At 41.5% G+C, this 288,358-nt stretch overlaps 1 protein-coding gene and 1 long non-coding RNA gene across 2 annotated transcripts; one reads left to right on the forward strand and one right to left on the reverse strand.

The window, feature by feature from the left end:
- Positions 1-335: 335 nt before the first annotated feature.
- Positions 336-196,630, reverse strand: LOC310698149. The gene is made up of 4 exons (XR_014521358.1): positions 196,529-196,630; positions 179,073-179,180; positions 4,872-4,952; positions 336-574 (listed from the first exon to the last, which is right to left on the reverse strand). It is a non-coding gene; the product is annotated as an uncharacterized lncRNA (long non-coding RNA).
- LOC310697899 (uncharacterized protein) lies at positions 56,141-123,718 on the forward strand (the record flags this gene model as incomplete). The annotated part of the gene is made up of 4 exons (XM_083484501.1): positions 56,141-57,095; positions 57,451-57,543; positions 120,318-120,406; positions 123,626-123,718. The coding sequence occupies exons 1-4, from the start codon at positions 57,053-57,055 to the stop codon at positions 123,716-123,718; spliced, it is 318 nt and encodes a 105-aa protein (XP_083340627.1). The 5' UTR covers positions 56,141-57,052.
- Positions 196,631-288,358: the final 91,728 nt, after the last annotated feature.

The raw sequence follows: 288,358 nt of genomic DNA on the forward strand, positions 1-288,358 counted from the left end.
AATAATTAAAGTATCGAGGGGTAAATGGCTGCAGGATAGAGAGCATGTGGAATTCCTCAACCTTTTAACCACAACACATGGCTTGCTTTTTTGTCTCCTGTAAAGTGTTTCATCAAATATATTCACCTCTTGCCTATATTTGGAAGGTTTATGCCATGGTCTATTTATGTGAGACATTATCTTAGCCTTCTGCTTTCACTGAATATTGAGCGCTGGTTCATATATATTAAGGAACAAATTGTATTTCCTTGACTAACTTTGTATTTCCAATTCCTTGGCTTGCTTTCTACAATTGATGCTGAAGTTTCTAAGAATACTAAATACCTGTAAAGATACCAAAGTTTTCTCAAGCTGCTGAACAAAGGAGGGGTAGTTGACATGGTACCCTCCAGAGGTTGCTGGACTGCAGCTCTGAACATCTTTGACAACTGGCCTTCCTGGATAAGGCTAATGGGAGTTGTTGTCCACAATAACTGGAAAATACCATGTTGATTACTCCAGACATGGAGCATGGACACTGGCTAGCCCAGGACTGAAGGGCTTGCAGGGATTTGAGGAGTCTCTGGAGGCAACACTGGAAAGAAAAATATGTAGTAAACTTTATACACAAAGACAAAAGGAGATCCTCCCCCCACTAATATACAATATACAGAAAGAGTCTATGAGGCCCATAAACAAAGTAAAAAATTACTATTGCTATTTCCAATAACATTCACTGTACAGTGGTACCTTGTTTTGCAACCACAATCCGTTCTGGAGGTCCGGTTGTAAACCAAAACAGGTTGTAACCCAAGACGCGCTTTTGCCAATGGGGCCTCCCCACCCCCAAAAAAGGGTCGTAATAATAAAAAAAGGTTGTAATCCAAAAAAAGGAACACACACTTTGACGTGGTTGTAATCCAAAACGGCTGCAAACCAAGTTACCACTGTGTATATGTATGTATATTTATCATAGAATCATAGAGTTGGAAGAGACCACAAGGGCCATCGAGTCCAACCCCCTGCCAAGCAGGAAACACCATCAGAGCACTCCTGACATATGGTTGTCAAGCCTCTGCTTAAAGACCTCCAAAGTAGGAGACTCCACCACACTCCTTGGCAGCAAATTCCACTGTCGAACAGCTCTTACTGTCAGGAAGTTCTTCCTAATGTTTAGGTGGAATCTTCTTTCTTGTAGTTTGGATCCATTGCTCCGTGTCCGCTTCTCTGGAGCAGCAGAAAACAACCTTTCTCCCTCCTCTATGTGACATCCTTTTATATATTTGAACATGGCTATCATATCACCCCTTAACCTCCTCTTCTCCAGGCTAAACATGCCCAGCTCCCTTAGCCGTTCCTCATAAGGCATCGTTTCCAGGCCTTTGACCATTTTGGTTGCCCTCCTCTGGACATGTTCCAGTTTGTCAGTGTCCTTCTTGAACTGTGGTGCCCAGAACTGGACACAGTACTCCAGGTGAGGTCTGACCAGAGCAGAATACAGTGGCACTATTACTTCCCTTGATCTAGATGCTATACTCCTATTGATGCAGCCCAGAATTGCATTGGCTTTTTTAGCTGCCGCATCACACTGTTGGCTCATGTCAAGTTTGTGGTCAACCAAGACTCCTAGATCCTTTTCACATGTACTGCTCTCAAGCCAGGTGTCACCCATCTTGTATTTGTTCCTCTCATTTTTTTTGCCCAAGTGCAATACTTTACATTTCTCCCTGTTAAAGTTCATCTTGTTTGTTTTGGCCCAGTTCTCTAATCTGTCAAGGTCGTGTGTGTGTGTGTGTGTGTGTGTGTGTGTGTGTGTGTGTGTGTATGTATGTATAAAAGCAATCCCACAATATTCTCATCTAAGATTCAGCTCCATAGGGGAATTCTGTATATTCAGTTCATTCAGTGGCCTTTTGACTACAATATGAGTCTCTCTCACATGTGTTTTTATGTAGCATTGTTGCAATTTATATCATACAGTACACACTTTTATGCATTCCTGTTACTATAGATTGTATTGCTATTTCCAGCAATAACGTCCACTGTTTATTATATTCTTCATGGTCCCCATTGACTTTCTGTGTGGTATTTTTGAATAGCTAACTTTATAAAAAGGAGCAAACACTCTGTATGAAGATAGAAAAACTTCAGCTCCCATTGCCCTCCTAACTAAAGTGCAAGTCCAGCAAAGAGTTACTCTTTCATCATGGTTACAGTTAAATCTTTGTAACACATGCAATAATGATTAGGAATGGTAAGCATATCTCATTAAAGGAAAAAGAAAAATCAAAGGCACACATCCTGACCATTGGACAAGCTTTATAAACATTTGGAGAAGCTTGGTAGTTATCTTCTAGGAAGCTAAGATCAGGCTCCTTTTTATCATTTTCATCATTCTACTGCCAAGATCACATTGCAATGCCTGCATGTCAAACGATGAAACACTGGGCAATATGATGCCTCAGTGTTACGACTGCCAAGGGGGAAATTTCATCAACCTGCAACAGTTAGCCATCCCTCTCCTGGCTTTCCCTTTATTGTTCATCCCTTGGAACTAATGGGAACAGCACATGGTGCCATCATCACTTCCACAGGAAGAAAAGAAAAGAAGCAAAGACAGTCATTAATAAAACAAACAAAAAACAAGACAAAACAAAACAACAACAACAACAATCATTAGAGAAAATAAAAACTGGAGACTTGAAGGCTTTCTTATCTCATTAGACAGCAGATCTGCAGAAAACTCAGAAAAATCTCGACTCCCCCTCTCTCCTGGAAGAACACGGTGGAGCAAACCATTTTTATGGATGTGAGCTGTATGGGGTACAATCTCCAAAGCGGATCATGAGCAGCATGGCTGCTGCTGCTGCTGCTGCTGCTAGAGACCTGAAGTCACATTGTGAATGTTATGCTGTTTTGCTTTCTTTCTTAATGTTAGTGGTTCAGATTTTTTTTCCACAATCATGGAATATGAGTGGGCAACAATGGGCTGTGAGTAGGATCTTTCTCTTCCCCATTTTACTTTATCTGCTGGAAATTACTGGCCTGAAGATGATAGCATGGTATTGGACCCTGGAGGCAGCTGATCGTAGATAGATAGCTGGATAGGCAGGTAAGTACAGTAGGCAGGCAGGTATTGTATTTTACGCTCTATAAGACGCACCAGACCACAAGACACACCTAAGGTAGTTTTTGGAGGAGGAAAACAAGAAAAAAAATATTCTGAATCTCAGAAGCCAGAACAGCAAGAGGTGAAAGCAGCAATCCCTCTTGCTGTTCTGGCTTCTGGGATAGCTGCACAGCCTGCATTCGCTCCATAAGATGCACACACATTTCCCCTTACTTTTTAGGAGGGGAAAAGTGAGTCTTGTAGAGCAAAAAATACGGTACTTCTTTGCATCAGCAACTGGCCTTTGAAATGCGAGTTAGAAGAAACAATACATACTCAAACAACTAAACAGGTAAAATTGCCAAACGAAATTAAAACACCAGTCACTGCAATCTGAGTAAAAATACAAGTGGAAGAACACTACTGAGAAACTAAAATTACCAAGCTCAATCAGAATTTTCAGATTAGCCACCTAATAAACTATAAGTAAGAATGGAGTAATTAACTCTTGAAGTTACTCACTCTGTACCAAGAGCAAAATGATGATACATGAGCAACAGTTCCAGCACTTCTGTTTCTCTCTATCTGGTATCTGAAGAAGTGTGCATGCACACGAAAGCTTATACCCAGAACAAACTTAGTTGGTCTCTAAGGCGCTACTGGACAATTTTTAAATTTATTTACTTATTTTGATGCATCAGGCCAACACGGCCTACCTGAATCACGCTCTCTCTATGTCGTGTACACATCTGGTTTTGCAATGGGATTCTCTTACAATGACCTTCCAGCCAGTGGCATAGTGTGTGTGTGTGGGGGGGGTACTAAAGGGGCCATTGCCCTGGGTGCATTTTTTGGAGGTGGAGCAACCAGGTGCCCCCACCATCAGAGCCTGGCTTCGGCGTGTGAGGGAGCTGTTGAGGCAGCTTCCTTGTATCCAACTGCAGCTCCACTTCCAGGTCATTTCTGACCTGGGGGCGGAGTGGAAAGTTGGCAACAGAGAGCTGCTGCCCCTCTCCTCTACTGGGCTACGGCAAGCTGCAGTGGGCTTTTTCCATGCCTTGCGCCCCTTGGGGGTGCTCCCTGCGAATGCACCCAGGGTGGCAGAAGCATACGCTCCACCACTGCATCCAGTACTGCTGAAGGAAGTCCATTCAGTCATGCACATATATGATCAGTAGTGGTGCATTTGGTAGAATGATGCCACCCTCTCAACACCTGTGTCACCACTGTTTGCCTGGACTGGGGTGGCAGCAGGGAGGGGCATGTAGCTGCACTTGCTGTACTATCTGATTGACAGTGGCTGTCCCTCTTGTGCAACCATGTTGCATTGGCTTCGCCATCACCATACTTTTTATTCAGGAAGCAAGAGCAATAAAATAAAATGCTGCCCTACTTCACCATGCACTGCTACTGTATACAATGCACCCAAAGAGGCTGTGAATCATAGGTGACAATGACACTCAAGTATAAGCTAAAGGAAAAAGCATAAGGCATTGTATAATCATTCTATTAATTTGTCTTGATGTCATTGTGGAAGTATCGTCTCAAGGATACGTTTAAGTGGGGAAAATCTTATAGCTGTGTTATAGAAATACTGTTTAGGAAGCTGATAACAATATACTTATGCCTGTATCTGCATCACCACCAACAACACAGCACATATTGAGATCAATGAATGCAGTGTGTGTGTGTGTGTGTGTGTGTGTGTGTCTCCTGTTATCTCTCCCCCTCAAGCTTTCAACCATTTCAAATTCTGACCTTATATTGGTAAATTTAAGGTTACCTCTTTTCATTGTGCTTTCGGGTATTAATTTCCAACCTGCTTCAACTTCAGATCCAGCTTCAGAGACAGAAACTCTTTTTCCTGAAGAACATAACAATGAAAATGACATGTTGAGAGAGACTCTATAGTACCAGATTGCTTTCAAAGCATCTTTCAACACTGTAAAGTGAGAATTTGCAAAGTAGTTTGATTCTACAACAAGTGGGTCAGTAGCAAACTCTGTTGAATTCATTGGGGCTTATCCCTGGTAAATGAAGTTAGGATTGCAGTCTAAGTCAGCCTCCTCCACCCTGATGCCCTCCAAATGTTTTGAATAACAAGGTCAATCAAACATCTGGAGGATACCAAGTTTGGGATGTATATCTAAATGTTAGGCAATGTACACATATATTTAGGTGGCACAAATGATAACAGCTTATTTTGTGTTTATTTAGAAAAAGAGGGAGTAGACAGTCCAACTTCCATGCTGTGACCCTCCAGATACCAGTGGTTTCCAACTCCCATCAGCCACAACCAGCATGGCTAATGGCCAGGGAAGATGGGAATTGAACAATATTTGGAGGGTCACATGTTCCCCTTCCTGGCAAGATAATCAGGGAAGGGGTCAGATGAATCTTCCAGATCAGAATTCCATACTCTGAGGACACTTCCAGACTTGCTACATTCAGATGGGATTCAGTCAAAACCAGAAAATTCAGGCTGTAGAATTATTGGTGATTGGGAGGTCCTCTGCAACAAAACTACTTGCTCAAAAGTTTATGTTTGTTGTGGTGGGGAAAGTGAAGGGAAAATGCATTGCAAAATGTGGGATTACCTATGTTATGAAGCAACATAATTTAACTTCCTTGCAAACAAATCAGAAGGAATGCTCATTATATAGCCAACATCATCTAATAGCCCTGCAAATAAATAAATATTTTCATGACAAATACTTACTAAATAGCCAACATCATTTAATCTCCCTATAAACAAATCAGGATGAATGCTCAATAAACAGGTCACCTGGAAGCATTCTGGGTGCTATAACTGAGGTACTCTGTCCTGCCTGCCAACAAACCATGCATTGGTGAGGCTCAGAACAGGGCCTGCATTGAAGATCTGAGTAGGTGGGTAGGAACACACGGTTGGAGGTGAGCCTCAATATGTTGACACCAACTACTTAAGGCTTCGAAGATAATGGATGGCAATTTGAATTGCAAACAGACTCAGAAACAGACTAGAGACTGGCATTAGTGTTCACCTTCAGACAATGTACACGTAATCTGAAATATTCCGGTAAGTGGGTCAAACAGCTTCCATCTGATGGCAAATCTGCTTCTTACTTTGTAACCATATATTCACAGTTTTTTAAAAATCAAAACCTTCCACATGGACTGGCTTACATAATGATTTGTAAAGTGTAAAAGGATGCACAAAGTGGTATCCATATTCAGACACTGAACAAGAACCCATTATTTGGGTCTGATGAACAGAGAGAGATAGACAAAGACAGAAAAAGCTGTCTAGAGCATAAATGGTGGAACACCAAACCCAAAGTTCCTACACATAGCATAGAGAATTATGTTTCAGCAACCCACTATGACATGTCTGCTAGGGATTTTTCAGATTGTCTGGAAACATCTGCTGTGTGCATAATTCTTTAATTATCTATCATCACCATCCTCTGTTACAATTATACTTGAGGATGCTGTGAGTAATAAAAAGGGGAGCTTTTAAAAGTGAGCTCTCACTTTAATTGCTTATGGAGAGATGTGAGTTGAACACGGCTCGACCACAGGCTATAGGAAGAGCTCGAGCACAAGAAAAACCCAGTAGGACCAAATCAAAGGTCTATCTAATTCAGCATTCTGCCCCCGCAGAGGCTAGACAGATGGGAAGTCCAGAAGTAGGAGGTCAGTACAATGTGCTCTTGCTATTGTTCCCCAGCAACTGGCAGTCAAAGACAAGCTATCTTTGACCCTGTAAATAACATACAATCATTGTTAGTAGTAGCCACTGGGCACTTCAAGTGCCCTCCATCACTTCCATATTAGCCTTTCCTTTTTGTCCCCCTTCCCAATAAATTTCACAATGCAAATGAGGTGGGATTTTAATCTGTGACTATAATCAATGAAAGCTTTCATTGCCCCACTCCCAAATGCTGAACAATTTTAATAATTGGCAATTCAACACAGGCACATTAAAATTAGGGGATCCTACACTTTACATTTTGGCATTCCTTAAGTGGCATTCCTTATCCATGAAGAATAAGGAGCCTGAAGTCAAGAGTGTGATCTTACAGTATTTCCATTGCAATGACTTTATCCCTTAGGCTACCAAGAATAAATTCACAAGTATGACAGATGGAAGGCAAGCTAGTCATACTGAATATATGTGTTTGATGATGTCAGCAATACAGATTATGGCTTCTATCCAGAATAAAAAAGTGTGATAAAGAGGTTCATTTACAAAGGGAATTCAAGCAAGACCTTCTCAAGTCCACAATCACCTTCTGTCTGAATTGCTTTTCAGTTATACCTAATGTAGTTCATACATTCTTTCTTATTAAGTCACAGAGAAAGAGGGAGATATTTCCCCCCCTCTTTTCTCGAAGGATGGTTAGTTGGAGGTGTAACTGTTGAGAAGGAGCTATTGGGACATTTAAACAAAGCTCAAGAATCCCTGGTCAGAGGTGTCATAAGTTAATGAAAATCACACAGTTGGACAAAATGACTTGGAAATGTGTCCTCGTGAATAGGTTGATAAAAGCCAGCCCTCAAGATGCTGTTGATGGAATACCTGTTCAAATCACAAAATGTTGTGTTAGAGGCTTCATATTTCTTCTGCTGCTGTCAGCACCACCATTAATGTATTAATGTTCCCATTTTGATAATAGTGTATAGAAATTGTAAAAGGAATTTTGCAGGGATGAACGAATCAGTCTATTACACATCTGTGCAATTTTCAGTTTTTAAAAAGCAAACCCATCCCTTCCCATTTCTATATTAATCTGATTTTTTTTAAAACAACAACAACCCACACAAGCATTCACGTTTATATTTAAATAGGCATCCACACAGGCACTCACATTTAAATAGGCATTTTCCCCACCTCACCATATGCATTTCTAAACAAAAATAATCTCAAAATAATAGATTATTAAAACATGTTGATACACTTTGTATCCAGGAACTGCATCAACATTTGGAGAAATGTGATGTTATGGACAGCTCCTTTCTGACCTACGCATTATGCTCAGAGTTGTAGTCAGATCAGCTTAATAATGATAATAATTACATTCCCACCCTTCACTATAAGGTCTCAGGATGACTTACAACAATGTAATAATAAAGTAATAGTCAGTTAAAACAATTTACAGTTCGTTAGTATTGGAATTCACAAACAGCAAATTGCTCAAGCGTCATTAGAATTTTGCTGCTTTAACCACAGTCCGATGTTTAGCTGAAACCCACTTTCCTGCACTTTTCACCTAATGGTTTTGGTTAAGTAATCACATTTCATTCCTTTAAACACCACTTTTAATTGCACTAATTTTCTGATAAGTAGCTGCAATGTAATGGTGCCCTTTCCCATTTAAAACTTATTTCTGTGTTGCTTTGGCAGAGACTAGAGGAGTATTTTTCTTTTTACCAGATTACCCATCATTTAATAATAAATAACACTGGACACTCATTAAATATAATAATAAATAACAACGGACACTCATTAAATATTTACTGCCTTTAAAGCAAGAAATCAAGCATTTTTGAAGAAGACACCAAAAGATATTGTATTCACTGGTATTCCTCAGAGTGATGGAAGACTCTGTCATCCATTGGATGGCTCTATTTACAGAACAAAAGGGAAACAGATTATGGCAATTGCCCCTCCAGCTAATACCCCCCCCTTCTGCCCCTCCTTCTCCAGAGAGTTGGGGGACCTGTCAGAACTGTGTGGGAGATGACATGAGGGAGGGAAGTTAGCAAGATTTGTCTCCCCCTTCCTTTTAACGGAGGCTTCCCCTAGATAAAAGAGGCTTCTCTCAACACAGGAGACACTACCTGAGCTGGGCCTGTCATGAACTGCACTGAAGAACATGACTCAGGGGCAGATTGATTGGGGCTGTGGAATAAATGTCTCCCATGTGCCTTGAGCCTACACTGGTGGAATAAGTGTTGACTCATCACACAGTTACAGACTCATTACTCAAGTTTTGAATGGCTAGCAGCAGCTGTCTGGCAGAGCTCTAAAGCAAAAAAAGGGGGGGGGGAAGGAAAGAAAAAAAGGACCTTCTTGGTGGCTGCTCCCATACTCTGGAATTCTCTCCCTAGAGAAGCTAGACTGGCTCCCTCCTTGCTGTCCTTTTGCTGGCAGGTGAAGACCCTCTTGTTCCAACTGCTTTTAATGAAAGAGCTGGTGCCACACTGTTTATATTGTACTCATTTTTATGTTCTAAACAGATTTTATATATGTACCGTATTTTTCGCTCTATAGGACGCACCCGACCTTAGGACGCACCTTGTTTTAGAGGGGGAGAGCAAGAAAAAAAAATTATCCCCCTCTCTGCGCAGCACCCCTTCAGTGAAGCGGCAGGAGAAACGGAGCCCCTTCCATTTCTCCTGCCGCTTCGCTGAAGGGGCGCTGCGCAGAGAGGGGGAGATTTTTTTTCTCTTGTTCTCCCCCTCTAAAACAAGATGCGTTCAGTGCATTCAGTGAAGGCAACCCAAAGCCTCCGGAGGGCGGTGAGAGTTCCCGCTGTGCTCTGGAGGCTTCGGTTTCCTTTCAACCTGCTCTTTGGGGCTGGCGGGGGGAAGCCCGGCTTCCCCCCACCGCCAGCCCCAAAGAGCAGGTCGGGGAGCAGTTTTTAATTGTTTTTAATTATTGATTTTCCTTTTCCTTTTCTTTTTATTGATTATTGTTTTTCTCTGTAAGCCATACTGAGTCCCATCAGGGAAAAAGTCAGAATATAAATAAATATTTAATAATAAAGTGAGGCCCCATCTACATTGTACATTTAAAGCACCATCATGCCACTTTAAACAGTCACAAGACAGTCTTTGAAACTGAAGTTTGCTAAGGGAAAGGGATTGGTTGTAAAATCAGTATGGGAACTGAGCACCCCTTTCTGAAGTTTGTCTTCCTGGTATCTACCACCCACTGTAAACATTTCATGTTTCGACTGAATGAGGAACAAAGCCCCTCTTCCAGCACCAACTCTCCTTACATTTTTAGTCTTGTACTGGATTATAAGATCGAGGGTGAAATACAAGACTGTAGGGGTGAGGAAATGATCTCCAATATAATTAGGAGCTGCTTCACTTCTGTGGTCTTCACGAGAATAAGTCACCATGATTCTGACAAGGTGAGAATTGGCTACCTTTCCTTCTTTTATTTGCTATCTGACATGCTGTCTCTTTCCCACCAACTGGGAATGGCCTGCAGTTATTGCTTAGTAGTGAAGTAACACCTGAAAGAGCACCTCAGCATGTCTTTCCATAGCTTCTAAGAGGGCAAACAAGCCTTTAAGTGCCCTTACCCAACTCAGCCGTGGTGCTGTTCTTTTTCTTTAACAAACATTATGCACTTGCACAGCAAGTTTACATTTCCTATTAAGATAGCTGAGAGGAATAAGCCAGCATTCAGTGAACCACACACAAACATTGTGTTGTCTATTGCATTTAGAAGAGCAATGCAGCTTCTCAGATATACAATCTTAGAGCAATAGTAGCTCTGAGGAAGGTACGGATTCACTCCCCAGTCCTTCTGGAATAAATCTGTCAACACTTGAATCTGAACTCAATCCCCTGAAACTCAAGGAGGTGCCTCTGCCATTGGGCTCTGATTAAAGGATCTCAGTGGATCAGTAAAGCCTTCCGGAGTTTTCTCCAAAGACGTTTCTGCAGCTCAAAACCCTGTTGCATAGAAGGAACCAATGACTGCACTGGACCTTTAACTATCCAGACATAGGACAGCACTTTGGTATTAACTTTCTAAGCCAGGCTATAAGATCCATGACTGTCAAAATGTTCCTCCTATCTCAGCTTCAGGGTTGCTAACTATGCTCCTGAGCCCTAGCTCCTGAACTCAGTACCTCTGTCCTAGCCTTGCCTAATTACCAAAAGAGGCTTTGGAACCCTGGGACTACTCATTTCCATATTGTTTCGGCCTCCCTGCAGTTGTGGAAATTCAAATTTATTTGATTGAATGCTGAATATATTGATATGGGAAAGACAGGAGTCTCTCTCATGCGCGCGCGTGCACACACACACACACACTTCAGAATGGTAATATAACTAGAAACTTGGGGTGCTATCCAGTGTTAGTCATATACAGATTAGGTTTATTGAAATCAATTTACTTAAGTAATTGAGTTCAATGGTTCTATTCTGAATACAGTCATACCTCGAGTTGAATGTGCTTCCGGTTGAGCGCATTCGAGTTGCACTCTGCGGCAACCAGGAAGTAACGGAGTGCGTTACTTCTGGGTTTCACCGCTCGCGCATGTGCAGGCGCTCAAAATGACATCATGCGCATGCTCGGAAGCGGTGAAACGCGACCCACGCATGCGCAGATGCGCCGTTGCGTCTTGCGTTCCGTTCGGGATGCGAACGGGGCTCCGGAACAGATCTCGTTCGCATCCTGAGGTACCACTGTACAACTTTGCTGGATATTACTTTTTTCAGTTGTCCACACCTGCCTTATCTGTAAATACTTCTGTATTTTTACATATAAAAACCATACCTAATTTATTTTTGTTAATAGGCTTCCAAATATTAGCCCTGAAAGTGTTGGAATGTTAAATTTTGAACAGATCTTGTGGCAGAACTCTGAAAGCAGTGGTTCAAGATGACACCAGGGGAAGTTGATGCTGCTCTTGGAGATTTTGATTAAAGAATCAGATTCAATTTTTAGAAACTTATATGTCTTGGTGTGTATAACTCACAGAAGTTGAAACAGCAAGAAGATAAACTGGAGAGCTCAATCGCTCTGTGATATCTTATCATAGCCAGCAGCATTATTAATGTCCCTCAAATTAAGTGATTTAGGAAACCTACAATTGCATTTCAGCTGGAAAATTTGACCAAAGAAATCAGACTTCTCAAGGACCCTTGAGTGCCTTTGAATATTATTGCTATCTATCAACTTTCTGACAGTTTGCATATTAGTGTCAAATTTTAGTTACCAACAGCATCACATTTTAAAAACTGAAAGACACTATGGTTTCTATTTCTTTTGATGGACAGGATCTTAGCAAGGATATTTCTACCCCAACACAAAAAATGTTTTCTACCTTTTTTAAGAAGAAGAAGAAGCAGCAGCAGCAGCTATATCCCAATTCCAGCCATGCTTCATTTTTTGTAGCAGTGTGGTCGAAGAGGGTAGACTGTCAGTCATGGATATTAGAAACCGAGTTTCATATCTCATAAGCACAGTGACCCATAACAGATATTGGCAAATGACTATCCATTAATTTGGACATTTACACCATACCCTTGAAATAACTTTCACAAAGTGGCTTGCAACAAAATAAAACTCACAAAATTAATGCAGTAATAAGACAATCAACCAGCAGATAAAATCAGTACATCAACCGTTAAGAATAAAAAGTCTTTGGGTCCAGAGGTCCCAGAACCCTGAGCAACAAGTCTAGAGAATCCCTTTTCATCACAATAGTGACTCAAGGTACTCACCAGGAACCCAGGAGGGCATTAAGTTTTAGTCAATTTACATGACATAATTAATTTAGGACTACACATGTTAGTGGGTCTATTCCAAACAGGACTTAGTAGCATACAACCCACTGAAATTAATAGACATGACACTATTTCAATGAATCTCCTCCAAGTAGAAATTAGATGGGTACAACTTTCCATTTGTAAATCTATGTTCCCACAATACCCTGCCACTGTGACCACCCTGCCTAATTATTCAGTGCCACTCAATATAAAATTCTTGTCCCATTGAATTAGTATGGTGTAATGAATTAGTATGGTTATGTCCATGAGCCGAACATTCCATAGATGACAAACTGCTGTAACTACTTTATCACTGTTGGATGGATGGATAGGTAAGTACCATGAAGAGGGCCAATGAAGGAATGGCTTGGATTCTTACAGCTCTTTGGCCCTGCCACATTTGCCAGCTTGTGTACAGATGAAATATGACTTCCACGTGGTTTCAGATGCCCCTCCAGCATTGACACAAGTCTGTCCCGACCTGATGCTCTTGATTAACTGACTACTGACAATAATGGAAGCCACCAAGGTTGAAAAGGAGGACTTGCCATAGGTTATTTGTTTTCTACAGTGTACTTCTAGGTGCCAGTAACTTGACACTGTCTACAAATAACTATTGGTGGTTTCAAAATGAAAGAGCAAGTGTCAGAATAACCTGTATCAGTACTGCAAGCAACACGCATATATTTAATACCAAATTGTGCAACTCTTAAAAGTGATCTACAAATGTCTCTGTCCAGTTGGAAAATATTGGCTCTTGGTCTTTAACCAGTTTATTGCTAGCTTGGAAAATTACTGGCAATGGACTCATCTGTCTCCTTCTGTCGGAGAAGGTCTATTTATAATTACGGACTCATGGCCTTTAGTGGATGAAATATTCATGTAAACTCAACTGCCAAACTGCACTTAACAGCACTGTAAACTGCAAGCATTACCATATTAAAAGTGATTCAGCAACGCGCCCCATGCCAACTTCATAAAACTATCACTTTCAATGTTGTTTAGGAACACTAATTCTAACAACTCTTCAACAGAAAGACCACCAAAATATGTTTATTCATCCTGATATATTTGGTGACACTAGAGTTTAAATGGGAAAGAAAAGGTTGACGCCAAGCATATCACTTCCAAGTCATGAAAAGCAATAAGGGGAAAGCTGTTCTATATGGGGAGGACATCCCTCTCTTCAATTGCCCCTCAATGTAATACTGTATCTTCTTTGTTTATTTTTGAAGAGTTCTCTACTTGGCAGACATATGATAAGAATCGCTTGCCATTTTCTATGCACAATAAATTTAGACAATGTGGATCATCCAGGAGATATATCTACAATGTGTTGTTTACACAAAGCATTCATAAATCTGTATTTAGTCCACATGTCAACTGTCAAGATCTGCTATCTCTCTGAAAACCAACTAGGTATAGAGAAAATGGGTGAAAAGAGTGACATATCTGATGCCAGCTGAGCCTGCAGTGGAGGCATGTAAATAAGGATGAATGGCGCACTGACCCAGCAACCTTAGTCTGCCCTCAACCAGCACCTACCTGCTTACTTATGTCCAGCTCAGGGGGTGGCTTTGGCTGTTAGGTTCCTCCTCCTTAGTCTTGATAGAGCACACACTGGTGGTTGGTGACCATTGGGTCTGGTAGGGCAGAAATAATTCGGGAGGTGGGTGGAAACAAAACCAGAAATAGTCTGCTCTTCTTGTCATTGGCTCTTGGCTCTGTCTCTCACTGGCTCTGGCTCCACCTACTCTTGGCCTCTCTGGCTTCTGCCCTACCAGACCCAATGGTCGCCAACCACCGGTGTGTGCTCTATCCTGGGTTCTTTGTGTCAAGCAATACTGCCTTGCAGATTCAGGCTGTCATCCTACATACCAAGGCTAGGGAAACTTTATTCAGCCTGCGGCTCACAATATCATGTTCAAAACATTGGAATGGTTTTTGAACCTCCAGAATTACTATTTTTTGCTACCGTATCCAACAGTGGGATTTGTTTCTGAAGGTCCTTGTGATTTTTATTTTTTGTCAAGGAGCTGCACAATTGAATTATTGTGCAGGCGTAGAGGCAGCTTGCACCATAGGGAAGGTTGATAGCTTTGTGTGTTATCCCAGGTCCCAGTTCCCAATCCCAGGTCCCAATCCCCAGCATATTGTAATAGGACTGGGAGAGATCCCTGTCTGAAACGCTGGATAAGCGCTGCTGGTTAGTGTAAATAATACTGGGCTAGATGCAGAGCCATAGCTAGGTGATCTTGTGCCCCTGGCAGAACCGTCCAGACTGTGCCACCTAGCCATGGACAAATTAGCTCTTCTTTGTGCCTCTCCTCCAACCCGCCCCCCAATTCAATTCACCCTCTATTTAAAATCATTTCTTATGAGGCCATAATCAATATTTATATTTATGGACATATTTTTAGCTGATTTTGCACCCCCCCAATCTCCTGTGCCTGGCGGGGGCCCACCTCGACACCCCCTAGCTACATCCCTGGTTAGATGGACCCAGTTTGTCTCTGAATACCTGTTGCTCTGGATGGCTACTGTGGTGCTCAGACCCTGCTTTTGGGTCTCCAACATTTCTAGCGCCTGTATAAAACTTTATTGCTTAGGCAAGCCTATTCAGGCACATAGGTGCTGATGTTTTAATCTCTTTTTAGTCTACTGTTAATTTTAATTGTCTTTTAAACATATTAGTTATTTGTTTAAACCTTTTTTTATTGACAATTTTAAATTAATTTTATGTTAATTACCGTATTTTTTGCACCATAACACTCACTTTTTTCCTCCTAGAAAGTAAGGGGAAATGTCTGTGCGTGTTATGGAGCGAATGCCTGTGGGTGGCGGGGGGGGGGGGATCTGCTGCAGTCGTGAGCAGAGGATCCATAGTTCCCCTTCCTTCCCTCCTCCGTGGTTACAAAGCATGGATCCACATGGATCCTCAGGATTTTTGCATTGGGCTACTCCAAACTCACTGTCAGATCACATGTCTGTGGCCACAGCATGAACCACAAAAATTATATATCCACTGTTTCGTTTAGAATATTTTTTTTCTTGTTTTCCTCCTCTAAAAACTATGTGCGTGTTATGGTTGGGTGCGTGTTATAGAGCGAAAAATATGGTAATTAAAAAACCACACAGAGAGACACAAAAAAGTTTCTGGGGAACACATGGGGAGGAGCTGGATGTGGGCACCCCGCAGGTATGTTTGGCCATTGTGAGAATAAGATGGTGGATTAGATGGGCCTTTGGCATCATCCAGCAGGGCTTTCTTTACATTGTTAACCTCAAAAGGATACACTAGGGATTGAACCTTGACCTTTGATATCCAATGTGTGCACTCTAGCACTGAGTTTTTGCAGCATGGACTGGATATGGGTGCAAGTATATTTTCCCTTGTGCAGCTAATAGCAGTTTGAGGAGAGATAATTCAAAATGGTGAGTAAGCATCAAGAAAAAAATAGATTGTCTTCTCACTATATAGTGGTGGATTTTGGGGCTTTCAAATTTCAGTGTTCCCCCGTGCAATGCCAAAATTCAGCAACCCTCACCTCTTGCCTTCCAGTCCACATCATTGCTGTGGTATACCCTGTGGCACCCTCTTGGCTTGGCGGGTGAACCTGTTGTGCTCCCCTAAATCTGCCTCTGTCCTCTACTTCAGATTACATCCAAATCAGGGATCCTCATGGCTGCCTTTGGAATAAGTAAATTACACGTACTGTTTAGCTGGGCCCGTAGTTCTTGCCCTGTTTTTGGTGCTACTGTTAAAACTTCTATGCTTTGTTTTGGGGTGCATTGCCCTTGTGCACTGTTGATGTCCATATGCGCAGGCATAATCAGAAACTTTTTCTCCAGGGTTGTTGCTTGAGTTTATTATTTCTGTGTGATGCAAGACCACTTCCAGCATCAAAGTTGTATGCCAAATAATTCCTTTGAGTGTCATCATGACTTTAATTTAATCACAGCAGTAATTGATTCAGATAGTAATCTTCATGTTCTTATCACTTAGCTGTTTTGGAGAAGCTCAGAAGGAACCCTTCCTGGCTTGTGACAATGAAACAAAAACACGCTCTGCTCTTAAATACCACATTCTGTTTCAGATGTTCCTGTGTTATTGGCATATTATGAGGCTCTGGAGTTGACTGCAGATGGCATTAAAAGTTGCCAAAAACCCATGACAATGAAAAAGAACCCTAGTTCAAAACTTTAAATGAACCTGCTCTGTTGTTCCATAAAGCTAGTTCGTGCAGCAGGGTCAAAAAGCGATAGCATTCCCACAGAAAAGTATTTTCATGTGATGGAGAACTGCTATCCATGATGAAAGATTTTGAGAACAAGCCTATCTTTTGATAATTGCAGTTCATGGAAATGGCAAAAATAGCAAAAAGAAAATAGAAACATATTTCAGATGCTGTTTATCTATAAATCTATAAATCTGTACTTACATACTTAGTTTGCATGCCAACTGTCACTGTGTGCTGAATCTCCAAAAATACAGGTGAAATGGTTGAATTGTGCATTGTGTAGAACAATGCACTTATATTGATCCATCTATTAAAAAAATAATGTATTGCCCACCTTGCCTAGCAAGGACTGAAGCACAGGTCCCACTGGCAAAACAATAATAGTTGTAATAATAGTACTGAAATTTGGGAGGCTTCATACCATCTGAAGGGGTGACCATGCCTGTAAATTGTATCTCTCTCTGTGTGTGATATAGAAAGACATTTCCTTTAAAAAAAATCCTGATCAAAATCTATAGGTGACTTGCACACAAATCGCCCAAAATATGTCTGTCTGCAATATGGCAGGCTTAATCCACTCTGATGTGGCTCCTATACCTGCAAATTTCACCCACTTCTGTCAATAAGAGAAAAAGCTATAGCCATTATTGAGTCCCTATACTAGTAAACAATGGAAACAGATCTTCATTTTTAATGAAGCTGATTCAGACTCAAAATACAAGTTTAACCAACAGACGTCAGAACTCAGAAACTGATTGAACATTCTATGGCCTTTTAAATGTGTAATGGTAAGGCTGCTTGTTTTGAGAATGAATTTTTACCTGATGACCTGATTGCACTTGGGGTAGGAATGGATAAACTTGTCAATTTCCGTTTCTATGAGTTTCTTGTTTTTCTAAGCTTATGATCAGTTAACCACATTCCCACGTCAGTTTGTGATTTATTTATTTTTAGAAAAAGACGTCTTCATATAAATTAATCAGCATTTTATTGCACATTTTATTACACAGTTTCCCCCAATATAATGCATGTTTTGTATTGTATTTTCATCAATATGTGTGTTTTTATGCACACTTCTTCCTAATATAGGCAGTTCTTGACTGGAGCACTGTATCACAATATTTTCCAAGAAGTGCAGATTTTGAAAGACAGCAGGCATCGTGGTTTGCTTGTGGTTTTGGGAAGTGTAAGAGTTAATTAAGTAGGTCACAATTTAGGCAGGGCCATAAAATGACTAAGCAGGGTAAGATAATCACCCAGAGGAACCTTTATAGTGATAGGGAAATTGCCAAGACTTACCCCTCAGTGCAATAGGAGCCATAGGTAGTGGTGATGAAAAAACATATTAGAAGCCTACCCAGAGCACACAGCCAAAGTTGTGGAGGTTGGGGAAAATGATTTGTTAGACCCTCTCTCAACACCTGAAAAGTGACACATACTACTTAGGTCACATCCTCAGGAGCACAATTGTACTTTTTGGTCATGTCAACAACATCCCATCAGCTTCCTTAAACAATTAAATATTCCATGTGGACACCTGTAAAGCAGCACAAGGGCATCATTCCCTTCCAGTGGCCACATGCCAGTGAAGCAGGAGCAAAAGTGAGTGGATCAACCAATGGTAAATTTCACTTTTGTACAGTAGGTTAGCTTCTACGACCCTCACACAATTCTCTTTAGTCTCCATCCAGGCAAGCAAGAAGCATCATCATAGTTCAAGGTTTAGCCAGGCAAAAACACTCCAGGAGTATGTGAAACAAGGTCAGTGAGTGGTGTGGTCTGTGAAGAGGGGGTATAGCTGGGGGGGGGGGTAGTAGCCTGAGGAGAGTCCCAACAGTCAGTTAAAGAAGAATGGGGAGATGCATTTGGCCCCCAGGCCTGAAATCCCCCATACCTCCATACCTAATCTTGGTCATGTTTAAAGGCTCCAGGTGATCCAGGCACCCAGTTGTGCAGGTATTGCCCCCCAAACTTTGGACAATGTCTTCCCTACACTGCACTGCCATACACCTGAAAAATGCATGTATCCCTTCTGGCTTGGGACAGAGCTAGGTTGACTCATTATACATATGTGAAGAGAAGATTGACCAATATATCCATCCCTAATGATGAGCATAGGGATGCGGGTGGCGCTGTGGGTTAAACCACGGAGCCTAGGACCTGCCAATCAGAAGGTCAGTGGTTCGAATCCCCATGACGGGGTGAGCTACGGTTGCTCGGTCCCTGCTCCGGCCAACCTAGCAGTTCGAAAGCACGTCAAAGTGCAAGTAAATAAATAGGTACCGCTCTGGCGGGAAGGTAAACGGCGTTTCTGTGTGCTGCTCTGGTTCACCAGAAGCGGCTTAGTCATGCTGGCCACATGACCCGGAAGCTGTACGCCAGCTCCCTTGGCCTATAAAGTGAGATGAGAGCTGCAACCCCAGAGTCGGCCACGACTGGACCTAATGGTCAGAGGTCCCTTTACCTTTACCTTTAGTGATGAGCATAAATGCATAGGTGAGTTATGTACTTATGGTGAGTGCATTGGCAATGCATAATTCTTAAAATGGCTCTCCGTGGATTGAAGGAGGGGTCATTCCTAGCCCTATCTGCAGATTCAGCCTGAGACTTTCTGCATGCAGGGAAAGTGCTCTACAACCCCCATGTTGAAAAGAGTGATATATGCCAGGCGACTAAGTAGTTTTTGCATGAACGTATCATTCTGGACTTCTGGCAGATTCAAACTTGCACCTGGGACAAAGCTGAAATCAGTCTCCACTCCTCCTCTTCAATGTGGGATCAGTCAAAATAGTAACATCCCTTTGTCTCAACAAGGTGACTGTGACAAAATCTGAGAACTCTTTCTCTACTTATACCTAGCTGTCTAAGCTGCCAATTAAGTGAAGGGTAAAATAAACGAAGGAGGGAAAAAAGAGTTGTACATATTTCTGAAGTGTTGGCGAAACGGCTTTCATTTGTTTGAGTTCACCAGAGGGTGCTAAGCATGATTCAATACCTCAGCTCAAATGCCCTGTAAAATGGCCTCGTCATCTCCCTCCATTACAGACTGTGAAATGGAGTCCTAGATTTTCCTAAGCTACTCTTAAAATTGTTCCAATCTTCTTTAGGACATATGTCAAATAGCATATTCAACCTCTGCCCAGAGCAGTGGGAGATTGAACTCATTACATACAGTATTGCTATATCCTCTGATCCTTTTAAGGTATTCATAGCCAAATAGATCAAAAACTGAATGCACATTCTCTCTCTCTTGGTCTGATTTGATCCTTGACAGCAAACAGTTATATTATGTGGACTGCCAACTAACCAGGATTTCTGCTCTGTAGTCTAACCAGCTGAAATAAATATTATAATATTGAGTTGTGGGTGATGCAATCAGAATGCTTAATCAGAATGAGAGCAGGGGGTTCCCTCTCCTTTAATGAGACAGGATTCGAAGGGAACCCCCCCCCCCACCTTAAGCAATATTATTGTTGTTTTAATCATGAAAAGCATGGCTATTAGGCTAGCAAAGAAAGAAGTTATATTACTTCTGCTTGGATAGCTCAGTTGGTTAGAGCATGATGCTGATAATGCCAAAGTTGCAGGTTTGATCCTTGTATGGGACAACTGCATATTCTTGCATTGCAGGGGATTGGACTAGATGATCCTCAGGGTCCCTTCCAACTCTGCAATTCTATTATTCTCCCAGGGCCTTTTAACTGGAGTTGCTGGGGACTGAACTTGGGACCTTCTGTTTGCTAAGCAGATGCTCTATCACTGAGCTATGGCCCCTTCCATAACCATGCCCCAAATTATTATTATTTCATTACATTTACACCCTACCATTCAAGGTGGGTTTATTCCATTTTATTCTCCAAACAACTCTATGTGTTAGATTGAGAATGTGTGACTGGACCCAAGTCACTTAATGAACACCATGACTGAGCATGTTCAAATCACCGTTGTTCTGGTTATGGTCTGACATTCCAACACAGCACACTGAGATAAATATTTTGTGCTCAGGGAACGCTATAGGCTTCTGGGAAACAGGATAGGGGGACACTGACAATTCTTGGGCTACAGATGTCCTATTCTCCACAAGACTGGACCAACAAATATGGGCAATGTTCATGCTAACCGACACTATCTGAATCCCCAAAACAATGAAAAACTGGCCTTTGGAATTGCAGCTGCAATTTAAATACTTTCTTGTTTACACCCATCAAGTTGTGTTTTGTAAGTTTTATGATGGCAGTAACACTCTTTCATGAAGTATTTCAAACCCTCTATTCATGGGGTTAGGTCCATCTCTCATTTTGTAATGTGACGGTTGGGACACATTGTAAATAAAATGATTCTGATTTGTGTGATTTACACAGTATAATCTGGATTTTGCAAATTTGTCTTTCCCAGTGTCGATATGAATCATATCACAAGGTGAGTGTGTGTACATTTACAGCATTGCTACATTAAACTCACTGATACTGCAAGAAGATTCAGATGAATGAATGTGTTTGTCCCTGAGACATTCTGCTGATCAACTACTTCAGTTTAAAGCTCTCTAGCTGTCGGATTTGCTTCCCTGGTTTTCTGAAAACAAAAAGACACTCTGGAAAGAAACTTAAAGGGAAATAAACATTTAGAGAGAAAGAAAACAGTGAGATTTGACTGAATTTAATTATATATATGGAAGTTGCCAGATTAATAGGAATGGTATGTTCTTCTTGTTGTAGGGGAAGGGGGCATAGCTAAGAGGTACAGCATCTACCTTGCGTGCAGATTGTCTCTGATCCAATCCCTGGCATCTCAATGAGTGGGTAGAAGAGAGCCCCTTCTCAAATCCTGGAGAGCTGCTACCAGTCGGTATAGATTATACTGAGCTAGGCAGATCAGTTGGTTTGACCTGGTCTAAGGTAGGGTTGAGGACGAGATGGTTGGACAGTGTTCTCAAAGCTACCAGCATTAGTTTGACCAAACTGCGGGAGGCAGTGGAAGACAGGAGTGCCTGGCGTGCTGTGGTCCATGGGGTCACGAAGAGTCGGACACGACTAAATGACTAAACAACAACAAAGGTAGAGTTGGCAAAAACGGCACTACCAATATGGGCTGCCAAACGTCCAGATTTTCCCAGACATATCTGAAATACTGCTGTCTGCAGCAGTATTCGGATATATCAGACAAATGTCCGGGAAAATCTAGACGTATGGCAGCCCATATCGGTAGTACCATTTTTGCCAATCCCCCCCCCCCCCCAAAGCTCAAAAATGGCAAAGTTTTCTTTTGCAAATTTGCTAGAAAAGCTCAACAGCTTTTGGCAAGAATAAAAGCTCAACAACTTTTCTGTCCAAATTTTCACTGTTTGAAATATGGCAACCCTATCTAAGGCAGCTTCCGAGGAAGCCCACAGATGACATCCAACGATGTCCTTTTGCAGCAGAATAGACTTCTACTTCCTCTCCTCCCTCTGACGCCCTCTGTTCAATGGCTTAGAGCCAGTGTGGTGTAGTGGTTAAGAGCGGTAGTCACGTAATCTGGGTAACCGGGTTCGCGTCTCCGCTCCTCCGCATGCAGCTGCTGGGTGACCTTGGGCCAGTCACACTTCTCTGAAGTCTCTCAGCCCCACTCACCTCACAGAGTGTTTGTTGTGGGGGGGGGGGAGGGAAAGGAGAATGTTAGCCGCTTTGAGACTCCTTAAAGGGAGTGAAAGGCGGGATATCAAATCCAAACTCTTCTTCTTCTTCTTAGTTAGGAAGTCATGAAGAACTGATGGTTTGGTTGATTAGGCCTCCCCTGGGATTTCATACTCCTTCCTCTCTCCTTTTTTCTCCTCCCCTTCTTCGTATGCTTCAGTTCCCTCCCTCTGCCCCTAGTTTGCAATAAGGATAAGTAGGGATGGAGGAGGAGTGTGTTTTAAATGGATTTATATATGGAATGTGAAAGTTCTGACCTAATCTAGTTTGACTGCATAGGACTACCTCTTCCATTATGTGCCTACTTAAGTCCAAACTGCTCATGCACCACTTTTTTTTAAAAAAAGTCCAATTTTGTGCAAAATTATAAACAAAAAAATGCATTTTGTACATATAATATGTATGAAAAGTCAGCCCCGCTTTATTTCTGCTGCATAATATTATAAATTTTAAAGCATAAGTATTTTTACAGAGTTGTATGCATTGCTCTCTGCATCTGTTTATGTGAGGGTTACTGTAGGAAATTTGTATATGTGCACAATATTATATGTATAATAATGGATACCATAGGCAAGAATTGTTCCTATTTTAAGCAGATCCAGTTTAAAAAAATTGAACGTGTTTTAAAGTTAAGAAGTGAAATGGAAACAAGGGAAAAAACAACCTGTGCTACAAGCTTAACATTGAGATTTTGAGCAAGGTCCTTCCCCAAATATATTTTATCTTACTTGGGCAGACTATGCTTACTGCAAATCATAGCTCTTCGCCAAACCTGAATTGGTAACCCAGCCCAAACTGCGTTTCGAGATTGCTTAAGACTGTGTATAGCTGTAAAATAATGACAATAGTATACTTGGGAAGAAGAATGATCATGCTTAGTAGTCTTTGATTTCTCTATCTTAAAATTTAAGGAGTCAGTTTGGTGTAGGGCTTAGGGTGTTGAACTATGACCTGAGAGACCAGGTTCAAATCCCCACTCAGCCATGAAGCTCAGTGGTTGACCTAAGGCCGGTCACTCCCTCTCAGTCTAACCTACCTCTCAGATTGCTCTGAGGATAAAATGGAGAGGAGGAAAACTACATATGCCTTCTTCAGCTTCTTGAAGGAAAGGTGGGATACAAATGCAATGAATCAAATCAAATGAACGTGAACATGAAAATTCCTATATACAGAAGACAATTCTGTGCATCTCAAAAATATAAATACCAACAAGGGAGACAAAGAATCAAGGGGATGTAAGGGGCCCTGCAAGAAATTCAGCATAGGAGCGTTCCTAACAGGTGGCTGCCCAATGGGGAACCTCTGTTGAGGGGTAGCCTTCCCTAAGTATTGTATTTCAAGGATACAAATATCTTAACTAAAACCCATCTCAACCTGTTAAGTTCACTTCTTCAGTACAAATGTTCAATTGGTGATCACATCAAAAATGTTATAATTACTTAAGAAATTAATTACTGTCGCTGCAGTGTTCAGGGACTTTGAGTATTCCCCAAACTAAGTAATGTGAATGCAAAAGGGAATCCAATCTAATTGCAAAGTCAAAACTGTTAAGATGTCAGGGCAACCATTCTATATACATCTGTTAATTTCCTATCTGCATTGCAAACATCAATTAATTAACACCAACCCTTGCAAGCATGCTCCAATTTTTGGCTTCAGTACTCAAACCATTTCCACTGAAGCAGGTCCACCAATTTAAGAGAGTTTCATCTTCAGCCAAACAGCGTTAAAGGTTCAGTGTAAAAGCAAGTTAATGCAAATATCTAACACTTAATGTTGCAACCCAAATCCCAAACCCACTGTTCTGGGTGGGGTGGAAGTCTCCTTCCACTAAGCCCAAACAACTCTGCCATTCCCCACGTGTAGAATCATCACCCATCCAGGGTGGAGTTCCTTGTTTCACCTGCTGAAAGTGCAGATGGGTGGAAGTACCACCAAGGAGATTCCAAATGGCAGTATCCTATGGAAAGCCCCCAAATGAGACATTCATTGGCAGGGAGGTGCTGAGCTAGCTCGGGTTCCACTGGATCCCAGGCCTGACCCATTGCCATAGCTTGATGGCACTGATCCTCATAGGGCCCTGATCACTCTGTCATCTCCAGTATGGAACAGGCTTTTGCCTCCCTCCCTCCCTCCCCTTTTACACCAGCTGGCATGAGTGGCATGGGTTCAGATGCAGTATTTGCTATGCTACACTTGCTGCTGCCTGACTAAGGTTATGTTTGCTGTGTTAGTCTGGTTTTCCCAAAAGGACCTATTGAGCCTATTATGCTTCATATTACCAACATTTTTTGCACCAAAATCTACCAGTAATTTTTTTTTTAATGATGGGTTCAAGGTTCATTTAAGTTAGTGGGGAAGAAGTGAAATTCCTATAATTATTAAATAATTTGTTTTTGCTTCCTCAATTTACTTCCTTGCAATTTCAGTGACTTGATTGCTCAAATTATCTTGTTATGTTGAAGTTTGCTAGCGAATAGTAGGAACTGAATTAAAATTTGGATGGTGAGGAAAAAAAGGTGTTGCTTTTGGGGGGCAGCCAAGTTAACTTTAAAGCATAAGCAAATATGTGAAGTAATTCGTCAACAAAACATGGGGGGGGATGTTTCCTGCTGGCTTTGAAGTTCATTCTTCACAGGGCAAAATTGTCCCAGAAACCCTAGTGAAGGATTTGCTTTATCAGCTCTGCAACTTTTACAGATCAATGATCATTTTATTAGTTATATAATGTAGACTGCTTTCTTGTAGAGAAGAATTCCCCATCATATATCCTTTGCTCTTAATTGATTCTTGCAGCACTGCAACCGAAAGCTAAATGGATAACTTTTACTACATCCCTTGTCTGCAGGAGAGAGGCTGGGTATTAGAGGAACATTATCTACTTGGTGTCTCAACGTTGCAGGAACCATGTGTCTGCAGCAGCAATAGTAGTTTATGTTCCAAAAATAAATAACTGGCACCAGCAATGGTGCATTCTGGGCCAGAATGACAGTTTTACCCCCCTGGTGGCAATGGCAAGATTCCAAGGGTTCCAGGCACTCACCCAGGGTCTGTGTTTCCTTTTGGAAATGTGGCACAGCCGAGACTGTGGTGTCTTTATGATATATGGTTTATGTGCACATATATACAACCTGAACATATGGCGGAGATGTTCACAGTACAATGGTACCTCGGGTTACATACGCTTCAGGTTACATACTCTTCAGGTTACAGACTCCGCTAACCCAGAAATAGTGCTTCAGGTTAAGAACTTTGCTTCAGGATGAGAACAGAAATTGTGCTCTGGTGGGGTGGCGGCAGCAGGAGGCCCTATTAGCTAAAGTGGTGCTTCAGGTTAAGAACAGTTTCAGGTTAAGAACAGACCTCTGGACGAATTAAGTACTTAACCTGAGGTACCACTGTATCAGCATTCCAATAGGGTCTTGCTTCCCCCATAGGCACAGCCTAGGATTCAAGCAGAGATCCAACATCACGCTCTGCCTCTTCCTCTCTAGTGCGCATCACAGCTCTCACCTTTGTTGTCCTAATAGCCTCTGTTGTCCTAATGGTCCTAAAGGAAACCTGGTTTAATTAGCTAATTAAAGCCTGGTTTAATTAGCTGTTAACACATGCTGATTTCAGAGGATTTAGAAGTGTCTAGTTCACAGCCTAGTACACAGGATCTTGCTGCCATTTCACACAGTGTCAGGGACTGGACTGAGGAGGAATGGTGGGGGTCGCTGCCCCATTCCTGAACCTTTCCCGAGAAGAGGGGGACAGTATAGATTTACAACAGTGATTTGCAGAAGATCATAGTTCTGAGGCTTCAGAGGGGAGAAATTGGGAAGAAGCAGCAGGTAGAAGACGCTCCCGGGGAGAGACAACTGACAGACTCAGTGTCTTTAGAAAGCATTCCTAACACCCCCTCTCCCAGGACTAGGCATGCATGAGAGTACAGTGGCGCCTCGCAAGACGAAATTAATCCATTCCGCGAGTCTTGCGGTTTTTTCGTCTTGCGAAGCACGGCTATTAGCGGCTTAGCGGCTATTAGCGGCTTAGTGGCTATTAGCGGCTTTAAGAAAAAGGAAACAAACTCGCAAGAACTCGCAAGACAATTCATCTTGCGAAGCAAGCCCATAGGGAAATTCGTCTTGTGGAACGACTCAAAAAACGGAAAACTCTTTCGTCTTGCACGTTTTTCGTCTTGCGAAGCATTCGTCTTGCGAGGTACCACTGTAATAGAACAGAAAGCTCAGAGGCAGAAAGCACAGATCATCCGATGCAGGGATGACATATAATAGGAGAGACGGAGGGGGAGGCACTTTACTCGGAACAACGCCATTATCTAAGAGAGATGGCATTTTGACGTTCTCTGTGAATATCGAATAAAAGGCTTGGTAAGAAATCTTCTTGTTTATCTGCTTCTTGGCTGACACTGTGGGAGGGATCAGATTCCCTGAAGCCCGACACACAGGAGGCTAGGCTAGCTTAGCTTTTTGACACCCCAAGCCTTAATTAAATTATAGCACCTACTGGATCAGGAATTTAAGGGAGTTTAGCACCCGCACACTCCTAACAGTAGTACTGTACTGATGTTAACATCAAAGTTTGTAGCAGAAAACAAAATCTGAATCAGAGTTCATCATTCAGTGGGAACCAGGGCATTGAGATATACTCACCCTATACCATAACAGGATGACCCTGGACTCTGGCTGAGTAGTATTTGTATGTAAAGGGGGCCCTGTTTCAATCTGTGGATTTTCCAGTCCGTTTATTATCTCCTTAATTTACAGTCTGCCTGTCAGGGTTGGTCCTCTCAAGGTGGCTCCCAACGTATGAAACAAATCTATAACATTACAAATCATCAAATAATAGACGCATCGTCTAAAACAGGACAATACATCTACAAATCAACACGGCAGGAGCTGAAAACCATACCAATAGACAAAAACTGATAGAAACATCTAAAATAGCACATCCACAGATCCACCAGCAGAAAAGCACCAGCATAAATGCCAATTAAAAACACTTTGGAATACTACTGAAAGTCATTAGCAGAAGGGCTGATGTAGTGGGTGGGGAGTTCCACAGGCACAGGGTGTCAGGGTGAGTGTCAGGAGCAGGCCAGCAATAACTCACAATGTGTCAGTGAAGGTAAATTTATTCAAAGAAACAAAACAGCTCAGGCCTGCTGAGCACAGCAGCTCCTCCCAGCATATTTTCCCCCAATGAGGGACTTGAAGGTCCTTCTCCCCTGGGTCCTTCCCAAGTAATCTGAGATGGCGGGGTGGGGGAAGGAAAGCTGATCACAGCAGGAGGGGGGAAACCCCCTGACTTCTTCAGCAGCCTTCCTAATCTCTGCCTCTTAGTCTTACTCTGCTTCTGCCTCTGCCTCAGACTGCTCTCTGCCTCAGACTCTTCATGCTCACTAAACTATGTTACCACTTCTGACACCTCCTCCTCCCGGTCTTCTCCCTCTGACCACTCATTGTCATCCCACCACCAATCCCCTGGCTCTCGGCCTTCTTCCCCTGCAATCAGCCAGTCCATGACAGATGCTCAGTAAGGTGTGGTATAGCGGTTAGGGTGTTGGAAGAGAACCTCACTCACCCATGAAATGGAGTGGGAGAACTTGGGATAATGGCTAGGGTTGTATTCAACAAACCTTTACTCAGAGTAGCCTCATTGACATTAATGGTCCTTTTTTAGTCATGGTCATTAATTTCAATAGGACTGCTCTGAGTAAACATCAGTTGTATACAACCCACTGCCTCTCTTAGCTTCATCTAGAGATAAAATGGGGAAGATGAGAATCCTGTATACCACCTTGAGTTCCTTAAGGGAGGAATAAGTAAATGATTGGTGGCACTATTGCCAAATTAATGAAATGTTTAAAGAGGACTTAAAGAAGAAGGGATTAGGTTATACTAAGTTGAAATTTGAAATGGAAATTTTAAATAATAATTTTAAAACATTGTCTAAAATGTATAAATTGCTGTTGGAATGGCATTTGAAAGACGAAGAGGTTAAGTCGGTTATAATACATTGGGCCAAAGATTTTGGTTATAATGTAGAGTTAAAAGATTTGGAGAAATTGTGGAAAGAAGGAATAAAATTTACTGTATGCAATACCTTGAAAGAAAATATGATGAAAATGATGTACAGATGGAATATTACACCAGTGAAATTAGCTAAAATGTATAAAATAAGTAACAAATGTTGGAAATGTAAGGGAAAAGATGGTACTTTTTATCATATGTGGTGGGAATGTAAAAAGGTGAAAGGTTTCTGGGAAATGATTTACAGTGAGATGAAAGAGATGTTGAAATATACATTTATAAAAAAGCCAGAAGCATTTTTACTTGGGATTGTAGGTATGGACATTAATAGGCAAGATAAAAAACTGTTTTTATATGCGACAATGGCAGCAAGAGTATTATTGGCACAGAAGTGGAAGCAGGAAGAATTGCCAATGAAAGACGAATGGCAGATGAAATTAATGGACTACACAGAATTGGATAAGATGACAGGAAGAATTTGAAACCAGCAGGACCAGAAATTCTTGAAGGATTGGAGTAAATTTGCGGGTTATTTTAAAAACAATTGTAATCAGCTGACTATGCTTGTAGGACTACAAGAAGTTTTGTAAGAAGAAATATATGAAATATTACAGGAAAAAAATTAGGAGAATGGACTTTAAAGTATGGATTATTAAAAGTAATTGTTAAGACTAGGAAATGCAAGACTAAGAGAGGAAGGTCGAAAATCACTAGACATGGTTGATGGAAGTCTTAGGCTTATAGCCAAAATGTAGTATAAGATGAGAGATGTTATGTTTTATTTGGAAAATATATATAAAAACCAATTAAAATATTATTATTTTTAAAAAGAGTTCCTTATAGGAAAGTTGGGATATAAATGTTTTAATAATGACAGCTGCTTCTACTATGGGGAAATGAAGAGTTAAAATATGACTTTCTGTTGGATTTTCCTCATAAATAAAGCAATATAATAAACTAAAGAACTGATAAGTCTGAAAAGAGGGACATCCAAAGAGAACCACCATTACAGTTGCTATTTTTTAAAATCCAGCTTAGGTAATTGAATCTATTTTTTTTAATGAATTCCCAGTGGCTCCTTTTATTGATTCCTCTGTATGAATAACTGAATAATAACATTTTTTTCTGGTGCTTAAATTGCTGTAGAATTTGTATCCTACGCAGACACACCTAAACAGCAATTCCAATAATTGCTTTTTTGCCAATGATCATACAATTTGCGTATTTATGCTGTGTTTTAATAAAGCAGAGAGAAAACAGTTGGCAATTAATGTATAGATGGCACAGGAGTTTTTTTTTTTTAAAGAACTACATTCTATTCATATTATGACAAAACCACATTCAAATATATAGTTATCTTTGTCAATGTCCCAAAATTCACAAAAAGCAAATGCATGAGGTGCATTAGTAATTTGAACTTTGCTGTAACTGTATAGCAATTTAAAGTATCATAACAGGGATCTATAGTGTTAAGCAAGGATAGCCAATGAGAGCACTTGAGATGATGTTGGACTACAGCATCCCCAGTCAAGGATGACAGGTGTCGTGGGACAGCAGCATCTGGAGGGCACTGCATTGGCTACCCCTGCCAAAAAGCACTCAGTATTTTGTGGTGGTGATGAAGGCTCTAGCCAGTGGTGACTGGTGTTTACTGGGGCTGCTGGGGTGGACCAGCAAGTGGAGACAAAGCCAACAACAAGTGGAACAAACGAGCTATTGTCTTGTCCCTATCCTCTTCCCTGATTAGTTCTACAAAGGCAACTCAGAGACTAAGGATGAGGAAGCTGACAGACAGTGGCAACCTCTGGACAGGTTGTAAGTAAGAAGGCAGACAGGTAGGGGCAGGCTGAGGTTGTTGGGGAGACAACTGTCAATGTCTCTTGCAATAACTGGATGAAGTGTTATGATAGTATAAATGAGTTCCTTCGCATTAAGAGAGGAACTGAAACCAGTGTTACCAGAACTACATATTACAGCCATTTTGGACTGCCTCATATACTAGAAATGTAAAACATTTTTGCCTGGGGAAATTACTTACTTAAGAAATACCATAGAGAAAATGAATGGATGAATTGGTCAATATATGGTCCATGCCGCTTTCCCATGTGTTCATTCATAAATTTGTTCTGTTCTGTTCTTTTCCAGCGTTAATGCGATTTTAAATAAATGCTTATTTTTTTTAAAAAAAATCTGCATCAAAAGTATTTACATACATATTTTGGAGTGTGTTCCCCCACCCTTTTAAGTATGTTTGGATATTTATTTATTTATTTATTTATTTATTTATTTATTTATTGCACTAAGAACTGTGTCACAAGATCTGGAGCAGCATAAAATCTGACAGGCAGCTATGTTTCAATGCTCACATTAGCCTAGCAGGCAGGGGATCAGGTCAGTTTATATCACGATTCGCAAATACTGAATTCCTCAAGCTTCCCTACTAAGAACTGCAGGCCAACAGCACTCTATGTATTGTTAGAAGTGACATTTTACTCTGACACGAGCCCATTGTTATAATTACGACCTATTGCTGAATGGCTCGTTTTGCCTAGGATATGTCAACATGAGAGCAAGGCATAAAAGGAAATAAGTGAGTACACATTTTTAATTTTTTTTTTTGCAAGGCTGGTCTGACATTAGGAGTGGGGGGTCTCGGAGCCAGACTTCTCATCTGTTTCCCTTTCTTTGCTGCTGTTACCTGCAGTGACTTCAGTGCTCATTGTCGTGTGCAGAGTCTCCATTTCTGCCTCTAGAATAACAATCTGTACATTGGGAGTTGCTTTATGCCAGGTCAAACCATTGGTCACTTTTGGCTCAGTATTGTCTACATTGGCTAGCACTGGCTCTGCCACTGCCAGCTCAATGGTCCATCTAGTTCAGTACTGTCTACACTGACTGACAGCATCTCTCTAGGTTTTCAGGCAGGGAGTGCCTCCCATCTCTAACTGGAGACGCCAGGGATTGAACCTGGGACCTTCTAAGCAAAAAGCAGATGCTCTGCCGCAGAATCATAGCCCATCTGGGAGCTGCAGTTTGTTAAAGGTGCTGAGAGTTGTTTCCCTGTCCCAGAGATAAAATTCCTAGAGTTCCCTGAGAAGATGGATTGATTATTAAACCACTCTGAGGTCTCCTCTTAGCATGCTTAATGAATGAGAGCTCCCACGATTCATTGAGGAACATCAAGACTATTTAAACTGGTAACATACTGCTTTAAACGTATGGTGTGAATGTGGCCCAGGTGGTGCTGGGCAGAGAGATATTTGGTAAGAGAGCCACTGCTGGTTGGTACAGTGGTACCTCGGGTTACAAACACTTCGGGTTACAAACTCTGCTAACCCGGAAATAGTACCATGGGTTGATAACTTTGCCCCAGGATGAGAACGGAAATTGCATGGCGTCAGTGGGAGGCCCCATTAGCAAAAGCGCACCTCAGGTTAAGAATGGTTTCGGGTTAAGAACAGACCTCAGGAATTAATTAGGTTCGTAACCTGAGGTACCACTGTATAAGCAATGCTGCATTTAGAATCAGTATAGGACCAATGATCTGACTCAGTGTCATCTGAGTCTTGTGTTCTTAAATGTGACATTGATGGATGCATTTGTTTATTCATGTGTCTATCCCATTCACATGTACTGCCTAGCCAAGAAAGAGGGCAATCTTCTTCCATGAAGAAAAAGGGAAGGGTGATTGGAACTGAACCCTCCGCTTCATCTAAACATGTATTTCATCCCAGATAGAGAAGGATAGAGCTGTGAATAAATCATTTCTCCTATTCCTGGATTGATAATGTTTCTATTTTTCCAAAAACAAGACAAAACAAAAAACCTGCCCGAAAACATACAATCATAGAATCTTTGAGTTGGAATGGACCCCAAGGGTCATCTAGTCCAACCCCCTGCAGTGCAGGAATCTCAGCTAAAGAATCCATGACAGATGGCCATCCAACCTCTGCTCAGAACCCTCCAAGGAGGGAGAGTCCACCACCTACTTGTGTGAATCCGTTCCACTGCTGAACAACTCTTATTCTTAGAAAGTTTTTCCTTATGTTTAGTCGGACTCTTTCTTGCAACTTGAAGTCATTGGTTCAAGTCCTACCCTCCAGAGCAGGAGAAAACAAGCATGCTTCCTCCTCCATGTGACAAAGATATTTGAAGATGGCCGTCATATCTCCTCTCAGTCTCTTCTTTTCCAGGCTAAACATACCCAGCTCCTCTAACCGCTCCTCATAAGGCTTGGTTTCCAGACCCATGATCATCTTGGTTGCTCTCCTCTGCACACATTCCAGCTTGTCAACATCCTTCTTAAATTGTGGTGCCCAGAATTGGACACAGTATTCCAAGTGTGGTCTGACTAAGGCAGAATAGAGTGGTACTATGAATTAATTAGGGACGTAGGTGGCGCTGTGGGTTAAACCTCAGAGCCTAGGGCTTGCCGATCAGAAGGTCGGCGGTTCGAATCCCCGTGACACGGTGAGCTCCCATTGCTCGGTCCCTGCTCCTGCCAACCTAGTAGTTCAAAAGCACATCAAAGTGCAAGTAGATAAATAGGTACCACTCTGGCGGGAAGGTAAATAGCATTTCTGTGCATTGCTCTGCTTCGCCAGAAGTGGCTTCGTCATGCTGGCCACATGACCCAGAAGCTGTATGCTGGCTCCCTTGGCCAGTAAAGCGAGATGAGCTCCGCAACCCCAGAGTCGGCCACAACTGGACCTAATGGTCAGGGATCCCTTTACCTTTATGAATTAACTAAAAAGTATTTAAATGTGTAGATCACTTTCATCCAAGTCCAGGTCACTTTTAGTAAAATGGAGGAGGGTTGTGAGGGCCTATTCTTTCTTCCTTTGTACTGTGTCTTTCAGGTTTTAAGTATAATATTGTCACACATCTCTCTCTCTTTCTTTGTGTATATATTATGTACAGATTGTTATTCTAGAGGCAGAAAAAGCTCAACAACCTTTGGGGTGTTTTGATACCTACCATCATCTGAAGATGTAGTGGTTGCTTGGGAGAGCTCGGTCAACAAAGCATGAGACTCTTAATTCCAGGGTTGTGGGTCTGAGCCCCACCTTAAGTAAAATATTCCTGCATTACAAGGGGTTGGACTGGGTGACTCTCGTGGCCCTTCCAGCTCTGTGATTCTGTGATCACAGGGTGGTTCCCAATATAAAAATACAAAACAAAAACACAAAATAAAATAATAATAAAACAAAAACAAAACAAAACAATAACACCCCTCCCACAGACATATCATGTTAGTGGTGTGGGTTCTGTGCTGGCTGCCTGTTAGCTATTGACCCAGTTTTAAGGTCCTGCTACTTACACAGAAAGCCCAAAATAACTCTTGACCAGGCTACCTGAAAAACTGTCTTCTGCTATCTGGTAAGGCCACTACAATCAGCTGATGGAACCTAATTAGTTTTGCCAAGGCCTGATCATTATCAGCTTGTGGTAACATAGAGAAGGGATCTTTCACTGATGGCAGCTAGTCTTGTTGAACACCCTCCCTACTGGAAAATGAGAGGCCCTATCTAAGTTGGCATTTGGCTGGCTCCTATAGACCTGTTTAGGCAAGAATTTCCCTGAACTTCTGGTTATACTGTCTTAACTCCCCCCTCCCCAACTGTTTAATTCTTATGTCTTTTAACTGTCTGTCTTTTAATTAAGGATGTTTTATATGATCTCAGTGCTATAAAAAGGGGTGTCAAAACTCACCATGATGAACTTCTCCCTTGCTCTCTTAGAATGGCAATGGCACCCACCTGAGAGGTGCTAGAACTGAGTTCTGGCTGGAAAAAAGCCCTGATTGATCTTATAAGTTGTAAACTGCTTAGGAGCCATTTTGGCAGGTAATCAATATCTGAGGAGGATGATATGTGCAGCCCACAGCTGGCATCAGTGATGGACCCTGAAGCAGCACTGTGGCATCAACAGAGGACGAGGGAAGCTGTGTGCTGCTGCTGCTGTGACAGATCCCAGGTGACTGCTTCCCACCTCTGCTTCAGCCATTTAACAGAGAACTTCAAGAGGAAAACCATTTTGGTGCCCATTTAGGAATAAATGAATAGTGTGAATCTCAAGGGAATGTTGGGGGACTGCCAAGTCTGAATGTTATTTTGATGCCTGATATGAAAACCACCAACTCAGCCTAGCTTTGCATGCTTGAGTTCTAACTGAGATAGTAACCAAGGTGTTCAATGCCTTCATCAAGGCAAGGGGAGAGGGAGAGAGAAGGATTTGAAATATGAGACTGGAGGAAGCAACAGATGCACATCTATTTGCTTACCTGCATTGTTATTAAGAAGATTGGATTTTATCAGAGAAGGGAAATTAATGAATGAATTAAATCAGCATAACTATTGACTTTTGATCTATCCTTGTATTTGACCTTTTGATCCTGCTTGTTTTATAGAAGAAGAAGAAAATGTTTTAAAATAAAAGGCTAAAGTACGGTAAATAGAACAGCCCCCCATTCTTCTTTTCCTGGGCAATGCTATTTATTTCTGTTCTACTCACTTGAGAGTATAGCTTCCTGACTAGTGAAACTGGTAGCTGTTTGAAAGCACGTCAAAGTGCAAGTAGATAAATAGGTACCACTCTGGCGGGAAGGTAAACGGCATTTCCATGTGCTGCTCTGGTTTGCCAGAAGCGGCTTAGTCATGCTGGCCACATGACCCGGAAGCTGTACACCGGCTCCCTCGGCCAATAAAGCGAGATGAGCGCCGTAATCCCAGAGTGGTCAGGGGTCCCTTTACCTTTATAAAATAAGTAACAAATGTTGGAAATGTAAGGGAAAAGAAGGTACTTTTTATCATCTGTGGTAGGAATGTAAAAAGGTGAAAGGTTTCTGGGAAATGATTTATAACGAGATGAAAAAGATGTTCAAATACATTGGTACCTTGGGATGCGAACTGGATCCGTTCCGGAGCCCCATTCACATCCCAAACAGAACGTAAGATGCGACAGCGTTTTGCTGCTTCCACGCATGTGCGTAACGTCATTTTGACCATCTGTGCATGCGCGAGAGGCGAAACCAGGAAGTAATGCACTCTGTTACTTCCAGGTCGCCATGGAGCGCAACCCGAAAATACTTATTTAATACTGTTAATGCTGCATACTCCCCAACTTCTAGGAAAATGTTGTCACTCAGGTAGGAGGTCTTGGCCTTTTACACTGGCCCTGTGGGCATACAAATGTGCTTGCCTCCATCATGTGTCATTTGGCCTTAGATCAACACAACATGATTAAATCAAGGAATGCAATTTTAAAGTTAAATGTTCACTAGCTCAGATGTTCATCAGAGTTTTATGTCTTTGGTCTATCATTCAGTCTGTATCTATGCAGTCCATGTTCCTGTTCTTAAGCAAGCTTAGTTTAAAAGGAAGAACATTTGAGTTCTTAGGCACAGTTAGTTAAGGAAATTTTACTTTCCCATCTCTCTGTATCTTGATTCCAGGTCCAGTCAGGTGAAGCGGCAGAAACCTTCCTTTCCATTCCAATACCCATGCCTAATCTCTCCTCAGCAGGGACTTTAATTTTAAATTTGGTATAAGAACTAGTTCAAGATTAGAGGAAACTGTATATTCAGTTAGGCTAAATGTGTAAAGTAAAATGGAATTTACAATGTGGTCTTACTTTTCCCTTAAGCACAATTATGAGACCAATGAACCAGCATTTTCATAGAAGGCTTCAAGTGTGTGCTTATTGATTTATTTCAAAGATGTATATGCCACATTTCAAAACAAATGTTTTTTTCAAGGCCTTTTATAGTCAGTATCATAAAAACCCTTTAAAACAGTATCTGTAAATATTCTCCACTAGCTGAGGACTGAAGTTCAGTGGTAGAGCATCTGCTTTGTGTACAGAAAATCCCAGGTTCAATCCCCAACAGCTCCAGCTAGGGCTAGGAGAGGCACCTGTCTGAAACGCTGGAGAGCTTCTGGCAAACAGTGTAGGCAGGACTGAACTAAATGGACCAATGGCCTGATCTGGTATAAGGCAGCTTCCAAGATTCCTATGCAACCATCTTTAAAGGAGTATATTTAATAAACATCTCATGCAGTATGCTTCCTTGCCAGGCTTGGATCTCTACTGCCTGCTTAATCTCTATTGGCATAGTGTTCCACAATACTAGCCCGATGAAACTTAAGGCTTTATTTCTTGGTGTTATCAAATGAGTCTCGCCAACTTGGGTAACACCAGTGGTGCTTCTGCAGACGATCTCAGTGATCGAGCTGGGATGTAAGGGCTGAGGCAATCTCTGAGCTACCCTGGACCTAAGTTGTACAAGGCTTTGTAATTAATACAAGGACCTTGAGCTTGACTCGGTGGAAGATGGGAAGCCATTACACCTGTTTTAATCATGGTGTCACATGTTGTCAGCCAGTCTGGCCACTGCATTCTGCTGCATCTTCCATAGAGATTTGCTCTTTTTCAGACCATCTCTGCCCATTGTTTTTGTTGTTTGGGGGAATACATTTCCTTTGCATCTATTTTGTTTTATTGCAATAGTTATTTGTGTTTCCAATTCTTGCTGTTATCTCATGAGATGTTATTCCACCCAGTTTTCTGTCCTATGTAGTTGAATTATTGCCCTTTCCTCTGTGCACCTTGCTCTTGGCTTGCACTTCAGTTTTCTCTATTTCTACCTTCTTTCCTCACATCTGGACATTCCTTTACATCGGTACTGCACAATGCAACTAATTGGTTTTGACAACTATACCTGTAAGGTGAACAGCCATTCTTACCATTTGACAGATGAGTAAAACTAAGGAACAAAGATTATGCATCTTAACAAGACCACTGAGGAATTTGCTGCTGGTAGCCAAACACAGTGATTCTTAACACATTAGAGTTCCTCACTGGTATCTCTCCCTTCATTACTGTGGCTTAGCAAAGGAAAGTAGGCCTAACAAAGAATGCCAAATGCACTGTGCTGCTCACAACAGCTTTCTCCAATTTTCCAATGCTCTTAGCTGTTTTGAGAAGGCTAATTAGGTCCCACCAACACCACACCAAATGAACAAAACTGCACCTTAAGAACACTCCAGGAATTCAACATGGAAACCAACAAGGAAAAAAATAGCTAACTGGAAACATTTGCTTATTATTTTCAGGCAAAAAAACTAGTAGAAAATGTAAATTGATCTTGTTGCTAATAGAGGTTAAAGCTCAGCGAACAATGGAGAAACCAAAGTATAGTCTTAATGAAGTTTAAAAACTGGTTGCATAAGGTCCAGTTTGATCTGTAAAGCATTTTTGCACTTTTGTATGAGGCTTATATTTCCCAGGAAAACCAGACTCTCTAAGGGGGGGTGGAGTTTCTTAGCTTTCCATTTTTAGAGAAACAAATTCATCTGAGATCAGCAGTGGAACAGGATTGGGATGTCATAAAGCAAGGGCTGGTGAACCTTTCTAGCCCAGCAGACCAAATTGTTATCTCCCTACTGCTAAGGGCCACCTTTGGCAGGTGAACAGAGCCACTCGTCTGTCAATCACTTTTATATTTTTATTTACTTATTAAAACACATTTATTCAAAAGTTACACTTCAGCTTTGTCCACAGTTTATCCTTTCTCAGAGTTACACAGATTTTAAAAGCTTTACCTTTTTTCCCTTGAACTTTTTATCCACTCATGTTCACCCTTCCAAAACCTCTCAACGTTCCCCATTGCATTTTGTACATGGCTATAAACCACTCTGGGACCATGTTGACATGATGAAGGGCGGTCTACAAATTTGGTGGAACCAAAGTACAAAAGAGCAGTTTTGTTGTCAAGTTTTAACATTTTACCCTCAAAGACCCTGAAGGACAGATTAAGGGCTCGTTGACACTTCCTCTTGTCCTGTGCCTCGAATATTATGTTCTGCGCAACATTATGTGCTGCACAATTAGACTCCCTCGTCTCATGTAAAAATGAGAGTTCGTCATCAGCTGGCCGGCATAGCTCAGTATCTTTTGTTGAGAGCTGAAATTGGAATGGAATGAAATCTAGCTTCACGTGTGTGAAGAGAAAGGAGGCTGTAAATTTGAAGGGAGTTCTTAGTCTCTGGAGACTGAACTGGAATTAATTATTCTAGCGCACTAATTTTTATTAAAGTTAAGATCTTTTTATGTACCTTCTTCAATTCTGGAGAAGTGAAGGGCCCCATATGATAAGCCCACAATTTTCTCAGGGGTGTAATGCTCAGTTGATCCTTATGCCCTCGTTTCCAATGGCCCATTAAAAGGCCATTCGAGAAGGGGGGGTGGAATCATTTTTGTCCAGAGTTTAATGGAATACATTTTCCTCTGTTGTGAACAAACTGCCCTCTGGCACAAGAACCTCAAAAATATTTGGCAACAGCCCTTCTGAAACCCATCTGTTTTTGAAATTAATTTCTTGGTAATGGATACATTATATTTACATATTTGGTTTTTATTTCTCAGTATCTAATTTAGGGAGGGAATAGTCTCTTAGGTAATTCATATAAAGCTCTCGACAGAGCCTTATATTTTTTTAAAACAGAGCAATCTAGAAAGCATGCTAGTCTATGTAGTTGAATTATTGCCCTTTCCTCTGTGCACCTTGCTCTTGGCTTGCACTTCAGTTTTCTCTATTTCTACCTTCTTTCCTCACATCTGGACATTCCTTTACATCGGTACTGCACAATGCAACTAATTGGTTTTGACAACTATACCTGTAAGGTGAACAGCCATTCTTACCATTTGACAGATGAGTAAAACTAAGGAACAAAGATTATGCATCTTAACAAGACCACTGAGGAATTTGCTGCTGGTAGCCAAACACAGTGATTCTTAACACATTAGAGTTCCTCACTGGTATCTCTCCCTTCATTACTGTGGCTTAGCAAAGGAAAGTAGGCCTAACAAAGAATGCCAAATGCACTGTGCTGCTCACAACAGCTTTCTCCAATTTTCCAATGCTCTTAGCTGTTTTGAGAAGGCTAATTAGGTCCCACCAACACCACACCAAATGAACAAAACTGCACCTTAAGAACACTCCAGGAATTCAACATGGAAACCAACAAGGAAAAAAATAGCTAACTGGAAACATTTGCTTATTATTTTCAGGCAAAAAAACTAGTAGAAAATGTAAATTGATCTTGTTGCTAATAGAGGTTAAAGCTCAGCGAACAATGGAGAAACCAAAGTATAGTCTTAATGAAGTTTAAAAACTGGTTGCATAAGGTCCAGTTTGATCTGTAAAGCATTTTTGCACTTTTGTATGAGGCTTATATTTCCCAGGAAAACCAGACTCTCTAAGGGGGGGTGGAGTTTCTTAGCTTTCCATTTTTAGAGAAACAAATTCATCTGAGATCAGCAGTGGAACAGGATTGGGATGTCATAAAGCAAGGGCTGGTGAACCTTTCTAGCCCAGCAGACCAAATTGTTATCTCCCTACTGCTAAGGGCCACCTTTGGCAGGTGAACAGAGCCACTCGTCTGTCAATCACTTTTATATTTTTATTTACTTATTAAAACACATTTATTCAAAAGTTACACTTCAGCTTTGTCCACAGTTTATCCTTTCTCAGAGTTACACAGATTTTAAAAGCTTTACCTTTTTTCCCTTGAACTTTTTATCCACTCATGTTCACCCTTCCAAAACCTCTCAACGTTCCCCATTGCATTTTGTACATGGCTATAAACCACTCTGGGACCATGTTGACATGATGAAGGGCGGTCTACAAATTTGGTGGAACCAAAGTACAAAAGAGCAGTTTTGTTGTCAAGTTTTAACATTTTACCCTCAAAGACCCTGAAGGACAGATTAAGGGCTCGTTGACACTTCCTCTTGTCCTGTGCCTCGAATATTATGTTCTGCGCAACATTATGTGCTGCACAATTAGACTCCCTCGTCTCATGTAAAAATGAGAGTTCGTCATCAGCTGGCCGGCATAGCTCAGTATCTTTTGTTGAGAGCTGAAATTGGAATGGAATGAAATCTAGCTTCACGTGTGTGAAGAGAAAGGAGGCTGTAAATTTGAAGGGAGTTCTTAGTCTCTGGAGACTGAACTGGAATTAATTATTCTAGCGCACTAATTTTTATTAAAGTTAAGATCTTTTTATGTACCTTCTTCAATTCTGGAGAAGTGAAGGGCCCCATATGATAAGCCCACAATTTTCTCAGGGGTGTAATGCTCAGTTGATCCTTATGCCCTCGTTTCCAATGGCCCATTAAAAGGCCATTCGAGAAGGGGGGGTGGAATCATTTTTGTCCAGAGTTTAATGGAATACATTTTCCTCTGTTGTGAACAAACTGCCCTCTGGCACAAGAACCTCAAAAATATTTGGCAACAGCCCTTCTGAAACCCATCTGTTTTTGAAATTAATTTCTTGGTAATGGATACATTATATTTACATATTTGGTTTTTATTTCTCAGTATCTAATTTAGGGAGGGAATAGTCTCTTAGGTAATTCATATAAAGCTCTCGACAGAGCCTTATATTTTTTTAAAACAGAGCAATCTAGAAAGCATGCTAGTCTGTGTTAGACCTTTAGCACTAGAAATCTTTCAACTGAAGGTCAGCATTCAACCAACCAACCAACCAACCAACCAACCAACCAACCTCTGTTATCAAACACTGCTGGGGATCCTGGAAAGCTGTCACTGTCATTAAATCCCTGCCCCCATTTCAACCTTTTTTCTTTCTTTCTTTCTTTTTTTGTAGTAGTTTGGGAGTTAAGTTCACACAGCACCAAACTATTTGTACTATTTCAATGGTGGGGAATCTTTAGGTCCAGGTACCAAATGCATGTTCAACTCTTGCGACTCCCCAAAGAGAACACCTCAGCTGTCCTGCTCAACACCCTACTTTTGGCCTTATATTGGCTGAAATGTATCATTGAACTGTGATAATTCCTATTCTGCACCTTCTTACACCTCTAATTCTGAGTAATGGAAAAGCCCTCACAAAGAGTTAAAAGATAAACTAACGGGGTGGATACAATACCACCAAATTCACTCTTTATGGAATGAACACAAAAAAGCTGGAATGAGTAAAAACAAATCCCAATTCCAGTTAGAAATAATAGAAGGGAAGTCTAAGCTCCTAACTAAAATGTATAACCAACTATTAGACTGGGATACTATGGATGAGGAAGTCAAAGAAGTTATGATCAAGTGGGCCATAGACATAGGACATCCCCTAGAATATGAAAAATGGAAAAAACTATGGACCAAGGACATGAAATTCTCAGCATGTGTCGGCCTCCGAGAGAACATGGAAAAGATGATGTACCGTTGGCACATCACCCCAACAAAATTAGCTAAAATGTATAAAACCGGAGATAAGACCTGTTGGAAGTGCAAAAAGAAAGAGGGAGATTTCTTCCATATGTGGTGGTCTTGCGATGTAGTAAAGAAGTTCTGGGGCTCCGTCTATGATGAACTAAAAAAGATGCTAAAGTATACCTTCCCAAAAAAACCCGAAGCATTCCTTTTAGGAATGGCGGGTAGTGAGATCAATAAGGACGACCAAACCCTATTCCAGTATGCAACAGTAGCCGCTAGGGTACTGTTAGCGCAGAAATGGAAAAACCCCAGCATTCCAACAATTACGGACTGGCGAACCAAACTAATTGAATACATTGACTTAGCAATAATGACGCAGAAGATTAGGCATCAGAAAAATACTAAATTTATTAATGACTGGAACAAATTTTTTTCATACATGGAGATGACATTAGGAAACACCAAAGTCACAGTAGGTATAATTTAAAAACTGCGAGGTAGAACACGATGATTAGTAAAAGACACTGCTGTAAATATCGTTGAGATAGAGGTCTCGTGGTGGTGGTGGGAAGTCAAAGAACGGAAATATTGTATATTGATTCTTGAATTATTTTATTATCTTTGTTTTTTTGTGCTTTGTTCTATTATTAAGAATGTATATGTGTTTTTTTAGATGTTGGATTATAATAAAAACTTTTTAAATCTAAAAAAAAAGAAAAAAAAGAAAAGCCCTCATCCAATCCACCCCCCAGTAGGAAAGGCTATGCTTGCGAAGGCAGCACGGTTGCACAAACAGAATACATTTCATTGCCTCTTCCAATATTAATGAAGGGAGCGTGCGCGTGTGTGTGTGTGTGCGCGCACACACACACACACACACTGCCTTTGAAGAAGCATAAATGTTTAGGATAGTGACAAACAGGTGTTGCCACAGTATCCAGTAGAACAGAAAAATACAAAACTGAACAGCAGTTAAGATGTCACCCAGTGCTCTAAGTGGACAAGTGCAAGGCAGCAGTTCTGGCAAAAGGAAGAAAATGAATTTTGTGCTCTTGAATGCAGTGATAGGTCTTGATATTTAATTTATTTTCTGGATGCTTTAGAGAAAGGTTCACACATCATTACGGACAGCTCAATGCCAACATCTCAGTTTTTATACCGATGGTCAAGCAAATGGAATATCCTGTCATGTAGGCTTCATAAGGGGAATGGCAATGAGTAGACTGCTCAGCTATTTGTTTGTTTCTTTGAGGTGGCTTATTGCAGTAGATGCCAAACATTGTCTCTACATACTATCAGTGGCTCTCCATGGTTTCATACAGGGGTCTTTCTCAGCCCTACCTGGAGATGACAAGAATGCAAAGCAGACACTGTAATGCTGAGCTATGGCCCCCATTGCATCCTCTGTTCATTTTCTGTCAGGGGCTGTCGCGTTCAAGGGAGCTTCCCATTGCTGATTTCCTCCCACAAATGAAGTTCTGGGAGTGGGAGGCTTGTGCATACCTGATGGTGTACTGTATGGTATTGTACTTTAGTGTGATTGTATTATCTCCCATGAGGAGATAAGAAGAGGGTCCTTCCTGGATCAGAACCTTAACCAAAGAAATATTACCACCTGAGCTAAAGGATAAGACAGCATTCTCAGTCCCACCACCCTTCCATGTGCAGCTGGCAGCTGGTTGGCAACTGAATATTCAATTCTGACAACAGCACAGCATCATCCAGTGCAGATGTGGGCAGCAGTCTAGTTTAGGGGGTGCATGACACACCTCTGAAACACATTATTCTAATCTCTGGCAAAGAGGAATGTGCTGGGAAATTAGGAAGGGGACTGCCACTGCTACTCCACCTGACCCCGGCATCATAGCCAGCCCTCAGAACATAAATCCATCTAGTCCAAAATCCCCATTTCTCCAGGTGACTAAGGCATGCTTCATACATATTTGAACTTTTAAATCTGTGATAGGGATTTATTATTATTATTATTATTATTATTATTATTATTATTATTACTCACCTTTGCAGTGAAAAGACCAGAGATAACAACATTACATGGTTTATAGGGTGGCCAGAAGCACAGGTTGCACACAATACTAGTCCTACTCAGAGTAGACTCATCAAAATTAACAGGCATGGCTAACTTAGGCCCATTAATTTCAATGGGTCTGAGTAAGACTTACTTGGACCCCCTTGCTTTTGAAATCCCACTGAGCTCAACTGAGTTCTCTTCAGAAAATGTGCATATGCTTGCAAACTTAATGTGCAATCCTATGCATGATTACTCAGAAGAAATACACATTGCATTCAGTGAAGTTTGCTCTCCAGAAAGTAAGGAATGCACACTTACCTGAGAATAATCAGCACTGAACATGGCGGGGCTTACTTCTGTGTAAACATGCATAGGCTTGCGCTGTCAAGCTGTCATCATCCATCTGTTAAGTTTGTTTTTAGCCCATATTCATAAGCTCTAGTTATAGCAGTGGTGTGTGTCTTTTGAGCACCTATGCAAATGAACCATATTTATCCCATCCCAGCTCTTCTCTATGCACTCACTCTAGCACATATAATAAGGATAATAAATACTTGAAGATGTCTATTTCTGCATTATTCATTCTGGCTCACTACAGTATCATCAAGGTATCAATGCTTGCACTTTTATCTCCCAATGTGACTGACAGTAATTTGATTTCTTTTGTTTCTGCTGTTCCCCCCCCCCCCCACAAATATGCTTTTCCTTGCTGTTGTCAAATCCTTTTCATATCTACCACTTCACTCTTTCCTTTCCCTTTCTTTCTGTTATGTTAGCTTTAGTCCTTGGCTACAGTTAGACCATTCGTTAAGAAAAACTCATGAAGGAGAGGTATACCTGAAGAGGCGGCTCCACCCCCATCATTCAGCCCGGACACTGAGGTCCAGCTCCGAGGGCCTTTTGGCGGTTCCCAGACTGCAAGAAGAGAGGTTGCAGGGAACCAGGCAGAGGGCCTTCTTGGTAGTGGCACCTGCCCTGTGGAACGCTCTCCCATCAGATGTCAAGGAAATAAACAACTATCTGACTTTTGGAAGACATCTGAAGGCAGGGCCTTGCAGAGCCAGGCTGAGGCCCAGGCCAGGTAGATACCCTGGGGATAAACGCCTCCGCATTCGCCCCAGTGCATCCCCTGCGATTGTGAATATGCTGACTGAGGCCCCCTTTGGAATCAGAGGCCCAAGCCAAGTGGCCCACATGGCCCCCCCTCTGTCTGGGCCTGTCTGAAGGCAGCCCTGTTTAGGGAAGTCTTTAATGTTTGGTGTTTTATTGTGTTTTTAGTATTCTGTTGAGAGCCACCCAGAGTGGCTGGGGAAACCCAGCCAGATGGGTGGGGTATAAATAAATTGTTGTTGTTATATCAGTGGTGCACAATCATGGAACCTCCATGAGCAGAATTAGTCTATCTCTGAATACCAGTTGCAGTGCAGAGGCAACAGTGGGCAAGGATTAGTGCCTTCACATCTTGCATATGTGATTCTTGGAAGCATCTGATTGTTGACAGCTGGAAAGAGAACATGTGACTTGACGGACCTTTTGATCTTATCCAGCACAGGCAACAACCAATTAATGTGCACCCAAAAGACACACAATTTCACACATGCAAACAGTGCCGAACCCAGAAGTGACCGAAAACATCACAAAACAAGTCATTAAAAGGTTAGAATGGTGGCAGAATGGGAGCATGGCACACTTATATGCACTCCACCAATGTGCGGGGGGGGGGGGGCAGGAACAGAACTCTCGCACGAAATGAACATTGACTGTAAGGATCTTCTTGTGCAGCATAAGGCCACTAACTGTTTTCCTTCAGGAGAGCTATTTGAAGAAAGGTCAAGCATCCCCTTCCCCACTCCAAATTCCCAAATTTGGAAGTTGCTTTTTCCTAGGAAATGGGTTTGTCTGGCTCTTGAGTCTCTTAAGCCAATATTTTGAGTCCAGCTATTTTTTGGAAATCCATGGGCAGAGGGGTGAAAGGGATGGCGGGGGACATTCAGAGCATTTTACAAGATTGGATGAATGGCTTTTCCTTAGTTTATTGGATAAGGTGGCCTTTTGGGGGGGGGGGAGTCTAGCTTTAGGCCCCATCTACACTATACATTTAAAGCAGTATCATATCACTTTAAACAGTCATGGCTTTCCCACAGAGAATCCTGGGAGCTTTAGTTTGTTAAGGGTTCTGGAAGTTCTTAGCTGGACCGTATTCATCTCACAGATCTACAATCTGCAGAGTGGTTTAACACTAGAAGATCATCTGAACCCTTATATATTTAGCTGATCACTATTCTTTGCAGGAGGGGGCCTCTAGCAGATCCCATCTCATCAGAACGTCCACTCCATATTATGTAGGAATTAGGCCTTTAGCATAGTGGTCCCTCCCCAGCACCAGAGTACAGTGCTGATAACACCAAGGTTGCAGGTTTGATCCCCATATAGGACAGCTGCATATTCCTGCATTGCAGGGGGTTGGACTAGATGATCCTCAGGGTCCCTTCCAACTGTACATCTCCACTATTCTACAAATGCTAGATAGGTACTGCCCTTACTGTGTTTTTCGAGCTTATTTCTGTTTTCAACAAGTCTTAGTGGAGTTCTTTTTCTTAGTCTATATTGGAATTGGAATTGTTTTTACATATCAAATTGTTGCAATTGTTTTTATATATGAAATTGTTGTTTTTATTGTGAAATTGCTTTGAGATATTTTATGCAAATTCCTATAAAAACAAACAAACACATCCCTGGATATATATATATATATATATATATATATATATATATATATATATTTCTCTTGATATATAATAATAATAATATAATAATAATAATTTATTATTTGTACCCCGCCCATCTGGCTGGGTTTCCCCAGCCACTCTGGGCGGCTTCCATAGAAACAAAAAATACAGTAAAATATCACAGATTAAAAGCTTCCCTGAACAGGGAATGTTGATAATGTTATAGCTTTAACATTTTATGTTGATTTTTAATAACCTCTATCCACCTTATGGATTTTTTTAAAAAAATGGAAGGATGTTTCAAATAGATAAATAAACGTTCCTGTGCACACACAGAGGTGCAAATGGGCAATATGTGGCACATAAATCATGAAGCCTTATTCCATTAATGTATTATAGATGAAAAGAATGCAATATGAACTTCTGAAGTACAGCTTTCTCTTGTATGAACCTGCTGATTCCTTAAGATCTTCATCTAAGGCAGAGTGAGAAACCTTTGCCCCTCCAGATATTTCTAGACTACAAGCAAGCATGGCCAGTGACCAAGGATGAGGGCACTTACAGTTCAGCAACATATGGCAGGCCAAAGGTTCTCCATCCAAGTTTTAAGTCTGGAAATCCTACTTTCAGGAAGCTAGGCAAGTGGCAATGGGAGTAGAAACTTTTCTGTGTAGGTGACCCACCCCACAGAAATGCCCCTCACCTACTTTCATTCACAATTACATCCTTACATCCTTATCAACGACTTGGATGATGGTCTCAAGGGCATCCTGATCAAATTTGCAGATGACACCAAACTGGGAGGGGTGGCTAACACCCCAGAGGACAGGATCATACTTCAAAACGACCTTGACAAATTAGAGAACTGGGCAAAAATAAACAAGATGAATTTTAACAGGGAGAAATGTAAAGTATTGCACTTGGGCAAAAAAAATGAGAGGCACAAATACAAGATGGGTGACACCTGGCTTGAGAGCAGTACATGTGAAAAGGATCTAGGAGTCTTGGTTGACCACAAACTTGACATGAGCCAACAGTGTGACGCGGCAACTAAAAAAGCCAATGCAATTCTGGGCTGCATCAATAGGAGTATAGCATCTAGATCAAGGGAAGTAATAGTGCCACTGTATTCTGCTCTGGTCAGACCTCACCTGGAATACTGTGTCCAGTTCTGGGCACCACAATTCAAGAAGGACACTGACAAACTGGAACGTGTCCAGAGGAGGGCAACCAAAATGGTCAAAGGCCTGGAAACGATGCCTTATGAGGAACGGCTAAGGGAGCTGGGCATGTTTAGCCTGGAGAAGAGGAGGTTAAGGGGTGATATGATAGCCATGTTCAAATATATAAAAGGATGTCACATAGAGGAGGGAGAAAGGTTGTTTTCTGCTGCTCCAGAGAAGCGGACACGGAGCAATGGATCCAAACTACAAGAAAGAAGATTCCAGCTAAACATTAGGAAGAACTTCCTGACAGTAAGAGCTGCTTGACAGTGGAATTTGCTGCCAAGGAGTGTGGTGGATTCTCCTACTTTGGAGGTCTTTAAGCAGAGGCTTGACAACCATATGTCAGGAGTGCTCTGATGGTGTTTCCTGCTTGGCAGGGGGTTGGACTCGATGGCCCTTGTGGTCTCTTCCAACTCTATGATTCTATGATTCTTACATCCTATTCAGCAGCAAGCCCCAGTGAGTTCCATGGGACTTATTCCCATTTCATGTATATGTGTGCACAGCTGCAATCTTTGATACTAAGTCAAAAGAATCTTGAGAATTCAGCAGGTATTTCTTCCTCTTCTTCTTTTTCCTATTATTATCTTGCTGCTGTTGATATTTCTCTTCCAGGATTATGGTACTTGGATAGATTTTAGTTTGGTTTCATTTGTATAATATCATGAATGGTTTTATTTTGGGTTCCTAAGCTGCCTTGAGTGGGACGCGGGTGGCGCTGTGGGTTAAACCACAGAGCCTAGGACTTGCTGATCAGAAGGTTGGCGGTTCGAATCCCTGTGACGGGGTGAGCTCCCATTGCGTGGTCCCAGCTCCTGCCAACCTAGCAGTTCGAAAGCACGTCAAAGTGCAAGTAGATAAATAGGTACTGCTCTGGCGGGAAGGTAAACAGCGTTTCCGTGAGCTGCTCTGGTTCGCCAGAAGCGGCTTTGTCATGCTGGCCACATGACCTGGAAGCTGTACACCGGCTCCCTCGGCCAATAAAGCGAGATGAGTGCCGCAACCCCTTTACCTTTAAGCTGCCTTGAAGGCTCAATAGAGGAGAGGACCTTACCCATCTGTGCAACTTCCACACACATTCACTCATAGGTTTGCTGAATCCCATTTCCACATGCTCTTTTTTAAAAAAAACAACAAAACCTTTCACATAAATTTGCATTTAAATAGGGGTTTTTAATTAAATAGTTATTTTTATCATTCATTTTCTCTCAAGATATTTTAAATTCATCATGCTACTTGGGAGTGGGAGTTGAAACCCTTTGTTAAGGGTGGGGCTGAAACTGCTTTGAGGTTTTCCTTACCATATGAAATAAACGAAATAAAATAAACCTGAAAGAGAACATTCAGGAAGTATGAAAGAATGGATCACCAAGCATTGCATCCCATGTCAGTCCTAGACTACATACACACTACAGTTTATTCTGCTTTCTTTTTATTTTGCACATTATATTTGAGTTTTCATACAGCGTAAAAGCCATTAGTGGAACGTAATGGATTACCGCGCAAGTTCAGTGCTCATTTGGTGGTATTTGATTCAAGGAAAAATCCATTTGCAAGCCTGGAATCTGCTTGCAAGCCTGGAAGTTTGTACAAGGCAGTGCACCAACTGAAGCCCTTCAGGTTTCTCCACAGATTGTGGAGCCTCATTCCCTGCTCTTCCATTGTCTCCTTTCTTCAACAGGTGATTCTGCAACCCATTAAAGATTCTGCAGCTGGTTTCCTTACAGAAAGTTGCTTGTGGAATCCCCCCCCCCATCATCCACTCCAAATAACTGCTTGCAGATTATCATCCCCATCGTCAGATCCATTGCTCAACTGGTGGGTCAATCCTGTGGTTGGTGGTGATGTTCCACAGGCAGATTTCCTAAAGGAATGTTGTTTGTGTGGCATGCCCACCCTGTCCCCAGGACTGTCTGAACAGTTAAGTAGTTGATGGGTCGTGGTAGTGGTGGTGATGCTCCACAAGTAGGTTTATTTTATTTTATTTTTATTTTTAGGAAAGCTATTTGCAGAGCCTCACTCAGAACCTGCAGGATCACAGCTGCTATGGGGAGTGGGAAATGTGGGGGGAGAGATTCTCCTGGATCTCTCTGCTTATCAGCTGTTCAGCAGACTGGATTCTGATATTTAATCTTCCTTTCACACTGCAGTACCTGCTGGTGTGAATGAAATTTTGTGCAACATGGAGGTATACAGGAACTTACAGCTGTAAGTTCTGATCCACACATTACTCTGGAGGTGCAGGTCAGCACAGCTTGGCAATCTTTGTATCAGAACCAGAACTGTGGGGTGTGTTGACCTCTTCAAATGAATACAATCCAATGTATCTAATGTGAACTTAAAGCAACAGAGCTATCTCTCAACAGGCAAAACGAATATTACAGAGTGATACAAACACTATCTTAAGTATTCGTATGGGTCTTGCAAAAAGCCAATGCAATTCTGGGCTGCATCAATAGGAGTATAGCATCTAGATCAAGGGAAGTAATAGTGCCACTGTATTCTGCTCTGGTCAGACCTCACCTGGAGTACTGTGTCCAGTTCTGGGCACCACAGTTCAAGAAGGACACTGACAAACTGAAACATGTCCAGAGGAGGGCAACCAAAATGGTCAAAGGCCTGGAAACGATGCCTTATGAGGAACGGCTAAGGGAGCTGGGCATGTTTAGCCTGGAGAAGAGGAGGTTAAGGGGTGATATGATAGCCATGTTCAAATATATAAAAGGATGTCACATAGAGGAGGCAGAAATGTTGTTTTCTGCTGCTCCAGAGAAGCAGACACGGAGCAATGGATCCAAACTACAAGAAAGAAGATTCCACCTAAACATTAGGAAGAACTTCCTGACAGTAAGAGCTGTTTGACAGTGGAATTTGCTGCCAAGGAGTGTGGTGGAGTCTCCTACTTTGGAGGTCTTTAAGCAGAGGCTTGACAACCATATGTCAGGAGTGCTCTGATGGTGTTCCCTGCTTGGCAGGGGGTTGGACTCGATGGCCCTTGTGGTCTATTCCAACTCTATGATTCTATATTTTCTGTATTTCTAAAAGCAAACATCCTCACAATATTTTTGGGGGGTGGGTGGGAGGGAGTGATCAGGTTTTTTTCCCCAAAAGCCCCCTTAAAAAAACCTATCCGTCCATACAAATTGGTAAAGTCTGTGTTGAAGAATTCGGTCTTTCTCTCATCTGATTCACCGCACAGGCTTGAGAGACCATAGATTTAGTAGCAGTATTTGAAGAATCTCAACATATGAACTCACCCAATGCCCAGAGGGATTTGTTTTTGAATGAACCAGATGCTCCCCTTCCTGTACTGTCAGAGACTATGAGCTTTGCAGGCCACTGCGCACAAAACTACACCAGATTCTGAATTGTTTTTAATTTTAGGAGGGCAGCTCTTATGGTTTTTTATAATCTTATGCTCCAGGAAATCTATTCTGCAAAGAAGTCCAGCAACAATTCACAAAAAATAGGTGTGTCTGTAAGTATGCCTATTCCTGTAGTGGAATGCCCTCCCATCAGATAAGGAAATAAACAACTATCTGACTTCTAGAAGACATCTGAAGGCAGCACTGTTTATGGAAGTTTTTAATGTTTGAAGTTTTATTGTGCTTTTAATAATCTGTTGGGAGCCACTCAGAGTGGCTGGGGAAACCCAGCCAGATGGGTGGGGTATAAATAAACTATTATTATTATTATTATTATTATTATTATTATTATTATTATTTAGGGACATGGGTGGCGCTGTGGGTTAAACCACAGAGCTTAGGACTTGCCAATCAGAAGGTCGGTGGTTTGAATCCCCGTGACAGGGTGAGCTCCCGTTTCTCGGTCCCTGCTCCTGCCAACCTAACAGTTCAAAAGCACATCAAAGTGCAAGTAGATAAATAGGTACCGCTCTGGTGGGAAGGTAAACGGCGTTTCTGTGCGCTGCTCTGGTTCGCCAGAAGCGGCTTTGTCATGCTGGCCACATGACCTGGAAGCTGTCTCGGCCAATAAAGCGAGATGAGCACCGCAACCCCAGAGTCGGTCACGACTGGACCTAATGGTCAGGGGTCCCTTTACCTTTTATTATTATTATTATTAGGCATAATGCACAACTACATCTTCGAATGTATTTGGTAATCCAGACAATACTGGACAACACATGTACTAAATTTTAGTTCTCTAAGTTATGGATGGGGAACCTCAGGCAAATGCAGCCCCCCAGATCCCTCTATCTGAACTCTCTCCAAGTCACTGGTCCTGCTTTGAACCCTGAGTGCCTTGCTGGAAAGTGCATTTAAACTCTAATAAGGGTTCTTGCTTGCCTGCATGGAGGATGGATACATAAATGTTGCTCCATCCACTGTTGTGTACAACCCACTGACATGTGACTATCATGGGCAATTTCCACTCCTGTTTTTGTCAAACATCTCAGACATCTTTAGTTCTCCACTTCCTGATTCTTGGCTGACCACACATGTGGAGGGAACTGAGACAGCCCACGTGAGTGCAGCACAAAGCCGGCAGCTTCAGCCACTTATTGCAGAGAATGGATTGACTACCCCAGATGCTGACATTGGCACTTATTTATGGTCTATTATCCTGAGATGACAAAAGAGCTGAGGACGCAGCTTCCAGTCACTGCCTTTTAACTCACATCAGTACTGGATTTATGTCCTTGATTGTGAAGCTAAATCAGATCTTGACATGAAGACTTCTCCCTCCAACCCCCAGGATATTAATGTCAAAAGGCTCTTATTGGGTCCATAACATAAGTGATGTTAATTTTCAAAGGCAAAGAGGTAAAGATGCAAAACTGTGAGGCTAGAACGGCAATCAGAAAAGGTAACTAGCGATGCTTGATGCTTTTGTGCCAAAGTTGGGGGATGGGAAGAAGACCACCTTATCATGAGCAACTCCACTCCAATCTCTAATCTCTAAAACATGTTGCTCCCTTTTCCTGATTTTTGTTGCTGCTCTTCTCCTGAGTTGCATAATAAACATTGTCATGACCTACAACCAGGGATGTAAAATGTTTTTTTGAATCAGCTTGCATTTAAAGGTGAACCCGCCTAATTCTCACTTTCTGAAACAATATGCGAACCAAAACAACTAACCTTCAAAATTCACACTCTTCCAAATTTTGCAATGCAGTTCTCCAGCCAAGTCATGTATACTAAAATGAATAAACTAGGGTGACAAGGGCATACAAATGCAAGTACAGTGGTACCTCTGGTTAAGAACTTAATTCGTTCCAGAGGTCTGTCTTTACCTGAAACTATTCTTAACCTGAGTACCACTTTAGCTAATGAGGCCTCCAGCTGCTGCTGTGCTGCCACCGCACAATTTCTGTTCTTATCCTGAAGCAAAGTTCTTAACCCGAGGTACTATCTCTGGGTTAGCGGAGTCTGTAACCTGAAGCGTATGTAACCTGAAGCATCTGTAACTCAAGGTACCACTGTATTAGGGAGAAGAACATACAAAAGAAAGGGGCATTGTGTCAGGAAAAGCAGGATTGCAAGAATTTTGTATATTAGGTAAAATGGGTACATTTGGAGAAAATTGTGCTAAAATGTGGATAACTGAACATAAGATTGGGATGCCTACCTCCAAGTTTTACAATGCTGTTCTCCAGCCAAGTCACGTGTACTAAATTGCATAAACTAGGGTGATAAGGGCATACAAATGCAAGTATTAGGGAAAAGAACATACAAAAAAGGCATTGTGTTAAGGAAAGCAGGATTGCAAAAATTTTGTGTATTAGGCAAAATGGGTACATTTGGAGAAAATTGTGCTAAAATGTGGAGAACTGAACATAAGATTGGGATGCCTACCTCTCTCTGGGATAGGGTTCTGGCTGCCGGGAACCTCATTGCTGCATGTAATTGGGTGAAATCGGATGACATGTTCCCTGGTAAGTCCCATATATGTGCAGGGAAGTGGCAGCAATATTGTGCCTTTCCTTCATGCCTACCCATCTGACCTACCACACTGAATTGACTGCAAAAGCTGGGCCTATAACCACAGGATTTCATATGTGTATGAACTACTGGAATCTTACATCCCTGAATGGACAGATGATGATGTTGCAGATTGGGGAGGCATGTTGGGCAGATAGAGGGCAAGTGTGCATCTCACTCCTACATGAGTGATTGGCAACACTTGTGACTTAATCAGCTGTCTATGTGGATATGGCAAGCTATGTGTCTGCATGTGGTTAAAGGCTCTCAGTGGTGATTGGTGCTCCTTCTGGGCAAATGCAGACTTCCTTTTGCATTGCACTTTCCAGGCACAGGTTTGTGCTCTAAAGCTCTGTGTTCAAGCAATGCTTTTTTCTTTGTCTCAGTGATTTCCTCAGCAAAACCTGTGTCTTACTGCTGGAACAGAGCAAATGGCAATCAGAGGTAAAATGTGGGTTTTCCCAGGGAAAGCACCAGTACAAAAAACAATAACCACTCAGACATGAAGCTTTAAATTTCAGCCCTGTGTCTGGAAACACAACAAAAAAGAGGTCTATGAGCCTAAGACAGGTACGGCAGAAATCAGGGAGGCAAGTGGTAGGTGGAGCTAGAGTCAGTGCTATTTTTCTAGAAAAAGATGCCGGAACTCACCATGAACACATCCCTTGTTCTCTGAGAATAGCAACGGCGCCCACCTAAGCCTTAGCTGGAGTCAATGATAGCCAGAGGTGGAGCCAGTGACAGAGTTAACTAATTCTGGTTTTGTTTCCATCCTACTTCCGGCTGAGTTCTATAAGGGCTAAACTGAGACTTTAAGGAGCAGGAAGCTGAGAGCCAGGAACACACACTGGACTAGTGGTAAGTAAGAACGCAGGCAGGTGGGGGCTGTCTTAAGGCAGGGAAGAAAGTAGGCTTTATTTCACCTGGGCCAAATACCCAGTTTGGCATATCTCCACACACGTGCATTTGCATGCACACACACAGGCTGGGAGCCTCAATGGTGCTTCTCCGGAGGCAGGGCCAGATTTAGGTTTGATGAGTCCCTAAGCTACTGAAGGTAATGGGGCCCTTTATATAGCAGGTGGGCCCATTACTTACATCACAGGAGCCTACTCAGCACAAAGCACTGTTGCTGTATGTAGGTTTTATTTTATTTGTTTTTTACCTTATATTTTGGAAATGTACATTCAGTTGTTGTTTTTCCTTTAATTTTTTTGGGGGGCCCCAAGAGAGTGGGGCCCTAAGCTATAGCTTGTTAAGCTTATATATAAATCCGGCACTGTCTGGAGGCTTCACCCAGGGCAAAAAACCAGCCACCACCCCCATCTCTGTAGCTACAGCACTGCTCAAGGAAAACTGAGATTGGTGGGGCAGTAACCCACCCGTCCTAATTGAACAGCCTCCACTGCACACTCAACCATTGCATAAAGAATATTCAAGGTGGTTAATAAAAAAAAAAAAATCCATAATGGAAAATAACTTGTCCTCACAATGTATTAAGCAAAAACATAATAAAAATCTGATAAGAGATGATTAAAAGGTTTTTTTAAGCAGGCTTTTAAAAACATAATTAAATTAAAATGCAGATTAAAACACAGGGCAGAAGAAAAGGAACAGTAGGCTAAATACCTATGTAAATTAAAAAGGAGGATGCCTGCTGGCAACATCCATGGACAGGGAGAGAAACCTCCTTCATGGAGAGTTCCAAAGCCTTCTTCAGCTTGCAGAGAATAAATAGGGAGATTTATGAAAGCTTTGGAGATGATGTTGATGATAGTGATGACTTTGCAACTCAGCAAACAGCAATGAACCATGTAGTTCATGGGCAGGGGAACTGTGGTCCTGGACTGCAGCCCCATTATCCCTGACAATAGACCATGCTTGCTAGGGCAGTTGGGAACTATAGTTCAGCATCATCTGGTGGACCCCAAGGACTCCATGCCTGATACAGTACACCAGACCCAGACAGCCCACCAATAAAAACCTCTTAATTTTACTACACAGGCTTCCATCTAAGGTATTTCCTTCTTTGCACAACAAAAACATAGCATAAGTTCCTCATCTTTTCCCATTAGCTTTTAATACATCTCGCTGCAATGGCGTCTGCGTTCCCCACCCTGTTGATTTCATTTGAATAGCAAGGCAAATGAAACACATTCCTATTTGGAGTGGCTCAGAATGATGCCTCCTTTTCTATAAATTCACGAAGAAAATGATTATCATTTGTTGCCTGATGGCTTGCAAATGAAACAAAAATAATAACGCTTAGCAAAATCCATTAGAATACTTTCAGCATGAGTCATACTGCCCTTGAAGGTGCAGCTTAAAAAAGCAGAGAAATAGATTTGACACCACTTGGACTTGAAGCTCGGACATGCTGCATTAAACTGTTCAAAATTAATTTAATCTGAGCATGGAGAATAATAGCCTCTCAGTTCAAGACTTCAGATAGCAGCAATTTGCACCTGAAAGTACTTCCAAAGGGAAAGAATAAATGAAGGACGACTCTCCAAAACCGAGTGAGCAAATGTATTCAACTCAATAAAAGCCACTTGATCACCCTGTAAAAAGATCAGCCGCCGAAGCATCTTTGGAGGGTTGGGTGGCTGTGTGACGGTGCATGAGCTGGGAAATTTTCTCCTTCAAAGTCTGAATCATTCCTGAGGTGCATATATAACAGATCATTCAGGGAGTTTCTTTGAATATACCCTTTCAAAACCAGCCTTTCCAACAGGTAGAGTGATACGGCTTCCTGTAACCACCTAATTTGGGATTTCATAAAATGGAAGCAAAGTCACTGCATTTTTACTGCCAGGCGAGGGAGAGGCACTTGTGCGCTTTTCTGGACCTGACCTGAGGAAAGCACTGAGACAAAGGAGGGTACTATCTGTTGGGGCCAGCTCTAACAACAGGCAGAGTGAGTCAGCCATCTTAGGCAACTGATAGGCGGTGTCAATAAAATTCAATTTGTTGTTGTAATTTTACTTCCTGGGGGAAGAATATTTTTGTTTCCTCACCACCACCATCCCATCTCAGATGTCAGAACAACTTGTGTCAGAAGCCTACTGTACTATGTTGATAGACTTAGACAGGTGGGTAGAGAGTGGGATGCCATTTGCTATTGCACCTCAGGGACCAAAATGACTTTGGCTACCACTGCACACTCAGAAGCAGGGATGATGTGGGGCCTGACTTAACTGTGAGTCTAGCCACAGGCAAAGCTCCTATGGGGTGTGGAGAGGGCACTCCCCCAGGACAATTAGTTACAGATGGGCTTGCTGCTAGGGAAGAGGCTGGATCAACTGGGGTTGTCGTTGGGCATGTGAGTTAACTTGGCTTCTGAACGAGAGTTGGAATGCTGATAAGCTGCATCTGTGGTGAAAGCATGAGTGTGACTGGTGAGTATTTCATGATTTAGAAATTGGTACTTGAGTTTTGATTTTCCTCTTCCTTTCTTATCCCCTTTCCCTTGTGTGCCATATTTTTTAGATTGTATGTCTTCAGGTGGGGACTGTCTTGTTTTGATCATTATATAAGCTGCTCTGGGAGCCTTTCTGGCTGAAGAGGGGGTTACAAATGCTCCGGATAAATAAATATTTGCCCAGGCTTTTGAGTGACCACTAAAAAGATATGTTGACACATTGCTTGTATTGCCATGCTGCATTTAATTTCAGTTTTAAAAATAATAATTATTTTTTCATTAATTTTCAGTAAAACACTGTTACAAATAATTTCATTTCTCATGTTTCTCAGAACCTGATGAGCTATACTCAAGGGTACTAAAGGAGCTAGCAGGTGTAATCTCAGAGCCTCTGTCTACCATCTTTCAGAATTCTTGGAGAACAGGTGAGGTCCCTGCAAACCGAAGGTGGGCAAATGTTGTCCCCAGCTTCAACAAGGGGAACAAAGCAGACCCAGGTCTGCTGGACCAGTCTGCTTGACCTCAATACTAGGAAGGGCCCTGCATCAGATAAACAGTCTGCAAGCACTTAGAAAAGGATGCTGCGATTACTCAGACTCAGCATGGGTTTCTCAAAAACTTTTTTCTTTTATAGAGTTACAAACTTGGTGGATTAGGGGATTGCTGTGGATGTAAAGTAACTTGATTTCTGTTAGGCTTTTGACAAAATCCCCCTTGTTATTCTTTCAGAGAAGCTGACAAAGTGTGGGATGGATGAGACAAGTGTTAGGTGGATTTGTTGCTGGGTTGACTCACTGAACCCAAAGAGTGCTCACTAATGGTTCCTCATCATCAGTGGGATGCCAAAGGGTTCTGTCCAGGGCCCATTGTTGTTCAATGTCTTAATAAACAAGCTGGATGAAGGAACTTTAGTGAATGATCACCCAATTTGCAGATGGCACCAAGCTGCAAGGGGTAGCTAATACACAGAAGACAGAATTGAGATTCAAAATGACCTTAACAGATTGGCGAACTGGGCCCAAACTAACAAAATGAATTTCAATAGGGATAAAGGTAAGGTTAGTCAGGAATAGCCAGCTGCACAACTACAGTGGTACCTCAGGTTACATATGCTTCAGGTTACAGATCTGCTAACCCAGAAATAGTGCTTCAGGTTAAGAACTTTGCTTCAGGATGAGAACAGAAATTGTGCAGCGGCGGCGCAGCAGCAGCAGGAGGCCCCATTAGCTAAAGTGGTGCTTCAGGTTAAGAACAGTTTCAGGTTAAGAATGGACCTCCAGAATGAATTAAGTACTTAACCCGAGGTACCACTGTATAAGATAGGAGACATCTAGTATGTAAATGGAATCTTAGTAGACTACAAGCTTAATATGAGTCAGCAGTGTGAAGAAGCAGCAAAAAAGGCTTATGCTATTCTAGGCAGCATCAATAGAAGTATAGCATCCCAATCAAGGAAAGTAATAGCATCATTCTACTCTGCCTTGGTCAGACAGCACATGGAGTACTGTGTCCAGTTCTGGGGACCACAATTTAAGAAGGATATTGACAAGCTAAGGTGTATGCAAAGGAGGTTTTACAACTATGATCAAGGGTGCATTGTGGGGGGTGGTTACTTGGTGCACAGTTTTATGGAACACACAGTATTTTTCTATAGAAAATAAAAAGAATGAGATTATGCAAATAAGCATTCACCAGCATTTTGATGAAATAGAATGATAAAAAGAGCTAACAGCAGTTCTTTCTCCCCTTTTTACCTATTCAATGTATATGCAGAATGTTGATATATAGTTTTGGTATATTAATTGTGAAGGCTTTTCTTCTGTTCAGAGATATTATGACTCTGTGCAAATGCACAGCAGAAGTTCCATCAAGTGGCAAAGGGCACATATCATATCCACATTAAAGTTTCATTTCTAGTCCCTCACTTGCCTTTTCCTTTTTGCAAATTTGCAAGAAGGAAATGCAAAAGGTCTTTTAAATTCTCAAACACCACATAATTTCTTCCGAATTGCCTGCCACTTGCTGTTTGTTCTATAATAATTCAAAGAAGACTGGTTATGCCAAGAACCTAAGAAAAAGTGACTTTGGAACATATTAGAAAGTTAAAGGAAATTGAAAGCCTTCATGATGTTAAACTGCACAACACAGCTGGGGCTGAAGCACACTGTCAATTACAAGTACTCGTAAAAGTACAGAAAGATTTAAAAGAAGAAGAAGAAGTATGATTGTGGTATTTCCTGCTAGGTCCAATCTAGAAGCTATATCACTAACTCTGCTGGTTTCTTTTTTGCTTATATCACAGCCATTTTCATAATGAAATACCAGGTTCACCAAAAGCATTGGGTGGGGGGAAGAGAGAATAATAGAATCATAGAATCATAGAGTTGGAAGAGACCACAAGGGCCATCGAGTCCAACCCCCTGCCAAGCAGGAAACACCACCAGAGCACTCCTGACATATGGTTGTCAAGCCTCTGCTTAAAGACCTCCAAAGCAGGAGACTACACCACACTCCTTGGCAGCAAATTCCACTGTCAAACAGCTCTTACTGTCAGGAAGTTCTTCCTAATGTTTAGGTGGAATCTTCTTTCTTGTAGTTTGGATCCATTGCTCCATGTCCGCTTCTCTGGAGCAGCAGAAAACAACCTTTCTCCCTCCTCTATGTGACATCCTTTTATATATTTGAACATGGCTATCATATCACCCCTTAACCTCCTCTTCTCCAGGCTAAACATGCCCAGCTCCCTTAGCCGTTTCTCATAAGGCATCGTTTCCAGGCCTTTGACCATTTTGGTTGCCCTCCTCTGGAAGCACCACACTTGTTGTGCCCCCCTCCCCACAACCTCCAAGTGCATAGATTCTGTATGTGCTCTTGGGGACCTTGAGAGGCAATCAGCTATGTTTTACTCAGAGTAGACCCTTAAAAATAATAATGTGACTAAGGCTGCATTCAGACATGTAGTTTAGTGTGTTACAGTGCTTTTCTTCTGGGGGTACTCAAGGGTTTGAGGGACCAGCACACAGAAGCAAGTGCTTCTGTCCCAATGTCTTATTGTTCCTTTTACACAGCAGCGTTTGTTGGTTTATGGAACTGTGGAACACCAGGTCACACCAAATTTTAAATGGCAGGAAAGAACCGTATGCTGGGATTCTGCCCCAAAATTAATCCACGTGAAATTACAATGCTAAACTCCCATGCTCTTCTCAGTTAAAACAGTTTCCCCGCCCCTGGCAGCAAGCTGGATAGACATGACAGGACAAGACAACACAATATGCAAACAGGACCATAAGGAAAGCAATGCCCTAGAGACTGTCACACCAGTCTCTACATCCTTGAACCAATGGGAGGGTGAATGACCCAGCATATTCTACATTCAATCTCTGAACATCCAGAGGTGGGAGATATGCTAAGTCAAGACATGGAAGAAGTCATTGTTCACATTACACCAACAATGTGGAGGTTGGGAGTGGGTGCAGTCAGTGAAGTCGAGCCCATTAGGGTGGGTAGGATGGTACGTCACAGTATAAGCCTGCCAATTTTCCAGCCCCCAACCATCTGCCCTCTTATGCTGGTTCAATGGACAGGTTCACCCCATTGATCACAGAACAGAATATGGGGCATGTTCTTCACAGATGTTTTCCCCCCACTGCACTGTTGCACGGAAAAACAGGACTTTATGTTTTCCCATAGACATGAATGGTAATAATTCTCTATGGTGTTCACTGCGGTGAGGACTTTATCTGCTTGATGTTCCTGGGTGGTTTGCAGTATAAAAACATAAAAAATACATATCATAGTAACAAACGAAAACAATACCCCACCCTAGTTTAAAAGGCCATGGATTGTTTAAGTAGCCAAAGGCCTAGGAGAAGAGGAATGTTTAGCCTAGTGCCTAAAGATATGTAATGAAGGTGCCAGGTGAGCCTTCCTGGGGACAGCATCTCACAAGCATGGAGCCACTGCAGAAAAGGCCCATTCTCATTTTTCTGTCCTCCAGATGACAAGGAAACATTCAGTTGCATAATAACAGGACCGAGCTCCTGACAGAACCTGAGACTATACATTTAGGCCTTTATAAGGTACTAAACTCACACACTGAAGTCCTGCATGCACTTCAGCTCACATTAAGGAGGATTTAAGCATCTGAGCCATATTCACAATGAACAGCCATAGGCTTTAAAATAAAAGCACTGTGTAGTTCTAAAATACTGCAGCATAACACTCCCTGTTCTATTCTGAAACGTGAAATTAGGAGCTACTTTTTTATAGGTTTGGAAACATTCTTCAGTCTTGGCTTTACCTTAAGTATTTATAGTTTAGAGAGGTAAAAATAGGTATGTTCCCACTGCTAGTCGTAACACCTTAATTTTGTTATACCATAAAATTTGATAGCCCTTGTACATTTAGAAACTAAATGCTGTAACACCAGTTGTCAGGGATTAAATGCTTTAAAGGGGTTTAGTCTAAACATCATAGCTCAGCCTTAAAAAGATAAGTGGGTGCAATTAACCCATTCAGTGACCTATGGCTCTAACATCTAAAAAAGGAATTCCCTCGTGGCTTCACGCAACCATCCCTCATTCTATTCAGGTTACAGTGGCTACATTAAAGCAAGCCGAGACCCAGAGTTCATCTAATGTATGGGTGCTCGAGTAGTTAATAATGCAGGTTGCTGTGGAGATTTATTTCTCCTTGTGGTAGCTGGTGGGGTGAGGTGTGTTTGGGGTGTGTGTGTGGAATTTGTACTCTCAGGGGTTTCTTCTGCAAAATCGCCACCACATTTATACTCACTGGGGAACAAGATCTTGTAACAAGTTATTCCATGGGCAGGGCTATTTCAAGAGGTCTGGTGTCCATGTTGTGAGTACCTTTCTTCCTGTAGCGACAACCACTGAACAGTTCAGTTTATGATTGTTTCTTAGGTACAGGATATTGACATGAATGCGCTCCAGCAGTTTCTTGTTGGATATAGTCTGAGGCATCACCCTGCCAGCCCCTCAAGTTCCTTCCCAGCACCTTCTGCCTTCTGTGTTTTGGTTCAATGGTAGACACATTGGCACTATACATTTAAAGCATTATCATGCCACTTCAAATTGCATCCCTCAAGCAACCCCCAAAGAATCCTGGGAAGTGTAGTTTGTTCGGACTGCTGAGAGTTGTTAAGGTACCCCTGTTTCTCTTTCAGAGCTACCATTCCCAGATTTCCCTGGGAAGAGATACACACTGTTAAATGACTCTGTAAACCATAGTTCCGTGAGAGGAATATCTTAACAAGGCCCTCTTTTTGTCTCATGCTTTCACTTCCCGCTTGGTTACAAGAAACTCTGATGTCTCACTGTCCACAGCTGCATCTCTCCCCAGCTGTTTCTTACCTGCCTTATCAGGCCTCCCTGCATGGAGGAGAAATAACATGGTTTCTCTAGCTGCAGGCTTGTCTGTATGTTTGGACATATGATTTATTAAATGATTTATGACAGCAGTAGCAGCAAAATACTGTATTTGTCTCTGGTGGTGATCAAGGAGGAGAGATTACTTACTTGGATCGTGGTTTAGGGCCAAGCTTCACTTTATGCAGCTTGCCCATACCTCTATATCTTAATATACATGGGTGTAATTCAACATCTTGCTAACCTGATCGTTCCACATGCCTATGCAATATATTGAGAGGCTGGTTAAGCCCACTCCCTGGTGGCCCATGCCCTCTCATGATTTGCTGATTAGGCTAGCAGGTGGGACCAATTACTGAGGCAACAAGCTCAGCCCAGACATTTCCTTTCCTTGGGAAACAGTCCCCGGGACTTCCCATGTCGGATTCCAGTGGGGGGGAGGGGAATGCCAGTCTGCATTGGTGCCCACAAGAGAGGGTGAGTGGACTTACCAGATGGAAAACAAAACAACCCCCCCTCTCCTGCTGTCTCTCCAGAATGAATTTGGGGGAGGTGGGAGCAGGAGACAGAGAAACCCCCATTATATTTATGGGAGTGCTTCCGCTAATGCACCACGTCAGTTAAACCTGGTCCATTATTTCTTTTCCTAAAATCAGCTGAGGGCACAGGTGCCATCTTGCACCGAATATTGTGGCTGCCGGCAACAAAGTGCTTCAACTTTGCACACTGACTTTGAGGAGGCCCAGCCCCAGCAAATATATTATTGTGGGTGTTGAATCACCCACGGCCCCCTGGAGTTGGCTCCAGTGGCTGAGGGAGGGGAGGTGAATTTAGGACTGTCACTTTCATGCCTCAAAAACAATAACCAGAACAAAGTAGATGCAGATTTGCATAAGCCTTGCATATGCTGATTTACATGTATAGATAAAATCTAGAAATATATACAATAATGCATATGGAGATGCAATATATCTCACTGCATTGGGGAGCACTGTGACCAAATATGTCTACTCAGTTTGCTGTCCAGAGGCTCACTGTTGATGGGCAACATCAAGGCCCGTATAGGCTCCATTCTCATTATCCATCATTTTATCTGGATTTACACTGGGCAGCCCATCAAACAGAGGATATCTTCAAATGATGAGCAGTCCTCCAACCACCCTTCAAATAGAGGATTGTCCTCTGTGAACTAGGGATGGGAGAAAAATCCCATTTGGCTGGCATTTTAATATGAACCCATGTAAATCTCATTGCCCGAAATAATACACAAACTGAAATGCAGCTAGCCTTTGAAATTCACATGATGCCAGATTTTGTGATGCAATTCACCAACTAAAAATGGGTATGTAAATTAGGGGGGAAGCTCATAAAAATCTATACATTGATGAAAACAATCTACATAAATGCATTTTATTAGGGAAAATTGTACAAAAAAATGAATATATTAGGATAACTGTCCACCAAGATGCTGAGTTCTCATGAAAGAAATATTAACAAACAGATGTAGGAATGTGGAAAACTGAACATAAGAATGAAAGAAACTGTAATTGACAGCTTTGTTCATCCTTACTGTAAACTATGACACATAGCCACCCTGACTCTACATTTTGGATCAGGGCTGCAGTGTGAAAGGAGGGGATTTATTCTTTCTGCAATGCAAATCCCTCCTTTTCCTGAATCTCCCTTGAGCCACAACAAGAAAATACAGAGCTATAGTAATGGGTACAGAAAAGCAGAGAACATATCAGTGAGGGTTGGGGTGTTTTGTTTTTGTTTTAGGGTGGAGGGAGCTTGTGTATCTTCGAAGGCTTCATTCACACGCTTAAAGCCAGTAGGCAGAACCAGTTCTTAGATGGGATGACTGGGCAATTGAGAAATACATGCCAGAGTGAGCTATGCAGTAATAAAGCAATGGAGGATCTGCCTGTAATTTCTGGGTCACACAATGCAACCTCACAGCCAGCTGGGAGAAGGAGACTGATCACGCTCATCTTCCATTACCCACTTCCTCTGTGAGTCTAGGGCATGAAAGCAATTGCCATTATACTCTGACTTCAAGGCCTAGAAGTTAAATATTGACTGTGTTGATGTATACAACTGTAAAGGACAGGAGTCCATTTTGAATCAACTATCCACTCATCCAGTATCAACATGGTCTCAGAAACCAACTTTGCAGCTTATCAGAGCCTTACAATGTAATGTGGAGTGTAGGGCAACCCAGAAAAAAAGATGACATCTGGATAAGACCAAAAGCTTCTCTAGTCCAGCATCCTCTTTTCACCAGACACCTATGGGAAGCCCAGGAATCAAGAAAAGAGCACAACAGCACACTCCCTACTGTGTTCTCCAGTGACTAGTATTGAGAGGTTTACCACCTCCAATACTAAAGGTAAAACACAGCAATCCTAGCTAGAAGGCATTGAGAGCCTTATCTTCCATTAATTTGTCTAAAACTCTAAAGTCATCTAAGGATTCATCCACACTTCCACTTGTCCCATGCCTAGAATGCATGAGTCCAAGCGGTTTTCCGCTTGACCAACACTTTCCAGGCATGGGTTTGAGTGGTTTTCGCTTTGGCCTGCTCCTTTCTATTTTATTTTTTTAAATAATTTTTATTAACAGGCCAATCACATCACATTACGTATCACATTGATTCCAAATTGTACAGCCAAATTTTAAATTTTGTTGGGGGTACCCATACATCAAGCTCGGCTCGAGTCCAAAACAACATCACTTATCTTACTGCATTAATTAGACAGTTCTGTCCAGTTTGATCCGGATAGAGCTTTATTACTTCCTTTCTCTTCTTGTTGTTATCAAAAATTCCTTTCTTTGCGACCTCTGATGATATTCACTAGCAGATGGAAAGCTGGCATTCTATGTGGGTTTTGTACTCTTCCAAAAATCATATCGATCCGGGACAGCCTCCGTACAACGCTTCCATAAACAAAATTAATCTCCGATCTGTCCTTTATTTTTCTCAGGCTTACCGAATAAATCAAATGAGTCTGGGGGTTCTGTCAGGTCAAACTTACACTCCAGCATTCCTTCTCATCAAACAATCCTGATTCTCCTACCCCAGTCCTTCTTCCTCTGGCAGACCTGTCCTGGCGAGACGCCATTTTTTAACTGCGTCATTAAAATTTTCCTCTTTTCTCACCGTTCTCCAGTCTCCTTTCCTATTATACTCCATCCCACATAGTTCTTAAAATCCTGCCTGTGATTCATAGAAACGCGCCGATCTTATTTCTATCTGGGGTGAAGGGTTATTAATGTCACATCATGCAGAAAAAAAGAGTTTTTTCCTCCACCCCCCCCCCCCTTCGTTCCAAACATACAGTCTCCTTATGGTAGTTCATCAGAAGATTTACTTATCCGTCCGTCACTCCTGGTCGCAGAGATCCATAGATCAGCAGCCTTATCGGTCGAGCTTTACTTGATGTATATGCTTTCAGCTTCCTTTCCAATCGTATGTTTCCAATTATAATTCCAAGCTGCAGCAACCAGCACGCGCTGATTGGAATCGGCGTCAGGAAGAGCTTACTTCACCGAGGGTCTGTGCCAAGTGTTCAGCACCCCCATCACTCGTTTCAGAGGGTGCATTGTGAACACCGCTGGCAGGACAGCACTCCCCCACATCCTGGGGGAGTATAGGAAGGCTGCCTACTTCCCATAGCAGCCCCTTAGTACCTCGTATGGGTCAGAGAGATGTTATTGTCGGCCATCTTCCAACGCGCCACCTGGTGGCCCCCTGGCCTGCTCCTTTCTAAGGGAAAACCCACTCTCCAATCTGGACAAAACCCAACTGACCTTTGCTAAAGATTGGGTTTCCCCAGGGGAAAGCAGTGGGGCAAACAGCCCTAGGTTTGTGGCCATCACTACATCTTGAGGAAGTAAATTCCATAGTTTAACTATGTAATATGGGAAGAAGTGCTTACTTTTGATTCTCCTGAATCTTCCATTACTGAGCTTCATTGGATGTCCCCAGGTTCTAACATTATGAGAGTAAAAGAACTCTCTAACCACTTTCTCCACACCAGGGATAAATGTCTGCACCTTTATCAAGTACCTGCTTACCTTTAAGAAAGCCCCAAATGTTGTAACCTTTCCTCATCTAGGAATCGTTCCAGCCCCTTGAAAATTTTGGTTTACCTTTTCTGAGCCCTTTCCAGCTCTACAATATCCGTTTGGAGATGCAGCAAGCAGACCTGAACACAACAGTCAAATGCAATTGCTCCAGAGATTTGAATAACTATGTTTAATTTAAATTGGGTTAACTGGGATGCATAACCAAATAAACAACGACTCCATATAACTACAAAATCTAACCGTTACTTGAATCTGCACAGTTTGGATCTGCACAGTTTGGCTTGCCATGACCCTGCGATCAGATTCACCTTCTTCAGGGAATTGCATCAGAAGAAGAATTGCACACAGGAATTGCCACACCCAGAAGAACATCCACAAGATGAGTCGATAATACCAGTGCCCCTCTGTCCTTGCCATTCTCCAACTCAGAAGCTCTACTACAACCTGGGTCTCATGCACTGTGTTGATTAGCTGATCAGTGGTGCCTCAACCCTTCTTTTGCTCAGACGTTTCTCTGCCTGCTCCACATATAGCATCAGGTGTAGGGCAGGTGGGCTTGCCGGAGCATAAATGGCCTCATGTGCAAAATAAGGAAGTTCCTCACTCTTGCCTTGGCCAAAAGTGGTCAGGGGCCACATACCGATGGCAATGGACGGGGTCAAAGCAAAAAATATATGAATGGGACACTCCTTCTCTCCCTGCCTCCCTTTCATTAATCACCCATTACAATATTTTATCTCTTTCTCACGCACAAATGTACATTCATACCAGGTATGAATGGTAGTTTTTTTGGTAGTTGCACCTGCCCTGTGGAATGCCTTCCCAACACATGTCATGCAGATAAACAGCTATGTGATTTTTTAAAGACACCTGAAGGGAAGTGTTTAGTGTGTGGTGTTGTATTGTGCTATTACTATTTTTTGTTGGGAACCACCCAAAGTGGCTGGGGCAACCCAGTCAGATGGGAGGCATATAAATCATCCATCATACACACTTATTCATTCATCCAAATGAACCACAGTCATCCTCTCTCTTCAATCATTTATCCCTCACTTATTCATTCTTTCTCGGCTGGTGGTGGGGGGGAGGAGTGCACCAAAGGAAGTGGAGGGCTGTGCACTTTTATGTCATTTTTACTTTATAGGCTCCTGGGATGATGAAAAGCAAGGTACACTTTTTAAATGACTACAACACACCTTTTTATGGAGTTGTGCAACATAGGGTGTATCTGGGCAAGTGTTCCAGCACTGATAGCCACTGTTATGAACAGTATGACCCCCACACAAACATGGTGTGATACTTGAAGTTATCTCTGACTGAGGGATAAATCACAATGTAAGGCAGGAGATATCCAAAAAACACCACAACAAAAACAACAACTTGCTTCTTGCTTGCATAAAATCTAGTTGCTATTTTTGCTAGGTATTAATTGTTTTATGATAGCTTTTCAAACTGCTAAAGAGCTGAAATGATGGGCATACTCTGTCTCAGACAAGAGGCTTAATTGTAAAATTGCACAGTGTTTATTGATTCTCCCTGACCATGCCATGTAATTATTTGTCTGGCAAAAGCTCTTGTCCTAGTAGGCATCTGAAGAACCAGCTCTCCTTGAATATTAATATGAGGTCATCATTGCAAAAATAAAAATAAAGAATCCCACAGCAATAAACCTGTTTATGCACTGCCTGCAGAGATAGGAATATAACCACAGCTTCCCACAGCTTCTTACTCAAAGCCTTTGATCACAAAGTGAGACCCTCTTGTGGGGGCCACATGTCCAGGAAGTATATTTAGTGTGATTCTATCCATTACTTTGGAATACACTCCCCTTGGAAATTCAGGTAGGACATCCTTTTCCCCCCAGCCAGACTTTTTCAGGGCAGCATTGTTAGATATGGTTCCTATAAGCTTTGCAAATGGATTTAATATTTTTGTTTTAGCTCTTTAATTATTTCAATCCTTTTGTTGATGTTGTTGTACACTGCTACAGTATTTTCAAATGGTGGGTATAGAGGTGGATTTAGGGCAGTGTAACTGGTCTCCCCCCCCCCCCAGGGCACAGAGGCCAACTGGGCAGGGCACCTTTCTGCTTCCTTCCCAAAGCCTAGTTAGCGCATGCTCTGCTTTGGGAAGGAAATAGAAGGGCTCTAGAACCCTGCCAGAGCTTCACATCTCTACGCCAAAGACCAGAGCGTCTCTTACAGGCATCAAATTTTGGCCTTGCACACGGCACCTGGTGGGAAGCTTATAAACAACAGAAGGAAGGAAAAGGCAAGAAATTTGAGAATGTGGTAGTGTTGCAATTCTCAAAACACTGGGGATGAGCTTATTAGTAGCCTCATTCTTAACACTTATTCTTAACACTAGAACCCGGAGTTTTCCAACGAAGCTCAAATTTGGAATATGAGCTCTGGAATTTATCACTGCAGGGTGTTCTGAGTGTCTTCAACTTGAATGACTTGAAGAGGATTAGACAAATATGTTAGTTTATGTATGGATGAAGAAATATCTACTCGGAAATAAATCACACTGAGGGTGATTGGTCAGTCTTACTCTGGGTAAGTGGATAGAGGATTGCAGCCCAAATCTGCTAGAATTCTAATTGGAAACCACTGCTGGCTTGCATGAAAAATAGAGCAAGGAATGCCTAATTAGTCCTAATTAGTGAGATATTTGCCTAAAAGTCTCTAATTGGAAGCTTTCTGCAACAAGTGGTACAGTTGTTTACTTCCATGAAATACTCAGCAATCAACTGACAGTATGAAGGATAGAGCAGGTTTTTGTTGTTGTTTGTGCACAGTTCCATCACAAACCTATGAAAATATTTTCAGAAGGAGAATTAGATCATGTTGTAATTTCAAAAACAGCAGGGACCTTCTTGAACTTTTCTTACAGTAATTGGGCATGCATAGCACAAATTGGGGACTGTACTTTAATTCCTCATTGGGCCCTTTCTAGTTGTTGATAAAATGACCCAATAAATTAGCAAAAAATGATTTAGCATTGATATGGAAGGCATGCTACAGCATCCTGTCTATATAAAATAAAAATAAACATAGCATGCAAATGTGTTTCAGAATATAATGCATAATGCAAGGACAGAGAATATCTAGAAAGTGGTAATATTAAGATAAATAACTTTAAATATCTGCTTTTTTGAAACAAAACAAAACCTGAGTGATATTGTGGCCTTGCATATCAATCAATTTCTCAAAAGCCTATCAAAGATGGTGTTCATGATCTATTTCTGATCCCTGATTTCCCATTCTATGATTTCAAGAGAAAATTCTATTTCACCAGAGAAGGCACACACCCCCCACTTCCTCAAGGACCTTTAACGTTAAAGAAGTGTTTGCTCTTCTCTTTTTCCCTCCTAGGGAAAAGCTTTGATGCCCACGACACTTATAAATATTTGCAAGAGGCTTCAAAGAACAAATTCAACCCATAAAGTACTGCATGGAAGCCCTGGGTTTTAATGACTTCTTGGTCAAGATTACAACCAGTCTGCAACCGAAGCTCTCTTTTGAACTGTGCTGACACAAGGTGAATGCAAACTACAAATAACCAATTTTAAGACCTCTGCAGAGATACATTCCTTTGACAATTGACAGAAAGGCTGCAAAATTAGCATTGTGGTAAAACCTTTATTTGTATAAGATGCCTCTTTGCCAAGGAGAGTGTCTGTACAAAAGGATTAACCTATTGACAATGACTTTCAAAATCCAAACTCATTGAATAACAAGTACTGAATATGTTTACCTTTCTAACACCCACAATTCACAATGAAGCAAGCTTTCTCTAAAAGGTCAACTTCCATGAAGAGCTGAATCTCAATAGAAAAACACATACACATCCAAAAATTCACCGCCAGGGAAAGCATTTTAATTCAAGAGACGCAACAGTGGGACTAAATGAATTGTAACTCTCCAGACAGATGGAACATTTTCAAAATTGCAAGAAAATAAAACCCCAGACTTTTTCCTCTTTTGCAACTGTTCTGGCAACACATTAGAAGGAAACAAAGACAAACACTTAATCACCGAGGTCCACATTCATGGTGACCTGGAGGGCTTGATTTACATTTGCATAATCTGCACTTTTTATTTCCCCATCATAAAATCCATTTGCATAATATGTGTATGAATGTAGTAGAGTGCAGGTCAGTGGATTGGTGGAGACCCAAGATTTTCAAGGTATGAAACTGGCCTCCCTAAGGAGTCCTAGGCAATTGCTAGGGGAAGCAAAAACAAACAAAAATCCTCCTCTCTGACACTTTCAAAGCTGATGCATACTCATGACATGCATATATATATATATACACACACACACACACACACACACACACAAACACACACATATGCACTCACTTTGAGGAATATATACCTAGGCAATGGTATGCATTTCATCAATCAGGTGTTTATTACAGTTGACCCTATCATTAAACTGTACTAAATATAAAGTACTGTAATTTTATATATATATATATATATATATATATATATATATATATATATATATACTATAATAAATATAAAGTAGTAGAGAAGCAGAGTTGCAGTAAAAGCAAGTATTAATTATTAAGACTGATAAGCTTAAGCACTAATAATCATGGCAGGTCTGGGAGATATTGCAACATTCAGATATATTCAGTAATAGATTTATTAGACCACCTCAAGGAAGATTCTCCAAATGCTCTCTAAGGAGGTATGAATCTCTTTTTTTAAAAAAGAAATTGACAAACAGAAGCGATGGTATAATTTCTTGTTCTGCTATATGCTATAAAGATTCTACTTTAGGTTTCAGGGTTGTACCCAACCCCAAGTACCCAATACCACCAAGGTCTTCTCCCTTTGGGACTACCTCTCCTTCCACTCCCCTGAAATCTGTTATGGGGGTTCTACAAATACTCCAAGGCAGATTGGTGGGGATGTTGGGGTGAACAGGGAGAGGAGAGGAAGTCCTTGGAATATTGGGGAAATTATACTGAATTCAACCCTCTGGGTTGTATTCAGCTAAGTCCTACTCAGAGTAGACTAATTGAAATTAATGAACTCAAGTTGGTCATGTTTATTACCTTCAATGGGACTATCCTGAGTAAGGCTAGCACTGAATACCATCCTCTGTTTCCAACTATTCTGATTTTCTTTTCTTTTTTGGGCCCCAACACCTGGTACAGTGGTGCCTCGCAAGACGAAATTAATTCATTCCACAAGTTTTTTCGTCTTGCCGTTTTTTCGTCTTGCGAAGCAAGCCCATAGGGAAAATCGTCTTGCGAAGCAACTCAAAAAACCAAAAACCCTTTCGTTTTGCGAGTTTTCCGTCTTGCGAGGCATTCGTCTTGCGAGGTACCACTGTATTCGGAGAGCTCTTCTTATGTATGTGGAACTTCAAATTGGTTATCATCACTAATACCAATTTAGGCTAGACCTGACCTCCAGGAAACAGCCTAAACTTGCCATGTCCCATCACCATCCAGGCACCACCAGCCCAGAGCTGCTTAAGATCTCAAAAGGAGCTAATGCCACCCTAATAGGAGACTATAAGTGATTTTGTAATGTCCTCATATGTGTGTACACTTATTTCTGAGGAAAGGAATAAGCATTGGTCAGGGTGTAGCCTGCGAGCACTATACTACACTAGTGCTGCTCTCTGTTGCCTAAATAAGCTCTTTCTCTACACTTAATGACGACAATAAGTGGCTGAACGTCTTCACACAGCACGTAATTAAACTATGGGATCTGCAATATGTAATGATGGCCACCAACTTGGATTGCTTTAAAAAGAGCTTAGTCAAATTCATGGAGGTTAAGGCTCTCAGTGGCTAGTAGCCATAGATGTGTTCTACCTCCACGGCTGGAGGCAGTATGCCTCATCGTTTGCTGGGAATCACACATGAGCAGAGTGCTATTGTACCCAATTCATGCTTTTGGTTTCTCACAGGCATCTGCTTGGTAACTGTGAGATCAGAAAGTTGGACTAAATGTGCCTTTGGTCTGATCCAGCAGGGCTAGTACATTCTTACGATAGCTACCAACTTGTATAGCTAGAAACTTTGTATACTCAACACTGGAAATGATTACAAAAGGGATTGAAAATCAAAATGACAAGTAACATTGTGCGATTATAAGAATCTATAGTTTTTCCAAAAATCACTTATGAAATTGCAGAACTGGAAAGCAATTTGCTGTGATTTGTACATAATGTGTCCTAAGATAATATTTTATTATTTGTGAGTCATTAAAGGTCCTATTAATTGGTTCTACCACATTGCTTGAACAGTTTGCTTAACTTTATCTTATAATTCTGCCCCCCCCCCCAAGTAATGAGATATCCCTCGAGCCAGCATCACTTCTAGGATTATATATTGCTACAGCCTGTTGACTATACAATAATATCATGATTGAGAAAACTGGGGAAGGTACAGGAAAGAGCAAGTTGAATGATGGAGTACTTTCTCAAGTGACATAAAAATTAGAGACCCAAGGTGTATATTTTTGATTTTAATAATATTTCAGTGTTTCACTTATAATTGCATTGAAACTTTTAGATAGAGTGCACAAAGGGAGAGGTTTGATTTCTGTATGAGGTCCTAGGTTTTTTGGTTGTGGCCTAGAGAGTAAAAGGTTGTAAAATGCAGGCTCACATGAACCTCAGGAAAAAAGGCGAAAGTGTTTGTGGCATTCTAGTTTAGGAGGTTTTTTTCGGTTTTTTTAAGCAGATAGTGGAATGAGCAGTCATACCAAGACTACTAAAGAGCATGGGAAAAAATGACATAATGCAACAAAAGCCACAGAATGGCATTGCTATGTGGTTTTATTCAAGTAGCCATTGCATTCTGTGCAGTGTAAGCAAGTTGCAGTCAATTTCTTTTTTAATTGCTTAGGATTCTTTTTAATGAAGCATGTGGTGTTGATTAAAAACCCATACATGCCCCAATTTCAAAGGATGTGTGCGAATATTTATATACACACTAAATTTGGCATCTTCAATCTGCCTTTAATCTGATGTTCAAAAATAGCTGGCACATTCTCACAGATTTTAATGAAAAATACACATTTAAAGCACATTTAAATACTCATTTAAAGCATACAATTCCTAGCACCCTTAACAAACTCCACTCCACAGGATGCTTGGCAGGAAAACATGTGCTTTGAATATATGGTGTGGATCTGCCCTTTCATCCAAAAGAGCTAAAGATTAGGGGAATTACTGTATTTTTCGCCCTATAGGACGCACCGGCCCATAGGATGCACCTAGTTTTTTGGGGGGAGGAATAAAGAAAAAAATATATATTCCCCCCCAGCTGCGGCTTCAGCGCGCCCTGCGCTCCGGGCAGCAGGCTGCTATCCGCAGCCTAGGGAGCCCTGCGAGAACTCCCGTGGGCTCCCCAGGCTTGCTGATAGCTTCCTGAAGCCTGGAGAGCGAGAGGGGTCAGTGCGCACCGCCCCCTCTCGCTCTCCAGGCTTCAGCGAAAGCCTGCATTCGCCCCATAGGACACACACACATTTCCCCTTCATTTTTGGAGGGGAAAAAGTGCTTCCTATAGGGCGAAAAATACGGTACACATTTATGGCAATCCATTTCTGGTCAGGGATGTACTAAGTAGCCTAATTTAGTTTCATTTTGATAGAAACTTAGTTTCATTTTGATAGATGCTCAATCATAGGTGCTCAGTCATAAAAGATAAAAATCTGTTTTATGCAGACTTTTATCTTTAAGAAAATATTCTAATGAAAAGTCCGAATTTAAATTGTAAATATTTTTGCATGTACGTTTTATAAAGTACAGTGGTACCTCGGGTTACGTACACTTCAGGTTACATACGCTTCAGGTTACAGACTCCGCTAACCCAGAAATATTACCTCGGGTTAAGAACTTTGCTTCAGGATGAGAACAGAAATTGTGCTCTGGCAGCACGGCAGCAGCAGGAGGCTCCATTAGCTAAAGTGGTGCTTCAGGTTAAGAACAGTTTCAGGTTAAGAACGGACCTCCGGAACAAATTAAGTACTTAACCCGAGGTACCACTGTACATATTTTCCTATAAAATATGCATTCTGATCACCTTAAAAAAACATACTTATGTGCACACTTCCTTTTTTGCACCAAAACTGTATTGTAAGATTGAGAGAAGTGCATAATCTACCTGTGTTCTGACCCGCAAAGCATGTTCATCCCTAATGGATGGCCATAGGCAGTCATTGGGCAATTGAGTTCCTGGGGAGATGTTGCCAATTTGGGGGTGGGGCACAAAGGTTTTAAATACAGGACACACAGCTTTGGGCATCCTCTTTTGCTGCGTGCACCGGATCACCTGCCCACCCTCACTGAACTGGGGGTTTTCGCTTTGACCTTGCTATGCCTGTCATGGGGTTGCCTGCTTTTGGGGCAGGGGCCTGGTAGGAATTTTGCCCATTTGGCTGATTGACTGGTGCCGTTTGGTTTTTGCCTACTGCGTAGCAAATCGTCACAACTTGTAAGGTTTGCGGTTAGACATTGGATAAAAAATTGGTTGGTGGAGGGGTAAGTGCCTACCCCTCCAATGCTGGTGCTGCAAGAGAATTCCATGCTTTTGTCCAAATCCCTGGCATCGGGCTTGGGCCACGCAAGCCCCTGGGAGCATGCGGGGAGAGGTGAGGGTCTGTTACCCAGCTTCATTTCTCCCCCATATTGTTTTCCCTGACTGGCTTCCGCTGGAATCTGGAAGTCAGTTCTGTCCCTGGGGCAAGGACAGATAGTCATAACCAATGCCTAAGCAACCACTCACATTTGTGTATTTAAATAAAGTTGTGGCCAAAATTACGCCAAAAACCTTAAACAAAAATTCTGTGTGAAGTGTGAGTTAATTTTGGGGCAGCTTGGGGATCTTGACACACAAACAAATCTAAAGCTGTTGAATCAGGTTAGTCCACTGTGAAAAGCAAACCTAGGTTTGAGGGTCTTGTCACTTCAGTCCAGGCATGTCCAAAGTCCATTTCAGGGGCCTAATCTGGCCTGCCGGTCGGTTTAATCCAGCCCCTTTGGCAGTTTATTTCCTGGGGTAAAATCCTAAAAAAAACCTCAAGAATTTCAACCTGTGGCCCTGTGGTTGGCCTTCACAGCCCTTCACTTCATCAAATCTGGCCCTCTTAAAAAAAGTTTGGACATCACTGCAGTTTAGTCCTTACGAAATTCTTACTTTACTTTACTGTTGCTGCATGGATAGGAGCACATAAATGGGGTCCCCCCTCCAATATGTGACACAGCATTCCCCCTCCAAAGATGGTCACCTGGCACCAGTTTTTGTAGAAAATGAGGTGTCAGTATTCCTTCATTGACAAAAGTGGCAGGGGGGCCAGCAGAAAATGGCTGCCATGAGCAGCAAAAACCCCCTGAGGTTCTGGTGAGTAGTGTCACAAAAATAGCCCTGATTATTATTAGATAGTTGAATGCTTTGCAGCAGTAACAAAATATAGCGACCTCTGCAAATTACATTTGAATGTCATTCGGAATGTACCTAAAAATACTCAAATACAAAAATACACAATTGGTTGATTGCTATTTAGATTTAGATTTCTCTGCATTCTGAATACTCTTGAGGGTATCAAAGCCAAACCCAGCCAAATGGAATAACAGTTCATCTAACTCAGTGAACTGTCGGCACTGTTTCCTAAGTAACCTACTCCCAATTCTAATGCCAAACGCCAGCTTTTAAGGTCTTAACAAAGCTCCCGAAAGGTGCTCAGGCTTGAATCTGCACCGTGTGTGTGTGTTACGGGGAGGAGGTGGGATGCAAGCAACCCACTAAATATAAATCTTTGTACCGCTTGCTGATTAAGCCCTAAAGTGTGGATGGTATCATTAAAGCAATTTTAAAATACACCAGCTGAGTACAAAAAAGAGGAAAAAACCAGTTTCAGTAGTGTGAGGGAAAGCTATTTTACGTAAAAAGGCTTTCACATGTCAGATAATGCAGATGCTCTCAGCATATTATCTCATCAGTAAGAGCTGGGTTCTCACAAGGAACCAATTTCTTTATTACCTAGAGACCTGCAAGGAACCAAATCTTGGTCAAGAGGAAAACCTTTTCTTGGTAGGGGCGGCTTTCAAATGGGCTTTCAAACAGCCCCACACTATTTCTTGAAACTCTGGTTTCCAGAGGTTTGAGGAGCAGCGTTGGGAGGCAGAAGTGGCTTCCAATAAATGGAAACTGCTTCCTGCTTCTGGAAACTGCTTCCCTCCCCCAGCTGATGGGTGGTGGAAGCAACTCCATCAAAGGGGCAACCGGGAGCTCACTTTTTGCCACCAATGCTGCCCTTGAAGCCTCTTCCTTACCTGCCCAATCCCTGGTGCCATCTTTAGGGGATGGGTGTGGCTTGCCCTTATGGTGCCATGTGCCAAATGGGGAGGTCTGGTGGGCCATGTTTGGTCTGTGGGTTGGAAGATCCGCAACTGTGCCACATACAAAGCTGAGCTAGGGTTACCAATGGTCTGACTTGCTATAAAGCAGTCGCCTGTGTCCCTGTGTCAGTAAGGCCACTTTGTCATAGCTCCATTGCAACAATAGTTTCCTAAGCAAATTATGCCTCATTGATTTGGGCTCATAACCCATAAAAGAAGCCATTCATGGGCCATTTCTGCTGCTACCAGATGACTTGATATGTGTGTGTGAGTGTGTGTGTACACACACACGCGCACACATTTTTAAGCAAACACACTTGGTGACATAACTAGTAATTAAAGCATTTCACAGCTTGGGAGGAATTTATTTCTTAACAGATGGCTGGATATTGTATTGAGACCCTCCCTCCCAAAAAGCAAACAGCCCTAAAGCAATAACTATATGTCTTTCAAAGCAATTAAAGTCAACGCATATTTATTATGGAAATTAAGCAGCTGGGTTATATTTTATTATTAAAACAGATTTGGATATTATTTATCTTAATAGTTCTTCTACTTTGTGTTGTATTCTTTCATCCTTTGTGAAGCGTCATTTTACTAAACATTGCATGACAGGGTGAAATCTAAAGTCACCTCAATGTCAACATGCGTCAGTGAGAATGATTGATGGATCTTAACTATCCAGTGCAGTAGCTAGAACTTGAGATATGCAAAACTTATTTTGTGATCCTCCCCCCCGCCAAACTCCTCACAAACGTTTTCCAGCATTTTAGTTCATATTTCCCCTAATATACTTTTTCACAATGTTTTCTATGTATATGTGTATTAACTGAAGTATGTGTTTTGATGCAAACTTTCCCAATACACACTTTTTATTTTAAGTTGGAGAACAGCACTGCAAAATTCAGAGAAATCCAAATCTTGAAGGATAGAAAGCTGCATTCCAGTTCACCTTGCTTTTGGAGGTGAAATGTAGGTTCATATTTAAAGGTGAAATCAAATATCTCCCTTACCTCTACTTCTGATCAATGACCAACCCCTTGTCTGTTAGTAATGACCACTCCCCACATCAAATGGGGGACACCTTTTGCATGGTCACACACAGCCCCTCGGATCCCAGTGCAGCTCCTGGTAGTTCGGGCTGGATACCTGGAGGCCTCCACCTATCTCAGCCAATCACCCAAACCCACCTGGGGAGGCGTTGCCAGGGGATCAGCCAGGTAGGGGGAGGGACCGCCCTGCCCACACAACAGAAGGTGAATCTTACCTGCGAAGCGTCAGTTGGCTCCAGAGCTTCTCCCACCCTGGCCTCCCTTAGTTAAGCCTTCTTTTGCAGGTTAACCTTTTCTCCACAGGTATGCGGGTGCTGCTACGTCATGCTACGTCATCAAAGGGCCAGAAAGGAATTTCCCTGCATTGGCAGGTTTTGCCTTTCCCGTAGCAAAACGTCACAACTTTGGCGGTTTCAGGCCTTGGGCGGAATCCTTTAGTCTATCTTCCCAAATGGGGGGGTGGGCGTGAAGCGGTGACCCCAGGTTCCCTGTTAAAGGTGTCTTGAGGCGTACGGCATTGGCCGTATGCCTAGAGGTTGTCATTGCTCTCCCCTGCGACGGCAGTGAAACGGGGGGGGGGGGCATCTCTGCTTGAACATATGTTCTATAGAGCCAGCCCAATCCCCACACCTTCTGGATAACCCTGATGTCTTCCAGATCCTGGGCTGGGGACTGAGAAGGATAAACGCCCAATGCCTGAGCCAAGGTCTCCCTACATCTGAAAGTTAATAAAGCTGTGGCCAATTTTAATCCCATAGCATGTTGTCTTGAGTCATTATTCCGCTCGGGGGTCGCCTGGGGTTGGGGGGACCCTGCCTGTCCACGCAAATGAGCCATCATTTTTATACTAAAGATAAAACAGTGCTCTAATATTTAATACCCCTTATACAGTGCTTTTTTCTGGGGGGATGCATACCCCTAAATATTTTGTGAATCTTTGCTCTTTTGTCCATTTACTGGATTTAATTTCCCCGATTTGAACTATAAAATGGTGATTTTCTTGAGTCAAAATGAGAGTACCCCTAAACATATTTGTTTTAGAAAAAAAATGTATCATAATATGTATCATAATAGGATAATCCTTCCACAAGAACATACGCAGCCCTATCCAGTACAATGGTTCACCCTCAGGCACCTTCTCTATACAGAGCAGTATGGGCAATATGAAAGCTAGAGCTCTCTCTCTAGCTGTCTTTGGCATATTCTTCTCTCTGTTGCTCTCCTGTGCCCTCAAGTCAACTGAAGACAGTGTGAGAAGGAGTGGTGGAAGTTTGTTCACACCAAGACAAAAGTGTGGTAGGTCCTTTTCCAAGAGATGTTGTTTGCAGATAACGCAGCCTTGACAGACACACACTGCGGGAGCTCATCAACTGTTTTGCCCAAACCTGCTTGGAGTTTGGCCTCACCATCAGCCTGGCAAAAACCAACATCCTGGGTCAGGACATCCCCAGCACTCCACATATCAGCATTGGTGACCACATGCTTGAGGTGGTAGACAATGGTTCTACCTGGGCACCACCTTTCTATCGACACTGAGGTAGATAAGTGTATTGGCAAGGCAGCTATGGCAATGGCTCACCTCTCCAAAAGGGTATGGAAGAACAACCAATACCAAGATGAAAGTCTACTTTGTGGAAGTGAGTTCTGGACAACTTATAACCATCAAGAGTGTGGCCTCAATGCCTTCTATATGCACTACATCAGAAAAATTTTGGGCATCGCATGCAGGGTGGAGTTTCAATGAAAGATATGCTCTCCCAAGCCCACATTCCCAACATGTTCATACTTCTATCTAAGCAACAGCTATACTGGCTTGGTCATGTACAGAGAATGGAAGGTGGCAGGATGTGCTCTATGGACAGCAGTCTTCAGGCACCAGGCCAATTGGAAGACCAACTCTGTGTTACAAAGATGTCTGCAAACATGACATGAAGGCTGGTAACATTAGCCCCACTGTGTGGGAATCCCTTGCAGATGATCACAATGCCTGGAGAGAGACAGACAGACAGGTCATGTATCCATAACAGTGACCAGAGGATGAATGACTGCTGGGAGAAGCATAGAGAGAAGAAATGCCAGGGTATACCTTCATCTGCCCCAACTGCAATAAAACATGTGGTAAGGTGGTAAGGGGACAGAAAAACCAAGATAATTTTTATACTGTATGGTATGATTTTATTAAATATACACATGAAACAATACATGAACAAGAAACGTCTACAACATATACTGCAGTATGGTGTAGATAAACAGGCAATTGTTTTCCAAGATGATTTATTGAAGAATTCATTGAACTGGTTTATTGTAATCAGTTCATTATTATGTACTGTAAAGTAATATGTTTTGTATTTAGCACCCTAGTGATCCATTTTTTTTGTCTTGTCAAGTTTTATGATTTATGTACAGTATGCACAAAGAAATGATAGCAATTGTTTTGTTACAGATTTTGTAACAGTAATCAATAAAAAAACTAAAAATACATATCAACATTTGCAGAGGAACTTTATTTTATTTATTTATTTAAAGTGGCAAATAAAGAAAAGACATGAAAAATCCTGTATAAATAAAATTAATATAGGAAGCAGAGTTGTGGAAAACCCTGAAGAAGAAGAAGAAGAAGAAGAAGAAGAGTTTGGATTTGATATCCCGCTTTATCACTACCCTAAGGAGTCTCAAAGCGGCTAGCATTCTCCTTTCCCTTCCTCCCCCACAACAAACACTCTGTGAGGTGAGTGGGGCTGAGAGACTTCAAAGAAGTGTGACTGGCCCAAGGTCACCCAGCAGCTGCATGTGGAGGAGCGGGGAATCGAACCTGGTTTCCCAGATTACGTGACTACCGCTCTTAACCACTACACCACACTGTTAATTTAGAATATGCAGGAAATGATAAATATAAATTTAAGGAACAACTGTAAATGTAGGAAATAGGTCGAGTTTTGAAATATTAAAATGACTATTGAAATGTATATAATTGAAAATCACAAATACCTTTTTTAAAAATAAACATTTGCAGAGGAACTGCTCCCCAATGAAGCAGTGCTTTTTGATGAGAATCACACCATGGTTATGTGTGTGTGTGTGTGTGTATATTTGAGTGAACTATTGAAGAAAACCCCATCCTTAATTACATCTTTATAGAAAAGAAGATCAAAAAGAAGGCTCAGGTTGCAAGCCACAAACAAGTCAAAACATGATGCCTGAGCTTAAATAAGCATACTCTCATTGGGACTAACCTACTTTAAAAACAAACGCAGAAGAGGAGTCTTGCACTCAACCTGCTACACCTGTGGTTTCCTATCCCTGTGTGCTTTTTAAAAAAAACTCCTTTCAGGAAGGTTAGTCTGCAGCATATAGATAGAGCATAGAAACAGTAGTCAAGCTTGTAAAAAGTCCTGTTTTCTCCAATGGTGTCTAAGAAACAACACAAAGATCACTCTCTTCCTATATACTCAGGAAACAACATACAATTCACATGATTACAGACCTGAACACTCTACTTTTTCAGAGATTTGACTGTCAACAGTGTGTTATGAGAAACCACAAATGATGTTTCTATATAATACTGTATATCTGTGGGTATGCGTGCATACTTTTTTTTTAAAAAAATGGATCTCCCCCTCACCAGAACCCTGTGAGGTACATTAGGCTGAGATACAATGATTGACCCAAGGTCACCCAGCGAGTTTCATGGTTAAGTGGGTCCCTAAGTCCAACACTCTGACCACTGCACCATACTAGCTAGCTCTCATCGCACCGGATACAGATAGTAAGCTGCATACAACTAAATTCTACCCAGAGGAGAGCCATTAAAATTAATGGACCTATGTTAGCTGTGTTTATTAATTTCAGTGAGTCTATTATAAGTAGAATTTACACTGGATAGGACTCATTGGTCTACTCATTGCGCTTTGAGGCCCCCAAGCCCTTCCCCTGAAAATAACTTCACACTGACATGTAATTTTAGTTTAAGTTATTGGGCAAAATTTATTGATTACAGCAAAGTGAGCGTTGTTGGCTTAGGCATTGGCAACAGACTATAACTGACTCCTGCCTCTCTGGCTGGAAGTCTGAAAGGGTAAACACCAAACGAGGGAGCAACATTGATGAAGACCAACCAAAGCTCACCCTGGGGTTCCTGTGGTCCTGGCATGGCCCTAGTCCCTCAAGCGGACTGGACCAGACCCCCCAGATTCCTTTACCAGAATACCCTTATTCATGGAGGGGCAGGTGATGGCCGCACCTCCCCTCCCACACACTTCAATAAGGCAATGCCTAACCGCCAAACCTTACAAAGTTGTGACAATTGCTAAGGGGGTAGGCAAAAACCAAGCTGATACAGCCAATCTGCGAAATGGAAAAATTCCTACCCAGCCCCTGCTCCAAAGCAGGTGACCCAATCCAAAGCAAGGCCAAAGCAGCACCGACTAAAATTAGGGAGGAAGGGCGGGTGATTGCTAGCGCAAATCAAGTGCCCCCAGTTACGCTGCGCAGCCACTTTTACACGCCGCAGAAATTGCGCCAACTGCCCTGATTGGCCCAAACAGCCTGGTGCGATCCTGGGGCGTAACGGTTAAGCCTTGGGCCATGCCCGGCAACAGCTCTCCCAGCGGGGGTGCCTTAGGGGCCCACGCGCAACCAGGACCCTCATTAAGGAGGATCCCATTTGTATGATCAACATACAATGCAACATACACACCAGAACATGATGCGTTCTCAGGAAATCATTTGCATAATGAGTCAACGATTTCCATTGGTTCCTATGGGAAAAACTATAATCTGTTCCCAACCATTGAATTTTGAACCCCAAAAGTCCCCAAAACCACACACGAAAAAGGAAAACCCAAGGAAACCAAGGAGCTTGGTAAGCAAGGCACAGAGTTCAAAGCTCTTTTTGTGGCAGGAAGACCTGCTAGGTGTGCGGGATGAGAAAAAATAGAGAGTGAGGAATGGCTCCATTTATTTACCCTCCCTCTCCCCCTCCCCAGTATAAGACAGTGATCATGTAAATAAAGTGAGCACAAATTGCGAGCTCACTGTACTTAAGACTTTCAGAAAGCTTTTGGTGAAGTACCTTGCCATAGATCCTGGAGTAAGTTTAGCAGTCATGGATTTTTTTTAAAAAAAGGTGTCCTCTTGCGAATCAGGAGCTCATTAAGAAACAGAAAGCAGAGAGAATGAATAAATGAACAGATCTCCCAATGGAAAGTTGGAAGAGCTGGAGACCTCCAAAAATTCCACCTTGGGACATTAGAAAAGGAATTGAAAATAAATTTGTTACTGTCTTAATGACATTATGCACAACTTAGTTCCAAGCTATCTAAAATACCACATTCCCTCATATGAACCTGCCATGGTTTTGAGATCTTCAGGGAAGGCTAATCTCTCGGTTCCACCACCCTCATAAGGCACATTTGGTGGGGGCACGGGATAGGGCCTTCTCAGTGGCGGCTCCCCAACTTTGGAACACCCTTCCTAGAGAAGCTAGACTGGCTCCCTCCTTGCTGTCCTTCCGATGGCAGGTGAAGACTTTCTTGTTCCAAAGGAATTTTGGTAACTGACATCTTTTAATGAAAGTGCTGATACCATGCTGTTTTTTTATTGTAATAATTGGTATGTTTTAAAGAGATTTTATAGATGTATATAGTTTTAACTCTATCAATGTTTAATTGTATTTTAAGGATTGGTTTTTCTGATTTTTAGTTCTTATTTTTATCTATAATGGGAAAAGGTGGAGTGTAAATAAGTATATAAATAATATTCAAATCTATGGTATGTTCACGCTTGAAATTCTGCATACAGTTCTGCTTAAGAAAAATGGATATAGTAGAGGTGGAAAAGATTCAGAAAACAGCAACCAAAATGCTCAAGGAGTTGGAGCAACTCCTCTGTGAAAAAAGATTACAGCATTTGATGCTTTTTAGTTTAGAGAAAAGGCGAGCAAGAAAAATAAAACTGTGAATGGTGTGAGAGAAAGTGAATAGAGAAAAGTGCTCCCCCCCCCCCGTGAAGCCCCTAACTCTAGGCATTGGGGCAGCCAATTAAGCTGAATGTTGGAAGATTCAGAACAGACAAAAAGGTCTTCAGATACCTAGAATCATAGAATCAAAGAGTTGGAAGAGACCACAAGGGCCATCGAGTCCAACCCCCTGCCAAGCAGGAAACACCATCAGAGCACTCCTGACATATGGTTGTCAAGCCTCTGCTGAAAGACCTCCAAAGTAGGAGACTCCACCACACTCCTTGGCAGCAAATTCCACTGTCAAACAGCTCTTATTGTCAGGAAGTTCTTCCTAATGTTTAGGTGGAATCTTCTTTCTTGTAGTTTGGATCCATTGCTCCGTGTCCGCTTCTCTGGAGCAGCAGAAAACAACCTTTCTCCCTCCTCTATGTGACATCCTTTTATATATTTGAACATGGCTATCATATCACCCCTTAACCTCCTCTTCTCCAGGCTAAACATGCCCAGCTCCCTTAGCCGTTCCTCATAAGGCATCGTTTCCAGGCCTTTGACCATTTTGGTTGCCCTCCTCTGGACACGTTCCAGTTTGTCAGTGTCCTTCTTGAACTGCGGTGCCCAGAACTGGACACAGTACTCCAGGTGAGGTCTGACCAGAGCAGAATACAGTGGCACTATTACTTCCCTTGATCTAGATGCTATACTCCTATTGATGCAGCCCAGAATTGCATTGGCTGCATAGTTATACTATGGAAGTTGTTGCCACAAGATGCAATGAAGACCACCACCTTGGATGGCTTTAAAAGAGGATTAGACAAATTCATGTAGGATAAGACTATCAATGGCTACTAGCCATAATTGCCATATTCTGTCTCCACTGCTGTACACATTATGCCGCAGAAAACCAGTTGCGGGAAATCACAAGTGGAGCGAGCTAGTGAGTACTGTTGCACTCAGATCTAGCTTGAAGGCTTCCCTTCAGCCACTGTGAGAACAGGATGCTGGACCAGATGGGCCATTGTCCCAGTTCAGCAGGCTCTTCGTCTGTTCTGTTCTGTTGTGTTGGGTTTCTTAGAGAAACAGAATGTTCCAAGTAAGCAATGTAAATAAATTGGCTTTTTGTTAAATTTCAGCAAAATTTCAAGAGGCTTCACTGTAGAAATGCCTCCATGTATCAAGAAAGGTTTAACAAAATATGGGAATTACTTACACCAGTGAAAATATTGCCCAGTCATAATGTTTATATTGTGGTTTTTAAATGTGTATTATCAATGAAGTTGATCCCTGGCAATTCTGAAGAGAAAATATGTAAGTGAAAACTGGCCTTTGCATTTTAAACAAATGCTTAGGTGTAACCAGTGGCCCTTTAATAAACCCACTGAAAGCAATGAATCTAGTTTAGTCATGTCCATTAATTGCAATGGTTCTACTCTGAGTAGGCCTAACATTGGCTACAACCCATTGCTAGTTTGTTCTTGAAAAAACATTAAAATGTTTATACTGTAATAACAACAAAAACGCTGCCTAACAGTATAGGGAAGTGGAACAGCTCCACATTTTGTAAAATGTTCAAATATTGTCAAGCATGAAGTTCCAGGAATACACTTCTTTGATTGCCCATTTTCATTGAATGCACATCAATAAAGTTATAAAACCTCATTCACTTCTCAGTTTGCAGCGGTTAAAATGAGTAAGAGGCAGTGAGAGGGAGAAGAGAAACTCATTACAAGTGGGAAACTGTACCTAGCTATGGCAAAAGGGATGGGTGGAGGGACAGGCGATAACATGAGCTGGTCAGGGCTCTCAATTGTCACAGGAGAAAACTACCTGCACTGAAACCTTTATGATAGTCTTGGCAGTGCTTGCCATTTCCTAGGTGGAGGAAAAAAGAAGCTAATATTTGAGTGTTGGACATAGGTGAACAAAGTCAAGCAATGTTATTTCCTCTCGTTTTATGCAGGAAAGAATTTGAGCTTTCATTTTAGGGTTGCCTTGTCTTCTGAGTGCCATGTGCCAGTGGTGAGCAAGGCCAGAAGCAAAAGTGGGTGCAGCAATCAGTAGAAACATTACCTTTGTACAGTAGACAAATTTCTACACATATTCAAACACTGCTTTCCATCCTCCATCTAGGACACATTCTAGCCAGGCAAGGATGAAGTGAACCAAGACTGGTGAAGGATGCATGCTAGCAATGCAGTACCGTTTTCTAAACTGCATTGGAATATGCATTCAAGATATGTACCTCTGGAAGTATAAAAGACAGGCTGTAAAAGAAAAAAAAGTGTAAATCATATGATTGTTTTTGGATTGCTTTACAAAAATCTTCCATCCATATATTAGCTTTATGGGGGGTGGGGGAAGACATTTCCCTTTCATTGCCTTAACTAAATCTTAGTTTTATGCAAATAAACATCTGCTCTTTAAAACAATGCTGGATAAATAATCCAGATTTCCTGTGAAACAGTGAAGCATCCAAGGGTATTGCTATGTAAGTTCGGTTTTTAAATTATTTTCTCTGAGCGGCATCAAAGGTCTAATGGTGATTAATTTTATTGCTGTTCTCCTGACAATAAACATATTTCTTCAAAGGGTGAGAACCGTAATTAGAGTAAATGCATACGAAGGGCATGCTATGAGCACCACTCGGAATCTAAATGCGGCAGATCTAGTGAGAAAGAAGGGAGACATAGCTGAGTGTCAGAGCACATACTTTGCGTGCAAGAGCTTCTAAGTTTAGTCTCTGGCTTCTTCATGTAGGTCTCTGAAATCCATGTAGGCCTTAGATCTTGGAGACCTTCTGGTCAGAAAGAACAGATGGATGTGCCTATTTCTGGTTCATCTCAGTTGTGAGTGTGTTCACATCCTGTTTGTGCATCGTTCTGGATCTTGCATAAAACAACAGCAAAGAAACACACAAAACAGTTGCCTCTCAAAATGTATTTTGCACAAAATACTCTTCTTTGCACAATTTTTATCCATGTACTTTCCCATGCAACTTCAAACATTCCAGCACATCTGTAGAAGTGCTAAAAATCAAGGGATAACTGTCCCAACCTGCATTAGTCTAGGAAGTGTGAACAAAGCTGGTTCACTTCAAAGTGTGGACCAGGGGTCACCAACCTTTCTGGGCCTTTTGGGCACATTTGCAAACCAGAGAAACTATTGTGGGTACCACATGTGCACAACTGTCCCCTCCCAAGCTGTATTCTGCACCAAGGAAACACTCCAACACCACACTTAGGCTTGCAAAGAAGAAGAAGAAGAAGCCATTTGCTTAAAAAGGACTTCTTTTGGTGGAGAGAGAGGCAAGAGAATGCAGCCATGTGGGCATGGGGAAATGCCTCTTAAGGGCACATGGGCTTCCATGGCTGCCACAATGGTGACACATGACCAGAATAGCCTTACTATTCTGTGTTAACAATACTGGAATTGATGGACCAGTGGCGACAGCTACTTAAATGCATAATACTTTTGAAAAAAGAATGCCTCAAGAAAGTGATTCTATATACAAAAACACAGCTTGGCTGCTCTTAGTTCAAGCAGAAGTTTGGGTAGGGGAAGTAAATAAGGGGAAATATGAAAGAGGATTATGAAATGATGCAGTCTGTGTTCTTCCTCAGTTGCTGAGGTCTTCTGTCGTGGACATGTTTGGAGGTCCCACATGCCCCTAAAGTCTGGCCAGCTTTTCCCCTGGGTGTGAACATTTAGAGTGACAGGCCCTATCCTGTGGAACTCCTTGCCCACAGAGATTCTGTAGGAGTCATCTCTACTGTTTTTTATAGGTTTTCTAAAAACTATTATTTAGACAGGGCTTTCAAACCAGATTTGTTTTGTCTACCATCTTGTGCTAATGTGGCTCCCCTCCCCCCAATTATAATAAAATTTTAATTGAAAGTTTTCAACACAGAATACAATAAAAGCCAAACTAATCTAAATAAAAACAAAGAAGAGAAAAAAGATAGGAAAAGAAGAAGATAAAAAGCCCTCTATAGAGGTTGTATCTTAACTCTTATTTCACACAAAGAAGAGTCAGGTTTTTGTTGGGAGCCACCCAGAGTGGCTGGGGAAACCCAGCTAGATGGGTGGGGTATAAATATTATTATTATTATTATTATTATTATTATTATTATTATTATTATTATTTGATTGTTTCTTAAATTTGTATACCATCCTTTATCCAAAGATCCCAGGGTGGTTCACAACAGAAAAATACAAAAGGTGATGGGTTTGATCTTGTTCTTGTAGTAGTGTGTTTTTAGTCTGTCTACTGCCTTGTGATATTTTATATAAAACTGTGGTTGAGTGGTATTTAAAATGGAAAGATTTAAAATAAAAAATGATAGAGGAAAAAATGATGTTTTAGGTACTCCACAGTGCCTTCATAGGAAGGATTTGGTTAGTTCAGATAGATTATTGGCAATGTAACACTGAACATGAACGCTGAAGCATGTGGCAAGGGCATGTCTTGTGATGGTGTCTTATTTCTGGTCAGAAAGTATTGTTTGCATTAACTTTGTATTTAAGGAATCTTAGATATTTGTGGATGTCACACACTCTGAAATTATATCATTGCGGTGTGGGAATTAACAGGTGTACAACAAAAGTGAATCCCGTGAGCCTCTGTGGTAGCTAAGAAACTTCTGTTGCAAAAGCTGGACAGATGAACACCCAACAGTGGTCTGCAGATGTCACTGCCCTTTCTGTTTTCGAACACATGGCTTATTATCACCAGTCTTGTTTACACTCCTGTTTGGACTGCTTTTATTAATCTATACATTTAAATAAGGATTCTTGGAGTGTTCGGGTTGTTAATGTAGGCAGGCAATGTTTTTGTTTTGTTTTTGTTTTGTTCTGTTGTTCTGATACATTAGCATTTTTTAAAAAACGAAATTTAAAATAAAATTAAAAGAGAGTTAAGGTTCTCTGGGCCTAAAAACTGCAAGTTCCTTCTAATCTTTACAAATATTTTTCATTACATTTATTAATGTACATTTATTAATACATTTCATTTACATTTATTAGCACAACATGTTCAATCACAGCATTTTATTTATTTATTTATTTAAAAAAAAGAAATGGGGCTCTGTTTTAAAGTTTTGTATGCTCAAGATTAGGCAAAGTTATACAACTCTTCTTGGGAAAAAATCGATGAGATATTTATTATCATTTATATTAATCTATTTGTGATATAATGAGGAGAACGGCTGACCTCATTGCCCAGCAATGCAGGATGTGTGTGAAGTGACAGACTAATTTGACTACTGGAAGTTTCACTGTAAGCTAATTACATGTGGTAATTTAGTCTGGAGGAAGACCAACTTGAAAGCGAATCCAATTTAACGGTGGGGAGATTGTTATAAGAAACATCTCATTGTGAACTCAGAAGGCCCTTAAAGTGCTAATTTTTCACTTCAATAACCAGATTGCTGCAACTAGGATTTGAAAATTGCTTAATATTCACAGTGTATTACTGGCACTAAGAGGAAACAGAAAGTAAGAGAGTGGGGACTTTTTAAATTCCAATTTTATGTGGGCTATTAAAATGGCTGAGAGGAATTAGTAATATGCATTTTAGAAATTTCGCATAGCTTGCATACCAAACTTAGTAGGATTAATGGTAATAGTAAATAAATTATATATAACATGTCATGATGGGCAGACTCCATCTATCATGTATAGATTTGAAAGAGTCCCATTAAACTGGATTAATTTGGAGAATGTCCACTGGACATTTGAAATCAATTCAATTTTATATACCTGTTATTTCAAATCAGAGAGGCTTCCAGGCTTTGGGGGATACCCATACTTAAAACCAAACCATTCCAGATTGACTCAGACATCAAGGAGGGGTGTGGAGTATCTCCAAAATTGTTCTGGGAAATGGATGCATGAAATCTTGCATCAGACTGACCTTCACTCACTAACAGAAGAGGTAAGTCCTTCCACATGTTGATTTGTCTGTTTCATCAAACAGCAAATACACCTGTGATAGCATCATCTTAGGATTTAGAGGTGTTTAGTTCAGGTGTGGGAAACCTGTGACCCTCCAGATGTTGCAGAACTTTGATCATCCCAAGCAAGCATAGCCAATGGTCAGAGACAATGGAAGTCGTAGTTCAGCAACAGCTGGAAGGACAAAGATTACCTACAAGTGATCTAGTTAGCCACCCTTTTAGCTCAGTGACAGGGCTCATGCAGTGCTGAGATTCCAAAGAGAACAGGGATCCTGCACTTTTAATAGTTAATAGAACAGGGAATTATAGCAGACATAGTTTGTCATGAAAACTAGATCTGTTGAAATTCCCTCTTCTGCACATCTATTACAGATGCAGTAGCCTGATCTTCTTTTGCATCTGACCCCCTTTGCATTGTACCCAGAAGATCTCAGTTACAATCCCTGGCATCTCTTGTTAAAATAATTAGGGAGCAGATGCAAAATATATTTGTCTGCTTGAGACCTTGTGGAGCTGCTGCCAGTCAGAGTAGGCAAAACTGGACTATGTTTTTAGAAGTTCTATTATGGACGTGTGCACTGCATTGGGTTCTTTTGGGAGGAAAGATAGGATAATAAAAAGATAAATTCAGGAGTCTCCCCACTTATGCAGGGGTTACATTCTGGGGTGTCATCCGTATAGTGGTACCTTGGGTTAAAGACGCTTCAGGTTACAGACGCTTCAGGTTACAGACTCCGCTAACCCAGAAATAGTGCTTCAGGTTAAGAACTTTGCTTCAGGATGAGAATAGAAATCGCGTGACAGCAGCGGGAGGTCCCATTAGCTAAAGTGGTGCTTCAGGTTAAGAACAGTTTCAGGTTAAGAATGGACCTCCAGAACAAATTAAGTTCTTAACCCGAGGTACAACTGTACATGAAATCACATATAGTGGGGAATGCTATCTAAAAAACCAATCTCCGCCAAAAATCCACCACAATCGCTCCCTCAAAACCTCCTTTCTCAAACCCCAACTCTCCACAGGCCTCAAAGGTTGGTGCAAAGGCTTATGGGATGGCAGTTGCAAGGGCTCCTGGAACTGCTAGCTGTTTCACCACTCTTTTCAGTCCACTTTTGTCCTTTTCATACCTTTTTACAGTTTTAATCAATTTATTTAATTATTTCCCAACACCACATGTGTACGCAGTCAATTGTGCATAAGTGGCGAGACGCCTGTATATTTTTACACTTGTAAATTTTAACACTCCTCTATTTGAAGGACTGTTCAGTCCAAGTATGGTATAAATATAACACTAAGAAGTGAGCAGTGGCGAAGCTTCATGCTCTGGCACCGGGGAGGTGGAGAGCAGGCGGGGGCAAGACTGGCGCGCATCCCGGGGAATGGTGCACCACCCGCAGAGGTGTGGCGCGCGTCCTGGGGGCGGGGCATGGCGCCCAGTGCGGGTGGGGGCAGAGCCGCGATGGCACCCTACTGGGATCGCGCTGCCGGGGGCGGTGCACTCCCCCCGCACTCCTCTTCCTCTGCCAGTGGAAGAGGGAGAACAGGCTAGGCTGGGGTCTTGAGGTTGCCCATCAACAGGCAGGAGACTGAGCAGGCTCACAGATCACCTGCTCATAATCTTTCCCACTCTGGTGAGGTGTATTTCTATTTAAATTGCAATACACATAAAGCATATGCACATTTAATGACAAAACATTACTGAAATACCTTCACAGTGAGTGCTGGCACCTTTTTTCCCCCTAGAAGAAAAACACTGGTTTTCTCTTTCCCTTTCCCTAGTGATGCTTCAATGGCCACCTACTCTATACTAGACTGAACCAATGGATTAAATTAAATTAATTAAATTAATTAATTATTAAATGAATAAAAGTTCAACCTGGTACAAGGCATCTTCTTATTTTTCTTTCATTTTTTAAAAACAAAGAAGCAAACAAGTCTCATTTGCCCTGAATTTCTTTAGAGCAGTGTGCTTTTTTTCCCTCAAAAAAATGTTTAGGGGTACTCTCATTTTGACTCTAGAAAATCACCATTTTATAGTTCAAGTCAGGGGAAATAAATACAGAAAATGGACAAAAGTACAAAGATTAACAAAATGTTTAGGGGTATGCGTACCCCTGCGTACCCCCCAGAAAAAAGCACTGCTTTAGACTGAGTGTCATTCTTTGAAAGCTTAGCCCCAACAGAAAAGTAGCTAGAAATTAAAGTTTTAGAGCAGCTACATCATGTCAGTGTGTTGAGGCTACTATGAATGTTGCTGCATTTAAGTATGTAAGTACCCTCCCGGAAACCAACGTCCTCACTGTGGAAGGACGTGTGGATCTAGAATTGGCCTCCACAGTCACTTACAGACTCATTGTTAAAACTGTGTTTATGGAAGACAATCTTACTCGGCTACGAGTGAGCGCCAAAGAAGAAAGAGACCCTCTCTCAGTGGGCTATTGCAAACACTCATTTTTCCCCCTCTTGAGCAAATTCTTACTTCTGTGTGTTCCGTCTTTAACTTTCGTTTATGATCTCCAAGACATATTAAATTAATTTTAATAGCACAATATTTTCATTTGTACTCCCAGGCAATGCAGATTAAACTAATTTATTTAAAAGATACAGTTTAGTGTTTTTTGTTATTAGATGCTAGCACAGGACATATACAAAGTCATTTGTTCACACATAACGTTTTATCTTGGTCGCTCCAACAAAAGGGCTTTGTTGCTCTTGGTGCAGAAGGCCTATAGAGCAATAGCCATGGCTGCACAAAGAATTCCATGGGGGGGGGGCACACACTCACAGTTTCTTAATTATGAGTGTATATGGCACCTACAGGGTTACACGGGCAGAAATTAAATGTCTCTGCTCTCAAGGAACCTGCAATCTGAAATAGTCAACTGGGGAAAACAATGGTGGTGGCTGCTGTATGGGGCAAATGGGGCACTGCTGCACCAAGCTCAGCCTGGTCTCAGAGAACCCCCATCTGTATGCTTCCTTCCTTTCATGAGACATTGCATGTGACATTGTTTGTCAGCCTCCTCATCCATCTGCCATTGGCTCTGCCTCCTCTTGGTCTCCCTGCCTTCTCACTGGGCACCAGTCTCGAGAGGGAGAAGCCAAGGGACTAAGTGGAGGAATGTGGGTAAATGCAGTCACAAGTGCTTAACAACTGCTCACAGTTTGAAATGAGGATTGAGAATTTTAGGCTATATGGGCCACATTCAGAAATTACATTAAACGTGTATGTATGGAGCAGGGCTGGTCCAAGACATTTTGCCACCTGAGGCAAACCACAAGATGGTGCCTCCCGACCATGGAAGAAGGTGTGAATGAAGTTTTCCATCATGAACAAGGGAGGAATAAAGATCTACATCAGGAACACGGGTGGGACTCTTGCCCAGCAGCACCTCCTATTCATGAAGAGGCTGCTGTAGGGAAAACCGTAGGCGGGATGCTGAGGAGGCAGCGGATCCAGCCTCCAAGGAGTGTGCTGCAGCTGTCGCTGCTACTACTGCTACAGCAATGGCAGCAGCAGTGGGTGATATATTCCTTGGTGGCTGGATCTTTTGCCCCTGTGGATCCTGCTGCCTGAGGCAGTCACCTCACCTTACCTCATTGGGTGGGCCAGCCCCAGGCTGCAGAATGAATGCACTCTCAAAGTTGCATGCCCCACAGACCTCATTCCAAATGCCCATGCATAGAGCAGAGTGTCTGCAAAGCCAAGGGGAAGCAACGCATCAGTAGAGGTTCGTACATTGGATCAAACTGGGTGCTTTTCCACCAACCTCATTCTGCCCACCTGCCTGGCTTCTTACAACCACTGTTAGGGGTGGCATATTTGTCCTTAGTCTCAGTGTTATGATTTGTAGAACTCAACATGGAGGAGGAAGGGGACACACTAGGATTACAGGCAGGCAAGCATTGATTTACGCATGTCCAATTGCTTTCAACTGCAACTGCACACATTGTGGCGACCTGGAAGTGGCCGGAAAACTCTAAGTGGTATACAAACGGTATATCATTCAAATGTTAAACCTAAAACATAACCAAAAACCAGTAAAACAGCTGTATAAAAAGCCAGTGTGCTATAGTGGCAGCCATTCTCAACCTTGGGTCCCCGGAGCTTGTTGGACTACAACTCTCATCATCCCTAGCTAGCAGGACCAGTGGTTAGCATGTCTGATGAAGACCTGACTAAATCCCCACTCAGCCTTGAATCTCACTGGGCAACATTGGGTCAGTCACTGCCTCTTAGCCTAACCTACCTCATAGGGTTGTTGCAAGGATAAGATGAGGACCGGGGCGGCGGGGGACGACGACGACGACAACAACAACAATATGCCACCTTGAGTTCATTGGAGAAAACGGTGGGATATAAATGCAATAAATAGAATAATAAATAAATAAATAACATGGGGAAAGCAAGTTAAACAGAAACTCAGAGGAGTCAAATACATAAAACAGGGCATGAACATATGGGTCAGGGAAAGTCTGGGCAAAATGTGCAAGATTTCTGAAGCAACTGCAAGGCATATGGGAGAGGGAAGGGAATTGACAGTGCAAAGGGGTAATGGCAGAACATGTTGATTCTTTGGTCCCTGTGAGATTCTGCAAGGTGTGGTACCATGAGTATTATAAACTACTTTGAGGTTTTTTCGACAATCAAGTTGCACATAAACTTTATTGAACAAACATTTATTTATTTACGTACAGTGGTACCTCGGGTTACATATGCTTCAGGTTACATATGCTTCAGGTTACAGACTCCGCTAACCCATAAATAGTACCTCGGGTTAAGAACTTTGCTTCGGGATGAGAACAGAAATTGTGCTCCAGCGGTGCAGCGGCAGCAGGAGGCCCCATTAGCTAAAGTGGTGCTTCAGGTTAAGAACAGTTTCAGGTTAAGAACAGTTACAGATAGGTAGCCGTGTTGGTCTGCCATAGTCAAAATAAAAAAATTCCTTCCAGTAGCACCTTAAAGACCAACTAAGTTAGTTCTTGGTATGAGCTTTCGTGTGCATGCACACGAAAGCTCATACCAAGAACTAACTTAGTTGGTCTTTAAGGTGCTACTGGAAGGATTTTTTTTATTTAGGTTAAGAACAGACCTCCAGAATGAGGTACCACTGTATTTATTTATTTAAATATTATTTCTCCAGATAATCTAGTCATCTTACAGGTCTATACAGGGGCAGGTAGTCTTCAGGTAACCTGGTCCTTAGTTGTACAGGGCTTTGTATGTTAACAACATGGCTCAGTAGCTGACTGGTAGCCAATGCTGTTGACTCTGGCTGCTTAGTCAAGGTTTCTGACAGAGGCCTTTCCCACCACTTATGCTAGTGTCACTCCACAAGTGGTGGTTGGCAGAAGCCAGCAGGACAGTGAAGAGAGATATCTTCACCCAACCCTACAGCAGCCTGCCCTCCCCACCGCACAGAGAGGGTTTGGATTATGCCTCAGAAATTAAAACATTTCCTGCTCCTCTCGTTGTTATAAACAGCACTCTCCATTGGCTCCCATGAGATCAACATAAATGATGATCTGGATAAAATGAATACAGCGATCAAAAGCTATTATCTAATGGGGAAAGGAGAAAGAAAAGCCAGCTAAGATACCAAGGAGGTAGCAGTGTTAGTTTGCTGCAACAAAAACAGAGTCCTCTTGTGACACCTTAAAATACTAGCAACTTTTAATACGGCATAAGCTTTCATGGGCTAGACTCCATTTCATACCATAATAAAATTTGTTAGCCTTTAAGGTGCCACAAGCCTCTTGATTGTTTCTGTTGCAACGGAAATACATAACCTTAATCTCTGAGCCTGGATTTTCTTTTCTGTGAAATTCACCCAGCAGCTCCTGTCACCATGCAGTTAAAGAAAGATACCCCTTGGTAGCCAATTCACATCACGTTGGGAAAGCCACTAGCAAGCCTCCAATTCATTGCTTTCTAGTCTCCAGATCTATGCAATTTACTTGTGAGCACTGAACTATAACCACCTATCATCCATCCTGATTGTGTTATTGTGAATTCAATCATTGTATCACTTATATTTATCTTAGGGAAATTGTCACCTTCAAAAGCCGAGTGACTGGCAAGATCTATTACATTACACAAAACATCACCTGAAACTCTAAGCAATGTAATATATGTTATAGACTGCAAGTGCCCTGGGAAAAACATCTATGGACTCCTCCCCAGTTTATTGGTAGGGCACATGCTTGGCGTGCAGAATGTTCAGCATCCAGTTCCTGGTATCTCCACGTATAGCATTCTCATCTTCAGAGCAGCTGCCAGCCAGGGTAGGCAATACTGCACTCAATGAAGCAATTCAATTTAATAAAGCCATTTCAGAAATCACGTCAGCAACTAAAATGTTGACAGTATATTGCAAGTTACTGTAATTTAGATGACCACAACCTGTTAGGTTTGGGGAAACTGTCTAATCCTGAGTTATCAGAAGAAGGAGAAACATTTTGGCTCATCCTAAGATGTAATGGCCTTAATTTTAAACTTTCCCCTATGATTTCAATCATCAGCAAGCAGAAATAATGAGTTGAGACACCCTATATGCGTAGAGCAGGGCCACAATTGAAATATGTGCAGGGTTGATATTATTTGCAAACTAACTGGTTTATGAGTTCCCAGAATTCTTTGGGGGAAGCCATGGCTGTTTAAAGTGGTATCCTAATGCTTTACATGTATGTTGTGAATGCAGCCTAGGACATGCTTCCTCTTGCCTCTGCCTGCAAATTTACTCACCAGACACTATACAGTAGGTTGGGGAGTGTATTAATGTTAATGATAGCCTCTCCTTTTTCAAGAATGAATCATATTTTGCATTCCATGCTTGTCTCAACTGTCTCCAAGTCACCGAAATTATGCTCTCGTTTTGAATATGATCTCATATTTATTATGAAGTATCTGGAAAGATTAAAACACAATAACTTGCAGGGAAACATAAAACTGTGCTGGCATTAACTCCTGCATATGATTACAGTGGTATACAAATTATTGTTTCCTTTGACAAAAGAATCAATGAAATGGATGTTTATGTAGTCTTATTTCTTCAGCATAACAATGTGATACTATCTATATTTTGCTTGGCTATTGTATTCGTTATTAAATTTTCAAACAGTAATACCCCCCCAAAAGTTAAAAATTCACAGGCGGTTGTAAATACAAAATAGCTGTAAGATGGAAACTCAAGGGATCACTAAATTATGCATTACTTACTGTGGGTTGTCCCTCCCCCCCTTTTGACCAGACTATTCAGTGCAGTCTGTTAAGTGCAGTGCCGCCTATAAATAAGTAAACTTGATGGTCCCGTTTTATTCTATTTTCACTAGGAAAATAAATCCACATGCTCAAATTTAAAAATAATTTCCACTGGCTCTGAGAAGGCATGAGGAACACTTCTGGCACTCCAGATGTCATTGGATGGCCAGCGATCATGGATGATGGGAACTGTAGTCCAACAACAAACAGGAAGGGCTATTACAATAATGACAATCGGAACGGGGAGAAAAATCACCCTTTGAGATTCTCACATCTCAAAATTTTGCAATGCAGTTCTCCAGCCAAGTACATGCACTGTACTTTGTTAAAGCATGCACAAAAATGCATGCATAAGTGAAAATTACATATGAAAATACATTATACAGTGGTACCTCGGGTTACAGGTGCTTCAGTTTACAGATGCTTCAGGATACAGACTCTGCTAATGCAGAAATAGTACCTCGGGTTAAGAACTTTGCTTCAGGGTGAGAACAGAAATTGTGCTCCGGCGGCGCAGCAGCAGCAGGAGGCCCCATTAGCTAAAGTGGTGCTTCAGGTTAAGAACAGTTTCAGGTTAAGAACGGACCTCCGGAATGAATTATGTTCTTAACCCGAGGTACCACTGTACTAGGGAAAATATGCTTTACAAAAACGTGAATATTAGAAGAACTTCACTTTTCATATTTTTTTACAAAATTGCAAACTTAAGTTGAAATTTATTATTGTTGTTGTTGTTATTTGAATTTATATACCGCCCTATACCCAGAGGTCTCAGTGTGGTTCACAGAAATGTGTTTGTGTGTATGCATCTAGTGCTCTAAGTGAGTAGGTGGTGGCAGGCCCTGAACTCACACCTGCCGTTTTGTAAAACATCTGAGGCAGACCTGTGTGTGTGTGTGTGTGTGTGTGAACTGATTTTATTCTTGTTTCATCACCAATGTGTCTTTTCTCACTACATTAGCTTGCTTTAATGGTTTTCTAAAAAACATTTTGTTACTTGTCTTTTTGTTTTTAAAGACAGAAAAGAGGGATGTAAAATATGCATTATTCGTTACCTCCTCTCCCCACTCCCAGAGCAGAATGTTGGGAAAGTATAGAAACCAGTATTAGTTGCATGTCAGTGGTGGTGAAATGGTAAGTGGCCAGCAGAGGGAGACAGGTAGGGCTATAGTCAAGGTCAGTGGGCCAGACACAGCTGTCCTTACAACAGATACACACATGTCAAACAGAGTGAAAAATTTAATGTGTGAACACTCAGTAATGTGAAGAACTGGACTTAGGGCTGGAAGGTTGAGAAACTGAGAAAAACTGCAGTGGATTCATGCGTTCAGAATGGAGAAACATGTGCACTTCATTTGTAGCTCCAGAGAAGAAAGTAAATGATCTAAGGATCATGATCTGAGGATATCCCAGGACCCCAATCTGTGTTCCGAAGCTTTCAAAACAACATAGGCAAATGTACATTGGCGTGAGATAGTTAAATTGGTTGAGCTTGAGGCTCTTAATCTCAGGGCTGTGGGTTCAAGCTTTGGGCTTTGGGCGAAAGATTCCTGCACTGCAGGGGGTTGGACTAGATGATCCTTGCGGTCCCTTCCAACTCTATGGTTCTATGATTGGATTATGATCAGTGTTATCCTCAGCTACAGGAATAAATGTTTCTGCAGTTCTGTATCAAGATGTACAATACAGTTGAGATTCCTGCATCGCCAAGAGGTGGGACTAGATGACTCTCAGGCTCCCTTCCAAATTCTACAATTCTATGATTCTACATGGAAGCTCTTTGTGGCAAAAATCCTTCAATACAGTGGTACCTCGGGTTACATACGCTTCAGGTTACAGACTCCGCTAACCCAGAAATAGTGCTTCAGGTTAAGAACTTTGCTTCAGGATGAGAACAGAAATCGTGCTCTGGCGGCGTGACATTAGCTAAAGTGGTGCTTTAGGTTAAGAACAGTTTCAGGTTAAGTACAGACCTCCGGAACGAATGAAGTACTTAATCCGAGGTACCACTGTATGTCTTATTATAGCATTGCTTGAAGGAGGGGATGTGTAAGAGGATAGGGGCAAGAGAGCATGAAGCTTGCTAAATAATCAAACCAAATACATAGCAGTCTGGAAGGCGGAATTAAGGTCAAAAGTCTAAGAGGAATGGAACCACTGGCTGAAATGAAGAGTTCATCAAGTGTACTGTACCATATTTAGGCCCCATGATAGGGGAGGAGGAAAGAACTTCGATACAGGGGTCATGTGAGGGACACTTCACAGAAATATTGCATTAAGGTTGGGAAGTGGAGAAATATGTTCCTTTTAATGCATCACCCACAGTAATGGGCATATATAACGGCAACCTGTACTCCCCCGCCCCCAGTTCTTTCAGAGTCTGCTTTTCAGAGTGTAATATAATGGAGACTAAAATACATTTCACAGCAATCTTTTTTTGGTCTCACGCATCAGGATAACTGTGGTACCTTTTTGCTTCCCAATTCTCCGCCCCCACCCAACAGACAGTAAGAAAATCAGTGCACAGAACACTTTGGCCTTTAACCAATGCTAGTCCTACTCAGATTAGACCCACTGAAGTTACTGTACATGGTCCACTTAGATCCATTAATTTCAGTGGGTCTACTATGAGTAGAGCTTTGTTATAAAGTGAAACTTATTAAGAATAAAGCCCAACAATGCTGTGCAGAATGTTGTTTAAAAGGGTTGCGTATGATATAGGTATCAGAAGTCTCAGACAGTGTGAACATCAATCAATTTTGACACAATTAAGTCCCCATTACATGAGGCTTGACTTGCCACTCTGAGAGGAAAACTTTTTAAAAAATCCACCCCCATATGGATGCAGACCTTGACCATTCAACCGAGAGTGTGTAAAACCTCTCCAATTATTTTTGCAGATATTTTCTCCTTGCCTTGAAATAGGCATTTGTTTGGGGATCTTACTTCCAAAACAGGATATGTAGTTTTCACAAAAATAAGGGTTCCCCCTCCCCCCCCAATGGTTACTTACTGTGGTCTTTTGGTGCTTTTTTAAGTCAGAATGCAATAAATGGCTTGCTATTTCAATTAGTGCTGGGCTATTGCTCCTTACCATTTGACCTTCCAATATCTGACAATTCTCCTCACGGTGCAATAAAATATTCCATAACCATTTGTGGGTGCATATATCCAGAGCATTATTTTCTATGAAAGCCTGACATACATAATAAAATAAACAAATCTGTAGCTCTGTTTAAGACACGTCCCTAAAACTAGACATATGTGACTTTCACCCCCCTTCTCCTCCCAAATATTTTTTTACATATCTGTCAATGGACTGTCCAAAGCATGTCAGCTCTGCAAAGGGAAATACCCACAAACAGAAATCTTATAATAACGATTTTACATTTGAAAAATAAATGTGAGAGTAGGCTATAACTACACTCTTTTTAATTTCTACACTTCTAGTTTATTGTAGTATCCCTGGAGGTTGGGGGGGGGGTGTTAGGGAATGTTGCCATATAATGTTGCTATCTTTCAGCTATTATGGAATAATGTGCTCATAAAATCACTTTTTCTTACAACATTTCTGAAATATACAGTATGCATCCTCAGTATTTTCCATTTGTGTGGAATATGTTTGTGTATAGTCCCACTTTCTGTGTGGAGGGGTTGGCGGGCACTGCCCTATGAATTTTAATCTGTCAGACTCGGCGTTGCACTGAGAAACTACTCAGGCAGATACTGGTATTGTTTCAACATATTACCCATGGCAGCGATCACTGGCTGAAAGTAAAATGTAATCGTGATAACTTTTCATGTGCTTGTTGCAGTATTGTGAATTGAATTCTACTGCTTGGAGAACTCCTGGACCCTAGGAGGAGAGTTTTTTGATCAAGCGGTTTATACACTTTCTAAACAAATAAGTAAGAACAGAAGTATTGCTGTTCTGAGACACATGAATCCCTTTCACAGCTCAGCTGAATTGCTCACATGATGTCTGCGGGTTGTACCTCCCAGACTCACTTGCCAAATTCTGATTCCAAAACAGACTCACCAGATCAACACCTCAGACTTGAGTGCTGCTTCACAATTCATAGCCCCAGATAATGTCTTACAAAGTGATGCAAGGGAAGGGATAGTTCCTCCCTCTTTATTTTGCCACACATTGTGAAAATGGGGCACACATGCCCGCTGGAAGTCATAGGATAGAATGAAGTCCTCTTGTTGGCAAAGACCACCATAAGGATACTGCCCTCAAGGGACAGCCATATATTTCCTCCCCATACAGTGTTCCTGTGAGATTGTTTCCAGATGCACATGTTTGAATTCCCAGAGCATCCCAACACCCTACATCTCACTGCATTTTCTCATATGGATTGTACTCAAGGAGAGAGTATACCATTAATTCACTGCACCTGGATACAACACAAACTGAAAGATGAAAGTGTATCTGAAGATGTGTGCATGCATACAAAAGCTTATACCCAGAACAAACTTAGTTGGTCTCTAAGATGCTACTGGACAATTTTTTAATTTATTTTGACTGTGTCAGACCAACACGGCTACCTACCCGAATCTTGAAAGATGAGATGTTATTTATTGTGTACCAATAGAAGCTTCCGCCTAAATCCCTCCAAACTCTTGTAAATTAATAAATATTTCTTGTAAATTAATAAATATTTCTAGTTTATCAAAGAAGTGTATTAGGGGTGTTCTGTTCATCTCAACACAATATAAAATTTCAATTTGCACAATTATTCAGTGTGTGTGTGTGTGTGTGTGTGTGTGTGAAAAGGCTAAGAAGGAGTAGCATCAGTGATGTTAAGTTAACTGTGTATCATCTCTCCCTCCTCTCCTCTCTCTCTCTCTCTCTCTCGCCTTAATAGCAGATTCTCTTGGGATTATAAACATATTAGGCTATTAAATTCTCAGCAGTTTACTATAAATAGCTCACATTACAGTGGATTCAAGACCCATAAATCCATTTCTACTGGGATCCATAATACACAGCACTAAATTGGTGTGTTTTTACTTCCACAGCGCAGTCTAATAGATTCACATGTGTACTGAGAAAGTAGAACAAAAATAGTGCTCTATTACCAAAATTGGAGAAAATGTTCAAATCACACAGGAATTCGAACCCTCACTTTTTCACTTTTCAAAATTGCAGAAGCTTAAAACGGGAGCTGTTGGATACAATTTCCAAAATGGTACACATTTTTTCCCCCAGCAACAGAACAACCTTGTAAACTTGGCTGCTGGGAAAGATAATTCCCCAGCTGTTGATGTTTTGAAGCATTGTCAGCCATTTCAGTTCACATTACATGGGAGACCAGGCATTTATAAACACATATGTATAAGGAAATGTAGTATTGTATACACACCAGGGCTAAATCAAACCCAGTGACCTCCTAGGCTGAACGCTGTCTACTTGCCATGTATTCTATAGTAGTCTGTCTTTTGCTTTGTTTTCACAGTCCCCAGGAGGAACCAAACATAGGCCGTTTATTGAACCACAAGTGCCCTAACATGGATTGAGCTTGCCTTCCTGGGTCACAGCTGTCACTTCCTGCAGATTTGTGAAGTAGAGGGGGGGGGCAAAGAGGCAGGTGAAAACATAGAATAGTAGAAATAAAAACCGAACAGCAACAGGAGACACAGAGCAAACTTTCTTCCTGAAAGACAGTAAGGAAGAAAAGAAAGTGCCCTTGTGCACATGGGAGAAACTGAAGGGAGTCCTTTATGCAAGTGGACAATTGCATACCTGCCAGGTGCCCTGGAAAAAAATGAGACATCAGATTTTTTGTGTGCAAGACTGTGGTAGCCATTTTAGGTGCTGTACTCTTGCCCCCAAAATGCACTGTTTTCATGGTGAGAGAGAGAAGCATGGGTCACATGACTCATCCGGGAGCACATCCCGGAAGACACGCATCCCAGTTTTGGTCTGAAAAAGTTGGATGGTATGCAATTCTGGCAGCCTTCTTCAAAGCTTTTAAAATGTGGATGGAGGGTGCCTCCCCTCCAGTTAAATGGATTTGGGGCAAGGGTACAGGCCTGTGGTGGGTGAGGCCAGAGGTAAAAATGGGCAGAGACAAACAAATGTAAGGCTAGTTTCTACACAAACATTCTCTATATTCACCACCTAGACCAGGGGTCTGCAACCTTTAAGACAAAAAGAGCCACTTGGACCAAAGAAAAAAACCTGGGAACTGCAAAACCATTGCGACATTTAAAACAGTGGGAAGTGTTGGGGCACACAATGCGCCTCCTCCCCTCGCTAGTATCCGCCCCGGAGCCACGGCAAAGGTGTAAAAGAGCCACATGCGGCTCCGGAGCCACGGGTTGCTGACCCTGACCTAGACAACCAAGATGCAATATCAGAATTCAAGGAACATCCCAGCTGGGCAAAAACATTCAGGAAATGAGGCAAAGCTAGTGACGGATGTCCTAAAAAAAAGAGGGACATTCTGGGATTGAATCAGAAACTGCGATGGCTGCTGTAAATCCAGGACTGTCCCTGGAAAATAGGGACACTTGGAAAGTCTGTTAATGTTTTATTATGTTTTTATATATGTTAGAAGCTGCCCAGAGTCTCGGGGCAACCCAGTCAGATGGGTGGGGTATAAATAATATAATTATTATAATTATTATTATTATTATTGAGTAGAACACCACTATTTTCGTTGGAGAAATGTTGGAGGGTATGTGATAATGCCTCTTGCTTGTCTGGCTAGAGGATGGAAATATGTGTGGGGTGTTGTGTATGAAGGATCCTCTGATTTTTGTGCAGCTGGAATGCAGCCTGCTGAACAGAGGCAAAAATCACATCTATCGCTTCACTGATTCACTAAAATGTGGTCCCCAGAAAGCTTCCCTATAAAGGAATGGAGCCCTCAAACTGAAAATCCATCCTTACCCAGGAGCTAAGGTATGTACATGTGACATCCTATTGAAGGATTCCGTTGATTCCTAGGGGCAGGCCTTTCTCTCAGTCCCACCACCCTCACAGGAATGTTTGGCAGGGATGTGGGAGAGAGCCTTCTTGGTGGCTTTGCGACTCCATTACTAGAGGTGCTAGCCTGTTTCTCTTCTTGTTGTCTTTATGCCAGCAGGGGAAGACCATTTTATTACAGCAGGCTTTTGGGAACTTACTGCTTTAAAGGAAAGGGCTTTTATTTAATCTATCTATCTATCTATCATCTATCTATCTATCTATCTATCTATCTATCTATCTATCATCTATCTATCTATCAATCTATCATCATCATCATCATCATTATTATCTATCTATCTATCTATCTATCTATCTATCTATCTATCTATCTATCATCTGTCTCTATTATCTCTCTCTATCTATATCTATCTATCTATTTCACTTATAGTTTAATTACTTTTTATCTATTATTTTTTACAGTGGTGCCCCGCAAGACGAATGCCTCGCAAGATGAATAACTCGCTAGACGAAAGGGTTTTGCGTTTTTTGAGCTGCTTCGCAAGACGAATTTCCCTATGGGCTTGCTTCGCAAGATGAAAAATGAAAACGTCTTGCAAGTTTGTTTCCTTTTTCTTAACACCGTTAATACAGTTGCGACTTGACTTCGAGGAGCAACTCATAGAACGCGGTGTGGTAGCCTTTTTTGAGGTTTTTGAAGACTTTGGTGATTTTTGAAGCTTTTCCAAAACTTCTTTTGCAGCCATTTGGTAAGTTAAACTTTTAAAACTTTTTTGGGGGTTTTTGGATTTTGGGTTGGGGTGTTTGGAATTCTGCATTTTTATGATTTTCTGTGACCATTGGGCCACTCTGCTGTTGTTGTTTTTTTAAAAAAATCTGGATTTGAATTTCTGTGTGGTGGGTGGCTGGGGGAACAGTTGAGGAGGGGGTTCTTCAGCAAGAAGCAAAGAGTGGAAGAGGAACCTTCTTCGAGTTGTCCCCCAGAGTCTTAGAAAATGTACTGTACACTTTGTTGATTTTTAAATGTTTTTCTGTCATGTTTAGAAACTTAATTTATTGTTCCTTCAGTTTTTGAAATGCTCTTTACAGTATGTGTGACTTTAAAGAGCACTTAATAAACGCTTGTTGTACCAAATTTGGCTTTGTTTGGCCTTTTTTTGACCGTAGGAACGCATTAATTGAATTTCAATGCATTCCTATGGGATTTCGTCCTTCGCAAGACGAAAAATTCACTAGACGAAAAAACTCGCGGAACGAATTAATTTCGTCTTGCGAGGCACCACTGTATATGTTTTAGCTATTTGTGTTCATCTGTGTTTGTTTTAATGTTTGTGAGGCACCTTGAGTCCTTGTTCTGGAAAAAAGGAGGGATATAAATAAATTAAATAGAATCAATAAATCAATAAAACACCTACTTACCTGGAAGGAAGCGTCATTGAAATCAATGGGACTTACTTCTGTGTAGACATGTACACTGTTATAATACATTTCATCCATTAAATATTTCTGAGGGTCAGTGATTATTTTCATTGTCAAGCCGTTTTTAAATTGCAAATGCCTCTGTCCAGATCCCATGCATGCAAGCAAATTCCACACACATAAATCAGATACATGGTCTCATAATGTCCGTCTATCCACACCACATTGATTTCAGTGATATGTGCATCTGGATGCTTATCTGAGCGCATTTTTCCATCCTGGTCCTGATGTGATTCAGGAGGCATACTCAAATGAATATAGCACTAAAATCGATGCAGCATCTGAACTCAAACATTCCTATCCATGCGATTTACATGATGGAAAAACTAGAAACACTGCTCATGTCTTTTTCTGGGTCAAGGTGGCATTGTTTTAATTGGGACATATTTGTCATTTAATATGTTAGTTCGTACATTTGTAAAAGTAACCCCTTAAGTAAGGGGTCAGCAAACTTTTCAGCAGGGGGCCAGTCCACTGTCCCTCAGACCTTGTGGGGGGGGGTTGGACTATATTTTGAAAAATAATAAGGATGCAAGAGCACCACAAGCCCTGGTGGCTGCTTACCTGTGTCTTGTGAGTGGCAGGGGCTGCCTGTGGTGGCAGAGGGATGATGAGCAGCGCACGAAAGGGCTCCAGATAGAGGCTGCTTAAAATGGTGGCCACTCGAGCGCTACTGCTGCTGGCACCAACAAAGCCCAGCCCCCTTCCTCCTCTAGGCAGGGCGGGAAGAAGCCAGGAGGAGTGAGGGAGGAGCTAACGCCGCTGCTGTGTGAGGGAGGAAAAGAGAAAGAACGCACGCGCTGGCGATCCATGTGGCGATCCCTGGACTGTCCGCGGGCAGGATCCAGAAGGTAATTGGGCCTGATCCGGCCTGTGGGCCTTAGTTTGCCTACCCATGCCTTAAGGTATGTATAAATAAACTGCTAAGTAAAGACTTGGACTATGTTTCTTTCAACAGCAGAACTGAGGGCTCATCCACCCATGCTTTCTAGGCACAGGTCCCTGCTTTAAAGTGCTGTCTGTGTCTGTGTGATTTTTTTTATTATTGCTCTCTGTAACCGCTCTTTAATGCTGCATCAGAACAAACAGTAGTTTGGGTTTTCTGCGGATTGCCATTTGCTCCAAATCAGAGCTAAAGAGTGGGCTTCCCCAGGGAAAGCACGGGGGGGGGGGGACAAAAAATGCTCTGATGTAGAGATTTAAAGCCTAGAAACACAGCACAAAAGGAAGTCTGGATAAGTCTAGAGTCTCAAGCCGACTAAAGTCGCTTCCTCCTTCCTTTGCTGAGCAGATATGATAAATTGAAGAAATTAATCAGATTTATTATGAGAAAAAAAGTAATGGTATAGAAAATGTTCTTTTGCATAGTCACAGCTATCAGGATATATAAAGCACCAGCCACCAGTAGATGTGCTGAAATAGATATGAAGTGGGTTTATGATATTTTCCTCCATTTTTTCACATTGTACATCCAGTTCTGCAGGGAAATGGGACTACACATAGCAATGCTGCTTAAATGGAAGTGTCACGGGTGCTGCTGTTATAGATGCTGGCCTCTCCAAGCCCTATCTTTTGTTAGGGATACTGCATTTAATGGCTCTGAATCTCGATGGGAGCTAGTGGTCAAGATGCACAGAGATCATCCCATGAATGCAAGAGCTCTTTTGGGAAGGTGACTCATCCTCCCTGGAGCCCCAGTGATGGGTCTTAAGGGCTTTGTGTAAAAGAAGCAGCAGTTTGGAGAGAGAGAGTATGAGACAGGAGCTGAAGGGGAGATAAGAAGTGAAGGTAGCTGCGAAAGCTGAATAGTGGGAGATTCATGATAGACAAAAGGAAGTACTTTTTCCACACACTACAGAGTTAAACTATTGAATTTACTCCCATAAAATGTAGCTGGTCACTATTCTGGTCAGCTTCAAAAGGGATTAAACAATTAAACTAGGAAAAGGTTATCAATGGCTATGAGTCATGATGGCTAGAATGTTGTTATGAATTTTTTGGGGGGTGGGGTGGGGCAGAGAGTTCCAAGCAACTCCAGACAAGAGATAATATTTGGGAAGGACAAAAATACTAAGTATACAGGGGGGGGGTGGTAATAGAGAACAATATTATTTCTAAAAATTGTCTTCATTAGTACTGCAGTTTCTACAAGGCTCTTAAAAGGAAAAAATGGAGACTATCAGTTTATCCCAAAGAAAATCAAGTAAAGCAGACATGACAGAAAAAAATTAGTTTCAGTGAGAACCAAAATCCCATTAGAAATGAAATCCTTAGTGGAAAAAGAAAGGAAGAAAAGTCTTCACACTGACATTTCTGCATTAAAAACTGGTCACATTATATTGCATCTCACTCTTACATTATGCGATGTAGATGTTTCTGCAGCAATATTTAAAAGACAGAAGGAAAGGGTTCTCTTGGTACTTCTACCAGTGTCAGAAATGTAGGGAATTGTGGCCTTGAAGAGGGCTTTCTTTGAATTGTGAAACTCTCCCCACAGAGCTGTGTCTAGCATCCTCATTATACAGTTTCTGTCATATGTTGAAGATGGACCTCTGCACCCTAGCCCTTAGCAAATGAAGTATTTTTGTGGAACCCATAAGTCTTCTCTTCTCTTCTCACCTCATCTTATCATCTTTACTGTGCTTTTTTTTTGCTTGGAATTGTTTGACTTGCTTATATAATTGTGTATAAACTACTTGTATGGTTATATTGCTGTAATCTGCTCTGGAACGTTACACTGAAGGGCTGGTGAGAAATCACACCTATAAACAAATAAATGTTATCAAATGCACCCTCTAAGTAATGCCCTCAGAAGTGAATGCCTTTATCCAATATTTTGAAATTCTGAGACTAAGTTCTCATGTAATGCCAAGCCATAGTTTGGTACACGCTCCCTCCTACCACTGAGTGCTAAATTCAACAAATTATTTCTTGTTTAACACAAACCATAATTTTCTGCTTGCCCTCCAAGCCAGACTGGAAAACCATGAATCAATAAATAAAACTGATACAGTACAGTTAAAACTATAGGATTTGCTGCAAGTGGTAGTGATGGCCATCAACTTGAATGGCTTTAAAACAAGACAATTCATGGAAGATATCTCTATCAGTGGCTACTAAGCCTGATGCTTATGTTCTTCCACCACTGTTGGAGACAGTATGCATCTCAGCACTAAGTGGGATGATTGTAGATCCACCAGAAAGAAGTGGGCTGCAATCCCACCACACTTTGACCACTAGAACAAACAGATACTACAGAGATAATTGGCTGTATCTAATTGAGTTATAGTTATTAAAATTAACGGCCCTAAATTAGTTGTGTCTCTTAACTTCAGTAAGTCTACTCTGAGTAGAAATTGCATTGGCAACAAGCCAACAGCTGCAGGAAAAGAACCAGTGAAAAGTTATGGTAAAAAAATGTCACGAAATCTTCCACAAGTCATCCACCACATTTCAAGTTTACACAGTCCTTTCATCAACAAATGTTCGATACAATCAAAGGCAGATGTGTGTCCTTGTCTTTTCTCAAGTTCCGGAAAGCTTTAAGGCTTATGGAAGATTTCATTATAGACATTTTTAGACTACATAAAAGAGGCTTCTTGTTTTCAGGCTATGGTACTACAAACATTTCTTGAAAAAGCATTGTGAACTGGTTACAAACAATGCTTTAAAAATAGGGACAAAGAATCTATGTATCTTTTTTATTGAAATCCTGACATTTTCAAACTTTGACTTCACCATCAAAGGAACAAAGCTTCAAATGAAACCAAGGCTGTCTTGCTCTTAGCAATAATATTTTTCAACAAATAGACTTTTACAGCATGGCTAAACTTTGAGGATTGCAGTTTGATACTATTCATCAGTCTTGGCCATAGAAATGAACCTTTCATCATAGTTACGAGAAAGTACTTCTTTAGGAGGATAAAGGGGTTCCCTATTTCCTATAGATTGCAGCCCCCTTGTTTCTTCTCAGTCCTTGTGCAAACATGCCTTAGGAAGCAGGTCTAAGTAGAGATTTATGCTACTGAGAAAACCAGTCAACTACCATAGACAGAATAGTTTACAAGAACTACAAGAACCAGAAAGAGGTTGTGAATGCTCAGCAGCTTGGAAACAAACATTATGCTGGGGGGGAGCAGGGGTGGGGAATGGAATATTGCCATTTTAATTCAATCCTAAATCAAGGCAGGCTAAATCTGTCCATATTAAGTCCTGCTTTGCTAAGTGGGGCCCATGACCTAACATTACAGCCTTAACACAGACCAGATCCAGGCACTCTTGGAGGAAACTGATTTTACAGTGGTGCCTCGCAAGACGAAATTAATTCGTTCCGCAAGTTTTTTCTTCTTGCGAGTTTTTCGTCTTGCGAAGCACAGTTTCCCATAGGAATGCATTGAAAATCAATCAATTCGTTCCTATGGAGACCGACCGGGGACAGAGGGGAAGCGCCGCGCGCCTTCCCCTCTGTCCCCTCTTTTGAAGCAAGGGGCGGCGGGGAGAAGATTGCTTCTCCCCGTTGCCACCCCTTGGTTCAAAAGGGGTCCGGGGACAGAGGGGAAGGCGCGCTGCGCTATCCCCGGAGCTTGTGGGGCAAGCTTCGTTTTGCGAAACAAGCCCATAGTCTTGCGAAGCGGCTAAGAAAATGAAAAACTCCTTCGTCTAGCGAGTTTTTCGTCTTCCGAGGCGTTCGTCTTGCGGAGTACCACTGTATATATCTTTTTCAATCAGGGTTTTGGCCTAGCTTTGGTTGACCTGTATGGTGACCTCTGTTGGGAAAGAGACATGGGAAAGGCATCCCTGTTAATTCTCCTTGAGCTCTCAGCAGCTTTCGATACCATCAAGCATGGTATCCTTCTGGAGCAGCAGTCTGAGTTAGGGGTAGATGGAACCAATTTGCAATAGTTCTGGTCCAACTTGGATGGTCATTGGAGCCTTTAACATGGGATTCCTCAGGGTTTGATCTTACCCCCCATGTAATATCTACATGAAACTGCTGAGTGGGGTTATCTGGAGTTTTGGAATATATTGTCAGCAATATGCTGATGACACACAAGTCTACTTCTCCTTTACATCTGGAGTTTACCTGTGGAGGTGCTGGACTGTTGTTGAAATGTAGGTGGTTTCCCACAGAGCAAGATACAGTGTTAACAGAAAGAACCTTTATTGACTAACAGAACTGGACAACAGGGGCAAAGCAACTGCTTATATTCATTTCTGAAGGGCTGGGCCACTCCAACTCTCAATGTTATTGGCTGTCTAAACTCCTAAGCTACGAATCATAACTCAGAGTTTAAGGACCATTGACACTGGCCCAAATCCTGAAATGTTCTCTGATTGGATATCATGCATCAAATCAGAACACAGGGGCTCAGAATCCTTAATCCAGACTCAAGCTCAGGCAAACACAGACCACTGAATACATAACACCCCTCTCTCTTAGGTATGGATGCTTGACTGAGGTCCTTCTTAATGTGCCGCCTCCAGGAGAGACATAAAGGGTGGCAACATGAAAACAGGCCTTTTCTGCAGTGGCTCCCTGATTGTGGAATGCTCTCCCCAGAGAGGCTTGCCTGGCACCTTTGTTGCTTATCTTTAGGTGGCAGGCAAAAACATTACTCTTCTCCAAGGTCTTTGGCTAATTTATAAAAAAAACCTATGGCCTTTTAAACTATGTGTATGTTTTTGTTGGTTACTATGTTATGCATTTTTGTGGTTTTATATTTTTTATGGAGCATATTATAACTGAACAATATAAAGCAGAAATAAAAAGTGAATAAAGGGGAACAATATTTTCAATCCATTGACTGAATAGGACCATAGATTTCTCTTTCCAGTTCACCAGTATCAGTCTTTTGGTCATAGTAAGGGCACAAAGAATCCAGTTATGTTGTCCAGCTGTCAAATTCCATATAGTAGGAATGTAATTCAAAAGAATATTTTCATCTGAAAATTTAAACTTTTTCCACACAGTCCTGTTTAAACAATCTAATACTTCCTCCCAATACTTAGTAAGCAAAGGACATTGTAAATCATGTGTTTCAAAGACGTCTTATCATTATAACATCTCCAACAACATGCTCTCTTGGACAGTCCTTTTCTATTTAAACGTAATGGAGTTCAGTAAATTATAAATATTATTTTATGTTGTACAAGTCGTAGTTAGACACCTTTGCTACAGAAACTAAAACACTTTCCCACTGTCTAGATAGGAACCTCAAATTCTTTGTTCCACTAATTTCTTAAAATTAGTTGATGGTAAATATCTATAACAAGTAACTGCAGACCTTTTTTTAGCTTCAAAGGATTTGACCAATTGTTCTAATATCTCTGGTGTCTCAGAACCTTTAAAAGCTGCTGTTGTTACCAAGAATTGCAGCTGCAAAGATTGCCGTGGGGCTACATCTGAAGTAATAGTACCTCTCTGTTCTGCCTTGGTCAGACCCTACCTGGAGTACTGTGTCCAGTTCTGGGCACCACATTTAAGAAGGATAAAGACAAGCTGGATCATGTTCTGGAGGGTAGGACCCAAACCAATGGATTCAAGTTACATTAAAGGAAATTCTGACTAAACATCAGGAAGAACTGATGTTCAACAGTGAAACAGACTCCCTTGGAAGGATGTAGACTCTTCTTCCTTGGATGTGTTTAAACAGAGGTAAGATGGCCATCGGTTAAGGATGTTTTAGTTGACATTCCTGCATTAGAGGAGGTTGGAGTAGATGACCTTCAGGGTCCCTTCCAACTCTACATTTCTATGATTCTAAACAAAACCCCAAATCCTCTGGTATTAAAACCTGATGATTACAACATCCCAACACTCTCAAAGAAGCTGACATGCTCCTTTTTCTCTTTTATTTGCCTTCCTTGTACCTTCCTTGTGAACCCACAGTTAATAATAAAACTGATATTCTTGAAAACACAAGATATCATCAAAGCTTCCGCACAATTCCTATCGCAGTACATCCAGGCTTTGTGCAAAATCAAAGAACTTTTGAATCTCACTCATCCACTGTGATTTGTCAGAAACGGCATAGGATTTTTAAAAAGACAAGGAGAAAATGTCAAGACTCACTTGAAGATTTCAACTGAGGGGTGCGTATCTTATTCAGCTCCTGCTTTTGGCCAAAGTAAATGATACTGACTAGATACGGAAATAGTTCTGCAGGGAGGGGGAGAAGAGAGAAAGCAGTGGGGGAATCCAGAAATGATTTTGCTCTCTCCTCCAGCCCCCAAATTTCCACACACCCTCTAACAATTCTCCATGAAAATAGGGATATCCTGTTCCATCATCATCACCATTTTATTATTTATGCCCCACCCATCTGACTGAGTTGGCCCAGTCCCTCTGGGCAGCTTCCAACACATTTAAAAGCATAATAAAACATCAAACATTAAAAGTTTTCCTATACATGCCTTCGGGTGTCTTCTAAAGGTCATAGAGTTACTTATCTCCTTGGCTCGGGGGTCACATAACTCCATACCCTCCAACATTTCATCTTAAAGAAAAGTCAGACATTCTGGGATCAAATCAGAAACTGGGACCGCTTCTGTAAATCTGGGACTGTTTCTGGAAAACAAGGAAATTTGAAGGGGCTGTTTCCTTCTTCATTTCACACACACACATCCCCAACCCGGCTTCACCATGTCATTTGACTTCCCTGTTTCACAGTATCATACTTAATATATTTCCAGTGTTAGAAAAATATATTATGAAAAATGCTTTGCAAAAAGTGTATATTGGGAAAAATTTCATACAAACATGTGTAATAAGGATACATAAAATGCTAATGGATTTTCATAAGGACTTAACATTTTAAAAAGCTACAAACTGATGCAGAAATGTGAAGAACCAAACTTAAGAGTAGAACAATGAGAAACTAAAAGAAATCCAAATCAAAATGTTTTCTCATCCCTAGCAGACAATTAAACTATGGGACTCATTTCCAAAAGATACTGTTCATGATGGCCACCAACCTGGAAGGCAAATTTGTGGAGGATAAGATTATCCATTACTCTAGATCATGATAGCCATGCACTACCTCTGGTATCAGAGGCAATACTCATCTGAATGCCACTTCTGAGGAATTACCAGTGAGATCTTATTTATTTATTTGAATGTTTATATATGCTGTCTCAGAAAAAATATTATCACAGCAGTTGACAACTATATGAAAACATAAAATCAAACAATAAAATCATAAAAAGAAATGAAAAACAAACGTCAATGGACCATTGTTGGGGGGATGTGTTCTTCTTAATTTCCCACATAGACCTGGCAGAATCGAAAAGTTTTCATCAGGCATTTAAAAGTTGGCACAGACAGTGCCCGCTGAATTGGCAGGGTGTTCCACAGAACTGGGCTGATGGCACTGAAGGCTCCATCTCTCATTGTGGTCCAATGAGCCTCACCAACTCAGGGAAAGACCAAAGATGCTCCTGCATATGATCTCAGTGAGTGGTTGACTTGGGATAGAAGGGTTCAGGTTATCCCCAAGTTGTTCAGGGCTTTGTCAATCAATACTTGAACCTGGTTTGGTAGCAGATAAGACAGGCAGAGCTTGCAGGTTTCCCATAGATATCTGGTTGGCCAATGTCAGAGCAGGGTGTCAGTCCTTTCCTGCAGGGCTCTTCTGTTGTCCTCAATTAATTGTTATAAAGGAAGCATTCTCATATGCCTCCATTAAAACCTGATTACACAGGCCCAGGAAGTGTTGATATTTCTGCCAAACGAAGAAAACATTTATCTTGAATAAGATAAATTTGACTAACCTACTCAACTAAATGAAAAATCCTTGGACTCGGTGTTAAGAAAGCCCACTGGAGTTAAGGAAATTGATTTTTTATTTTTTTTGTTCCAAAGGGCAAAAACTAAGCCTCTTTATTATTGAACTAGAACCAAAGTAGCAAAGTAGCAGTATTGGAACATTCCTATTTTAAGCAAAACTAAGCCCCACTGTGGACATTTAACCAACAAATGAAAAATATTTATTGGTTTCCATAAGTTAACTACAACTCCACAAATTGCCCAGCTGTGTAATTAAATATTTTGAGTCTGTGGAGGGATGCTGCAGTGATAAAGAAGGGGAGAAAATGCTTCCATCAGACATCACTAGACAACTACAAGCATCCTCAGGTGCAATGAGACTTCCATGGTTTCCTTCTACTGTTGCAATCTTTTTAAGGGTAAGGGGGAAATGTGGAAATATGTATCTCATAAAAATAGCTCTTTTGTTATTTCAAAGACAGATTGTTTGAAACATCCTGATGGCACATTCGTAGGGCTGATCCGTGAAGTGTTGGGATAATTAATACCTTTGCAGTTTCTGTGCATTGTTCCCCACCCCCCAAAGAATCTTTCTGTAACAAAAAAAAGTTGCAAGTTTTATGCCAATTATTATTTCCCTTCTAAGACTCAAACTTTCTGCTCTTTTGACAATAAATATATGTCTTCGGTTTCAGTCTAAAAATGAGTGTTTGAAAAGAACTTTGTCAATTTACCTAAATTGAATACCACTTTACAAAATGGGGTGAAAATAGACCTTAACTAAAAGCTATGCTCAATAGCTTGTCTTTATTTCATTTAACATGGCTGGCTCTCACTGTTATTCTTAGAGCACACAAACTGGGATGCCTTGTTCCTGCCTGTCAATAACTCCCTCTTTTTCCATTCTGAAAACTGTTAAATTGTAGGGATCTCAGTGTTTTGGTCGAAGATGATCAGGGGTTTCTAAGCTTTTCCTTTGAGTAGTCACAGAAACCAGAGTTTTGGTGAGCGGTGGGGGCAGGAACTGCTCAGAGAACCTCAGGGTGCCCATTTAACTAAATGGAGAAACTAAATGTTTCTATTGATTTCAGATTGTAGGAACATGAGAAGCTGTTCAGCACCAAGCCGGGTGATTGGCTGATCTAGATTAGGAGTGGGGAAATGTTTTAATACAAGAAGCACATTTCCTTCTGGGCAGCACTCTGGACAAAAGTGGGTGGAGCAACAAATATGAATTTTACCATTCTACACACACTCACACACCCTTCTGTATACTTCATCCAGGCAAGTAAGAGGCGCTATCAGAGATTCCAGCCAGGTAAAAGTGCCTATGGAGTGCAAGTGTCTAAGTGTCCCTATTTTCCAGGGACAGTCCTGGATTTACAGAAGCTGTCCTGGTTTCTGACTAGATACTGGAATGTCCCGCTTTTCCTTAGGACATCCCTATTTTCATTGGAGAAATGTTGGAAAGTATAGAGTTCTGTGACCTCCGAAACAAGGAGATAAGTATACACTCTTTAGAAGATATCGGAAGGCAGCTTTGTATAGGGAAGTTTTTAATGTTTAATGTTTTATTATGCTTTTATATATGTTGGAAGCCGCCTAGGGTGGCACCTCTCAGGTGGATACCATTGCTATTACAAGAGAACAAGGGAGGTGTTCATGGTGAGTTCTGGCATTCTTTTTCTAGGAAAACAGCATAAGTGTGGTTAGGGAGGGGCAATGGTGTGGGGAGAGTCTCAAGGGTAAGACAGAAAGGCTTGGGGTCTCACTTGGGCCCCATGCCTGAGGTTCCCCTCCCCTGATCTTGTTCAATTTTTCCCAATGCTAACTGGCAGCAGATCTTCAGCATTATACTCCTTCCTAACTTTCCTTGGATATGTTGGTAATTGAACCTGGGGCCTTTAAGACACAAACTAAGCTCTGCCACTGAGTTACAACCTCTTCCCCCATTGTGATTTGTTTTGAATGGCTGGTGAGGAGAAAAATGTGACCTCTGGGCCAAGAGGGTCTCCAGGGAAAGATCGCTGCCACAAGTTTTCAGAGCTGCAGGCTTTGTAGCTGAAGATCAGGGTATGGACATCAATGTCAGCAGCTACTATACTGAGCTGCAACAGTCAGCTATCGAAGAACTGTCTAAGGAAGAGGAAAAGAGGAATGGGGTACAAGAAGAATAAATTTGGGGGAGGCTATTCAAGGTGAACCGTGCTTGCTTTGATCAGGGTTGGCTCAAAATATTTTGCTAGCTGGTACAAGGGGCAAGATGCACCACCATAACTCTGTACAGAAGACAGCTGAACCATGTTTGAATTCTTTCTTCACAACTGGGAAACCTCAGGCCTGTGGTGGGGTAGGGAATATTGGATAGTAAATGGTTAAAAGGTTGGCGCACACACCCTGTCAGGGGTTAATGTGTGACTGACATCACACCAATGCATAGCTGGTCAGAAGTGGCTACATGTGGCACTACTAAGGGCAAAAGAAGCAGTATAACATTTGCTCTCAATGTGTGAATGACTTCACATTGTTTTACTCAGTGAGGGGTTTGTCACCTCACCCAAAATGCCCATTTCCCATCCAATCCAACTTGCTTTTGTGTTTCCTAAAACTGCTTCAGTGGTTTTTTTCCTAAAAACACAAACCAGTGACCACTGTGATGCATTTCATTAAATACACATCCACTTCCATCCGAATAAATTATTATAAGTTAGCATAAAAATAAACTGCTGAATGGGTTTTGTATCTCAAGGCAAAAAAGGAAAAAAGCCCAGGTCTGTTATCAATGCAGCTTAACTGACTCAAGTTAGAAAATACATTTTTAACAGTCTTATCCTTGTTCCCTCCAGGAATTGCTGTACAAGAAAAGATAAGGCTATATGCTTTTTAGGGGCTGCTAGCAATATTGGAAAGTGGTCATCTTTCTCATTAAAGGAGCCAAGCTTACCACTTTATAACCATAGTAGAGGTGTGTAGAGGCTTAAAGATTTGCCTTGCATCTCTCTGTGCGTATACACATACAAATATCTGATCCCTTTCTGGGTTGTTATACGCTCTCTCCACTTTAATCTGTGCTTTGGGTTCCAAACCACTCTTTATAATACAAAGCTCTGCCTTTCCCATTCACAGTAATAGGGGATCCATAACCTCCCGCTTTTTTTTTGACAAAAGTGGATGGAATTTACAGGCACAGGAGCCCCTTCAAAACAAAGAGTAAGTCTATAATGTTTTAAACCTCCGCCAGAATTATATAAATTTACAGAAGCGGTTATCCCTTCATTTGAGGAGATGGAGCCTGGCATATTTCATAACAATAGTTACAGTAATTCTCTTGTAAAGACAGACTTTAGTGGGGTCAATAGGTGGGGTCAATTATTCCTTTTGTGTGAGAACGTCTTGTGGGTATATTGTTAAGGGTAAACACAACTGCATTTCAAACACACATAACTCTAGCAAAAAATCCTATATCTCTTGAACTACCAAAAGTGTGTGAATAAATGTGAGTGGTGGGCATGCCTGTGGGTTCAGATACATTCACTGGAACAACTCCTTCCCTTGCTGTTGCTTAGATTATGTTAAGTTTTCCATGCATGGAATGGGCAGGAAAGATTCCAATGCAGCAGGGCTGACTAACCACACTTTGAAATAAGAGAAATAATACACACTGTCATCTAATGCTGGTGTGGGGCTCCTTTGGCCCTCCAGCTGTTGCTGAACTGCAAGTGCATCAGCCCTAGCAAACTTGACCAATGGTATTTTTCTAGAAAAAGAGGTGCCTGCACTTACCATGACCATCTCCATTGTTCTCTTACAATGGCAATGGTGCCAACCTGAGAGGTGCTGGAACTGAGTCCTGGCGAGTTCCAGCTGAAAAACAGTCCTTGCTACCAGCCCAAATGACTATGTTCCATATCCATTGTTAAAGGTAGTATGCCTCTAGATACAGGCACATCCAATCCCCAAGAGACTGCGATCTACTCCCAGTATAAACAAATCTAGCAGTAATCTATCCATTGTCACTGGAGGGAGGAGGAGCGTGGGTGGAAGGGGAGGACAGACCAGAGTTGTTGTTGAGCTTTTTTTGTGAAGGATAGAAAAGAGTTGCTGAGCTTTTTTTATGGGGAAATGCTGTACATCACTCACTGAAAAATCCACAACTAACAAACGCACACACTGAAATAGACAGTTACAGATAGGTAGCCGTGTTGGTCTGCCATAGTCAAAATAAAAAAATTCCTTCCAGTAGCACCTTAAAGACCACACTGAAACAGAAGTTGCCAGATCCTTCTATATAGTGAGAAGGTGGGGAGGGGTATTACTCAGAAGGGTGAAATAGACAATCATTGTATCCACAATCAACATCAACAAATGCCAAATGACCGCCCGCATGATGCGACGGAGGAACTGAGAAAGGGGGGAGGGGAGCAGAGACATTCAACCCTCTCCTTTTTAATCCCGCGATCAATAAGGATTCCGCGATTGATCACGATCACCCAGGGATCTACCTGTTGATCGCAGTCAACCAGTTGAACATGTCTGGACTAGATGATCCTCACAATCACTTCCAACTCTACAGTTCTATGATTCTATGATTCACATTTGAATGAGAAAGAAAATAGCAAGACTTAATTTATCCTTTCCATTCCAGATCACAAATCATTGTAGACTTGAATAGTTTTTTTGGGTTGCTTGTGTTTTTTAAGTTTCTTCACATGGTACTTACTGAATTATTCAATCAGGTCTTTATTTTGAACCCATTTCCGTTAAGATGCCCACTGAGCTTAATTCTGCCACGAGTTGCTTTTTATGTTATGCTTGGTTAGCATTAGCTATTCCACATTGCTTAAAATAGCAAAAAGGCAATGGTGAGAAAAGTCTGTACTGACATTCTGGAATGTTTGATTCCAATTTACATACGTTCCTCTTCTAAAGCACCACATTGTTTCATGTGTATGTTAGTGTTGCCATATTGGCTAGAAGGATAAGGTCTGGTGACATTCAGAGAACCCATGCTTTCAAGGAGATCAGCTTGCCCTTTCCTTTGCAAAGCTTATCCAAAACACACATTAACACATTTTAGTAAAATATGCATTTTTGCATGCATTGTAATCTAAAACACTCATGTTGGTGCACATTTCTGAGCTGAGCCTCAGAAATTTCAGAGCAATGTGAAAACCAAATAATAACTGCATTCCAACTCTCCTAGCAATTTTGAAAGTGTGAATCGGTTCGCCTAAGTTAAAAGGATGCAGAACCTTCAAATACTCCATCATATGAAGGTACTTTCCTCAAACCTCTGCTGTTGTTTAAAACCACAATTTTCTTCTCAGTTCCCTCTCTCATCCTTGCTTTACTGAAGCACCTGCCATTGTTTTAAGCCATCACTTTCTTTGGAGAGTTGGACTAGATGACCCTCAGGCCACATTCCAACTCTAGAATTCTATGATTCTCTCTTCTCACTCCTATGCCATGGCCATAGTGTTGTGCAACCTGCATTCTGTTTTACTCATTACTCTGCCCTGACTTCATGCAAATCCAGGATTGTGATGAAGCATTACAAATCCTCCAATTGGGGCTGCATGATGGCAGCCTTACACACTTATGTGCACATGCATGTGCAAACACACACACCTGCAACTCAGACTAACATTTCATGTGTCAGTAGAAATCAACTGGTCAACATTTGTGCTATAATAAATGTGGTTTTCTTAAAAATAATAATGTCACAAACCCTCCGTTGTTTATAGTACTCAGATGCCACATATGATTCTTTTAAAAAGATACTGCATATTGCATTTAAAGATATTTAGCTCATAAAAAAATCTTTATACATATTATTGTACTGTTATTATCTTTGTGGTGTAACCGCCCCATTATCAGTCACCAGCTGTGAAAGAAATAACTGTTTCTGTCTTGTATATTTCCATTTTGTTTGTTTCATACCAAAGAGAAACAACTGGTTAAAGGGAGAAGGACAGAGGTTGTATTGCAATGCGTGCAGCAGGCTCTGCATCTCAGCTGGAAACTGGATTTGACAGTGAGTACCTGTGATTGTCTATTTCCTGCGGAGGATATCGTGAGGCAATGGGCTAGCATTCAAAGCAGCAGTTTCTCTAACGTATTTCTCTGGCTTCATTTATCTGTTCAGTGAATAGGAAATCTGCTTAAGCCGCTCTGCCAAGATATGCTATTCCTTTGGCCTCAAATACATTTTTCACTTTGCCATATAGGGACGAAAAAAGTGCTATAAACAACACGAATGTCTTTTATCACAAGGAATGCTTAATTCGTGCAGCAAAGTTTCTCTTTGCGGCATTTTAAGGAAGACCTTGAATACATCAAGCTTTTGGTTCTGGCAAAGCAGTTTCTCTGAATTATGTGGATTGTGGCCTTGCTAAATAAATTTGGTATCCCGTGAACATGGAAATTATCATATGCAAACAGTGTCTTCATTTGCTAACAATGCATATGGCTTTCATGCACTCTCCATTCATTTCCCCCATAACTTTTTCTGCACAGTGAAAAATGATTGAAGCATACAGAATAGAATCTCATTCCTTGTGCACATCTTTTTCTAGAACTGCCTACCTGTCACAAGGCTGGAACCAACCACCAGTGATTATACCTCTGTCAATTCATACTTGGCTACACTGTGCTTAAGCAAAACATCTTTTTCAGAAGCTACATAGATCAAAGATTTAAATTTCTTTACCTCAGTTGCATTGCTTTGGTTGCCTTATACCATTTAAGGGTTATAGTCTTTATGGCACTTAAGAAAAGATTTACCCTCTGTACTTGTATATTCAAAAGCCTTCATGGATTAAGAGGAGGAGAAATGACCTCCCCCCTCCCCCCGTTCTAAGAACAATAAGTTAGGATTTGCTTGTGCTATGAGAGTTTTATGATATTGATTCATTTTATTTATTCTCCCTCTGCTGTTCTTTGTTGTCTTTTATGCTGCATTTGCCTTTTTATTGTTTTAATATTGCATTTTCAAAAATAAAAAAATAATGGACACCACCCAGAAATCATTGGCTATGAGGTTACATTGAAATACATAAACACACACACACACACACACACACACACACACAACTGTAAAAATAACAGAAAGTTGGGCTATTAGTGTAAATGTGTCTCTTTTATAAACTCAGAGCCAAAGGATGCTCCATAATACAAAGGGACAACCAATGCCAATGGTTGTCTGGTTTACGTAACCTATAAGATCAGGACATCTAGATGCATAAAACCTGAGCTGTTATTGTGGACCCATGTGTAGGAAGCATGCAGCATGGGCAGGGCCACTGAAGGGCAGAAATAAGGTGCAGGGAATTAGTGCTGGGTTGACATAGGCCCAACTGTTATTGATTGCAGATGTAAGTAGGCTTTGGTGAAGGCATTGGGTATGTATCAGGTATCAATCCTGCTGGTTGATGGATCAACCCTATATTGAGGGTCATGCATTAAATTGGAGTGTTCTGTCAGCGTTACCACCCAGAAGGCCACTATGGCCCATCGGTCCCTGTGTGGACCACCAGATGGGAAACACCACCGCAATGCCTTATCTGCCAAAATTTGTGACGATTGCTATGAGGTAGATGAAAACCTTCAGACTGGCCAAATTCCTCTCTGGACCCAAATTCAGAGACCAAGTATACCATAGCAAGGTCCATACACAAACTGGCCCATTCAACTTTGGGGTGGACACTCAGAACAGGGCAAGTGGATGGGAAGTCCAACAAAAGTCTGAGCTGGGAGGCCCAGGCACAGCTTGGATTTGTAGAAAACTCACAGGCCTGAGCGAAGTCAGGTCCACTGCCTCCCAGCTCCTCCTGGATTAGACAATTCAATTTGGTGCTTCCCACAAAAATCACATGACTATGGGGGAAGGCTCTGGTACCCCCCCCCCCCATGGCCGTGCTGAATACTGCATAGCTTTGAGACACACTCCCCTGGAGAACCAGGTAAGTGGCAATTTAGCCGCTCCCCCAAACAGAGGCAATGCACTCAACTAGCATTTGAGTGGTGAATCTGCTGCCAGAGTGCACTCACTGTCTTCTCTCTAGAATTGTAACCATTCTTTGCATATAAATTACAAGACTAATAAACAACAAACAAATTATGATTCCCCTCCACGCATTAGAATTTTAATTTTAAGTATTTTAAACTTTTTATTATTTTATTGTTCAGTTTTTATTTTATATTGTTGCAAACCGTTACATCTTTATGATCCAGTTGTATATTGTGTCCTCCCTAAAAGAGGGCATGTGCTGCAATGAGACCTGGAGACTGACCTCCTAGTTGTGCGTGGGTATATTGGACAGCCAAAACACCCGATTTGTAGGTCCCTTGTTGCTGGGTTTAATTTGGCCAATGGGGTGCAGTCTAAACGGATCAAGGGACCTATACATACCTATGCATGTGACCCAGAGCTTCCTCTTTCGGCTCGTGCATCGGAACACCCGCCCACCTCTCCCTACTTTGGGGGCATTTTGCGATTGACCTAGCTATGCCATCATGTGTCGTCTGTCGTTGGGACAGGGGCACAGCAGGAATTTTCCCCACTTGGCTGATTGGCTGTTGCCATTTGGGTTTTGCCTGCCACTTAGCAAATCATCACAACTTGTAAGGTTGCAGATAGGCACTGGTTCAAGTGATAGGGATGGGAGAACGGTCTCGCCATCCCTATGAGAAGGGTATTCTGTTAAAGGAATCCAGGGACTCAACTTGGTTTGGTCATCCTGCAAGAGGGGGCTGTGCCCATGCATGAGACCAGGGGAGCATCTGGGGAGTGATCAGAGTCTGTTCCTGAGCTTTTCACCTACCTCAGGTGTTCACCCTTGGCTGACCTATGCTGGTGCCCTGGGTCAGTGCTGCCTGCAAGGGTGCAGGGAGCTAGTCGAACCAGAGCTTATGCAACCACTCACTTTTCTGTAATCAATAAAGTTGTGGCCTAAATTCTGCCAAAAACCAAAACTAAAATGTGTGTTTATTTAGGGGGGAGTTCTCTGGGTCTGAACAAGCAAATAAATACTTTTAAATAAGTAAACAAATGTATATATTAACTAATGTCTTGTCATATTTTACAGTCTTGATGAAAAACTGAGACAACACATAGCGTTTGGTAATTGTTTTTAACATTTTCAACAAAGTTTGTTAAAAAGGGGGGTGGAGGGTAGATATGTGCCCCACTTTGTAAGTAACATTATTTTTACGTTTTCATGTATGTTTCTTCTTTTTCTGTTTGTTTTTATAGGGTTGCCATATTTTGAAGAGCAAAAAAGAGGAGACATTTGCCAACTTTTACTTTCAACTATGGATTGCTGTGACAACTCTACCCATGAAATAATAATAATAATAATAATAATAATAATAATAATAATAATAATAATAATAATTTATTAGTTCTACCCCGCCCATCTGGCTGGGCTTCCCCGGCCACTCTGGGCGGCTTCCAAAAGAATATTAAAATACTATAATACATCAAACATTAAAAGCTTCCCGAAACAGGGCTGCCTTCAGATGTCTTCTAAAAGCCTGGTAGTTGTTGTTCTCTTTGACATCTGGTGGGAGGGTGTTCCACAGGGAAGGCGCCACTACCGAGAAGGCCCTCTGCCTGGTTCCTTATAACTTGGCTTCTCGCAGTGAAGCGCCAGAAGGCCCTCGGTGCTGGACCTCAGTGTCTGGGTAGAACGATGGGGGTGGAGACGCTCCTTCAGATATACTATAAAAAGGGCTTGTCATATGGTAACCCAAATAGAATCTATATCATCTGTCTGTCTGTCTGTCTATTGAGGGTGGGGGTAATGCAGTGTAAAAAAAGTGTTATAATGCAGGATAGAACCACTAGTATTATAATCAGGACAAGTCACGCAATAATATTCATGATAATTCTGCCAGGGCTGGACTTTGGTCTTTCAAATTTCAGCAGCATCCTGTGCAAGGCCAAAATTTGGTGGCTCCCAGACTGTCACCTTCCATTTTGCTCAATTCACTAAGTTATAAGCTGCTACACCCCACAGCACCTCTAGGCTCGGTGCCCAGTGCGACAGAACCGGTTGCACTACCCTAAATCCATCTCTGATTGTGCATTCAGAAGTGGGAATATTCTGGTACTATTTCAATTTTAATGCTAGGGTTTCTGTCCCAGTTTTGAATGTTCTTTTTACATTGCATTGTGTTGTGGAATGGTGGCTTTTTGTCCTATGTTCTGCCATGTCTCACTAAATTTAATTCAGACTAATGGGTGTGGTATGGCACAACAACGAACATGGTTAGACAATTTCACTACTCCTTCACCCTTTCTGCCCCCCCCCTCCGAATGAAATAACACAGAAATGAGAGCTAAACATGCACTATGATTCTTTAGTTTTCCAGAAGTGGTGCTTTATCATGTGAAAGCTCGAACGGAATGTGGAAATGAACAGTTAGGAAAACAGCTGGGAAATGAAATAAACTGCCTGTGAATGCAGCCTGAGTGTACTTGATGTCAGTTCTGCAGATATTTTGTATTCTCTACTACCAGGGAGTTACAATCTGGAGACTCACTATCTCCCGAGGATTTACGCTATAACCATGATTTTTGGTGGTCCAGGCTAAAAGTTATAATAGTCTTTTTAAAAATAAAATAAAATAAAGACAGACTTCTTTTTTTCTTTTTAAAAAAACTTCTGGGCAAACAGTATTTTGTTAAGGAAGATAATAGATTTCTCAGAAGTATTTATTGATAACCTCCAACACATGATTCACAACCCTATTATAAATATACTTGCTTAGGTCAATGATGTGATGGAGGTCAACTTGTTCCTCATTTTCAAAAATCATAGGTTTGCTTCTTTGTACCTGACTTCACATGGCTGCCTACATACAAAGCAAGTGTTCAGTGCATTATGGTCTGGCATCATAGATTGTTTATGTATTTCAATTGAATAGTGGGGGAAATGAAAGCTCTGCCCCCCCCCAATTATCTTATTGTGTATTCTCTACAATTAGGAACTGTTAGAGAGAGTTACTGTGGTAGTCATAGCAAACACAAAATGTGTTTCATTACTCATGCCCTGCACAAATCACAAAAACTTATTTTATGGCATTCCAAGCTCTGGAAAGCAAAATGGGAAATAAAACCATTTAGCAGCTTGAACTGAATGAAGCTCCTTTCAATATTTCTTCAGAGGAATTCGACTTTCAACACTTCTTTCTTTTCTTTTGATAGAGTGCTATTCTGGTGCAACTACTGGAGAATGCAAGAGGGAGAAAAGTAGAAATTATTCAACCTCTTCAGACATTACATAGTGTTTCAGACAAAATGGGGAACACAAAATCATTACTTGGACCTTCAGCAGTGAATAAGGTTAACCAATAACACAATTTTCACGGGAGGCTTGCATGGGAGAACTTTTACTGTGGTGTGTACATTTGTTTTTCAGTGCTGCAGTCTAAATCCTATGGATGCTTCTCCTTGGGCTGACTCTTCCTTCCCAGCCAAAGTATACTCTTTCTTGATCCTCTCCTTGGCAGCCATGCTTCTAAGTTATGCTGCCAGCTACATGCTTAAGTTCATTTGCATGGATTAGCTCACTATAAACAGTTTGCTCTGCAGTTAGCAAAAATCAAGGTCCCACAGAAAATCAATGGCACTTGGAAATAACTTAACCTTGGCTGTGTTCTGCCCTTGATTTACAGATGGGGTATCTTAGTATGTGCTAATATGTACATTAGAGTATAAATGGCCATTTCTGTGGCTATTAGAAACAACAAGTGGACATATGGAACCAGCTGAGGTATGCCTTTCCAGCCCTCTGAACCAGGAAGTGGAAGCATCCAGCCATGTTAGCAGCAGAGCCACCAAAAGGAAGATACTGTACAAGGAGGTACTGATCCGCAAGGTAACTATTTTCCTCCAATGACCTCAATGTGTCATACATGGTTCTTGGTTTCTTTTTATCCTCACAAAAACCCTGTTAGGTAGATTAGGCCAAGAAACAGTGATTGGCCCTTATTTCCTATCATGTTTCTTCCTGTGCCCTCTGCTCTTCCAGCTTTAGCATTCTTCTGTTATCTTGCCCAATCTCTCCTTCTTCCCCTATGGATGTAATTTCCTCCTTGAACAGGTATGTGGTAGCACCCCTCCTCTTCTCTCTCTCTCTCTCTCTCTCTCTCTCTCTCTCTCTCTCTCTCCTTCCTTTCTTTGTCTCCATTAAAAAACTATTTTTACTACACAATCTTCAGCTTATCCCTCATAATTTTCAAAGGTCTTGCCAAAACAATCTTAGGAATTAGTGCTGCATTTGATAATTGTGCTATTATGCTAAAATGCAGAAAGCATCGTTTATGTATGTAAGTGCAGGGCGGAGAACTAAAATTTCTGATTAGACAGGTGGTCAAAACTTACTAATTAAATCAAATTGAGGAAAGGATGATAAAAATAAAACAGAATTTTTTTTACAGCTGGATATCATATATTGAACATATGAAAAACCAAAGCATTCTTCAGTAGATCTTGCATGTATATTTAGCAGTGGTGTGCACCAGATTCACTTTGTATCCTGCTTGGGGAAAGAAGAAGAAGAGGAGGAAGAGTTTGGACTTGATACCCCGCTTTATCACTACCCGAAGGAGTCTCAAAGCGGCTAACATTCTCCTTTCCCTTCCTCCCCCACAACAAACACTCTGGGAGGTGAGTGGGGCTGAGAGACTTCAAAGAAGTGTGACTAGCCCAAGGTCACCCAGCAGCTGCATGTGGAGGAGCAGAGATATAAACCCAGTTCACCAGATTATGAGTCTACCGCTCTTAACCAATACACCACACTAAAGCACTTTAGATGTTTCTGATTCAACATGAAGACAGAATCGGAATCCTGAGTGAGAAAAAAATGAAGTTTTGTGCCTTTCCATTCACTATTTTGAGGAATTTTTAAAAAAGAAAGCTGTAACTTTTTCATGTTAGCACATGTGAATGTGAATGAAATCTGAAGGCACAATAACTCCACCAGAGAAAAAACAAAGCCTTCCAAATTAAAGACAATGAGCACTCACACTTTACATTGTGGATGCCCTTTGTGGGATTGCATGTGGTACTACAGTTCCCAGGGAGCTTAATGGCAAACAGGGGCTGGCCTGCCTCTCAGTGTTAATATTTGGAGGTTCATGCCCAGCCTTGGTAGTTAAGTTTCATTGCTGGGAGGTGGGGCCAGGCCCATTAATATATAGGGGGTGCAGCCAACAGTAGCCAGGCAGTCGGCTCAGGAGATTTCCCCACCCTCCCCTCCCTTAGTTTAATGTTTTCTTGTTTGCAGGTCAACTTTTTCTTCCTGTTTAGCGGGCGCTGCTGTGGTCTTTGACTGGTTGCTGTTGAAGGACCGGGAAGAAATTTTCCTGCATTGGCAGGTTTTGTCTTCCCCAAAGCAATTTGTCACAGCTTAGGTGGTTTATGGCCTTGGGTGAAATCGTTTAGTCTTTTCTTCCTTATAATGGGGTGCTGGTGGTGGCTTTGAAGTGGTGTCTCACCCCCATGCAGCGATGATTCCAGGGTCCCCCTCTTAAAGGGGTTATATATATGGGTGTCACTGGTCATACACTGAAAGGTCGTCAGTGAACTACCCTGCATGTGGGGATATGGGCTTGGCTGCCTGCTACACATACATCTCGCAGTGCACCCCCATATCCCATTTACCCTGATGTTCCCCAGTTCCCCCAGCTGGGGGGCTGGGAGGGGTACACACCCAAGGCCTAAGCCAAGGTCTTCCTACATTCAGAAGTTTAATAAAGTTGTGGCCTTATTTAATTCCATAACACGCTGTCAGAGTCAGTATTCCTTTCCTACGATCCCTGGGGCCTTTGGCTGTCGCGGCCTGGTCACACAAATAGATCCAATTTGTGTGTGTCCATGTGTGCCCTGGACACCTTTAAAAAGAAATCCTCCAAATGTAGCCATCTATTTTTCATTATTATTTTTTGCAGAATTGTATGGCTTTTGTAGGCATGGCAGACCCTTTCGAGGGCATGAAACCTGTCGAATTTCAGAGTGCTAACTTTTGTGGTAGTCAGAAAAAATAAAATTACTTAATCTCCTTTATTCATTATGGGCAATTTGTATGAAAATGGCATACTTCAGATAAGTACCCGTACACAGTAAACCTGCCCAATTGCAGACAAATAGCTACAGGGGTTATTTGTGCTAGGGCCAGTTTTTTGTTTGTAAAAAAACATTACTGACATTGTTTTTATGTTAATTTTGCCTGAGAACTTTTCATTCCAAAAAAAGAAAACTCTGGGCACTTAAATCTGCATCACAGGAAACAGTGGATGGCAGTGAGGGGAAGCACCCCAACAGCAAAAAGGAGAAGACTACTTGGGATACTGCTTGCCCCAGGTGCTTTCTGTGCATTTTTTGTGCCTTGAAGAAAAAACAGTAACTTCCAAATACTTGACTTTTGCAGCAATGGGGTGAGGAGCGATTACTGCTGTGCCATTAGCAACACGCTAGAAGGACCGCATGCAGAATTACTTCTGTGTGAATTCTGTCATGAAATTCTGCAGCCAACAAATGCACCAAGGGGCCTAGGGTAGTTACATGGGCTCTAAATTCATCCTTGTGTGCACTTGGTGCCATTTTAGCAACATAAAGAAAACTGCATATCGGAAATAAAGGGACCCTTAACACTGAGGATTCAGAAATACATGTCTGTTTGACCGCCCTGTCTGTTTGACCCAAGTTTTTCTTTCCACCCAGCCAGCCATTAGCTTTATGCTATGAATAGAGTCAGTATGCCCCACCCTGTCACTTGGTTACCTTTGCAACAACCAACTGGCTGGATCCCAATGGAATTAATCATTCACCTCACAATGGAATCAATTGTTATTGTAGTTTAGCACACTCTTGTAGTTGGCTGGAGGCTTGCTCAAAGTATGGTAACCATCAGTTCCCCCGAGTCTCTCTAAAAATGACCTAATGACACGAGAGTCCATGCATCTGGTGGCAGCAAAACTCAAAGAATTGAGTGTTCTAATCCCAGCCTTCTTGTTTCTGAAGGAATTCGTTTTAGAGATGTTAAAGATGCTTCCAAAGGATTTGCGTAATGGATATTGCGTTTGGGTAACACAGGAGTGGACAGCATTTATTTTTCCTGTTGAGGGCCACGTTCCATTTGGGATAATATATTGAGGACTTCATATTTTCTCTCTTTTATACAAGGCAATACCAAAGTACTTCCTCCTTGAATGCACCCTTGAGAAAGTCACTATAATTTCCCAATACAAAATTATTAAAAGCAGCCACCACTCGCCAATTAAACCTTAATTATGAGTGAAAAGCAAGCATGCTAAAAATTATCCCTTTTATATTCCAGGACTACTCTAAAGTATGGATAATATTTAACCTTAGACAAGTGGATTTTCTCATTAATGTTCCTGTGTACTTATAAGAAATGTCGATTTTATTTATTTATTTAAACCTTTTTCTTTTTGCCCTGCTCTTCAGTGAAGAGGCTCCCAGGACATCTTACAAATCAATAAGAAAATGAGATAGTCACTGATCTCAGATATACAATCGAAATTACATAATGCAAAAGAGGGGGGGGGAAGGATGAAGAACAAGGGGGAGGGCAGGGAATAAACTCAAGCACCAGCTGTTACAATCACAAAGTTCTCAATAAAGATGAGCTGGTATGGAAACAATGCTGGAATAAAAGGAATCAAATTGAGTTGGCTCTCAACAGAGCTGATTTCAGTTTGCAAAAAGACAACATCGAGACATTAATTAATTTTCTAACCTATGTCTTCTGTACCACCTAGTCTAATTCACAGTATGCACTATAATTTGATGGAAACATCATTGACTTGAAATGGCAATCATGAATGCCTTTTTTAAAAAAGAAGACTTGCAGTAAAATAAAAGAAAGGGCAGTATAAACCAGGGATGAGGGACCTTTGACCTTTCCGATGGTTTGGATTGCAGCTAGGGCTGTCTGAGAATTCTGAAGAAAACAAAAATTGGAGCAGAAACTGGCAGTGTTTGTTTATTCATTCCATGTCTGAAACAGAAATCATTTCAGCGAATATGATCAGTATTCACTGTTGCTGTTGTTGCTTTCAGTACACAAATAACATGTAACTGATTATATTCTCCCTCATTTGCATTGTTTTTCCTTAGCGCTGAAATTAACGGGATTGCATAATGTAACAACAGCATGATTTTTAAATATAATTTAGCTACTTAATTATGTAAGTTACATAAGCTACACAATTTCCCAACAGCAGAAGTCGAACTGCAGTGGAATATAAACAGTGCTGCATGAGACGAAAACAAGGCAGAATGGAAAGTGATGCCTTCTTACATTTCTAGCTGCCAGTCTCATAATCTCTGACCTCCGGCAATTACAGCTGAGGCTGATATGAGTTGGATTCCAACAGCCACTCACTATATTTCTGCATATATATTTTTAAAGGGAAGCCCCCTGCAATTTTGTCAGCAATTCACACTGCAATTTTGTATGCAGTTTTGCCTCATATGCACATTTTTTTGCAAGCAATTTTACCTAACATAATATTCATTCATGTTTAGAAAAGTATTTCTGTACCTCCATGTTATAAAATATCAAGGCAGTGGTACAACAAAACCATTAAAACAATGAAAATAATCACCAAAACGGTAAATGAATTAAAGCAACTGCAAGGGCCTGCCAGTGAAAAAAGGTCTTCAAGAGATGCCTGAAAGTCAAAAGCAAGCATGTTTGACAAAACAAGGCTGGAAGAGACAGTTCCACAGTACAGAACCAGCAACACCTAAATGCTGTAGAGGCTAGTGGAGGCTAGTTGTTCTTCTGTAACATGGGATACAACTAAAAGCACTCATCTTGATGATCTCACTGATCAAACTGGGATATAAGGGCTTAGGTGGTTCTTAAAGTATACTGAATCCAAGTTTTTCAGAGGTTTCTATATCAACACAAGAACCTCGAGCCTGCCCCAGTAGCATATGGGCAGCCATTGAATAACTTTTTAGCAGATGTATCACATGTTGTTGGCTGCCATCATCATTCTAACTGCTGCATTCTGCACCAGCTGGAGCTTCCAGGCCAGGCCCAAGGGCAGCCCCACACAGAACACATTGCAATAATCCAGCACATGTGTATATGTAATTCACTCATATAAAGGCTTTTCCCAACACACTTTCTCCCCAGTGGGAAAAGGAGTAAACCTTTTCAAAGGGGATGAAAGCTATTCAGAAAGTAGAAGGCAGATTTTGGCACAGCAATGCCAAAAAAACACCAGCATTTTACTGGCACAAAATATGGCACCAATGCATTGAACCCTGAGGCAATCCTTTATGAGCTGTTTCCATGGAAGAGCAGGGATTGTGCTTATCTGCAAACATATGTGCAAATCCTCTGAACTATGTATTGACATTTATTCTGCAACTGGTAATACTAATTAATACTGACCTGTAATTTTTCAGAAAACAGAATTCTGGATTTTGTGGTGAGGGGTTAATTTTCAAGCTTCTCCTGAGAAGTTGGAGAGTTTCAGTCCCTTCCTTCCTGGAAAACTTTGGTAGACCACTTTTGGCTCAGCCCTAATAGCAATGCAGAGTTAATATCTACACTTGCTAGCAATAAAAAGAAGTGGGTGTCCAATTTTGTTTTATATTATCTCAGGAAAGAGCAAGATCTTGCTTTAAATATCTTTTCATTATAAACCCGCACTTTGGATCAATGAGATTTCTCTGAGATACCAGAAACGATCTTTGTCAGGAACAGTAATTCTTCCCGAACCTTGATATTAAATGTGATGCAAAGTAATGTATGCATTCATCTTGCTATCAACCATCTTGCCAGAATATGTGCTTATCAGGGTCGCATAGTACTGAATTAGGGCAAGAATGAGATGCATCTATGGAGAAAGTAACACAGAACTAAGTTCTGGATCCATGTGTCAGGAGTCCTGTTGAGACATTTGGGTGGGAGTAGTCAGATGGGGAGGAGAGGTGGGAGGAGATCAGAGACTTGGAGAATTCTGAAGGGTGCAGTGGGAGGAGAGGCGGTGATCTGGGGCCAACAGAATGGTTAGATCCTGGGGAGAAGCCAAACAGATTGAGAGGTTGTGATCTGGACCCAGGGATCCAGCAAAGCAACAGCAACCAGCCAGCAAGGGAGCTAATAGAATGACTCGGCTTCATTCATTGAAGCACTGCTATTTAGTTACCTGTCAGCCTGGATCTCTTAGGCCAATGAGTAATTCAAGACAATGGCATGCATATTTGTTGGCATACCAGCTCTGCATTACAAAGATGTCTTCAACAGCAGCATGAAGGCTGGCAACATTAACCCTGCTATATGGGAATCTCTTGCAGATAATTGCAGTGCCTGGAGACAGACAGTCAGGTTATGGATCCACAGCAGTGACCAGAGGAAGAATGACTGCTGGGAGGAGTGCAGGGAGAAGAAGCACCATGGTGCACCTGTAGCAGCAAAACTGGACGTCTTCATCTGCAACAACTGCAATAAAACATGTATCTCCCATATCTATTTCTACAGCAGCATGCGCTGTAACTCTCTAATGGTTTGACGTCATCCACACAGGTGCATTCTTCCATTGTCTCCTGAGACAGATGGGTGCCAAAAACAATACACAATTGTTTGTCTCTCCACACTTTCCGCTTTTCTTAGTGATGACCATAGCCATGCCAGAGACTCTCTATTATTAAAATATACCATCCACTTCCTTCCCACTTCTCTGTTTGTATGTGCCATGCACAGCTGTCCCTGCACAGCTGTATGGCCTGCTTGTTCGCCTTTTTTCCATTCCTGCTTCACCTCAACCACATGAACTATATTTCCTTTTCTGACACAACTAGCTAACCGTGCATCTCCCTCTTCCCCAAAACACCTTCATCAGCCTAAGTCTGCAGTCTCATGCTACTGAAAGAAGTTACACATTTCTCCTACAAGACATTTTTTTTGTCTGTCATGTGAATATGTTCTATTCATGTTTACTGAGAAGACAGCTGCAATTATTTCATTGATTAGCTAGCAAGTAGGTTGTAAGGGTGTAGAGGCAGAGTACAGCCACAGCTGTTCAGATGTTGCTGAACTCCAGCTCCCATAAGCCCTAGTTAATAGTCAGAGATGATGGACATTGTAGTCCAACAACATCTGGAGGGCAACAAGTTGCCCATCTCAGAATTCAAGCAACTCAATCCAGAATCTATTTTCTAGAGTATTCTGAGGAAGACATTTGCTAAACACACATTGGAATATCTATCATCTATCTATCTATCTATCTATCTATCTATCTATCATCTATCTATCATCTATCTATCTATCATCTATCCCACAGCTTACTCAAAGGAGAATCACTTTACACAAAGAAATTATAACTGGTAACTGTAAAATATTGTTATCCTTTCCTTGCTACTGTTTCTTCTTGTAAACTGCAATCTCTTTCTTGTAACTGTGGGTTATAAAATGTTTATGTTGCCATACCTTTGTATTTGTTCTTGCATTATACTATTGCATTCTACATCATTGGGTTGCCTATATAAATACAGTTAAAAACAATAACAACTGAACAATAAACTGGAAATTAAAATAAGGCTACAATCCTAAACCACCCAATTAATCAGCCAGATGGTCATTACAATATAAATCACATACGCAAATAAAACAATGGAAAATTAAGTTAAAACATATGAATTCAAAACTGGAAATGATCAAAACTTAAAATGGTAAAGTTCCCCAAATCATTTAGATTATTATTTTTTAATCCCATTGGTGGTCAACATGTGTTAAAAAAAAGTGGGACATGACTTTCTCATTATTAGAGAATGTAAAAGTACCCTATAGGCAACACATTTGATTACATCAGCCAGCCACCACCTAATTTTGAAATTACCTGATTTATTTTCTAGGAAATGCTGAAAATAATAGAATAATCTATTCCTTGGTGCAAGGTATAAAGGATGTAGTGCATGAAGTATTTGATCTGGCCTGATCCATATACACAATAATTCGTTGCCCTATTGAAAGTATTTACTGGTTAAATATTCTGTGGGCATAGTTTGAAATCTAAGTCAAGTAAATGCATATGTAGCAAGGGGGGAAAGTTAATTCTCATAGATAATTAAGCAGTCCTTTAAATTAAATTTTATTTTGTATTATAATCTTTATAAACGGCTTGGAGCCTAAAAAGTTAAGTGGTATATAAATTGTTTAAATAAATAACTATATATATATATATATATATATATATATATATATATATATATGCGGCAAACTGAGGATTTAGAATTTGTCATATATTGCAGATCTTGTGGTCAGAAATATCAATGAGATAACATTATAGCTATCTTTAGGAAAATTCATCAAAATCAAGAGGATTTACTTGACCAAAAATATGTTTAGAATGGATGTGTTAATAAATACTTACACTTCCAAATACGCTTTGCCATTCCCACCCCCATTGCATTTCTTTGCTATCTAGCCTGATGAATACTTCAGGAGAACTTGAAAGCTTACGCATCATTTTGTGACACTTTTGCTGACCTAATAAATATAAAGGTTGTCTCCAACTAAGACAGGGCTAGCCTATACATTAGGTGGAGTGAGGTCACCTCCACCTGCTGATTTCAGGCAAGATCTAGGCAATTTCGGCCAAGATCTCACCTGAAATCAGTGCTGGCATCTTCGGCGGCAGCTGAGCAGGTGGTGCAGGTGGCAGTGGCAGGAGCAGGTATGGTGGAACTGGTGTAACAGCAGGGTATTGCTGTTACCTGCTTCATCTCAAGCGGCAAAACACCCTGAACTAAGTCATACTCATAGTAGAACCACCAAAATGAATAGTTATATCTATTAATGTCAGTGGGTCTACTCTGAATAGGGCATTGGATACAGCCCATTGCCTTAATATGTATATCTGTACATCTATATAGTGTCACCACAGGCTAGGTACATGTTATACCCAGACTTAAGTCAGGCTGGTAAACCCAATTTCCAAATGGAACTGTGGCAAGCTGCAACCAAATGGTGTCATGAAAGTCCTTTTTGTTTTTGTTGTTTAAAAGCAACAACAAACCTCTATCAATTTGCAGTAAAAGTGTTACATCAAGGACAATACATAGCATGATTCAGACAGGGATGTATTGAAAAAAAGAAAGGGAGAGAGTTTTATTTGCATGATTTAGAAACATCTGACAGGCACTGTAATTATTTGAGGTACTTATGACAAAGTAGCCTAATTTGTCAGTATTGCAAACATCCCTGCAATTGCAGTAGTCAAAATAATTGTGATTAAGCCACTTCTCCAATAGTGTTTGGAAGAAGATATAACGAGAAAGACAAGCACTCCAGAGGCTGACATTTGGAGCTCTTGGAAATACTTGTTCAAAAGCCCTCTGGGATAATTTGTATATGGGAAACGTTTTCCCATTCGGATATTGAAAAGTTTTTTCATAAGATAGTGTCATAATCTTACAGCAAAACCACATAAAACCATTTCCTGAAAAACGACAAAGATGAAAACAAGATGATAGCATCCACCTGGGAAGCCATTTTGTGGATTATTGGACTAAAATGTATGTTGCTTGCCTTGTACAAACTAATGAACTGATTGTATACTTTATTATAAACTGCACATACTCTAATCCTGGAATGAATTTTGGAATGATTCCTTGAGGAGTAGAATGTAAGGTAAACTGAACCCATAGATAGAACAGTTCCCAACTTGTTGGCCTGTATACGTCTTAGACTACAATTCCCATAATCCTTGATCATTGACAATGCTGTCTGGAACTGATGGGAGCTGTAGGACCAGATTTGGGAAAGCTGCCATAGCACATAGGCAGTGATGGCTTTTAAATTAGGATTGGGCAAATTCATGGCAGACAGGGCTATAAATGACACCTAGCCATAATGGTTATGATCTTCCTCTATGGCTCAAGGTGGTATGATTCTGTATACGAGTTGCTTGAAACTGCAGGAGGGAGAGTGCTCTAGTGTTCAGAAATGGTTTCCTAATCTAGGAATAAACAGATATTCCTGGCTTGTTCTTTCTTCTATGACACCTATCCCCAACCTGGTGCTACATCAGCCTCAGCCAGCATGGCCAAGAGTCAAGGAAGATTGAAATTATAGTTTACAACATCTACAGGGCACTAGACTGATGGGTGCTGTTCTATTTGTGGTTTCCATCTGCCTTGCATTCTACTCTTCATGGATTTGTCTAACAAGGAGAATTCCTAAAATTCATTCCAGAATTAAAACAGGTACAGTACTTCCCTCTCTTTGTGTGCAACCATTGTGTGTGCGCACATGAATAAAACACATCTCAAAAAAGGAAATAGCAGTTCTGATGTCATTGTACCCAGTAGCCCCATTCATACTTTGGGGGCAATGTAAGCAGGCTTAAAATGAGGGGGGCAATGGCACAGGTCCCCCCTAAAGTTTCAGCATGTGCTAGCTCCACTGCAGGCCACTGTTCCCAGTTGCAAGGAAGTGTCTAAGAATAGTCAGTTGAATGTGCTAATGATCCCCTTTCAGGTCATTGTGCACAAAACATGGAAGGTGGAAATGGAGTTGGTACTTGAGTGTGGGGTTGCAAGGGCAGAGCTTATGCACATGTGTGTTCTCTCCCCCTGCCCCTTGAAGTCCTCACTCATACATTTATCTGAGCATCTGCTTGCTTTACCGGTGCTTGTCTGTTTTTTAAAGAAAAAATAATGGGGTTTGATCTGCTTTCGTTGTTGTTGTTGTTTCAGTCTTTGCTCAAGTGCTGGATAATTGGCCACCTGTCTGCCATAAAAGTGTCTCATATATTTTGCCCCCTCAGCACACAAAATTTTTGCTTCAATATTTCAGAAAGTGCTATCTCCTAAATTACACTATACCATTTTTGTGCATTTAAACCCTTTGTGGCTTTCCAATTTTTAGCTATCAATATTTTTGCTGACAATTTGCACAATTAATTATGTAAATTGCATAAGTTACATTAGCCACAGCAGACAGAAAGTCAAATAATGTAGTTTCTTGCAGAAGACAACATGTATCTGAATGGAAACAGTGCTTGCTGCATGTGACAAATACATGGGGGAACAGAAAATGATGGCTTCTTACATTCATAAATAAGGGTGTCTCCAAATGTGGTGTCTCCAGGTGCTGCTGAAGTACAACTGACTACTGACCATGGAAATTGGAACCCAACAACATCTAGAGGGCCTGACTTAGATTTTGCCATAGGCCAGAGATGGGGTAGCTATGGCATTTCAGATGTTGGTGGATTTCAACTCCCATCAGTCTGGGTCAGTATGGCCAATAGTCATGGATGATGGGAGTTGCAGTTCACCAACATCTAGAGCACTCTGTGCTGGCTGTCCCTGGACTAACCTTGTTTTGAACATGGAAGCATTGGGAAAGGGGACAGAACTCACTAGTGCTTTCTCTCTTTTTACTTTATTTAGTCTGCAGTAGAGCTTTTAAGGTACATTGCTGCCTCTCATTGTGAATGTTGGTGCTTTTGTTGTATCTGTATCTCGTAGGAATGGTCTGATCCATGCTCATTGTTCACCACCATGGGATCCATTTAGAGGAAAAGCAATATTTAAAAATAAATAAATAAGTTATGTCAAACGCATGATGTCGCTCTCAGTCTACCACTAAAAAAGTGAATAGAGGTGCCTCAGTTCACAACTACGGCCATTTTCATGTCCCTTACAATTGTGCTCAGAAGACCACAAAGAAATTTTTAAGCCAAAGGTTTCTTAATGCACCTGAAAGAAACAAACAAAATGCACTTAAAGTTAAAAGGTGTGCTTCTTATTTATTTATAACTTAGCTGGAAATATGAGATACAGGTGTTCATGGAAAAGATATTGGCTGGTGGTTCATTTTAGAAGGTCACGCCATCGTTTCAGCTCCATCAAAAGCATATATACAAATAGCTTGGTGGAAAGTGCATGCTACATTATCCAATTCCTAATGGAACTGCTGTGCTCACAAATCCTCAAATTCTAAGGAGAGCAGCAGAAGTCAGAAATGCATGTGCCATTTTAGGAACGGATATCTAGGCTCTTCAGCTCTAAATACCAGGCGGAGATACTATGAAGCTGTGTCAAAGGACTATCTTAAAAAAAGAGAGAGCGAGAGCTGTAATCACTCAGCTTTACACTAAGCTCAGACATCTTGGGTGCCTGCAATTTTTCAATAACTACATTGCCAGCACACTTTCAGAGCAGAATCATATTCAGAAAGAGATAATAACAGAACCCTGATAACAGATATAATGCTAGTTATTGAAATCCATCTGACATGATCCTTTCTGGCTCTGCCAAGAGCCTCTCACTAAACTTCCCATGTATATAGACATCATTAGCTATGTAATTTAATAGACATTGCTGAAATACATAAAGAAAAAAGGAAAGCAGTAGTTACCAAAACAACACTTTGATGTGTTTGTTTATTTTATTAAATATATTTGAACACCTACAGCAGAAATGGGGAACTTCTGGCCATGGGCAAATGTGGCCCTTCATGCTCCTGCATCTGGCCCTCAGGACTTTCCCTAGGACCACTTCCCTCAGTGGATTTGCTTTGCACCAGAAGTTTTTTTGCTTGACTGGGGTGTGTCATGAACTGGGATGTTTCCATTCAACGGAAACCACTTCTGCCTCCCAGGTCTACTCTTTGAAGCAATCCCACATGGCTCTTTTCCACCTCCGACATTGAAGGGGACCATGCAGAGGTGTTATGAAAGCTCTTTGCTTCCCTCCCCATTTCCTTTGTACCTCCAATATCAGGAAAGGGGGTAGGTAGCATTGGTAAGCAATACAAACCAGTGCACAGACCCAAGTTGTTATATATTATCCTTGTCATGGGTACTTGGCTATACCCTGGAGAATGTGAGGAAGGGGGATGAGGCCAAACTGAGTGTCCCCTTCTCATTTGCACTTCCCTTCCTGTGACCTTTCCACTGTCACCAGACCAGGTGGAAGTCTTTATTCAGCTACCATCCAGCTTCCTCCACCAAACAGCCGATGTTCCCTGGGTCACCCTGTGGTACCCTTTATGTAGTGTGGGCTCTTACGTGTGGGTGGATAAAATCACAGACAAGGAGACCACAACGGATTGTGAACCAAATTTAAGTTTAAATGTAATAAATAAATAAAATTTTAAAGAAATGGTTTTCACTTCTGAATTATTACACACACAACAAAACAATCCCAAAAGAGGAAAGGGTAATGAAAATAGACCGGGATAAACCCATCCGGCTAAAATTTTGCTAAGCCATATTCATTCAGGGAGATTTTTTGGGAACTTAAAGTAAATTAGAAGCCCTTTCTTTCTCCTCCATGCTCTTTAGCTCCCTCCAAGATCCTCAGTCCTTTGTCTCCACAAGTAGCCTTCTTCCTCTATATTCCATGGGTCACCATTTTTGTTATGTCCCAATCCAGAAGCAAACCAAACATCAGACAAGTACTCTTTTCTTTTGTTACTTTCATGCTGTTAAATTTTGTTTTGCAATGGTCTGATGACTAGATGCAAAGAAATCTGAACTCTCACCTCCAGCACAGAACTAACTAGAGCAACATTTTGTAAGTATGCTCTTTTCTTATAAGGTGCAGGCCACATTATTATTCCTAAGCAAAAAGGCACGTGAATTGGTGGGTTAATAAAGTCAATCTGCCGCCTCCCATGTGGCAAGGCATTCTTGCTGCTGGTGATTTAACAAGCACAGTTCAAAAGTGTAGCATATATTATTCATATTCAAATTCCTAGTTTGCAATCTGAATGTTCTTACACAAAAGTGAAGGGTGATTTAGGAGTCTGTTTGCTATAAAGGATATTCTGTGTTTTCGCTAACAACATTGTAACAAATAATAAGGGGGGGGCACGATAGCTTCAATTCCTTTAGAACAGGGTTCATTGTGTTACCTGTGAGATTAAATTGTCAGGACATAAATAGACTACTGTTGCTTTTGTCTTGGGTGTGTGTATTTTAAATTGAGAAAAGCAAAGACTTTAAGCTCTATTTGATGTGTTATTTCATCACTATGTATGGGTTCTTACGCAACATCCTGAACAGCTATGATAGCAGAGGCTATGAGAAGGTAGACAACCTGCACCATGAGTGGGAAGGAGGGCAACCTAATCATAACGACACACCTATTACTTGCTAATTTCACAGCTACCACCAAGTCAATATCTTTATTATCCTCTGGTTGCTTCCACTAAACAGCTCTTCAACCTTCTGAACTTTAACTGGCCCAACCTATTCTAATACTGGGTAAAGTGGTATAGCAAGGCAGCAGACAAGTTTAATAAATGAAAACAGGGACATTCTAGGCCTGGGAGAACCAGTGTTCTGCCCTCCAGCTATTATAACTACAACTCACATCATCCTTGATCACTCAGCATGCTGACTGGAGCACATAGGAGTTGTAGTTAAAGATATTTAGAGGGTGCCATATTGCCTAAACCTATTCCAGACTGAGTCCTATTATCACATCAAGAACTGTTTGGCCATGTACTTTTGCCCCATTTACACGTTGCTCTAGACTTGTCCCTGCCCAGGTGACATTATATTATGCTACTATTCAATAACCTGCCTTCACTGTACTCATTCTTGTTTAGACAAGCCTGCCTAGATGATTAGAAGCTGAGGTAATTTAATCTGTTTTAGTATTTTAATTTTTGTATGCTTTAAAGTATGGGACGCGGGTGGCACTGGGGTCTAAACCACAGAGCCTAGGGCTTGCCAATCAGAAGGTCGGTGGTTTGAATCCCAACAACGGGGTGAGCTCCCGTTGCTCAGTCCCTGCTCCTGCCAACCTAGCAGTTCGAAAGCACGTCAAAGTGCAAGTAGATAAATAGGTACTGCTCTGGCGGGAAGGTAAACAGCGTTTCTGTGAGCTACTCAGGTTCGCCAGAAGCGGCTTAGTCATGCTGGCCACGTGACCCAGAAGCTGTCTGCGGACAAACACCGGCTCCCTCGGCCTATAGAGCAAGATGAGCATGCAACCCCAGAGTCGTCCGCGACTGGACCAACAGTCAGGGGTCCCTTTACCTTTTATGCTTTAAAGTATAGTTGTGGTTTACTGTATTTTATTTTAAAGTTTTAACTTTTGTCAACCACTTTGAGGTTTTACAATCAACTGGTGTGTAAATTTTATGAATCATAGAATTGTAGAGTTGGAAGGGACCTTGAGGATCTTTTAGTCCAACTCCCTGCAATGCAGGAATGTGCAGATGGCCCGTATGGGGATCAAACCCAAGTCCTTGGCGATCCTTCATTTTTTCTACCAGTGATCATGGATGTGCAGATAAACTTCCACAAACTACATTGGATATTTGGTCCAGGCATAACTGACTGTTGCAGAATTTACAGATGAAATTTCATCACTTGGATGTGTTTTCTGGTATCTGTCATTTGAAGTCATAAATCTCATACAATTCCAGGTCTTGCATATTGGATAACATTCTTATTGGAGAAGCACATTTTTGTTCTTGTATGCATATTGCTATGGGAAAAGGAGGAGGGAAGGTTTCATTATTCTTGCTGTTTTCCATTCTAATACGCTTTGTTATATTTTCTCAATAAAAACATTTATTTTTTTTAAAGAATAGGTTGGATCCCAAGAACCACATCTACAAGAAAACTTATGCAAGGGGATTTTTCTGCATCTTATCCACTGCTACCACCTTAGGCACCTAAAAGTGATTGCTGATAATGTGAGGAGAAAAGTGGGGGGTGGGGTGTTTCTTTTAGAATTTTCCTTCCTGCATTGCTTTCACTATTACCTGGACCAACCTTTCTTAACCTTGGGTCCCAAATTGTGTTGGTCTACAACTGCCATCATCCCTGACCACTGATCCTGCTAACTAGGTTAGTCCAACAACATCTGGAGACCCAAGATTGAGAAAGGCGGATCTTGACAAATAAGACTTGGCGCAAGGAAAGGAGGGTGTTTTGGGGCATGTTTGGTAGGGAGGGATGCTTTGGTGGTTGGGTTTGGCTCATGTAGAACTGAGAATTCTCTTCTGACTTGGATCTGAGCAAGACAAGGGCTTGGGGGACTCTGATCTGAAGTAGGCTTTTAAGAGCCCCCAGACACTGGGCTCACCCAGACTTCCTTTTGTGCTGCACTTTGCAGGCACATGCCTGCATTTTAATGTTCCATATCTGGGCATTTTTTTGTTTCTCCCAGGCACTTTCCCCAGAAAAACCTATGTTTTACCATTGAATCAGGATTGATGTTAACCAGTGGAAAACCTGATTGCCGTTTGCTCCAGTCCAGCAGTAAAACATGGGTTTTCCCAGGGAAAGAACTGGATATGGAGCAAGTCCAGACCTGTACTTAGAAACATGACACAAAATAAAAGTCTTGATGAGCTCATACTTTCTGAACCAAGCTGGGGGTAAGGACCAAAGCACATTGGTCAAGAACTTGCTTTGAACCAAAAAAAAGGCACAATCCATGGTGTCCCTTGTTGTTAATCTGGGCCCTGCCAAATGGATCAAAATGGAAGACACTACCTTGATCATCAGAATAAGACAGATAGGGCTGGGAAAGACCCTTACCTGGAACCCTGGAGAGATGCTGCCCATTAGTGTGGACAGTTCTGAGCTAGGTAGACTTCAGTATAAGACAGCTTCCTGTGCCAGTATCCCTTGTTATGTTGTAACTGTTAAAGGAGCCTCAGTATGCATAGTCATTTTGTAAAATTATAGCAGCCGACAGGTATTCTAATTAAAAAGAGAGCACGAGAGATCCAAGATTGAAGTCAACCCACCTCCTGGGCTAAAAATTGAGGAAAATTTCCATAGCATATTTGCAGGCCACGTACTAATGAATGCTTACAATTTGTTGCCTTCCTCTGCTGTTTTTATAACATGTTGTGGATTTATACTGCAATCACATTAACAAAAGGAGCCCATCACCATATTTGCTTATTACACTCCATTACAGTACCTGTGCTCCCTTGTTAAGGTATTCATTAACCTTTTCTGAGCTCATAATAAGAAATCTGAACTAATGGAGGTGATAAACTGCATTCTGAAAATGAGAACAGTTGTCATGTATAGAAAGTTTAATACACTTACTAAATTGGCCTATTTTTTTAAAAAATGGAACAAGGTGCACCCCTTTTTAATCAGTGCTAGCTGTACAAAACAGAGATGTTTTCTGCTCATAAAGAACAATGAATATTTCTGAAGTTAAATGCCACAGAACATTTTAAATCTTTCTAATGAAAGGTTTCTCATTTATTATTTTTATGTCTCATTGTTCCCACACCATCACATTAATTCAAACTTGATTATTGCTGAGTTCTAAGTATGTATACTTAGAATTAACAACTACAGTGGACCCTCGGGTTGCGAACGTGATCTGTGCGGTATGCACGTTTGCAACCCACAGCGTTCACAACCCACATCTGCGCATCTGTACATGCGCGGGTTGCGATTTGGCACTTCTGTGCATGTGCGACTGCCAAAACCCAAAAGTAATCCATTCCGGTACGTCCGGGTTTCGGCGGTCCACAACCTGAAATAACGCAACCTGAAGCAGCTGTAACCCGAGGTATGGCTGTACTGCAATACATAATGCATATCCATCTAATAATATAGACATGGTCAAAGGAAAAGGGAAGATAGGAAGAAGATAGGGCTTGCAATCAGAGTATGAAATTTTGCCCACCATATGTGACATCAAGTGTGGGGCCATGTAGAAACATGGCTGCTTCCGTAGTAGAGAATTCACATACAAAGTTGGTCTCTGCAGCTGATGGGCAGTGAGTTCAAGCCTACTTGGTTTGGCTGTGTGAACAACCTTCCCATGAGGAAGTAATGTATGCAGCTGATCGTTGCAGAAACCAGCCTTGAATTATCTGCCTACCTGCTGATGGGCAGAGCATTTAAGCCCGATGATCAGCAGCTACAAAGAACTGTGCAGGGCTTCTTGCAAGCCTTGAGTGGTCTTGAAAGTGAAGTCACAATCTTCCGCACACTTCCATGGACCACCTTTAAGAGGTAGGTAGTTTGTCTGATGTCAGACAATTGACATGTGGGTGGTCTCATCCATCTGTCTAAGTTGACCTATGAAGAGAGACAAGTATCTGGCCCACTGGGATAAAAATAACACCCACCCTTAATGTAGGAGGTACCAGATTCAATCCCCAGTATCTCCAGGTAGGGCTTGGAAAGCCTTCTATCTAAAACCCTGGAGAGCAACCGCCGACCTTTATAGGCCAGGTAGGAGGGACCTTGGACAAATGCAACCATCCAGGCCTCTCTCCAATTATTACTTTCTCCATAGCCACCAGGATGCATCCTCCATGAACTCTGATAGTGCCTTTTGCTTACCTGTAATGGAGGGTATAGAAGGGTATGTAAAGGCATGTAGAAACTGGCCAACTGTAGTAAGGTAATATTTGCATTTGTTGCTCCACCCACTTTTGCTCAGTTCAGTAGGATTATAATTCAAACCTCTTTGTGATCCAGGATAGGATTTGCATAGGAATCTTGTTAAATGAAGGGCTTTCAAATTTTCCAGCTCTCCTGTTTGAACCTCCCACTCAGCTGTCAAATTTGGTCTGCTAGGGGAGGGGAAATAAAAAAAGCCTGCCCCCCCCACCAAAAAGCTTCCCCACCTCTACTCTAGACTCATCCCCATGACACATTTCCATGTGTATTTTCACCATTTAGTGTGCATTCCACTATTAATAAAACCTTGATGGATATGTGATGGTTTGATGCTCTTATATCAAATTCCTAAAAGAGGGCTACAAGATAGCAACTGGTTAACCATTGCTAATTATTCAACAGATTATCTCACATACATAATTACAGGTTTTTGGTCCACTGATTCTATGTAAAATATTGGCCAATAAAAGCCCCAGTTAATCTGACCTTGCTGTAAAAGGTATTATGAAGTGTCTAAAGCTATTAGCGAGGACCAGGATATGAAAGACAAGAACTACTTCTACGTTAAAATACTCCGATTATTTGATGACAGTGCATATGAAAGCAAGGTCAATTACTGGTTCCTGTTGGCAAATTCATTTTGAAACTCAGCTGTGGTTGAAAGATGCAGCTGGTACAATGGACGGACAGTTCCACTCTAAAGTGCTGGTGGGGATTATTATTATTATTTTTTCTGCTATCTTCTGTTTAAAAAGCTAGCTGGGAGAAGAAAACACAGCAACACAGCAAATAAGGTATTCAGGTTATTTATGAATTTGGGGAAGTGGCCATTAGTCCATCTAGCACAGTATTATCCACAGAATGCAACAGCTCTCCTAGGTTTCAGATTCCCTGGAGATGCCAGTGTTTGAACCTGGGACTTTGAAGATGCAGGGTTTGAACCTGCATGTGAAGCAGATGATCTACAACTGAGCTACAGACCTTCCCCAATATCTGTGTGCGCGCGCGCGCACACACACACACAGAGAGAGAGAGAGAGAGAGAGAGAGAGATGGGGAGAGGGAGAAGTCAATAATAACATCTCTATCTGCTTGTTGAGGTTGCGTGGTCTATTTTACTATCACAACCTATACAAAATCCAACATCAGCTCTTAAGAGTTTTGCCCTGGGTAGATTCAAGGCATTAGGTCTGCTCCATACCTTCTCGTCTATGCATGGAAGAGGACGAGGGCCACCCCAATATCCATGAGTTAAGTGAATTGCTGTTAGTTGCTCCATTAAAAAAATATGCAATTGTGGTACCTGGCTAAGTAGAGAGTCTATACATGCACACAGCTGTAGGCATGTAGACTCGTTTTTTCTCAAGTGTGTAGACTTTCCACCTACAACCTTGGATCCTAGATGCTACTGGACAACAACTCCTGTCATCACTGTCTATTGGCTAAGCTGACTGGAAGTAATGGGAGTTGTACTCTAACATCAGCAGGGAGGGAGACAATGTTGAAAAAACACTAGTGTGGACTATGTGTATGAAGGTGAACATGAACATAAGTCTATTCTGTACAATTTTATATCATTATTATGCAAAGTTGAACATGATCCATGGGGTTTCCATATGTATCCAACATTTGATGGACTTATTCCCCCCCCCCCAAAAAAATATTTTTCCAACCAGGGATATATTGAACTGAAGTATGAGGGAATCTTCCTGCTCTTTGGCCCAGTGCTCTCCCAAAGAGATGTAACATATCCTCCAGCATGGTTTGTGGACTGGCCATTGCCACAACTCAAAAATACAAGAACTGGATATGCTGGAAACCAGTGCTTTTTTTCTAGAAAAAGAAGTGCAGGAACCTTGTTGAGCTTTTTTTGGGAAGTGCCAAAAAATGGGGTGGGAGGGCAGAAATAGCATACTGGTCCTTGCACCTACCTGACCTGTTGTTTTACCTTGATTCTTGAATGCCTGAAGAGGGATATCATCTTCTAAAATAGTTCTACTCTACACAGGGAGACATATATTCTCAATGCAACTTCTAAAAGGCTTCAAATGCATGCAGCCACATTATTTCTTAACCTGCAACTTACAAAACTCACTTTATTTTTTGTATTCCTTTTCACAAAGAGCAGTGAATGCAGAAAGCATATACCATAGTTAGTTTTAACAACATGCACCAGCTTGTAATACAACAGCCAGGTTCTTGTTTAAGGCATTTCAGCCTATTCCACTATTGCTGGGGTACAGACCCCCCCACTCCAAAGACCACACTCTCTTTTGAACAACATTTCTAGGGCCACATGTCAGAGGTTGGCAGGGCCAAAGGTAAAAGTGGGCAAAGCAACAGCAGGCTAGCTTCTACACACACTCACACAGCCCTCTCTGTCCTCCACCCAGGCAAGTAAGAGGACACATTCAAGATAAGCAACAACACTCAGGAGGATGCAAATTGAAGCCAGTGAAGGACATGGCTTGGGGCAGTGTTATGTACTGAGTTGAATAGGATCCAAAATGCAGCAGTCTGATTGGTCCTAGAACAATAGGATTCAGAATGCAGCAGTCTGATTGGTCCTAGAACAATGCAGAAGTATGATTGGTCTGCAGGAGCCACCCAATGCAGCTCCAGATGGAAGTGAATCCACAACCTGATTGGCCTACAGGAGAATCCCGGAATTAGCCAATCACGTGCAGCCCATTGTGTAAATAATGTATATAAAACAGATACTTTGGGGAAACTTTCATTCCTCCTCATCACTATGAGCTGAATAAAGACTCTGAGTATATTTCAGGCAGGGTATGTGACCGAGGTGTAGACTGAGGAGTGGGTCTGGTCTAGGGAGAGTTCTGAAGGCAAGATAGAAAGGTATAGAGGGCCACATTCAGGCCTGCATATCCTCATTCCTGCCTTATTGTCTCCTACTCACACCCTCCCCCGCTACTCCTTTGCTCTTCAGTTTCCTGCCTACTTTCCCCTTCATTCCAGACTTGCATGCAAATTTCTCAAAACAAGCCCTGGCTTGCCACAGACTCTGTTTCCACAATTGACCTTCCTGGGTGTCTGTCCCAGCACTATATCTGGCTCTGATCCTAAACTCACTCTTTCGCTCTCGTTGGTCATTAGACAGCTTTTGTATGCATGCTGAAACTCCTCTCTGTAGGAAGGCATTATGAGCATTAGTATAGTCACAGAGAGTGGAGTTTAATACTGCTGTTCCATCCTCCATCATTCTTAGAGGGGATAATGGCCATGGACACTTTTTATGTCTGAAAAGGAGCTCCATTAAAACTTAAAAGCTTGCATTTCCTTGCCAATGGCTGGTCCAACAAAGATATTGCCTTCTGTAGGATACTGAGCCCTCTCCAAGCATCCTTCCCTGATTTCTGTCCAAACCATGGAAGGATATCAATTCCTCCCCCCTCCACCATATGTCTCACTGTGAGCAATAACCCACTGTGTCCAAATTGGCAGTATCATCAGAAAGACGAGACCTTCTTCTCTCTTTCCAGTGTTTCCTATCTGTGGCCAAAAGCTCTGCCTTACCGAAATTGTCAATTCCATCTGCCAGTAGCCTCTCCGACTTGCATTGCCATCTGTCAGCTATTGACCTATTATTCCTCCTGGTTCTGATACCATTCTGCCTTGTATCCATGGCATTTCAAAACATTCCCTGCTGCCTAATTCTCCTTCCAGAAATAAAGGCTGACTGATAATGCCATGTTATATTCAAAAACTAAATCACAACACTGTTGCCTCTTTTGTATATGCAAAGCTCCCCAATGTATTCCAAGAGTCTCATGCAGCCGGTTTAATGTAACATCCAAATTGCAGGCTTTCTTATGTATTCCATTTCAGAACTGCAAATACCCACAGAGAAGGAGAATACATGAATCACATTCACCCATGGCTCCTTTCCCTCCTTGGTTTTTGAAGTAGGTGAAGGTGCTCTTGGGACAATTAGAGTGGCTAAGCCAGGCATAGGCAAACTCGGCCCTCCAGATTTTTTGGGACTACAAATCCCATCATCCCTGACAACTGGGCCTGTTAGCTAGGGGTGATGGGAGTTGTAGTTTCCAAACATCTGAAGGGCCAAGTTTGCCTATGCCTGGGCTAAGCCATTCAGGAGAGATAGGTGATATTCAAAGTCAGATGTACTGATGCTGGTTTTGGTTGCATCAAACCAGGGATCACCAATACAACACCTGTAGGAACCAGTGTGACCACCAGTATGCTGCTCCTGAAAAGACCCACAATGCATCACAGATCGTTTGCTCTTTCCATTCACTTCCTATGTGCACTGGCCCATTCCCTCCTACACTGAGCACCCACTATTAAACATTGTATATTTCACTGGATGCCTGGATTTAACACCTATCCTCCCTTCCATGATGGAAGGTGAAAAATGCTTCTCTCTGTGAGCCTGGAGGTGGATGATATATTTTCCATGGGGGGGGGGTGTTTGGCTGACTGGAGGCATGCCCACACCATTTGTGTGGTTTTTTTTTTTTTTAGCTCTTTTAGATGTGGCAGCCATTTCGGGGTTTTTTGCCACGCCCGCCCAGGGCCATTTTTTGAGTGCCACGCACTGCACTTCCACCCCTACCCTCCAAAAAATCCAATATGTCTGCTGACCCAAGGAAGGTTGGCAGCCCCTGGATTAAGGTGGTGGTTCTATTATTGTGCAAAACATTGATTAATATTTAAATGTCCTTGCATGTGTTTCTTTAACATTGAACTTACAGGTTTTAACCCTTTTTTAAATGTATGCCACCCTAGTATTGTAACTGATGAAGGGCAGTTAACAAATTGACTGCTTAAATAAATAAGTCTGAACAAATATTTCATTGCAGCCGGGAACAGATAAATAACAGGTGAAATTAGTGGGGGAAATGTGGACTTTAGATTTGGGTTAGCAACCTGCAGCAAAGGGGCTGAATAATCCCTTCTGTTCCCAAGCTTCATCCTTCAGTGGCCCTGCTCTGCATCTACGTACAGGAGAAAATGTCAATGTGGTTTCTCTCAGCATCCCCCCTCCCATCTTTTTGTTTGTTTGTAATTGCTTAAATTATCATTTCATTTTATAATGTATATAAAACATAGAGAACTATTATAACAAGAGAAGAAAACTAAAAGATGAATAACAAAACTATAAAACAGGCACATAGAATGAGTAGTTGTACATGAGTTAAAATAACAAAGCCCAAGCAAAGAGTACTGACTTTATCAGATCATCAAGCTTAGTTGCAGATTTGTCAGGCTTGTGATGAAGGTTGTTTTGAAAATGATGGTTCTGCTATATAGGACATAAAGGAATGCCAACTATATAAAAATGTGTCTGGAGGTTCTAGTCCTTGTTGAAATCTCAAATTACACTTGATCTTCTCTACTATATTTAGAGTGAACTGTAGCAAGGAGTGCCTGGCGTGCTCTGGTCCATGGGGTCACAAAGAGTCGGACACGACTAAACTACTAAACAACAACAGTAGCAAGAGTTCAGATTTTGGACTGTTTTCCATTAAGCTGCAGTTACTATTTGTGCTGTCAATATCATATATAAAACCAATTCTTTTGACAATATATTTACATTATCATCATCAAAAATATTCAACAACATTAATTTTGGACAACAAACTATAGTTTCTTTAGTAATATTTATCATTTCTGTCAAAATTTAATTCCCAAAATCTTGCACCAACTGATATTCCCAACATAAATAATGATATAAACCAAGTTTATTGCAACCCCTTCAACAATTATATGATATAGAAGGTGTGTGTGGGTGTGGGTGTGTGTAATCTATGTAATAATTTTAAGGAGTTTTCCTTAAAGAAACTGGAAACTGATTTTAAGGGTCACAGTTCCCAACTTTTTTCCAATTTTTGATTTCCCACTAGCCTTAAATTCAGTTTCCCACATGACCACACTACTGTGATTTTTAAAAAAATGCTCCCAGGAAAATTCACCAACATTTCAGTGTAAATTACTTCCTAAAATGCACTTTCATATGCAATTTTGCATAATATGTGCATTTTTGCAAAACAATTTTCTAATACAATTCATTTTGGTATGTTATGTTCATGAAAGCATGCATTTATATACAGACTTTACCCTGGTATGTGCATTTTTGTATGCATTACTTGGCTGGAAAACTGAAATACAAAATTCAGAGAAGTGCAAAATTTGAAGGATGGTTGGCATTCACTTCACATAGCTTTTAGGGAAGCATAAATTAGGTAAGTTCACCTTCAAATCTGAACTGAATCACATTTATTTCTCATTCCTGTTTACATCCTCATTGTGTTTGTTTTTTTGCCTGCCTAGATTGTGCCCTTGGATTGTGCTGTTGCTTACCTGGAGAGGAAGTATCTGCCTGTCTCTCTCTGTGTGAAACATGGCTTTTGTGTGCCTAAAATGTAACCCAATGCATAATAGGCAAGAGTCGCATCCATTCCTCTGCCTACTTTTGCCTCTGGTCCCACCCACCACTGACATGCAACCACAAGAAGTTTGCCCACAAGACAATGCTGTTCCAAAATTATTTTGTCATCATTAATAGAAGCCACTGGGGACTGTTTTGAATGGAGGAATGATGAAAAAAACTTCTTTAAGACTTTCCATACCAGTGATTTTCTTGCTCAAAACCATCTCCCTCCACACAGTTATTCTCTCCACTCCCTTTGCAGGGCTCCATATTGCTACTTGCATTGGCATGTTGTATCTATATTGTAACCTCAAAGGAAGGGAAGCAGAAATAAAAGCCACTTTTGAGCAGAAATAACTGACGGCAGGAAAAGGGTGAAGCACTTCTTCCCCTCTTACTCCTCTGCTGAAGAGCCAGCCTCCTGAGGCTGCTTTTTATTTTAATTTTTTTAAATAATTTTTAAAAAAATAATTTTTAACTTTTTTTATTTAAAATTAAAATTTGCATGTTATATACTGTTTACTCAAGACCACAGAAAGCTGTTTCATCCTGAGTCATACTCATTATTGCCAACACTGGCAGCAGGTCTTCAAGGGTCTGAGGCCTACCTAGAGATTTAACCTGGGACCTTCTGCATACAAATCAGATGCTCTAACAGTGATCTAAAGTCCTTCCTCAATACTTTTAGGGATCAAGATTACTAACAAAAACATTTTGAAATATAGCTCGGAAGGGTAGGGGCCATGTATTTATGAAAACACATGCATTTCCTCTACCCCAAATGAATGTTTTCTTTTAAGGGTTTCGTTTTGTTTTAAAATCAAAAGTCAGTTGAAAAAATGCATTGTGTTCATGTGTTGTGAGCCTACCCTTTTGTTTTCTGAAGTAGATCTCATTTTGACGGCGGTGGAAGCCTTGACTGCTTTTCTGTCTGTGATCTGTGATCCTATTCAGTTAACAAAAATCACTGAAGTTCTCTGTTTGCCTCATCAGTTAAGAAGCAAACAAAGGACAAATGCATATGGGGGGATGTGCAAGGATATCAGTTTGTGCTCTGAACAATTAATTATGCAGACAGCATATTAAGAGGGGTCCTTTTCTTAATCGGAATGTGTTAAAGTAGAAGGAAAATATTAACCCTTTCTTCCAGCACCATTTTCCTTCCCTGAATTGCAAAGGTGCAAAACAGCAGCTCATGGGGGGGTGTCTGGGAAATGGCAATCACACACTGTGTTCCCAACCTGCATCAAAGACCTATGCCATTGCTTTGTCTGGAAAAGAAAGAGAGGAAATGTTTGCTTTTGTTTTAACATAGACCAGCAGACGTCACAGAAGTGATGGTAACAATACAAAGAAGGCCTAGCCATAGGAGCTTTGTGGAGATCACATGAAATATAAGCATAACTCATTTAGTAATAGCCAACTGAATATTAAAAAATTGTGTAGGTAGCACTGAATTTGGGAGTGAAAGGGCACTTGTGCTACTCACAAATCCAGAAAAGCAGATAGATATTTTTGAAGCTGTCTTGTAAATGGTCTTGATAAGAAGCTCACAGAGCACAACAGGGCAATATAACTTCCAAGTAAATAACTTGCCGCAATGAAGTCTAACCTGAGTGCAGTCTGTTATGCTTCCAGGGCCTCATCACCCATTCTAGGCTTCACTCTGTCCTTGAAGGCCTATTCACTGGAATTGAAGGCCTTAAAGGCATTTGAACTGTAGTCTAGCACTCCTGCTTTCCCCCAGACAATCCCCTCTAGGTGGGGTGGAAGATGCTTTGCCCAGATGACACAAAGGGATAGGTCCCTGGCATGGTGGTTGGGGTAGATCTCAATTTAGGGACACCTGGATCAAAATCCTCTGACCCAAAGGGCTCAAACTGTGCCTTGGGCCTGAACCTTACGCTGGGGCCTGGGTATGCAAACTCAGAGCCCAGGCTAAAGATTAGGGAAATGACAGCTCATACAAGTAGCTATCTTAGCACAGACTCCCAACCCATCTTTCCTTCAATATTAGCATTTATAGTATTAGAGCATCACACTGCCTTTACCCTACCTTGTTCTGATGTACTTTCTTCCGCACATAATCTAAGTAACCATCAGAGCATTTCCACCTTTTAAAAGCGCCTTTCCTTTGAGGCCTATTTCTGCGCTCTCGCTGAAACAATTACTCCTCCTGTTGCCGAGATGAGTGTTCAAACGACTTTATTGTTGCCATTGATGAAGCATCCTCCAGATTTCATTAAAAATTAAATAAAGACCCAAGGGGACACAGGGAAATGGATTTTCCATTTTTCTCCCTTTTGCTCTTGAGAGTGATTTGTGAAGTACAAGTGCGTTCATAAACTGAGCTACTACACCCCAGAGAAAACAAACTAGGAATTATTCAGTTGTTAGTGGTTCAGGTTATGAAGTAGCCTCCACCAAAGCTGCATTGGGTGTTGAAACCATTTTTATCTGTCTAAGAATATTTCAGTCCCTAAGAAAGTGGGTGGTCAGAAGTATTCCAGTCATCATTTCAAGAACAAACTTCTGCAGAGCAATTGAATTTATATATTCATTTCGAATTCCTACAGTGCAGTCATGTATGTCTGCTTAGAGAGCCAACTGAATTCAGTGGAACTTACACCCAGGTAAATGAGTTTAAATTTATACCCACTTATTTGGTACTGAGCCCAATTGATCTCAAAGGGAGTTATATCTGGATAGACATGTATAAACATTGCACAGAGCAGATATTGTGCTGATACACTTGCATTTATATCTCCTATATAGTTCTTTGTGCATAAAAGATGGTGGTTTTATTCTCTCTCTCTCTTGTTTTTATTTTTGTAAAAGTCATATTCCATTTTTCAGAAACCAAATATCTACCTTACCCAGTAAAGATTCAGATGCACAGAAGTGGTGTAAGAAAATCTGTTGCATCCCCTACACCAAGAAAAATATTTTCTTAAGACCCCAGGAAAACATTTTCCAGCCTGAGGGACACATTACTTCAACGGCAACCTTCTATGGGCCACATGTGGGTGCAGCCAGAGGCAAAGGTGCATGGAGCAACATGCATATGCACTAGGCTAATGCAAAAGCCATAGGTTGTTGTTGTGGTGGGGTTTTTTTTACGTATCTCCCATATTACACACACATCTCTCCATCTTCATCCATTATCAAGAATTCTAATTTAAGGACACATTCCAGTCAGGCAAAAACACCCAAGGACAGTGTGAAGCATGGCCTGGACTTGAGGGGTGTAGCCTGGTAAAAAGTCCCAAGGGCCAGATAGAGCAGCTTGAAGGGTTACATGTGGCCTCCAGGTCCCCCACTCCTGCCCTGCAATCCGCAAGACACTGATTTCCCTTCCTAGCTTGTTCTTAAATCCAAAACCTTTTAAAGTGTGGGCCAGAAGTGGGCTCTTACAGAAGGAAGTCCTCATGTGCAAAGTACAAGGAAGCTTCCTTCCAACATAATAAAATGTTAAAAGGGCTCAGCTGTTGGAGGCTCCATGTTTGCCATCAGCAGATGATGATACTAGCGAGGATGGCATGACTCTACATATTATGGCTCTGATTTAGAGAAAAGATAGTCATGCACTTGCCAGACAAATGGGAACAGAATCAAAGGAGGGCAATGGTGACAGTCAGGGATATGGGAAATAGGTCCTACAAGAAACATTTGAAGAAACTAGCCTGGGCAAGAGAAGGGTAGGGAAGGGCATGACAGCACTCTTCAACTACAACTACCTGGAGTGCATCACACAGGAGAAGGCAAAGACTTGTTATCTGCTTTGCTGCATGTCAGGAGTAGATCTGAAGAGTTTATGTTTGTTGGAGATTCCATTCCACCTTTTGTTGCAGATATGGGATTGTTGAATGTCACACGTCTGTTTACATTCCAGCACAGATTGCTGGGTCCCGTGAGTGGAACTTCCGCTCTGTGTATTGCTTTTGTTTTGAGTCTTTCTCTGAGAAGATGGCAAGAGAGAAGACATGTTTCTTTGTCCTGATTTATGTAAAATAAATCCATAGTTTTAGTATGTATCCACAGCCTCAGCCTCTTCTGTTGTACAGTTTACTGTGCTATGTATAGTGTGCTCAAGTCAGCAAGCTTGATTCGCTGATTTACGTCAGAGCCAGAGGTTGATGAATCTCCGCAGCATGAAGGCTGAGAGGGAGACGATCCAGCTGAGGCCTAGCCAGCTGGCCTTTTGACCCCCGGATGCTGACAATGTAACCAGAAGCTAGATTGCGGTTGAATATCAGGAGAAGCTTCTTAATGGTTAGAGCAGTTCAACAGTATAACCAGCTAGTTATTTTAAGGAGTCCTAGTTTCTTCTCACTGAGGGTTGTTGTTTTTTTAGCAGGGAGTGGAGATCAATCTTTTGGAGAGTCTCTTGTCTGGATTTCTTGCATCCAAGAAATAGATTGAGAAGATGGCCTACAAATCTCATTCCAGCTCTATGACTCCATTAAAAATTGCACAGCAAGTTAACAAACTTAGTTCTGTTAATTTTAACAAGACTAAATTTCACCTACATGGGGAAGGGCTTCTTAAGGGGCATAATTAATTTTTCGGGGGGTGGGTATAGACTAAATGAGAGATATACATTGTCTGGACATATAAAAGGATGATCAAAAATAACAAAATAAACACAGAGAGGACTGGATCTAGAGAAAAGCAGGTGGAACTTTGCTCACCACCACCACCACCTGATGTTCTCCCAAACACATGAGCACTGACAGACCTTCTGGAATAGTCTGGAATAGGGCAGGGATTGGCAATGTGGTGGCATTCAGATATTTTAGACTACAACGGTCCTCATCCCTGCTCATTGACCCATGCTGGATGGAACTGATGGGAGTTGGTGCCCACAACATCTGGAGGCCACCATATTTACTAAACCTGAGATAGGGCATGGGATGGGACAGGAGCATGATGGGAAATTTTTGTGGGGCTGCCTTGTGCTAGCACCAGTTTCTTTCTCCTCCTCACATAAGAAACCTTTGGATTCAAGCTAGAGACAAAAACTGCTGATAAAAGCTTACAGTTATTATAAGTAATAATGCCCATCTTGGGAAGGAAAGCAGAAGTTCAAGTCACAACCTGTTCTGTCTTCCTACTTCATTTGTCTTTCATTTTCGGTTTTAAGTTGTATTTCCCCTCCTGAAATCGGCATCCTAATTAGCATACAAGATTTAAAAACAAGAACAATCTTAAACTAGTTCGACCCACTCCCCATTGCTCATATTTTAAGGGATAAAGTAGTATTAGGGATTGGTGGTAAATTAGATTTTGTCTGTATTTTAATGAGAATATCTAATTTGCACTTCTCAAATGTGTACATGAACCAAAGCAAGGCTATCCATTGAAATTCACACTGTACCTCAAACAATATGTACAAAAAATGAATATATTAAGGGGAAATGTGCATGAAACCACATACAGTATATTAGTGAAAATAATATGAAAAATGCACTATATCTAGGTAAATTGCTTGCACAAATGTGTATATTAATTTTTTAAAAAGCATTTGAAAATGTGTTTGTTAAGAGAAATGAGCACTAAAATACTGGCAAATTCTCATGAGGATTTTTTTAAAATGGCAAATTGCTGTGGAAATGTTGAGGTCCGAATTTATGATTTAAAAATGACAAACTCAGAAAATCAATATCAACAGATTTGTACATCTATATTTTTGCAGAGATACAATCCTAGGTGTCTAAGATAGGAGGACACTGTGCATATTAATGTGCATTTATGGACATGTATGTGTATGGAAGGACACACATAGGCATGGGTGGGGGGAGCAAATTTGCCAGAATCTAAGATGCTCTAAACTTCCTGTGGTTTTTGGCTTGTTTTTTTATGCTAAGAATAAGGATACAAGGTCCTCCAGAAAACAGTTAACTGCTGTGAAGAATAGTTATAGCATAATGAACAGCAAGAAAAAGGCTAGGAAGCCTACCATTTAGATCATTCCATTGATCCAGGTATTGACCATTTTATGTGAGAGTTCTGCATTTTAATACCCCCTACTGCAATCCAAGTGAAATCACATTACCAGTTTCTTTCTCCATTTCCATTACAAGCTATCCATCAAAAGCTGCCATTTCTCACTCTCCCCCTACAGCATTATGGAGATCATTATGGACACATGGCATTCACAGTGTGTTTATGGACATATATTTTCCTTTAACATTAAGAAATATCAAAAAGATAAGGAAACGGTGAACCATCAGTGGCATATATCCCATTCCTAGTATGCTAACTTCTTTCCAGTTAATATTTTTAATGCACTGTTCCATGTACTACACTTAAGACGTATGCTTAAGATGCTTAAAATGGCTCTGGTGTTAAGAAAAGCTGCAATTAAAGCTAACAAATATCAGATGTGGTGCCAATTCTCACTTCCCCTACCCCCCCCCCATGTACCCCGGTACCCTTAACAGAAGAGTGAAGGGCAAATACCTGTACCAGCCTGCAGGGCTGGCTCCCCCAGAGTCAGGGAGGCAATGCTGGATAGATACTGTTAGTGACTTTTTATTATGTTACAGAGGCAAGCAATAACAAGAGATATTTTAATCAATCAATAAAATTAAAAAACAAACAAACAAACTTCTATGCCACTTTTTCCTTTATAAATCTCCAAGAGATTCTCAAAACACATAAAGCCATTAAAAACAGCAACTAAAGGTAAAGGTAAAGGAACCCCTGACCATTAGGTCCAGTCGTGTCTGACTCTGGGGTTGTGGAGCTCATCTTGCTTTACTGGCCAAGGGAGCCAGCGTACAGCTTCCAGGTCATGTGGCCAGCATGACTAAGCCACTTCTGGCGAACCAGAGCAGTGATGGAAATGCCGTTTACCTTCCCGCCAGAGCGGTACCTATTTATCTACTTGCACTTTGACCTGCTTTCGAACTGCTAGGTTGACAGGAGCAGGGACCGAGCAATGGGAGCTCACCCCGTCACGGGGATTCAAACCGCCGACCTTCTGATCGGCAAGTCCTAGGCTCTGTAGTTTAACCCACAGTGCCACCCATGAAAACAACAACTAGCAACCATTTAAAAATCCAAGTAGACACACAACAGCCAGAACCACCACACCACCAAAAAGAACTCAGCATCAACAGCCTGGAAACAGTGGGGAAGATGGGAAGGATTTTAGTGGTCTGCAAAAGCAGCCCATTGTCAGTGCTTGCTGATCATATCACAAAATGGGTGCCACAAGAGATGAGGCCCTCCTTCAAACTCAGAAAACTGGACTTTTACGTTGTGGTACTGTCAGGAGTGTCCACCATAGATTATAGCTGAAATAAGACCCATCAGTTGGATCAAACAAAGTGCCTATCTAGTCCAGCAATTTGTTTTTGTAGTGACCAACCAGATGCTCATCCTGGGAAACCCACTATCAGAACATGAGTGCAATAGTACTCATCACTTGTGATCTCCAGAAACTGGCACGCAGTTCAATGAACTGGTATTCAATGAACTTGGGTGTGCTACCACAATCACTGGTGATAGAACAAAAGGGGTGCCCCCTTTCCATGTGTACCCCACCCTATCCCCAAAACTGCTCTGGAGGACTTGGGGAACCCCCATATGCTTTACAGTGAAAGGCAGAAGAGAACATTCTGCTGCACAAGGATAAATCTTTGCACTACTTTCAATGCTACCTACTACCTCTGATGCTGTGCATAATATAGTCATTCACTATAAATAAGGATTGAGGGGGATGCAGTGAAATCCCAAGGCCATGATCAGTAACTGACACTACAGGGATGGTTAGCTGTGATTCCTGAATTGCAGGGGGTTGGACTAGAGAAGGGGTGGCCAATTCCCAAGAAACTTCTCACAGAGTTAAAAACTGGCAGTGATCTACTGCCTTTTTGGGGTTCAGGTCAAAGTTGTTGAGAAGGAAAGCCCCACTCTTTGGTGGTGCAGGGGAAAATGTTGATCTTTTTTTAGGGGAGCCAAAGTTGTTGAGCTTCTTTGGGGGGAGCCAGTGATCTACAGTGATCTACCACAGGCGTCCAGTGATCTACCAGTAGATCACCATCTACCTGTTGGACGTGCTTGGACTAGAGGATACTTTGGATGTCTTCCAACTCTACAATGATTATTATTCCCAGTAAGCAGAAGCCTCCCATGGCCTGTCATCACCACATAATCTAAAACGGCCCAGACAGGCAGCAATTCACAAATGTTTCTTTGCAATACACTGATTATTAGCATTGATTGATAGATGCATCTGTGGATGGGATTGTGGTCTTGTTGTGAACAGTTTGCAAGAAAGAAAAAAGGGCAGCTTCTGTCCTCCCTTCATGTTGTAGTTTAAAGTTATTGGGAAATGTTAGGTTTATTTGTCCCAAGGACTCACTGTTTCGTTCTTTTCTTTTCTTCCTTTTAGGATTGTGATGCACTTTAATAGTGCATTTGGGTCTTTGAATTATTTTGTTCATTAGCTTCTCTGAGGACCACATGATGTATGAACAAAGGCCGCCACAATTCTGACATTAGCATTTCTTGCTAAAACCCTAGTGCACTAACATCCCCTTGACAGGCATGTAAGCAACACCTACTCACTGGGGTAATGGGGAAAGTTTGTGATTATGTATACCAAAGTGATGGAAAGAACAACTGCTCTAATGGAGGGAGAAAGCTTGATTAACAGCAAGTGCCATGGAGAGAACTGATTGTTTTATGGGGCGAATGAATCACACAGAAGGAAGATAGCAATTCAATATGTCTCTGCCCATTGGCAAAAGATGTAGGGAAGGAGAGAAATAGAGGAAATAAAATGCAGCTCTTCTGCAGCTACTAACTCAGAGATCTCAAAATATTAAGGTCCCATTGTAAATTACTGAGACCGGACAAGGAAAATATTGAAAATCCTTGCTGGCTGAGCAGATTATGCAGGCAAAATTATTAGGTATGATTATTGTACACTGTAATTTGTGCAGCTCTTATACATTTTTATTTATTAGATTTTATACCGCCCTTCGTTTGAAGGTGACAGGGTGGTCCACCACATAAAATATGAAATGAGATCTCAAAAAAAGCAAGTAAATATCTTCCCATAAACACATTTAAAAGGCCATAAATTGTTTAATTAGCCAAAGTCCTGGGACAAGAGGAATGGTGAGCCTCCCTGAAGAGAACATTCTACAAGTGGGGAGCCACCACAGAAAAGGTCCATTCTCAGGTTTCCATCCACTCATGGAGGGGACATATGAAAAAGGGCCTCAGATGATGATGCTTCGTTTCATTTCTCTCAAAGAGGTTTACACAGGGAACAGAACCCCCAAGTAAAATGCTCGTCCCCTGTAGATAAATAAATCAATTTGGTAAAATCTTTAGGGCAGTGGCAAGGAACCCTTTTCAGATTGAGGGCCAATTTTCCTCCAGGGGCCACATATCTTTATCAAGGGGATAAATGTGAAAATGAGCAGAGTAATAGATGTGAATGTGTACCTTTGTACAGAAAACTACAGTGGTACTTCAGGTTAAGTACTTAATTCGTTCCGGAGGTCCGTACTTAACCTGAAACTGTTCTTAACCTGAATTACCACTTTAGCTAATGGGGCCTCCTGCTGGTGCCGCGCTGCCAGAACACGATTTCTGTTCTCATCCTGAAGCAAAGTTCTTAACCTGAAGCACTATTTCTGGGTTAGCGGAGTCTGTAACCTGAAGCATATGTAACCTGAAGCGTATGTAACCCGAGGTACCACTGTACTTTCCAACCATGCAATAGCTAAAAGCTTCCACACATGCGTAACTCTCCTTTCCCCTTCCAAGCAAGCAAGAAGCACTTTCACAGTTTAATGATACATTTGAGTCAGGCAAAAATTCTCAAGGATATTATTATTATTATTATTATTATTGTTATTAACATTTCTATACCACTTTATATTTGTAAGAAATAAATCTTGAAGTGTTATACAACCTCTTAAATCGTCAAAGAAAACAACTCATATTACTGAATAAAGCCAAGTATACATTCAAAGCAACATGATTAAGAGAAAACTAAAATATTATCTTTAAAATTTCAAAAAAATATTATTATTATTATTATTATTATTATTATTAGTACCCCGCCCATCTGGCTGGGTTTCCCCAGCCACTCTGGTTGAGTGGCTTACAGCATATATATATATAAAAGTAACACATCGATCAGACATTAAAAATTAATAAAGGAAGGTGAATATAAAATATACATTTAAAACAACATAATTAGCAGGAGAATAAAAACATAGAACATATCTGCAGTTGTTGTTGCTAATCCAGCCAGCTGTGGTTCGTGGCAGGCGGTTGCGGAAACTCCATGACCTAGGTCTGTAATAAGAGATAGCCAAAATGGTCTCTGGCCATTTCAATAGGTTCAGCTTCTGTAACTGTTGCCAACCAGGGCCCTGCTCTCCCAGGCCAGGTGGAAAGAAAAGACCTAACATGATGACTGCAGGGTCTGGGTCAGTTCATATGGCAAGAACTGGTCCTTGAGGTATTGCAGTCCTGAACCGTTAAAAATGTTATAGGTAAATATCAGCACTTTGAATCAGGCCCTGAAATGGTTGGCAGCCATTGCAGTCGGGCCAGGATCAGTGTAATATGATCCTCAAACCGTCTTGTCCCAGTGAGCAACCTGGCTATTGAATTCTGCACTAGCTGAAGTTTCTGAACTGTATTAAGAGGCAGCCCCATGTATAACCCCCGATCTACATACCTGCTCCTTCAAAGAGAGTGTAACCCCACTAAGAGCAGGCCACTTCCCATCCATCCAATCTAGGGAACCACCTCAGTCTTACCTGGATTGAGCTTCATTTTGTCAGCTCTCATCAAGTCCATTACTGAGGCAAGACATGGAACAATGAATCTGTTCCAAATTCATTTTAAATATACTAATGCTGACCCTAATCTTTCAGTTTAAAAAACGAAAGAGAACTTTTCAATGAGCCACACACAATTATAATTGCCTTGTCTAATATTTTTGAAAGTTACAATTCATTACCACTTATTTTTAAAAAAGTTAATTCCATTGTTTTTCAATACCAGTTAGCTAATTTGTTTTTGTAATTAGCACAAGTATCAATTCTATTGATTATTAGAATACTCTTTTGTTATCATAAAGTTAATGTTTCACTTGTGCAATCTGATACATGTTTATTCATAATTATATCCAATTACATTTCTCAGACGCGTGTGCATAAGGTTGCAGCATCAAATATTTTTAGATCAATGTAATTTCCAACCTTGGCTCATCTTTAATTATTAGCATCCAGTGCCCAAAAGCATCTGGCTCAAGTGCATATATAATAAACTATTCACACAACAATTATCCAAATATTACAAGGAGTCAGAATATACTACCAGTCACTGAGTCATCCTCTCTATTCCTGTCACAAAGCCTTTGCATTTAAGCTTAGATTGAGGTTTAATTCTGGATCAGGATGTAAATGAGCTTCCTGAAGCTGCTACATTTGCCTCAATTCTTTCAATTTATCACTTTTTTCTGGAAAATAGTAAAATAAATTTATTTTCTCTCTTTCCATCTCTTTCTCTGCCTTTTTCAGTTTCCTTTTCTTTCCCCCTTCCTTAGAACCCTTCTGCAGTTAAACATTCCATTGACATCATACATTAAAGGAGGGGTTGAAACAGTCTGTAACTGAAGTGTTTTAAACAGAGCAGAATTATAAAGTCACAGTGTCATGCACAATCCCATTGTGTTCAGCATAAATTGAGAGGGGACATTTCATGAAACTGTTTCTCCTTGAACTACTGAGTCAATTCCCCCCTCCTTTTTTTTACTTTAATCATGGTTTCTCGCTCACTCTAACTCAAGGTAAGCTTATGTTTTAGTTCCTCCAGTATTGAGTCTAACCTGATAGGCCATTCATCAGAGAATTTCGCTGAGGATCAACAGCATTCCTTATAAGAATGTAACCCATTTATGATTTCATGAACTGCACTCATGATTTCTCTTGTGTTTACTGTATTCTTCCAGGTATGCCTGCTGTTAATAATGTCAAGATAACATTGTAGACTGGGATCTGCCACATTAACACATAACCTCTAAAACATTTTGTCATTTTAAATGAATACACAGTTGTTAGGAAGCAAATGTACTCCAGCAAACAGGGCCATAGAACAGAGATAATTATGGAACAGCCTAGTCCTTTGAATGACTGAAATCTGCATCTCTAATTTTATGCCCATTATTTCCATATAATATGGAAATTATCTGTCTGTCTGTCTGTCTGTCTGTCTGTCTCTCTCTCTCTCGCACACACACACACACACATACACAGACACACACACACCATTTTAATATATAAAAAGGAGGAAAAGGAGAAACCAAAATAAAATCCAAGCATTAAAAAGTTTGCTTCTACTAGGCATTGACTCCTTTCAGAAATATTCAGTCACATAGGTTAGGTAGATAATGTTTGGCCTGTGATGCTCTAGGTAATTGTGACCTCAAATCTCTGCTTACCTCTGTGCTGATAAATATCATTTCTGGGATATCTGCACCATTGCTTCCATCAGGACTTCATTCAAAGCCTGTTAACTGGCTCACTGAGACTGACTGTAGTGAGTGTGTTGGACTTACTAAATCACACTGAGAGTGGACCCACTCTTAAATGGGTGAGATTTGGATTTAAAATCCTGCTCAGCTACAAAGCTTACTTGGGCTACTAACTAGTTACTTATCTGGGCTAGTATGTATCGACCCAACCAATCCATTTGCTCTCTGGGAGAGGGCTTCTGCAGATACCATTTCATCAGAAGGTCTGATCCATAAGATATAGGAACTGGGCTTTAAGTGTGATAGCACCTACACTTTGAAACTCTCTCCTGGTACATATCAGACAGCTGCCATTCTGTTGTGTTACTGGTGCCTACTGAAGACCTTCCTTTTTCAACAGGTCTTTTAAGCAAGGATTTTTATCCCAGTCTATTGGAGATAAAATTGTTTTTTTTTACATACATGCCTTTATAGGTGGAGGTGTGTTTAATTGTTTTTTAAGCATTGTCACAGCTGCTTTTATATAATAATTGGTGTAATTATTTTTATTTCTGGTTTTAAAAATTGTGAAATCACTTCAGGATATTAGATGGGAAGCAATTCATATGTGGAAACAAACATTGCAGTTTGACTTAGATCACAGGGTTGTTGTGCGGATAAAAGCATATACATATGCCACCCTCAGCTCTTGGTAGGAAGGTTGGGAAAATGAAATGAATAAATTGGTAGGAACCTTACCCAATGAGTGTCAGGGAAGTCTTTAGAATGAACACTGGGCCCAGGACACCTGAAAGATCATGTCTCCTGTGTGGGTGCTAAGGTCTCCAAGTGAGCACCTTCTTTCATCAGCACCAGAAACCTGGTTGGTGGAGAGAGAGCCTTTTCTGTGGCTGCTCCCATGTTGTCCAATTAAATCCCAGGAGAGGTTAGATTGTCTCCTTCTTTGTTATCTTACTGTTGGCAGGCTTAGACCTTCCTCTTCAGATAGGCCTTGGGAAACTATGGCAGAGACAATGCTGATCATGAAGCTGCTGTCAAGGCAAACTATAGTTTAACACCGGAGCTTCAAGGCTCTGTCTCAATGTATTTTAACTATTGGGTTTAACTAGCTTAGTTTTATCACTTTGCATTTTATAATGATGTTTTTTAAATCTTGTAAGCCGCCTTTAAGAGAGAGAAAGGCAGGATATAAATACATGAAATAAAAAAACAGAATGAAAACAACAACAACAATAATATAATTTATTATTTGTACCCTGCCCATCTGGCTGGGTTTCCCCAGCCACTTTGGGCGGCTTCCAACAAAGATTAAAAATACATTAAATGCCACACATTAAAAACTTCCCCAAACAGGGCTGCCTTCAGATGTCTTCTAAATGTCAGGTAGTTGTTTATCTCTTTGACATCTGATGGGAGGGCGTTCTACAGGGTGGGCACCACTACTGAGAAGGCCCTCTGTCTGGTTCCCTGTAAGTTGGCTTCTCACAGTGAGGAAATTGCCAGAAGGCCCTCAGTGCTGGACCGCAGTGTCCGGGCAGAATGATGGAGGTGGAGACGCTCCTTCAGGTATACTGGGCTGAGGCTGTTTAGGACTTAAAGGTCAGCACCAACACTTTGAATTGTGCTCGGAAACATACTGGGAGCCTTTCAGGACAGGTGTTATATGGTCTCGGTGGCCGCTCTAGCTGCCACATTCTGGATTAGTTGTAGTTTCCAGGTCACCTTCAAAGGTCGCCCTACGTAGAGCGCATTGCAGTAGTCCAAGTGGGAGATAACTAGAGCATGCACCACTCTAGCGAGACAGTCCACGGGCAGGTAGGGTCTCAGCCTGCATACCAGATGGAGCTGGTAAACAGCTGCCCTGGACACAGAATTGACCTGTGCCACCATGGACAGCTGTGAGTCTAAAATGACTCCCAGGCTGCGCACCTGGTCCTTCAGGGGCACAGTTACCCCATTCAGGACCAGGGAGTCATCCACACCAGCCCACACCCTGCCTCCCAAGAACAGTACTTCTGTCTTGTCAGGATTCAACCTCAATCCATTAGCCGCCATCCATCCTCCAACCGACTCCAGGCACTCACACAGGACCTTCACTGCCTTCACTGATTCCAATTTAAAAGAAAGGTACAGATGTCAGCATCGCCCTTGAGCCAGTGCCACCAACTGGACTCATCCACTTCAGCCCCGACTGGGCTAGGCGAGCTGGGTAGCACTTCCGGAGACCACCTTCTGCACAGGAACAGGTCAAAGTGCTGTGGACTCACAGCTTAGAGTTGTGAGCACCGGATTCACTCCCACAAGAAGACAGTCGTCGCACAGCAGAGTCTAGCAGAGTCTAGCAGATTATATAAACAACTCGGAGAGCAGCTCTGTAGAATATCTTCTTTATTCTATCTACAACTATACAAACTATATACAGAGCTTAATAAGCCTAAGCATAAATGAATGCTGCACTGCACTGAGTGTCTGCAGCTGCTCTTAGCAGCAACCTTATCTCTACACACGATCTCTAACACTCAGTCTCTCTCTCTCTCTCTCTCTCTCTCTCCCCGACACTGACTGACTGACTGACTCTTTGATGTGGTGCTGGAGCAGAATAAGTAGAGAGCAGAACACGCCTCCTCCTCTCTGGAGAATCAGCAGACTCCTCAGGAGATTCTTGGATATGGGAGGGGTGAAATCTCCTCAAGAGCTGGGTATCATCCGCATATTGATGGATACCCAGCCCAAACCCCCTGATGATCTCTCCCAGCAGCTTCATGTAGATGTTAAAAAGCATGGGGGAGAGGCTGGAACCTTGAGGCACCCCACAAGTGAGAGCCCAGGGATCTGAACACTCATCCCCCACCACCACTTTCTGGACACGGCCCAGGAGGAACACATTATCAACCCCCTTCTCTATATAGTACCTGAGATAAACCATCTTCCTCACTAAGTGCAGATTGCTTGAGATTTTCTAGGCTTTGTGCCAGCTCCTATAATCTATATATGTCGCGTGCACACAAATACACACAGAGAGAGAGAATTTCCTACACAGCTCTCCTGCTAGAATCAGAATACATGACCGTAGCTCCTAAAACATTAACCACAGTGTCACACTATACAAAATCAATCCAAGTGTTTTATTTGTTGCTTGACCTTTTTCTTTTATTCAATAACATAGTATTGATAAAGGTATCACATACTGAATGTGCATTTTTCTCCAAAATCTTCACATCTGGAGAGCCATTCTAATCCTCCAAGCATTAACAATAAGAGGATATTGACCCTGGATTTATTGAGATTTGTTGCTTCAGAAGAACCTAGTTACAGCAGGTCAATACTTGAGTATGATAGCTACCAAAATCTACAACAAGAACAAAATAAAAATGGAACTTACATATTCTTATTGCTCTTTGTTTCTATACTGAATACATTTTTATATTTAGTCTATTCATTTTTTAATGAATTCTATTTTTTATATATTGAAATTATTCTTCTTTGGCGATCACTTATAGCCGAGTAAGGTTGTCTTCCATAAACACGGTTTTAACAATGAGTCTGTAAGTGACTCTGGAGGCCAATTCTGGACCCACACATCCTTCCACAGGGGGGACATTGGTTCCCGGGGGGGGGGGGGAGTTGATCATGGTGTGGATTTGCAAAGCGTGCCTTCCTCTTAGCATGTTCCTCCCTTGTATTCTGAGTTCGAGTGTCTTCAAAGTCCATAACACCATTGCTAAAGGCTGTTTTCCAACTGAACATTGAAATTATTCACCCTATCTTGGGGAAAAGAAATAGCTGGGACCATTTCAATATTCCTCCATGTGGGAGGAAAAATTATTGACATTGAAGCTTGCCATTAGCAGAGGCAAAGAGATGAGAATTCAAGTGACTGTACCAGACTTAGTAAAGAGTGAACTATAGTGGTATTAGATTCCTCACCATACTCACTGGCTACTGGAGTATATGAGACTGAACTAGGCTTGCCAAACTTCCAGGTCTGACCTGAATTCTCTCAAGTTTGCATGGTCCCCTCCAGGTAACAGGTAGAAGGCTTGAACCTCCAGGTGGGTGAGAGTGCCAAACCTACCCCAGAGGAGCATGTGTTTGCATTCCTGACATTTTTGCAAAGTGAGTTTTGGAAGTAAGTGTGTCACTTTTCCTCTTTGAAAGCTTGGCAAGTGGACTATCGAAACTGCTGGGGCAACTTCTTTGCTTTTGTCCAGTTCTGAATCATTCCTGAACTTTTGAATTGTGATTCCTAAACCCCATGTTTGCTGCCAAGCCTGTGCTTTTATTTACCAGAATAAAGATTTCCTTATTACTTACATGTAAGAGCTTCTGTCTTTATGCATTGGGACTCAGCAGAATAGGTAGTTTCCCATGTTCTTAAATAAAATTGTGGCTATCTCATAGTTCTAGTGCCTCATCTCATTCTTCCAGAACATAGAAACAAATTAAAAATTTGTAGTAGGTGTGAAAATGAGTTAGGCTGCTCTGGAAAAAGCCCAGTGCCTGCTGCAGCCCACCCCATTTATGCAACAGATGATCAATCCTGCAGACTACAAAGCCTGCAAAGGGCCCATAATGGACTATCAAGGTCAGTTTTTGTTTGAACCTCCTTCTGTTGGGTATGTTCATCTGGATGTGATGTCCCCAACTTCCTGTGGGTTATTCTAAGCCAGAATAAAGGCTTTGTAGACCCCTGCCTACGCAGTGCCAACCTCTTCTCACATATAAAATAGAACAGAATTCATCCCCTTTCCTGTGATTGTTTAAAATAGCAATAGCACCTTTAGCTAGAGGAATAAAAAAAAGCCCACAAAGGAAAACAAATTGCAAATGGGAAATAAAAGGAGATCACATATACTGATTCCAGCATATTATTAATATATGACCTGCTCTGAACTCGTTTTGTGTTATTAAAAAATAATGAACTACACTGTTAAGTGGATGATATACAAGTCTCAGATGAAAAATTGTAAATCAGTATTTTCATTTCTTTTTCACCCCCCCCCCACCCACATTTTAAGGTGGGGGGCTATATAAGGCTGATTTCACATTCCAGTCTTGCTTTGCTACTTGACCTTTTATCCAGTTTCAAAAGCAAGCTCTCTTAATGTAGAAAGTGTTCTGTGTGCTAATATAGAGGGTGCTCTGTGTGGGACTGCCTCTGATAAGCAGTTGGGAGATTCAGCTAGTGCAATATTTCTGGAGCCTGCTTTGCTGATATAATTACCCAAGTCTTTGTTTCATGTGCATCATTTACATGGAGGAAGAGCCATAACTCAATGGTAGCATCCTTGCTTTGCATGAAGACTGTCCCAGGTTCAATCCCCAGGAGCTTCAGAACTGTGCTGGAAAGGATTCCCTGCCTGAAATCTCAGAAAGCCACTGCCAGTGAAATGATGATGATATTGAGCAAGATGGAACATAAGAAGAACCTGCTGGATTTGCCCAGTGACCCACCTAGTCCAGCATCCTGCTCTTACAGTGGCTAACCAGATGCCTGTGGAAAACTTGCAAGCAGGACCCGAGCACAACAGCACTCTCTCTTCTTGTGGTTTCCAGCTACATGGAAAACATGAAGTGCAGCTACTTGAAAACATGAAGTGCTCACCCCTTCTCAGTAGCATGGTGTTGACTCTTCAGCCATCCTCTGTCCTGTGCTGTGGTCTTAGGCTCCGGAAGCTGTTAGGAGAAACTATAGCCTCTCATGTCAGCAACAGGATTCAAATTTGCCCACCTGAGATTTTAGACCAATTGCAGGCAGGCTTGGGGGCGCAACCATGAGGGGTGGACCTGGGTCAGACTCCTGCAGTCTTCACTCTGGTCTACTCCCTGTGGATTTAAAGTCAGGCTAGCCCCAGCCTGAGACCGCAGTCAACTTCAAATCTCCCTCCCATAATGCATAATATATACCGTATTGGCCCAAATATAAGACGCGCCATCAAATAAGCCGCACCTTTAAAATTGAAGGGGGAGGGAGAAAAAAGGAAAACAACGGGGTTGCCTCCTGATGGGGGGGAGCCGCGCCGCTTTGCCAGTGACCTTCCCCCCTTCCCTAGGTGGCTCAGGGGAGGCAGGAGCGGCGGGTGGGCACCGCGCCGTGTAAGGTCACGAATATAAGCTGCACTTATATTCTGCATGGGAGGAATTTGGCGGAAAAAGTGCTGCTTATATTTGGGCCAATATGGTACTCTTCTGCTCTGCAACTGTGTTGTTCCCAGATCAACCTTGCTTTGGTTCTTATGGTCACCGTATTTGGGGCCAGAGATGGATTTTTCCCCGTTGGATGAATGGGGCCTGCCTGAGGATTTTGCCTACCTCATAGTAATTGTCACAACTTTGGGTGGATAGGGCACTGAGTAAGTTTCTAGGTGTTGGTAGTCACTGGCCAAGCCTAAATCAAGCTTGAACCCCGGCATCCCTCCAGCAGGTGGGCTGGAGGAGTTGTTGGCTACCCAATGCCAAGCCAAAACTCACTTACAACTATAATCAATAAAGTGTGGGCCTGGGCGCTTGTTTACTGATATGGCCAATGGGGCAGGGCTCACAGCGCTTGGGCACAGCATGGCTAATAGTCATCAATAGCCCTCTTCCCCCTGAATACATATATTTTTGGAGAAAAGTTGAGATCATTCCAAATGTTGTTCTCTTGTACTGGATGAATCTAAATTTATTATTAAAAAAAGAGATGTGAGCTCATACTGGCTCAAACAACTTGAGAACAAAAAAAAATACATATTTTAATGAAAAGTGACAAGGTTAATGATGCTTGCTCTCATTTCTTAGGGATGTCTAATTAAACATCATTACATTTTACAAGGCTAACTTACTGATGGTGTAATAAAGAAACAGAAATACTAAATTGCATATCAAGGCAGCTGGAAACATTCAGCATTAAGATCTTGAGGCAGAGTTTCTGTTTAGTGCCAAAGTAAAAAATGAAAACAGAACAAAAAAGAAATGGGAAAGAAAAGAAAAAAAGGTGGGGGAATCTTACCAGACTTATTAGCCAAGGGACAGCTAGATGGGGAAAAAATACAGAGCACTTAAAAGATCTAGTTTGATTGTAGTGCATGCTGTCTGCCTCCTTACCCTGCTGTGCTTCAGATAGAAATCTAAATAAATGTCCAGTAATTAAATTAAGAGCTTAAGCAGGCTGCTTGCTGTGCTCTGGGAGACTTCAAAGTGAATGTGGTACTCAGGACTTAGGCAGCGTTGTGTAACATTTTCTGCACAAACTGACCACACTTTGATACAACATTGTGGGAGAGGGAAAGAATATTTGATGCTATATTGGGGAGGGAGCAATCCCACCAGCCCTATATGACACCCAGTGGCAGGAAGTGCTCCTGCAAGCACAGGCTCAAATTGATCACCATAAAACAGCAAGCACTGAGAAATAAAAGAGGCAGGGGAAGGGAGTGAGAGAGGCAAGCAGAGAATTATCAATACAACAAATGCTTGGGTGTTGTTGTTTTTAAAAACAAGTTTCAAGCTGTTACTGAAATACATTAGATTTGAGGTGAGGCACAACTCCCTTGGAGGGGGTACTTTTAGAGGAAACTGGAGAAGAAATTGTCACCAGTTCAATTGTTTTTCTCATTTCCTCAAAGTAATATAGCTAGCTTTGCTCAGGGTAAGCATGTTGTCAGACCTTGAGCTACCACACAAACATGCTTGGACAGGTTCTGGAACCCAGGTGCATCCAACCCTCTCTTCCCTTCACAGAAGCCCACATGAAGGAAAGCATGATAACAACCTTACAATTTTATTATACAATAAGAAAGCATTGATCCACATTGCTTCACCTGCCCCCGATGCAATCGCTTCAGCATCCCTCAGGGTAGACTGGCCCTGCTGCGAGGTGGGGACTGACTATGAGCCCCACCTCCCAAACCACTTCGGAAAAAAACCATTGCATTCCCTATCAACTGAAGCTTCTGGGCCATCTTCAGAGACTTCACGTATGGAACATATCAAGCCTAGAAATTACAGAAGCATCAATCTGCATAGCAAGGTATGCTGAAGACTCACTTTTCCTTACTTTTGACGCTTAAGGTATTTTGTTTCATGGCACCCTCCTCTTTTTTTGAATTTATACTGCTGCCCACAAAAGATCAAAGAGATCCAAATAATTGTAGAGTTGGAAGGGACCGCAAGGGTCACCTAGTGCTACCCCCTGCAATGCAGGAATCATTTTGCCCAATGTGGGGCTCAAACCCATGACCTTGAGATTAAGAGTTTCATGCTCTACCAACTGAGCTAGAATCCTGGGAACTATAATTTGTTAAGGGTGCTGGGAATTGTACCTTTGTTCTGGCTGGAATGGATTTTATAATTGTATAATCTATTGTAAAGTAAAATTTGTTGTTGTTACTGCTACTATATGACCCATCTTAGGTGGGGGGAATTCTCTTGTCTGTCACAGATGAGAATTTTGGGTTATACACAACTAAGTTATTCTCAAAGTAGAGGCACTGAAATTGATGGACCTAAGTTAGTTTTCTCCATTGATTTAAATATGGTCTCTGAGTAGGACTAATACAGACAGTCCCCTGTATTATACAAGAAATCTGATCTGCTTCTCTAGGAGCAGAACTGGGTACATAAGCCACTTCTAGACTTTTTTCTAACAGCAGTTGTTAGAATGATGAACCTTACTTGATTTTGGCATAGCAACAAACCACTTGATACTTTTGAAAGACTAAAATACACAGTTCCCAATTCTGCACCCGAGGGTTGAGAGGCGAGAGAGGGGCAGTTCTATTGTATGAGCAGAACTCATTTCACTTGGATACAACCTTTGTTTGCAGTGATGGCCCTTAAAGATCAAACAAAAAAGCAACTAAAAGTATTTTAGCAGCAAAATTCTCCAAGCTAAGAGAAATTACTCTGCTGACAGTAAAGGTGTTCCAGAACAAACCTGCCTCAAATTAATCGCAATATCAGAGTATTGTACTAATCTTTTCAAAGTAGTTAATTTTTTCCAAAATATGATTGGATAGTCAATTTGCTGATCGGCTGCAGCACATTGCTCCCCACAGAGGCTTTGATGAAGTGAGAAAAGATTTAAACAAAGAGCTGCTTCTTATAATTAAATAGAAAGACTCCAATAACTTTGTTCTTTGGGATGAAGATGGGGATAATTTTCATTCAAACAGAACCCTGTAAGCAGGTCCCATGTTCAAAATTCTAATTAAAGCTTAAATTAATGTCACTTGATAGGATTTCAAAGCAGAACTCGCTTTTTGACATTTAAGAACCTTCAAAACTATATTTCATCTAATTGCATTTCAGGGTTTCGATTTTAATTGATCCATATCTATGGTTTTAAATGGCTAAATATATTTCTGTATCTTCGTCGTTTTGTTGAAATAATAACCTACCCACCTTCAAAAGATGTATGTTACTATAATCTTCTATCTTCGAGCCACCATTATTACTACAAGCCTCTGTAATTACTACTGTTTCAAGCCAGGAACACTATTGAAATTCTTAAACTGCTTAGGGGACCTTTAAGGAAAGTTTCCTATGATGTAGGCAAGGAGTGCATGATGAACTGATGCAGAAGTCACCACCACCTGCTCCAGAGGGACTGTCCTCCCTGCCACAGGGCTGCCACAAAGTGCCTTGTGGGAAGGAGAGGAGAAAGTTGATGGGCAGGCAAAGAAGATATGAGGAGTCTGCTCCTGTCACTGCTGGATTCTCTCTGCAGTTTACCTGGTGGGAAGGATTCTGGTGACTTGCTATGTGTTTGCGTGTGTGTGTGTGTTGCTGCTGTTACATATTGCTGCTGTTGTTGCTTAACAGCAGCAGCAGCAGCAACAACAACAACCCTGTATTCATATTACTTGTAAGCCACATTTGAAAGATCTGTATCATGAGAAAGTGAGAAATAAATAAATAAATTTTAGTTAAAGAATTTTGCTACTGGTTGTCTAGAGCAAATGGTGGGGTACCTCTGGCCTGCAGGTTTAAACCTCTTCAAGGATCCTAATTTGGCTTGTACAGATGGTTAAACAAACAACACATGCCTCCTTTCACATCTGCAATGGAACAATCAGGCTCCCAATTGTTCCCCAGAAAGCTGTACTTCTAATAGGCACCTTTCAAATTTGATGAAAACTGTATGACCAATCCCAGTAGTATCTGCAGTAATCATTGATGTGGGGCCAAATGTATACCCATTGGCATTAAGTTCCACGGAATGGACACTACCCCGAGAATCCCCTTTTCTAAAATCCTCATCAGTCTTTCTGTGCTAGGGCCTCATCATTAATGAGTTTCTGTGGTCAGAAAGATACATGGGGTGTGGTGTGGAGATAAATACTCTTTCAAGCTCTCTCTCTCTTTCTGTCTGTCTCTATACTGGATAAAGTTGAGGGAAGTTGTCATGAATGAGCCAGCCCCCATGGGAAGTTTGCAGCCAGCTCTCAGTGAAGGAAGCAGCCAAGGAGAGAGGGGGTTAACTGCAAGACAGGAGGTTTATAGCTGAGAGCCAACTCCCCCGCCCTTAGGAATGCCAACTGATAGCAGAGTTGAGGAGTGTCCTCGGGTTGCTTGCCAGCACTCCAGGGAAGGACAAAACACAGGGGCTAGAAATGAAAGCAGCTCAGAGAGTGGGTAGAATCACAGAAGTACATTCTCAGACAATGAGGAACAGACGGGAGCTGACCCCCTAAGTTCATGGTCTAGGCGTATGGGGGGGTCTTCAAGACAGAATACGTCACAAGAGGAAGTTTGGCTGTTTCTGGTCTCACCGGAAACACCCTCCTTAGAAGGGACATCTTTGATTTATGGACAGATGGCTGTGATCACCGCTCCGATGAACTCTATTTGTTTTTGCAATAAATCCTCTTTTTAATTAACAATGCTTGTTTGTTATCAAGACTCCCTGACAGAAGTGCTACATCAGCCCTTCCTTATGAGCAGTGCTCCCCGCCCCCTCTAAAACAATGTTTAGGGGTACTCTCATTTTCCAACTCATATTGAAATACTGCCCCTCAATGAGCCCAAACTTAGATTCACAAAATGATTAGGGGTATGCATACCCCTGCATCCCCCCCCCCAGGAAAAAGCACTGCTTATGAGTATCATGTGACAAGTTCTCCAGGTTAGGGTTGTATGCAGGGCACGAGAAGCATTTTAGGATCTAGTGCTGTGGATGTGGACTAGAGATAGTATTGCTCTTTTGTAGCTTCACCCCACTACTCTAGTCATGTCCCTCATCCCTGAAACTAGGAGGATATAACCTGGTCCCTCCAATGCTTTCTCAGAACCATCAGGTCCAGTCTCGGACTTGGGCCATGTACCTTGCTATCCCAACTACAGTGATCATTTGGGGGTAGCAAATGTGATGCTCTCCGGATGTTGCTGGACTACAGCTCCTATCATCTCTGACCCTTGGAGGCACTGGCAATGGGATTTGTAGTCCAACATCTGGCACAGTGGCCACCCATGAGTTAGACACACCTTAAAAATGAAGCACACCCAGAAGCTTTCCCACCTCACCTGGCATTCTGTTTTAGAACTGATTGAAGGCAAGAATCATATTTGCTTAATGCTTCCTTTCCTCCCCTCCCCACTCCGGAAAATAAAATAAAATACAGTGATGAAAACTAGTCACTACTGCAAACAACATAAGAATCAACAACTCCACAGAATATGACAGATAATTAGCAGTAGCAACACATTAGCTGCTCTTAATAAGAAATATGCCACTTCCGTGCTGGAAAACCTTACTTATGAATGATTCAAATCTATGAGAGTCACCAAGTGATTCATCTTTTCTTATCAACAAGATTAATTCTTTGCTTTATTTTTTTAAAAAAAACTTTCTATGCTCTGACTAACCTTCTTCAACAATACTTTTCCTTAACCTTCAACTGAGCTTCTTTAGATTTTCAACAGAAAGAGTTTATGTATGTTTTCTTTTAAGAATGACTTTCTCTTCAATCTAACATTTGCCTACTCCCTAATTTCACCTCATGAAACTGCAGGCTTAAAAAAAAAAATTGTTGGAAAGTTTAGCTTGTTTCTTCAGTCACAGAATTAATCTGTGCCCAAGTTAGGCTCAGGAATCTTCAGTTCTACTACTACCACCACCCTTTCAATTTTCCACATGCCAAATGCAACTTTACATGCAATTTCCTACATGTCCAGTGCAGTTCACTATGCAAGAACAGCAGCAAAAAACACCCCCAACCATATTAATGCATCATTACAAGAAACAGTCAAATACAAATTCATTTCAAAGTGCAATATACCCATCTCAATAGAGAATTCATTTTGATTATATCGACATTATAGCATTTAAACTCATTACAGAGGATGCAATATCAATCCTTAAATCACACACCAATATTATTTATCAATTGTTAAAACATATAAATATGAAAACACCTCTCAGTTCAGTCAGGTATTACTAAATAATATAACCAGCAGTCATTTGTTTATTTATAGCTCACATTTCTACTGGGATACTTCAAGATGGTTTACAATGGAAGCTATAAAAAAACACAGCAGGTGTGGTGTAGGTATGTGTGAAGATATGTTGCAAATATATAGTATAACATTAAGGCTTAACCTCAATAAAAAAACAGCAAGAAAAACCTAGATCAGACTACTAAACTAGCAGATATAAACTCACAGAAGCAGAAAGAGAGAGAGAGAGAGAGAGAGAGAGAGAGAGAGAGAGAGAAGAGAGAGGAGGGGGTGATATAATTATGGCAGGGGGCTGAGACATGGACCTGTGGTTGTCAGGAGAGGATGTCAGGAGCACGTCAGTAATAACTTACACAGCTTCAGTGAAGCTAACCCTTAATTCAAAGAAACAAGACAGCCTGGGAGGCCAGGCCAGGCCAGGAGAACACAGCAACACTTCCTGCCCTATGAGGCAGTTGGTCCCCACCTTCCCACAGCTGCCTAAGTCTCCCCTTCAGTTTCTGACATTTCCTCCTCCCAGTCTGCTCCCTCTTCTCACTCTGACCGCTCATCATCGTCCCATCACCAATCACCTGGCTCTCAGCCTTTTTCCCTTTAGGATTCCCCAGCTGGTGCCCCTACCACTCCTCTGAATCCAGCCAGTTGTTCTCCAGAGGTTGTTGCATGGCCAATGGTCAGAGATGATGGGAATTTCAGTCCAACAACATCTGGAGCGCCATAGGTTTCCTATCCCTGGCTTAGTATGATCCAAACGAGCATCTGTCTGAATGCTTAAGTTGAAATTTCTGCATTGCAGGGAGTTCCACAGGGGTCCCTTACAACTCTACAATTCTATGATCTCCAGTCAAAGATCTAATATGTAAACCAGTTTTTTCTGTTAGCAGCTGTTTGTTTGACCATATCACATGGCTGAAAGGAGTCCTCAGTTTTTTATTTAACAATTTGGTTCAATAAAGCAATGTTTATCCTTATTTCTGTGGGAAGAATAACACATAAATTAAGGGTATCTTGGGGTGCAGCTAAACCTATGGATTTTGCCTCCATTTGACAACTATTTGTTATTTATATGACAAGTCAATCACAGGGATGGCAGATCTTGATGAAATATGGCATTGTTTGGTATTCATAACATTTGTATCAGGGCCAGCCCACCCATGAGGCAAGGTGAGGCAACTGCCTCAGGTGGCAGGATCCACAGGGGCATCAGATCCTGATGTAGTTACTTACTTCCATCCTTGTTGTTGATGTAGATTTTCACTTGCCCCTTCTTCCCTGGCGATGAGGGGGCACCATTTTGGCATTTGCTTCAGGAGCCAAAATGTTTTGGGCTGGCCATTTTGTATTCTCTTTGTCTCAGGTTGGTTTTTGTTGTAAAATCTGATTTATTGTGTTGTCTCTCAGGAATGTACTTCATTTTATGTGGTAACAGCTGTGAGCTCAAGTTTGTTTGTTTTTTGGTACAGTTTTTCAATTTTTTCTCCTTTTGTTATTTTATTTAAAGTTATATTTCTTGCTAGACTGTTATTTCAACTTCATAATAAAGCTTTGTGTGTTTTTTAATTTTCCTGGTGATCTCCCCCCCAATACTTTATGAAAATTTATATTCCTGTACATACATACACCACAGCTAATAACAGTATACATCTGTAAATACTGTTCTTATTAAGGGATCCACAAGAACTAGTCTTTGGTTTCCTGAAGAATGTGTAAAGGAAACGATGTTCCACCATTCTGCCACAAATGTATCTGTTTTGCTCTTCCTGCCAGTCTTAATTTGTGAGTCAGTTTTTTCTATAAGGGCAATACACCATGCTCTCTTGTACCAGGCATTCAGGTTTACACCTTACAATATGTAACTATAGCCATATGTGCAGCCACTAAGAGGAGTCCAATTATTAGTTTTTCCACCAAGTCCCAATTCTCATTTAAATACAAATTCAGTAATGCAAACCCAGATAGTTGCATTCTGGTTTTTTTGTTTTGTTTTTAAATGATATTTATTAAGAATTTTAGAGTTACAGAAAAACCAAAAAAGAAAAAGAAAAACTAGAAAAAAGAACAAACCACAATCAAACAATACAACAACACAATCAAAAGACAAAAATAAGCCACAAACATTTAAAAACAAATCCAATATTCTCCAATCATTAACTGTCACCAGATAGTTGCATTCTGAACCGATTGAAGCCTTCGGGTGGTCTTCAATTATCCCTCTTTTAGTAAGACTTTAGGGGATTCTATACCTTGTCCCTTCAAGTCATGCTTTTATCATGGGTCTGGCCAGCATAATCACCCACAAAGGACTTCAGGTGTTTCGTCCTTTGCTTCCAGCAATGTGCAATGTTGTCCCACCACTGAGGAACCCCAGACCATGTAAGGAGGCAGCTGTTACGAAATAAAACTGTGGCTATAGTTCATAAGCTTTAGAAGCCGCAGCTGAATTATACAACCCACGATGGCAAATTGAAGAGCCAGCAAACAATGCATACTCCCCCCCCCCACTCCAAAGAGCTTCTTCAAAACTCTTTTCAAACCTTAATTTGTGTAGGAACATGCTCAAGAACTGAAAACATCTATGCCAAAGAACAAATGACTCACTTAGCACTACAGATTACCCTCACCCAGAATCAGCCTGGGCTTTTTTTTGTACCCTCTCTGACTTCCAGAGTATCTGATTCTACATATAAGTAAACGGAACCCAGAATGCTTGGATCACTGTGGCAAACTCCAGTTTGTAAAAATTAGGATGCACCACATGAATACATTTATCACCCAACAAATAAAGTCTGAATGTCACTGATCTTGAATTCTTTATTATTATTATTATTATTATTATTATTATTATTATTATTATTATATTTTCCGAAGCTACTCCCAGCTCTCTTTTGACAGATGTGTTATGCTGCATTTCATTACTTTCTGTCCTTACCTTGTTCTTCTTTTGTTTCAGATAAATGATGATGCTTTCAGGAAAGATTAAGCACTGCCAGGCAATAAAGCAATGGTCCAAACACAGCTTTAATTGGAACTTCAGATCCTGCAGGAAAAACCAGAAATTAAATCATTAATAATATGATTTTTACCAGCTGACACAATACTTCCACAGATCTGGAATTTTAAGCAAGCTTTTGTTGTTGTTGTTTCTTGATCTCAAATGCTGGTTACCACTATGTGCTCAACATTATCAAATCACACTGAAATCCTCACCAATAAGTCGTGTCCGTTGCTCTGGAAACTGATCACTGGCTCAGTTGGGTGGGACTACAGCTGCCTCCCCACCCTCTAACATCTGCTGCCTGAAGCAGCCATACCACCCTGCCCAACGATAGGACTGTCTCTGCCCTGCATACCAAAATGGTGTTTACTGCTGTCATCATGGTCAGAATAACTGCATGCACATCAGTGCCAAATGCTACCACTGTCAGCTACTATCTTTGTCCCTATCAATTACACATTGCTTCTCCCACCCAACCTCACTCAGCCCCAAGTTGTGATGACTGCAAAGCTGAAGCTCTAAATGCATGAAGGCTTTTTGTTTTGTAATAAAATGTGGGGCAACCAGTGGATTAGGCATCTTCTTTTGATTTTTGGGGTGTGTTGGGATGCATCTGCAGAAATATAGGCAGGCAATTTTGATTGGCACGTAGGAGCTATTCAGGGAGTGTTGGGGAAGGACCTTAACTCTGTGATAGTTCATATGCTTAGCATGCAGAAAAACCAAGGTTCAGTCCCTAGCATCTCCAAGCAGGGCTGGAGATTGGAATAGGGAAATATTCCTGCCTAAACCCCAGGAATGTTGCTGCCAATCAGTGCCAGCGCTACTGAACTGGGTGGATAAATGATATGACTTTCTTACATTGGCATACAGAACCTTTCCTCTGAACACAACACTACATTAAAACATACAAAAGTTAAAATACTAAAACAGATTAAAATCCCTTCAACTTTCTAAGCATATTTATTTCTTTATTGATAAACAATAATTTTATAAATAATAAATCAAGATACACCAGGATGAGTGAATTGAAAAATAGGAAGATCTTGGACTGTCAGCGATCAGCTGGGACTATACTGCCATAATTCCTTCAACCTGGATCAGCTGGGGCTATGCTGCTTTGGCCAGCAGAACTTAAACTGGTGGAGCTTATTGTATTTATTACAATTATATCCCATCTTTCCAAGGAGCTGAAGGTTGCGGCAGTAGTGGACCCTCAAGCTTGAACTGTTGTGGGGACCCCTTCACAACCAGCAGCAAGGTCTGGGTAACCACTGTTATCTTCCTCAGTAGGGTTGTTCCATGACAGACACCACAATTGTTTGGGTTTTCCGGTACCCTCTTAAGTAAGGGCCATGGCAGGTGAAGGGAGGGCCACAAGAATGACCCAGGAGAATGGTATTGGGTTGAAATAGGCCACAACTTTTTTGATTACAGGAAAGAGTAGGTTTGGCAAAGGCATTGGGCATGCATCCTGCATCAGGCAGCCTGCCTACTACCTGATAGGAACCTGGTGGGGTCGAACTTGTGCTAGGGAGTTGCCCCCAACATGGAATGGAGCCCACAACCCCACACAGACCACCATTGGGAGAGGTGTACGGGCCCACGAAAAGGTGGCCGACACCTGGCCACCCAATTAAATAGGCTGGGGTGGGCTGCACACAACCCCAAGCTCCAGCCACTGACTCACAAACTTTGGGATTGTTGAAATTTATACAACAACAACAACAAAATCAATTTGAGTTTTGTGAATCAAATTTGGTCTAGTAAACCCAAATTTTTAAAGCAATGTGGACGAAAGTCACTTTTGGGGCCACACCATGACTAGGGGCCCCAAAGCTAAAGCTTCATTAGTTTCATAGTAGATCTAGGTGGCACACATACTTCTCTCCCCCCCCCTACTTCTTGATTCCTGCACTGCAGGGGTTGGATGACCCTTGGGGTTCCTTCCAACTCTACAATTCTGCGGCTCTAACCCTGTGAGGAAGGTTAGGCTGAAAGTGAGTGACTGGCCCAATGTCTTTAAAAAAAAAATAATTTTTATTAACCGACCAATCAAATCACATAAATTCCAAATTACAAAGCCAAATTTTAAATTTTTGTTGGGGGTACCCATATTTCAAGTTCCGAAGGGGATCCAATCATCTTCTTGCTGCTGCTTTAATGTCCACAAATCTGTCCAAATAAGGTTCGCAATTCTATCCAATCCTTTCTTGTTGTTTTCCACATCTCTTCTTGTTTTTTTCATATATTTTTCCTTTCTCTGATAGTCTCCACAAGCGGGTTGAAACAAATTGCAATCCTGTGTGAGTTTTTCCGTTCATCCAAGAGTCATATTGAGACGGCTTCCGTATATCATCACTTCCATAAAGAAAAACACTCTTACCGTCGTTAATCTTCACAGGTCTGTCACTCCCTTTCTCAGTCCTCTGAGGAGGTTCGCCAGGAATCCAGTATAAAAACAAATCCATAGCTTCCTCCTCCCGGTCGTCAATCTTTCGACAGAACCTGCCAACATGGCGACTCTGTTTTTATTGCTGCGTCATTCCAAATTCTGCTCTTTTCTTGATCTTCATAAGGCAGACTTTTGGTTAGTAATTCATTTCTAAACAGTTTTTAATCATCCTGCTTAGGTCAGTTACGCGACGGTTCTTTTTTGGGGAGGGGTTATTGGTTAATCACATAGAAGAAAAGAAAAAAAGTTCCCCCACCCCCCACCCAGTCCCGCTGTCGATATACCGAACCTTTGATGTATCTTCTTCATGATATATTCCTGTTAAGTCCAACCAGTCGCTCTACTTTCACAGAGGTCTCTTCAATTAGCAGTCTTCACTCCCGTTCTTCACTTGAAATATGTGCATATGCTTCTTTCTAATTGTTTATTTCAAGCTGCTGCAGCCAGTGCGCGTTCAGAGACAGCGTCCAGGAGAGCCGGATCCCACACAAGGGTTTTGTGCCTAGTGCCCTAACCCCCTTCTTTCGAATCCGGGGGTGATTTATGGGCACAGCAGGCAAGGCAGTGTTCCCCATTCCCTTGGGGCAACAAGGGAGGCTGCATACTCCCATAACAGCCTCTTAATTACCTCGTGTGAGCCGGAGAGATGGTATTGTCGGCCATCTTCCAATGCGCCCCTAGCAGCCCCCCGTGACTAGCCCAATATCACCCAGTAAGCTTCATGGCTGAGTGGGAATTTGAACCCCGGTCTCTCAGGTCCTAGTCAAGCACTGCAACCACTACACCACACCTGCTCTCAAGCATAAGCCTCAAAAATGCTGAGGGTGGGATGGGGCAAGGAGAGACACTTATTCCAAACCTGTTTCAGCTCAACAAAGCCCGGTGAGAACAACACCAGCGAAAAGGATGGTCTAAGTGAAATGCTATTTTAAATGTTTGTTTCCACTCTGCCAGCTCAGCCAGCGATACCCACACTTCTGAACACAGCTTGGAACTTACGCTGACTTTCTGTACATATGATTGCTCTGTTAATATCAGACAGTAAATTTGCAATCAACCTGAGCTTCTTCCCTGGGCATAATGTGGCCTGTTTATTTATCCCATCCTATCTCCCTGCTGGGCTAAACCAAGAGCTCTCAGGACTGCCTTATAAAAATATAGGTTATCACCCCCACCACCCCTCCCTTCCCCTGACCCAAGGAAGAATTTAATCAGTCTCCTGAGGGGGAGATTTCATTGTCTGAGTCATTGCTGTTCTTGCTGTCAGCATGCTTAATTGAGTTCTTTCATAGCTGCTGCACGTGTCCACTGGCACTAATTATACAGTGATCAATTCCTCTCACTAACAGTATTTGATCCATAGCCACTCCTTGACAAACTGAAAGTGAGTATTGGACTACACTGTTGTGTCACTCACCTTGATTGAAATGTAAAGATTGTTTTGAAAGGAATAACAAGAACAATTGCATCACCTGTTGCACATTGATTGGAATGGGGGAAATGTTAAATGACCATTTTTCTGGGTGTTTCGGAGAATGCATTTACCACTCTTCATGGCACTGGACAACAATGAAGTAGGCTTGTGATGTGACTGTTGAAGGGAGGACAAACTAACCCTTTCAAGAAAAATCTACAGGTGACTACCCCCCCCAAAAAAAAAGAAGGAAAGGAAAGGAAAGGAAAGGAAAGGAAAGGAAAGGAAAGGAAAGGAAAGAGCTTCTGGTGATATATGGACTGTTACAGTGGAATCTACAGCTGTTAAACTGCATGTAAGGACTTTTCTTGATTGATTGATTGATTGATTGATTGATCAAGAGGCATTGGTCACCTCCCTGACCCAGCCAGCTGTTGCCTCCCGGCTGCAAGTGGTCGCTCTGGGCAATCCGAGCACCTTGTCTACATCCTCAAGCCTTACCAACTGAAACTCATCCAACACAACAGGACTATACTGTGCTCTGGACACCCCATGAGATCCATCTGCTATAATAGCAGAGTAAAGGTCTTGGTGGATGCAAGCGATTTTAGTTTTGAGAAAAGGCAAGTAAGGGGTGACATGATAGAACTTCATAAAATCATTCATGGCATGGAGAAAGTGACGAGAAAAAAGTTTTCCTTCCTCTCACCTAAGACTAGAATTTGTGGACATCTCAATGAAGCTGAATATTCGAAGATTCAGGACAGACAATAGAAAGTACTTCGTGCAGCACATAACTAAACTATGGAATTCACTCCCACAGGAGGCCACCAACTTGGATGGCGTTAAAAAAAGGTTTAGACAAATTCATGGAGGATAAGTCCATCAATGGCGACTAGCCACGATGTAGGCTACATTCCATAGACCTTGGAGGCAATGATCTGCCTCCATGGTTGAAGGCAATATGCTTTTAGCTATTAGTTGCTGGAAACTACAAGAGTGGGGAGTGTTCTTCAGCTCACGTCCTGATTACAGATTTACTGCAGGCATCTGGCTGGCCACTGTGGAATCAGGATGCCGGACTTCATGGGCCATTGTCCTGATCCAGCAGGGCTCTTCTTATATTCTTATTTAAGATTCTTTTGAGCTGCCAGGAGCTAAAAATGGCCATGCAACACATAATGTGAACCACTAAGCTATGGCCTACTTCAGGCCGGATCTACCCACTCATGCAGCAACTTGGGTCCTGCGGCTTTACTGCAAGAAGAATCAGCTAGAATAAGTGGCGTCTCAACAGACAACTACAGCTCTGTTGCTTTTGCCAGTGGCTGAAGATTGGCACTACACTGACCATCTAGGTCATCCACTTTTCACAGCAAGTATAAGTAATGCACCTGTTGGGCAACACTACACACAATCAGAAAGTGAGAAAGTGTTCCAGGACCAGCTCAGGTCTGAAAGATCTAGAGATAACAAATTCAACAATGGAAGGTCTTGAACAATCCTAACTTACAAAATTGATGCCTCTTTTTCAACCTACTTCCCCACTCTATTTTGATGCAGATCAGGAGTGAGGAAACTTTTTTCAGCCTGAGGACCACATTCCCTTCTGCGCAGCCTTTCAAAGGCCACATGGTGAGCAGGGCCAGAGGAAAATGCAGTAGGGGGGGAAACCAAATTTCCTCTTTGTGCAGTATACTAGTGTCTCTCACACTCCTCTTTATCTTCAATCCACCCAAACAAGAGGCATGATCAGAGTTCAAATACAAAAAGCCTCTCTGAAGGGTCAAGAGTAGGGATGTCAGAGAATTGTACCAGAAACAGAAATGGGGAGTGGAAATTTCTGCCATTTGCATTTTCATCCAAGGTGAGGAATGGAAATCACACACATCAATTTTTTTTATTTCTTTTTGCCCACATATGCTATGTGAATAATTATATTACTTTCTGTAAAGTTTTTGACATTTCCCTTCCATTGAAATGCAATTACATTAATTACATACATTTTGGCTATTGCAGGTAGTGAGATGAATGATATAGGTTTTTGTCAGATGACCAGCTGTATAGCTGAACAGAAACAGTATAGCTATTGATTGTGATCAACAGTGGATGGAACAGAAAATGCTGCCTCCTTACGTCCCTAGTCAAAGGGCACCACTAAACAATGCTTGATGGGGGTTACTGGGGGAGGATGGATTTACCCAAAATCAGCATTGGACCATTGCACCCTAACAGAAGGATTGTTTCCTAGCCCATCCTTCACCTGAAGACCACTGCTCCATGACAGAGTTTTCATTGCTCACAGCAGGCTATGGTAGGAAGGAGGAGACAGGAAACATTCCTTCTGTTAAACTTTCATAGGTTATCTTAGGATCAAGCCCTGGTGAATAAAATACATTTTTTGAACTAAATAAGCCACCTACTTTGTAAAAACAAGCACCATGCATTTAAATAATCTGCTTCACTTCTTGTGGTGGTGGTGGTGTATGCACAACTAAGACATCTGTCCCTTCATTGTTAATTAGCTGAAGATGCCTGAATCTTATAATAAATCAACATATAGACATTCCATCTGTCCTAGATACAATTTTGTTCAAAAATCTGTGTGAGAGAGACATCTACTACTTAAAAATGGTGTGCATCTCACAGTTTCTCCTTGCAGCACATGAACAGTCCTTCTCAGCTTGAAGCGAGACCATCACACTCATCAATATTATGATCCATATATTTTAGTGTATTTGCAATACAAACTCCTTTCATTAAAAAAAACAAATCCTGGCTGTGCTCACATTTGTTCTACCGCAGACTTTGACTTATAAGCTTTTAGTTTAATTCTAGAAAGCCAAATATTGGAATAATAAACTCCTTTTGATGATCATGAATAAATATAATCTACAGAAATAGAATTAATGCGCATCTATCAAGGAGAGAATATTACCTTTTTCAGGCATTATAATTCCTTGTACTAGTGTCATCATGTGGGGGAGAATGGGGATGATTCCAAAAGTTCCACCCTACTCCATTGCTGCCTACAAGTTGGGGGGTGACTGCCTTGAGAAGGGGCTGTTGTGGAGGTTTAAAGCCCAGGAAGATCAGAACTCATGGACTGTAAAACCTTGTAGGGAGCCTCCATCTTGCTCCCACAAAATGTTGTGATAGCCCCCAGATCAGACAGCATCTAGATAAGAAGTGAGGAGTGAATGGTCAGTGGTGAGATTACTAAGAAATATTTGATGGATTGATGCAATTGTCATGCTCTTGAGGAAAGGGGGCATATACCATTCTGTACAAGTGTAATGGACAACATGTGAACCTCCAGATGAGGAGCCTGTGAGTCCTTAGCTCCAGATGGGGTCAAAAAATTGTCCAATAATTGTAAACTAACTGCATTGACTAGTTTAAGAATGCGTAACAGTCCTTCAAATGTCTCTGGGCTGCAGTTCCCCCACTCCTGACCATTGGCCATCCTGGCTGAGGCTGGTTGGAGTCAGAGTTTGGGAACATCTGCGGGGAGGGCAGAGGTTTGCTGTCACTGTATTTATTATTTACGATATCAGCACAACTATATTATCTACGCTATAGTGTGATATCATTCTGATAATTTACTGAGAAGCAAATTCCAATGAATTCAATTTGACTTTCATCTAAGCAAGTGTATTAAAAACTGCAGCCTGTGGTTTGTCATACATTTTAAGTGTTAGATAGAGTTGGCAACTGCACCTAAGGCATTGGGCAAATGCTTTAGGTTGCTAACTCTAAATGGGGCTCAATGATTTCCAGTAGGAAGCTGAGATCAAACTTCTTTTGCAAACTAACCAATTTACCTAGATCAGGAATGGATAACCTGTGACCCTGAAGATGTTGTTGAATTACAATTGCCATTAGCCACAACTAGCATAGCCAATTGTCATGCAGGCGGTGTAGCCTTTGGGGAGATTGGGGAGGGAGGTTCAGGCACCAGAAGGAAAGGCTAGATAAAAGAAGGGTAAAAGAAGTGAGTAAATAAGGCAAAGAAAATTGTAAGCTTAATCATCTACGGCCTCGAACGATGCAGATGAGGAAGATACCCAGCTCTGTTCGGCAGCGTGAAGCAGGTGCTTGGTACACGTTGCACTGTCGCTTTTATACCCCCCCCCAATCACCCCACTCAAAATGAATGGCCAATAGGTCTGGGGTGATTGTGGTGCTACCCAGGCGTGAGGGTATTACTCCGCCCACGCCAGGGTGGGGGGAACTGGGTTGATAGCCTGCCCGCAACCCGGACCATCTTTTAAGATGATCCCACTTGTTGAATTATAATTCCCATTAGCCACAACTAGCATATCCAATTGTCAGGAATGATGAGTGTTATGGTCCAACAACAGCTTGAAGGGCCACAGGTCCCCCATTCATGGTCTACAACTCCCATAATCTCTGAGTGTTGACCTTGCTTTCTGGAGATGACAGCAATTTTAGTACAACAACATGTGGAGGGCCACATATTCCCCATCCCTCACTTTAGTGATAAGGAAAGGCAATATAACCTGTTAGGTAAGACTTGTGACATTGGTGGAGGGTATCGCCTTCCATTAATGCCCAGAGCTCCATAGATTCTGGGTATAGTGCTCCAAATAAGGAATGTTTCAGATTAAATGGGTCCAGGAGACAGAGACTTTAGAAAACTGTAAAAAGAAATTGTCAGAAGTCTTAAAACCCATTAATAAATAAATGCAGAAGAAAGAACATTTAAATAGATCTTGTTAATTGTGTTTATCTCAGTGTGATGCCATGTCAAAGAGCCTGCAGCTAATATAGTTTGTTAAAATCCCGATTTGCACAGCAGGAAGTGAACATTAGAAAGGAAACTCTTGTCATTACTGGCAGAAGCTGAAGAGGCTACTAACACTTGATTAAATCATTAATATATCTTTTAAAATTTGAAACACTGAATTAGAGATCTATTTGCATAGAACATCATTTTATAAAACTGCTTTCATCTTGCATTTGCTCCTCTGGTATAGCTCCATAAGCCACCATCTACGCAGAAGGAGCTCAATATGGCCCTTTTGAGGTTTATGACTTGTATTGTTGATTACTTCTTATTTAGTTGGGGAAACTCATGACTGCAGCTTAGAGCTCCAATATTTTTTTTAAAGCCAAAAAGCTCCCCCCCCCCGAAGCAGAGGTTTCTATTTTGCCTGTCAATTTTTAGTATTATTAGGCTGCAATCTTACCCACCCACCATGTTGATAGCCGAGTGCTAGTGGTAGTGGTGGTAGGGTACAGTACAGCCACCTCTCCACCGGACTGGTAAAGAGGAGTGGCACTGGTGGAGATGGCTCCCCTCTAGGCATGCTAACAGTGGTGGTCCTCCCACTGATGGTAGCCTGCAGAAAGTCCTAAAATAGGGAATTTGGGGTGCGTGCAAGTCACCATACTTGTGTCTCTCAGGGGTAACAGCCAGGAGCTGACAGAGCACCTTGCACCTGCAACAGTCCATAGACGGCCCCATGCCTCTTAGGACCCTTCTTAGGAATGCTCTGTTACTAAATCACGTGGCAGAAAATAAAGACATCTGTTTAAAAGGTTTTTCTCAGTTGCTTGCAGCTATTTCAAGAAAGAGGAGGAGAATGGGAATTAAGAAATTATGCAGAAACATTCAATGCATAGGAGGTGTGTTAGAAGGAAGCTGCCAGTTTAGCTGCTCACATATATAGGAACAACCAAGTTGTCACAGAGAACCTGGTTGTTGGTTGTTCCAGAGTTTAGAACATCAGCACTGGACATACATTTCTCAACATGCCAGAGTTTCTTTCTTTCTCTTTTCAAAATTAGCAATCCTGCTTGTAATTTCTGCAAAGCAGACTGGGTTGTACCCAGTTCTGAATCATCCACCATGGGTTTTAGTCCTGTCCAGTCATTCAGCCCCACTGAATCTACAGGACTCAATTTTGAGTAGACATGGTTAAGATCACACCAGCAAGTAGCACAGCTCTTTGGATTCCAGCCAAGTTACAGGGATGGCATTACTGTTTGTATGCAAAACTAGGCATCTAATATAATTTTATCTTTTTAGCTGGCAGTACAAAATGCTTGACATTGATCTAAGATTTTCTAGGCCTGAAATAATTCAGCAAAATTGTCTGCTTACTGGAAAAGCAGCTCAAAGCTGTTTCCAGGAAGCAATCTCTTTAGCCTCCTTAGCAATAACAAAGCTCAAGGCTCATCACTGAAAATGTATTAGTTTGTACATTAGCCCTCTTCACAAGAATATGCCACTCTTGGGGGCATGGAGAGCTGGTCCTCATGAATGTTTGCACATTACATCAGAAGACTTCCTTCCCTCAGGTTTATCTTTCTGTTTTCAGGAATTTTGGGATGCAGTATGCCATCAGTCTGAGTATTTTTCCAGCATTCAAATCCCAGCAGTTAAGGGTGTAACAACACAGCCCCTTCTGAACTTGTCACAATCAGTGATGTAAGTTACATAACTTGCATTTGTTTCATTGTAAAGGAAACATCAAAACAAATGTTTAAAAAGTATTTAATTTCATTGCAGACTTCAGAATATTAGTGATGTGAATGAATACCAGTTATATTCACTTGATTGATTTTCGTTCCTGACCACAGACAAACATGCAAACAACAGCAATTTTCACTTCCCTTTCCATTTTTGGCAGAATCGTCTGATATCCCTAACAGCATCATCTCCAATCTGGCAGGAATGCTCTCTAGTTCTCTTCATTTATTCAACTTCCCCACTAATTGTATTAGGGGAATTATTAGCTCATTTGCCCTGTCTAGTCCTATAGACCTCCACAGCTGGATTTGCCACCTTCCATGTGTTTGGAAGGGAACTTCTGCTGTAGTTATATAGACTCCCTATGCAACTCAGAACCATGATCTTCCAGAACACTGCCTTCAGAATTTCCATTTATAATTTAAGGCAGGCAATGCAGCTGGTGACAGGAATGTGGCAGAAGAGGTAGGAGCCATTTGGCATGGAGCTTGAGAGAGGGCTAATTTCTAGAGCAGGTTTAGCCAACACAATGTCCACTGGATGTTGCTGGGCTAAAGCCACCATGCTTGACATTTCAATATGCTGGTTGAGGCTGATAAGAGTTGTATTCCAACTATATATGGAAGAGATCACATTAGGTACCCTTCTCTAGAGGTTTGGAATGGAGACAGCAGATGTGATCCCACTCTCAGCCCATGTGTTCATGACATACATATTTCTAAGTTCTTATAAAGGGTTCTTGGACCTTCGGGGGGGGGGGTGTTTCTTCAAGGCAAGGACTTGGCCTTTTGAGCTGCAGTGCCCAAGATCTGGAAAAGTATCCCCTCCACTGCTTGAGTTAAGACAGGAAGCAAGAGACAATCTTATCTCAATTGACTTTGATTGTTTACCATTCTTAAGTTGTTCAATTCCCCTGCTGCTTTTTTTCAATTTTTAAAGGTTGTCATTGGTTTTATTGATTTATATATATATATATTGTATATGCTTTTTACTAAATAACAGGTTACTGTTATTATTAAAACTACTCTGACAGACAAGAAAAAACCACTCACAATTACAATATTAATTAGTCCAAAAACTAATATTTGGTGTTTTTACAGCCCTCTTTCCCCACAGTTGCATTACAACATGCCTTCCATTGCCTCAGAAAGTTTCCCAAATGGAAGATGTATATACTTCTCTATTTGTTGCTTGCTTAGGCATCATTAGGGGAAAATGCAAGTTTTTTTTTTTTTTTGTGTGTGTGTGTGTGTGTGTGTGTGTGTCCTGAGCATACCCAGCCCAAGGAGGACACAAGGCTGGTAGTTTAATTCTTTGTTGCCAAAACACACACACTAGCTCTTAAGGCACACAGTACACACATACACACTTCTGGCAACTAAATAGCTTGCCTCCACTCCACAGGCTTGTGCTTGGAGCTGGACTGTTGGAGCAACAGCATCACCCTGCCTCCACCCAAACTTAAGTACCCCCATCTGACAGCATACATGCAAGCAATCTACAACTTCTCCTACATGGAAGTTGCTCTGTGTCTGTTGCTTCAAGCTTCTCCTGGTGCTAGGTGACAGCAGAGGAGAGGATTCTGCTGGCCTCCACCCCAGACACCATCTCTTCCTCTGCTCCTGATGTGTTCTTTCCTTCTTCCATCCCTGGCTCCTGCCCCATGTCCTGCACCCCCTTCCCCATCTCCTTCTATTCAGACTCTTCCCCTCCCTCCAGATCTGGCTCCTGCCTCGTGGGAGGCACAAAACTCCATAAATTGCTGCCCCATTCCCTCAGGTCCCGTGGCTTCTGCCACCCACTCTTCCGCACCCTGCCAGTCCTTCGGATTATAACCTAGAACCAAGTATTCCAAAATTTCTTAAATATATTTTAGTAAGGAAAGCAAGCTTGGATAAGTAAGAAGAAGAAAAAGGGAGAGATTTCTACGCATATTAAACATGCCAGTCAAGAGAGAAAGTGCTAAAAGTAGAATTTAGATATTTTAACAAATGGCCTAATAAGGCTCTGCTTCAATAGTCTCTGAAATGCAATCTATCTCAGTTCAATAACTACAGATCATGACCAGTTAACAGTCTATATTACCAGACTTAGTTTTAAAAGGTCATGCATTAATTAGCAGGCGGCAGTTCAGTAGCTGCTCTTGATATATCCCACGAGCTTTAGATCGTTGCTTGCATTTGTGCCTGGATTAATTATGCACCTTTAAATACTGATTTTCAGTATCATCACCTGAATGACCAAGTGTCCCCAAGAGACACATTTCAACCGTTTCTTTTCTTCCCCCCCCTTTTTTAAAAAAAGGTTGATGTTCTTGCAATGGTGCCTTCCTTTAACCTCCCCCCCCCCCACAGGAACACTGTAAGCCCTGAGCATGTTACTCACTTGCGAGGCCTATGAGAGAACAGAATCCCACATTTATGCCCACATCCAATGTTCCGTCTCCTTGTTTTAGAAAAAGAACAACAGCCTTATATTGTTTCTCCACATCTGTAGGGGACTATGCTATCAGAACACCTGCTTTTTGGTGGGGGGTGGGGGCCTGATCCTATGGAACCCCTACAAGTGAGGAGGAGCTCATATGTTGATTTTTGTCTATTCAGACAACCATGCACAATGGGCAATCGTTAAAAAAAGGAGACCCTGTGATAGGCATGGGGCTAAAAGCATGGTCCCACTCTGCTCTGTTCATGCCCTTGTGTGTTTTTCAAGAAAATGTTAAGTATGTGGAGGACTGTGGTGGGGGCAAAGGTTGAATCCCCTGCATTAATTCCCCGCCCCCGCAACTCATATTTATCATAACAAGCATGTACTAATGACATAAACAGTGTCTGGCCCTCAGATTTGCTGGCCACACAGATGACTTTATTACCTCCAAAACTTGATTTTTTGTCATGACTGCTCACAAAGCAAATTAACCTTATGTTGGTTAACTCTTTTCTCCTGACATATTGGTTTTACCTTTGCATCCTGCTGACAAACTCAATAAAGAATTATGAACGTAACAAAATAGGCTGAAATAGTTTGTCATATCTTGTCGCAGTGACCATATCTTGTAGCAGTGACCAGATGTTTGTGGTCCTTGCTCCAGATTATTTTCCTTGGCTTCTATCATTTAAATTTTATATCATAATGTGATTATGCATGAACTTAAACAGTAAGACCACCTAATTGCATCACACATAAAACATGAACCCCTTTCCAGTCTTCCAGACCATTAGCAAACTGAAAATAGATATACAGTAGAATGTACTGTGACTTAGTCCAAGTTTTATATCTGAAGCTGTGCTAGCCCAGCCATATCCTACTGGCACATGTTGAATTTTAATAGACTTTATTATGGACCTTCAAATTAAAAGCTGTCAGTAGAGATAAAAGGTTGGGGATTTGGATATAAAAGTACTTTGATTAGACATAAAGGTCAGCCCGTGTGGCAAAAAGTCAATGCATCCAAATTAAGTGTAACCCTTTGTAAGGAAATATGCTAATCTCTCGTGTAAAGTACTTGCATGGTTAATAGTTAGACTATTTTCTGTGATGAAATTTTAACAAGAAGATAATCCACATGTAATTTGCCTGTCAAGAATGTCTCATTTCTTGGGCTTCAGTTTATCTAGCATGATCCAAACGTTCTATCAAATCCATTCTCAAACAAATTTGCCTCCTGTCCTGAACACAAATCTACTTTTTTAAAACAACAGCAACAATAACACTGGTTCCTAGGTATTTGTAAAGGTTAAGTATAAATTACCCTTTAATTAAATTGCTGATGAAATTGCTGAGAGTTACAATATCATTTAGTATTTCTGGGAGTGATATTAAGATTCTGCAGAACTGCTGAAGAAGAAGAAAACTTATTAAAGACTTAAAAGGGTGGCAGGATGAAAAGGGGTTTACATTTGTAGAATCTCCTGTAAAATTATGGAAAGTGACAGATTCTGTTTTTTGATCTCTGAGTCAGGGCTGCATGCTTAAACCATTGTGACACTTCAGCTGAATCTGGCATAGCCGAGAACTAATACGAAATTAATAGAGTATAATAAAGGTCTATTGGATTCCAGACTAACTTTGCAGCTTTGAAGTGAAAGAACAGAAGGCATAATTTCAATCTTTGTTTAGTGCCTTGGACAGCCAGCTCGCTGGCATTAAAGTATGGTCAGGATTAAAAATCTGATGGATAGTAGCACAGCCCCTTCTTGACAGCTTTTCTGTTCAAATACAAATTACTGTCAGAGCTCCAGAATGTTTGAAGGCACATTCAGAGATGAAATATCATGACTGAAACAAGCACCGTGTGAAGCTATTATGTTTTGAAAGGAGAAATAATTACATACTGTACATCTCCTAGGCACAGATCTGAATTAATAATGCATAATAATAAGTACAATGAAAAGTATACTAATGAAATGCTACTGAACGTAACAATTTTGAAAACCATGGGATTATCAGCCTGCCATGGAAAATGTCAGTGCATGTATTTTTTATTTTAGATTTTGTCATTTTCCCCACCTTCTAAATAGATATAAGCAAATAAATGCTGCATTGACCTTATGATATATTATGAGGTATTTAAGCTTCTGCAGCATTTCATCAGGTATTTGTGTGTGTGGTTGTTGTTGCTGTCTTTTTAATATGGGATATATTTCTGAAATTTCTATTCATATGTTTGTCCTGTAGACAGTGTACCCCCTCCTCCCATAAAAAGGTATGTGTCTGTTAATCTAAAAATTGCATTGCTTGCTACAAACACAGTGCATGGGTTGTAGAAATGACCTGAAGTTGGAATGTTTTGATTATTGGTACAAGGGGAAAAATATAGGCCACATTTTATAGATCTGGCTTCAAAATGCCTCTCACAAAAGGGGCTGAGAAGTGTAATGGAATTACAAAAATTGAAGAGCTAATATACAGAGCACTGTATTCCCCATTGTGGCTGGTCTTTAATGGAAGAGAGGGCCATTTCCTTTTTCCATTATATTATGTTTTCAATCTCCTTGTATAAAAATCCAGCTGGCAAGCTCACACATTGTTCCCTTCGACACTGCTTCAGTTTGATTAGGAAGAATTTTCCAACACTTCCCTCTTGTGCAAAAGCATCTATATATAGAATGGTTTCAGCTGAACTTCAGAACACAGATGTCTCATCCTTTTGGGACTTACACACTTTTAACATAAATAAATACAATAAAATGCCAAAATAGTAATCTGAGAGGCACTCCCATCAAACTGCTTAATCTATTACTCTTAGTATTCAGATTAAAACTATAACAAAAATTTAAACTCAAAATCATGAGGCTGAATACTTTGCTACAGTGCAAAGATCTTTGGAGAAGCTGCATGGCAAAATTATATTTTTGTCACAGATTTTCATTTTTGCCACATGTATTCAGGATTCCTACCATAGAGAATTTGGTAAGATTCTCCTTAGTGGTACATGGGGTTGTATCCAGTGTGAGTCCTACTGAGAGTAGACCCATTGAAAATAATGGACATGACCTACTTGGAGCCATTAATTTCAATTGATCTGTTCTGATGAGGATTTAATTGGATACAACCCGTTTTACCCATTTCAGTTAAGGCAACAATTCTAGGCTCACTTACTTGGGACTAAACTCAAATGAATTAATGGGTTTAAAGTTAATAACAATGTAACCTGAAACAAGTCTACTCAAAACTGATGGTTTGATAGTCAATGTAAAGCGGCCAAGAAAGTTATGGCTAAGACAATTAGGAATTCTCATAAGAATCCAGTTGAGGAATCTATGGAAAATCAAATGTAGGTTGGAATACAAGAATAGGTTCAAAAACAATAAACCTGAAAACCCAGTATCTGGAATTGGGGACTAGCAATAATGGAACAGAGGGAAGACAAGTTCTGGGAACAGGTGTCCTGGGATTTAAATGAAATGAGATCAGCACAGGTAGCCTCAACTCCTGTCTCTGATAGGCTTAAACATTTATCCAGTATATTTGGTGGTCAATCAAGGCAAACACATGTACCAACAGTGTGTAAGGATTTTTTGAACCTACCTGAAAGGAAATCAATCTCCCATAATGAGAGGCCCTTGTTGTTCAACTTTTAACTTTTAAAAAACAAGAAACCCTAATGGCCACTTGTTATGTTATGCCTTATTTATATGCCACATATGGGTCAAACACCCCCCCCCCAGCAGTGAACAGTTTCTTTTTTTATAAAAGAAACTAAATAAAACTACAATACATATGCAATCACTCAAAACAGTATAAAAACAAAAATGAAATCGCAAAGTACCCATTAATCACACTGGATATAGCCATTAGGAATTGTCATTAACCCTGTAACGTGGAAACTGAAAAACCATCAGTCAAGCCACCTTATATCTCAGCTAGGTACATACTCTCACCCAATATGTTCTCACCCTCTGGCACAGACTACTGCAGCCAGTCAGCAAGCCAGCAGACAACACTTAGTGTTGTGCTGTCTACAAAGGTTACATCACTCTCCATTGGGGTGGGGAGAAATTTGATCCAATTCACATTTGAAGGTGGACCTCAATTCAAACCAAAACACAGCAGTTCTTCAGCTAAGTAGTTTGTACAAAAATACATATACAAAGTTAAAATTTGCCTATAAATGCATATATTGGTGAAAATAAGATGCAGGAATGCATTATATGAGTGTTTCCCATACTTGCGTCCCCAGCTGTTTTGGGACTACACCTCCCATCATCCCTAGCTAGCAGGACCAGTGGTCAGGGATGATGGGATGATGGTCCAAAAACAGCTGCAGACACAAGTTTGGGAAACACTACATTATATTAAGAAAATAGCTTTCCAAAAATCAGTACGGCAAAATTGTATGCTATACAATATTAGGTGAAATTTGCATGAAAATGCAAAATAATTTCCATTGTGACTTTTAAAGCAAACAAACAAATAAAAAGGGGGATATGAGAATCCAAGACAAATTGACATATCAATCTGTCCCTACCTTCAATGGGTATGCACACTGGTTTGGACCAGAAGTGAGAGACTGTACCCACCTTCAAAGCAGCCCAGGGAAAGAGTCACATGCTGCATCATAAAGAGAGCATCTGAGCTGTGTAGAACTAGATGGATAAGCCTGGCACATGGCTAGTGCAGACATACCCCTCCCTCCCACTTTAGAAAGCTGCAGCTGCAGACCCCAATGAGCAATAGCAGCAAGCATTTGTCTTTCTTTTATATACTCCTGTTGTTCATCTCCCTCACACTTCCCTTCCCATATTTGTTATACTCGGAGGCTGATTTGCTAAATAAGCATAATTTCTTCCAGTGCTTCAGCTGTTTGCAAATTGCATCAGAAGCTTCCAGAAAACTGTTCCTCCTAGGCAGATGTTCATAATGTTTCGGTGTCATTTTCTGGCACTGCAGTATAATGTGTGCCGGGGAGAGGTGCTCCATGTCAAAGTCAATAAAACCTGATTTCTTAATAAAATATAAATATTAAAAAAGACAAAACCTGATTTCTTTTGGAAGCAGCTACCAGACCATCTTCACAGTCTCTATGCTACATAGAGATGCTTCATACACTACAAGTTTTCTGAACCCCCCCCCCAAAAAAAATTGCATAAGAGTTCTATATTACCCCTATCCACTCATCACACACATTTTCAGCGACCTGGCCAGCTAAATTCATGGGGCAAGGTGAGAGGCACAGGGTGGGGGGAGGAGCGGACACTCATTTAGGCTCTGAAAATTACATGCATGCATGTTGCCCTGCCTTACTTGTTTAAGGCAAGAGTAGCTAGTATGTACCCTTGCAGACTTCTCTGACTTCCACTTGGATCTTTCCTAGGGCCACCCCCCCCTCACAACCCAAGGCTGTGCCACTCATCAGTCCTGCTCCATAGCCTCTCATGTGCTTTTGCTCACTGGGATGTGCCCTTTAATAATACTTCTTGCTTCCCTGGATGCAGAAATATAGATTTGGGTGGTGGAGTCATCCCAGTCCTTGCTCTACTTATCAGCCACTTCTGCCCTTCCTGCTCTTCTCACTCTGCTCCCTCTTCCCCCCTCCATGTAACTCAGCAATAAGGAACCTTTTGTGCCCCATGGCATCAGTGGGGTAGAGAAAAGCATGACACTTATATAAAGGTCTTATATTTGCAGCAGATTTTCTGGCTGTAACGCCTTTCAAGGCAAAGGGTGAGCCCAGAGGTCTATTCTGGCATAGGAGTTTTAAAAAATATATCTTATATTCACAAGGTCACAAGGTGATGTGGGAAGCATACAAGGACCTCCTAATTCTCTGAATTGTTCTTTGTATTGCCTCTATATGCCCCCCTGAACTGAGGGGGCAGATAAAAATGGGGTTTATTTGAACCCTGTATGGATCTGTCTGTACTCAAGTGCTGTGCCTGTATCATACTGAATGAGTCATTTAAGGGTTTTCTCAAAGGTTCCCATGTCCAGCAGTAGGCTGAAATCCTGTGAACAGCCTGTGTTCTTTTAGATTAGGGAAAGGACATGCCAAGCCTAAATCTAATATGGTTTAGGAGAGAACTTCACAGTTTTGAATACGAAATGGCATAAAGAAAACAACAACACCCTGAACCAGTTATAATTGCTCAATCCTTAGGGAGATATTATCATTTCAGTTAATTACATCAAAATGTCAATGAATACAAAGGAAATTGAACTTTTCCTTTTAGATTTTCCAGGGTCTGAAGGGGATTCTTTAAGTAAAAAAAAAGAAAGAAAAGGAAAAAAAGAAAGAAAGCAATCACCTGTGTAAGGTAAAATGTGCAAGATAGAAGATTAATTATACAAACCACTTAGTGTCATGTGTGTCACATACATACATATATATATATATGTGTGTGTGTGTGTGTGTGTGTGTACACACACTACACGCACGCACGCACACACACACACACACACACACACACACGACACTAAGCGGTTTGCATGTGTGTGTGTGTGTGTGTGTGTGTATATATATATATATATATATATATATATATATATATATTTGCTTTCGTAGATTTTCACGGGTACAGGAATGCAGGTTTTGGTGTCTTCGGGTGTCTTCCCGTGTAAGAGTTGGGGTGTCTAGGCGACGTTTCGACGAGGTCTCACTCGTCATCTTCAGGCTGGTGCTTTCGGCTTCTTGTTACTGGAACAGAGCAGGATCTCAGTGTTTGAGTTCCTATAAATACTGTTGAGGGGGTGTGGTGTATAGCCTCCAACGTTCTGGGCAGAGAGGAAGTTCCCAGGTTAGTGTGCCTTTTCTTCTTTTGTTCCTTAATTACTTGAGGGATATCTTGAGTGATTTCTTGATTTTTCTATCTACCGGAAAAAAACACACACCAACCGCTACTTACATGCACAATCACACCACCACCCTGCACAAATAAACTCCGTAGCCAAGACTCTCATCTCCAGAACCAAACGCCTGGCTGACAAAGACCACTTGACAACTGAGTTACAGAATCTCTCAAATGTGTTAATCGCCAATGGATACCAGCAAAACAGGGTTACGAAGCTAATCCAAAAAGAAACACCCCCCAAAAACCAAGACACAGAAGAAAACAATGGCATGGCCCTCCTTCCTTATATCAAGGGCACTACAGATAAAATTAGCAAAATCCTCCATAAACACAATATCAAAACAGCCTTTTGCACCAACCAAAAAATAGCCAATATCCTCAGAAACCCCAAAGATAAAATCCAGTTGGAAAACCAAGGGGTCTATGAAATACCCTGCAAAGTCTGCCCAGCCACGTACATTGGACAAACAAACAGACGAATAAATGCACGTATCGCAGAACACAAGAATGCCGTCAAAAAAGAAGAAAAAACTTCCTCTCTTTTCCAACACATGAAAGAAACAGGACACGAAATTAATTTTGCAGATTCCAAATTGCTCTTTAACATGGAACATCATCACCACAAGAGAATAATCATGGAAGCCATCGAGATAGAGAAACACCCTCACAACATGAACAAGCGTGACGACACGTCCCGCCTGCCAGACATCTGGAAATTAGCCCTCCCCACAAAAACCGACACCAGAACCAGAGGCACACAGAACGCCATCACCAATCAACCACACCAGACCCAAACCCAGACCCTCTCCACAGATAAATTACAGACACCATCCAGTAACCAAACCATAGTGGCACCTCCGGATGCTGCACCCCCCTGCAATCCCTACACAGATCTGGCTGGCACAGGGCACAAAACCACAGCTCGCCCCTATACACGAAGCCAAGCCAGAGCACAACTAAGTGCAGTACAGCCATCTTCTCAGAAAAACTCTTCACAAGCTCAAGAGGTCAAGACACGAAAGCTTTAGCAACTAATCCACACCTAATACCCACCTAAGTGGTACTCAGAATATCACTCAAGAAATCACTCAAGATATCCCTCAAGTAATTAAGGAACAAAAGAAGAAAAGGCACACTAACCTGGGAACTTCCTCTCTGCCCAGAACGTTGGAGGCTATACACCACACCCCCTCAACAGTATTTATAGGAACTCAAACACTGAGATCCTGCTCTGTTCCAGTAACAAGAAGCCGAAAGCACCAGCCTGAAGATGACGAGTGAGACCTCGTCGAAACGTCGCCTAGACACCCCAACTCTTACACGGGAAGACACCCGAAGACACCAAAACCTGCATATATATATATATATATATATATATATATATATATATATATATGCAATTGCTTATGAACAATATTAAAATATTCTCTTTTCCTCTTTGTACAACAGTTTGGACTGAATTGAGATAATCTGCTGTGATCACGATATATTACCAGAGAATGTAATAAATATAATACAGTGAGCCCGCAACTTATGTGGGGGTTACTGTCTGGGGATCACACCTAAAGCTCAAATTGCATATAGCCAAAACACAGTGGGTACAATGGCAGGTAGGATTGCCAAAGCCCTTTTCCCTCCCTTTCTAATTTGTTTTTCTTTCTTTGCCACCTGCTTAAAGCCAAATGCACACAAGTTAAATGTGTGTAAGTTTCAGGCTTAATGTATTACCATTATTCTACTCTGTTTCCTTTCATTCTTATAAATGTGAACTCTCACAACGTTAGATTAAGATTCAATGCTACATTAATGGAGTAATCCTACTGTATACAGTACTCAGATATAAAATATGGGAGCATAGGAAACTGCCTTATACCCAATCAAAGCATTTATCAATGTGGCTCATTACTGTATACCCTGACTGGCAGTAGCTCTCTAGGGTTTCAGGTGAGGGACATTCTTAGCCCCAACCTAAAGATCCCAGGGAATGAAGTTGAGGCCTTCTCCATGCAAAGCAGATGGTCTACCACTGAGCAACATTCCTCTGCACTGTTTTAAAGGTTGCAAGATATGATTTAAGCCCTTCTACACCAAAGATACACAGAATATGCTTTGGATATAACAGTTATACACTGGTGAACACTCCATGGAGACAGCTGTTCCACTATTGAAAATACACAAGTGGAGTTGCTATAACATTGTATAGCTGTTCATACCAAGGGCAGGACAATGGAGGACCCCACTTATGTTGCATCCAGAGGTGGAAAACATGTGCCCCTAATCAGATGTTCCTGGATTAGAACTCCTTTAATCCCTGACCATTGGCCAAGCACAGAAATCGACGGGACACAGGTTTCCCATCTCAAAATCACAGCCACATCCCCAACAATGATGGAACTCTGCATGGGCCCTAGAACTGAAGCAAATAACTTCCCTCCCATTGACCTCAGTGGGAAAGCAAAAAAGCTGCCCTCTATTATGCTGACCACCCCACTATAACAAAATGGGGGCTGTCGAAAGCCACAATCATATCATAGCACACAACTAGTGGTACATAAATGCCACACAGGGGCACTATTACACAGATCATTAGGGACACAACCTCTCTTTGGCCTTAGACCACACACTTCAGGCCACTCAGAGCTCAGAAAGGGGAAGCCTGGTAGGGGGGAAGAAAAGGTGCTTTGCACAAAAGAGAGCACATTGCTAACACTTCTCTGCCACAGAGGCATTCCAGACACAAAACAGCTAACAAGAACTCTCACTCTACTCCAACAGCAAAGGGAGCTGGAACTGAGTACCCCACCAGCAAGAGAAAGGGCCAAATGCTTTTAACTCTGTTTATTCCCAGGGATTCATGTGTGCAGGGAGGGAGGAAATCTATTTGCTGAACCCACCCTATCTCCACAAGTTCATCTGAAGCTGTGAACAGAGACTATAAATATAGTCCACACCAGTCTTCCTCATCCTGGTGCTTTCCGGATGTTTTAGACTATAACTCCCATAAACTGGCCACACTGGTTGGGGGTGATGAGAGTTGTAGTCCAACAGACAGAGGGTTCTGGGTTCTGGAAAGCTGATCTATGCACACTTTATCCAGCATTCTTCTTGATGTTTCTGTTCACTGATGTTGTCTCTGGGTGGATGGTCTTTAGATTGAATGAAAACAGTACATTCTCACACAAATCCTGTTATTCTGAGCAAATTAGTCTTGACACCAGACTCTCCCTCCCACCCCGACCTCTTGTAGCCAAACTGTGTTAAAAGTAACCTGGCTGGTTTTGATAACCACCTGCACCTAAAGCTGCACGTGTAATCCTTTTTAATCAGCCACATGCAATATTGGATATTTCATTCTGGCTCCCATTTGAGGATGGTCTAATACTTTAATTAGCTATTTACACATAGTTAAAAATTACAGGCATAATTAAGGATATTCAGATTAATTAAAAGCATTAGGCAGTATTAAATGCAAAAGAACAGATTTTAATTAAATCTTTAGAGTGTTTTCCCCCCATAATCTCTTGGTGTTCAGGAATAAATGAACACTGAACAATCATATCAGAATCAGATATGCCACCCGAGCAGGGCTTCAGTTAAACAAAGGCCTTCTGGCTTGTTTTTTAAAAGTCTTTACTGTTATTGATTTAAAATTTTTGCCTCCGTGTATGTGTGTGCATTTTTAAATCTTCACTGGTCTCGAAATGTGAAAGCAAACAGACTGCAGGCCAGGTTAAAAGATTTCTAGGTTGGGTTTCATCTCTGTTTACACTTTTCTGAAAACTGGTTCTTGAAAAATGAATTTGCTTCCCAAGATTCTCCTCGAAAAATTACCTTTAAAAATGATTATGTCTCTGGATACTCAAATATTTTATGTGATACCTCTGTTTGCAGCTTAATGGTGTTTGATTACAGTACTTGACATCTGATGGCTTTTAATCTGCAATAGTAGTTAATTGATAACCAATATGCAATGGTGTATCACAGCAATTTTCATAAAGATTGTTCCAATATACTTTTTGGGCTGGTCACAAGGGAAAAGTGAAAAGAAATCCTCCCGAGAATGGCTTTCATAAGTCTGTTTTTTGTTCCTATAACAATAATTGAGAAACTTTAAAAACTATGTAATGAAGCTATGCTTTACTACCTGTGCATCTTTAATAACTGATGTGTGGAAAAGCACATGAATCTGATCTTCAGAGAGTTTGTAAGTAAACCATTTTTAACTTACCAAACATATAGTTTTTTCCTATGCTGGGGGGAAAGGGAAACTCACTTTAAAGGGCATATCTTAAACGTGTTGCAGCCTATACTTCCATATTTTACTTTACTGCCTGTTCTGTGATTTTAAATCTCCACTGGGGTTGTCTCACCAAAGAGTACTTGCCCCAAACTAGCATCTTGGCATCCAAGAAAATTCTCCTTTCATATTTTATTGAACCAATGCTTAGCTCATTAATGTTACAAAGTGGCTGAGGGCTGTCAATGTTCTAGTTTTTAACTTAAAATGCTGTTCCCATACACCAACTTCAATTGGTCCCTCCCAAGGAAAGGGGTCTAGGGATCACAAGAGAACTTTAGTCCAAAGGAAAATGACATCTGGCCAACTATTTAAGCCAGTTCTGGCCCTAACAGCTCCTTCTTCTAATTCTTCCTTGCAGCACCCTCCCTTCCCATACAGGGTTAGGTTTCCTAGTTCCCTTGTTAGGAGCAGAGCAGGAATTTTGGGTGAAGTCTCTGACTGACCCTTGGTACTCTTGTTTTTCACTTACTAAGCACTGTCGGGCAATCCTGTTTATCTTTTGGTGTGTATTTATTAGCTTGGGTTGGAATTTAGTGAGGGCAGGTAAGGGAACTTAAGGATGTCATGGACAGGCACCCTGAGGCATTATTGGGTTATCTTCCATAGCCTTTACTTGAGGGTGCCCTTTAAGCCTGGAGTGCATGCCTTGATGAAGTGGCTCTGGGTGCACATGTTGGGATCAGCTATCCAAGGCTTACTTACCCAGAGGGAGCATTTTCTTCTAATCCAGGGCTGGGGAGAATGCAGCTCTTTAGCATGCCCAGGAATTTGAGAGATGTTTCCCTGTTAGATGTTAACTGAAACCCACCTGCCTATAATTTCATAATTTGATTAACTGGTTTTGCAGATTTTCTGTTAAAGTTAATATTTATAACCATCCCACCATTACTTTATCTTAAGTCTTCTTCATGAGGGTTGTGGCAAATAACCTTTGTACTATTTCCCAGTGCTTTGCAACTTTTTCTGGGGTCTCACTTCTTGGAATGATCTCTCAAGGGCATGAAGCTGTTGTTGTTGTTTAGTCATTTAGTTGTGTCCAACTCTTCGTGACCCCATGGACCAGAGCACGCCAGGCACTCCTGTCTTCCACTGCCTCCCGCAGTTTGGCCAAACTCATGCTGGTAGCTTCGAGAACACTATCCAACCATCTCGTCCTCTGTCGTCCCCTTCTCCTTGTGCCCTCCATCTTTCCCAGCATCAGGGTCTTTTCCAGGGAGTCTTCTCTTCTCATGAGGTGGCCAAAGTATTGGAGCCTCAGCTTCACGTTCTGTCCTTCCAGTGAGCACTCAGGGCTGATTTCCTTCAGAATGGATAGGTTTGATCTTCTTGCAGTCCATGGGACTCTCAAGAGTCTTCTCCAGCACCATAATTCAAAAGAACCAATTCTTTGGCGATCAGCCTTCTTTATGGTCTAGCTTTCACTTCCATACATCACTACTGGGAAAACCATAGCTTTTACTATACGGACCTTTGTTGGCAAGGTGATGTCTCTACTTTTTAAGATGCTGTCTAGGTTTGTCATTGCTTTTCTCCCAAGAAGCAATGCGCTTTGCAACTTTTTCCCAGTGCTTTGCAACTTTTTCTGGGGGTCTCACTTCTTGGAATGACCTCTCAAGGGCATGAAGCTACCTCTGCCATTATACTGGGTTTGGGTGTCAACACACAACAAAACAAATGCAAATTGAAATGATAAAAACACATTATTGTAGGCAAAATACTGGAGTTGGAATTAAGATTCAGAAACATTCAAAATGTGCCACCTTCCATAGTTTCATTTGCAGCCATTAGCATTACTGAAGCACTGGAACTTTCCAGTAGTTATCTGCACATGGGACTTGATTGGCATACTACATACCTTTGCACACATCACCTCTGGCAAGAAACTTGGGTTCTAATGGTATGCACATGTGGAGTTTATCCAGTATTGTAGATCTTTCTCTGGTAGTTCATTCTAGTCAAACTCTTCCCTAGGTGACTGAACTTACAACATTTTCCTCTTATTACAGTGCAATTCAAATCTCAGCTGGGCAGCAGTACAGCATGATGGAGAAACAGCCATTGCCTCATTAGCAGCACTGTCACCCATGAGCAACTATTGGGCTAGGGCAGTGAACTCTCATAAGCCAGTGGATCCTGGCTCAGCTTGGGTCCTCCTCCTTCTCTTCCAGTGTAGCATATTTGTGATCTTTCCCCAAATATCTGAGTCTAAGCCCACATCTGCAATGCACATTTAAAGCAATAGACAACTCTAAACAGCCTCCCAATGAATTCTGGGAACTGTAGCTTGTTAAGGGTGCAGAGACTTTTTTAGGCCATCTATATTCTTCTCACAGATCTACAGTCCCCAAGGTGGTTTAACCACCAATCCTTCTTCCTTGGGAAAACTCAAAGAGGTCTCCAAAACAAGGTCGTGGTAGCGCGGGGGGGGGGGCAAGTAAAAATATATATAATTCGCTTAAATATACATGCCTATTCAATGGAATTTTTCAAGCTACAGCTAAGAGGATGTCAGCAAGCTTATGTGGGACACTGGAAATATACATTAATTTAAAACGTTTCCACATACAAATGCTGCCTTTGCTACAAAGCAATTTCTAGAGGACCCTAACCCACTCCACACTTCCCCAAAGACCTTTCTCCACCTCAAAACAGCCTCAAGCATTCAGAAGTTTAATATTACAGCAGACAGAACACTGTGAGTAAGTAGACAGATTTCCCCCCAGCTTTTGTTTTCTTTTGTTCTCCCAGTTACCACGTGATGGGAATTGAGCAGCACTGATGTCTGAAGGGGTCTTAGTGAACAACAGGCTCCACAGACAGTATTCGTCTGAAAAGCTTCAGGCAGCTTAGCTGCCCTCAATTCCCAGCAAAGAACAACTGCAAAAGCCAGCGGCCACTGGGAAATAAATGGTTGTCTGAATTTACCCTGTAAGGACCAGCTGATATGCCCTCATTCATCATGAGATAATTGCAAGTGTCAAGTGATAGGTAGAATAAAAAGAGCTCTCTTGGACAGAGTTTTATCATCATGGGAGAACAGAAACTGTGAACAAAGTAAAGCTCATGCTGCTTACCATTTCCTCAATGGCTACCTCAAATAATCCTATGAAACACCCTTGAGTGAGATGGGTAGTGGGGATAGAGGAGATGTTTTGTTAAGCCTAAATACAGATCTCTGCAATCCATGTCCATGAGATGTAAATTGTATTTTTATCAGTTGCTGCTGCAACTTCCTGTAACTAATGGGGTTCCAATTGCACCAGAGGTTTTATTTATATGTTGTATCAAATTCCAATCCTACTCAGAGTAGACCCATTGACATTACTAACAGGTTCATTAATTTCTATGGATCTGCTCTGAATGGAAGGAAGTAAATGGGATGCAACCCAGTGATCCCCCCCCCCAATTATAAAATGAGAAGTTCAAATGCAAATCTTGGGCGTGAAATTTTCAACTAAGAATATTGCATGCCCCCCCCCCAATTCTACCCCACTGACCCTCACCCTACCTCTTTTGTCTTCCTTGGCTCTGGTATTACATTGCAAGTCCATTGGGGCAGAGAACAATTATGCATATACATAGATAATTTGTTCATTATTATGTCCTCCTCCTCTAGTACTTCCACTAGTTCTACGTATCTGTGTGTCAGATTTGGGTATCCCAGTCTGAAGAGGAATTAGAGCTGTTGCTTAGAAACCCTGGCTCAGGACTGGCCCAGCCATCCAAGTTGGCCATTGAAGCCTCTTGAACAAGAAAGACTATAAAAGGCTTGTCTGAGTCACTGCTTGCAGTCTGTTGAACTAAGTCCCTGCCCAACTCCTATCTTGCAGCTCAGTCCTCAGGCCGCATCTACACAATGCATTTAAAGCACTATTATACCATTTTGACACATGAAGAATCCCAGGAACTGTAGTTTGCTAAGGGCAATGGGAATTTCAGTTCTCTGAAGGACACACTCCCTAACAAACTAGGTTTCTCTGGGTTCTCCATGACTGTTAAAATGGTATAATGAGGCTTTGAATGTAAGGTGTGAATCACCTGTGACACTGTGAAATACAAAAATTAAACAATAACATTTAAACATTTACTGATTAAAACAGTAAATTTCTGCAAAACAAACTGGAACTTTCCACTCAGGAAGCCCCTGCCAAAGGAAGATACTATCTTCCAACCTGTTATCAGCTGGCCTGAGAAGGACACTCTTGCAATCTGTAACAGCATTTACTAATCTAGAGGCCTCAGGGTGTGTTGGACTATAACTTCAGCTAGCATGGCCATGTTGGCTGGGGTTGATAGATGCTGTAGTCGAAAAACCTCTGGAGAGCACCAGATAGGTAAAGCCTAATCTTATTATCCCAGCAATATGAGAGTTAATATTTCCTTCGCAACTTTCTTGGCAGGAATATACATAATTTATTTTCAGATCAATTCCTGTTTTATTGCTTAAGATGGCCTAATCAATTGCTAATGTATTTTTAAACATGTTCATCATTATCGATTACATGCTGATTAATGCTTCCAGCATAATGTTTTTCCTAATTATGAAAATGTGTACAAAAAAATAAACTACACACTATAGTCATAATATGGTTCAATAAGGTGTTGAAACAAGCAATCATTTCCAAATTCACAAATCTACCTTGGCACTTCAAATGCTTTGATTAACATTAACTGTCACCTAATTTGAAAAAGATAAAAGACATTTCAGTGCCTCTCATTAACTCTACCTTCAAACATTCAAATGCATATCCATTTTCCCCTCCAGGAATACTAGGGCTACCTACACATTACTAATTTCTTAATTCTGGTTAGTAATATTCACAAGACTACATACAGTGCAAATGTCCTGGAAAAAACGGGACATCCTGTTTTATCGTGAGTGGCCATTGAGGGTGCCATGATATCACACTGTTTTGTGCCGAGATCTCGTTCCTTAGTGAGGGAAAGCACTTTCCTTTGGAAAAAAGCACTTTTCAGGGTCATGTTTTCATGTGGTGCCCCAAAATGTGTGTTTTTGGGTGCGGTGCATGTACAGCTCACAGGCCCCCCCACATGTATTTTGGGCTCTGTGATCTCACACAGGCCATGTGACTTGCACTGGCAGCATGATCTGAGTCTTGGTTTGGGGACTCAAGATGTTTGAGGGTATGAGACTAGTTACAGTCAGTCAATGTGACAGTTTGCAGCAGTTACAACTAATATAATTAATCTACATGGGAGATTCAAGAATGCCGTATGGAGGTCATGAGGTTTCGCCATTTTTCTGGAAAACTTTTGAATTCTAAGGCAATTATTTCCAATGCTACCACATCACCCACAAGAGCATGTCATTTGTAGGTGTGAGGAACTTTTGACCCTCCAGATGCTGCTGAACTTCTGTCAGCCCCAGCCAGCATTGCCAAAGGCCAAAGAGGGTCAGAGTTCAGCAACACCTGGAGGCCGAAAGATCCCCCACACCTGCTCAAAACCTGTAGTAGGGAAATTACTACATATTTTTTCCATCTGTTTAATTCAAAGACAAATATAGCTCAGTCAGTAGAGCATGAGACTCTTCATCTCGGGGTCACTGATTCTAGCCCCACTTGGGGCAAAAGATTACTGCATTGCAGGGAGTTGATTACCCTGGGGATCCCTTCCAACCCTACAATTCTATGAATCTGCGATTGCAGTTTTTAGCACAGGAAAGGCCATGTTCCATCACGGACAGCCTTCCAGGGACAACATGCCAGTAGTGGATAGGATCAGGAGCAAAAGTGACTCCTCTTACCTTTATACAGCAAGCCACATTTTAGCCAAAAGTGTTTGGTTTCGACACCAACACAGAGAATTTGAAAGCTATATGGAGCAATGCCAATAAGGTGTGTGGTCTGGGGGTGTACAGCTAGGGGAGAGTCCTGAGGGTCTGATATAGGGGTCCAGAGAACAATATTAGCCTCGGGGATGAAGTTCCTCACCCGGGTTTAAAGAGTCAAAACAGAGGAGTCATTTCTATGTTAAAATTGGCCCTTGGACTTAATATATGGTAAATATCTGGAGGAACAAAGCAGGTTGGCTTTCAAGATCTGAATATTTCCTCACAGTTGAAGCTAAGATGTGCAGGAGTCGTCAGCTAAAATATAAATTAGCCCATTAAAATGATTCAGGCTGTAAAAACGTGAATGAGGCTTTTCAGCTGCATAGAAATATGTTTGAAAACCTAGGATTTCTATTTCTCAAAATGCAGGAGGATGTGAAAAAGTAAGGTCTGAAGCGGGGAGGAGGAGGAGGAGGAGGAGGAGGAGGAGGAGGAGGAAGACAGCTGCAATGTATTGTTGGAAAGGAAAAAGTGACTGATGATGAAAAATTGGAGGGACAGATGGCTCTGTACACTGTAAAAAAAGAGGGGGGAAAGAGTTGCATGGAAATCAACAACTTCCAATGTTGGGTCTTCAAGTCTTGTGGAATGGCAAAGTTAATTAGCTTTTTACTAATGTACATGTGAGCACACACATATAGGCCCAGACTCTAAGTCAGGGGTGGAGAACCTGTGATCCTTCACATGTTGGTGGACTGCAACTCCCATCATCCATTGTCCACGAGAGTTGTAGTGCAACAACATATTGGGGCGGGGCGCGACAGGATCCCCTCTTTAACTGTATCAAAAGATGCTCAGAGATTGGGGTGTGGGTAACAAGACTTCCCATGTGTATGGTACGCTTCAGGTTTTCAAAGCACTTCATACATAATATACTGTTGTAATCCTGGCAGCAGACATGGCAATTCCAGAGACAGCAGCAATTTTTAAAATGTAAACTTTTAAATGCACAATAAATTAGCAGCATAATTGAGGCAGATAAAATCACAAATAACAATGCGTTAATTTTCCTGGTTATAATGTTAGTGATTCTGTCCAAGTTTCTAGCATTCCTTTCCCACTGCACTACCTGTTGTGTTACAGAACTGTGCCTTTTGGCTGATATATTGCCATATCACTCTACATTTTATTCACACCAGTAGTCATGGTAGGACACAACAGTGGATGGCATTGGACATACAGTCGTACCTTAAAAGTCGAATGGAATCCGTTCCGGAAGTCCGTTCGACTTCCAAAAATGTTCAGAAACCAAAGCACGGCTTCCTGCAGCCAGTCGGAAGCTGCGGAAGCCCCATCGGATGTTCAGCTTCCAAAAATAGTTTGCAAACTGGAATAATCACTTCTGGGTTTGCAAAGTTCAGTAGCCAAAACATTCAGGAACTAAGCTGTTCCAAAACCAAGGTATGATTGCAGTTCCATCCTTTATAAAAAAGCATTCTTCTGTTCTCCCATGAGTCTGGCATCAAAACAATGGTAAAGAACTGTGCACCAGGATACTATCCCGAATTTTGTTACATAACATGATCCATGAAAGCAGCAGAAAAATTCCAGTGCAAGATTTCTACAATTTCCTGGGTTAACAGGGTTGCAAATGGAATTTTTTTTCTTTCTGGAAGCAATGGACATGAACATGAACAGTAAACTTCTGCTAGATTTCCAGAAGTGGCTTAATGCCGTATGAAAGATCACACAAAACCCAGAAATTATCAGGTTAGGAAATTTTCGGGAAATGCAATAAAGTGCTGACTGAATGCCAGCTTTCAGGTTTTATTTATTAACTGAATCTACAAAGGCAAGTTCAGCCTTCAAGTCCATCTGCTTCAACAGGCATAGTATTGAGCCGGAGCGTTTTCCAGTTAAACAAGCCAGTGAATACTTGAGCTGTTAAGGATACTTCAGGTGGATAAAAGCACAACATGATTATTATTATGACAGGTATAACAGAAAACAATAGCAACAAATGACCTTTCCATTTTCTATCAAGTGGGTGCTTCAAAGAAACAAACTACGCACAAAGATATGTAACAAAAGCAGGATTTGTTTCACATGAAATGCAGGCTTTGAAAGTTCTGACAATGATTGGAGGACCATAGAGGACCATTAAACCCTCCATTATTATTATTATTATTATTATTATTATTATTATTATTATTATTATTTTATTTGTACCCCGCCCATCTGGCTGGGTTTCCCCAGCCACTCTGGGCGGTTTCCAACAAAGATGAAAAATACACTAAAATACACTATTTATCCCTGTTTTTCCTCTCCCCCACCCTCAATTACTTATTTACCGTGTAGGGGTAAATAAGACACAAGGAAACATGTTTTTTAGGTTAATGGGCTAAAGAAGGCTATAACTTTATTGGTTACAGCATGGTGGTATTGGCTTAGGCATTGGACCAAACAACTTATATATGACTCCACCCCGCGCAGCAGGGGGGGGGTCATTTGAAGGTTAACAACCAGTGGGAGGAGCTTGTTGATGCAAATACAACTGGAAGCTTCCCCTGATGTCACTGGGGGCCGTGTCATGGCTCTAGCCACCAGCAAGGCATTGGATAGGATCCACGACCGCTGGATTCCTTTAATGGAATACCCAACAAGGGGAGGGGTAATTATTGGCTTCACCCTGCCCACCAACACACGGCACATATTCCAACGCCACAACTCCAGAAAGCAGAATGAGGCACAGGGCTGCCGCGGCCGCTTGAATGTGGCTGGACCACGCCCCCAAGCCAACCCTATTGGCTGACCTGATGGGCATGGTGCGGCAGCCGGGAAAATGACGCAGGGGACCGAATAGCCCCCCCCCTGCTGATGGAGGAATGGCTCCCGCTCACAACACCTCTCCTCTGGGAGGAGGAGAGGCTTTCCAGAGCAATTAGGCAAAAGCAGCGATAGTGGCTTTTGGATAGAAAAAATTGGCATTGGGTAGAAAAAAACCTGCATGCAGTGTCAGGATTACATCGGTCAGAGGGTGGTCTGGGAGAGTAAACTGAGTCCTTATGCCTGGTAATCTAAGAGCCCTTAACCCCATGCCTATCCCCTTCTCAGGTATCTTTCCAGACCTTTCAAGATGCAATTAGTGTAATGGCTCACAGCTGAGGTGTCAAAGAATAATTCCTGACTGGGGGAGAAGTCAAGCCCCTGAGTCCTGGTTGGTGGGTCCTGTCTCTGGTGTGCAAAAAAACCTTATTTACCTCATGTTTGCCTCATGTTTGACACACACCTGTCTTTCTGTAATCCATCTTGATTTGTCTACTTTTACAACAAACCAACTTTTTGCCAGGCTGGTGAGCCGGTTTCTGGTAAGGCTAGCTAAGTCAGTCCTCTTTTTTATTTTTATGTGTGTGTTTTTATACTCCAAATGCTCTTAAACTGTTGATTTATATTATTTGTGATCAAGTTGACACCCCTGACAAAGGTGACTGGTCATAGGAAGAAGAGACAGTAGAGTAGGAGGAGGAGGAGGTATTGGAAGCAGAAGAGGTAACAGGGTTTAGTGAGCTGAAAGAGTTTGTGGCAGAGAGCAGCCCAGTTGCTGTGCTCTCTAGCTTTGGCCTTCTGAGCTGTCTTGTTTCTTTAGATAAAGAATGAACTTCACAGAATTATTCTCCCCAATATTTTTATTTTCACCAATAGAATACATTTTTATGTTGTTATTTTCACCAATATGTGAATTTTTAATGCGCAGGTTACTTTAGTATATGGAAGTACATATTTTTTGGCTGGAGAACTGCACTGAAAAATTTGGAGAAGTGCACATCTTGAAGGGCTGCTGTGTTTCAGTAAGTGCAAATTTAGTAGGTGTGCCTTTACGTCCAAACTGAAGCAAATTTCTTCCCCCGTGTTGCCAGTGGAACAGGCATACCACTAAGTGACTAAGATTGGATACACCCCAATCTTTCTAACATGAACATCTTTGCTTTGAATTAGGTGGCAAAGCTTACATTTTTCCTGTGTATGATAGAAATCAAGAAGAAATGTTGCTACGTGGTTGGCAGTGGGATTCACTAAGAAAACATCAATTTTTCATGCTTTCCCCAATAGTTCTACTAAGTTTTATGAATGACTGGCAAATGTAAACATTAGCCAGGTTTTCCAAGCTATAGAACAAGACTATAGTAGCAGTTTTGCCTCTTTTTTTAAAAAAAGTACTTAACACCCCCCTCAATACATTATCTTGTAAGGTCTTATTAAAAAACAAAAAAGCCACCATTTAACTATCTATGTGGCATGATAATCACCATACAGAATGATTGAAATTTGACAGGTTTCAGAAATGTCAATATTGATCAACAAGGGTGGTTGGGAAGCGGCAGGCTTCACAGTAGCAACCTATCAGTTTAATCCCCTTTACTCCATTGGCACTCACCATCTGATAAGATTTGACACTGCCAAGTCAGCTGCAAAGCACTGTTATGTCTTCCTGGAGGCCAATCACTTTATAATGAGTTTAGTGGAAAGTACCTATGCAATACATCATAGCTGACAGCTGCTCAAGGGAGAATCTAAGTCTTCAAAATTAGCAACCGAAGGATGTTCCATCTCATCCTTTTGATGAGAGAAAACAGATTTCCTTCTATAATGCAAGTCATTTAAAATACACATAACTCAGAGCCAGGCGAAGAAAAAACATTGTTGCCACAAGCTTGTGTGTCAGTTTTGGACCTCCTTCCCTGTGAGACAGACAATATACAGGCACTAGGGGATTCAAAATACGGGAGAATTATGCTGCATGATGATGGATCATTGCTTGCAATGCCTCTGGCACACAAGTTTAAAGAATGCATTCAGTAGCAAAGACTGTTATATGGTGACTACCAAGAGAGATGAAAATTGAAACTGAGTTCATTGGCATGTGGAGTAGCTTTTAAAACCAGTCTTGTTTCTGTGCCGAAATCCTGAACTCAGACCAGCTTCTCATGGTCTTCTTTAAGGTGTGGAGGCCCCTTAAAGAAGGATCCTCACTGAAAGGTGTGGAGAGTAGGGATGGATGAATCTCATTTTTCCAGTCATCAGTTCTTCACATTTCTCCAGCAGTTTAAGACTGTCTTTGGGTTTTTTAAACTCCTCATAAAAATTAATCAGCAGACCAGTTTCTTTATTAAGGCAATCAATGCATCACAAAGTTTGAAATTGTGCAGATTTTGAAGTATACCTGTGTTTTGATTTGCATATACTCTTGGAAAGTTTGAATTAGGTAGGTTTGCATTAAAATCCTAACTGAACTTCTAGAAAACAATTGCTGTGTCTACAGGCTGAAAGTTGTTGTACTCAGGTAGCACACACAGAGAAAGAGAGAGAACACAAATAGGAGCAGATTCCCAACATCACTTTATTTCATGGAATCACCAGTCTCAGAGCAGCTCTGGAATGACTGGAAGTCACCATTTTAATTTCCCATAGTGCTTCCAAGGTAGTGATGCTCCAAGGCATTGTCAGGAATTAAAATGGCAGCCCCTAGTGAAAGCTACGATAATTGCACAGTGGAATAGAGGAAGTTGCTTTATGCTGAATCAGACGATTGGCCCATCTGCTTTCGTATTGCCTCCAATGACTGATAAATTTCTCTAGGATTTCAGATGGGGAGTCTCCTCTCCCTCCCTAGAGTTGCCTGGGATTGAAGACATTTTGTGTTCAAAGTAAGTGCTCTACCACCTTCTAAAGCATGGTGGACAACTTACGAGGACTCAGTAACAATGGTTACAGGAAAGAAGAAATGGAAATTACAAGGGGTATCTCCAGACCAGCAATATTTTGTGGCATTCACATGGAAACAGGAATTTCAGGTTTCCTCACTGAGGCTGCATTCACATGGCAGTTTATTCCATTTCCCCAACGTTTCCCTGTTAATTTTCACAATATATTTGAGCTTTCAGACAATGTAAAGGCCACTTTGAAGAAAACCTATCAAATACAGTGCATGTTTAGAATTCATCTCCATGTTACCTGAGACCAGAAAAAACTCTTTGCAGCCCACTTAACCCTGAAAACCACAAGAGTAAAGTGAGGAAATTTGGGGCGGTATACTGGCATGTGGAAATTATGGGGAATAGAAGAAAGCATGTACGAATGTGTGGAAGGCATGGGAGTGTTGAATGAAAATTAGGGTGATTTGCCAGTATATTGGTCAAAAATCCACAATTCCTTTCAAAAGAGACCTCCAGACACCTTAAAAATATGATTTGACATTCTCTTATGACATATTCAGAGAATCCATAATTTTCAAGACAACCCTCACCACAAGCCTGGAAAATCTGGAACTATAGTTGATAACCTCACAGTTTTTACTTAGACCAGTGTTCCCTAAGCTTGGGTCTCCTGCTGTTTTTGGACTACAGTTCCCATCATCCCTGACCACGTGTCCTGCTAGCTTGTCCCAAGTTTGCGAAACACTATTTTAACCCATATGTTGTTTTTTCATCTTTTAATTTTCATCTGTTGTTTGAATTGTTCTCTCTCTTTTATAAACATTATAGAGTGAAATAAAAGACATTTTCCAAAAGAAAAGAAAAGCCACAGTTCCATAACATAGCAGGTAAAGGTAAAGGGACCCCTGACCATTAGGTCCAGTAACGAACGACTCTGGGGTTGCGGTGCTCATCTCGCTTTACTGGCCGAGGGAGCCAATGTACAGCTTCTGGGTCATGTGGCCAGCATGACTAAGCTGCTTCTGGCAAACCAGAGCAGCGCATGGAAATACCATTTACCTTCCCACCGGAGTGGTACCTATTTATCTACTTGCACTTTGACGTGCTTTCGAACTGCTAGGTTGGCAGGAGCAGGGACCGAGCAATGGGAGCTCACCCCGTCGCAGGGATTCAAATTGTCAACCTTCTGATCGGAAAGCCCTAGGCTCTGTGGTTTAACCCACAGTGCCACCAACGTCCCGAACATAGGTACTGTATGAAAGGAACATTAGAAAATTGGACAGAAGCACTAGAAATATAACCAGGAAAATGAACACAATATTCCCCACACCTGAATGCACCATTTTAGTGGATTAAAGTACTCTGTTGCCATGGTGCTTTGTGAACTTTTTACAGTTTGGGTTGTGACAAGAAAATGCATTGCAAAGTGGGATGGACAACTGCTTAATGGATGATTTATAACCACCAGGGCTGGACACAGACCCACTCCAATCCAACTTAAAGCTCTGATTTGTAAATATAGATTAGGCCTGACCTGGTCCACATCTGAATATGGATTTTACAAATCTCCAAAAGTCCCATTGACTGAGATAGTGAAAGGAAAGTAGCCACAATTTTCTTGGTTTTTGACACAGAGACATGGAATTTGGGGGTAACCCCTGCCAAATTCCAGATGAGTAGCATCAATGATTTAATTCTAGATACCTTTACATTTTTGGTTTTTAATCTTAAAAAAGTAAATGATATAAAAAAAGGCTGTGAGTGCTAAGTCACATCAACTCTCCTGCTTCTGTTTGCCTAATAATGAAAATAATGAAAATAATGAATTCAGAAGGCTATTTTATTTAATAAAATAAAACTATGTAACCCCATTAGGCTACAAAACTCCAACTGGGTCCCTCTTGTGTTTTGTGGTTAGCAATTGTAAATAATAATAATGAAAACAACAATAATAATTCTGAGCAATGGTAGAGGATGCTGGATACAGCTCCATATTTTTAAAAAAACATTAATCAGAAGTTCTGTTTAACCTCTTTGCTAACATCTGTCAGGTATGTCTAGTGCTATGCAAGGAAAAAAGCATCAGACAAATCAGTTATTCTGGTTGGGTACTTAAATTTTCTGCTGCATTTAGATACAGGATTCTATTTGTCCCACTAGATAAAACAAAAACATCCAAGTCTCACAGGGTTAAATATAATGAAAACACCCTTTTCCATAAAATCAGTAATATGAAACTACCCTGCACTTTGCCTTACTGCTAAAGAGCCCATCATCATCCAACTGAACAATCAGTTCAGTTTAGATTAAATGAGTCACAGCAGGACTACTGGAAAGCTAACATATGATTTAACAGCAATTCCGGTGCTATTTGGACAGCTAGACAGCTGCATCATGTTTGAATGTGAAATTCTGGGATTTTTAGGAATTATCATAAAGGTTGGCGGTGGCCTCATAGTCCAGCTACATCTGTGTCAATCTTGATAAATCCCTTTAGCTTTTTGTTGTTGTTGTTAAAGTGATGTGTGTTCACAGCTCTTGTAGCCCTCTCTTCAGCCCCCCCCAACACCCCTCACTAAGCTACGTACAGTGTACTTAAAAAATACAGTCTCTGCCTGCAATCTCATCTACAATTTAAAAATTCAAGGCTCACAACTTCCATCATCTCTAGACAGCTGATTGGACTACAGGTTAGGGAAGCCTAGGTTACAATTTGTATTTCTTTCAAGCAACCCAAGGGGATTCAATGTACTTTTCTGAAGGACATTTATCCTTATCTATCCCACCAACTGGAGCTGCCTAGGTTTATATCTCATCTTTCCACCATTTCAAAGTGGCTAACACTGGAGGAAGGGATGCAGCTCAGCGGCAGACCATCAGCTTTGCAGGCCAAGGGTCCTACCTTTGATTCCATGGCATCTCTGGGTTGGACTGAGAGATACTCCAAAACACTGGAGAGCTACTGCCTGTCTGTAAAGGCAACGTAGATCTTGAGGAAGAAGTGGTCTGATTCTGTACAAGGCAGCTTTTGGTGTTCCTATGAAACATCACAGGACCATGGGGTCCCAAGTTGAGATAGGGACTGCTTTTGAGGCCACCTACCTCAGCCACCAGGAGTTATGGCCCCCTGGGGAGAGGTGGCTGGGAAAGGGGTAGGAGGTATCACTATATCCCAATTCCCACAGACAGGTGTTGTTGCCCTCTTGGCTGCAGGCATCACCTAATATGTTTAGCATTTCCCCTATCACAGTTTGTGTGTGTGGGGGGGGGTTGGTTTAAACATGAAACTGGCCCATAGCTCCATCCAGCCTAGACATCTGCCTCTTTATTCAGCTCTCAGATGGCAACTGGTATTCACTCTTGCCACTACTTTCAGTTTACCAGTACAGTGGTACCTCGGGTTAAGTACTTAATTCGTTCCGGAGGTCTGTTCTTAACCTGAAACTGTTCTCTAGTCCAAGAGGTAGATGGTGATCTACTGGTAGATCACTGGACGTCTGTGGTAGATCACTGTAGATCCCTGTCTGCCCCCCAAAAAGCTCAACAACTTTGACCTGAACTTAACCCCCAAAAAGGGAGTAGATCACTGCCAGTTTTTAACTCTGTGAGTACAGTGGAACCTCATGTTAAGTACTTAATTCATTCCGGAGGTCCGTTCTTAACCTGAAACTGTTCTTAACCTGAAGCACCACTTTAGCTAATGGGGCCTCCTGCTGCCGCTGCACTGCTGGAGCCTGATTTCTGTTCTTATCCTGAAGCAAAATTCTTAACCTGAAGCACTATTTCTGGGTTGGCGGAGTCTGTAACCTGAAGCATATGTAACCTGAAGCGTATGTAACCTGAAGCGTATGTAACCTGAAGCGTATGTAACCTGAGGTACCACTGTAGTATGTAATTGATTGCATTTCCCCCAATTTACATTGTGTTTCCTTTTCATTGACATGATGGGGTGGAAGAATATAATTCATGAAATTAATTATTAAGTTATGTGATTTCACCACCGTGTACATCAAGTTGAATAACGTAGTTCTTGGTGGAAAGTGAACCGAAGCTGAACGGAAACAGCAGTTCATGTGACAAAGGATGCTATGGAAACTGATGCCTTCTTATATTCCTACCTTTTTCCTTCTATCACCAAGTGCCCTGTGGCAAGGATCCTAATAAATTGTTATATTTTAACATCACTGTACAATTTTGTTAATTAATCTTAACATTGTATGTTGTAAGTCTCCTTGGAAGGATTTATAAGGCATGGTACGCTATGTAATTCACCCTCACAGGGATGGGGTGTGTGAAAGTGAGACAGTGGTGGCTACCAACCACAATGGCTTTAAACCTAGATTAGACAAATTAATGGAGGATGAGGCTATCAATGAATCCTAGGCACTATGGCTATGCTCCATCTGCACTGTCTGAATATCAATTGCAGGGAATTACAGGTTGGCAGAGTGCTCTTGCACTCAGGGCTGTTTCTGAGTGTCTCACCTACTTGGCCATTGTGAAAACAGGATGCTGGACTAGATGGGTCATTCACCTGAACCAGCAAGGTCAATTTATATTCTTAGGTAAATAAACATTATTTCCTCTCCTTCTCCTTCTCCCCCTTCTCCTTCCAATACGAAGCTGGGTTAATAATCACAGGGGGCTGGGGGGGGTCTGAGGAAATGAAGGCCTTTCTTCCAAACATTCTAGTTATGGCAGGTATGAATTTTACATCCTAGCAAATCTGTCTAAGGTTCTGCATACATTTGAGATGTCAAATGTACTGCAAGAAGGGGTCAGGGTCGGCAAATAGCTTGGGAGAAATGCCAAACATGTCCATAGTCAGTTCTCTCTGAAAGTTTAAGTCAAGCCCTTGAAATTGACTTAGTGTGGAGTGATACTCTCCCTTTTGATTTTTGTATCTGAGAGCACCGGCAAAATTATTCAGCCTTCTTAATATTTCCTTGAATAAAACAGTGTATAATGTTTGAAAAATCATCCATTACAAATTGCAGTGCAGAAAGTCAGTGCAGCAATGGTTACAATTTCTGCTACTGCCTTTCATTTTCTGACTAAGGAAATCACAATATTCTGACACCAAGGTGTGTTAGAAGGCAGGTTCAAAAACTCTTTGAGAATCTATTCAGGCTTCAGAAAAGTGAATTTGTTAAAGGTGTTACACATCATCCTTAAAAAGTGCAAGATTTGCTTTGTAAAAAAAGAATATTCTGTGTTCTGATTTTTATGCACAAACTATAATTTATTTTTTAATGTGAGCAAATGAAGAAACCACAATGCTGGAGAAGTTAAATAACTAGCAGTCAAAAAATATTATCAGCCCTATCTTTGTTTACAGGTGGAAAGAGATTATTTGAGCAATATCACATCTTTGTCAGAGATAACAGGCTGATTGATGAGGTAATATATGGAATGCGCTATCAAAGACTGGGAAAAACCTATTTGGCATTTTCTTATTTTCTTCTGTTGCTATGCTACTAAAACAAATAAGGTTAAATAAAGAGAGGGATAGGAAGACAAAACTGTGACAATTATAATCCAAAGATAATAAAACACACATACTGCTTCATGAATGAACACACACACACACACATATATATATGAGATAAAATCTTCCCTTTTTACAGGCCACACATGCAGCAGTTCCCAGTGGGAACATAATCACAAGGAAGAAACAAGATTGTGCAGCCTCAGCAAAAATGGGGAAGTTTATGTACCACAAATCAGTTAGTTACACAGTCTCATTTCTTTTTTACTGGCAAGCAACGAACAAGCAGGTCAATGCATTTGGGCACCTCAACATCTCCCTCAGGACCAGATGTGGAAGATACTTGCTACGGTTCAGTCAGTTTTCGCCACAGAACACTAAGTTGCTTGTGCCTCTAAATATTGCATACATTTCCATGTCAAGAGGTCAAGAGAAGACCTTTCCTTCAAGTGATGCTGACTCAGTACAGTACCAGAGCCCCTTAAAGCCTCCTCGGCTTCTTGAAGGTTGTAGAAGAAGAATAAAATTAAAATAGTAGAGAGAAAGCAAACATTTGAATGCATGCCTGTGCCACAGATATTTGGTCACACATAGGGATGGGAGTTAAATTTGAATTGGTTCATATTTAAAAGTGAACCTACCAGATCTACACTTTACGAAACAATGCGATAATCGATGCAGAGACATGCTCTGAAATTTGCACTTTTCCAAATTTTGCAATGCCAAGACAATTTAAATATATGATAAAATCAAAGTACAATAAGCCTAATCGGATAATATAAATAAATAAAAAATCACAATACTTTGTAAAGCATCCCATAATTTTAAACAGCAATTCAGCAACTGGGCGGGATAGCACTATTAAGCATTTAAATAGGCCAGAGTAAACAATTGAGTTTTTAGATGTTTGAAGGGATAGGGTTGATACCAAGCAGGGGACAATATTGTTGTGAATTTACTAGGTGGGGAGGAGTACCGTTCTTTTTAATGGCCCCCTTAAGTATGTACCCTAGTAGTTTGAAAGACAAAACCCAAGAAATCAGTCTTTTAATGTCCCCATGTGAATCAGTCCCCAAGGACAACCAGCCAGGTGTATCCACAGCAGTGTGTCATCTGCAAGGGATTCCCACACTAAAAGTCATTTCTTGCAACTATGGAACAAGTATAATGTGGCACCTGTTAAGAGTGTCAGTTTCGAAAATCGGAGGAGTCAAGTGGGAATATGTGAAGCTTTCTTTTTCCAGCCAGAGCTCACTGGAGCTCCGTTCCAGCACCTCTCAGGTGGGTGCCATTGCCATTCTAAGAGAACAAGGGAGAAAGTCGTGGTGAGCTCCAGCACTGTTCACAAGTATATATGGGAGGTATATTTGGATACTCAGGGCATTCTACTTAGGTTACTTTTACCTATTTATATCCCACTTTCCTTCCATGAAGCTCAAAGTTTTTATGGGGACCCCAGGAAACCCCATTAAAGTTTTAACCAGAACCATACCTACTTAGCTTCAGCAAGGTCGATACATTATGTGCCTTTTCAGATATTATTCTGAGCCAGCTAGTCATTATATTCAATTACTTCATACACAAGCATTTGTACTGGGCTTGTTAAAAAGATGCTTTTGTAAATGATGCCCCCCCTTTAATTTATCCATGGTACTACAGAGTTCTTTGCTATGTTGTCTCTTTCCCCCTTCACCTTTCGTCTTATTCCCCCCCCCCTTTTTATTATTTCTTTTCTTGAGAAACAAGTATGTTTGATTATAATGGTTTTGGCTACAAATTGTAATAATATAACATTAATAAATTTATTTTTAAAAATGCTTTTGAAAACAGTGTACTGAAAAACATAGAATTAAATCAACAGATTTTACCCCTAAGGTTCCTCCTCCCCTGCCGCAGAAATCAGATTTCAAACCTTCTCCTGACTATACCTACATGGGGGGGGGGGAATGTATAATATGGACATCATTGCTTGCTATAACACGAAAAATGTTTAAAGATATTAGATTTGCATCCTCATCAGAATTAAATGTTGCATCCTATTGAAATATTTATCACCAGAATCATCATGCAGAAGAGCAAGTGTGAGAGCAGGAGTCAGACATCATAAACCTGACCTTTGGGTCTTCTGTGGAATGGAAAATAATGCTGAAAGGCACTGAAGTATATTACAGTCATTCACATACTCTGTTGGACATCAACACTGCAATATGTTAAGACTCCAAGAAAAGCAAAAAGACAGAAAATGGAACAGCATGATCCTGTTTCCTAGAGAAGAATGTCTAAGCATAAACAACAACAAAAAGAAGAATCATGAGTGGGTATTGTCCTGTTGAGATTTTTCTCCCCTACACTGTTTCAAAGAGTTCAACAAAAGTGGAAGTCTCTTGTACAGGTCCCAAGTGCTTCTAGGTTTAAGTCATCCAATGAAGAACAAAGAGGCATTGCTGGATCACACCAACGGTCTGTCCACACCAGCGTCCTGCTTCTCAGAAGGACCCAATCAAATGCCTTTGGGAATATAAGAAGGGCATGAAGGAAATAGCCCTTCATTCATTCTCTCCCCCTCGGAACAACAATTCGTAACACACCGCCTCTATGACTAAAAGGCATTCATATATATATATGTCTGTGAAGGAGTTACAGACTGCTTAATCACAAAATTCTTTAATTCCCTCCTCCTCTGTGAATGTGTCTGATCCCTTCTTAAAACTTCAACTGAGACAAAAATAATTCTCAGAATACATTTTCTGAGATTTTCCACCCCCAGTCTCCTGGGGTGAAATACAAGTGAAGATAGGAAAAGCCCACCTGGATCAGAGTAATGGCCTACCTAATCCAGCAACCTGTTCTCACAGTCACCAAACGGATGCTTTTGGGATGCTCACAAGCAGGGTTGGAGTGCAACAGCACTCTTTTCACTTATGATTCCCAGCAACCTGTATTAAGAGGCATATTGCCCCCAATACATTGTTCCATGTAGCCATTGTTAGTATTACCCCCTTTTAGAAGTCATTCAGGTTGGTGGCGAGCACTACAATTGCGGTAGTAAAGCCCATAGTGTAACTTTTCACTGTGTGAAGAAGTATGGGACCTCCCTTTTAGAGACTTCTAACATTCATCTTCATTAGAGGGGTTCTAGCATTATGGTAAAGAAAAACCTTTCCTTATCCATTTTATTCACAGCATACATAACCCTGTACACCTTTGTCATGTTCTCCATTATGCACCTTTTTTCTAAACAAAAAAATCCCTAAATGGTGCAACCATTCCTCATAAGGAAGTTGCATCAGCCCTCTGATAATTTTGGTTGCCCTTTTCTGAACCTTTTCCAGGTCTGCAATGTTTTGAGATTCAGCAACCAGAATTGTACACAGTATTCCGAATGCGGCTGTAGCAGAGATAATGGCACTATGATACTGCCAGCTTTATTATATTCAATTTCTTTCTTTCTTTTTTGACAAAATAATAATCCTAAATAAATATGAATAATATTGTGCACCCTACCACTGAAACCATTCCATTATAACTATCCAACCTCCCAAAATTTCAACACCTTGTGTGATGGTTTGACCCCTTTCCGGTTTAACAGTACAAATTCTACAAACACCCTCCATATCTCATTAAAATCATTTCTCCTGCATATTCCCCATCTTACCTTAATGGCACATGTTAATTCATTATTAATAGCAGTTTCTTTCCTAAAGAACCCCTAGCATGGAATTCACTTTCCCCCCAAAGCTAGGAAAGCTAGACTAGGCTGTCCAAAGAAAAAGGTAATGTACCAGCGCTTTCCCCTCTCTGCCTTCATTATTTGGGTGGGAGGGAAGCAGCTGCTATTAATGCTCCCAGAATGGCCCTAGACCTGGGACATCATGGAGGCTGCAAAATGATGGCCAGGTTAACAGTACGCTGCTCCCACCATCCCTTTGCAGCTACAGAATAACAGGACACCTTTAGGAAAGCAGAAAGAGATTATTGCCACTAATGGCTCCTTGTTAGAGCTTCACCTTCCTGCCTCTCTTTGCCAAGTCAGACATGCAACTATGGGGTGGGCCTGTTCAATGCCGTGCTGCTGCTGGAACTGTGCAACTTTAGGACAGAGTCTTTTCAGTTTCCTTTCGGACAGGTAGGTATTCCTGCCACTCCACTTGGAAAGGAGCTCCCTTGAAATGCTCCCTTTATGTTCAGTTGTGCGTATGGGATGTGCTCAAGCCCTGTGGGTGATAACATATAGGAGTTCAAAAGGTCCCTGGTGCTGATAAAGGAGTTCATTTCCTACGTTTGTAAGAAGCAATGCTAAAGCCTGTTAAAATAATTTTCTTTTTGTAGGGTTTTTTTCTTCTTGAAAAAAAGAAAGAAAGACAAGAAAGACAAATCTTCTCCCTGCTCTGTGGGGTGGTTAACTTGTACCAGCTGTTGAGGATCACTGCAGGTGGTAAACCCCCTTAAAAGTCTGATTAGATGAGAATTGAAAATGGAGGGATTAGCATGGTACTTAACTCACTCCATGGTGCTCAAGCCTTAATAAGAAGGAAGAGGCTGAGCAGTATTCTTACATTCCAGATGCATGCCAGCAGCATTTCAATATTTCAAAAACAACAAGGAGTCCTGTGGTACCAAAAGAAGCTGGCAAGCCTACTGCAATATACAGAAGGCTTTGTGATCTAGAGCCCAGTTGGGAACATCTTCAGTTGGAGTACTTGTGTGTGCGTATGTGTGCAGAGTATCTCCGCCCGCCCCCCCACTGCATTATATGACAATTGCTAGAATTGTGTTTATGGCTGTTCTAATGTTATTACACTCTTTTATGGGATTTTTGTGCTTCCAAAAAAATGAGGAGTCAGACCAATTTGTCTATGCAGCTCGCTACTGTCTACACCAGAGGTCGATCACTGGTGTTATGATGATCCTGAAGGTCTTCCTTGATGCCCCTGGTCAGACCTCACCTGGAGTACTGTGTCCAGTTCTGGGCACCACAGTTCAAGAAGGACACTGACAAACTGGAACGTGTCCAGAGGAGGGCAACCAAAATGGTCAAAGGCCTGGAAACGATGCCTTATGAGGAACGGCTAAGGGAGCTGGGCATGTTTAGCCTGGAGAAGAGGAGGTTAAGGGGTGATATGATAGCCATGTTCAAATATATAAAAGGATGTCATATAGAGGAGGGAGAAAGGTTGTTTTCTGCTGCTCCAGAGAAGCGGACACGGAGCAATGGATCCAAACTACAAGAAAGAAGATTCCACCTAAACATTAGGAAGAACTTCCTGACAGTAAGAGCTCTTCGACAGTGGAATTTGCTTCCAAGGAGTGTGGTTGAGTCTGCTTCTTTGGAGGTCTTTAAGCAGAGGCTTGACAACCATATGTCAGGAGTGCTCTAATGGTGTTTCCTGCTTGGCAGGGGGTTGGACTCGATGGCCCTTGTGGTCTATTCCAACTCTATGATTCTATGATTCTAGGGCACTCAGACACTACTCTCTCTCTCTCTCTCTCTCTTTAAACCTCTAGCCCCTCTCTATAAAGTCATTTCTGAAGCAAAACATGCAAGTACTCATGTAAGTGATTGCTGAGAAATGAGCTGGCCTGCCTTCTCCTCCCTATCACTGTTTTTAGCCAGTTAGTGAAGTCAGAACACTAACTGATAATGAGTTGTTTGAATAGCCATCCATAGGGGTCTTAAACAGGTCTTAAACCTGGGGTCTTAAACAGCTGCTGTTCCCACCACCCTTTTTACATCTCCCCTTTATTATGAACCTTTATTATTCATTGGACATTCAATGAAGCTGAATGTCAAAAGGGTCCAGACAGATAATAGAAAGTATTCCTTCACAATGCGCACCATTAAACTATGGAATTTGCTTTCACAAGAGGCAGTGATGGTTACCAACTTGAATTAGTCAGATTCATGAAGGGTGAGGCTATCAGTGGCTCCTAACCCTGATGGCTATGTTCAGCCGCCACTGGTGGAGGCAATATGCTCCTGAACAGTTGCTGAAAACTGCAGGAGAGGGGAGTCTTCCTTGCAGGCTTCCTTTAGGCAACTGGTTGTCCACTGTGAGAACAGGATGCTGATGGAGATAGGCTACTGGCCTGATCCAGCCTGGCTCTTCTTATTTTCTTTTTGACTGAAGAGTGGGATAAGAATGCTTCAGATAAATGAAGTTTTCATTGGAAATTTGTCATTATTACATCAAACTAACTTGGCTACCCTAGTGGAATACTGATAAAAAATAATAATGTTGAATGAACTCTAGTTAAGCGGTTGACAGTGACTTTATTTCATTTTCTCCCTTTCCTCTTGGAACAAACCCCCCTGCTGATGAGCCTTCTGCTTAATCTCCATTTCTTGTGGCCACAAAGTGTGGAATGAAAATAGTGATAATAAGCTAAGGCTATTATTACTTGTCAACTATCACTGACAAAACAATAAATTAGGTAATTATGCTAATGTGATCATATTCACAGTACATAAACCAAGGGATTATTATGTAAATCAAGCCATGAATAAGGAATGGAATAAATAAATAAATAAATAAATAAATAAATAAATAAATAAATAAAGAGCAGACTCCCCACAGCATAGAGACAAGCAATATTTGGAGATGGGGGTCATTTTTTAAACATGAAAATGTTTAAGAACAAAGATGCATAAGAAATAAAATGCTGTCTATTCAATGGAGGCCATTACAATGCTTGCTTTGTTTCAGATACAGAATAGGCCTGTTCAGCAAACAGGACTAATGAAATAATAACACACACAGTAACACAACAACAAAGCATCCAAATTTTCAACACAAAATGTTCAGGTCAAACCACTGTGTCTTACATACATAGGAGGAGAGATACATAAGAGTGGAACGTGGGAGGGAGGCTAGCAAGTTAGGATCAACTCTAAGGGGTCCAGACACCTTCATGCCCCCCCAAATGGGGGCGGCCCTCCCAAATGGACCGAGCCAAGCGGCCCCAGCCTCCTTCTCTGCCACCGCCACATGAGAGCACAGGTAAGGCACATAATCACCCACCCACCCTCTCTCTTGGGAAGTCCTCACACCTCTTCCCTCCAGCAGCCTCAGCTTGGACCCAGCGCCCCATGAACTTCATGCCAGGGAGAGGACTTGGTCACTACCTACTGGCATGTAGGTGGAAAGAGGAGGGGTGGTATCTGGGCTAGGCCTGCTGTCATCAGGGAAGCCTCCCCAGCTCAGCCTTCCACACCTGGAGCCCAGCTGCCCAGGCCTCTGAAGCAAGAGAAAAGAGAGGAAGGCAATACAGCCTCTGCCAGGCAAGGGAGGGTTCACCCTGGGTTGCGCTCGCTTGGCTCCGGCCCCCCTTCCTCCATCCTTCCTGCAACCTTCCGGTGCGGGGTGGCAGGCCCCCCAATATTTTATTAAAGTTGGTGCCACTGATTCTGTGAATCTCTGCAGAGTGAGACTTGCAACCCAGTGACAGGCCTGAGAGGGCACCTCTGAGGCCAATCTTAGGGCCCAGACAAGTTCATTTGGGTGTATGCCCTTCAAATATACTTTAGCTAAATAATGACATTATATATGCATGGGGGCTTAAACATACTTTGCACACTCCCACACATGATACCTAGGTATTATATTAGTATAAGTCATACACCCGAGGATGGAATGACGCATTATTAAGTCTGAATCAATATCAATCTTTCATGAAAGGAAATTCTGAAAAGATTTAGAGCTTCTTTAATGTATCTCCTAATGAGGAGGAGGGGATTGTGATATGATGGAAGCTTCTCTCATTAAGCTGTCAATTTTGCACCTTTAAAAAAAATATGAAAAGGAATATATCTACTGATGATCTTGTGAATTTCAAAAGCTTCAAGTCAATCACACCAACATGCTGGCAGACAATTACAGCAGGTGCATTTGGCCTAGCCCATTTGAATGAAACTGGGTGTTAACACAAGAGGAACGAAAATAAGAACCCAACACATATCTTCATGGAATGGATGTAGGGGGAGATTGAGGCAACCACCAACCTCCTAGGAATGTAAAAAGGCAGTGATTTCTTTCCCAACCTATATTTCTCACAACCTGCATCCATTTTGTTCTGCTGCAGTACTTTGTTTCTGCCATATTCTACATTCGTTTTGCTGTCCACTGTTTTATGAAAGTTATGCTCTGAATGTAAAAGGAAAGCCAAAACAATGTGAAACCCTCATAATTAAAAATGTATCATTTGCAGAATTTAAAAAACAACAATATGAATGAATACCAATCATTATTGCTGGGCTGATTTCTATTCCTGTCTGTTGGGGAACATGGAAACGCCAGCCATTTCCACTTCATTTTCCATTTTCGTTGGAATTCTCTGACATCCTTAACTTCTGTGCACTTATCTGTGTGTGCAAGCATGCCCCACACAATCAAGAATCCTGAAAAAAGTAGTCCCATTTAGAGATGACATACATATTGTTGCAAAGGCTTTGTTCAGAACTTCTTAAGACCGTTTGGAAGTTCGGAGCTGGATAAAGCCAAATTCTAGCAACACAGGGACATGATATGCAAGCTGGAAGCTAGGGCTGAACAGGTTTTCCCATCTTCTATACAGTCTTCTGACAGTCTTCTATACACACAGAATGTGTACATACATAGAAATACAAGTGTACAAAAGCTAAGGTACCAGGCTGTGTGCCCTTACACACACAGCTGCTGAGGTTTATGTAGAACACTATTGTCAAATAGTTGTGTTTCTTTAGTATAGATTTGAAAGAAAAGTAGGGGTGCTTCAGATGCATTTAAAGCACCTGTGAGGGGGTTGAGCTTCTCCAAGTGCAGACATATTCTGAATGACAGAGGATCCCATCTCACATGGAAGAGCTCTACATGTGCACACATTAGTTTAGACTATACATTCAGGGACGCGGGTGGCGCTATGGGTTAAACCACAGAGCCTAGGCCTTGCCGATCAGAAGGTCAGCGGTTCGAATCCCGTTGCTCGGTCCAAGCTCCTGCCAACCTAGAAGTTCAAAAGCAGGTCAAAGTGCAAGTAGATAAATAGGTACTGCTCCGGCGGGAAGGTAAACAGCATTTCCGTGCGCTGCTCTGGTTCGCCAGAAGCGGCTTAGTCATGCTGGCCACATGACCCGGAAGCTGTACACCGGCTCCGTCGGCCAATAAAGCAAGATGAGCACCGCAACCCCAGAGTCGGTCATGACTGGACCTCATGGTCAGGGGTCCCTTTACCTTTTTAAGTTCAGGTTCTGTGATAATTTTGGGAAGGTAAACAGCGTTTCCGTGCGCTGCTCTGGTTCGCCAGAAGCGGCTTACTCATGCTGGCCACATGACCCGGAAGCCGTATGCCAGCTCCCTCGGCCAATAAAGTGAGATGAGCTTCACAACCCCAGAGTCGGCCACGACTGGACCTAATGGTCAGGGGTCTCTTTACCTTTACTTTTATACATGCAGGGGAGAGGGCAGAAAACTTTAGACATTGGGTTTAATGTTATCAAAACTGGGGAAAGCTACTTTCATCCGTGGAAATATCAGAGGGTATGCAGAACTAAAAAAGGGCTTTAAGTTTTGGAAGATTTTGAACTTCAGCAAGTCTCTAATGGGAGAGGCATCCCTCTGTGTGGGAAGCAAGGCAATCTCTGGAAATGTGATAGTGAAAGACAAATGGTTACGTTAAATGGATGTGAGCTGAACAAGAAGTCAAGGTTTCCATATTCTGTGGCAGCTGAAATGTCGAGGTAGCTGTTGTAGCTATGGGGGATATTATCATGTTGCTGGACCCCTGGGCCATAGTCCATGCTAGAACATCTCCTTTGCATGCAAAAATCCCAGGTTCAATCCCTGGCATCTTCAAGTAGTGCTGGGAATGTCCCCTGTCTGAAACCCTGAAAGGCAACTGCCAGTCCCTGTTGGTGGGAAATGTTGGGACAAGGGACACCAAATACCTTTCTTTCTGGCCTTTGAGACTCCTCACAAAACTGTAATAAAAGCTGCTTCCCTGATTGGAAAGATGTATATGCAGATTTATGACTTTTGAGTTTCTGGCCTGTAGCCTACTGTCTGCATCTATTGTCCCACAGGCACGTGCCCCCCAACATCAGAGGCATATTTAGGGCAGCACAATTTATTCCACTGCACTGGGCGCAAAGCCTAGGGGGCACTGCAGGGCATTGTGACTATGAAGTAATTGTATGGCGCAGAATGGAAGGTGAGAGGTGGGGGGCATCAAATGTTGGTCTTGCACAGGCACAGCTGAAATTAGAAAGACTAAAGTCCACCCCTGCAGAAGTTCACCCCATGTGGCCCCCTGGCTGAAAATGTTTCTCCACCCTGGTGTAGACACTACTGAGCTACATAGGCCAAAGGTCTGACTCCATATAAAGGGAGCTTGCTATCTTCCTAATAAAGGGAAGGATATTTTCTTGCAGTGTTAAGTTTGAATAAAACATAGTTGAGGTGGGGCAGAGCAGAGCGGGGTGTGTGTGTTGATACCCCTTTCTCATAAAACAGCAGAATTAGCAGACAAAAGTTATAGAGAAATCTCCTATCAATGAGACCTTGATTTATGAAACACATCTTGTTAAATTTTATGGAGAACCTTTCCAGTTATAGCTAGGTTTACTTCTTCTTTTTGTTTTTGTAATAGACCACTTCTCATTTGAGATACCTCCACTGTAATAAAACCTTGATTTTGTTTGTCTACCTGGCAATAACAAGATTGTCTGAAGGATGAAATGTGTTTTACAGTTAGCATCTTCATTAGGTGAAAAATGAGATTCCCGTTACGATGAGAAAGGCATTTGTTTTAATGGGGCGTCCCTTTTTGTGCAACAATTGTATCAAATCACTATGTCAGGTGGATTTTTACTGGCTGGATACAAGTAATTTTGGACCAGGTTACTGCCTGGCAAATCATTGCCATGACTGTATCAATTTCAATCCTGTTTCATTATTCAACACAAATGTAAAAGATTTAATGAGAAGTCCTGGGGCAGAGTGCGGGAAAGACTCATGCTGCGTAACATATCCAGATTGAAACAAAAGTTGGATCTTGATACATTTCCCTGGTTTGATAAATAAGCATATGCAGACACACATTTTAAAATTTGATTTTGTTTTAAATAACACGGTGCCATCTTTTTCTATGAGACAGGCTAGATGTTGTGATAAAGTCAACACATCATTATTAACATCTAATGTAAATACCCTGATAACATAAATATCATGACTAATGTGATTCCACTGTGAAAGGAAGAGCATGTATGTTTATGTATGTAACGTGCATATTAAGCTTCACTAAGAAGAGCTGTATGGAAGCAGTGTGGTAAATGGGAAACATCCAAGATATTATCCACACACACAAGTATCCACACACACAAGTAGGGATCTCTGAGGATTTCTTTGTGAATTCCAGTGCCAACTAACCTGATCCACACCTCCTAAATCAACATCTGGACTAGAATGTAGTTATCCACCGGTCTTGCTTTTTACATTTGTTGCTATATAATGTAGTATCATCTAGCAGAAGCTAGAGAACGTTGTGGTCCTACTATAATGTTCACTCACGACGGTGGCCTATTCAGCAAAGGTCCCCTGAAACATTAATTAACAGTTTCCTCCTGGAAGGTTTAGCCTGCCTGTTGAGCACAGCTGGATAATTCATGATGAATTACACCTTCATTAGTCTGCTTCTATTCCCTATTGGTGATGATGGACTTTAATTACTGGTTTCCTTTATTTTGCAGAAATAGTTCCATTTTGCTGTAAAGTGGGGAGAAATCAAGGACACCAGTAATTAAAGTTTTGTCCCCTCTTGGATGGAAAACAGAAGTGAACTCATTAAGGGCATTTCATAACTAATACTCCTGACATGTTCCATAGGAACAAAAAAACCCAGGCTAAACCAGCAAGTTTTGATTTAAAACAACAACAACAACAACAACAACAACAACAGTTTGTTTAAAATATTTTAAAGGCCAATTCTTAAGTTTATGCTTCACAAGGAGGTTTAGAAGTTATCAAACCAAGTAATCACAATTTTAAAACCCTGCAAGACTGTATACTATTCATTTTAAACAGGCATTTCTAAAACCAGCACAATATAAACAAATCCCCAACACACCATATATAATAATAGAGTAAAGGCATGCTAGCCCTTAAAGGTCTCAGCAGTGCATTACCAATTCCAGAAGCAGCTCACCAGCGCATAGTCAAACTTGCATGTTCTGGTTTCTGGTTTCCCATAGGCATCTGTTTCGCCACTGTGGGGAGAGGATGCTGGACTAGATAGGCTGTTGGCGTGATGCTGCAGGTTATTCTTCTGTTCTAAGGGGTGCAACAGCTTTTCTAGCTTCCCAGCAGGCAGGTCACTGTTGCTTACTAGCAGAGGGAGGAATGGAGAGATCAGCCCTGGATCCTGCCAGTGCTTTTGCACCACACTGACCTCCCAGTTTCTCTGCCTGCTGGTAAGCAATGGTGACTTGCCTGCCAGGAAGCTAGAAATGAGAATCAGCACTGAGCACTGGACCTCCAAGCTCTGGAATCACCACCACTTACTGGGAGGGAGAGGCAGCAGGGAAGTTGCACTGGACAGGCTGGTGCTGCAAAGAGGCGTGCTTGAGAAATTCAGTATCTGCAAATTCCAATATAAAGTTTCCTAATTCACCACCTCCCAGTCTAATATTCAAATCAGAACACAATTTCCTTTGGAATTTTGCCCTTTTGCAATATAGTTCTCAGATAAAATAATAATGATCAAAATGTGTATGTTGTAGATGTATATTTAAATGAAGTTTCAGATGCGCACACACACACACACACACACACCTGTTGGGTGCTCAAATCTTCAGCATGATTCATTAGACATTAATCAGGTTGTGAAGTTTACAGCATTAGACTTCATTATTGTGCATTATAGTGTTTGCAGGCACATCAAGGTGTAAACTAAAACTCGATGAGTACCATTTACATGAGATCACAATTCAGCAGACTGCAAAGACCCTTCTTTTAAGATGGTGTTAATTGCAGTTGTTATTTTGTTTTTCTTTTGTTGCATTTATAGATTTTACTTTTTTAGACAATGTTTATTTTGCTGCTTTAGGATTTTTGTAATCACATTTTAGTGTTTTGATAGTTTAATAAAAAAGTATGTTGTCTTTGTTAGCCCCTATTTTTGGCAGCTATGAAAAGCATACCCATCTTTTAAAATTTTATTTATAAAACAAAGGTGTGAATAATCTAGCTACAATATTATTTGTGAAGTTTTCCTTCTCCCTGAGCCACAAATGCATCACTGAAGCCAAAACACAGTAGAGGGTCAGGAATAAGGAAGCTCCAGAAGTAATCAAAGCTAACCATGAGATAAAACTATTGAGCAAGTAAACCTTTTCTGCAGGAAGCAGTATTATTTTATGCCTTGTTTCAATATAATGTCCAAGTTTACTTTATTTGCTTTTAATTTCTACATAATTAAAACTCTCCAATCCTTTTACAGTCCAGCTAACTTTTCCACAGCCATTCAACATAGGAATTAATTAGTTAAACCTTTAATTGACTATTGTAATTGAACATTGCACAGCTTAGAATGCAGCCCTGCACAAAGTCAAATTGCTCATTCAGCTGTTGACTTTAAGGACTGGAAAATAATTTTGTGAATTTCAGCCTCCTGTTTATAAAGTAACATTTGCAAACTTGCTGATAAAGTTGAGTTGAAGTTTTTGACTCAGCTTTTCTTTTGATCCCAAGAGAGAAAGAGTAACTAGAAATGCACTGCTGGGAGTGGTGACTTTTTGAGGGTGGATGGGAGGGAGATCTTTTTAAGTTTTAACCCAGAGTTTTGGGAGTAAAAATCACACCACAGGTAAGGATGGAGGACACATGTGATTCAGTTTTCTTTCAAAAGTGCACTCACTTTATTTACTCTTTTTGAAGCAATACACAAACCTAGTCATCTTTCAAAATCTGCAGTTCTCCGGCCAAATAATGCATGGAAAAAGAAACATGTGTTCACATATAAATGCATGCTACTGAAAATAACATGCACAGATATGTTATGGAACATTGTTTTATAAAAATGTGTGTATTGGGCAATATTGCTTGTGATCATGTGTATATTATGAGGGCTGGACAATGTTAGGTTTTCAACATGGTATTGTTTCACCGGCCAAACAGCACAGTTTGGCGATAAACTGCAATATTGAAACAAGCTGCTTTGGCCCCAGCTGGCGAGGCATGGGGTGAAACTGTGTCAACTCTCACCGTGGACTGGAGCCAATGTAGCTGGCCCCAGCTTGCTGTCCAGCTGAGGGATGGAAAGTCTGCTGCCCCCAGCTGAGCAAGCCTTCACATCCCTGCCACTCTTGCATGAGCAGCAGGGTTCCTTTCTGGGGCTCCCTTCACCTTCACTTTTGGGGGTGGGAGTGAGTTACCTTGCCAGCTTGCCACCCACTCCATAAAGACGGATCAGGCGGCAGTAGCCAAGCACACCGAGCCTGTCAAGTGGCAGGTTGGGACTCCATAAAACTGCTTGGTTGAGGCAAGGGCAGTAGCGCACTCCTCAGCCAAACAGTTTAAAGAAGATCAGGCTCTCTTGTCTTTTCTATCCAGCTCAGTGCTGTCAGTCTAACTGGCAACAGGCTCTCCAGAGACCTCAGAAAGGGTCTTCCTCAGCCATGCTGCCTGAAATCTGTTTCACTACGGCAGCAATTAAATATGGGTCCTTTGATGTGCAGATCATAAGCTATACATCTTTAATTTTAAAAAAATCCTGCTTGATTGGAACAAAACCTAGGGATGGTCGAGTAAGTCTCCAAAAGATTGAATTCCTCAAGCATTCCTAGTTCTGTTCATGGGCTACAGACCCTTCCTTCAAAGCCAGAGGCTGTGTTCTGTAGCTGGGCTTGATCTGTTTTTGGGTTCCTGGAATCCCACACTGTGGAGCTGTGCATAGCTGTGTAGGGGGTTATGGTGTTGAGACTTTTTAAACAGGCTTTGCAGACCAAGTCACAGCTGTCCTGTAATGACCAGGAACATCACCAGGGAAGTGAAAACTTTGGTAAGAGATCTGGCGTAATTGAAGCAAATACTAAGCAAAATAGACAAAGGCTGGAGCTTTTTCAAATAAGAAAATAGTTAAGATGAAATAAGTGTTACTAAATAAAATGCTTGGAGAGGCTTTCCTAGTTCTCTCTTGTAATGTCTTTTCCTTGGAGAAGTCATCACAAAAAGTCATGCTGACTGATCAATAGCATTATTGAAGCACCTAGTCATCTCTTTGTTCTCCTTCTCATTGTACCTAACTTTCAAGGACTTGCTCTCTTCAGATAGCTTCTAATTGCTATGGCGGTAACTTGGGACTGAAAAACAAGGTCAGGTGGCTCTTCAACTCCCAACTCTGCTTCAAAGTGTGCCCAACCTCCCTTTGCTTTTGTGCATCTTACCCCTTAAAATGTCATCATAAATAACAGGAACGCTTAGGTTCTAAATGAGAAATGAAAGAATGTATGAAAGGAATAAGTGAATAGTTGGGTTGCTATCTATCATGCCACAGAGCATTGCGACAGAATAAGCTGGGCTCACTTTAACTGGGCATTATCTTATCTGTGTAAAACAAGGATAGAGAACCTGCAGCCCCCCCCCACTAATGTTGTACAACCACAATGCCAATCACAGGCTGTGTTGGCTGTAGCTGATAGGAGTTGGAGTTCCCTTGGAAGAGGAATTGATGGCTAAACCACTCTGAACAGGAAACTGACCGTAAATAGTTGCATGGCAAGACCCCCAAGCTGACCTACCTTAGGATAAATAAATTCACACGGACATGGATATTTTGTTTAAGGTTTTTGAGCAAAAATTTGGCCACAACTTTATTGATTACAGGAATGAGAGCAATATTGGCTTAAGCATTGGCAAGACTATATATGACTCCTGCCCCCTTTGCAGGAAGTCTGTAAGGGTAAACCACCCAAAGGGAAATTGCTTCGCCTGCACCTGGTGTTCCCAGAGGCCTGGCATGGCTCTCATCCTCAAGCGAACTTCAGACAGGATCCAGGTCCTGGATTCCTTTAATGGAATACCCTTGAAAATGGAGGCCTCCCCTCCCCTCCCCCATTCATCATAAGCCAATGCCTAACCACCAAACTTTACAAAGTTGTGACGATTGCTAAGAGGTAGGCAAAAACCAAGTGGCCCATGCCAATTTGCCAAATGGAGAAAATTCCTACCCAGCCCGTTCCAAAAAAGGCGACCAACCAAAGTCCAAAGCAAGGTCAAAGGATCTAAATTAAAGGGAGGGTGGGCGGGTGTTCAGCAGCGCGAAGCAGGAGCCTGGCACACATTGCGCTGCTGCTTTTATACTTTCCCCCACTATCACCCTTTGACATGATTGGGCAATAGCCCTGGGTGATTGTGGTGCCACCCAGGCGTGAGTGTGATAGCTCCACCCACGCCAGGATGGGGAAAACCAGGTTGAGAGGCTGCCCACAACCAGGACCATCTATTAAGATGATCCCATTTGCCCCCAGTTCTCTTGCAGAAGTCCCTTCTGTTCCCACACCTGGTTCTGTGGCTGGAGCAACTGCTTCACCTGCAAAAGGTTCCGGTTTCAGTCCCTGGCTTCCCCAGTTTAAAGGATGGCAGTAGAGCAAAGTACCTGCTCAGGATCCTATAACATTGCTGCCAATCAGAGTAAATGTTATTGAGCTGGATGGACTCAGTATAAGGCAGCTGCTTATGAACATAGGAAAGTTGGGTGCAGGCATAAGCTGAAATGGCCTGTAGCTTGGTTTCCAGGGTTCAGCCCCCAGTGGTGTTCTTGAGGGAGGTGCTGGGCAAGATGCCCTTCGTAGGTCCCCAAATGTGCCGACCTCCTCACTGCTCTCACTGCTGCCCTCTCTCTGGGCATTTTGACCTGAGGAGAAGGCAAATAGCTGGTCCCTGATGCTGCCCCCCATGAGCTTAGCCCTCCAAGACCCAGCTGCCGCTCAACTCTGAATGGGACTGCCAACAGATATAATGTAGAGAGCAGTAACTGACAGAGGCAATAGAATCTTAAGCTCTAGTCCACAAGACTCTCCCTTCAAACTCTCAACTCTTCAGGAAGGGGACAAACCCTGGAAACTCTTGGCAGTAGTCCAAGAGTCTCCATACTGCTCCAGATCTCATTAGAGCAAATTGCAACCTAGGAGCTATACATGGTGCTGGAACTTCAGCCTAACTGAAGTCTCTGGTCTTCAACTGATGAGTTGGGTCATGACCTGATCCAAGGTGAATCACAACAGGAGCACCGTCACCATACAAATATATGGTAAAAGATTGCCATGAGAAAGATTAAGAAATGAGTCCACCAGTGCATGTTTAGGTTAAAAGCGGGTCCTGGGTCTGAGAAGGTTGAAGATACCTGAACTAAGTCATGTGTCAGACACTACTTGTAGTCAAGACAGGACAACTTATATGACTTGTCAGTTCAGACTAGAGAAGACACCAAAGCTTTGTATGCGTGTTGTTTTTTTATGTTGGCTCAGAAATAGGAGTCTTCATGGTTATTAACACTTTGATACAAGAATTGCACCCCTCCCCCATTATTCTCTGGCTTGAATTGTTATTTTCAAGATAATTGTGTGCCTGGAGTCCTGCTGCACAACATACCAAGCTCAAGCAACCATCAGAAATGCATCCCACACACCCCAAGGACTGCTGTGATGGCAGTAACCATCTTTGGGAAAACTGTACTTTCCAAAGGATTATTGTGCTTGGTACAAACTCTCAGAAATAACTCATGATAATACCCAATTATATTTTGGTTGTTTTGTTAGCTTTTTGCCTCTTTACCTCTTCCTTTTCTTTGTTTGTCTTGTCATTTCCCCATATCCTCTCTTCCTTTGTTGAAATACTAGAATAGAATAGATTCGTGGGTGCACACCCTAAGGAATGTGTTGTGCATGCTTATGATGTGAACATTTTCAAAGGGTCATAATCATATAAGTACTTGATGTGCAGTCTACAGAAACCCAGATACCCTAAATGATTCAATGCCTAGCAATTATCCCTCAACAACTGCAAGGTTGGTAAACATTTGGAGCCATTTATGCAAAATACCAAACATGATTTAGTGCTATGTGAAACCCAATGCTTACACACTATCCTACTCTTCACTCTCCTTGCACACGTCCTCATTGGATCAAGTTCGATCATGTTTCAGTCAAACCATAGTTTGCTGTTACATCCAAATCAGAACATTTTATTTAGTGCTCTCTGCCATCCTCACACCCCAAAAAATCATAAATGTGCTTGCTCTGCAACGTGGGTTGAAATGTTATTTTTGTTATTTAAGGCATTTATGTACCTCTGAATCATTTCCATTTCCAAGTGATGAAAATCTTGGTTTTGAGGCTAGCACAAACCATGGTTACACATTTGCCATTAATGGCAAACACTGATTTGATCAAACCAAGATGTAACTAATTGCAGAGTATAAGAGGAGGAAGAAACATGAGCATGCACAACACATTCACACGGTAACAAAGCACTTTATGTTTGAACAGAGTCTTTGCGTCATCACGGAGTCATGAATAATGGCGGAAGTGAGACAAACAATAAGCAGCAGATTCAGGTCTTTTTGGAGTACAAGATAAAAAAAGTGTTATTGTTTCTTAAACAAAACAATATGGTCTTTCTACTCTGTGCTTAATGCTTACCTCACTTCCATCAGCATCTCCTGGAGCTCAGAGAGTTAGTAAATCACAGGCATTGTGGAGCCTGCTTTTCAGAACTTGCTGCTTTTGACACACACTCCCAACATGAATTAAAACAGTACAATGGTACCTCTAGTTACAAACTTAATTCATTCTGGAGGTCCGTTCTGAACCTGAAACTGTTCTAAACTGGAGGCGTGCTTTCGCTAATGGGGCCTCTTGCTGCTGCTGTGCCGCCGGCACACTATTTCTGTATTTCTGTTCTCATCCTGGGGCAAAGTTGTCAACTCAACGTGACTCTTCCAGGTTAGCAGAGTTTGTAACCTGAAGCATTTGTAACCTGAGGCATTTGTAATTCAAGGTACCACTGTATTGAGCTCCCCTGCCCAGAGGAAGACAATAACTTTTTTAAAAAAGAAACACATATTATTTTTAGGACACCATTGTCTGAATGTCTGGTATGTCCCCCCACCCCCCAATCAATTATTAATATTTCAATTTTTCCCCTTAGAATTAAATGGTAAATAAAAGGAGCACATCGTGGACATGGTAGTAGAGATATAGAAAAATTACTTGGCAGCATCTCTGCAAGGAAGGAGAATTAAAGTGAATTTTAAAGTGGCAGCAGACCTACTTAAAGGATGCAATCTAGTTTGTAAGATGCACAAAGTATGTCATGTCAGAGAGCCACCTGCCAGTTGTTCATGAAAGGCAAGCGAGCAGACAAGAAGTCTGAACAGTTGGATGTTTCATCTTAATCCTTCTGCTCAATGAGGATCCTTGAAATCTAAACTGTTCAAGCAGGCACTTCATTAATTGAGAAAGTAGTGTCTTGGCTGTGGCAGTTCTGCTATAATGCCCAGGTGTCCATGCACATCAAATCTTATTTTAGCTACTTTTTTTTTGCAAAAAGTTATTGCTGCCGTCTGCCTGAACATTTGCAACCCACTTATACAACTCCAAGGAAAGGCAAACCTGGCAGGCACATGGTGCCTAATGTCTCCCTTACTTTGGTCATGGCACAAGCAGCTGGGATGACATAGAATGTTTGACCATCTCATCACTGACAAAGTCTGATAAACTTACTTAAAAATGCCTTCCATATATTGGAACTGAAATGTGCCCAAGTGGTTTGTGCATCTAAACTTGTGCTGTGCTGAACATTTCAACTGCTCCCCTACCAACCAATCTTCATCCAAAAATAAATAAATAAATATTATTATTATTTGGGGGGAAGAAATGCACTGGGGAATTATCAAAGAAGCGAGAAAATGTCCATGCCATTCTCATGGGTTGGGTGCAAGGTTGTCGATCCACTTTGTGGTAGCCTTGGAGGTGTTTGTGAGTGTTCTTTATTTCATTCTACAAGTAGAATTCTACAAGCGATACCAGAAATCCACTTGTTGTCCTCAGCTGGTAAAAGGTAAAGGGACCCCTGACAGTTAGGTCCAGTCCCAGATGACTCTGGGGTTGCAAGCTCATCTCGCTCTATAGGCCGTGGGAGCCGGCGTTTGTCCACAGACAGCTTCTGGATCATGTGGCCAGCATGACTAAGCTGCTTCTGGTGAAGCAGAGCATGGAAATGCCGTTTACCTTCCCGCTGGAGTGGTACCTATTTATCTACTTGCACTTTGATGTGCTTTTGAACTAGGTTGACAGGAGAAGGGACCGAGCAATGGGAGCTCACCCTGTTGTGGGGATTCGAACCGCTGACCTTCTGATCGGCAAGCTCTGTGGTTTAACCCACAGCACTACCCATGTCGTGTCCTCAGCTGGACCCACATTACCTCCTTCCACTCTCCACTGCTCTCACAGCACATTTAACTCCCCACCACTTCATCAGCTCCCCAATTCCCCCACCAGCTCATTTAACACCCAGTACCTCAACCCCCTGCCACACCTTCAACCCTGCCCATATTGCTCCAGTACAAAGCTGCACCCCCAGATGTTTTCCCCACAGCACCTTCCTCTTACCCCGACTCCACCTCACAGTTCTGTCCCACCAGCTCCTTTTCCCCTCTACCAGCTCCCCCCACAGCACCTTCAACTCCCTCAATAGCACCTTCAACTCCACCTTATCAACTCATTCAACCTCCCCAGCTTCTTCTGTTTGCCACCCCCCCCCCATCTCCTATTTCAGGAGTCCAGATCCCAGCTTGATAACACAGTAAGCATAGGTAATTAAAAAGGAGGATTTATTGCAAAAACAAACAGATAGCTCCAGACAGCTCTGACAAAGCCTCCAGCATCATTACTCAAGTCAGCCCTTCTGAAGTCTCCTTCCAGCACTGACAGAAGATATTGAACTTACGACCCTTACGTCTCTTGTTTTGCTTCCTATCTAGCAGCCCTCCCATTTGCTGACTCTTCGGACTTAGTGAATCAGCTCCAACCTCTTCCTATTCTGAGAGGCTGTCTCTGAGTCTATTCATGTCTATTTGTGCTTCCTGCAAGCTTTGGCTGTGTTCTAGCCCGCTCTCAGCTACTGCCTTATCAGCCTGCCTGTCAAGGTCAGGAAGAGCCGAAGTCTGCAGCTGCCACTCTCCCCTGCCTTACTAACATCAAAGCCTCTCTGTTCCTGGCTGCTTTCTGCAGTTGGCTGCAAACCTTCACTTGGAACTGGCTCGTTCCTGACATCTTGCAACCTCCCCATAACACTCCTTGAACTCCCCCTATCCCCATAGCTACACCACTGTCCCATCCACTCCCTGCCAATGATGAAGATGTTATCTCAAAAAGACTTTATCCAACCTGGTTTCCCTGCAGATATTTTTGGACTACAACTCCCATCAGCCTCAGCCAGAATGACCAATAGCCAGGTATAATGGGAGTTGTAGTCTGAAAACATCTGGAGGACAGCAAGTAGTGGAAGGGTGTCCTAAAACAATACTCAAGTAGGCATCTCTTTAAAGAGTTTTTCCAACCTCTCATTGGAGAAATTGAACATTTCTTAATTAATGGAATGAGATGTCCAGTATAAATGTTTATAAGACTAATCTTATAAGATACTGCACTTACACATGAACACAATAAAGAGAGATGTTTCCAAAGCAACAACTTTCAATCAGTCATGAGTTCTTTGCATTTTTTCCCCAGCAGTATAAATTCAATTAAAAAGATCTATTAAGATGAGATTTCCAGGGGATATTATCCGATAGCTGCTCATTTAAAAAGAAAAAGAGACTTTAGACTCTCTAGGCTGAATGTTTTTGTAAAATTAATGTCTTAAATAAAAAAAAAGAGTAGAAGTAATAAACCCAGGAGATTAGCTGTACAGCATCTGCTAAGTAGTATATTTTTTATGCTAGCATAAAATCAGACAAGAAGGTCAGCCAGAGTAAGTGTGAGTCACAAGTTGCAAAACACAAATTTCAATACATTGTAAAATATTTACCATAATGTGGACTGTTGCCAGTATTAAATAATTCCATCAAAGTCAAATGATATAAATCCAGCTCTCTGCTCATTAGAGTTACAGCGGAAAGAGTATCCATCTCCCGAAACTCCATACATTTAAGCTTCTTTGGAGAAAAAAAAAGAGGAAAAGAAAAAAGACCTGCAATGTATCTTTCAAATTAGTGCTTCCATAAAACTTAGTAACAATTTGAAGATCTCTCTTTTTGTAAGTTTAAGTTTGTATAACTGAGCTAAAACTGCATCACTTTACAGCTGGGACCAAGGCAGGGAAATTGCAATTTGCCCAGTGTCATTTAATGCTTTCATGGCTAAGCCATGATTTGAAGCTAGGTCTTCCAGACCCATCTGTAGCAGCTCGTTCTGTTTTACACAGATATCGGATGCTCCAGATCTCCACGAAATCTACCCTAACAAGGCAGACTAAAATGCAGTGTTAAATTATTTATTTCAACTCTGTGATTCTCATTCCAAATGTCAGTTTATTTTGCTGGCATGTGATGACATAGCTTGTATATTAACGTGGCAGCATCTACCCCTTTGGAACTCCCTCCTGTTACATATCAGAAGGCGCCAACTCAATTTGTCTTTTATTTATTTATTATTTAAATTTTATATGCTGCTTTCCCATATAAATATGCTCAAAGTGGCTCATAACTGAGAGACAAAATTGCTAATCAATACACCACAACAATAAAAACCAAATGCTAAATAAATTCAAAGCGTAAACAAGACAATCCAACATATAACTCAATTTGATGTTATGAACACTACAACATTAAGATTATTTTCAGTCCTTATTGAAGATCATTCTTTTCAACAAGGTTGTTGAGTGGCAATTTTTACCTACATACCCATACAGAAGACTCGAGAGACATAGCAATTGGCTAGAAATGGTTCTATCTTTTAACATAACAAATAGAAGATCTGCAACCAATCAAACCAAATTACTGAAGTGTGGGAAAGTGGAATCTGGATAATTATTGCAGGGACACGGTGTTCCAATTCCCTGGGCATGTTCACAACAGCAGTCTCTAGCTCCAAAGTGTAAGCATAGCAAAATACTCCATCTCCGCAAAGGAAACACCGGGTACATGTACCTAACATGTAGTACCCAGCCCCTCTGTACAACATTTATCAAGATGCACGTGCAAGGAACCGTCCAATAGCCTACCCAAGTAAAGGCAATGAAAAGTGGTTGATGAGTGCTGTTAACCCAATGATGACTGAGAGTGCCAATTCTTGAAATCCACTCACCTGCATGCACTAAATGCCAATCCAGGAAAACAACAGTGGTAAATGAACCACTCATTTCCAGAAAGGCAATTAAAATTCCAGGCAGTATGGAGTAGGTGGAAAAGGGGGAGTCCAAATGGTCAATCTAAGATGCCCCCCCATTCCTACTCAGCCCTCTGTAGGATGAGTAGGAAGGTGGACACTGGAAGAGAAGGGGGCAATGACCAAATTTAGAGGTAAGTAGCCAGATACTGGCCACTTATCTCTAGAGCCCTCCATGTCTGGCCCAAATGACCTATGAGGTCCTGTTCCACCCCTCCCTTTGGGAAGAGGTCTCTTGCAACTTTCTCTCACTTGGGGTAGGGCTGCCTCATCCTGCTTTTGAGAAAGACTGGCAAACAGACTGCCTTAATTTTAATTACAGTGGTGCCCCGCAAGACGAATGCCTCGCAAGACGGAAAACCCGCTAGACGAAAGGGTTTTCCATTTTGGAGGTGCTTCGCAAAACAAATTTCCTATGGGCTTGCTTCGCAAGACGACAATGCCTTGCGAGTTCCTGCAGGTCCCCCCCCCTTTTCTAAGCCCCTAAGCCGCTTATCAGCTGATCCGATCAGCAGATAAGCCGCTAAAAGCCGATAATAGAGCTAATCCGCTAATCCGTCAATGGGCTTGCTTCGCAAGACGAAAAAACCGCTAGACGAAGAGAATCACAGAACGGATTCTTTTCGTCTTGCGAGGCACCACTGTACTTAAATATCTATAAACACTTTCATAGAAAATATCTCATATATAAACTAAAACCACAGTATTGTAGTAAAACAAACACATCACGTAAGAGCTTGTTGTTACCAATCATTAAGTTTCTGCACACTGAGCTTGAAATTGTTTCATTGTTAAATTGCTTGAGGGTCTTTTACAGGAAATGTTTCATAAAATAAAGCAGAGGACACCAACCTTTAAGAAACTGTCATGGATACCACACACACACACACACACACACACACTTTAACAGACAAAAACTGGCAATGCCCTTCACCCCTGCAAAAAGAAAAACCCAAGTAAGACCCCAACACCATCATATAACAGAAACAAAACACCCCCAGAAAGAGTTATGGAAGCTGTTCTCCACCCTGTAGTTTATAGTTACAATTGCTCCTAAGAAAATGTTTCCCATACAAACTGTGGTGAGTTTGAGAAGGGCTAAGCCTGAGCCCCTTTTTAATGGCCGGATTCAGCATGGGTTCAATTCCTGGAATAGCCAGGTTAGCTTCCTGGTGAGGTAATGGCCAATATGGGTCATTATGGTAGCAAAGGTAGTGGCTCAGCATCAAAGGGCAAATAGCGAGCGATACCCTCAACTGTATGGTAGTTAGAAAGACAAAAGGCAAGGCCAGAGTTGAGTTGGCGTTAGAAGCTAGAGGCTAGAAGCAGGCTAGGCATCTGAGAGACATAGCTATGCTTGATCTCTGTTTGAATCCAAGGCTATGGGACAACCAAGGTGCTCTTGGGATGTTAATGCTTTGAGCCCCTCCACTGAAGGCTTGGGTTGTATATATGTGTCAGTAAACCATATACATGCTATAGACAGCACAGTCTCTGCTGTCCCTCCTTCTGAGCAAACCAAACTAAGTAAGCCCCTGGAACCCTGGAACCTCACAGGGATTGTGGTGAACAACAAAACAATTCTTTTCCACTTTACTTTGTATGGGTGGTGCTGGTGGTGTCCTCATAAAAATTCACCTGCTTTTTAGTGCTACTTTGTGCCAGTACAGTGGTACCTCAGGTTAATAACTTAATTCGTTCTGGAGGTCTGTTCTTAACCTGAAACTGTTCTTAACCTGAGGTACCACTTTAGCTAATGGAGCCTCCTGCTGCCGCTGTGCTGCTGGAGCACGATTTCTGTTCTCATCCTGAAGCAAAGTTCTTAACCCGAGGTACTATTTCTGGGTTAGCAGAGTCTGTAACCTGAAGCGTCTGTAACCTGAAGCGTCTGTAACCCGAGGTACCACTGTATACATATTTTTGTATGAACTTTGCCTAATGCACACATTTTGCAAATCAATCCCCCCCGAAACAATGCATTTTTGTACAGTAATTCCACTAATATCATAACTGCCAAGTGCCCTGGGGAAAAAAATGGGACATCCCATTTTTCCGCACAAGATTGCAGCAACCAGTTTGGGTGCTGTGCTCTCATGCTGCGCTCTCTCTCCCCCAAAAGCCCTTTTGTTCACCAAAAAAATGTAAGGTGCAGTTCATGTGACTTGCCTGGAAGCACCCCAGAAGATGCACATCCTGGTTTTGGGGTCTGAAAAATTTGGAAGGTATGTAATTAATGATTTTTTTGTGTACACATTACCCTTGTAGTTCCTTAGCTGGAGAACGCTTCACAAAATTTGGAGAAGTCCAATTTTGAAGTCACTGAAGTCATGTGTCATGTTTCGGTACTTATATTGTTTTGGAAAGGGCAAATCAGAGAGATTTTCCTTTCAATGCAGACTGAACAGAATTTCTCTGCAACCCCAAGATTCCACCCCACCAGAAAGTAAAATAGTTATGTATTGTATCATAAAATTGGCATGGATGATAAGATGACATGGGTGGTTTCATTTTGGCTTCTTTGATGGAATGAAAGAGAAACGTTTGAAAACTGAGCTCATCTTCCTTTCCCCATAGTGAATATCACCTTCAGCCCTCTCCCCATATGATTCCTTGCTATTTGAACAAGAGAAAAACAAAGGAAAAATACTCAAATTCAACAAAACTCTTCCTCCCCCCCCCCTTGCTACAGGCTGATGGAGGAAGGGACATATATTACCAGTCAGTGCACAACCATTATTATTTGAGGGCCATTCAATTTGCTGCAAAATACAAGTTCCATAACCCTTCACGAAGCTTTTCATTAGAACATAAAGGAAATGCTGGCCAGATATTTGTGGGGACCGTAATCTGAATGTATGAATAGGAAGTAGATGCTCAAATGTGAACCTTATTATAAATGCTTGGCTTCAGATGCTCGACTGGTACAGATTTCACACAGCTTCAATAACAGTGCTACGTAATGGGACTTTCATTTAAATTATGCATCCGAAATAATACAGGGCAGAAGGGGGAACTGAACCAGACTTTACAAGCAGCTGAATGTTTTAGCAGAATCTAATATTTAAAATAGTGATTTGTAAATCAAAAGGTCATTATTTCTATTATCAGCTTTGCAGATGAGGCACTCACACTGGTTAAATAATAGGCAAGCAATCATGCAGATTGGAATGCAACTTGAATGGCAGAGGAACTGAACACCAAAGCACCGGTACCAATGTAATAATGCTACTCCCTCACCCAATAGCTTCTTCAATGATTCCATTTCAGCCACTGATGAAATGCACAACACCATCCCTTAAAGAGTCAGAAACCTGAAGGTGTTAGAAACCACAGAATAGTGTTAATCTCATCCACATGAGAGCCCCTGCTGCAAATTTCACAACAAATGCCATGGCTTTTCTGGAGAGACATAAGAACCTAAGAAGAGTCTGCTGGATCTATCTAATCCAACAGCCCATCTAATCCAATATCCTGTGCTTCCCTGTGGGAAGCCCACAAGCAGCATCTGAGTACAAGAGCAGTCTCCCCTTCAGCAACTGGCATTGCTGCCTCTAGTAGTGGAGGCCAAGCATAGCCATTGCGGCTAGTAGCCATCAATAGCCCTCTCTCCAATGAATTTCTCCAATCATCTTTTTAAGTCATGTAAGTTTGTGAACATCATTGACTCTACAGTTTAGCTATGAGCTGTGCATAGAAGTACTTTCTTTCTGCCCTGAATCTTCCAACGTCAGCTTCATTCAATGTCCACAATTTCTAGTGTTCTGAGAAAGAGAGAAGAAATTCGTCTCTATCCACTTTCTCCTAACGATTCATAATTGTAGCCTATTATTATTTAGATATATTAATACCAGCTGCAGATCTGAGGGGCTCTCTGGCGACCACCGACCTACCTTGGTGGGCCCCTAGCTGCAGGCATCCCCAGTGGTAGCAGCGGCATTAGGCTACTTTAATATGCTACAATGCCATGGACTGCCCAGTATAGGGTTGTTCTGGGACATTATGGGATATTTATACTGTTACCCAGCCTTATGTGGCATTTTAATGTCCCGCAAGGTCCCAGATTAAGGCTACTCCAGGACATTGTGGCTGCCCACTGTTGCTGTCACCAAAGTAGCCTGAGGCCAACAAGGCTTGAGGTCCAATTACAAGAAATCATGTGGTTGGCCCTCTTATTTCCTGGTTTTAGAAAAAACTATGCTTTTTCTAAAATTCCAAGTAGTAAGGGAGTGGGCCTTGTAGATTTCATCACCCCCTCCCTAGGTTTCCCTCATAATTTGCACACTGGTGAGACTTTATCATTCTACTCACTATTTTACCATGCAGTTGTCTATAAAACGAGGGGGACTATTTTTCCTTTTTCACAACAATGTGATCACAATAGACAACATGCACCAAATATGAGTTATTAAAAACAATCCATTAAAAAATAAAATTAAAGCAACAGTATGAAAACAATAAAATCAGAATGGTTCCTTATTTACTCCAAATGTCTGGGAGAATAAGATCTGTTGCACTTGACAGCAAAAACCCATCAACATCACAGCCATCCAAACTTCCAGTAGAAAAGCATTCCTGAGCTAAGAGACCACAACAGAATCACAAATAAAATCATAGTATTGTAGAGTTGGAAGGAACCCTGAGGGTCATTGAGCCAACCCTGTGTGACACAGGAATCTCAGCTAAAGCATCTGTAACAGATGGCCATCCAACCTCTCCTTAGAAATCTCCAAGGAAGGAGAGTCTACCACCTTCTGAGGAAATCTGTTCCACTGTCAAACAGCTCTTACTGTCACAAGTTCTTCCTGAGATTTAGTCAGAATCTCCTTTCTTGAAACTTGAATCCATTGGTTTGGGTCCTACTCTCCTGTGCAGGAGAAAACAAGTCATCTTCATCTTCCATGTGACAGCCCTTTAGACATTTTAATATCTCCTCTTCTTCAGGTTAAACATACCCAATTCCTACAACCATTTCTCATAAGGCTTGGTTTGCAGACCCTTGATCACTTTGGTCACCCTCCTCTGCACACATTCCACCTTGTCCATATCCTTCTAAAACTGTGGTGCCCAGAACTGGACACAGTACTCCAGGTGGGGTCTGACCATTGTTCATTCTGCTATCACCAGTTTGGGCTCTGCTTTCTTTTTGAGTGAAGGCAGAGACAGAGTAGGTGTTGAGCCAATAGCATTTCTCCATCTTCTCCATGCCGCAGACCTACTACTTGCTCGTTATAAATAATAACTATTTACACATAATCAAAGAAGCAGCCAATGGAAATGACAAAGGAGGAGGTGGAGGAGGAGAAGAAGAGTTTGGATTTGATATCCCACTTTATCACTACCCTGAGGAGTCTCAAAGCAGCTAACATTCCCCTTTCCTTTCCCTTCCTCCCCCACAACAAACACTCTGTGAGGTGAGTGGGGCTGAGAGACTTCAGAGAAGTGTGACTAGACCAAGGTCACCCAACTGCATGAGGAGGAGCGGAGATGCGAACCCGGTTCCCCAGATTGCAAATCTGCCGCTCTTAACCACTACACCACACTGGCTTTGAGAGCCAGTCTCAAGGTTGCTGAAGAGTAATGCATGTTTTCTTAATATCCAGTGTGTTTTGGCCTTCTTCAGGGGCTTTATACACACACACACACACACACACACTCCAAAACACAGAAAGGACAGTTAATAAAGCAAACTTGAAATTATATATTTTTTAAAAAGTAATTGAAGCACAGCCTCAAAAGTCACATATCTGTAAAATCCTCATTATTATAATTCTCACAGAAAACACTCAGTGCTAAAAAAAAAAATCATTTTCTCATTTTCAGGCATAACAGCTTACATGATTCCTTGTAAACAACTCAAAAACATCTATTTTGAATTTAGTGCAAGGCAAGACTCCCAAGGAACACACAGAAAAATATACAGGAATATATACCTTAGGCAAACAATACTCAGGAGTCAAAGTTTTATAGTAAAAAGTTCAGGAATCATCATTAAATAGCAATATTTTTAGCGTGGAGAATGCAGCAATATGGGGAGCTCCTCTACTTTGTCATTTACATCTTTAAAGTAGTTCCTACCCCCCTTTCTCAGCCATCCAGATTATGACTGTTCTCTAACTAGAGGGATACCAATCACCTTATTTCTATTCCCCACCCACCCACCTAGTAATAGTAATAGTAATTTCTTATTTGTACCCCGCCCATCTGGCTGGGTTTCCCCAGCCACTCTGGGGAAATCCAACAAAGATTAAAAATACATTAAAATGTCACACATTAAAAACTTCCCTAAACAGGGCTGCCTTCAGATGTCTTCTAAATGTCAGGTAGTTGTTTATCTCTTTGACATCTGATGGGAGGGCGTTCTACAGGGTGGGCACCACTACTGAGAAGGCCCTCTGCCTGGTTCCCTGTAACTTGGCTTCTCGCAGCAAGGGAACCGCCAGAGGCCCCTCGGTACTGGACCTCAGTGTCCAGGCTGAACAATGGGGGTGGAGACGCTCCTTCAGGTATACTGGGCCAAGGCCATTTAGGGCTTTAAAGGTCAACACCAACACCCAGTATGCTCGGAAACATACTGGGAGCCAATGTAGGTCTTTCAGGACCAGCGTTATATGGTCTCTGTGGCTGCCCCCAGTCAGTAGCTGCCACATTCTGGATTAGTTGTAGTTTCCAGGTCACCTTCAAAGGTAGCCCCATGTAGAGCGTATTGCAGTAGTCCAAGCGGGAGAGCCAATTACCTAAGGCTAATTGTATGTTTATTTGATTTTTATTATTTGTTCTTGTTTAAAATACACCACTTAGAATATTCAGTAATTAAGTGGTATATAAACAACTAAAATAAATAAATAAATAAATAAATTATGTTGCAATCATTTTCTCCTTTTTAGCATTTTGCATGTTTTACTAACATAAAACTTCTTACAAATGCATTGGACAATATATAATAGTGATGATATTATACGTAGTAAATGCTCTTAAATAAATAGTACCACTTGTTACAATGATCCCTAAAACTTGTCATTTTACATCTGCAATAGCCACATGCAGTGCTTTTTTTCTTTAAAAAAATGTTTAGGGGTACTCTCATTTTCCTACTCATGTTGAAATATTGCCCCACAAAACACAAAATGTTTAGGGGCATGCGTACCCCTGCGTTCCTCCCAGAAAAAAAGCACTGGCCACATGGATTATGAACCTTTGGAATCATAGTTCAAGGTAAAAACCTGTTGGTGCATAAACTCCTTTCACTTAAACTCTTGGTTAACAAGAATCTGTCTTGCATTTGTAGTGCTTTTGATCAAAACTAGTGCCCCCCCCCACTTGATAACTAGTATTCCTTTTAAAAGAACGATATCTTTGGCAGTTCCTTTGCAAAATATTGGTTATGTAATTTGCCTAAGGTATACAGTCCCGTATTTTTATGTGAGTTCCTTGAGAGTTTTGCCCTGCAGTAGTTCCAAAACAGAATCACTGTTTTTGAGGTGGTACGTATTACAAGGAAACATGGAAACTGTTTTAAGAATAAAAGATGATGCTAAATGAGTCCTGTCTAGCCCAGCATCATGTTCTCACAGTGGCCAGACTGCAAGCAGGAGCTGAGCGTAACATTACTCTTCTGAAATGTGATTCCTAGCAACTGGTGATATTCAGAGGCATACTGCCTTCAGCCCTGGAAGTAGAACATACAGTGGTACCTCGGGTTACATACGCTTCAGGTTACAGACTCCGCTAACCCAGAAATAGTGCTTCAGGTTAAGAACTTCACTTCAGGATGAGAACAGAAATCGCGCAGCAGCAGCGGGAGGCCCCATTAGCTAAAGTGGTGCTTCAGGTTAAGAACAATTTCAGGTTAAGTGCGGACCTCCGGAACGAATTATTAAGTACTTAACCCGAGGTACCACTGTAGTCATTTTGGCGAGTGGTGATTGTCAGCTTTATCCTCCATAAATTTGGCTATAAGAACACTATGTCTGTATATGGGGGGGGGGGAATATTATTTAGTGTTACTAATAAGACATTTCTATAAGAATGACGATAAAGGTATGAGGACAATGAGGGTTTACAAAATGTGACTTTTGAGACTGTTTTCAATTTTTTAAAAGTATCTGTTAAGTGCTGTTTAATAATTTTCTTTTTGTAGGAAAGCCTTAAGGCAAGTTTGTATGATCCAAATGCATTGGACATTAATCAAAAGTGCATGTTGTTTTTATATTATTGTAAACTGCTGTGATACACTTTTGTGATAGAATGGTATATAAATATTTTTTATAAATAAATTACTCCAGCATTTTTGAGATTGGTGTTCCTTTTTTTCTTTAAATAATGAGCCACTATTACTTATTTTTTTAAAAGGAAATTGTTGGAAATGCTGGATGCCATATATGGTAACTTCTAGCGAAAATACAACCTTATATAGTTGCTTGCCTATTTTAATCATTCATTTCTCCCTACTCTCCTGGAGTCTATATATACAAAAGAGCATTGTCAAGAAATTTCCGATTGCTTTATTAAATTCCTTTCCATGAGGATAGATCTGGTAAGCCCTGTGTTCAAATAAGAGCCTGGGTTAAATCTGCATGGATCAGTTATTGTGCTTGATCAGCATCCTGGCCATTTGCTCGAGTGTACATGATAAACAGTAAAAGCAATTTATGCAATCATAATAACTAATGTATTTCAACGTGTATTACCAAGCGTAGATGGAATACTGAAGCCATTAAACCCATTAAAATAAAGCTTTATGCTTCGAACTGAGAAACATAAGTATAACATTAAAAAACCCCACTCTTATTCTTCTTGCCTAATGAGCTTTTTTTTAATGTACTCATTTTATTTTCATGAATGTGTCTAACTTTAACTTTCTGTGTTCTCATTAAAGTGGCAAGGACTATTTTCAATCTTATCTCTCCTCTACCCCCATCAGTGCAAATGGCAGTGACTGAAACAGGTAGGGCAATATGCATTCATTAGAGACAGGAAAGCATTTTCAAATCCTGCCTGCACCTATTTCCCATAGCTTTTAATTTCATCTCTTAACACTTTGCAAAATTGCCCTTTCATCTGCACCCTCATAAAAGGTTTGGTTGATTATCAAGGCAAGGTTTTGTTTTGCTCTGCTCAATCTAGAACAGGTGGCAGCAGTGAAAATGGCTGCAAATCAGTTTGCTACAGAATCCTAAGAAAAATCTTAATTAACATCTGATATATTATTTACTTGCCTTGCATGGATATATTTTGGCTTCATAAACAAAACAATACTTTTTTCTCTAATTTCATGTCATGTAAGACCTGCTCTACTTATGCAGCAAAATGAACTGGTGAAGTTCAATGCCAGATAGAATCAACTAATTCTCATTGTGTCCCTACCCTCCTCCCAGCTTAGTTCTACAAGACAACACCAAGGCCATGTATGCATTAGCAGCTTATAATGTAATAAGGCACTTTCTCCTGCAGCGCATTAACTAGAAGCTCAAGAGAAGGAAATGTATTTGCACACTGCTAAACTCACCAGAGAAGAGGGTGTGTCTTTGTTAGGAGAGCTTGCATCCAGCTTCAGTTTAACTAAATACAGTTTCCTCAAGAGAAACAGCTTTGGTTTTTTTTTCATATTTATAATATTTTTTATTGCTTTTTTCCAGGGACAAATACATCGTCAGTGACTCACCAAAAGCGACTTTACAGAAAAGAAAAAAAAATTAGAAAAGAAAATGTTCATATTTTCCAAACAATTTTTCATAATCTATTGGACTTCCCCGCATCCTCCACACCCTGCGTTCTTTACAATAAAAAATAACAGCAAATTGTTACCTTGTTTCATGCGTTTTTGTACTTTCATCTAATTATATTTTAGATTTAGGGTACTTGTTATTAAATCACTTTTTCCCATCATCAATCCTAAAAAGGAAACATTACTCTAAACTTTGGTCTTTTCACGGTCATAACTTAGTTTCCACCATTTTCAAGTTTGATTGCTGAAGCTAATTTTCCCAAAACTTAGCAAATTCTCAACATTCATATAACTTATAATGTTTTTGTAAATAGTCCTTAAATTTTTTCCAATCCTCTTCCACTGCCTCTTCTCCCAGATCTCGGATTCTGCCAGTCATTTCGGCCAGTTCCATGTAGTCCATCAGTTGCGTAACAGAATGTTGATGCCAGTTACACAGTGCATCCCAAGCCTGTTTGACATGTTGCAATCCTCTGATGTGTACAGGCAACTCTCCACTTGTGCACAATCTGGTTGCATGTGACCACGCATACATGAGTGCCAGGAATCCCAAAGTGGAACCTGGAAGTGGGGAGCACCCTGGAGAGTCCTTGTGGCTCACAAGGAGACCCTCCCCAGAGCACAAAGAGGACATCTCTTCACAAGCCAAAAGCACAGTGGAGCTTTGATGGGGTTGTTCAGCTGATGTGCGGGGAAGTGGCTGCTGATGGAGCAGGTCAATTCTGTGTCCAGGGCAGTTGTCTACCAGCTCCATCTGGTACGCAGGCTGAGACCCTACCTGCCAGTGGACTGTCTCTCCAGAGTGGTGCATGCTCTAGTTATCTCCCACTTGGACTACTGCAACGCGCTCTACATGGGGCTACCTTTGAAGGTGACCCGGAAACTGCAATTAATCCAGAATGCGGCAGCTAGACTGGTGACTGGGAGTGGCTGCCAAGACCATATAACACCCGTCCTGAAAGATCTTCATTGGCTCCCAGTACATTTCCGAGCACAATTCAAAGTGTTTGTGCTGACCTTTAAAGCCCTAAACGTCCTCAGCCCTGTATACCTGAAGGAGCGTCCCCACCCCCATCATCCAGCTCGAACACTGAAGTCCAGCGCTGAGGGCCTTCTGGCAGTTCTCTCACTGCTAGAAGTGATGTTACTGGGAACCAGGCAGAGGGTCTTCTCGGTAGTGGTGCTTGCCCTGTGGAACGCCCTCCCAGCAGATGTCAAGGCAATAAACAACTATTTTACTTTTAAAAGACAACTGAAGGCGGCCCTGTTTAGGGAAGCTTTTAATGTCTGATGCTGTATTTTTTTAATATTCAGTTGGAAGCCACCCAAAGTGGCTGGGGAAACCCAGCCAGATGGGCAGGATATAAATAATAAATTGTTGTTGTTGTTGTTGTTGTTGTTGTTGTTGTTGTTGTTGTTGTTGTTATTCTCTATCCCGCATGTCACTTCTTAGGCGGGGAGGCTGAGCAGTCTCAACAAAGCCCCACTGCCCCTCTGGCTCACGAGGAGATGTTCCCTAGAGCCTGAAGAGGATGTATACATTCCAGCCATGGTTCTCTATTTCTCTATAATGGCCTGTTCTCAGTAATACAACTGTCTTTCTTATGCTTATGCTTTTGCAGATTGTTCCTTGCAGCCTGCACTTTCTTTTTTGCCAAGTCCAACCTTTCCCCTTCACCACTTCTACTGTTTGCTTCCATTGAAATCCACTCTTCTTCTTGCTGGTTTTCTCACTGGAGAAGTGCAGCTGGGATGGGATGGCTTTAGGGAGGGAAATTCTGTTTGAGGTTCCAAATCAATGCCTGGGCCCATAACCTATTAGAAGACCTTGCAGCTTACTGGATGAGTAGAGATGAAGTACAGAAAATAGCAGTGTGGCTCTCTAAGCTCTGTTGGAGACAAATTGTTTCTGTGAAGTGCTAACCAAGATAAAACAATGCCCTTGTGTAGTTTAAAGTAACATATGCATTAACTATTAGCTCAAGAGAAGGAAATGTATTTGCTTTCCTCCAAATGTCTTCACCTGATCCATATTACCCGTTTGTTTCCCCTGCCTCTGCCATTTCCCTCAGCTCCTATTCATGAAGCTGGCATCTGTGCATGTGCAACTGCTGTCTCAAATGCACACACCTCAGCTTAATTGTGACTTAAATTTCCCTTCTGGATAGAAGCTGGTTTGAGGGGAATGACATCAAACAGCAATACTTCTCAAGAAACTGTGGGACAGCTCTGCATCCGAGGTGGGGCTGCCATACGTCTGGACATGTCTGGGAACTGGACTGTCAAAATGGCATTCAGGCAACTAGAGTGATTTTTTAAAAGAACCCCCCCCCCACAACTTTGACCCCTTCCCCCCCAAAATGGTCAACAACTTTGTCCAGATTTTCACTTTTGGGAATATGGCAACTCTAATTACAGGTAATGTTGTGTACATGAATTCCAAATCCAACAGTGTTAGTGTGCTGGAGCCAAAGTAAATAGTCATGTATAAAGAGCCTGAGACTAACAAGGAGGCAGAAACTGGCAAGCAATGCCACTCCTGGAATAGTTGTAAGAAGGCAGGCAGGTGGGTAGTTGGGGGCTGACTGAGGGCACAATGAGGTTGGTGGGGCAGTGACCCATTCACCTTGATGGAGTAGCCACCACTCACTTCAAGTAGAAACAATCAAACCTTACACATTACAAATAAATCTTTTAGCCAAACCACTTCTTAGCTGTGCTTTTTTTTTTAAAGTGAGAAATCTAATTTTGTTAGCATAAATGGGTCTTTATAAATATGATCTTTCACTTGCAGTTGGGCACTGGTATGGCCCATCCAATTGCTTCATTCTGCTACACTGTTAAGAAGCCCAATCTTTTATTATAGTTGTTAAAGACTCTCCTCCCTGAAAGAGAGGGGAGTGGTTGTGGTCGGGAGCCCGAGCACCGCCCAGCAGGGGGCGTGGCCCCATGCCTCCAGCTCACCTGGCTGGCGCTCACGCCCCCCCGGTGGCCACCCAACCAGGTGCCGTGGAGGGGGCGTGTTCAGCAGCCTTTTACTGCAGTGCCAGCCTCTCCCTGGCCTCATTCCTCGTCGCCCCGTCGCGAGTCACCCACCCTCCACTCCCTTTTAGTTAGGGCTTAGGTCATTGGCCTTGCTATGGACCTTAGGTTGGTCGCCCTGGTTGCCCGGGGGGCCTGGTAGGAGTTTTTCCATTTGGCATTAGGCTTTTTGGTTTTTTCGCCTACCTCGTAGCAATCGTCACAACTTTTTTTTTGGTATTGGTGGGTAGGTTAGGCATTGGAATAATGTGTTGTGGTGTGTCGAAGTGCTAGGTGTGGCCATCGCCTATGCCTTCAATTTTTAGGGGTATTCCGTTAAAGGAATCTGGGGGTTGTGTATTCCGTCCGATGCCTGCTTGGCGGGAGGCCATGGCACGACCCTCGGTGACAGCAGGGGTGAGCCTATAGTTGGATTAGCATCAACAGGCTCCACCTACTGGTGAATAAACCCACTTGTTTCAATCCAATGCCTAAGCCAATACCTTTTCATTGCTGTAATCAATAAAGTTGTGGCCTTTTCTAGCCCATCAACCTTATATCACGTGTCCTTGTGTCTTCATTTCACTTCGCGGGGGTCGGGTCCTCGAACCACAACAGTTTATTGGAATTATCACATTTTTTAAAAAGACATATTTCAGTCTCCTTCTCTGTGAACCCCCTAGCCTCTTTTTACAGTAATAATTTTATTTTCTGTAATTCAGTGATCTATCCATTCACAGGATTATTGTGTGTGGGAACTGGGCCTATAATTAAGAAAGATCAAAGCGTAAATGTAGCAGCCTTGTGTCATGCTGTTGATGAAGTAAACAATGGATGTGTAAGGTTTCTGTTTCCATATTGCGCTTCATGCTTCACATGGCATTCATTGCTTGGGCTGTATTCAAATGGCAGTTTTCCATGTTAACTATTTCCCACTGTTAATTTCTACAATATAATTGAGCTTTCAAACAATGTAAAAGCCACTTTGGAACTATACTGGAATATAGTGGAACAATAGTGGAATGTATCTTCATCTGGTGACTAAATGATCGTGTGATCCTTTTTCCCAAACAAAAATGTGTCTGCCTTTAAAATAAGAACTGTGGGACAGCTCTGGAGAATGATGCAAACTCTTCAAATATCTGCTCAACCAGTGTAGTTATCCTGCAAAGTGTGTCTGGTCGCAGATATTTAAAAAGGGGTAAATACAAACAACTGGAATCCTTACAAATTATTATTTAATGAAATGCAATAGATTCTCCTGTAGAAGATGGCCACATAATTAATTGTATCACATATAATAATGAACAATGCAAGCAGACCTTCCATAAAACTACCTATGGGAATCTTGAACATAATAACTTAGGATGTAAACCTCATTTATCTCAGAACATTCTCATTAACACATATTACCATCATCTTCACTAGATGAATAATCTAGGTTTTGCTGAAATATTGAGCCCCAATAATTGCTTTTCAATATAAAGTCCTTAGCATTGGTTGTAAAGAAGAATTCTACTTCACCCACTATTCAGAGACATTGTAAGGTTTATTAATTTTTGTGTGATGACAAGAAGCTATTATTAACACTGATAGTTTTGGAACAACGAGAAGTGGCGGAACTTCTACACCTTCATTTCTGTTCATAGACAGTTCTAGTTTTAACACCCTAATCTATCATTCTTGAAATGAAAAATAGAAAGTTCTTAGTTAAAGGAACTGACCTCTTATCTGCTGCAACCTTTTCAGAATTTTCAGGTCTCAAATGATATAGCTTGGGTGACCTGAGATTAGTGATCAGTGAACAAAAGGCTACATATCAATTCTTCCTCTATTTAGGAGCAATTTGGGAAGGGGGGAAGGGGGAGAAGGTCTTTAATAGAATTTCAGGCTGGAGTGACAAAGTTCCCACCATTTGAAAATGCATCTTGAAGAATATCTGTCCTATGTGGAGTGAAAATTGAGCTTTTGCTATTTTAACTTTCTCCCAGTTTTTCCACATTTGTCTTTCTTTGGTATTAATAACAGCATTTGATCACTCATTTACTTCTGAGAATCCAGATGTTTCCCCTGTTTATCAAGAACTGCCAGAACTTAATAAGAAGTGGATGAGGCCAAAGGTCAATCTAGCCCAGCATCCTTTTCTCACAGTGGCCAATCAAATACCTATGTGAAGCCCACAAACAGGACCTGAGTATAATCACAATTTCCCCGTTTGAGATTCTAAGCTACTGGTATTCAGCTACTGATGTTCACGGGCATAATGGTTTTCACAGTACACAGCCACCATGGTTAGTAGCCACTGATCTCCTCCACAAGTATCTTCCATTAATTCTACCCTAATGCCACCTAAGTTGGTGACCAGTTCTATCTTCGGTGGGAGCAAATTCCAAAGTTTAACTATCCACTGTGTGAATAACTACTCCCTTTTTGTCTTCACTGGGTGGCCTCATACTCAAGTGTTATTATGACAGAGGGGGTAAAAAATGATGCCCTGTTTGCTTTCTCTACACCATGCACATAATATATACTTATGGTCGCACTGGTTGATGATCTCCGGCAGGCTAGGGACAAAGGTGAGAGCAGTTTCCTAGTTCTGCTGGATCTCTCAGCGGCGTTTGATACCATCGACCATAGCATCTTTCTGGACCGTCTTGAGGGGCTGGGAGCTGGGGGCACTGTCATACAGTGGTTCCGCTCCTTCCTCCTGGGCCGTGTTCAGAAAGTGGTGGTGGGGGATGAGTGTTCGGACCCCTGGGCTCTCACTTGTGGGGTGCCTCAGGGTTCTGTCCTCTCCCCCATGCTTTTCAACATTTACATGCAGCTGCTGGGAGAGATCATCAGGAGGTTTGGGCTGGGTGTTCATCAGTATGCCAATGATACCCAGATCTACCTCTCTTTTAAATCAGAACCAGTGAAGGCGGTGAAGGTCCTGCGTGAGTGTCTGAAGGCGGTTGGAGGATGGATGGCGGCTAACAGATTGAGGTTGAATCCTGACAAGACAGAAGTACTGTTTTTGGGGGACAGGAGGCGGGCAGGTGTGGAGGATTCCCTGGTCCTGAATGGGGGAACTGTGCCCCTGAAGGACCAGGTGCGCAGCCTGGGAGTCATTTTGGACTCACAGCTGTCCATGGAGGCACAGGTCAAATCTGTGTCCAGGGCAGCTGTTTACCAGCTCCATCTGGTACATAGGCTGAGACCCTATCTGCCTGCGGACTGTCTCGCCAGAGTGGTACATGCTCTGGTTATCTCCCGCTTGGACTACTGCAATGCACTCTACGTGGGGCTACCTTTGAAGGTGACTCGGAAACTACAACTAATCCAGAATGCGGCAGCTAGACTGGTGATTGGGGGTGGCCGCCGAGACCATATAACACCGGTCTTGAAAGACCTACATTGGCTCCCAGTACGTTTCCGAGCACAATTCAAAGTGTTGGTGCTGACCTTTAAAGCCCTAAACGGCCTCGGTCCAGTATACCTGAAGGAGCGTCTCCACCCCCATCATTCTGCCCGGACACTGAGGTCCAGCGCCGAGGGCCTTCTGGCGGTTCCCTCATTGCGAGAAGCAAAGCTACAGGGAACCAGGCAGAGGGCCTTCTCGGTAGTGGCGCCTGCCCTGTGGAACGCCCTTCCAGCAGATGTCAAAGCGATAAACAACTACCTGACATTCAGAAGACATCTTAGGCAGCCCTGTTCAGGGAAGTTTTTAACATGTGATATTTTACTGTATTTTTGGTTTTTATGGAAGCCGCCCAGAGTGGCTGGGGAGACCCAGCCAGATGGGCAGGGTATAAATAATAAATTATTATTATTATTATTATTATTATTATTATTATTATTATTATTATTTATAGGTGTTCAGCACTCAAGGGGAAAAGGTCAATGTTTACAGCCCTTACTCCCTCCACTTCCATGTGCTTGACATGAAGGTATGAAGGAAGCTGCTAAGCACATTCAGCTTAGAATCCTCCTCATGACTTGGCAAGTGGTAAACCTGCATGTTGAAGTTCCTGATTGTGAGGCAGCTTCAGCTGGACACACATCAAAATCGCCAGACTTTCCTACTCATTACAGCGTGGTATACTCAGGGGCATTGGGTCACCACTTTGCACCATTTCACCCTGCACATTTTTTTACATTCTTTTGATCAAGTTGAATCCCTAAAGAGAAATAGACATAGACACACCCACATCCCACCTGTACTTGACTGGAATTTTTATCAAAAGCTTGAACGGTTTCATAGGAACCAACGCCTAGGAGCCGAGGACCCTTCAGCTCCCCCATAAAATATCTGAGGGGCCAGGGTAGACCCCCAAAATTGATGGGCATTGCTGTGCATGCACCACTTCATGTGACTGATTATGTGGGGTGGGGCTTTCCTGCCCCACCCCAATATTTTATTCTAGTTGGCACACCTGAACGGCTTCCATGTAGTGGGGAAAAGGAAACTACAGTATTATCATATCTTTTCAAATAGGTACAATCCCTTCCATGCTGCACTTGGTCATAAGTTTGTATATAATAATAGTATGCCAAATTTTATCAATCCACTGTTGTTTAGACGGCTATCTTGGAGACTTGCAGGAGTTTGTTGTGTATACAATTGCTTAGGCAGGCCTTTTGAAAGAAACTCAAGCTGGTGTCCATTGCCATCTTTGTTTAGAACCTGATACAATCTCACTGTTCTTCTATTGATATCTAGTTATCAGCCCACCTCCCCATGTATAAAAATTGATGGAAAGCAAATCAGATTTCCACACCGCAAGTTACTTCTGAAGAGACAAGTCCCGAGTAACCAAATAAGATACCGTCAGTTTGCATTAGCATGAGTCCAGAATGTCAATAACACAAATGTCAGGTCTAAATCTATATAATGATTAATTTTGTTAATAAACTGAAATCTCTAATCCACTATAGAGGGATTAAACCCATCTAAAGGTCAGGCTGAATAGATCAAAACAACTGCTTTGTATTGTTTGTGTGTGTGTTTCTGTCATGGTACAATTAATATATAATCCTTGAGACTGCCCCCCATGGATGGAACATTATCAAAATTCCAGATGTGCCCTACAGCCCCCAAACATTGGAAAATCCTACTACATATAGTTCAATGCATGTCTTAGTATGTGCACCTGGGATTGTATGCTTAAAATGGAATAAAGCAAATAGGAAACATCTATCTGTATGTGCTATTTAAATCCTTTCAGAAAAGTAGGAACTGCAGTTAGAGGGGGCCAGATCAGAACTGGTGGAGATCCATAATACTTCAGTGTCATTTACAAATAAGTGCCCAGCATGGAGTCACACCCCTGGGAGTATCATCACACCATTATCTGGGATTATGTTTTAACATGTGTTTCATTACTGATGTCACTGCATCTCACAAGACCCTCGATCTTGAAAGGTTGAATCCTATGCCTGCACTAATACCTACCAAGGGTATTGTCAGGCTGAGGTTTGAGACATAAGCAGCTTCTAAGAACTGAAAAATTAGATCACTTTCAATAATAGGAGTCCCCTGAGTTGCCCCCACCCTTTTTTTTACTGGATTTCTAATCATCTGCTGCTCTTCCCACCACAGTCTACAAATAAGATATAAATTATAGGAAGTAAGTAGGGCAACCTGCCTTTGTTTGCAGTGTAGACAATGGAAATAATCTGGGCAAAGGATAGCAGACAGTGGCTCAGTGATATTGATTTCCTTTCTCCGTTGTTGTGTGCGAGAAATGTTTTGAAAATAAATTGCACACACTGACTGTGGGAATGAAGGCTACTAGTGAACATTCATGATTTGTAATTTGGCTTTTAGCAAATTACACCACTGGTAACAACTGACAACAGCTACAGCTACCATTTGTACAGCTCTTTCTAACTTGAAAAGAGTTTCAGACTAATTATTGTGTTTGCTCTTATCACAATACCAGGAGGTAGTTGACTTATGAACCTGCCCACATCCTAAGAACCTCTATTGGTGCCCTGTTTTGAGTGCTTCAGAATAGGATGAATGGAGCAGATAATTTTGTTTCATTCGCACTGGCTCTCAAACATAAGAAAGTTCCATCTCATTTTGAACCATTGTACATATTGTGTGTGCACCTTTTATATAAAATACACGTTTATTCAATGCATTCAGCAGTAAAAGACACATTTTGTACACACTTATTATGTAAAATATATATTCTAGTGCATTGTTTTTATGCACTGATAAGGCATTTCAAAATTCGGAGAAGCATAATTTGACTGGCAGTTGCAAACAGATTCATAAGCCTCAGTTTGGGTCTGTGGGTAGCAAAATGCATCCTGCATTCCTTTGTCAGAGAAATGACCTATGGGAAGGACTGTAGCACAGTGGGAGGTGATGGGGGAGCCCAGACACTAGTAGGCAGATATCGATTTCACTAGCCATATACCGTTATGTTTTCTGGGATGCATTTGAAACAAAATGCCAATTATCTAAACAAGCTTTGTTTACAAGGATAAGAAACAAAACCTCACAGCGATCATTGCATTCTGATTCAATTCCTGACCAGTTCAGTGCTCTCTTTCTTAGGGGGGGATAAATACTCCCTTTCCCCCAAAGAAAACAACCTATAACATTCAGTTTGATCTTATTCCAATATGTTTGCTTCACTCTAATGCAGTGGTTCCCAATTAGCTAAGTACTGCTGATCCCCTGCCTTTCAAAAGCCCCTACCTTTGAAATTTTTGATATCTCTGTGGTAGTTTTTGCTATGTGAATGTTGCCATGGACTGCTGGGTGGGTTTTGCAGACCCCCTGGAGTCTACAGATCACCTGTTGGGAACCACTGCTCTAATGTATAATAATATCCATCATGGATACTATTTTGAATGGCTTTTTGTATTTTTCGTTTTTGGACATCTACAGGTACAGGTCCTAATGCTTTTACTATTGACCCTTGCCCACACTAGCTTTTAAGATACAGTCACAGGAGATTGGCTAGGTGTGTGGGTTGGTAAATGCCGCCTTTCAGAAAATGATGGTACCAATCGCCCTGAAAAAGGCATTGGTGCATCCCTTTCTTAAGAAACCTCTGCTAGACACTGAGGCATTGAATAGCTTCCATCCATTGGCTAATGCCGCTCTTTGGGTGGGGGAGAGTATATGATGGCTGAGGTATGCTCAGATGAAACTGATCACCTAGACCCATTTCAACCTGGCTTCATGTTGGATTTAAATTGGCAATGTTTGATTAAAGTCTCATTGATTAGTGAGTCTACTCTATAGATGGTTAAATCTGGATTCAATCCAATGTTGCCTGTGTATTGTCCAGTATGGTGGGAGGGAAGCAACAGTAGTTTGTATGAAGTGTGGAAATAGCAGGAGGAGAGAGAAAGATAGTGATATGGTGAAGATAAAGAATAAATTCATGATATCAAAGGAGGGGTGATAGTCATGTGACAGATTTATCACTGGGTGGAGCAAGGCAAGGCTTGAGGGGAAGGATAGAAGGGTCAAGACAAACCTTACCAGAGACTATCAAAGTAGAAAAGATGTGTCAAAGATTGGGACTAGGTAGATGGTGTAGTTATATTGCTTGTACAAAGACATAGAAAGGAGGTGGGGGAGAAGAAAGAGCATGCCAGGTTCCTGCTAAAGCTGTGTACTTCAAATTCCCACTGGTGCTATGGAAATCACATGCTTAACTTTTTTATTTGTACCAGTGATAATCATTGGCTTGACTGTGCCCCATGAATTTAACATGAAAAATAAAATAAAAACAAGCCAGATCTTTTGTTTTCCTGCACAGGTGCTTAGCAGCAGGACAATCCAAATGAACATGTCAACTAGAGGCAAGAAAGCCAGAGCTCAAGGTTGAGCAGGTGAGTGGGATAGCAAAGCAAACAAAAGAACAAGCTGAGATTAGGGAAGTATTGAAAACAGACGTTTCGGAGAAGGCAGAAATGACAGAGGAGATATCAGAAGTGTGCAGTGCTTCTGAGAAAGTCATAATATCAGTAGACTACAGGCAGAGTAGGAAGAAGTCAGGTAACACACAATTTTAACAAGATTGGTGGCCAAAAGTTACAAGTCACCAGTCTCTGCAGCCACAGCAGGAGCTGTGATTCTTTGGTGGCTTGATTTCACCTCTGGAGGAGCATTCCATTATCTCTAGAGACAGACAGGTGTCAACAAATAGGCTGGAATTCATTTGGAGATAATCTAGAAGGGAACAAGTAGGTTTGGATGGATGGGGTATTTTGTCTTGGGCTGAAATACTTGGCCATATTTTTTTCCTCCATTTTAGGGAGTGGAGTGGTGCAAACCGCCCTCCTTCCCAATTAATCTGATATTTTCGAAAGAATAAAGGTGGGACAGAAAGTTTCTTAAAACACCCCCTCCTTTAAATTTGCAGAGCAGAAAAATCCAGGCTCCAGGCTTTCCCTGACTTATAAGATTGGACTCCGACTGTTATAGATGATCTACTTGCTTTTATATTGCTTTTATATTGTTTTATTGGTTTTAGGTCATTTTAAAAAATGGATATTGTTATTATATTGTACATTGTGCACACTACTTAAAGATTTTTAAAATATTAAGTTGTTCAATAATGCTTTTAACCTTCATCCAGTTTTGTGGTGTAAGACACTCACCCCAAAGTGCACTTTTCATTGTGCAATTTACACACAAGTAGAATGGCTGGTAGTCCTCTTAGACCATTGACAAATATTGTTAACTGTCAATGTCCCCAAATTAGAGCCAGCAACTACTTACCATGTTACCACTTAATGCTGTACTGTTTTTAACATTTGATTGGGAGCCACCCAGAATGGCTGGGGAAACTCAGCCAGATGGATGGGGGGGTATAAATAAATTATTATTATTATTATTATTATTATTATTATTATTATTATTATTATTATTATTATTATTACCACCATTTTCTTTTTGGAAACAAGCAAACAAAAAACCATCTGTGGCATGGAATGTTCCACAAATGCATTAACTCAGCCAATATGAGTGGATTGGGGTAGTAAAAAAATCCCATCATTTGCTCATAGACAAATGGTCGGGGAAGTGCGAGTTGGTTGACACAAACCAAATAATAATGTTTGGGGGCATTTCCCTACTCAAAGACCAGATTCTTCCAAGTTTCTTAAAGAGGTTAGGAAAAAACCCTCCATAACTATAAACATCAGTAAACGTTAGTTCTCAGAGAATCACAGAATTGTACTGTTGGAAGGGACCCTGAGGATCATCTAGTCCAAGCCCCTCTGCCTTGCAGGAATATGCAACTGGCACCACATTCAAACCAACAAAGCTAGCAATAGGTTTTCTTCTAAACATTTTTTACAATATTTTCAGAACATTTTTACTGTAAAGGGGTAGTTTTTGTAGTAATTGCTTGTAACTGAAAATGAATATAATAGTTTATTACAGGAGCAGAAATGGTGTTGTTTACTCAATATGCAGGTGCAGGGGTAAACATTTAATACACAGAGAAAATCTACTTCCTCCGAATTAAGTATTTTCTGGCTCTGGGCACCATTAAGCACACTTCATCTGACACCACAGGCTACACATATTGTTTGGTGGAGTCTAAGTTCTACCTTATCACACAATGGAAATCCACACTGATGCAGAAAATACATCCCTAAAACCATTATGCAGTTGAGTTTCCCACATTAGGGAAAATCACAAGGGTCGGCACACCCGAAGTTCAATGGATGAACTTCACCCTGGGAAAACCTCCTTCACAATCAGCGTGTTTCCCCTGCAAGGTAATTAGCACGACTGATTCCCCCATCCAGAGAATGGATTAAGGTTAGATAAAGAAATAAAATGCAGAGATTTGCCAAGAAGGAATACAAAAAAAAGTGGCTCTCTAGAGGGGACAGGGGTCCTTCAGACTTCAAGAATTTTGTGGAAGGAAATCAAGTGCACACTTGAACTTTAGGTTTGTGGCTTCACTTTAATTCACTTTAAAGGACTCAGTCACTCTAGTGGATCTTGGCAGTCGCGGAGGAAGGCGTTTCGGTACCTGGGGTGGCATGGCATGTCGCACGTGTGAGCATCCCAAGGGGGAGGCGCCCGCGCACGGCGATGTCACCCCCCACAGGCTGGCACCCAGGACAGCCAACCCCCCTTCCTTCGCCACTGGATCTTGGGAGAAAGATGCATTAACTCAGTTGCTGTTTCAAAAATGGAAGAGAAAGTGCTGGGGGAATGCATAAAAAAATGTGGTAAGGACAAATGGGTAAAAGGAAAACATGAACATCTTGCAGGTGGAAAAGGATGAATTCAGAATGAATGCCCATGTAAAATAAGCAGCCTGTAAACAAATCAGAACAAATGCTGCTTTTGCTAATCTAACCTCTGCGTAAGTTTTCTGCGACCAATTCTCAATGCACAGAGTTGCCTAGAGGAGCCCATAGTTGGAACAGCTGCTATGATATCATTTCCTTTGCTTTTTCAGTATCTAAATTGCATACTTTGGAAACATGCACCATTTTACAGGTTTTGAGTTATTCTGAAAGTGGATTACCTCCCTACACTCTCTCCCTTGGCAGACAGTAGCTGCAATGTGACAAGTGGCAATCCTCACTCCAAGCTGCTGGCTGCCAGTCATGCATTATCTTATTCCTTTTGGCAATCTGAGCAGCAGAACAGAAGAGCAGGCAAGCAAAGAGGCCTCAGATAGCGGGGAGCGGGGTAGAGCGATAACATCACAGAGAGTGACTGCAGTGGCTCTTCTGCTCTGACTGCTTTATTTAGCATTCAGAACTCCTGTGTCACATCTCCACAGGCATACATCAGTGAGACAGTGGGAAGGCCAAATTAAAAACCGCACTCCTTCCTGCGGGCATATTTTAATGTGCTCACTGAATCATTTGAAATATTTTCAGCTTCTGATTGTTCACTTAGAGGAAATTGTGACTAAACAAACTGAGCTGAAAAAGTCCAAGCCGTGTCTCAATGGAAGAGTCAAGCGTCAAATGGCTTCAGTCCTGCCATCTATACAACTATAAGTAGACAAATCCATCAGGTTTGTTTACTCTCACTTTCTTACCTTCCCAGTCTAAAGTTCACTTTGCCCCACTTCTGCACCTGTTTGCAATTTTAAAGGTAAAGGAACCCCTGACCATTAGGTCCAGTCGCGGACGACTCTGGGGTTGCGGCGCTCATCTTGCTTTATTGGCCGAAGGAACCGGTGTACAGCTTCCGGGTCATGTGGCCAGCATGACTAAACTGCTTCTTGCGAACCAGAGCAGCGCATGGAAACACCATTTACCTTCCCACCAGTGCGGTATTTATCTACTTGCACTTTGACATGCTTTTGAACTGCTAGGTTGGCAGGAGCAGGGACCGAGCAATGGGAGCTCACTCCGTTGTGGGGATTCGAACCGCCGACCTTCTGATCGGCAAGTCCTAGGCTTTGTGGTTTAACCCACAGTGCCACCTGTGTCCCTTTTGTTTGCAATTTTACACACACATATTTGTGCACATTTTGTGTATGTGGTGTTAACAAGAGCTATGGGTTTTTAATGTTTTATTATTGCAGACAACAGGGTAACAGAATGACAGAGCACTCTGAATTTGTGAGAGCTCTGATTCAACTTGTGGTGATGGGTTATTGACATCATCTGGCTTTGCGCGACCTGGTTGCCTTGCTGGCGGCACTCGTGATGGTCATGGCGGGGCAGGCACAGGAGCAGCAGAAGTCACCAAAGCCAGTGCTACGAGCCCCAGGTAGTACGAGGATGGGAAGGAGGGAAGCTTTGAGGAATTGCAAACTTGGAAGGTACCCTAAGGGTTATCTAGTCAAACCTCATGCAATGCGGCTGTGAAGGTTAGTACCATGGCCAGCACCAAAACTGTGAGGAGAATCAGAACTTACAAACAGCCCTTACTGTAACAACTTCATGGTGAATACCAGCACCTCCCCCCCCCCATAAAAAGGCACTGGCCAAAAGTAACAAAATGAATTTCAAGAGGGACAAATGGCAGGTCCTACACTTAGTCAGAAAAAACCCAGCTGCACAAATATAAGAACAGGGACATCTGGCTTGCCAGTAGTACAAGTGAAAAGGATCTAGGGGTCTTAGAAGACCACAAGCTTAACATGAGTAGCAGTGTGCAAACATTGCAAATTGTGGACAAAATGGACTGTTTCAAGAAGTGGCAGAGAGATATTTCTAGATTTGTCTGTCAGGGCAAGAAGCCTAGAATAAAATTTAAAATACTAACAGATGCAAAGGAAAGAGGTGGATTTGCCCTGCCAGACTTTAAACTTTACTATGAATCAGCAACTTTCTGCTGGTTGAAAGAATGGCTGCTTCTTGAAAACACAGACATTTTGGATTTAGAAGGTTTTAACAATGTATTTGGATGGCATGCATATCTGTGGTATGATAAGGTTAAAGCACATAAAGCATTTAAGAATCATATTGTCAGGAAAGCATTGTTTAATGTCTGGATAAGATATAAGGATTTATTGGAAAACAAAACCCCAAGGTGGCTGTCACCGATGGAAGCCAAAGCACAGAAAAAGCTCAATATGGAGGCCAAATGGCCGAAACAATGGAACAAGAGGGAGATAGACTGAAATTGCAGAGTTTTGAGAAACTAAAAAACAAAGTGTGAGATTGGCTTCATTATTATCAGATAATGGAGGCATATAATTCGGACAAGAAAATTGGTTTCCAGGTGGAAAAATCAAAATTAGAAACAGAACTGTTAGAACCCAAAACTAAGATTTTGTCAAGGATGTACAACCTGCTGTTGAAATGGAATACTCAGGATGAAACGGTGAAATCTGCTATGATTAAATGGGCACAAGATGTTGGACATAATATTATGATGGCTGACTGGGAACAGTTATGGACCACAGGTATGAAGTTTACGACATGTAATGCCTTAAGAGAGAATATTATGAAAATGATATACAGGTGGTACATGACCCTAGTCAAGCTTGCAAAAATCTATCATTTGCCCGATAATAAATGTTGGAAATGTAAAGAAATTGAAGGTACATTCTTTCACCTTTGGTGGACGTGCCCAAGGATTAAGGCTTTCTGGGAGATGATCTATGATAAATTGAAAAAGGTATTTAAATATACCTTCTTGAAGAAACCAGAGGCCTTTCTCCTGGGCATAGTCGGCCAATTGGTGCCAAAGAAGGATAGAACTTTTTTTATGTATGCCACAACAGCAGCAAGAATATTCATTGCAAAGTATTGGAAGACACAAGATCTACCCACTCTGGAAGAATGGCAGATGAAGGTGATTGACTATATGGAACTGGCGGAAATGACTGGCAGAATCCAAGACCAGGGAAGAGAGACAGTGGAAGAAGATTGGAAGAAATTTAAAGACTATCTACAGAAATATTGTAAAATTAATGAATGTTAGAACGATGTTGGATAGAAACTAAGGGGTTTTTAGCTGCAATACTATAAGGGAATGTGAAAAATGGATTACTAATAGGTAAAGATTTAATGTTATAATATTTTAAGATTAAAGATTAGGATAAACAAAAAGGGGAAGGATTTGCTGAACCAACAAACTGAACTAAAATACAAAAAAGGGAGGCGTGAGGAGGTCCGGGAAACAAGCTAATGAAAAATAAGTAATGGAAAGATTGAGTTGTTTTTAATTATTTTTATTTTGTATTTTTCTTTTTTCTATTTTTCTTTTGTAATATTTTGAAAATCTTAATAAATATCTTATATAAAAAAAACATGAGTAGCAGTGTGATGCAGCACTAGTGAATTGAGCAGAGTGGACTCCCTTCCATGGAAATTTATAAGCAGAGGTTGGATGGCCATCTGTCATGGATGCTTCAGTTGAGATTCCTGCATCGCAGGGGGTTAGACTAGATAAGCCACAAGGACCCTGCCCCAACTCTACAGTTCTATGATTTTACGATACTATGATTCTGTGTTATGCAAAAAGAGAGGCAGGGTAGAATAACAAATAATTCAGTTCAAAACGCTAAATACTAAAGCTATGTAATATGGGTGAGTCATGGAACAAGCAGCCTCTACTTGTTGTTGTTTGCTTTTATCTTTCAAAAACTTTTAAAAATGATTGCTTTTTAAAAAGTCTACTGTTTGAATTGCTGGGCAGATTGATGACTTTTCAGCGGCTTTGTGACAATATACACAATATTCTTCAAATAACAGAGGGCTTAAAGTAAGGAGGATGAATCAGAAGATGATTAATACTTGCTTTTCAACATCTGCAATTGGAAATGTACTTGAATGATTGGCTAAAAATAATTTCCAAGAAAGCATCCATTGTCTCACTGCTTTGTGATTCTTAGATTACTGAGACAAGGGAGCCTTATTAAATCTGAAACAGTTGCTTGATATGTGATAGCTTATTAGCCCATGTCATATCATAACTTTTTTCTGAGAGAGAGAGAGCTTCCTCTGGCATTACCAATGTGGTGAATACTGGTTAAAGTGACAGACTAGGACTTGAGAGACCAGGGTTAAAATCCCCACTCAGCCATCAAGCTCGTTGGGTGACCATGGGCCAGTCACTGCCTTTCAGCCTGACCTACTTCACAGGGTTGTTGTGAGGATAAAATGGGGAGCAGGAGAACCCGTACATCACCTTAAACTGAATGGAGAAATAAGGTTGGAAATCAATGCAATAAATAAATGTCCTGATACATATTCTGTACATCATTCTGTGAAATATAAAAACAATCGCTCTGCGCTATATGTGTTATTTTGTTTTGCAATGGTAAGCCTGGAGCTTGTCAGCAAATTGTTGCCCCTTTTACTGGACAAACTACCAGAAAAGTCAGTTCAATTTTATGTTAACTGCCTGCTGGGAGAAAAAATCCAGTGGGCATCAGCAGTGGCAAAATTTTGATCAGTGGTTGTGAGGAAAAGGAGGCAATTAACCATCTGAAATTGGAGGGGTCACTTTGGGGGAGCTATTCAGGTCATTTCTTGCCTTGTAAATACATCTACTTCAGCCAGTGGCATTGCTAGTTACGCCGTGTATTGCATTCCAATTTGTACTTATGATTTTCCTGCTTAGTATTTTTTGGTGTTTTTTTTTAAACTTCTCATAAAATGGCAATGATGATGAAAAAAAGGAATCCTGCAAAAGTAAGCCCTGATCAAAATGTGACTTGGGGAGGCAAGAGCTGAAAAGTGTGTAGCATTGAATGTTCTTAGCATTTCATTTAAGTATGATCCTCAGGACCAAGCTGAATGCTATACCATTAATTAATTTGATGTATGTATATGCAGTGGCGTAGCGTGGGTTGTCAGCACCCGGGGCAAGGCAAGTAATTTGCGCCCCCTAACCCATGGATTTGCGCCCCCTAACCAGTGGATTTGCGCCCCCTAACCCTAACCCCCAGATGTTGCGCCCGGTGCGGCCGGCCCCCCCTGCACCCCCCACGCTACGCCACTGTGTATATGCCACCTTTTAGGAAAACTTTCCTTACTATGCTGGTTACAAAAACAAATTACAGCTGGCCCCTTTATTTTGTTTGTGTGATTGTTTAACAAAGCAGTCTGAATTAGTAGTAGTAGTAGTAGTAGTAGTAGTAGTAGTCATCGCAGTACCCCACCCATCTGGCTGGGTGTTTGACTAGGACCTAGGAGACATGAGTTCAAATTGCCACACAGCCATGAAGTTCACTGGGTGACCATAGCCTACCTCACAAGGCATCCTTATTGGGATACTACTACAAATGATTCCAGAAATATGAGCATGCATAATTTTGGGGTGGTAATTTCACATGTGCAGAGTTGGGGAAGAAACATGACAATGCAGCAGTCATCAGTTCTGAGCCTTCAGAAAATTCTGTTATTGTTAGCCAGAGTAGACATTTTCTCAAGTGGCAATAGTTATCAAGTGAAGCACATTGTTTAACCAATGGTTTCTTTCAATAATTTGTTTAAAGAGTATTTTGAGAAATGTATATTTCAATTCAATTGCCCTATACACAATATTTTTATCTTCCTAAACAAACAATTTTATATTGCAGTACTCTTGTTTTGATTTACAAACATAGACACTCTCCCCATGTTTTTTTGGAAAAATTAGTTTCGGAAACAAGAGCACATATAGAGTAATGCAATTTGAGAAGGACCTACAACTGCTTGAGCCATTTAACTGGCTATCGAGAAATGAGATATGGTAATTCAAGGGCCATTTAAATGATGGCCCAAGCCTTGCATTTTACTGGTTATACTGAGATGCCAGAAAGAGCATGCCACCTCAATATTCCCATAACCTCTCTTGTGAGCCTGATGCTCTGGTTTACACGTCCTAATCAATCAGGCTGATTTTAATTAATCCTAATTGTCCTATTAGGCTTCCTAGCTAACAATACTACAGGAGAGAGGAGTCCCCAAGCAGCCTAATTGACTTAATCAGCTGCTTAATCAGCTTCCTCAGGTCTTGAAACTGTGCTTGCCTATAGTTCATTTTAATAAGTCTAAAGAGGTGGAGTTTCATGTCAACAGCTTCCTCACTTGTGGAAATCTGCTCTCTCTCTCTCTCTCCAACATCTACCTCACCCTAGCCTCCAAAGCCATGGAGCGTTCATCAGATGATAGAAATGCCAGGATGATCCATAAAAATCAAAGTAGTTTCATTTGAAGACTCCTCTCTGACTTTTTGGAAGGGGAACTACTACCAGCACCACAGCCATTGACTGCAATCTGATAAGACAGAAGTGCCCCATCTGGATGTCCTAACAGTAATGGTAATTGTGCAACAGTGCATGTCTTAGTTATGAACACAGCACAGGGTCACACTTGAAGAGCCACACATATTAAGATGCTAGGATACCTAGGTGCACCTTGCATCCCTTTCCCCTCCAGATGCAATAGTTGCTGATCATGCTGAATGGTTTCACTTTTTATTTTGTATTTTTCAAATTTGCTTAATTTTAAATTGGAAAATAGAAAATAGTCCCAAGTGGCACAAAGGAACCATCACATCATTATGGATATGTTATGGAGTACTTGTTCTGAATTACATGCCTTTCAAAAAATAACAATGTGACAGATATTTAAAAGATGTCTTAACCCCTTATTGCAAGTGATGACCATTTTGCAGGGTAGGTGGGCGCATGCTTTGGCAGAGCGCACCTAAGTGCCCCCATTCCGCCCTCTTCCGGGTCCAAAAGAACCCGCAAGTCAGTGATCGCAGATCAATTGGACATGCCTAAAACAGTTGCCGCCTGTATACCTAACAAATCATTGCACTCTGTAAGAAAGGGCATCCTGCAAATACCATCCTATCCAGAGGCCGACCCCATGTGATATAAGAAGTGGGCTTTTAGTGTGGCAGCACCTGCTATTTGGAACTCCCTCCTGTTACATATCAGGCAAGTGCAATCTATTTTGTCTTTTCAGCACCTATTGGAGATACTCTGTTTTCAAAAAGCCTTTTAAGTGGAAAGCCTTACCCCGGTTTATTAGTCTATTGGATCTTTAAAAAATGAAATACGTGGAATTGTTTTGAATTGTTGGTATATATGAGGGGGTTTTGGGGTTTTTGTTTTGTTTTGTTTGGAAGTGTTTTGAATTGTTTTCATTGTTGATGACTATAGGGAAATCCCTTTGAGATATATTATGGGGAGTGATTCATATAGGGAGTCAAATAAATCAGACTAATGTTAGGATGCTCTTACACTTACAGTATTAAGAAGAATAGTTTGACATTAAGGTCATATTCAGGCCATACATTTAAAGCACATGGCTTCCCCACCCCACTACTGCAAACAAAACAAACAAACAAACAAACAAACAAAACTAGAAAAGGCTAAGGAGTAACTCCTACATAAATCCAGCAGTTGGATGGTGCTTTGAGCACCTCCTTCCAGCAACTCCTGCAGCCAAGCTGGCACCAAACATATTGCTCTGCTTTCCTCTGAACCACATCAGCAAGGCTGAGAGGGACTTATTGTCTTCTGGGAAGCCCAGGACCTCTGTATTCACTGCCTAGGCTTGCACCCTGGGGAAGTCACTTCAGTGCTGCTAATGCAGCAGTTTGACTTCACCCCAGTGCTGCACTCCACTGTCTCTTGAGACAATCGAATGCCAACCACAATGTGTGGGAATGGAATAGAGTATCAGAAGACAGAATGAATGAATGACTGAAACAGGAAAGATCATGGGGTCCCATTTATAGTTTTCTTAACAATGATTCTTTTGCAGCTCATAATTCCAAAAAATGTTGCAGCTGAATGCCTATTAGATGGAAATGAACTCTTCAAACCTCAAATGGATTTTAATGTAGTCACTTTATATGAATAACATGTGAAATCAGTATGAAATTGTGGCTGAGATGGAAGTATTGGAACTGTACTGGCATTCTGCCAAATAGAAAAGGTCAAATGGCTAGATGACTGTCATTAGCTATAGTCCTATGATCACTTAAAGGTTATGAAAATATAAAGTGAGAGAAAATCAACCATTAGAAAGCAGCATCTGCCCCTTGTCCTTATAAATCTTTTGCAATATTATCCCATATTGTTCTTTGACTGATACAATAATAATCATGTGATGTGTGACAGCCCACAGAGCAAGCTAGTTTTTCATGATTTTGAAACTTTCCTATTGCCGCTTTGCTGCCTGTACTGCCATTTATTGAAGGCCCAGCAAGCAAAGAAAAAAAGAAAGAAAAGTGAATCTGTGTTTAAAAATAGAGCAGTGATCCAGCCTCTAAAAATGATGCCTCTAGCCATTTATCCAGGCTCTTAAAAAAGTATGGCTTTCATTATTAGGTTACAATAGATCGAGATTTATGTTCACACTAATATTGCCCTCATTTCCATTTATATTAAACTGGTATTTGTTTTTTTTAAAAGCGGCACACGGATGAACAGAAACTTGCCCAATCTCTGTTTGTTCAGCCTGTAACATGCACAATAGCAAATTCAATCTTGTTTAAGAGGCTTATTGGCCCATTGTGAAACTTTCTTGAAATGCAAGGAAGTTTGCATCTGCAAAGGGTTAGGCCTTTCATTGTGAGAGAAAATCAGGTTAAGCAGCAGGAGTTTTGCTTTGCTCTAATAAATTGCTCACGACTGCTTGGTTTCAAATCTCCTCTGCCCATTCCATTACTGAACGGGAACATATTCCTTCATCATGACAAAAGCAAATGCCAGCTCCTTTGACAAGCACTTCATGAATATCAATGAATTTGAACCTCTCTTGTATGTAACAAGGGCAATTTGTCAGCCAAACGGTCACACAGACCAAGGATGAGAGACATAAATTGTTAGCAAAAGCCCTCAAATGGTACAATTCATGTAACTACCACAATTGGAATAATGTGGTATGGTGGTGATGTTTGCAAGTTTCAGGATAAGTTTGGCTAGGGATGAGTGGATATCTTCACTTCCATTCCACAGTTGCATCAGAGGGTTTGCTGCACCCTGCATTCAGATTGTTTCAAATTCTGGTTTAACTATGGAAAAAAGTATGCATATTAGGAGATATGTCTGCAAAGTCACTTGTGATGACTTTAAAGAAGTTGCCTATCAGTGCCAAAGTGTGACAAACTAAATTTACATTTGGAAAAATGAGGAACTGACAGATGTGTTCGTCCCTACTTAAGTTTGCTTAGTCATGCATAGGCACTGAAAATATAAATTAGCGCACACTCAAACTCATTTTTTAAATATGCAGGAATTGCTGATACATTTGGGAATTATTAACTGATTTCACTTGACTTATGAACAGAGTAATTTCTGGTTTTACAACAGAATCACGAAATACTAAATTTTTGGTGATAGTATTTTGTATTATCCGAATAGAGATGTGAATAACCACTTAATAAAATTTAGCAACTATATTTTTAAAAGAAATTATCTGACAATTAACAGCATGGTTTATCTAAGATTGTGTCACTGAAAAATGTTTGGAAATACCAGCCCCCTGTAGAGGTGCTATCTAATTTCTTAATATGGTGAAAATGCTCTTTAGATGAAAAATGTTTCTTTCGAAAAAGCAGTTTTAATAAATGATAGCACTGACCGAGCACTTAAAGAGTCTTCAGTAGCTTCTCGTGGATTATCTTGTACTCTTTACATCAACCCTATAAAGTAGGGCAGAATTCTGATTACCTGGGAGCAAGAGTTCCTTGATTACCTGGGAGCAAGGTACATGAATCCCATTCCATATAGTGCCATACCCACCAACATTTCTCCAATGAAAATAGGGACATTGCATCCCATAATGATAATTTTACTATTTATACCCCACACATCTTATTAGGCTGTCCCAGCCACTCTGGGCATCTTCCAACATATATAAAAACATAATAAAACATTAAACATTTTTTTAAAATAAAAAACCCCTTCCATATACAGGATTGCCTTCAGACGGTTTGGGGGTCAGATAACTCCATCCCCTCCAACATTTCTCCAATGAAAATAGGGATGCCCTAAGGAAAAGTGGAACATTCCAGGCTCAAATCAGAAAAATGGGACGGCTTCTCTAAATCAGGGACATCCCTTGAAAATGGGACACTCTGTAGCACGTTAATGGTAAGTGCCATCATATTCAGTTAGGGACCAGAAATTGTGACTCTCCACATGTTGGAGTATAAGCTTCCATCCCCCTGACCATTGATAAAAAAATTCTCTAAAATTATGACATAAATATGCATTTTGATACATTTAAACTAAGGCTCAGCAGATTCTCCTCCTTTTTCATGGGACCATGCATCTACTGCGAAGGTAGTGCAATGTAATGTTAACTTTTGAGTGGGAAATACTTACAATTTTATGAGGTACGGGTAAGTGGTTCATCTTGTAGTTTCATTCCCTGGGCACTTTTGCTGCCAACAACAGTCAAATTGCAACTTGGAGTGTCTTAGGGTTATATTTTTTAAAAACGTTTAAAATTGAAACCAAACTTACTACCTATAGAACCCCCAACACACACCACAATCTGATCTGGAGGGAGGTTTTTCACTTTCATTCCAAAGGGGGTGGAAAACATTTGGCTGAAGACTTCGAGCCAGTACTTATTTTAACTTATGTTGAAACAGCAGAATAAGAGCAACATCTGGAGGATAGTTAAGTTTTTATTTAATTATTTTTACTTAGGAAATATATATATATAAACTGCTCAATAAAAATATTCTAGGAGGTGCACACAATTCAATATAAAGCAATTATCAAAACACAGATTGAATCAGCAAATATTAAAATGAAGTACACATAACTTATTATACAACTAAATTACATGCCTGCATAAGCTTACTGAAATAAGAACAAGTTTTTAGCAGCTGTTTAAAATGTAATAGGGAGTGTGCCTAATTAATATTAATAGCAAAGAAATTCCAATGCATAGATACTGCCACACAGATTGACTCCTAAAAGATGCAGAACAAACATACTGAATTTGGAGATAGCAAAGGGTGTAATCCAAACTCCCTTTTCAGGGGTGGACTTTGGTCTTCCATATTTAGGCAGCATTCTGTGCGGGCCCAAAATTCGGCACCCCCTGCCTCTCACGTTCCATTCTGTGCATGAACTATGTCACAGTTGTGATGCCCTGCAGTGCACACCTCAGCTTGGTGCCCAGTGTGGCCCTCTGCCCTTTGTGATGAACTGAGAAGCTTCATTGGGCAGAGGGATGCCCAGCCCTGTCAATCCCCACTTGCAGAATTGCATAATAAGAACCAGCTGTTGTGCAACAAGCTCCTGCTAGCACAACTGTTGCACTGTATCCTTGGTTGCACTACCTTTAACCTCTGCTACTGGACAGAGAATGTTGGATACAGCCCAATGGTTCTACCTTGAGTAAGATTAACATTGAATACCATGGTACCTTGGTTTACAACCATCATCCGTCCCGGAGGTCCATTTGTAAACCAAAACGGGTTGTAACCCAAGACACGCTTTTGCCAATGGGGCCTCCCAAAAGAATTTGTTCGTAATCCAAAAAAAAAGAGTTGTAATACAAAAAAAGGTTGCAAACCGGGACACACACTTCCGGGTTTACATGTTTGTAATACAAAACATATGCAAACCAAGACGTATCCGAACCAAGATACCACTGTATAGCTCTCTATCTCTAGCTTCCCAGTATGTCAGAATTACATTTGCAGATTGAGACAAGGTGTTACTTCTTGCCATTACTTAAGTAGAAAATACTTTTGCAGCTTGCTTCAGGAAAATTAAAGGTGGGGCATAAAAGCAAAGCAGATTCACATTTAAAGTGCTTTCTTTTAAAAGCCTAAGAGGCATAAAGCATGCAAGAGTCTTCAGTAAAAGTCAATCATGTATGTCACCTACGTTACATCATGCAAGTCACTTCTAAAAGTTTTTAATCTTCTGTATTACCACCTACATCACCAGTTGCAGCAGTTTCCCTTCAATCACAAACATTATCATGGCTAATATAATATTCTTCCATTAGAAATCAAGCTTCACAAAAATATGGCAAAGTTCTCAAGCGAGCTTCTTGCTGTGAAAAACCATTCTAAGCTAGCGATGGGTGAAACTCCTGTTGGTTTGCGTCAGAACTGGGAAGAGCGAACAAAGCTGTTTTACAAACTGGAATATAAAACATATTTTCACAGCCCAATTCTGACATGCAAACCCTATTGGCATTATGATCCGAGCCAAACAAGAATTTCCAGAAGACGCTTGAGGAAATCTGATATTATTGTTGGGATCAGAATTTAGGCCAGAAACCACCTTGGCAGTAGGTCCTGGAAGACCTGCTCCCTTGCAGGCCTTTGTACCTCTGGCCTGGGAAGGTGGGGCTACAAAAATAGCCGTTGAACAGATTTTTTGGCTTAGACAGTTTTGTTGGGGAGGTTGTTGCCAGGGCCGTGCAAAGCTGGTATAGTGTTACCTCGGGTTACAGACGCTTCAGGTTACAGACTCCGCCAACCCAGAAATAGTACCTCGGGTTAAGAACTTTGTTTCAGGATGAGAACAGGAATCGTGCTCCGGCGGCGCGGCGGCAGTGGGAGGCCCCATTAGCTAAAGTGGTACTTCAGGTTAAGAACAGTTTCAAGTTAAGAACGGACCTCCAGAACGAATTAAGTTATTAACCCGAGGTACTACTGTAATAGACCCAGGCCAGACGGGGAATGTAGGCCCCATTTCAATAATCGTTACCAAAGGGTCCCCTTTGCCTCTTCCAGGGGGACTCAGAGTAGGCACCCTCAAAACTGTGGGCCCATGCTGATTGGCCCATGAGGCCCCGCCCATTCTGGCCTGGTTGATATTTATGTTACTCATTTTGCATCTTTGTTTCGGATCTTATTATGATTCATGTGGAAATTGTTTAATGTAGTTGCATACTTTTTGATGTTTCATTTATTGTTTATCACTACTATTGTTATGTTTGTAATTATGTTTGTTTTTTTCATGTGACCTTGGGCCAGTCACACTTCTGTGAAGTCTCTCAGCCCCACTCACCTCACAGAGTGTTTGTTGTGGGGGAGGAAGGGAAAGGAGAATGTTAGCCGCTTTGAGACTCCTGAAGGGGAGTGAAAGGCGGGATATCAAATCCAAACTCTTCTTCTTCTTCTTCTTCTTCTTCATAAGCTACCTTGATCATGGGTTGGGCTGTGGAAAGGCAGTGTACAAAGAAAACGATGGACATATATAGGATAAATCCTAAGAGGAGCCGCCACCACAGCCATAGCCCTACTGTGGATGCCACCAGGGTAGAAGGTGGCAAAGGACAGGCAAATCACTGCAGCAGTCTGCTGGAGCAGGCATGGCAATTTGGCCCAGACTTTTTGGCTGGCATGTTTGGTGGGTGGAATAGGAGACTTTAGTGGCAGAGTGGCACTCGCATCATTCTTCAGGTAGAGGCTGTCAGGGCTGGGCTTCTCTCTGCCCAATCCACCCACTGTGCACAGGCTCTTTCAAACATTATTCTGAACACATGTAGGATGGAGCCCGAACGAGTGTGATCCAACTCCCAACTCAAGACTCATAAGAACAGGAATGGGGAACCCTTGGAACTCTTCATAACCTATGAATCTTCCACAGGCCATACAGCTCACTGATTCTACTTTACACCCTCCTGAAGTGCTTTTGCTTCACTGGAATATGTTCTTGAACTGTGAGAATGCCTTTCAGGACAGAAATAGTGACAGTAGCTAAAATGCTACAGCTTTCAACCACACAGAAAGAACCACGTGTTTAGTTAAAATAAAGAAAAGAATTGGTGACATTAAAAGCAAACCAGGTGGAATCCAAAGAAAATTAAACACACTGTAGTGCTGTTTAAATCAACACACTTAAATTATATTGGTTTCTTTCAGTGGAACTTAAAGGCATGGTTAACTTTTGATAAACGGGACTCAGTGTCTAAATGGCCAGAAATCTAAGGTGGTCTGCATGGGCATTCCAGTTTGAATGTGTGTTTGAGACCAAATAAATCCCATGAGAAACATGGCAAGCATAGCAACCTAATATCACTGATGCATATTGCTCAATATAGTCTACACTGGCCAGCAGTGATTGTCCAGGGTTTCAGACTGAGATTTCTCCAAGCCCTACCTAAAGATGCAGGGTTGCTCAACTGACAAGCTAATCCATACAGAAATCCATTTCTTCACCTCCTAAAATCCTGCAGCAAGGAAGGTTGTCGGATAGTGCAATGCAAACCCTAGCTTTCCTAGGTTAAAGATTCATATGCAAAAGTCCGGAGCAGCTTACCTGGAGAGTCAGAGCTGCAACACTAGCTTACTGGAAGTGAACATGGGCAGAGCCAGCGGGGAGTGAGGTTGGTGCAGCATGAGTGCCAGACAGACTCCTCCTGCGTGTCTGCATTCTGCTGACCTCTCCACACCCTTGCTCTTCTTTTCAGATTTACAGATTTGCCCCAGTTGGTGTAATACTTTTGGAAAAAAGTCTTTACCCTCTTAATATTTCCTCAGTCATATAATATTTCCAAGAACTATCATGCATATTAAAGTCTGGCCTTACAAAGGAGTTTGCATGGCAAGCTTCCCTTTCATTCACATAATTCTACATGCTCTGATTTTACTGTGAACATTCAGCATTGCCAAAACAGGGAAATTAACCTGAGGGGGGAAATACCTAAAAGCAAAGAAAGCAAAGCAATCAATAATCCAGAAAAGCCTCTTAATTTCTTGCAAATCATATTGGTTGCTGCTTGTAGCAACAATAGCTTTCAAAAAATTAAGTAAATTAAGTAGATATATTTCAGGGAATTGTAGTAGGAAAACCATACCACATTGGAAGATTTTGCTATGAATGTACTGTTGTGAGTTTGTGGGGGCAAAGGGGAAGACTACATGATGCCTGAGTCCCTTCTAATTCCTGGATTCAGCACGGGTTGACATCTAATGGTGAATGCCAGACAAGGGCCATATTTGCTACTTAAGTATAGTCCTTAGTCCAACAAAGAAAACAGCGCTGTGCCAGAGGGGAAATGGGTGCCCCTCCTTTCTCAGCTGGCTGATAGTAAGAAAGACAAATGCCAGGGTTGTGTGTGAGGGAGCTGAGCTAGAAGCAAGAAGCAGGCAAAAGCTAGAGAATGAGACCCATGCTTGATTTCTGCTTGACTCCTAGGCTGTGACTATGGGAGAAGCAAGATCTTCTGGGGTGTTAATGTTGTGAATTCCTTCATCGTAGGCTTGGGTTGTATATATGTTTCAATAAACCATATATACTGTAATCAAGACACCATAGTCTGCTGTTCTTCATTCCAATGAAACCAAATCCTGGGTAAACACCTGGAACCCCTGGAATCTCAAACAGTTTGAAGATTGGGGTGGCATGCAACAGTACTTTCAAACACTACCCAGATGTTTAGAGGGTTTGTATGAGATTTAATTTGTTTTAGTCTATTGTAACCCATTACTTAGTACCAATTATTCATGTTTAGTACATATTATTCATGCCTGAGTTACCTTGTTTAGGGAAAGGACATTTATATTTCTATGGCATTGTCTTGTGATAGCATGTTTTATTTCCATGCACATTTTTTTTCATTAAAAAAATTAGCCTGACAAATTTGTTGCTTAGACACAAAAAAGGCAACTGTCTCTCACATAAAGAACAATGATAAAGAAATAGTTCCCAGAACCTCCCTGATTGGCACTGGTTCTTACTTTATTTTGTTGGCTGCTTAAAACACATACACTTGCTCAGGTCTTTGCAGGATGCAAATGGTACAATTCTATGCTGGAAGGATGTGGTGCTTTTGGAGTTAAATCAACAGTTTTAAATATGGTTGTCATGTAGCTTGTTTATCTGTCTTTGATATTGTGAAAAGATACCGTATTTGTGTTATCATTTGAACCTGAGTTTTATTTCACCCCACTCTGGGATCAATCACAGTGAAGGGAAGGCTAGAAATATTTTTAATGCCACACATATTTTACTCTGTTGCAGAGGTTTTCAATCTTTTTCAGTCCACAGCTCCCTTGGCCAACTGTGGCATTCCTTTGGGGCTCAGGAGCCCAGTTATCTCACCCCTTGCCCGCAGAGCTGGTAGTTTCTCGCCCTCCCTTGTGGAGTGCTCCCCTAGCCTCCTCTCCTCTCCCATCTCCTTGGGAGTCCTCCGGGCAGCTGCTGCCATCACCCCTGATGGAGATTGGCCAAAGGTGAATGTGAGGCCAGCACATTACTCATCTTGGCAGGCAGCAGCTGGCACTGCCAAGTCTGCATGGTAGAAAGCTCCCCTTTGGCACCAGGCACTCAGCTCCCAAACAGGCATTGCACACAGCACGCACAAGAAAAGCCAGAATAGTGCCTGCCTGCCTCAAGCACTTGTCCATCCATTCCCAACAACAAGGGCTGGCTGGCTGGCTGGGCTCCCGCACCCACTTGCTTTCTTAGTCCAGGGCCACCTCAGCTCCTGGCAACCAGTGCCCCCTGGCCAGCCCCAGAGGCACCACTCGTCTGGGGAACTTGTAGCCAGGACCACAGCAACTAATAGCCATGCAAGTCTTTGGGAGGCAGAGATGCAAGAGCGCATCAGAGGAGGAAGGGAAAGAAAGAAAGAAAGAAAGAAAGAAAGAAAGAAAGAAAGAAAGAGAGGGAGGGAGGCCAGTGTTACCTATGGCACTCGTGACTATAATTCAAGGCACCCCAGGCTGTCACAGCACACTGATTGAAAACCACTGCTCTTATAGGGTTGGCGGAGTAGAATCAGGGTGGTGGTGATGGTGGTATCATTGCTGTCATGGCCTCTGCCTCACTGCTGCAGTGTTGACCTAATGATGACTCTGCTATGTATGATGCACCAGTCATCCCAGTGAAGGGAACTTTCAGCAGCACCCTCTTCTACACTGACCTGGCCTGAGAATGCGGCTCTTCCATCATTGTTGGTTTCTGAGGATGATAACCTTGCTGCATCCCCTACTCCACCAGAATCGCAGGCAGCTCTACAAGAAGACTGGAGCCACTGGGAGGTCAAGCCCTGTTGGCATTTTTAAGGCTGTAAATGACTCTAAGGGTGGTATTCAATTAAGTTTCTCCCACAGTAGATTCCTTGAAATAGGCATACGTTAGGTCCATTAATTTCAATAGGTCTGCTCTGAGTAAAACATAGTTGAACACCACATCACCCAAACCATTTGCTGAAGCAACATGTTCCCAAACTCAGCTCGCAGGGCCCTGCCCTGGGAGCTGTCCTGGGTCTTGATTTGCCTTGCCTGGACTAGACAAAGTTCTGGTTTGTTACCACTTTCCATCCAGACCCCCAAACCCCGGCAGAACAGAATACCTACTTAAACTACACAAACACTGGGAAGCTTTGCAAAAGCAGCTCAAGGGGAGACATCCACCTGTGATGATCTAGAATTGCACAGCCATTAATCAGCATCCATTCGCTTGAAATGGGTATTTACTAATTTAGTCCCCCAGCTTGCAAGATAATAGTCTCTGCCACTATTTTTCATGGATGTCCAGTGCTTTAAAATATTAATTTGGTGTGAGTACAAAGTAAACATTGCTGAAGAATCACATGTCAGGAAGTCAAAAGAAAAAAGGGAGGGGGGAAGCTTCTTTTCCTAAGCTGTCCTGAGGCTATAGCATAATCAAGCTGCTTTAAAAGGAAGACTCTGCCTCTGTGACATTGCTTGATCTCTATGTCAGTCACTGAGATAACTGAAAAATGCTTTCACCCCATGGAAAGAGATTGCTGAAAAATCTTGCACAAACATATGTCATGAGCGATGTTAAAAAAAACAACAGGTGTAAAACTATATATATATCTCAACCATTTTGATAGCAAGAGACATCACACCCTCTTACGATTGTTGGAAGTATCTGTTCTTTATTTCCCAGAAATAATACTGAAGTGTTAATCCTCGTTAATCCATAGCAATCATGTCACTATTGTTGATTACTGAGGATAACCTGGGGCAGGTTATGGAAATATTATGCTCTGTGCCATAGATCTGGGAGGGGAAAAAAGTTTCCATTCCTTTGGCCAATACAAATTAGAATGTTTCCTAGCTAAATTTTTGAAATCAAACTCAAAATTAGTGAAACATCTATCTATGTGTACTAAAATAAATAACTTTTATTTATTTGAGGGTGGAATCTGCTTCTACAATCTCATTCCCTCCTCTGTCCATTAAATGAGTGACAGAGGCTGAAGTAGTGACCAGGAGCTGAACTTCACTGAAGTAATGAAGTTAAAAGAGGACAGTATGTAGCTAAGTGGCTTTGCAAGAAGAAGGTACAAGTTTAAACCCCTGGCACTTGCAGGTAGGGGCAGGAAATTCTCCCTGTCTGAAATCCTGGAGAGCTGCTAGGTTTTTAGGTTTTAGACCATGGGTAGGCAAACTAAGGCCTGGGGGCCAGTTCTGGCCCAATCGCCTTCTAAATCCGGCCTGCGGACGGTCCGGGAATCAGCGTGTTTTTACATGAGTAGAATGTGTCCTTTTATTTAAATGCATCTCTGGGTTATTTGTGGGGCATAGGAATTCGTTCATTCCCCCCCACCCCCGCAAAAAATATAGTCCGGCCCACCACATGGTCTGAGAGGCGGTGGACCTGCCCATGGCTGGAAAAGGTTGCTGACCCTTGGTGTAGACAGTACTCAGCTAAGCTGATCATGGTCTGATGCAGTATAAGGCAGCTCTAAGACTGACTCTTAATTTGAGGGTTGTGGGTTCAAGTCCCCTGTTGGGCAAAACATCCATGCATTGCAGGGGGTTAGATTAGAGGAGCCTAGTGGTCCCTTCCACCTCTACAATTCTATGCACTGGTACCAGTGAGTGGCATCAGAGTATTCTCACTCCTTTCCAGAAGGATGCATCCAGATATGTAGCAGTGGAGGCGTAGCTGGCTCTGCTATTAGAGTTCATGGATTGGGAAAGCTGAGGGGATTCCCCACCACCACCACCCAATGTTGCTTGCGTTGTCATTCAGTGAGTTGTGCTGGGATACATCTTTGCCATCAGAGGTTCATTGCCTCCCCACATGTATGGACAACGTATATTGTCACCAGTAAACTCCCTGATTGGTGGGTTTGGTGGGGTTTCCACGAACAATGGGGGCATATCTGCCATTTTGCACATAGGAAGACTGTTTTCAAAATAGAAAGGAGCCTTTCAAAGCACTTTCATGCCACATACCACCATTTCTGAAGCAAAACAAAACTAGGCTGCAGACCTAGATCATACTATTGAAGGTTGATTGACCCACTGGTCTGGGTTTGACTTTAGTTTTAAATAGAGCCGGGTCTAATTTCTGAGTTTTGAGGGAGAAGTGTCCCCCCCACAAAAAAAATATTTTGTGGGTATTTCCCCTAAACTGTTTGGGAATTTCACACACACAATATATATGTGGCAAATTTTTACACACGTGTCCCAATTTCACTGCATATAAATAGGGTAGAGAATTTCATGTGGAATTTTGGATCCAATTTTAATATTGTTTGATATTATATAAATATGTTTCAATGGGATTGGCCCTACTTTTTCTAGTCCTCCTTTCTTAGTTCATTGCTTCCTTTGTCCATGGGATGAAACAACAGTACAGGGTTATAAGAAATTTTCTCAGTACTTTCTTTATCATTTCCCACCTGGAGAAAATTTGTCAAATGTCCCCACTCATTTTGCTATCTGCAGATAAAAATGGGAGATTTTGGGGACATGGTTTGAAACTTTCACTATAATAATTTATTTGCCATTTAATTCAGATTAGGCACTTCATACTATCCATTAATTATCCGACTTTCCTCATAACTAGAGTGTTAAAGTGTGATTAAAATATTGATTCACCTCCTCCTCCAAAACACACAGATGCAGACTTCCAAAATGCATTTTTAAATGTTGCAGAGAGGGTAGCATTAAGCAACTGCTGAATGATGTAGCTGAATGTTGTTGTTTAGTCGTTCAGTCGTGTCCGACTCTTCGTGCCTTCCACTGCCTCCCGCAGTTTGGTCAGACTCATGTTTGTAGCTTCGAGAACACTGTCCAACCATCTTGTCCTCTGTCGTCCCCTTCTCCTTGTGCCCTCCATCTTTCCCAACATCAGGGTTTTTTCCAGGGAGTCTTCTCTTCTCATGAGGTGGCCAAAGTATTGGAGCCTCAGCTTCAGGATCTGTCATTCCAGTGAGCACTCAGGGCTGATTTCCTTAAGAATGGATAGGTTTGATCTTCTTGCAGTCCATGGGACTCTCAAGAGTCTCCTCCAGCACCATAGTTCAAAAGCATCAATTCTTCGGCGATCAGCCTTCTTTATGGTCCAGCTCTCACTTTGATACATCACTACTGGGAAAACCATGGCTTTAACTATACGGACCTTTGGGGTTAAGACAGGAAATCTCCCTAAAGACGCATTTGAAAAGCAGGACATACTTGTTCATTTGCCATGATTTCAAACATGGGGTGGTGGTGGTGTTACTCTTATGGACCTTCCACTGATCCCGAAATTTTGCGATCACTCCCTTTAATTGCAACCTCAGTATTCCCATACTGAAAGAGCAAATAGAGCAGAAACAGAGCAAAAAGGGAGCTCACTGAGAATCAAGAGGGAGGGATCAGAATATTCAAAGAACTTCAAGATTTCCATAAGTGCAAAAAACCTCTTAAAACATATAGGACCCTGCCCCCCTCAAAAGAATACTCCAAGAAGATATCACTGTGCTTCATGGATACCAAAGAAAGTTGAATGACAGTTGGAAAAGATTTTTTTAAAAAGGAAGTGAGTAAATTGGCTTGCTAGAGTCCTTAACATCTGGGCATGACTGGGTGAGAGATGATTGGAACTCTTAACAAGAGCCCTTGCATTACAGATGTCAACTCTGCATTCTGCCTCATTTGTTATGATTACTGGCAAATCCCTAATCATGTGTTGCTGTCATGTGTCAGTCTTCATGACATTGACTCAGATCCCCCAGATTTTAGACACACACACACACACACACACACACACACACACACACACTTCCTTTGTTAACATTGCTAATGCTTTCTTTTCATTCTTGGAAGCTGTCTGTGAAACCTATCCCACTTCCCATCCTTCCATGCATATGGCCCAGAACTCTTCAATAGAAGCAGGGTGATGGTGCTTTCAGAGGACAACTGATTGGCACATTAAGCTCCTGTGCAACTTTTATCTGGAGCAGACAGAATTCTTTATAAGGAACTCTTAAGGGGGCCCACCTGCAATGAAAAGTATTAATTCAAAGTCTTTTCTGCCTGTCAGTACTAGGCAGCTCTTACTGGAGGCCAAATAGCTTCCCTCAAACTTTCTTTCCAACCCGCAACCCTTATTTAAGCAAACAAAATGTAAGCTACTAGAGTGTCTCACTTCATATACAACAGACATCCTTTTAAAGAGACACATTTCAGTGGTTCTTTTTTTTAGACAAGAAACCCAAAGCCTTCTGTGAAATACTGTAAATAAAAATATAAAAATCCTAGTTTTAAAAACAACAAAACAAGTGGCATTTCAATCATAATTTTCTTGTTACGTAAGGTAGCTAATAACTGTTGGAGGATGGATGACAGGGGGGAGCAGAAATCCTAATATCCTCCTTAGAATTTCAAACAACTGGGATTTAATTAGACAACAATAACAAAATCCTACAAATAGAAAACTGTACAGGTGTCTCAGAAACAGTAAATAACTGCAGTTCCCTGGAGGAAAGTGGTAAATGCATTACTGACACTCCCTAATGTGTTATTT

This window comes from Podarcis liolepis (genome assembly GCF_965112155.1).
Source record: "Podarcis liolepis genome assembly, chromosome: Z".
NCBI lineage: Eukaryota > Metazoa > Chordata > Lepidosauria > Squamata > Lacertidae > Podarcis > Podarcis liolepis.